At 26.6% G+C, this 219,070-nt stretch overlaps 2 protein-coding genes across 4 annotated transcripts; both read right to left on the bottom strand.

The window, feature by feature from the left end:
- Positions 1 to 6,537: 6,537 nt before the first annotated feature.
- Positions 6,538 to 78,696, bottom strand: LOC148237079 (neuropeptide CCHamide-1 receptor-like). The gene is made up of 9 exons (XM_088183484.1): positions 78,492 to 78,696; positions 36,688 to 37,023; positions 28,025 to 28,251; positions 21,932 to 22,062; positions 15,940 to 16,128; positions 12,357 to 12,460; positions 11,797 to 11,934; positions 10,301 to 10,432; positions 6,538 to 6,809 (listed from the first exon to the last, which is right to left on the bottom strand). Exons 2-9 carry the CDS (start codon positions 36,981 to 36,983, stop codon positions 6,740 to 6,742), a joined length of 1,287 nt encoding a protein of 428 aa, XP_088039610.1. The 5' UTR covers positions 36,984 to 37,023; positions 78,492 to 78,696; the 3' UTR covers positions 6,538 to 6,739.
- A 12,382-nt stretch (positions 78,697 to 91,078) lies between these two features.
- LOC148237078 (neuropeptide CCHamide-1 receptor-like) lies at positions 91,079 to 190,010 on the bottom strand. Of its 3 annotated transcripts, none has more exons than XM_088183480.1 (9): positions 189,987 to 190,010; positions 156,423 to 156,921; positions 133,040 to 133,266; positions 124,365 to 124,495; positions 112,630 to 112,818; positions 103,582 to 103,685; positions 98,010 to 98,147; positions 95,139 to 95,273; positions 91,079 to 91,496 (listed from the first exon to the last, which is right to left on the bottom strand). In XM_088183480.1, exons 2-9 carry the CDS (start codon positions 156,680 to 156,682, stop codon positions 91,409 to 91,411), a joined length of 1,272 nt encoding a protein of 423 aa, XP_088039606.1. In that variant the 5' UTR covers positions 156,683 to 156,921; positions 189,987 to 190,010; the 3' UTR covers positions 91,079 to 91,408. The 3 variants fall into 3 exon arrangements, with proteins under 3 accessions (XP_088039606.1, XP_088039605.1, XP_088039607.1); XM_088183479.1 differs by lacking the exon at positions 189,987 to 190,010 and adding an exon at positions 159,142 to 159,208; XM_088183481.1 differs by lacking the exons at positions 156,423 to 156,921; positions 189,987 to 190,010 and adding an exon at positions 159,142 to 159,180.
- Positions 190,011 to 219,070: the final 29,060 nt, after the last annotated feature.

Here is a 219,070-nt window from a genome sequence, read left to right as displayed (position 1 = left end):
ATAAATTTATTTGATATTAAAAAAACAATTATAATTATATTATTTAAGATTTGAAATGACACATTAAAAATATTTACATAATCTAAAGATAAATTTTAGGGTATACACTATGTATTTAAATTAATATAAGAAATACTATTATTACAAAAAACTCTCATTACTTAACACGCGAGCGAGCGAAAGAAAAAGTGTCTCACAGTACGCGCCTGAAATTAATATACGCCAGCCTATTTTATTGCCATTTAAACGCCAATTAATAAAAAAAAGTGAATTCATGTGGTCAATAAGTCATTATGGCTGACGACCTCTAAGAATACTGAGATAAAAATCACATAATAAAACACAAAAGGTGTACGTCTATCTTATTTGGGCACAAAGACCGGAAACAACTACCGCAGGATTCGTCAAATCTGCTATAGAACAAACATATAAAAAGGATTTTCAAGAAGATCAACGCAACGAAGCCTAATGTTATAAATTCTATAATTTTGACTAAAACTCGAACCATTTACTCACATTTAAATATTTATGATTATTTGTAAATACTTTGAGAATTAAATCTATATTCAAGTCTCATAATTTTTACATGTAACACAAGGTTTTATAATTTTTTGGTAATATCGCTACTATTTAAACCAAATATTACCATGAAAATTCTTATTTTTTTAAATTGAATTAGGAAAAAATGGTGTTTAAGATTAGCTGAATTACAATTCGATTAATTGGAAAAGACTAGACAAATTTAAAAAAACAGGTGTAAGAGGCAAAAATCTCGCTGTTATAGCGAATATAAATTACTAACAACATAGTATATGGCCGAAATAGCGTATGCGGTATGGCGCTAGACTAAAAATGCTAGAGTCCACGGGTTCAGCTTCCCGCATCAAACTTTTTAATTTTAATTTTTAAACATAATCTTATCTTAAAGAAATGACAAATTGACAGAAATTAAATGTAAATTATAAAAATAGCTTATATTTATTTATATATCAGTGAGATGCTTTAATACGTATTTATAAGTATTGTTTGTGTCTGATTGACTTACCCAGTTGGTACTGATTTACCCCGTTTTAATTCATTGCGCTTAAGCCTATCGTGTTACAACAAAAATGTAAATAAAATGCTAGAGCGTAGTGTGAATGCTGCTTAAGAAAAAAAGCAATAATTACCAATAGTTAAAATTCGCGAAAAAATATTCGTGGGACTGGGGTGAGATTTCGTGACCGCCAATAAATTTCATATCGGCTAATTGTAAGTAATGACTTCGAATCATGGCATGACAGGCGGGCGGGCAACGTCGCCGCGACCTTCAACCCCCAAAGACATGGCCGGCTAATATTATTCAGCAGGTCGAACGATTACGCTCGGATTAATTGCAAAGCGGCGCTCGTGTCGCGGCCGGTGACCAAATTGGTCGTTCGGTCACGACATAGTGACGGTGGTCGGTCAACTTGGAAACGACCGGCTAATTTTATGGTCGCGCGACACACTCAAGCACATCGTTGGATGGGCAGGGCCCAATGTAATTTACAAGAATGGTGTCGTGACAAGCCTATAATGCTATATGTAATGCTAGGGTTTTCAATAACTAAAAATATGATCCGTAGAGATTCATACATTTCACCACTCAAGAGACACGCACACAGCGTCTGAAGTACCGCAAACCGTGCCCATGGACCTAGCAGCCGTTGAGCATCACGCCACACTTTTTCAACCCACCCCCCCCCCCCACTTGAGGAGTAGATGAGCGTTTACGCGCACAACTGTGTTATAAATAATGCGATACTAAACCAGACTACACACATTACAATTCACTACTCATCGACGCACATGGTTAATTTTTACACATGGGAGTGAGTGAATTTTCCATATTTTTTTATAATTATTTCTTTTATTATTATATTATTATAGAAAATAATAAAATAAATTTTGGTAATTTTCAAAATTAAATTCTTTGCGTTTAATAAAATAAAAATTATTTTGGATGTTAAAATAAATATTTTGAATAAATCTTGAAATTTTATTCTGAAACTTTAAAATTTAAAAAATATTTAAATTAGTGTTATAGAATTTTGTGTAGTTTCCTTTCAAAAATGTGTTTAGTATTTGGTTGTTAATGAAAAGTACTTATTTTGAAACTTTGCCCCTTTTTGTTGGAAATGTTTTTTCAAGCGAAATTTTAAAAATTCTCTAAAAGCTATAACTTTAAATTGCCAACGTTCGCCAAAATTTAAGTACGAATTTTTTCTGTATAGAGAAACTAATACAACTCCACATAATTTATATTATATTTTAAAACCCGTATAAACAAAACTTATTTTAAAAAATATTTTTTTTAGAATTTGATGATTTTTATACATATTTTGATAAGTGTTTTACAATTTAAATCGTTAAAGTCAAATTCGTAGTCAGTTCTCAAGCGCGCCCAAAACCGGTGATTTCCCTTTCAAATTTGCTTACTTGTGACAGTTCTTGTCATCAGGCAAGCGCTCGCTGTGCCCATTTCTGTGCAATCAAATAAACAGTGAAATATGTTATAATCACGACGTTTTTCTTACAAAGTGTCAATTGAAGACGATTCAAAGTGATGAAGCATTGGAATTATTGACAATTTATAATAATATTGAGTGTGCCAGTAAATGTTTGGTTATGTGAATAATATATCACGGTTATTCTAACCAAATTACTGTTGACTTTCCAGGATCTAATACAATATTAAAAGACAAACAGCGGCGATTGGGCAATTAAAGGTATACATACCAAAGTTAATTAAACATATTACAATGCAAGTAACAATGAAAAATCTCGTATTAGTGTAAACAAAAAGTTACATTTTATCCACTATATAGTATCGTTTACAGTTAATTTTCAGAAGCAGTGATAGTTCTAATAACATTTACGTATGGCAAACAATTAATATATGACATATTGCAACAATTTTGAAGAAGATGAAGAGATACCAATCTACGTGTTTAATCGTCTACAGTAACTTCCATTCATTTTGTTCTTCGGTTGTCGTTTAAATTTAATTTATGGAATATATTAATAGCAATAATGTGTTCAATGTTTACTCTTAATAAGGTCTTATTGTTTTTTAATTATTTTTCAGAAGCAATGATGGAACAATTTGATGACCTATATGGCTACAACGTAGAATTGGTATATATAAACAAAGAGTGAATCTTCTCATGCTGAAGTCACTGTCAGCAAGTATTATCTTTTTATAAAGAACATACTACATATGATCGATGTAACTGAATAGCTTGAATTTGGCACAGAACAAAAGCAGGAATGACAGAACAAAAATTGATTAAAAACTGTGACGTATACATATTTTGCCACATCGGAATTAAAAATAAGCCACTCTTAGATATTTTGGTTATCGATTATTTCAGGTATGCAATCACATATTTATAATCATTGTAAAATGTCGTCTATTAGATAATATCCCAGAAACTGCACATTTATAAGCTGTCTGTTGGCTGATATATAATATATAGTGTTCACACTGCGACGGCGCCGATCTGAACGACATTAACTTTCAATCCTCATACATACTAAGGATATATTACACATTCACGTTTAAAACATACCTGGTATATTTGCAATTCTTAAAATCTAACGTATATGTGCATTAAATCGGAAGTAATGATAATGTTTGTGTAATATAAAAGAAAAAACTCACTTTTCGGCCTCCGAGCCCGGCGACGGTAATTCAAAATTTTAAGATTTCATTATGAAGATTGTTTTATGTTGTTTATCTAATTTAACCAATGTATTCTTCTTATCCTAAACACATTATGTATAAATTTCATTTTCATAGTTATAACACATCAAGTTAATTTGCAATCAGATTGTTTTTAAAAGGAAAAACTCACTTTTCGGCCTCGGAGCCCGTCGCCGGGAATTCAAAATTTGAAGATTTCATTACGAAGATTGTTTTATGATTGTTTATCTAGTTTAATCAATGTATTCTGCTAATCCTCAATACATTATGTATTTATTTAATTTTCATGGTTATAACACACCTAGTTAATTTGCAATCCGATTATTTATATTCAGTCAAATGACGAATTAATGAAAATTATCGTCGCGTAGCAAAATTTTATTATTAAATAATAATTATTTAAAACTGTTGTCACGGTACTGTCGGCCATCTTGTTTTATATTTGAATGCTAATTTTTCATTGGTCGAAACAACAGAACGCATTAACGGTGCCTTTCAAAGCAAATTCAATTTTATTATTATTTATTATTATAATTAAGTATATTTCCTTTGTTTACTTGTATTATTATACACCGTTCATACAAAGCGATACGATTTACAGAGTAGAGAATTGAACGGAAAATGTTTCATTTAAAGTTATAAACCAATCGATTGCTTTCTCATATATTCTTCATTTAGTACATATTTATTTTTAATGATTTTTTTATTTTATATTTTTCATGTAATAGCATAATATTTAACTTATTTGGAAAAGTACTTGAAATAAGTTTTAAAATGTGGCCAAATTTTTTTTTTCCATATTTTAAATATTAAAGTTAGCCACAATGTTCTTTTAACCGTAATAAAAAAAATGCGAATGAAAAATAAATAAATACAATCTAATATAAAAATGAAGCTCTCCTTTTGTAATATTTTTTCTATAGTCAGTATCAATATTTAAACGACTAATTGTGTTTTAAAAGGTAGTATTTAATTTAAATATTTTCACATAATATACATAAATATATAAAATATAAAATTTTTTGTACATGTATGTATTTGCCCTAAATGAAATAAGTAGTGTTTTATCTGTTTCAGCTAAAATAATCAAAAACCATTTACCTTTTTGGACAAAATATGCTATAGACCAGGGCTCGGCAACCTATGACCCGCGGGTCACCAAGTGACCCGTTTGATGATTTGAAGTGACCCATTACAGTTCTGCAAATATGATTTTTTTTACGTGTTACGATGTCAGGACTAGAACACATATATGGTTATTAGGACCAAAAATATTCACTGACCCAAATAGTATTTTTAATAGTCACATTTTAATTATTTTTACCCGCAGCCAAAAAAGGTTGCCGAGGCCTGCTATAGACTATTACACAAGATTTAAATAACCAGAGCAAAACTATGTTAATAATATTAAATTAATAATTTATCTACAATTAATGTATTTCAATGTTCTGTGACAATTTTTTTAAGCAACCATTATTTTTTTAAAGTATTGTATCATACTGCTGTCATCTTGATTTTGCTAAGTATTTTATATTATATCGGTTGTACATTTAGTGGGTTTGTGGCTTAATTTTTTATCAAATCAAACTTTGACATTTCGCCAATGGCGCTAATGGAAATCAATATCCATTTCTGCGAATTGGACTTCATGGTCACTAGGGGTCAACCCTAGGGTCCAACCGTTATCGCGGCGATCCAAGGCTGAACCGTCTCGAAAATTTGACCGACCCTCGGACAGGCGAAAATGGCAAATATCTTGACCGAAGAGTTCAGGGCCGAAATGTAAATTGGAAAAATGAAAATAAAAAATAACCGAGGAAACGTGTAGCACGTCAATCAAAGACATGAAAGCTATTTTTTTCAGACTTATTATTCGACATTAAAAAAGCGAACGTATTTGCGATAATTATTATTTAAGCAAACATTGAAAGACCTACAATTTATCTGATAAAACATTGATGCAAGATTATTTACTTTATTTTAAAAATAATTCGTCTTCAAGCAAAGGAAACACTCTGCTTGCTGCTAAGGTGGCCATTATTATTTTATTTATTATACATTAACTAAATATAAAAAATATATTTTCTTTGAAATCTATGCTTCATTTTATATTAATAAAATCTATGCTTAATGAGAAACGACTTTTCTTAAGATTGATTCTGCTCATCGAAATATTTTTACAGCCTTGCCTCTGTATTTTCGATGATATTTATCTTTTACAAGCCACTTTATCTATTGCAATCATCAGATCTTAATATACTAAGAAAATTATGTATCTATTCTTTTTTCTTAAATATATTACAAAATAAAATACATTTTAGGTTTTATTTAGATCTAGATCAATTTTTAAGTTTATAATTTTCTCACCCTCATACACCTTCATATTTCACTTATTGATAATTGTTACAAATGGACTACTTTAAAATACGAGAGCTTCATATTAATATTAGTATGAATGTACATATGTATATTAATTTTCATAATTTGATAATAAATGGATTTAAAATAACGTTAGACACTTTCTTAACAAGCTGTTAGCAACCCTGCCATGTCATGTCATGTCTTTTCTGTTATGGTCATTTGTAATTTACTGAAACGTTTCATGCTGTACAAAAAAGGTGTGGCCAATCCATAAAACCGTTGAACTATGATTTTTACGACTCCACTTCGTGAACGTACTACGTAACAACTGCAATTAAATCACGGATAACCAATTAGACTCCATTTACGTGATGTAATCCATCAATAAATAATTGATTCAGATGCTTTTAGAATTAGTTAGAAATTGGCAAAAATAAAATATTGTTCCGTTTATTTTAAAAATCACATATATTTTTATAATATACATAAATAACATCGACGAAGAGTGCGAAAGTTTCATTTAGATATGTGCACTATTTTTTATATAAACGGTATGTACAGTTTAATGAAAAGTTTTTAATTTTTTTATCACATTCACTGAATTTTTAAAGATTGTGGCTAATCGTATTCGTGCCAACTGAAAGATGGTCCTCAGATATTGTTTGAACATCTTTGTTCTTCCGTCCTTCCATTGCGAATGTTGTTTGTGGTGTATGTTTCTCTGAAATATAAATGAATACTTTATTAATATAAGTTGACCCAAAATAATCAAAAGCTATTTTATAACGGCTTAATATATAAAAATGGAAGGGAATATTGCAGGCAGTTGTTAATTAATATATTGGTTAGACATCGATTTAATAATGTATTTATATTTTTATAAAAATATCGAAAATGTTCTGTGAGTACCGTACTACTGTTTCCAAACACGATGGACACATGTATGAAATATTAAATACAAATTTGTAAAATATATAAAGGAACGTTTAAATTTTTTAAAAATATATAATAAGAATTTACAGCAGTGCCGCAATATTTACCAAATTAATTTTTTTGGTGTACAGGTATTCCTCACTTAACGACCGCTCGGACTTACGACCAGTTCTTCAGTACGGTGGTGCACTAAGCTGGTCAAATTTTCTGTAGCTATCTCTTCATAAAATCACCACGTATATCATTTAATTTAGAGATGGTGAATTCAACCATTTCCACGACCTTGAATAATGAAGTTAAAAGTGAAAGAGGCAATGAAAGTATCGACAATTTAAAAACATAACAACTAGGTAGCGGGAAGGCTTTATTTATGAGATAAAAAAGTATTGCTTTGAATGGTAGTATTTTATTTTTACATCCCTCCTCTCCCCAACTTTTTTCGTTATTCTAAAAAATAAATGTCCTTTCGAGTTTTTAAAAGCCTAGGGATGTGACTTCGTAGACAGAAATATATGCCGAAAGCGGGTAACAATTAATTTTGTATTACATATATAGCAATAAGCTATTACTTTATGTCTGTCTGATCGGCCCTATGTATCATAGTTTGGGAAGGTCTCCGTGAATCACGACCATAAAGAGATCATTCAACTAATTGTCACGCTCGTTCATTCCACCAACAAAATATGTCCACGACTTTAGAGAGTGATTTGCTAAATGGACATTTCGAAGGTCGAATAATGCAAGAGGTTGAAAAAACTGGTGGTTTATTTTGTCGCCGGATGGTGTATTATTTGCGCAACCGTAATGCACAAAATATATTTTTTTCTCTGTATTTTTGAGGTAATTACGACGTGGTTTGCTGCATGGCTTACATATTCATTTATGACAAAAAGATCGATGTTTTTCTCTGGATATTACGAAGGTTATTGTGGTGATTCATTCAGTTACTGCGCGAGTATACGAAAAAAATCTTTACAGTTCTAAAATTGGTAATTCAAATGGTAATGAAAAAAAATCAAATGCTATTAAATAAATATTCATACTTGCTGAAACTATGGTGTTTTATATTTTATAAAAATTTTCATTCTGCATTCTTTATAATTTTTTCGACTTTACGAACTTGGCGAACGTGTGTCTATCTTTCAACCTTCAATAAAACATATAGTACTACGGAGGGTGGGTACCCCTCATCCGGCCGTCACAAGCTGGGTTCCCGCCTATAAGGGTTGGACTCGTAGGGCCTTAGTACTGGTAACAGCAATGTTGCATGCAACGGAACGAGTAGTTGGTAGTTTAATGAAAATTAATTTTGCAGTTTGTTTTGGTGTTTGTTATAAAAAAATCATACAACTAAATCTTTTTTCACACTCTGCAGTACTACATGACATTTTTCAGTTTATAATAATGTTTTATTTATTTTAGTAAAAAAAAGTTTCAGTTAACGTTTTTCACTTATCTTTATTTAAAAAAAAAATTGTTATTTGAATAAAATATAATATATGTAACTATAGAATAGAGAATATTTTAATAATAAAAGTGCACTACCGTTTATGACACTTCCTTGCCCAACCATGGCCTACTTCCTCCACACTCTCTGGAAGTAGGCCATGGTTGGGCAAGGACGGAAAATATAATGTGTTAATTCGGGGCTACTTCGGTCGAGCTCGGGTCTGCCCGCTCTAATGTCTAAGCGACCTCGACCATATTTGGTAGACCTTTGGTTCGGTAACTTCCAGAGAGTGTAGAGGAAGCATTAGACTGGAATTTGAAACACTTAATCGACACGTCATTATTTGCCGCGTGATTTTCGCGCAACATAGAGTTACAGCAAAAAAACTATTTAGCAGTTCCTTGCTTTTTTAGTGAAAAAATAATTCAAATTACGAGAATAAAGCCATATTAATATCTATTTTATTGCTTTGCTTTTGGCTTTATTGAAATTTTTAGTGATATTTTATGATCTTTAATATAAATTATACAAATAGGTAAGTATACTTCCATACCAGCAAAAATACATCGTCAAGAGAGTAATCGTTCGGCTCACAATTTTATACGAAATATTTTTTATAAAAATATCGTTTTAATGTATTTAAAAATAAATTCAATTGCAATTAAAGTGCCAGAACCTTACAACACCACTGGAAGTAACTATTCCTTATTTTAGAAAATCATACAAAATTTTAGAATGTATAAAAATTATTGAATCAGATTGGAAGGGAGTGATAAAAATACCGAAAACGTTACATAAATAATTTCGAAGGTCTTGACTTAATTGTAAATAAAGAAATTTTGGGACTAGTCTAGTGCTTAATTTACATATATGTTAAAGAGGAACATTTATAAAAAAAAATAGTGGAACATGCCGAGTGAAAGCTAACTAACGGATATCCAATAGATTTAGAAGCTTAGCAGCACTTAAAAGAGGAAAAAGTGTAAGAAGTATAAAATAAGTTCACAGTAAAGTGGTAAAGCCTTCATTAAAGTAATTTATTATGAATGCGGTTTTATTAGAAATAGAGGCTATGGGATCCAAATATTAAACGGCAGATAAATGAACTTTCACAATGCTATCGTAAAATATTTTAAGAAAAAAAAATGAGCTTACAAAGCAGACGACACTAATGAGATTTTTTTAAAATGCTACACACAGGATCCCTACCCCTGAAAGTACCTCCATTTGTTTGCTGTCATCTCCCTTACCCGGACCGTCTACATCTCCTGATAATAATACTTATAATTCTAGCGATTACACTAATGACTTTAAAGGATTAAATAAATAAAATATTATTATACTTTTTTTTTTATAAATTTACTTAATTTTTTTGGTATTTAATTTTAATTTATTATATTTTTAAGTTGTTTTTTTTATTCATCCTTATACAAAATTAACAAAAAAATGATAAAGTCGATAAAATTGAGGAGGAGTACCTGTAAATACTTTTCTAATAAAAATATATTTTTTCTTAGTTTTATATAGGTAATAATATTTGTAAATAGTTGTGAACATATCCTATTTTTTCAATTAAAAAAATACAATTTAATAAAATTACCAAACAATTTAATAAGATTAATGGCTTTTTTCAATAAAGCGAACCCCAAATTTCGTCAGGATTCAAAATAATAAATAATATGTAAAAAAATTTTTTTTAAATTGTTAATCATATATAATAAAAAAAATGTTTCATCAAATTTGCGAACAAATAAGCTGCAATGTTTATGATGTTCTTAAAATAAACTAATCCTAAATAACACTAAAGTATTTATAATAAATTTCCTTACCGTCTATATTCATTCATTTGCACTGCTCTGAATTGAGTAGCATTGTATTTATTCGCCACAGAAAGCGAAACTGAAGTTCCTCTGAAATCTCTGACACTAGCAGGTCTCCGATGTATCCAACATAATAAATATCTGAAAAAATATATTCCATTTGTATAATATCAGAAAAACAAGAAAAATGGTTTGAGACTTGGATAAAATGTTAGTGTAATATAATTATTAAAACATTAAATATTTATTTGTAACACTTAACGTCATAATATTATATAAAAAAAATAAAAAATAATCATGAATTAAATCCTGGAAATCTTAACATATTTATAATAAAATCTTAAAGAAAAATAAAATGTGGTTTAAGACTTTGATTAAATGCTGTAAGTGTTAACTTCAAAAGGTTGAATGCTTGACTGAATTTATTAAATTGAAATTTCATTTACTATTTTTAATGTGCTCCTATAAAAGTAAATTTAGCTCATGATTACAAATTTTAATTACAATGTCAATTAATTGTGGTTTTGGCAAAATTTATGAATGCGTATAAATTTAATTTAATTATTTACAATGCTAATTTTCCGGTACTATTTCGAATTTAATTCTTAGTCTAATAAACTATTATTAGATAAATAAAGTGCGGTTAATTATACATAAATTCTTATGAAATACTAAGTGACTCGAAGATCTAAATTAGGATCAATATTAGTTATATTATATATAGATGTAAAAGTGATTAATAAATAATTATAGTGAAGTGAATTTATTTGCGGACGATAGTATAGAAAATTTCTTAGACTGAAAGATTAATTAAATCAAGTTATATACATTAACTGTTTATTCATATTGAGTAATGTTAAAATTGTAGCTTAGATATAATTAAAAGGTTTACATGTTTCGGTGAAATGATTTAATTTAAGTATTGCCTTATTTATTTTGTGCGAATTTTAGCTAATTCTAAAAAATTATCTAAACATAAAATAAATTCTATACATAAATACTTAAAAAAATTAAGGAACATGAGGTTTTGTTCGAGTTGCGCACATTTTTAGGTGCCATATAAAAGGGTGTTGTTATTATTAATCGTTGTTTTTTTAAACGAGGTTATTTATATATAGGATCAATGTGTTTTGTAACATCAATGAGAGACACGACAAAACAATATCAACACATCGAATTACTAAGACGTGTTTTTCATAGCAAAGCTTTGGTATTTTTTTTGTAGAGAGAACCTCCACATGCTTTCAAAAGTGATTCAGAGATCTTAAGTAAACGTTTCCACGAGGATCGTAAGAATATTCTGATGGTAAATAAGAGCAGCGTGTCGTTTTTCAGGACTTGAAATAACGGCAGTAAATGACAATTTTTATCAAAAGCTTTTTCAAAATCAGTATACACAACATATATTTCATTATTCAATTTTTATTTTCGATTAATTTAATTTTATTAGATTACATTTTCATTGTTCCTTGCAACCTTATATAATGTAAGTAGTGTATATATACCTATTGAAGTGTTGTCTAAACGTTCCGCTCACACAGTACAAAGCCATCGGATTAACACAACTATTCATAAACGTCAGACAGAATCCAACTATTCTAAATATGTGCCAGAACATATTGTAGTCGTCCACGGCCGTAGAACTAAAAATTAATAAATAATATAAAATTTGATCAGTAAACATCAATGATAGTAAATGCATTATATTTGATATATATTTATATTCGTAAATTATAAAATAAAATTGATACGTATTTGAAAATAATTACACAAGATAAAAGAACCCGGATATGTATCAAAATGTACCTTTTTATTCGTCAAAAGTCTTTTGAAGATGTGACGTTAAAGTTGAAAGGAACACATAAGCACATATGCTTACATCCGATTTTTCACATGTGTAAACAGATATAAACGTAAATGAGATCTAAAATTCGAGGAATTTGACAAAGGATTTTCATAGAAAATTTAACGAACTTTGAATATATAAATTCTAAAGAAAATATACGATTTTATATTAAAAAAATAAAAAATGAAAAATTCATGCATAAAATATTATTGAAATTACTTGTAATAAAACCAAACCATGAATACGTGGTGTGGTAAGAAACATATGGCGAAGACAACGACGAAAGCCAATACCATTATTGCAACTTTTCTTCTCGCCTTTACCTAAAATATAAGATAAACATATTTCAAAACATTAAAATTAATATTATATTAATTTACACTCTAAAAATATTTGACTTTCTAAGTCTGTTGAATCTCTAACTATTATTATTTAATTTTAACATATGAGTTATTTCTCAAGTCTTACTCATACCTATGTTTTATTATCAACATTTGATTTAAACGCAGACAAGATTTATTAAATCAAGTAAATATTCATAAAAGAGATGAAAAAAGTACATACAGAAATAAATAAAATTCTTCGCGGTCTAGGTATATTATTTACACCTATATTAAAAACATGATTTTCACAAAATATATTTGTTTAAAGAAAAACGTTTAATGTAAATGATAAAAAACTTGATTAAAAAAAGCGACGAACAGTACGTTTTATATTTATTTTGTTCAATAATCACGAGTAAATTATTTTCTTATTATAATATGTATTATTGCTTTCTATAAATCTCTAATAAATATATTTATTACTACTACTTAATTTAAACAATACTATAGATTTATGTTTGATAAATTAATGAAATATTGGCATACTTTCAATTAAGTTATTGCTTATAAAATTAAGAAAAACATTTTAGGCATGAAAATTACATATCATATATTACATACATTTTTAGACTGAATAAAAATACATATTTTTAAGTCAGCGAGCAATTTAATATAAAAAATCAATGACAATTGTAATAAGAATTTAGTCATTCAAAACTATAAATAAAGTATAAAATAGTCGATTTCTGGTCAAATAAAAATCTAGAAACATATTTTAAAAAAGACACAATTTTAGCTATTTATGTGAGGCAAGACAAATACGTCAGTGAAATACTGGGAGAATTCCGAGCCAAAGGTATACCATAGATCATATCAAGCCTACGATATAACTGTACCATTTATGTATAGACTTTGAGCAGGCTTTTGATAGAATTCATAAAAAAAAAGAAATTATATGTTCTAAAAATATTAGGCGATCCAAATAAATTAGTAAGATTGGTTGAAACAACAATAAAAGGCTCAAAGGGATAATTAATATACATAATGAATAAACAAGAGAGTTTAAAATTAATTGGGGTAGCAAACAAGGGGGTGCATTATCCACATTCATCTTCAGCCTAGTGTTGAAAACCATAATTATAAATGTATATATAGATTATAATACTTTCCAAGTGTTTGCATATGCTGATGTATATGCTGACTACATTAGAAACTACAATACATTTAAATACAAGCACAAAATGCCAAAGCACATATTGCTTTAAAGGTTAAATACAAAAAATCGATGGTTGCAGATCTTTAGTGAAATATACTGAAACTATCACTCAATTTAGTGTTCCCCCCACCCCCCATTTAAATTGTTTAAGGTTAATATTTTTCCCTTCAAATTATAATCATCTTATAACGTCTTATTTTTTATTATCAAATTGTCCTTGAAAAAATTGTAAACATGAAAATGTTTATAAATCAGTAACATGTATAGTATATTTATAATTAATATCTTTAAATATTTATAATATTGGAATAAATGTATTAAAAATAATGATGCAGTAGTGAAAGATCATTATCATACATTTTATTTATCAAAATGTTAATAAAAATATGAATATACTGCAAATTAATTATAAATCGAATTTGTAAAAATTCAATCGACAATTATAAAAATATGACATAGTAGAAAAAAAATTAAAATCGGAATCTTTTTTTAAAACGAAAAAAATTGATACAAATCCATTAGACGTTTATAAAAAAAATTTAATAATGACTTTTAATAACTAACCAAAATCTTACAAAATTAAGTCGAATGATAAAAAACTATGTACCAAACATAATATGTTTTTAATAATATTAATATTGTTCTGATAAAACATCAAAGTTTAGTGTCTATATTTTAATTTTAAATCAATTTATTTTCACTATGTATATGTGTTTTATTAACTAATAAAAAATTAATGCGATTAAATTTTTATTATTTAGTGCAATCTTTTGGAGTTTCACTGAAGTTTACTATTATATTTTGCAAAAAAAATAAAAATATTTGTGGAAAATATATTTTTTAGTAAAGTTTAGCTAATTACGTGTTGTGAATGAAAACAATAGATAATTTACAAAAATATGTTATTTCATTTAAAAGCAAAAATATAATATAAAATTTACTAATAAAAATAATTGTAAAAACATTGTAAGTTAATTCTTTATAAAGATATATTTGATACGATTTTAATATTATTTTTGTAATTTTATAAAAAATATTGAAAAGCCTTAAATTTTTATAAAAATATTACAAAAGCCGAATAATTTATAAAAAAATATGTAAAATCAATTAACAAAATTTAATAATAGAAAAGTGTTATTAAAATATGATAATACAAAAAAGTAGTCAAATAAATCAAAGCAATAAAACGTTGAGAATCATTTACTCTAAATGTGTATTACATAAAATAATAATAAATAAATAATTATGGAAAAATACGTGAAATTAACTCACTTCCAGGTGTATACAAATGTGTATAAATTAACTCACTTTTCAAAGGGTTAATATAAACAGCGATTTATTGTATTTTTATTCAGTTTTGAATGAAAATAATACAATAAATCAGTTTTGAATAAATTCATTTTCACTCTTTATTTTAGTAATAATAAGTATTTAAAGGTATAATATAAACATATTTTGCACTAAAAATAAATGGTTTTTAGTACAAAATAAAGTAATAAACAATAATATATTGTATTTTTGTAACAATATATATAAATAAATAATTATTGCCTACTTTCAATAAACTTTGTTTCTAAGTTTTATAATTTAAGTTGAAATATCTTATTTAAATTGTAAATACAATACTTGCTATTTGACCTTAATATACAATATGATAAATTTATGACAATATATCGAATATTAATTTATTACTTTAAGTAAATATTAATCTCATCATTCATTGAAAGTTTAGTTCGACTGTATTAAAATTATATGAAAACGTTAGTATAATATAAACATAAATTTAAATTTAGAACAATAAAAAAAATCTCTTTGAAATATATTACAAAAAATTCTGAAAAGAAACGTTATGTTTTCGTTACATTTTTTTTTAATTTAATATAATTTTGAAGATTTCTGACGCGAAAGACTTATTAGCGAGTCAGCGTTCCATTTATAAATTAATTAAAAGTAATTAATATTTTTCTTTATTTTTAATACATAAATGAATGTAGCTTACATGTAATTTTAACTAAGATAAATACCGTATATTTTGAATATCAACAATTAAAATACTATTTTTATATTACATAATAAAGGATACGATACTTATTTATATACAATATAAAATTAATTGAATAGGCACATCATAAAATGTATAGCACATTTTCGTATTACCTTTGATTTAATATTCCATTCATAGACTAACACTTAATGAATATAAATTTTATTAACGAGACCTCTTAATCTTCTAAGTCTAGTAATATTATTTTGAAGAAATTACCTGCCTGCGCGCTAGCTGCAGCTCTCCAGGAATGTTCTTGACGCTCATCACCAAGTGGTGTGCCATCATGGCGTAAAACGCTCCAATTATGGTCAATGGTATGGCGTAATAAATAAGGAATCTCGCCATCACTATGGTGCGTGCGTATTCCTTGCCCCATTTCTCAGGAAATGGGTAGCAGGCTTCAAACTGGCGAATAAAATTACCATAAAATCATATACATAGAGTTTTCAGTGTAATCAAAGTGAAAAACGCGCGTTGAATTTTTATATATAATAAGCTTTTGCGCTTTGCATATATGAATTTGGAAAAGTATAAAACCAGTAGGTGCAAAAGTTCCGGGCTTATAAAAATAGTGAAATACAATAAAAAAATAGGTTAATTTATTTATGATCAATTTGCACTTGAATTCATTTCGACGATCTGTAAATATCTTGATATTATTATTTAATTTATCTAATATCAGTTTCTAGAGCTACAAAAATATAAGAAACATAGAATTATACATCAAGTGAGCTAATAAAATAATATTTCTCAAGACTAAAACGATATCCTAAAATTGTTTAAAAGCTGCTTTTACTGCATTTCCTTTAGATAAACATATCATATCGGAATGCGTTTTGAGACTAATTTTAATAACAGATGGTTATTTTTCTCATTAAATAATGATGGAGAAAATAAATTTAGAAGTCCTTGTACAGTACTGAGAAACTTTGTAAAATTAACATTTACTATTTCTGCATTCTACAAAACTTATTCTGTGCGAACAACTTGAACAACATCAAAATTTTCGAGCTTACAAAATTTAAATTTTTTTTATCACCGTATATTTTTTATTGGAATATTTACCATATCAAATTTATGTTATTTGTTTTATATGTAAAATATCTGGAGTGCAATAAAATAGTTGTTATGATGTTTAACCTTTTCAGTGGTATCGCCGTACATGTACGGCGATCGATCCTTCACTGTTTTTAGGTACCCCATATAGGTTTATATTAACATATACAACTAAATATGTAATAAATAAAAATCTTTATATCTATATATTATTTTTTAAATTTAATTTCATGTAAATTCTTTTTATAGAAAATAATAGCAATAAATTATTAAAAAATATGTTATATTAATTTTATAAAAAATTCACAAAAGCCGAAAATATATAAAATAAATAAACAAATTTTAATTTTATAAAAATATTAAAATACATTTTTAAAACACATAAAACACTATATTTTTTTGTAATTGACTATAAATGTAATATAAATAAATAACAGTAATAATAATTATGAAAAAATACATTAAATTAACTCACTCCCAGGTGTTTATTAACAAATTAGCAAATGTTTTTTAATTAATTTATTACTCAAAGAGTTAAAATAGAGATCTAAAACATTTTTCAAGGTGATATAAAATTCGCTCATAAATTTTATACGATTTAATAATATTTCACAATTGTTTTCATTGATATTATCACTGGTAACACGTAATGCCAAATTGTTTTTAGTGCGAAATATATTTGTAGTATTTATTTCGTTATTAAATGCGATTTAAAAAACATCATAAATATAATCACTTTTTAAAAAGTTGAAGAACAAAATCGAAAATATAAACCATATTTTACTGTGCTGTAGTCCAAAGTTTTTTTACTCCAGCCAACGTTTTAAGAAAATTATAAATGATACATATATACATGCAATGTAAGAGTCATATATAATATGTACACAATACTGTGTATATTTAAAATAAACTAATATGAATTATCCTGTACCTTAAATTTTCGAGCCAGATATTTTTGCATCTATTCTGAGAAATAGTAAGCGTATGTTTTTCGAGAAAACTAATTAATGTATCAGTGGAATTTTATGGAAGTAAAATAATACATTTATTCAGACAGGTACATATGTAAATCATAGCGTATTAAATAATTAAATAGAGTTTACATAGTAAATAAATAGCAATTTTCATCTATGTTTGAAAAGCAATAATATAAAATCTGTTTTACCATATTATGTTTAATTAATTAGGTTCATTTGAAATATTTATATAGCAAACCTTAATTTTTTATTGATTATTTATTAAAATAGAAAACTACTACATATAAATTTTAATGTGAAACACTGGTTTTATATACAGTTTAGAAGAAGTATTTAAAATTTAATATAAAAAAAATATTTGAATTATTCAAATTGATATTGGCAAATCACCCTGTTTTTATACATACTAATTTATTTTTAATGTGCTAATAAATTAAAAGTTGGCACGGTGAAATTAGTAGCAAATTTAAAACTTTTCCTTTCGTAAAAACTCAACAAACCCCTGATAATTTTATTTTGATGAAAATTGAACATGAGCCTGCAAACAACTGTCAAGCGAAACTCAAATAGAAAATAAAACGTAAAATGTAAATTTATACGACAGATTTTATGAGCAAAGTTATAAATAGATATATCGCAATTTTACATAACGTGGTTCTCCTTCAGGGCTAGTAAGAAGGGGGGACTCAAAACTTTTTAAGAATCGAGCCGAATTGAAACTTTGTACGCAGTATAGAATATACGAGCCAGATAAAAAAGCATATATTTAAATATATTACGTAATTAACTTATACATGTAAGTAGGTAAATAGATGGTATTTCTTGTCGCTAAGTTTAAATTGTCTGTATTTATTACTATCAATATTTTTTATTAATTGATTTATTAATAAAAAGATATATAGTTTTTTTATACATATCGTAATATATTGTTTATAAAATGTCATTTAATTAATGGAAAAATTCAATTAATCGCGCAGTAAAAATAATATATGAGTTTATTTTTTTCTAAATTAAATTTGCTACAGTGATTAGTTAAGATACTTTATAAATTATATATTAACATATACTAAAATTACCCCGGGAATAAAAAAATAAGGTTTCAACTTAATTAAACATAAATTTAATATTTGATTTACAGACAATTAATTACATTTATATTAAAATAATTCTAAATATCATGTTATTATACATTTATTGGTTTTAAACAATTAAAATACCTTTATTTCACACATAGTTTTAAAAAGAGTACAACACCTAGCTAGGTATTACCTGAGGTACAGAAGTACTTTATTTAGTATATAATTATTAAATGGATAAAGATTATTTGTTTTATTTATAAAGAAAAAGTTGGTAAAAACTATATGCAAAAATGATTGGTTTTTATTTTGTAAGAGTATAATTTTTCCTAAGATAGTAACAACATTATTATTTTTTTTTAAATAACCAATGTGATTAAAAGTAATATTATCATATTTTTTATTTGCAATTGATATAATTGCACAATTTTTCATTTTGAAAAATCTATGCAAATATTTAGCAGGTATGTAAATTTTTTACATACGTGCTAAATAAATGTATTTTTAATTAAAAAATATATTTAAAACTGCATTAATAATATATTATTACAAAACATTTAGATAGTAATATTATAAATTAATTCTATTAAAAAATAACGAATATGATTAAAAGTAATATTTGTATCATCTTAATTTGCAATTAATATAATTACACATATTTTTAATTAAAAAAAATCATATAAAATATTTTTGTTTTTAAAAATACAGTAAAATTTCTAAATATTTTTTTTTAATAATTTTTACCACACCTATTAAATATATGTATTTTTTAATTAAAACATATATTAAGAACTGTATTAAAAAGATCTTCAAGAGTTTTTTTTAAATAATTGCAATATAATTTAAGATTTTTGTTGTACGTTTGTGTGTTTATTAAAAAATAATTATAAATGCTTAAAATTAACTATTTAAAAAAAAAAAAATTTCTCAAACGATCGATCGATTGCAATTACAATTATATCATAATCATTAATTTTCATGTACCGAACTATATAATTTTTTGACATTTACTATTTACTAAATATTTCTTAAACAGCATAATTATTAGCAGGTATAAGACTAAATCAGTCAATTGCTACATATATATATTTAAGAAATCCACTAGATGAATTTATTATAGTAAAATTGTATTTATAATAAAATCTTAGAATTACTAAGCGTGAAAATATCAATAATCGTGCAGGCAAACCTATTGGCCTACAGACAGCAAAACGGATCTAAACCTGATTTATTTTTTCATCTTGAAAGAAATATTCAATATAATAAAATAGATAAAATTGTATACCAAATGACAAATCATACACGTATTACACATATGACGTTTAATACGTTAGTTATAAATAGAAGAAAGCAAAACCTCATTCAAATTCACAGATCTGGAATTATTCAGAAGCAAACTGGATAATCTAATTGAATTAATAGTGAATCTTAACCCTTTTGCTGCCAGAATTTATTAGGTTGTATATGCTAAAACCGATATATGCTTTTTTGTTAAAAATTTATTATAAATATTTTAAAAAAAAAATTGTAAACTACTGTAAAATTATAAAAAAAAACAAATTTTAGATAGCATAAAATATTTTCATATAAATTAGCGTGAAAAAAGAAACTTAAACGCTTATGTTTTTACTGATATGATAGGTCAAATTTTGTGCACTTTTCTACCTGATTTTTTTCACGTCCAACAAATTTTATTTAATAATTGTCTATAGGCCATCGTAAAATATATTTACAAAATACATATATGATACTTTTCGTATGCACGACCCTTGAGTTAGAAGTCATTTTTCATTGCACTTTTTAATTTATAATTGGCTTCTTAGATGATACAAGAAGAAATGATCGGGATTTTACTATTTTCTTATCGAAAAATTATTAACTTTACACTAACATATAGTGAAGTTCAGCTACTGATCAGCACTTTAATAATTTATTTTAAGTTAAGACTCTCTTCAAACTCTCATAACTTCAACTATAAGATTTGATCAATAGCCCACATCATTTATGAGTCTTGAGACGACCAAAGTATTCTTTAACACAGATTTTATAAAATGATATTGTCTAAAGCTTAAAATCAATTTTTATTAAAGTTTTTAATATCTGTAGATCAATGCTTAAGTGCTTAATTCAGCGCTTAATTTAATACCATATTAAAATATTACTGGTTATTTAGGAATAATTTAAATGTAGAGAAATATTAAATTGCGTAGCCGTACGCCATGTAGTTTCAACATTGATACTCCACCTCAACTATTTCAAGAAAAGCTTAGTTTTGACGATTATTCATACCAGTCTTGCGAATGAAATTAACCGTTGACAATAGATATGATTAAATTTGAACCCATCATCTTCCCACGCAAAGCTTCATAGAGAGTTGAACAGTGAAATTGCGTTAAGGTAATAATTATTCACAGGGTATTGCCAAAATTGAGCGATCAATCTTAATTTAAAACTGATTAAATTTTAAATTTATTAAAATTTAAAAGCATTATTTTAATGTACACATTGGATTGTATATTAAAACAACTACATTGCGGCCGGAATCGGCCCGTGGGCCGTATTTTGTGGACCGCTGGATTAGAGCATGCCCCTTTCACGCTGACGTGTAATGACTGTACTAGAAATGTTTTATTTCATTGCTTCGAGTTACACAAAGGCTTGAGGGTGCGGTTTATTACCATGAGCGTATAAACCAAGGGAAGTTTCCAAACAGATGTGAAAGACACGACGTAATTAATTACCATTACCTCGGCACTGAAAGTGCTCAAAAATTAATATTTCACTCGCGTCTCACACAGCTATACGAGTATGTTTCGGTAGAATAAACTGTTTGGTTTGTAAATCCCAGAAGAGCATTAAGATTTGCAAAAGCAAAACAACTAAAGAACAAATTACAACATTTGTCAATTCGCAGATTTTTTTTATATATATATATAAAAATACATAAAATAAATTCCTAAATTAATAATTGATTGCAAATTATTTATAAGTATGTGAAATTGATTAAAAAAGAGGACATTTGATTTAAAGAATATTTTTCGGGTTGCGCACAGTTAAATTTAACTCATAAAATCGATAGTAAAATAAACAGAAGTTTACCTGTTTGGTCGGACTGATTGTGAAAACCCTCACGTAGGAACCTGCGGCCGCTGGAATCGCACACAAAACAGCCAATAACCAAATCAGGATTGCTGCTATTATTGTGACTTTGGTGGCCCTCCCACCACCCCCTTAAAAAAATAAAATTTTGTAATATTATACATAGTTACATAAGTTTTTAGAAAGGGTGTTTAAAAAATTCATGGCTCGTTACAACATTTTTTGGGTAAAATTTATTTATAAAAAATAACACAATTTTTTTTACTAATGTGTAAAACATCAAATTAAATAAAATTATATACACTCAAATCTTTGAGTGTTGATGTTAATATACTAATTAAACTAAAGACATGGCATTTATCAACATTAACTTTTACATCAGGTGCGTTCGGTGAGATACATTACCTTTCGCTCGCTCGCGTGTTAAGTGACGAGAGTGAGTGAGAGATAAAGGCGTGCGGAACGCATGTAACGCACGCCTTGATCTCTCACTCACTCTCGTCATTTAACACACGAACGAGCGAAAGGAAATATATCTCGCCGTACGCGCCTGATTAGTATATATGTATATTTACATGTTTTATATAATTTGATAGAACAAATATAAAATTACACACAATCCATGATACTCCAATTCCTACAAGATAATTTATTTTAATAAAACAATATTTAAAATTTATTAAATTGTAAAAATCGATTTTATTTATATTCGGTTCAAGTCTGTTACTGTCGTTATTACCTCTTTTTGGTCGGTTAATTCGTGAAACCTAATTATATTCATTATTCGTTTTACTCAATTATTTTTAGAACAAAAACATTCATGACTGGTTTAATTAACTTTCACAGAACCGTCAGTTAACTTTTATATTTTTTTCGTTATTACAATGAAATATTAAAGATACTCATTTATAAGAAAAAAACATTGAATAGAATCACTGGACCGTTACAATAAAAGCAAAAACACGATATTAATATTTGTTTTTCAATTAAATGTACCTTGGAAGTTATTTACGATAAAATCTTCTTTTTATTATAATAATGCTTATTATTTAGTTTTATTGTTCATAATTATTTATTAGTAATTTAATGCTGGAGCAAATTAAATTAACGATTTATTTGTTATTATCAAAAAAATCATGTGTTACAAATTTATTTAGTTATTTTTAATTTACTGCGTCATTTATAAAAGTCTTACTACAATATAAATAATATTTGTATTTATAATTTAGGTCTAATAATATCATTCTATACTATTAATTCATTTTCTATTTAATTTAAGAAATAATGTTTTAATTTATCATTGTTTAATTATATAATATATGCCTGAATGTAATTAAAAAATATTAAATGTGGGTGCTCTCCAGTTCACCAATATAATAACTAAATGTGATTTTAGACTGATGTTGTTCTTTGATATATAAACATGATAAGTTCGTTAGATTAATATAGTAATATTTTCATTAACCATATAGCAACAGTCTCTCTAGACATATTAGAATTGCTTTCTCAAATATATATGCTTTTAACTTTATTATAAATTTCAACTTTTCAACTTCAATTTTATCAGATACACTGAAATTTAAAATAATAAACAAAACATGTACTCGCATAGAACCGTGTAGTTTATGGTTAATTCTAAAAATAGTATATTTTAAATATTTGTGAACAAGTTATATTGAAAGCCACTGTGTTAGATTCCCAAGTGAGATGTGTAACAAATATGGTTACATCGTAATTCGCCTGTCATATGGTGACAGATAACCAAAATATAAATATCATATAATATTCTTAGAATACGTATGCTTATATTTTTTTCTTACGAATAGAAATACGCGAAATAAGATGAATTGCATAATATTGAGGTATGAATACATACAAGTTTTATTTTATTAGTATTACTTTTAAAAATAAATATCATATTTTATTTCCACGCGAAACTATGATTTTCCACGTGAGAAAGTATCATTTGTATAATGCGGACCCTCAAGAGAAATCGCCACCTGAGATCAGCCACGAATTAGAAATCACTACCTGACTTTCAGAAACGTAAAAAAATCGATGTTCATATGAGATTTCTAAGACCGTTACTATAATTATTTATTAGTGTGGTCAAAATGTGTATGACTTTTGTCATCACTACACAATATAATTGTACTGATTGAAACGTGCGGTTAATAGATTATATGGTATTGTCATATTCAAGACAAAATACATTGTTAATATTCTTCGCATAAAACGATCAGCCATAAAAAATATTTATGCGATATTAAAGGGTAAATATTAATTGAGATAAGCACTTTTAAATGTGTCATATATGCAGAGAACATATCATATATATAAAAGGGTATGCGATAACTAATTCAAAAAGCACTGAAACAACCATCATCTCTACGACTACTCCACTGCAAACAGCTAAATTCTCCCGCATTCAACATTGCCGCCCGATACTAGTATTGATTGTGCAGTAAAATAAATATTCAAAAGATTTATTATGTATCACACTGGCTGCCAAAAACACATCATACTGTCATTAAACCTATGAACTGAATGGCAATATTTTTATTTTTTATTTTTACCATTAAAAAAAAAAGTAAACTTTGCACAAATTTTTCTTTAAATATATAAATATTTGGTTTATCAATCAAAGTATAACTACGAGTGATATTCAGAATAAAAACATATATGATACAACGAGAAAATATTTTATGAGTCTAAGAAAATTTATCGCTCACAATTCACCGCCAGCAATTAGTCGCTAGCAGTTTACCGCCACGTCAATTAATAATCGTTATTAAATTTTACTTTCTGGATTTTTGTTAAGTAACAGTTTTGAACACTGTTTAATACTGTTTATAAGGTTTATTGTTTTTAAAACAAATATTAAAACGACTCCCTGATTTAAATTGACGACACATGCGCCTATTTATTAACAAAAAAAAAATTGTTAATGAGTTTCAGCAACAAAATCGTATTTTGCACAAAACTTTGTGCTTTTCAGGATTAGGGACAGACTAATATTTACAAATATTAAATTGAAAAATATGTGGAAAATAAATATTTAGATTTTAATATTATAATATGCTTGCTTGTGCAAATAATCATGTTTAGATCATATACATATTAAATTTAATACTTTGTATATAGAAATATTTATATTTGATGTATAAATAAACTTAAATACATATAAACAGATTTAATATATAATTATATGAAGCTTAAAAAACATTCAGAGCTTACTCAATAAATCCACGCTTAAGATTATCGACTTCAAAGAGATTAAACGAATGGATCCAACATTAAGTGGTGGGAGTATGGGAGATATAGCGCTGCGTGTTGAATTTGGGATATTTAAACTGTCGATTAAAAGTTGATACTATAAACTTCAACAAATGTAGTTAAATTAACGTTTTATTTAATATTATAAATGAACATTATTTTTCATTAATCTATATTTATAACATTAAAAAAGTAACAGCTATGGAAACGATATATATATTAAACATAATAAGGAGTATTAGTTTAATTGGTAAAAATATTTTATTATAAAAAAATGAGAAAGCTAGAAGTGAGAAAAAATTATTAAAAGCTTTTTTAAATGAGTATATAAATACTAATTGTAAAAGCTATTAAAGTTGTGTCTCGCATTCTTAATTGCTATAAAAAATGTAAGCCTTTTAGAAAAGATTAAAAAATTAGTCGGAGTTTTAAGATAAAATAATATCGTAATTTATTATTTTTAAATGAGTTTATAATTTTAATAATTATTCACAATATTATTACAATTAAATTTTATAATATTTGATTAAAATTATCGCTTATGTGCATTACAAAATATGGCAATAAAAAATAATAAATAATATGTTAAGGCAATTAAAAAATATTGCTTATAAATGGATAGATAAGCTCGGTTTATTTTTTTTTTATTATATAAATATTCCAATAAATGTATGTTAATTCTATTATAATGATTCGTTAATTTTCATAGAGGTATAACACAAATAGTACATACAACGATTTTAGATATTTATGTATTCTTGTATAAATTTGTATAAATTAACTTGATAAGAAACTCTAATTTTCATGTCCTAATTTGATTAACTCATATATATATATATATATATTAATTTTGTGTTTTGAAAAATACATGCTATAAATTATTGTTTTAAAACAAATATTTACGACATACTTAAGCAAGATACTTAACGCTCAAATTTTAAATGTTAATTTTTAAAACATACTTATTACATATACAGTTGTGAAAAACCGGAATTTTGCCAAAAAATAAATTATAAAAAATAATTTTGTCACCCAAATATAGCCCGCCATGTAAACCATAATTTCTATTGTAATTATCTTCATCATAATATAATAATAATGACACAAACTATTAAGGTGTAATATATCCTGATTTTCATGAAAATCTAATATAATTTCCAACGATTTAAAGCAATATAAAAATTATTAAAAACTATTAGCGTGTAATGCAAAATGAATTTTCACATAACGTTATAATATTATATTTTACATTATTTAATTAAACTTTAACCCTTTGAAGTCCTTGATCTACATGTATTGGATCTGTTTTTTACTGATAGCTCCTATATCCATAACGTCTAGACATTTTTTCTCATGTTGTTTAAAATTATATCTTGAAGTTAATAATATTTATAAATAAAATAAATATGAAAACTAAATAAATAAAACGTTTTTCAAATATTCAATTTTTTTAAATAAATGCATCTAAATAATATAATAAAAAATTAATCATTAAAACAATTTCAATAAATATTAAGCTTTTATAATCTAATACGATTAATATTGGTATATTTTTTGAATTAATATCAATTAAATTCCGTTCTAATACATATATTAAATTTCAATAAAAAAAGTAATCTAATACTATTCGTATTATTATATATATTTTTTTAATTTTTGAACTTAATACTTGCAAAATAAAATTTATTCCATATAATATACACCTAGAATTTTTTTTTTTTTTTTTAATAAGTGATCAAAAAATTATTTATTTAAAATGGCTTGAATTTGGAGCAACACTTTAAAACATGCTTTAGACTACAAAGGGTTAAAGATGTATTGTAACTCATGCTTTATTTATTATAATCAATTTTAATCATCCTGTACTTACAAATTTATATTTATACTTGGCTATAAACGTAATTTTAGTATATTGTTTTCACTTACTGCAGTAGCACGTTGCTGTTGAAAATAAGACAGACATGTGTGGTGACAGATGAGTACGTTTGAAAAGGTATTTATCTCAAAACTTGTGTTAATTTACTGTGACAAAATGATCACTCAAAAAAATGAACAAGACAATAGCCTAATGAAGGGACCACATGACGCCCTCGTTACGACCAGAAAATCCCATAAATATCACCAAGTTTTGTTCTTACTGTAAATATTCCAGAGAGAATATTACTTTGTTGCAAAACGGCCACGAATATAATAAATCACCGGATCCATTATATTATCGTTGCATTGCAATACGATCTTGGACAATTCCCATCAAGCAAATGTCGCTTTCTAAGGCGTATACTCATTTCACCATTATAAGAAGCAACTGCAGCGATTGGCGGGATGATCACTACATAGTTGTGATTGGTAAGCAAGCTTTGCAGATGGAATTTGATGAGGAGAACGTTATCACCAGCAGACACTCGAGGATACCAGCAAACAACATACTGTCATGGGTGCTCACATCCCAAGAGGAACTCCTGTACAATCGCTGCCACGCCACCTACTAGACATCTGAAGACGTCCCACGGACATCAACCCTGCGCCAGCTTCTCCGCCACCACTCGGAGAAAACGTCTGACGCAATTTTAATTTAATATAATAAAACTTTAACTAGATTCCACTAAGCGTCTCATTGACGACGAAGTCAAACTCAAACCCTAAACATGTATTTTCTGTTTCATAGTAAAGATATCAAAAGTAATTTAATTTATATAATTACTGTTCTGAACAGATACGCATCTAACACAACAGGCATATTTATAAAAAATAAGGGTCAGTACACAGTCCATGAATTTTTCAAACATAATGTATTATTTATATACGATGATTTTATACCGTTCGCGTGCCACCTCTTCAATGGGTCCACAATGGCGAAAAACCTGTCAGCTGACAATGCCGTCAGGGTGAAAACCGACACCCCTATCGACACATCTTTGATTGTTTCTGACAGCCTACATAATGTTTCGCCCCAGGGCCACGACTCCACCGTGTAGACCGTCGAAGTGAATGGTAAACTAGTAGTGATGACCAGCAAGTCTGCCAGCGCCAAAGATAGGATGTATCTGCGGATAAAAACATAACAATTTAATATATCACATTGACGAGTCACGTCGTTGAGTCTATACATGTTTATTTATTCAAAGAGCAATCGCTACCGACCCGAGGGGACAGAAATTGGTCCCAAGGGGAAATAAGGGACCCGAACCGGAACTAGTTAACGAGACGATACGAAAAGGAAATTCAGAAATAGCGACAAGAGAGGTATTTTTGGATAGGACTTTTAGCATAATGGTGTGGAAATCTAATTGTTCAGCAATTGATTAAATAAACGTTTATTTGCTTAGTGGACATGGCTTGGTAATTCAAGACAAAGTGTTCAACTAATTTATTTATTTCTTAAATATATTATTCGATTGCTATTAAAATAATTAGGGTTTATGTTATTTAAATACATTCAACTCGGTTATTAATTTACATTTTTAAATTAAAATAAGCACCATTAAAATTGCTACTTTTACTGATGTTATTAAACGCGTTTAGCATAAGCATGAAAGACTTACATTGTAAGAAATTGTCGTTAAACTGTTAAAGGGTCAAAATTGAGAGTACATACATTTTCTTTACAACAAACAAGATTCAATACGCATATTTTCATGAGTATTAAAATATACATCTAGCCTAAAATATAACGTGAAGTTCTTTTAATTGTATTTTTCTTTTTTAATTGTTTATTCTAGCTAATTCAATTTTTTTCATTATGCAATAAGAGTAATTATCATTATGCAATAGGAGTAATATTATAAATCTTATTTTAGTCAATGATCTTTAAGCTTCAAGAGCAAAATACGTGTATATTTTACTTTTAATAATTATTGAGACTTTTAATATAAATTTACAAAGGACACGCTTTATGTCTAAAGACTGACATATAAGTGGTATAAAATATTCTTTGAATTTCACGCTGACAGCAAGCTCAGTAGTAATGTGCTTTTCTTTGTAAAAATGTGAAAAAACCCATTTGAAAACGTCATATTATGTTGATTAGACGTCATATTTAAAAAAACGAATATTATATACTCAAACACTTAACTTCATATAATTATTTCATTTAATTTCTAAACAGTATATTTTATAAATATATTTTAATGTAAAAATACATATTAGTTATATTGATGATTAAACTTTATATTATTGAAATTTATATTTATTTTTAAAATATTACAAATTAACTAATTGACCTGTCTTGAGATTTCTTAAAACATATTTTAAAAAATATATTTAAGAAAAACATAAATTAAATTCAGTAAAAGGTATTACTAATTTTCTTTAATTAAATATGATAATTAAGCAAATTCAATATTTTTAACAGCTATAAAAATAGTACAAAATGCTTCTAAGCAAAACAACGACTTTATTGTTGGAAAACGTACGGTGTAATAGTGGTTCCAAAAATTTCGTACTTTGAATGATAATCTTGAAGATGAAAAATGTAGTGGATTTTTATTTGAGTTAATAATAATCATCACAAGCCGTTAGTTTTTTCATACATATGACTAACAATTTATTTTTTATTATTTTTTACACATTTTTTTATATATTAAAATTGGTCATGGTCGTGTTTAATAATTTATGTTTTATAACACTATGTTCACCTATTGCCATCCAAAAGTTTTCTGTTCTACACTACACAATCACGTATAGTAAATGAGTCTTATTAAATTATAACTAGACCAGTTAAAAGAGCTTAGTTCTCATCAGTCGTCTTTTCACGTTGTTGGAGCCTCGCTTCATGTTTAGAAGTAAAACGTTTTATAACACTTGGAATTTATACACATATGTGTGATATTATCTATGAGATAAAATATCTTATATAACGATATCTATCCGTGAGATTAGGAAAATCTAGAAAAACCGAATTTTTGATGATCAATTAAAATTAAAAATATTTAATATTCGCTAATTTCGATTTCCCTTATACGAAAAACATTCATATATGACAAGCTAGTGTGTGAAAACTGGACCCTAAACTTTTTGGGTTTTAAATATTATTTTTGCTTCGTTTTAATTTTTAAAAATATATTTTCAAATTTAATGGTTCAAATTAGACATTATTATTTAGGATTTTCAATGATAGTCAAAATGGTTCAATCTATAAAACACGATTAACATTTTCAATTCATTTGAAAATAGGTTTACAACTTGACTAAATATTTCCAGAAAAAAACATTTTATATTATTTAACGTTAGACTTGAAACTTAAATATTTAATGATAAATCTAAATATTGTATATTATTTATGAATAGGTTAAAAACTTAGCTAGATACTAATAAATTAAACATTGTACGGTGAAATCTCAATATTGTGAAGCTCACGGAACCAATGAATAAATTTTGGTATACTGAATACTCGTTATATAGAATGTAAGGAAGATGATATATTTTTATTGTATTTTTAATTACCATATTACTCTAGCATCAAAATAATCTTTGAAATCTCTAATTAATTGGGAATATATAAAATCCATAATAAAATAAAAAATATTTTTAAGGTTGAACAAAAAAAAATTTTTGAATAAATCTTGAAATTGTATTCTGAAACTTTATAATTTAAAAAATATTTAAAAGAGTGTTATACAATTTTGTGTAGTTTCCTTTCAAAGTCGCCAGTAAGAGGGATTTTTGCAACACTGCGTTTAGTAGTTGGTTGGTAATGAATAATACTTATTTTAAAATTTTTCCCCTTCTTGTTAAAAATAAATTTTCAAGCGAAATTTTCTCTATAACTTTAAATTGCCAACGTTTGCCAAAATTTAAGTATATTTTTTTTTCTGTAAAGAGAAGCTAATACAAATACACAAAATTAAGTACATTTTTTTTCTTTATAGAGAAGTTAATACAAATCAACATTTATAATATATTTTAATTTATATTTTTAGTATTCATTTACATGCGGTTTATAATTTAAAATCGATAGATTTTATTGATAGCACATTTTTATAAATATAAATTTGAGTCTGTTGCCGTGGCTCGAATCCACGGCCTATTAATTACAAGTCTATGCTTTATATACTTCACTATTCCGACCGTATTTTTTTATATGAACAATATAACAGCCATGGCCAAAACTACTAATAGCCGTCAAACAAAATAATAAAGAAAAAAAAACAGTTAATAATTTCTGAAATTTCAGAAATTACACATACTCTTGAGTTAATATTGTGCATTTTTTTATATTTTTAGGCAATCTAAATATAATATATTTTTTTAGTATGTCTAAAATCGTTTCTGTGGACTTATTTATTTTAGCAAACCATGTTGCAGTTTTTTGCAGTAGGTTTAATTTAAATTTAACTTCATGCTTATTAGTTTAAAACTACGTACTAATATATTTGAATAATTCCTTATAACTTTAAGAATATTTTAACTTTTAAAATTTGATTTGCTAAACAGATGATGACGGATGGCAATTACACATATATTGCGCTGATGCAAAATTATTTTTATTGAAAGTTGACAATTTTGTTACATGTTTAATGAGTGATCGCCGGACGAGGCACCACCGGTTGTCGTCTCCCCGTTGATGTCCTATAAATAATTACCAGAAATTTATCAGAGTGCTGTATAATTTTTGCCATAATGAATAAATAAAAAAATTACGAATATTTAAAATATTTACCAATCATTTAAATTTTTTTACACGACAATGACTAATATATCATTCAATTTTAAACGTGATTGGCTACGAAACATTGATTAATTTATTACTATTACCAAGCTTTTTCAAAGCAGATGATTATAAGTTTTAGCATTTTGGTAGCTTTTTACATAATAAAACATATTTAACAATCAAAACTTCTGCTAAAAGTGTTTTGCTTTTAATTAGGCTTGTTTTAAATAATAAATTTTTAGCTTTATATTAGCAACCCGCAATAATTTTCTTAGGTAATACTAAGCAAAACATAATCAATATAAATTTATTAAAATTAAAAGGATGAAAAAAACATATCCTTTTGTGGTGTCGTTCTGCTGCTTCTACAAAATTGCATTACTGTGGCGTTGAAGTTTTTCTATAGGACCTCTTACTATATACCAATGTATATATTTTAAATATACATATTTTTAATTAAGAGGGTCAGAAACAGATATTGGTTAACAATTGTTTTTAAGTTAATTACCGTATCTTATTTTGCCTGTCATATACCATCGCTAAAATTCAGAAACAGCGAAATTTTAAAATATACTTTTAATCAATTTTACGTTATTTTGCTAAAGTAAAGACAATTGAAGCCAGCAGAACCAATTTATTTTGCCTGAGCAATTTGCTTTAAAGTAAAGCGTTTAAATTTTCACCTTTAAAGTAGAACATTTAATGTAAAATTTCAGAGTATTACTTAGGCTTAAAGCTTAATGTGTAAAGTGAAAAGGACAAAATTCATCTTATAGATTTTTCTCCTAACGTATTTCCTGGCTTTGTTTCGCATCGTGTTAAGTCGATGTTTCATGTGATTAATTACTGGCGACATTATTTAATTATAAGTATAAATTACAAAGTCGAAGGAAAGACGTTTTGTCTATTGTATAAAATATTTATTAAGGCTCGTTGCTACATTTACAATCGAACACACTTCGTTTAGGAAAAGGTCGTAACATTTTACTTATCCACATAAATTAGAAATGTAGAATAAAGGACACAAAAAGAACCGATTTGTATTATGAGCCATAATCTACAGCATATCGCGTGGGGTTCCAAATCTAGAGATTTATGTCTATAGATATATAATCAAAGAGAGTATGTGTGTATTTTTCATGGACGTGAAAAAATAGCATGCCGAACAAATGGTTATTTAAGGCAATTTATCGCAAAAATATGGGTTTAACCAGAGATAATAAAATAATTTTCCGATAAAAGAAAAAGCTGTGTATCCTCGTAAAACTTTTTATGGCGAGGAAATAACACAGATGGGAATTTTCAACGCTAAGTAGCTTAAATAGTTTACGAATGTTTTTGGGGAAAACTTTTGCTTTAAGGCCTCGTAAGTCGACAAACAAGCAATGTTAAACGTGCATATGTGTAAAATAAGTTAATATCAACTTTGTCAGATTAATTTTAATATAAAATTTGTATACTATGGTAATTAAGGAATATATTAATATATTTTAATTTTATAATTTTACTGCTTGTTCTTTTATTTTTAACAACGGAACCAGTTAAACAATTCGTAAAAATTTACTATGTTTTAATAAATTAAAATTCAGATTATTGTTATCCAGGTTTGTAGTTTTTTGCTGTTTTGACAAAAAATATAGTAAAATAAATTTTAACAAAAAATTGTTTTTTTATTAAAATAGAAACATACGTTCTAATAAATAAATTGAATATATTTTTAGCGATGTTTATACTGAATATTCTAATGTAATCTTTTTATACCACAACTATGTAGGGTATAATGATAAATTTAATACAAAACACCTTCATGCTTATAGAACGAAGCAGAAAAACAGTCAAGATGTAACTTTATTATTTTTAGTCGAGAAGTTGCATGTAAATAAAAATACATATTTCATCTCTGTCGACTTTTAAAAATATACTTTATAATAGTTATATTTAATTTACATCTTATTAATTTTAAATTTATGCAAAATAACAAAGACTCAAAAAGTTAGTATGCGTCACATATGACTAAATAAACATTTTTTCTCAAAGTTGAACACTAACAAAAACTTTCTCTATAACGCGTCGGAGGGAATTAATTATGCTACACGTTTCTTCAGAAATTTGCCTTCTAGTGGTTTCAGGAAAAAAGTTATATAATTATAAATACAACTTTGCTACTTTGTAACAAACGCATGTACAAATTAATTAAATCGTAAATGTTCTAAATCAAAATCCGATGCCTAATCAAACATACCTATCAAACATTTGGGGTTAAAACATTAACTCGATTACGGATAAAGTTTATGTAACGTCTCATCTCACTAATCGGATTTAGCTCAAAGTAGGTTTAACACATTTCATCAAAGTAATTTATAAACCTATGTTATGCTAATAATACATATTAAAAATGATTTATTATAAGATAAATTTAGGATAGGCTATGTTTAGTTTATGACAAGAATGCTTTGATATATAATATTTTATTTTCTGAAAATATGAAACAATTGCTTAGATACATCATATTTAGAGACCCTTGTTGACCCCCCAATAACACGGTAAACGGTGCCCGTTAGTTTATATGATATCTCACCACATACGCCTGATTCGTACGTATGTATGAGTATTTTCTAGTCCCACAACAACAAGCACCCAAATAGCACATTTTGAATTTACCGTGTTATTGGGTGTCTACTGTACAATAAATATATATACTCAATACAATTATATAAATGCAGCAGAAAGTACAGCTATAACTAAATTAACACTTAATCGATTGTTTTTCATTTTTATTCTACTTAAAATATAACCATCAACGTTTTATTTTTAATATATTGTAGATAAGAACAACACTTAAATTATAAAAATGGATATAAACCAGTAACATGTAGTGTATATAATAAACCCTAGATTTATTGTTGTTGCTGTTGCTCTAATACGCGGTAAGGTCGGTGTGAGCGATTGAGAGTATCGTTGCTCTTACGCATAGTGAATATTTACAACTTGCTGCAACAACGCTTCATTAAAATATAAAAAAGTAATGTTAATTTAAAACATGCTTAGCCTTTGAACAAGACATGCAAATAAAAAAAAACTGCACAAAAATTGTTATTTTTTTACTATAGTGACAAATTTCTGAAATATGTACTAAGTTTGGAAAAATTTGAACAAAAATTTGAATAAAAAAAACAGATTTAGAATAAACATCTTAGATATATCTACAAGAAGAAGTATGGATTGTAGGATTTTGTAGGAGCATTAAGAAAAAATAATTTAAATGCATTTTAAATGTGATAATTTTTTTAATTTCCAGAAGATGGTGACAAGAATTTATTTATTTTTGTTTATTTTAAGCTGCAGAACCTATTTACAAGACATCTATATTTTCTAGATACAGCAATGTTTACGTCGATAGCCATAAAGAGCAAAATTTATTTATGTTCGATAAAAAAATGTATTTCAGGTGTGCGCCACTACAATCTTTTTTGATTGTTTTGACTATAAGCTAATTTATAGTACGTGTATGTATGTATTATATGATAAATATTATAAATTGATGATAAGGAAACCAATCAAGTCATAAATAAATATAAAAACCTTTTTAACATCAATGATTCACTATACTCATAAACCTGCGTATCCAAACGAAGACCTACGTAAACTTTTTGATAATTAGAAACCCACGCTCGCCATGAAATATTTTATTATTAAAATTTAGCGTTAAGTCGCTTCGGGAGAATCTGGTATTGAAAAGCAAAATCAGAGTATATAATACTCTTAAATAATAGCACAGCTCAGTAATATTATCATTCGCCATGAACCAGTTTACCCAAAGTATGAAAACAATATACTTATAGAACATTATAGATATATTTCCTCTATTAAGATGAGAGATCCTTTCCGGAACGTAACAGTCTAAACAATTAACAGATATCAATTTATTTATATAATTTATTAAATTACGCCATATTATTTTATATACAAATACAATTTAGGTATGTATATATTATTCCTGACACAAGTTTAATAATTTAGTTTTTTATTCAATATGTTCTTAGACCATTTCCAAGACCTTTTCTTTGTGGATCCTGTCATTGTGTTTGAATTCGCAACATTCAAATAACTACTACGTTTGAAGTCTGTCATATGAATCACACAATTTTTCACCTTTCAAAAAATTGCTAGCTTTCGTAAGCTTAGTGTACAAATCATGCTTTAATATATAAATATACTATATAAAAAAGAACAGTGACAGAAACATATTCAATGTATTGTATTATATAAATATGGTATAAAAATAAAATATGAGCAAAATATTTTTTAATAAATTAAATATTTATTAAAATGAAATACATATTATATTGAAAATAATTTTTCACATACCACAGCTATCCTTTAAATATAATTTATTTAATATCATTACCGAAAGTTAACAATTTGTCATCAAAATTAATTTATATAATTACATGGAACGGAATGAACGGATTATTTTTAATGAATCTCTTTAAATTCCATTCATAAATATTACGTTCACCATTCAGTGATTGCAGCAAATGGAAGCAATATAACCAATTATTTTGATGGGATACAATTTATACACAAACATATTATTATTAGGTATGATTTAATTGTTGCGACCACCTGACAATTAAAGGAAAATAATTTAAAAAAAATTGACCTGACAAATAAATGCATATCTAAATGTATCATAAACAATGACCGTTTAGTACTTCTACAAATAAAAAAATCCAGCGTACTGAGAAAGTATTGCACTAGGCTTAGAAATAATTTTATTGTTAAGTAAAATATATTCTTGGAGCAAAAATTTAATTTTTGAATTACTTACATATTTGGTATGTTCCTGATGGCCCTGTGCCTGATGAACACCACTACCAATGTTCCGTTTCCCAAAACTCCCATCACGAATATGATTGCAAATACAAGCGGCACTATGTAAGTCTCAGGTCTTTGCGAATACGGCGTGTATTCGTGGATGTGAATCGAGTCGTTCGCTTGGGCATTTACTTGCGTCACGTCAGTCGTTGAATAAAAGTATGAGGCCGATGTGTTGTACCAAGCATGGGTGAATCCTCCGATATTCTTTGAATCAGTTTCCATCATATTCGACACGAGAGATTTCATATCGTCATATTACGCAGGCGGCTTTTCTTCGCTGCGGATCCTGGAAAATGCAAACAATAAAAATATGAATAAGGCATGATGTGCAAAAGCTTACGTGTATTCTAGTATTAAATCCTATAAATATATATGTATACATATATTAAACTTTTTATACCTTTGAATTTTTTATACTAACATATCTTCTAAATTTAAATTTTATTCTTGCTTAAAATTCCATTTAATATACATCCTTTATTTTAAAAAAAAATGAAGGAGTAAACTTTATAAATAAAAGTTTGACTTTCGCATAAATTACTCTGAAACAGAAACTTTATTGTCTGAATGAGCAATATAAAAAACGTACACAATCCTATTTAAGCTAGACGTAGAAAAGACAAATACCACGTAGCACAACAGTTAAATATATAAACTATACAAATATAATACCACCGACTATATATTTTATTTAGTATGTTCAGACTTGTAAGTTTGATTCAGAGATTTATCTATATTTTTAAAATAGTCACAAGCAAATACTAATATTTTGAAAGATTAAAGGTAATTGGAATGATTTAACATAGTAATATAAAAAGTTAAAAGTATAAGTTTGAGCGTTTAATATTTGGGTAACCCTTAAACTGAAAATTTCAATTTTATAAACTTTGCTGTCACTCTTGAAACACATACTGATATTTAATATAATCAGCACACCAACGCATACAGAGACTCAGAGAACCAAGCTGCAAAAATAGTAATAAAATCCAATGAGTTTAAATATTAAGGTACGAATAATTATCAAAATTAACACTTTAAACCTTATGGCGCCATACAAAAAGCGTTGAGAATAAATCCGCGACATCAAAAGTGGACGGACAAAAATGCGCAGAGAATTAAAACAGTCTTATATATTTTAACAAGACAACTAATTACATTGAAATCTTTAAAAAATAAAAGTTATGATGATATTGTAAAGGTAATATTAATATACTACAAAAAATTGTTCTTAGATTAATATTATATAAGGGTTTAAATTAAAAAAATATATAAAAAAACTCAAAAGTAAGTCTTAATTAAATAAAAAAGAGTTGAGTTCAAAGTTTAAATTTTTTACATAAATAAATTAATTATGTAGCACAAAAGTGATGGAGGTGTTAATCAAAAATAAATATATTTTTTTTTTTTTTAATTTAAATTTTATCTAAATTCTGTGTTTAAATGTATTAATTTCCTAATTTTTATTTATTTTAAATAATATTTTATGTTTATTCACAAAAAAAAGGTATACTAAAAAAACATTTTTTTTTACTGATTTTTGCATAAAGAGATAAAAAAATCAATTGGGCGACTTAAGTCTATTTCCGCGTCCAAAGGGTTGATATAACTAATTATATTAAATGTTTAAAGTAAAAAATACAAAAATTATGTATATTTCAAATTTTGTTCTTAATAATTTAAAAATATTTTTTAATTATTTTTTATGACTTCTTGCATATGTGCAACCTTGCGCCTTGCAACCACTGCACCGCTTTTGTGATATTGACATCTGTTTGATAAAAGCACATACGTGCCTGAATTTTTTTTTAATATACATTTAACACATATTATGAGTTAGGTTAGGTTAGGTTAGGCTAAGGAACATTATACAGTAGCCTTACTCAAATTTTATTTTAAAATAATATTTTTATATTTAAATACAAAAATATTAATAAAAAAAATGTATAAAAATTTGAGCTAGGCTAGATTAGGCTACGATACATCGTAGCTACATTTTTATAAACATATATACATTTTTATCATATTCATACTCAAAATATTTATATGAATAAATAAAATGATTTTAATAAGTTCTTTCTTGACCCTATAAAAACAATAAAATCACCAAAGATTGTCAATGATTATATCACATTTAATTAATTTATACATGTGTTGTAAGTTGTGCAAACAGAGAAATAATGATTGTCATTAGTGTTGCCTCTTCGAAAAGGCATCCTTATGTTTCTATGTCAAGATTTTAGTTTAGGATAATGGTCATAAACAAACACGATATATATATATATATATATATATATATATATATATACACATACATATATTGTGTTTGTGTATGACTATTTGTGAATTTCTGAACGTGTTTAACGCGAGCGAGATTATCGAGGGATAAGGATACAAAGAGAATAGCATAATTGATAATTTGCTTTCCTTTCAAATTTAGGCCCTAAATACACCGAAGATATAAAGTTACCTTCAAAGAAAATCCATGATCCTTTTATTTAAATATTTTAAATAATGGACTGTTTAGATACATCTAGATATATATAAACTCAATTTTATTTTGGCATGGTTTATATAAAATTATGTGATTTGCTAGTTTTTTTTCCACAATTTTATATTACTTTTTATATAAAAATGTTTATTTTTATCCACTATTTACTATTATTTTAAATATAATGTAAAATTTTTTTGTTTAACAGATTTGTGAAAATGCTCAATGAGGTCACCCCGATTCATAAAAAGGGTGGCAAAAAATTATATCACATATCTATACTTAAATCATTTCAGGTATAAGCTTTTCGAACAGCAACGTAGTTTTTGTTTACAAACCTATTGTTTTTTTTAATTTGTTTCATTATTGGGTTATAGGAGTCTGATGTACAGGAGAACGTTATAAACACAGATTTTTAAAATGCATTTGCTAAAATCAATTATGATTTACTTGAAAAAAAATTATCTAAAGGTTTTATTAAGCTATTCTGAAACAATTTGAACGATAGATATTCTTTCATTTACTATGTAGAATAATTTTTAGAACGTTGTACAACTTCCATTGTAGTACTGCAAGTATACAACTTCAGTCCATTGCTGTTTAAATTGTTCATAGAAATACATAAAAACAGCAATGAATCGCAAGATTAAAAACACAAGCTACTACATTTATTAAAATTAAGTACAAATTTTACAGTTTGCAAGAGAAAATTAAAAAAAGTCTGATAGTAAATGACAACAAGTAACAACAGTAATTAAAAATAATAATAAAAACTTAACTTAAAACTATTTATTTTTCTTAGCTAGAGATTTGATTCTACTAAAAATAAAAGTTATTCTTTTAAAGAAATTCATTTCTAGGCATTAAAAATTAATATTTAAATTTACGTATGTTTTTTTGTAGTCACTGATTTTTGATGTTAATGTGATCCTGTGTTTTATTAATATATTATTTTATATTATGTTAATATAAATGTTATTTAATTTTTATTTAAAAGATCTACTGTGAAGTTTTTTAATGCTTATTATAAACAGGTGTATTATATATTATTTATTTTAAATGACTTAGAGTTAAGATTTTTTTTAGATAATAGTGTTACTCCACACCTAGCAAAGATATATTATTACAAGTATAATTAGCTGTTAATAAGAGTCGCAATGGCAGCAAGCTTTTTAATCATGAGTTTTGCGATATTTTTAGTTAATTTAAGCTTGGAGATCAAAAGCGTACCCAAGTATTTGACGCATGTTTTCATTTATTGAAGTGTCCTTAATTTTAAATTGATTTTAGGTGTTTGTGAAATATTTTTAATATAAATTATTTTATTTTATTGTTCTAATTATACATTAAAAGTTGTGTATTGTGGATATTATTATATATATATTTAAATAATATTGTCTAATTAAAATAATATATAACATACAAAGAGTATATTAGATGTTTTTAATTGAAATACAATAGTATTGTTTGAGTCATAATCTAAATATACATGTATGTATAATATTAATTAGCTGCAATATAATTTAATATATATATCTGGCAACACTATATTATGTTAAAAGAAAAAACACAGCTTCTAGAAACCAGATATTAAAAGCTTTATTGAAAAGATTTTTCAATAAGTCATACTTTTTTAAAAAACACTCTTTTTTCTGCCAGAGGCTAAAAGGCTTCAATATATTTGAGTCATGCCTTGGATAACGAATCTTGAATCGTCACTTAGAAAAAATCTCGCACTTCAAAGATGCTTGATTCCGAGAAACCCTTTCTTTCAGCCAGACGTCAGAGATAGCAATAAATTTAAGCCACTCCTTGAACAACAAATTTTAAGTCTTTGCTGAGAAAAACCTTGCCCTTACAGATGCTTACATTTATTTTATTCTCGATTATTTAGCCCCAAAATCTTTTTATTTACATTTTTTGCTAATTTAAGTTCCCCGAAATAAATATGCTGCATGAAAGTACTCCCAAGAGGCTTAAGCTTAGAATATGTATAGCAATCTACAAAAACAAATTTTTGTACGTCTCATTTCCTAACAAATTTTATTATATATTTTTGATACATAAATACAAAGGGATTTTTTGTCATGTAACGCAGTGGAACGGCGTACCGACACCTTTTTTTACAGTATTTTCAATGTTTAAAAAGCATTGACGATCTCTTTATTTTTATGTAAATATGACGTCATTATTTTCATTTTACTTTTTTTAAGTGTAAAAGTCTAACAACAAGTTTAAAAATGAAAGTAAATTTCGGAATTACTTCTCAATCACCAGCCCCACTAATTTTTTAAGCGCTTATAACGATTTTAAATGAGTAAGAAGCAAATGAAGAACATCTAAACCAAATTTTGACCAATAAGAGCGCGCAAAAAACAATTATCCCTTCTCAGAAGTCAAAAATTCACGTCAAAAGCAATAAAATCGTGCCGTCGCTGTCGCAGTGGGAACGCTCGTTACCGAGCGTTCCCACTGCGACTGCGCCGACACGATTTTATTGCTTTTGACGTGAATTTTTGACTTCTGAGAAGTGATAATTGTTTATGCACCCTTCTATTGACCAAAATTTGGTTTGAATACACTTTCATCAATACTCTCATATCAATAAATTTTGAAATAAATAAGCCTCTCATATAAATTTTGTTTAATTTTTATGTGTTTCGTGAATAAAAAAGTGCTGCTTTAAATTTAATTAAATATAATTTTTTTTAGTAAAACGCGTGACAAGAAGATCCGGCACTATTTTTGTTAGAGAAAAAGTCCTGAGAATACCTAATATATTAGACAAAATTATTGTTCTGTCTCATTTGTATATTATGTAAGAATGTTAAAGCATCAGTAAATAGTTTTATTTATTATATATATGCTATGGCTCGATTATATAATTTTATTGTAGTTTCCACATATTTAATATATCTATATAAAAACCCTTCCGTATATTTCTTGGAAGTACGATACTAATGTACTAACAATAAATAGATAATAGTATTTTAGCATAAATTATTAAATATTTTTTTTATAATAGTTATTAGGTTACGGATATCAAAATTTAGCTTTTCATTTATAATAATACTTTTGGGTCATTTCAATTAATTTTTAGTATTATAATACAAAACTAGATTTCCAAATTTTTTTGTATATATACATATATTTTATTTGAAAGATCGCCGTATTTTAACTTTAACTAATTATAAATATAACTAACACAACCATTTTATTTTTCATATATAAAACTTTTATTAATTAATTTTAATGGTTATTTTATCTTCATTTATATTACATATATTAATTTATCGTATACAGATGTGACACTAATTTGCTTAAAATAAAACAATTATTTTATGTTTATAGGAAACTTATCAAACATTTTTTTTAATTGGCGTTAATTAAGCTACTTTAAAATTGAATTGTGTTAAACTTAATATGTGGTATGCTATACAAATAATAATACAGCTTTGATTAACTTAAGAGCGTAAAATTATTAATAATATGGTATAATAAAATTACAACAACAGAGATACAACAGTAAAATAATTATGTTATAAAGGGAAGAGAAAATAGAAATTTAATTAATACAAGTTTCTGAAAATTTTATCGTTTATTTCGTTTATGGTAAAAATACAGCAACTTAAATTAAGTTTTCATAATAAATGAACGTTAAAAAATGTATTTAATAAACCTAATCAGAATCAGATTCTTCATTTTCCAATTCATTAAAAGAAATGTACAACTGTAGTAGTTAATTAGGCGCTATTCACGCACGTCCTTTATGTAAATCGTTCTAGCAAATAATTGGATTTGTCAAAGACAATATGTGAGAAAATCTAATCAGTATTTAAATAATATATTTGTCCAAATATTAGATGATAAAATATGGTAAATATATTTGTATATTTTAAATAGTTTATTTTTAGCATAGAAAATTATTTATAAATAACATAATAAGCACTAGAACGGAATTAAAAAGTACTTGCTTCAATTTATTCTCTATAATTAATAACGCTTATTATAATAATTGCTTCTAATGAATCGCAAATAAATATTTAGTATAATGTTAACAATATACAAAGACTTAATTAAAATATTAAGTTAATAAGGAATAAAAATATAATCAATATTTTTAAAATTAGTAAAAATATACAAATCTTGTGGCGAGATTGGTCAATAAAATATATTTTTTTATGAATTAATAATTAAATCTTTAGGTACAGTTTTGGTTCAATGGTAGATAAAGTTATTTGTAAAAAAAAATAATATAAAAGAGATTTTTTCAATTAGAAATACATACATTAAATAACCTCAAATATGCCATCAGAAACCTTGGACAATAATATTATAAACATTATTTTTATTTTATTATTGTAAAGATCTTAATATTTGATAAGCTAGCATATTTTCGCCCTAGCCTCTTAGTGCTGTAATTAAATAATTTTATTATTGTTTTGGTAATTCAATCATTTTTTACTCATTTAACATAAATTATTTTAGCACACAAAAATAGTTTTTATTAATAGCGGATCGAAAGATTAGTGCAAATATGTGGCACCAACTTTTAAAGCTCTGATAATTGTGAGAAAATATTTATTGAATACAAATGGAAAATTGTGCCAAAAATACGCGTAAATTATTAAGTGTCACTAAGTGAATTAAATTTATAATTTCCAAATATGTAACACCATTTCTTTATAATAAATTTACCACATTTGAGAGTGCGTAAATTTATTACACAAAGTCACAAATAACTTGAAGTGTAATCTAATAATAATATTCCCTGAACGACAAGCGTGACGTACAATATTCGTTGGTGGATCGTACAGCTGTTTATTTATTTATTTTTAATAAAATATTTTGAGTGCAATAAAATACCATTGTTTTCTACAATAATAATTAAAAAGATATGTATAAATATCTTCTTTGATTTAATATTTATTTATAGTAAGTACAATTAGTAAAGGTCAAAAATTCCATCGAATTTCTATCGTATTATATTTGCGATCAAATATAACTTACAAACTTTAATAAAGTTCAGGGACAATATATATATTTAAACCACTCTAGAATACATATTGAATAGAACCGATTGAACCGAATTACACGGGAAGTCGTTTCTTTGAGAACACTCAACAAAATGGAGATTGAACGGCGACGCGTATATTCCGACAACGGAACAAAGAATTTCGCTCGAATTTTACCCTCTCGACGACTTGAACTCAAAATTGAAGAACCAACGTTTAATTGAAAGCATCTGGGTTTAAATGTCAATATTTAGCCACAAAAACTGTAACTGCAATTTTTTTTCTTGTTGAATCTTCATTTAATTGCACACAAAAATAAACTGAGGATAAAAATAATCATAACAGTCTAAACTCATATTAAATACAATTTTTTTTTGTCTTTGTTATATAAATAGATAACTTATAAATAATAATATACATAATTTTATATTGAATTATAAAAATCAATATTTACTATATGATGTTCAATTGTACTCAAACAAAATTAAAGACGACCAAAATCTTCACTCGCTCTTCAAATAATAAACGGAAATTAAATAAAAAAAAAACAAAAACATAAACCGTGATTTACAATCAATCCAAATTTTTGACATAATTAGAAACTATCAAGAAAAATAAAATTACGCGTAGAAGATCTTTTCAACAATGACGAAAAAATAAGTTATAAAAAAATAAAATTTATTTCAAGCGATAATAAAATACGCAAAAAAAGTTTTACAGCAATTGTCTTTATTTTTTCAGATCGTGCGGTACCCACTGTAAAAGTTTTCATATTTTTCTTTTACTTTAAACTAATAACCCCCAATATTCGAGTCTAAAATTTAATTAAATATTTTTTCAGAATATTGCTATAATTCTTGTCTTATTTTAAATAAATAAATGACAAAATATTTGTTAATAATACTATGTTTTTATTTTATGCAAATATAAATTTATGAATTCCAAGTTTTTTAAGTGACATTGCCATTTTTTTGATGATATATTATAGATTACGCTTAAGAAAACCCGCGCAATTTTTTTTATTTTTACAAAAAAATTTTGAATTGTGTTCTAAAAATATAACGCATCAAGCAACTATGTTGACATAAAAACTGTGTAAGCACACCCCGCGTGGTTATAATTAGTGTTTTTCGATAAAAATGTCAAATCAAGAATTATCATTTTTATAAAAAATATTGTAAAATCTTTTTTTAGTAAAATTAAGTTTGTACGAATAATTTCAAAAAGTTTGCACTGCCCCTTTTTATAGCACTGCATAAGTAAAATAAAGTTTAAATAAGGATCTGAAAATAACAAAAAAATTGCTCACAAATTTTTAACATTTTAACTTTCCTTAATTTTTTTAAGTAATAAAAAAGTCATTCAGATAAAAAAAACCTTTCCGAAGGTGTTCGTGCCAAATGTTTGAAAATATGCATACTTTTTCGGGAGATCAAATATTTTAATGACTAACATTTTTTTGCGAATTTCAATTCTGAGCTAATATCATTTTAATTTAATTTCTGTATTTTAAGAATGAAAAAAATGTTTTTTTTTTTTTAATCTTAAAAAACATAAATATGTAAAATGGCGAAAGAAATTATTTGCAAATTATTTAATGTCTCGACAAATTCTAAGGATACTAAATTATTAAAAAGTATTTATATAGTATCTACCTGGTTAACTTTTATTTTTCTATTTATAAGTTTATAAAATATTATATATTAACTTTTTTATATTAGATTTTTATTCCTTTCGCTGTATTTATTTTTAGTAATCGGACGGTGTCGGGTGGCAATTAGACACAGATTGCAGTAAAAATAACCTTTTCACTTCGATCGTCAAGTTTGGCACTACCAAGCAGTCAACTTAAGTAGCCAAAAGTTATTACGTTATCATCTTGCCAATTTTGCAACCACAAAATGTCGGAAAATTTGGTTGTGAGAAATGTGATAATAATTAAATAATTTTTGGTGTAGTGCTTTCAATTTTTCAATGTGTTTTTATAAAAATTGAGCAATGATGAATATATCATATTTATAAATATTTATTGAAAATAATTAAAATGTAAAATATCTACTGTTTTCAGAATTTTTACACAATATAAGAATATCCCTTTATATTTTAGACACATGATTATAATATTTTATAAAATAAAACTTCAAGATAAATTCAAGTATGTTAATTACTTAAACTGAAATGCTACTTTTTGTATAATATTTTAATTAAATATTACATAATTGCATATTGAATTTTAAATTAAAATATTTTATTTAATTTACTAAAAAAAACTAATCACTAACACATATTTTTGTATTTTTGCAAAAATAAAACCAGCTACTAATAATATTACAAAATAATTCTGGCTCGACTCGATTTGAGGATAAATAAATATGAATTTGCAACATTTTTGTCTTTTATCCCAAGTTTTGATTTGCGAAAAATATACCATATTAAAAAAAAAATTAAAATAACATTTAATAATCAATTTGTACTAATTAACACAAACTTTTTTTGAAGAGGGGCACCCACGCTTGATTTTTGCCTCGGGTTCTGCACTTATCTGCCCCGGCCCTGCGTCCAATTATAGATAGATGAGTGGTTCAGTTAATGAACCCGATATAATTTATTTTAATGATTGTATTCGCAATGGTAAAATCAGTAACCATCAAACTATGTATCGCGTATAATAAAATAAAATATAAATTTGTATTTTAACACAGGCTGAGTGCCACTCAACTACTTTAAGAAAGTCAAGACCATTTTAGAGCTACACATTAACGCTAAAATTTTATGAGACTTTTTAGATAAGTAAGGGATTCATGAATGTGGCAAGTAATGACGACGGATGGCGGCGAGATGCTTGTAATAAAAAAGGACTTGAAATGTGTTTATTACTTAGACATAAAAAAGATAAAGAGGTGGGTGCAATTTTTATTAAATATTGTTATGAATTTGATATTTTCCCAATGTGTCATGTTGGCAAATTTATTATAACAAAAAACAGCTATAGTGAAACGCTTTAAATAGATAAACACTATATCTCACATATTATTTTTGCAATTCCTCATAGAAATCGCTCCTCATAAAACAAAAAAAGCGTTTTAAAGCGCTGACATCAAGAATGAGGGACGTGATCGTGACTCTTTAGGTACTCTAAAACTCTCACACAAAAAATTTTCTATCAATTAACTTATTACTGGCGATTAATAGTAAAATAAGCATAAATACTTTAATTAAAAAATATCAAGGTCATAGCGGGATAAACCAGTGCACTACCGTAAAGTAAGGATTGCAAAAAAAAAATAAAAAAATGTGCATTTGAATCACCAAACCACTGAGTGCTGCTCACAATTGAGCAAACTAAAAGAAACGATTTAGCCAATATACATGGTACTTTGATCCACCACGACAATGTCAGACCGCAAGTTTTATATAGTGTAGAACATGTATATTTAGAGGTTTGTAGAACTATCTTAATGGTACAATAAAAACATACCAGATTTCAATTTTTGCTTAAAGTACTTGAATTAGTTTTTTGCTATCAAGTCCTAGGCATTTATTAATATACAAATTATTTAGCTACTAGAAATATTGAGAATGTTAATAATCTAAATGGCATGTATTTATTGATTAAGCTTAATAGCTAATTTTTACATCAAACAAATTTTAACTAAACATATATATAATATATAACATAAACATAAAATAAAAAAATACTTAATATTATAATTTATTTCCTAATGCACGAAAGTGTTTATTTTATTTTATTTAAGAAACCCATTATAGTTATATTCTTGCGGATTTTATACAAATTAACGGTTATAGTTGTTTTAATTAAAGTAAAATATAGTTTTAATATAATTTTCATATAATAAATATAAAAACCTTAATGAAACCTTAACTATCTATTAATCTAATAATATATGATTATATTATATAAATAACAAGTTTTGTAGTGGGTGTAAAAATTTCATCACACTTTAGAAAAACTGTCTCAAATATTATATGTATATATATTAAGTATTTTTAAATTCATTCTGAATTTTAACTTTGAATTATTACATATAATAATTATGGCATATCTCATAAAATCTTAGTGCTTGTTATTATTTTTTTGGTAGGTGTTTTTGAAGCGTGGGTTAGAGCGTCATATAGAAAGATTACTTGAGCAAAAGCTTTGCGAAACGATCTACTAAATGTCAGCATAAGGGTTGCCAATCTAGGGGATGAAAAATATAATCTGATGTAGCGAAGCGTAATGGCAAAGAATGCGGGATATAATGGGCGAATAAAATAAAAAGCGTCCTTAATTTATTAATCTAAACATTTATCACACATTTTTTGAAACAAACAGATTAACGAGATTTGCTGCAAAATAAAATACGATTTTCGCAAAATTATCTCGGTTCGTTATTTGTATATGAATTGTTTGAATCAATGTAAATTCGCAACGATAAGTTTTCAAGCGAAATAATCAAAATCCCCTTTTTGTGCTTGACGATGCAATTGAGACTAATTATAAGTTTGCCAATTAATTTAATTTCGTTACTCGACAAAACGATAAATTAAATTGTCTTGTTGCTTGTATTAGTCAATATATAAAATCGTACGTTTTAAAGCATGTTAATAAAATTAATAGATAATAATTTTTAATAAAATTAGCAGCGTAATAAACAGTTACCTAATATATATTGAAGTAATAATAAAATACGTCTTTATAATATGTATGTATCAAAAAGGAAATTGACGATAAAATAATAAATTAGTCTATTTTATATAGCTTATTTTAAATTTAAAAAGTACACAGAAATTTATAGCTCTACTTAGTATTTTTATATACATAAAATAGAAACTTATCTCATTGGTAATTCGATAACAACTTTATGTTTGTACATAAAATGTTTACTGCAGAATTTAACCATAGAAAAGTGGATACTTTCATCACCTTTACTCACAATATAAAGTTTCTGAAGAAGTATTTTTAAATTTTTCATATAAAATACAGAGTTTTCTTGATGTGATGAAATATTGTATATAAAATTTTACTCTAGAGCAACTCTATACTTATTTTGAAAAATGAGCGACACAACAGTGAAATGACAAAAGGATCTGAGTAATAAAAAATAATATAAATTAATCTTTAAAATTTTATTTATATTGTAATAATAAATAAATATTAAGTAATATAAATAAGTAATTTCAATATTGTTTTTAAAGTTTATCTTAAAAACTTAAATGAAATATAAATACAGCTATAGAATTTCAAAATAAACATTTTTAATGCTAAGGAATTTACATTTAATCCGACTTAATTTTTTTTTACAAAATAATGCTCATATATAAAATATATATTATATATTAAGAAGTAAAGCAAAATGAAGCACATCTTATAAATACCCTTTGTAAAATGAGTCATGATATTTATACATCAACAGCTATAATCTTTCTTTTTATTTATATATATAATGGGTATAGAATAAATAATAATTTAATTATATTAAAAAAATGATGCAGATAGTAACTAATATATAGCACTCACGTGTAAATAGCATTAAAATTATGTAGCAAAGTACAGGTTTTTTATTTTATTATATAGAAAAATAGTGTTTCTATAGCTTATATATTAAATTTATTTATTATTACAATACTTCTAGTATTTATTCGTCGCACTTCCATTTTTTGTTTGTATTTGTACAGTATGTAAATAATTTTTTTCAGTGTTTACCATTCAATTTGCCCACGACCTTTTTTATGTTTACCAAAAGATTTGACTGTCATCCTTTGCGATATTGAAAATTTAAGGCATTAAATGTGCACATTTTTGACTTTTGCTACGCAAATTAATATTTCCGTTTAAGGTTATACATATATATATATATATATATACAATTTAAATGAATACACTTTGATTATATAACATTTGTGTTTCTTAATAGACAACCGAGTTTTCAGTAATTAATTTACTTGTTAATTAAGACGCTTCAAATGTAAAAAGTTGGCTGGAAATTTCTTACAGCTTTGACCCAATTCCAAGCACCTAGACAACGAAATCCACTTTGTAAGGCCCTTGCAGGGTCATCGTTGAAAAATCGTGACCAAAACACGTTCCTGAAATTCCGGAAACATTTAAAACCACCAAAATGGAAAACACACATTACCGTTTACACGCGAAAATATTATCACGTGCTGCGCATTAATGTGTTTGCTTTTTATACTTGTATGAATAATTTATAATTTGATTATTTAAATTGAAATAAGAAGAAAAGCTTTTAATTTTTGTAAAAATCAATTACATTGAATTTTATCAAATTATACCAAATAATAATTGTTTTTTTAGAAAATATCTTTAAACAAATAATGATAATAAAATATTTATTATACAAATATTTTATAAACGATCTGTTTTATCATATTTATAGTGTTATTTTATATTAAATTTTGGCAGATTACTCAGAAATACTCTTTCCTTAAAATATGCACCGTAGTTTTGCTTCCTTTTCTACATACATGTATAACTATAAAAGAAGCTTTTGTTTTGCTTTTTGTTATGCTTTACAAGAGACATTTTGTATATATAAATATACCTTAAAAGTAAAATTAATTTTTTAGTCAAACCCTTTTCTTTGAAACAGAAACATAAATTCAGAAAAAAAACGTTTAAAACTGATGCTTTAATCATACATTTTACAGTGGCTTTAATTTATTCTGCAGCATAATAAGGTAAGTTTATACTGTAGTAACATGTAAGTAGAGAATTTAATGTATTACTTAAATTTCAAGAATATGGTTTTTTAACTGGATAAATTAAACGTCCATTGTTTGCCATTTAAATATTATTTAATGACTGCAACTATCATTTTCTATTTAATAGAGAAATATATTTCATAGAATTTAATAAAAATTGGTGCAAGAATTACTTGTTCTTACTTTATATAATTACCTCAATATATAATTATAATATATATATATAAAAAATTGCAGCAAAACACTGTAAAAATGTTATATGACCTAAGTAATGCATTTAAAAATATATGATATAAAATTTACAATACTTAGTATTTTAATAAATATTTTTGTTCAGCCAAAACAAACTTAATTCATACTGTTTTTAATTTGAACAAAACCTTGTTAATAATATGTAGTAATGGGTAAGTTTATTGTTATAAAATGGCATTTATTAAAAAATAAAAAATCGTAATCGATCGAAATGAATATAAAATTAAATTTTGGTAGTCATCTTTGTAGGTTTTGAGACACAATAACTTTCGCAGTAATAACATTTTTAACATATTTTAACTTGTCAATAAAAAATTAAAAATGAACTTCTGAGAAATTAAATTATTAGGAATTTAATTATGAAATTTAAAAATTAGGTAAAATATTTTTTTTAAAAGTTAAATTAGACAAGAAAATTGTAAAAAATACCAAGAATTAAAAAATATATTTTCTAAGAAGTCCAAGCACTTTAAAATGTAGTTAACTGAAAATGACGGGTATTCTAAAAAAAATAATAAAAACATAACTCTGTTAAAAAACTCTCTCTGAGAAAAATGTCAAAAGCTCAAATATGTTTTATAATAGATAATAAATTAAAACCAAAACCTTTTTACATACTTAAACAGAAATCTACCGATTCGTTTCTGCACTGCTCTCTTTATAATCCTAATAAGATTGCCTGTCAATAACGAAACAAAAATTAAGGGTCTTATCTTTAGTTTGTCAACAGGTTGAATTCATTTTTGCATCAGACTAAGATTTATGAACCGTCGCAGCAAAAATTCATTAAAATAACCCAAATTCATCTCTAGGGCGTTACAATGTTTATGCAAAGATTTGTAAGTTTAAAGAACCACTTTTTGAATTAGAAAAAAAATTGGTGCAATAAAATCGATCACAAAAACAATACAAAAAATTAAATTAACATTTAAAACAACTGCGATTTGTCAGAGAAAAGAAAAAAAAAAATTTTCATGCAATTTTTGGCGATGGTAATTAGTTTCGACTTAGAATGTATATTTACAGTTACGAACTTGAGCTTGCTACTAGTGAAGCTCGCGACAAATCTACACAGACAAACTTGTACGAGCCTACACCATCAATACTTCAATCATAAGATTTTTGCTTCAATGGATTACTCGAAGATTTGAAACAATCTAAAGATGATGCAAAAACCGTGGATGATCTATTTATTTACATACTTATATATATTAAAGATTGCTATGATTGAAATATATATATCGTACACTAAATAAATAAGTAACGTCATTAAGCTGTGCGAGAAGTTTAATGATCTGCATCCGGGTGATGACTGTTGCGAAACTTGTGCACACAGTAAAGTAAAGCTTTATATTAGTGCGTGAGTCAAGTATTATACATCAACATATTATTGTAAATATATGTTGTTTATTAAATGCAGATTTTTTTCAATAAAAAGAATGCATTTAATTTATAAATTAAATATATTTTTAAATTAATTAAGAAATTAAATATTTAAAAATAATATTACAAACTTTTTTTATTTAACTAAATATAATATATGTTTTAAAAAACATAAGTTAAATAATGAAATTATATAATAATTAAATTTAAAGTAAAAAGCGACCAGACTATATCGTGATCATCAAAGATTGCCAATTGTGACAATGCAGTTAGTCCCCAAGAAAGTCATAAAACAAATGGGTTTTTTTTTCAAAAATAATTTTAAAAACAAGCACTTTTCCAAAGAGCATACAAAAAATAGCACTGACTCAAAACTTCGAGCAGGTAGCAAAACCAACAAAAACAACTTTGACATGTTTTACGCAATACTCATGCAAAAATATTTAACAATAAATTATAGTGATTTTTATACTGTGAAAAGTACCCCTGACTGGCTTAGGTAAGTGGGGATGGGTTAGACGTAAGTTATTTATCTCGCTACCAAAGCACAATTAGAACACAATTTAGTCATTACTTTCTACCGAAGTAATTCACGCTAAATCACACCTACTTACTTTGATCGTCAGATTTGTTCGAGCCAGACTGTCACCTTTAGTAGCTAAGAGTTGAATCGAGCTTCGAAACGACTGAGAAATTTAACGATGCAGAAATAAAATATTTTTTTCACACAAATTTGTACTGGTGTGACGTTAATATTTATATTATCAACGCGAATGACAAATATTGCTATTGCACATAATGTAAAAAAATTATACGTTTAAATAAAAATAAATATTTAATTTTCTAAAAGCTTAATTTCCAGGTAATTATTAATTAGTTTATTAATAATATAATTTGAATAGCAGAATAATATTTAATCACAATTAGATACAGACTGTATAAATATTTTTATCCGTAAGCTGATCTCAAATAAATCCTAATTAATTTTAACTTATTTCATACAAAGTGAAATGAAAAAATTGTTTGAAAGTTGAAAAGAGATTTTATTTAAACATCTTTAATATTTGGATATGACTTAATTAATCACTGTCATTAAGAGACGTTACAGTTTTAATGTTTTATAATATTATCAAAGTTTTAAATTTTACATTTCAATTTTATAGATGCTTATTTCTAGTAACGAGATAATTATTACAGTCAGTACTCGGAAGCTCTTAACATCAAATTATTATATGTTAATGGCAAAAGCATGTAAATTAATATTTTTAATAACTCTTTGAGTGTCATGCTACTTCATTTGCTTAGTAATAAATCTATCTCTTATTTCAAATTTTAATGAGAAATGCAACCTCTATATCTATTAACTTAGCGAGTTTACTTACTTTCAGGAAATTTTAATCAAAACCTATACCACGTAGATCATATATTAACTTAGGACACTTTGTACTGATTTATATGTTAGTTTTGAATATTTTAAATATTTTTTTGCTCCTTAAGATTATATACCAATTACTATAAATCAATATATTACAATTTAATAATGCTGTTAGATTTGATAAATAAGTTTCCTCGTTGTTAAATAAAAACTTATGCGTGACAGTTTAATCATGTTAAATGGTTATTTTAATGAGTTTTTAATTCATTTCACTCGTATATTTTATATTAAAAGCTCGAAGGAAAACATTAATGAGAAGCTAACCAGATGGAAGCAATATTTAAACGAGTTATTTAGCAATGATCGACCTTCAGGTTCATTGAATGGAAATTGTCTTTCTGATCGATTGCTTATTAGAAAAGATATCATATTAAAATGATCAAAAACGAAATGAGATTAAAATTATATTTATACAATAATTAAAAATTAATAAAAAAAATCTTGGGTCTAGAAAAAAGTATTAGTCGCCGATTTTTACCATTGGTTTACCGTAAAATCAATATATTCGTTTCGATACTACGTATATTAAAGCTTTCAAGTATAAAATCTAATAAGTGAGAATGATGAACATTGAAATCTACAGAAATAAACGATAAAGATATCCAAATTAGAATAAACGTCAAAGAAAAATTATGAATATTTTTGTTCTAAAAAAGTTTTTTGATAAAGCTTTCTAGAATAAATAATACATAGAGATAAAAATAAACAAAGTCACTATCAATATGCTGCGATACGCTAATTATAAGGTACTTGTAGCAGATATTAGAGAATTCAATATCAAAATAATAGAAGCATGTAAAATTATTAGCTAAAATAAAGTATCACTCGACTTGCTACATAGACGAATTTTCACTAGAAAATAAAAAAAAAAACATATATTTGGGAAACGTTCTATCCCATGTTGCGAAACACATCGTCTAAAAAATAGGGACTTTAAATGAAAGTTATTGCTGCATTATTAAGTTAGTCCGCCCTATTCTCTGGATCTCACTTCTTTATATTTTTATTTCCCGTTTCACAAAAGTTTTTATATGCGAAAAAAATACAAATCTAGCGAAAATAAAATTCTATCTTTCTCTTTTCGACACTACCGAAACATATGTATAAAATATTAAAGCATGATTATTGCCTACAAAAATTTTCACTATAGAAATAAAGTATATAATTATATATAAATACTGTACAGACTAGATAGCCAACAAACAAACCGTTTAATATGATATTTGACTATATATATATATATATTAAAAATAAAGAATTTAATCTACAATAATTAATATAATTTATTAATGCATTTTTTTGTAATGGTATATGTAATATGTTATGTATCTGCATTAACTAACTAAAAAGTGAACAAAGAAACTTAAGCGGAAGTTGAGCGTAAAATACATGGATATGCATCTGAACTCTAAACTTAAATTCATCGAGCACATTGCGAGCTCATATATATAAGACTTACTGCCATTGCGGCTTTAAATCCTATATTAAACACAATAAGCATCATTAATAAAAAATATTCGAATAAATAATTTGACCTGCTATAACAAACGCTTGCTTGGTGTGGAGTAACACATACAAGTCATTAAAAACAAAGCGATACAAATAATATTTTACATATCTTTTTATACTTTATAATCTATTAATTAAAAAATACTGACATAATTATACCTAAAAATACAATACTAAGCCATTATCTTCAGAATCAGTGATTACGACAGAATTAAACAAAAATGTGTGTATATTTATACAATAGCCTAATACGTTGCTTTAGTAGCAACAATTCAATTTTCGGTAGATATATCTTAATATCACTTATTTTCTTTCCTTTTATATTATAACTATTATTAAAACATTTGTTCTATATTTTTTAAATTTTATTTAAGATAAACTAATGAGTAAATTTTAAGTTATGGCAATCTTTTTTTGATAAATAATGATGTTGAATATTGTAAAAGTCTCATCTATTATATTTTTAAAACGAGCCAAAAAATAAATTATTGGTAAACTCATAAAAATAAGACGATAACAATTTTTTTAAGTATAATGAAATAAAACCGTTGAAAAATAATAATCTAAACCGATGTTAAAAATCATTACATCAATACCTTACTGTTTATGTTTGCATAACATTTTTAATAATGCTAGTTTAAAATATTGCACACACATGGGAGATTATGCAATAATATTTAAAAATTCGACAATACAAAACCAGATCACTTATGACATCGAAAAATCAATAACCAACTTGTATTGTAACTCAAAAAAATGTGAACTTCACCACAAATTCACCACGAAGAATTTAAGCTTGTCAGTTGACAAGTGATTTATTTATTCGTCGACCGACCTCAAGAATCAGCTGATCCGGACAGGGGACAAATTTATATATCGACGACTACGCACAGTTCTGGCTTTTCTAATCCGACTAAAGCAGACAATGCTTCTCCCTAATGTTGTCAGTTTAGTATTAGCAAGAAAAAATATGTAATTGAACTGTACCTACTTTTGCAAATTTGATAATAATTAATTTATACGTGAGTCAATTTCAAACTTACGCGGTGAATAAAATATGAACAATTCTATGATATAATCGTTATTTTATTGTAACTATTTTTATAATTAAGAAAAATAAAATTACTCTAAGTTAAACCATGCTTTACCACAGATTTTTCAATGTAAACATGGTAGTAGTATACAACAAAAATAGAGCGAGCAATTTATTTCAATATTTTATTAAATTTTTCCTTTTTAATAATAATTACTTATGTTTTTATATTCTATTAATTTTATTTTATTAAAATATTGAATTTGTGAAACCTGCAAATTCAACGTAAATTGAGTACTATAATATTATATCTAAGAAGTTATTTCCTTCCGTAAAAATTCTATAAAAAATAGATAAGCAATCACTAATCTATTACTTACAATATATTTTAAAAACATACATTTATCTATTTATTTCATTACTATAAAGAAGAGTAAAGTTTAAAGATAGTAATAAAGTTAAATTAAAATAAAACATGCAAACTTTTGAGCGTACCCTCATATAAATCACATCCACAATTAGAAAAGGGCGGAATTTCTAGATTAAAGCCTCGGGCAAATAAATTGGAAGCACGAGTAACTTCTCGATATATTTATGCCAGCTATCGATTCTCACGTGGCGATACCTTTTCAAGACGTTACCTCTTCTACGTTGGATACAAGATAGTTTTTCACGGTACATAAATGGGGCCAAAGTGACAGTCGTAAACATAGTAGGGCCACTTCCTGAAACCGTGACCGAAATTGAAACCCTTAATATCCACCTCGCCCTTATTACACAATGTGCCGCAGAACTTGCATTATTACAACCCGAAGACACGTAATGTCATATGATGATAGTATAATCAACACGTGATAACCGTTTTACTAAAGTAAGTGTAGCATTTTGGTAATAAAATGGTTCAAGAGGCTGCTTTTATTTGTTTTCTTAGTATCGTATCCATTTACAAATAAACGGTATTACATTCATAACATTCTATTTATACTATATACAAAACTAGGCGAAAAAAATATATTTGATTTCGTGTTTATAAAAAAATATTTCTATTTTCAGATTGGCATTATAATACATACGTTTATTTATATTTCAATATGAACCTGCGTTAATGCAAAGACAAATTACTGAGAAATTATTTTGTGTTTCTGTAGCCATTATCATCTAAATAAAAATTCAGGATTTTCAACTACCAGATCATCAGATGCCTGTGTAAACAAATCCAATACAGAATTAAAATACATTATAAGTAAATCAATACAAGCATACCATTTACTCCTATACGAACATTAATCTTACAAATGGTCGATCGGCGAGTGATTGATCCCTTGCTGACCGACCCAGTCAGCTGATTTTAGCCCTAAAACTACGTCTGCATACTAAGCACGGACAGTTTTCTGACAACATTGTATATATAAACTATTTTAATGTCGATAATGATTTTAGGAACATTGCTTGAAAAACTTTTAAATTAGGGTTTTATTAATTTTTACTATTTTTTGGAAACGAACAACTAATTTATATATTTAATTATTTTTTTGTAGAAAAATTAGCTGTAAAGCACATAATACGACAAAATGTACAAAGTTTTAACCTTTTAACAGAATTAATTCATATGCTCCAATATACACCACTTGACTAAAAAAATCTGGTTTATGGCAGCGATATTATATTTTGCCGTTTTATAAATAACGCAAGCGGTAAATTATAGAATCATAATATTTCATGCCAAAGTTACATTTTTAAAATGATCTATACGTTTAAAAATATACGCATATCACATATGTGTCTCGTTCTACGATTTACACTTCAATGGAGTGAAATGATATTCCCCGTGGGTGTTTTTTTTACTTTACGAACAAAATGAAGTCGCTAGAGTTTATCTAGAGAAAAAAGGCGGATACGGCAAAAGTTAGATGCCAAAATCCAATTTATAAAAAAAACTAAGTTACGACCCAAGATATGGATTCCACAATTTTCCAGTGCGGCTTTTTTATTAAACTATTATTTTTTATAGTAGTAGGTATTTTACGAATAAACTAAAAAGTAATAGGAATTAAAATCACACTTAAATAAAAGTATATGCATTAACCTTGTACATAAGAAAACTTAACGTTGATATCAAATGTTCTTAAAAGAGATTATCGTCAAATTTGGTTAACGTTTTTTATCAACACGTAAAACGGATTTATTAAAAAATAATATAAGGAATAACGATTATCGGCAAGTGGTATAATTAAATGACTAGTACCTGAAAGACATGGGTTCAAATCCTGTATGAATCCTATTTTTATCGTATCTGAGAAATCAGAATAAGTGATTATTTTACTTTAAAAAATTGATTGATTATTACATATTCAGCTTTCATGAATATTAATAAAAATAATTAAATTATATTAAGCTAGGTTGTGCTTAATGACATCGATTGATTGCGATCTGTTATAATATTAGGTTATCCCAATATGATTATCGTTTTATTAATGTAGCAAAAAATCATTTTTCAATACTTATTATAATTTTAATCATAAATATATCAATATTTTACCACTTGGACATTTTTTAAATTCCATAAGTCTAAAATGTTGGAGACTATATTCCAGATACTTAAAAAAAATGTGTTATTGAAACCTTTTTTAACGCATTGGCAAATCAAAAGGTATTTAGAATAATCAAGATCAGTGTGTACATTAAATAGCAGTTTCAGGAATGACATAATAGTAAAATTTTACTTAGAGTAATTAAAAATATTAAAATATAATAAAAGTATTTTATTTCATTTTAGATTAATTTTTAATAATAAAATAAATTATGCTGAACCCTTAATTTAATTTATTTTCTTTTACTTTACATTTAAAATGATTTAATTTAATATTTTATTATTTTTTGCTATTGACAAAATTAAAAGCATATATAATAATAATACATAAATATTTTAATTATTTAAAATAAATATAAATATGTATTTTATAAAAAAAAAAGTATGTATATATTGTTAGAATTTTAGATACAGATAATTCGGTCCTTCTTGTATATATTATATAAAGCTAATTATTGAATAAATCGCCACTTATTCTTAGAAAACTAACGATAATTAATAAATAAATCTGAAATATACATTGTTAATCTGTTAATAAAAAAAAATAGAAATACGTTAAAATCTTTAGTTATTTTTTTATAAATTATTTTCACTTACATACTTATATATATATTATAATATAACAATATTGTTGTATTAATTTGCGATATTATTGTTGAAATTATACAGCAGTAAAATTTAATAATTATTGGCAATATCGTAGTTGAACGGTTTTCATTAATGAATTAAGCTTTTACTCAGAATTTAATTAATGTAACAAAATAAAACCCACAATCTTATTATCATATACTAATTATGGTATACCTTTAAGTAGCTAGATGTTTGGAATATGGCAATAAATAATTTACAGTACTTAAAATAATACGTTATTATATTCTATATCATATCTTTATTATAAAACAGAAAATACGTGTGTTTATTATAAAAACTCATTTTAAACAGCGAACAGTAGTGACGTAATATTCTGGCTGCAATTTTTATGTCAACTGTGCTATTTTCAATTTTTAAATTGAAAGTTGGACTGAACAATGATCTCTTGACGACCAATTACGTGCTACTGCAATACATGCCAATGAAAAGCTCTGAAAAAGCGTTCTGAGAAAAAAGACACTAAACATATTGCATATAGCTAAGTATTAAAATACATTCGTAATAAAAATCTCTGGCGAAGCCGAGCAATCAAAATTGTATATGTATATGATTTATATCAATAAGTAAAATAATTTCAGTGGAACCTAAATAGAAAATATTGCTAATGCACTTTTCTTATACAGTTACAATTAATAAAAGTTATAAGCAGCATTAACGACAGTGATAATCAATTTAAGCAGACGTGCGAAATTGAAAGCTTTTCGAAGTCAACGCACCAGACGTTACTGTCTTTGTAAAATAAACAAGCAATATATAATTCGACACTCAGCTGTATTATATATAAATTAAATTATAATATATTGACGTTTAAAGAGTAAAGAAATCTAACCGCAGATATAATATATGTATTACAAAGACAAACTAAAATGGTATAAATTTTATTTTTTTTACTAAAAAGGGATGAAATACCATTTAACGTTAGTTATAAAAAAATATAGTTGTTTTTATATTTTTTTTTAAATAATCAATTTTTTCGTATTTAAAAGACTTATTATTTTTATTATGAGCTTTTAAAGTATAAAAAATTATTTATATAAAAGCTATTATTTCACTTGAATGGTAATATTTTAACGCCATTTGTAATATAGTTTACTAAAAATAATAACACTATTTAAGGATTATTTATTTATCGCTTTTTAATATATTAATTATTAATATTAAACAACTGTTGAATAAACAATATATTTCTACTGTATTAATCTAACAAGTATTGTAAACGAACATAATAAAACACCACGAAACGATACTTTATATCATTATATTCCATTTACAAACAAACGACTCATATCGTATATTGTTATAGGGTGTTACAATAAAATTTTAGTACCGCTGTGTGCAAAGTATCGACTTTATCAGGTAATTTTCCAGGGGATATAATCAATATGGCAGTATAATACACATCAGGGGGTTTTACTTACGTATTTCTAGTATACGAGACCTAAGAAACCACAATATCATATAACACCCGCCCTATTCCATCTGAACTAATAGAAACTTTTTAGCAGAATTAATATGTTATCAATATGCCGAGAGCGAGGGTCGAAATCTATTAGAGAGAAAGAAGGGATTTGCCCATAATAAATATAATTAGATATATAAAACATTTTCAATACTCAAAGCTAGCTCAGATCTGGGGGATTAAAATTTGATTTAAAGGCTAATTTAAGAGCATAATATGGGTTACGTTATTAAATTGTAAGTGTAATTATTTATATTTCTTCAATAAATTTGCGAATAAAGGGCCGAAGGGTACTGATTAAATTGTTTTAGAATATTCAAACATTTGTATTATAAAACGTAACCACAAATTGTTGAATTATTTAGATTTAATTAATCCAAAGATAAGTATTGAAAAGTTTTGTACTGCTTAAATTAAACACTTTTTATTGATTAAATATTTGCAAAAATAGTAATACCATATATTTTTCTTTTTAATGTAAAAATTAAATACCAATGTTTTAATGTGAAATTATCCTTAGAACAAAGTGTTTTATAAAAATAATAAATAATATTTATGATCAATTATTACTCAAATTTTAATAATGTTACCTTAAACAGGAACATAAATAAATAAGTATATTAAATGTGCAATAATTAAATTAGAATGATATAAATAAATCTCTTCTTTTAATCACATAAGTATCCCAATCATCAATCATATAAATCTGTTCTTAAAAAAAATATGTCACAGTTTGAACGAACAGATTTATCATTTTCTACGCACTTTTTTCTAATAATGGTAACCGACAAAAATAATTTGTAATATATTTTATTTTATTAAATAAATGGTGCCCCTTGTATAAAAAATTAGGAGGCATCCAGAAGCGATCGATCAAAGACGATGTTGTCCTAGATTTATTATACCAAAAGAGAAATATTTATAAATATTTTTTTTATAAATAATTAATATACCGAAACAATAGTTGCCTAGATATTCGAATTATTTGGTTTTGCTAATCAATAAACATGGTGAATCATGCGAGCGGTACTCGGATTATTTTTTCGAGAAGTTAATAAAAGTAATATAATAATGTCTATACCGGTATTGCCTGTTTTATCTCTCCTTTATACCGGTATTGAATATTCCGATATTATCGCAATCCCAATCATGACTCTAAAATGTCATCAAAAGACTCTCGACACGTTCAGGAACCCAAAACTAATATTTCTCTAGAATAAAAAGCTTGTCGACAGAGCCTTTGAGTAATTTGAAAAGATTCTTAGCGAATCCATAATCAATCTGAATCTCCGATCGTCACGTGTAGCAGCAGAGATAAATGCAAATTCAATAAACATTTACGATAAATTGATTGACGATATATAAATATATCTCGTTAAAATTTTCACTTATTTTGCAAATAATTTTATTTATAAAATTGATGTAAAATTAATACTTGTGTTACGTAAACAATGTGTAAATTATACATTTTTGTAAAGCTGTTTATTTTAAGCTTATACATCGTTGCACATGTGAATTTTATTAAAAAATATATAACATATTGTAAACAAGCAAAATGTGAACAACATGCAATATATAAGAACGACATTGAATAGTTTTTAATATGAGTCTGGTCGTGTCAGCGCAAAAATGTGCTCATCAGCGATATAAAAGAGCCTACTTGATTTATAATTTATCATATAGATATTTTTAAGTATCAAGAAATTAAAAAATAATTTATAAATAAAAGTAACTACTAAAATATATATGATTTTTTAGTCTTATTGTAAAATAAGAGACGTGTATATATTATATATAATAATATTATCTGTTTTAAGATGCTATTAATTGTACATTTTAAGCATAATTTAAAGTCTCACCTGTCACGACTGAATTTGAAACAATCATATTAGCAATAAATAATGTATGATATTTCATCGTAGTTTTCCTTTTGCCTTTTGTAATATATAGATAGAACAATTTATTTTTATAATACGTGATAAGAATAAAAATCTTTTATTACATAATATTTTCCTCACGCCAACACAACATTGTTATTTGATAAATCAATATAAGAATATATCAAAGGCAGCCAATTTAAATGAATAATAAAATTCTTTGTCGTTCTCATAAAGCATTGATTATTCACGAGCATTGTATATATTATTTTTTTTCGTGAAGTTTATTTTTTGTATGCTTTTTTAATGACTTACAAATGTCAAATTAAAATATATTTTTAACGTCAACTATTGATGAACAATTTATAATTTTACGATAGAGTTTTAAGCGCTTAAATTTAAACTTATGTTTCGCTTAATAGATTATATTTATTGGGCTCTTAAAAAGAAACTAATATATGTATATAAAATGTTTAAAATAAGTTTTAATAATAGTTGCATATAATGTGAGGTCCATCAAAATAACTTGTTTTACGTGTTAAAAGCGCAATAAACCAAATCCTATTAAAGACACTAAAGCAATATTGACAACAACATCTATTCGAAAACATACGCAAATTCTTTTCTATTATTTTAAGCACATTTTTATTATTACCATATAATTTTAAGTAAATAATAACCCTATACACTTGCAAATAAAAAGTTTTATCGACCTAATATTGAACCAGAGATGTGATTTTTTGCTTAATCAATACTAAAACCAAATTTAAGTAACACAGAATATATACACATAATAAACAAAATCTGTTTTATCAAGAGTTCTAACCTAAATCATTAATGATTTATTAAGGATTTGGAGGAAAACGTATGTTATCTCAGATCGTATATAAAAATTAATATTGCTAAATTATTTTAACTTCCACTTCAAATATTGCAGAATTTTGTTTACAACTTTGTACACACAATAAATTAAGCCTGAAGCTTATGCTGAATAGATACAGACGATATCTTTGAAGATCAGAGAGAAAAAGCCGCTTTTACTTTGATCATTAAAGCTGGCACAATAAGAATTGAAGCATTTACTAATTAACAATTTTAGCAGGACCAAAAAAAACAGTTTTAATAAAAACAAGCACAAAAAGCGTACACTATCAAAAATTAAGCTAAAGAGCAGTACATAAGTTTAATTTAAAAAATGCAGGGCAATTTAAAAAAATACAGAATAATAATAACTTTTTACTTATATTTACATTTTCAACGAAATTAAAATTTATATTGCTAAGCACAACTCGCAGCCTTAAATGGAGCTTCATTAAGCATAAAAACTCCATTACTATTTTTTAATTATATTAATGACAATAATATACGCTTGCTAGGCATGGAGTAACAATTGAAATTATGTTTTTTCAAAGCTCCAAGTCATTTAAAATTAAGTGATGAAAACACTGAACTACAAAAAAAAGGTTACTGATACTAACATATAAATAACCATATAAATTTACTATCTTCAGGAATGCTTTAAACGTAAAAATTTAATTTTTAATATCTTCAGCTCCCAGAGTAAATAAATAATTACAAATAGTCTTATTAATATATATATATAATAAAATAATTAAAAAAAAAATTATAGACTTTTATTTTAGTTTATAAAAGGTTTTTGAATATTTAGCGATTAGAATTTTGTTGTAAGTATTCTGGTACTAACATATTTTTTTCAATTATATCATCTAATCTTAACCAGCAACTTGTACTATATTTTATTTATATCATTTTAAAATAAACGCATATTTTTTATTTTATTTACATAAAAAAATATTCGGACGTATTTTTTCAGTGTGTTATTAACGCAAAAGTGTTAAAAAATAATAATAAAATCCATATTAATAAATAATGGAATAGTATTATTAAAAAATATATGGCGTGTGATTTAACATATAAATCGAGTTGAGATATCTTGATAAATAATTTACATTTAAATAGACTAAAATTTAATATTGCTTTATGGTAAATGTAAAATTCGCTTCTCTTTAAATTTAATGCATTAAACCATTCTACGAATTTAATGCTATTCGTTTTTAATCAGATAAAAAAGCTCTCTTTAAATAGACTATAAAGGCAAAATCACACAGCTGATAAACCTCCCACCTAACTTTATGATAGAATCGTACGAAGCGTATGAAAGTAGACTCTTTAAATACTACCTTTTAAGAGAGTTGAAAAAAAATATGTAGAACTATTTTTTATTTTAATTTATTACGTGTAGGTCGTGAACCAACACGCTTTTTAAACAACCATGACTAATTGTTTGAACATTTGTGAAGAAGAAACAAACTGGAATTATAACTTCAACATTCAAAGTTGTGTAGCAAACATTTCATGTGTTTTAGCGTCACACAAAAGTTGAAATGTTGATTTCATAAAAGTTTTACTCACATATGTACGTGAACTTTGTTTCAATTTTGTAATTATTTGAAGCAGTCTTCTATGTTTCGTTACAGTTAAATTAATTTTAAAACAACTCAGACTTATTTGATTGACCCAAATAGATTCTAGGCATGATTATTATTTAACACTGTTTCCCTATATTTTAATATCTCAATATATACTTGTAGAATATATATGTATAAGCGATAAGGTGTTAGTTTATTTAATTAAAAAATAAAATATTAGATATATTCAAAGGAAAGCATATCTTAGTTATTTAATCTAAGCAATAGAGCAGTTATGCATTTTCACGCAGTCCATTAAATAGATCAATAGTGCCGAAGAAAATAATTTTTCGCCAAAACTGATGAGACACAACAAAAAATGGTTAAAACTTGATATCATTATTGCTAAGATTGTATCTTCTCTTTCACGCAACATTCGAAGGAATACCACATGTAACAAAAGCTCAAAAAGTCTCATAAGATTTGTTTTAGACAAAAAAAAAGATTCTATTTCCGTCTCATGTCAATAACAATTATTTTTCTATCGTCTGTTTTCTACATAAAATATTTGTTTGTTTTTGCCACTAGATGAAAAATATCTATCTTTTCAATTTAATAAAAAAATACTTTGACTAAGACTCATTTCATATTCCCGAAAAAATAAAATTGATACACATATTTTTTATAACCATTAGACTTCTGATTCTAATATTCTGAGCTTTGTTGTAAAGCGATGCTATCAACAATTTTAACTTAGCTGAATGGTAATGAGATTCATCATTGAAATATCCTTTTGTACATATTTTTATTCTATAGACTTTGTTTAATAAAGGACCATTTGGTTTGAGTATCAATAGGGTTATTGAAACGAGTCTTGTTATTTTGTCGTGTATATGATTCAAATATTCCAGGAACTCTTTCGAATTCTCTCTTTTATGCTGCCACGTCATAATACGTATCTCAGCCATAGTCTTAGCCATGCTTTTCCATCGCTTTGGTATCAAAGTCTTCAATGAAAAGATTAGTTACGATTGGTGACAGTAGAGATCCTTTTGGTGTTCTATTACCTGATTATAAAACCCTCTTTATATAATAAATATATATGAATTAGACAGTGTTTATTCAATAATGTATTTTGCAGGTTTATTTTAATAATTATTTTCTCCACTGCCTCATCTTGGGTTATTAATCAATCATAGCTTTTTTTTGATACTTTATAATGTTTAACATTTTCTAAAATTATATATCATTTTTTTTATATGATTGCAGCTTTCTATTTTCTGCATTGTCATGTCTATTTCACTGACAATTAGGCAAGAAAGATTTTAAGCAACGCAAAATGTCATTTTCGACGATTTGTTTTGTTTATCATTTTTTTTTGTCATTTTATTCATCATTTTTTGATATAAATGTACTATTACATTATTGTAATAATTGCATACATTCATCACTGCCCTTATCGGCTTGTATTACTATTTTTAAATACATTCATTTTAGTATAAAGACATGCTATTTTGCTTTCCAAATGTTTTTTTAGACGTCTTGCTTAAAACTCTTTAAGTGCTGTATTCATTTTTATAAAAAGTCATTTAATTAGTCAATATTATATTAATACAGTAAAAAAGTTATTTTTTTACTTTCTTACTAATTACATGGCATTTATGAAAATTAATTCGGCACGCTCAACAAAAAATCTATAATTTTTTGTTGAGCGTGCGATAAATCCGAATTACGCACTTAAGAGCCGTACATGGTGATTCAAATTTATCTGCATCTAGCACATAAAGGGTTAAATTTGTTTCAAAGCGTTACATCCAGAACGTTGCGTTGTAATTGAATTGTAACAAGTCATGTACGCTATTTTTTTATTTCTGCATATGTGCACAAAAACAACGGCAAAAGAAATTTTATTAACAATGTTCTAGTACTATGACGCTAATTTTTTCCGTACATAGTAAACATAAAATAGTAGACAGCTAATGGAATTTAATGTCTAGCGATACGACACTAAAATTTTTTTAACATAGCTTACTGTTTTAAAGACGGCGTCTACTACTATAAACTGGTACATTTATAAACAAGAAAAATATCATTAAAGTGAACCACTAAAAAATAAATTAATGGAAAATAGACTAGCGGTACGACGCTTAAATTTCCTATACGGTACATTAAAAATGTCGCTTATTGTGAACTGACACTCAGAAGTCACGTTAAAAATAAATGCAGTGAAACTTTGTTTTATTGTAAACCAGTTTGGTTTTAAATCGTTTGACAAAAAAAACGAAAAACTTGAAAAAAAGTATTTTTTTATTTATTTATTTTATTAAATCTTTCGTTGTAGCCCGACAGGCGTAAAGCCAATATGTTACAACGGGATAAATCTGTACCAACTGAGTCAGTTAATCAGATATAATGAATACCTACAAGTAAGTTTTAACCACCAGACCAAAAGTCTGAGAATCGGTGACATTAACATATTAATAATTAAAAATTATCAAGTGTAATACAATTTATAACCAATAGATTTTTTTTAATAAAATCGCAATTTTTATTAGAAATAAAAATTCGAGTGTCGCTGCTAGGGCTCGAAACCGCAACATCAGAGTTACTAGTCTGAAACGTTACGGACTACGCTATTCTGTCCGTGCAGGTAGCAAAACCTAAAAATTCTACCGTTATTAGTTTTCCGCAAACATTACAATGAAAATGGGATTTAAATATTGCCTAAATTTTCTATGATTGGTGTAGAAAAGCCAGATTTTCCGATATTATATCACTTTTCACTTATTACTTTTTACTCAGGCTATGCTTAAACATACCAAGACGACACATCCTGAATTGTTGTATTAAAATAAAATTGTATTAGATGCAAAAAGTATTTTTTTATCTTAACGCATTTGAGAAAATCGAGACAATTGACCTGCGATATGACGCTAAAATTTTTTTTCTGCTTCAATTAGCTTTATAAAAACAGAATTGAACAGGAAATGAACGCGTCTTTGTGAGATAATTTACAATTTCACAGCAACACAAAAATCGAGCAGTTCTTGTAAGCAGGTAACGAAACCTACAAATCTCACCTTGTGATTTACGCCTAAATATTTATATTTATAAACAAAAAGTAGAATTTCATTACCGCACAGATCACTCATCATTAAACGGAAGGGGCCAGATGAAATATTTGTCAATCTTCTACAGAATACAACAAATAATAAACGCTACAAATTATTCATATTTTTATGTTTTTTTATTATATATTATTTTAAAGTGCTAGAAGATTTTTATGTATTTGCTTAGTCTGTAAGGTACCATTATTTTAATTTTAATATTTAAATAGATTTATTTAAAAAAATTAAAACAAAGACATAAAAGCGGACTGTCAAAAAGAAATTTAAATACAATATACAAGCGATATGCCAGCAAAATTTCCCTTATCACGTAAATACTGCTTTTAAAGCATCATGTATTGTAAACCGGTACAGCCTTAAACCGTTTTACAAATAAACAAAAAATCCTAGCGAACGCTCTTTTTCTAAGCAGGTAGCAAAACCTAAAAATTTGCCTGTTGCTAATTTTATGCGAATTTTACGAAAAAACTGAAATTTTAATATATGATTAAAAATACACTCGCCGTAGAAATGTCGCTTATAAATTTTTTCTATCGATTTTTTGTAAATCTAAATTAAAATGTACAATACGTACAAACCTAGACATTCATGTCTGGGAAAAAATAGCTTTTCCACTTCTATCATTAGTTTTGATCCAGCCGAACCGTCACTTTAAATCGCCATGAGTTAATGCTTTAAAACGACTTATAGATTTTCTAAAGCTAAGTCACACACATTTTTCTCGGTTATAATAAACATATAATTTTTTTTAGATAATAAATATTTTATTATTAAAGTAATAATTATTATTTTCTATAATTTCAACTTGAATAAAGTCATATTTTTAGCAATAAAATGTATTTGTAATAAAATAAAGATTATTTTTTAGTAGCTAGGTATTAAAAATATGCACAGCTAACAGAATATTATACAAGGGTATATAACCCAAAAGATAAAATTCAGCAGATTTTATGATGCAAATAAATTTCATTTTTATATTTTTTTATATCACAATAGATCATATTTTGTAGTTATTATAAACAATCTCATTACCATGTAATAAGATTGTTGTAAAATGAAGTTGTCAAACATTTTTTTTTCGTACTTATTTTTCACTAATATAATTTACTACAAAACATACTAATATTTTATAATAATTATATTAAGACTCGCTCTATTCATACTTAACATGTCTCATTTTATATCATAATTGAATATTTAACATAATACCCTTCAAGCCGATGATTGATGGGGCAATTCCTTTAAAAAATCTAAAAGCATTAAGCTCTGTATTTTATCGTATTAAATAATGAGATAATATGATACACACACGACAGTATTCTTAAATTTCGTGTGAGGATATATCTTAATCTAATTAATTTGTTTATGTGACTTTATGTGCGTGAATTTGAATCTTAAAGCTAATTGCTATTTGACTCCACATTTGATAAATTCTTTCAAGAAGGTCAAAGTAATACTAAATATATTGATTTCAGTGAAAGCATAAAGCTTCGCAAAATGAATGACCAATGTATTTATAATACTTAGTGAAAAAGTTCGTTGATATATCGCTCTCCTGGTATTTTACTAAATGGATATAAATTTGAAAGTGTTCACAGTTTTACTTTAGCTTATATATTTATGTTTAAATATATATTTACACTTTAATAAGCTATTTTACTTTTATATACAAAATTATTTTACCGCTGCGCGTTAAGCAAATTGGGGACAAATCCGTGATGATCATTAAGCTTTCATGTCCTTCTGTTTTACTAAAAATTTACGCAGTCAGTCCACGCAAAATAAGCCATTACACAATTCCGGTGTTGTATTATATGTAAATATCACCCGAAGGTTAAGTCATCAAAAAACGTCCCCAGTATATAAATTTATCTAGAAAGGTCGACCACAGGATCGTAATTAAATATGCGCTGGCACAAAGCTGAAAATTTTTCACAGCCTAATGCTTGACTATCTGAAAGATTTATTATTTCCACAATTATTTTTAAAAATAGAAGACAGACATAGTGTGCTGAATGAAAAATCTTATCGGTGTAAGACGTAAAGCCTCAGAGGACAGATCATGTTTTTGCCATTAGGATATACACAATAAGCTTCGCTTTGGGAATGAAAAGTTCTACTATCTTAAAGGGTATTACGCTCGTTAAATTTCGATGCGACCTTTCGCATTCAGACCAATGTCACAAATGTATGTGTATATTCTGCCATATCGTCAAAACAGTGCACAATAATCTGCTTAATAAGAAAATATCCCTGAAGCCGTATAATGGACCAAGAACTTATAATAATGAAGATTCTTCACCACAATATATTATTTTACTCTTAATATATGTACATTAAAGATATCTAATATGTTTGTAAATCTCTTGTAAGTAACGAATAACAACTATAGATTATTATTTTATTGTTATTAGACCCTTTGTCAAAACGCGTTGCTATTTCATTTTCATAGCGTTAACTGAGCTATTATATTATTATTACATCAAACAATTTTTTTATTTCAAATCGATCGATATTTTGAATTAATAGCAGCTAATTCAGAATATATTGTTTTGCATAAATATGATAGGACAAATGCCAACTAGAGTTTTCTATACCAGTAGTACCGATACGGGCATATCTCTATAATGAAATAATATACCAGAAGTACTAGATTTTTTTAAATCTGTACATTTTATTTGTTGAAAACGATATCTTCCTGGCTTAGAATTACGATAATGTGAACGCCTATATTGTTTGAAAGCAGAGACGGAGAATAAAATGTTGCTTATTCTGGGGGATTAACCTAAGTAGTTTTATCGGGATAGGATATCAGAGTAGAATAATATTTTACAGTATTTACGTATTTTTTATTCTATAATGTTTACTAAAACATTTATTACTGAAATTAATATAATGCTACTTTTACCATGAGTATAATAAATAAATATACAGGAGACAAATATTTTGGCAATAAATATTGAAATATTTTAAAATAAATGTGAAATGTGCAATAATTAAAATAAAAATATAGTAATAAATCATATAAATTGCAATCATAAGTCACACTAGCTGTCAGTACCTCACGATAGTGAGGTACCGAAGCAAGCGAGTGTGCGAATACCGGACTTTTTAGGTTTTAAATATTATTTTTGATTAGTTCTGATTTTTTTAAATATATTTTTTTAATTTAATAGCTTAACACAACACAATTGATCAGCTATTGTTGCTGAATGTGAGCGATTATAAGGCATTGGTTGTGTTTTGCGTATTTTAGGTATTTGAGTGCCCATTTTAACGTTGCATATAACACAATTTTATCATAAATCTAAATTTTAGTAAAAGGACTGTTTTTTATTTACATATTAAATAAAGTTATTTATATGTTTTATGTGTAAATATAAAAGCCAGTTTTTAATTACATTTACTAATTAGAAAAAAACAATAAACTTTAAATATCAATATCCTAATCTGCACTTAAGACCAAAAGTGGACAGTAAGCACAATATGCGCTTTAAAAATATTTATAATTGTGAGACTTTTGTCTATTTTTATTAAAAAATATTTTAATTTAAATATTTTTTAAGTAAATGATTTTTCTGCGCAACAATATATATTTTAATAATTATTAAGTGCAAAAAGTTTTTACTGTACTTAAAATTTATATTACACTAAACATATTTAAAACCAAAACTAAGAATATTTGTGATCCATAATAAAATGAAAAATATTTTTAAAATTAAAAAAAAATATTTTGAACAAATGTTGAAAATTTATTCTAAAACTTATTATTTTCAAAAATATTTTAATTAGTGTTATACAATTTTGTGTAGGATTTTTGCAACAGAATGTGTTTAATGAATAGTACTTATTTTGAAACTTTGCCCCTTTTTGATGGAAATATTTTATCAAGCGAAATTTTAAAAATTCTCTAAAAACTATAACTTTAAATTGCCAACATTCGCCAAAATTTAAGTTCACCTTTTTTCTGAATAAAAAAGCTAATACAAATCCACATTATTCATATTAAACATATTTTTCTTATGTTAAAAAAATATTTTTTTAGAATTTGATGATTTTTCTACATGTGTAATAATGTATTAGTGTTATACAATTTGCGTTAAAAAATCAATTGCGTAATTCGTTTTCAAGCGCGCCCAAAACCAGGATTTCACTTAACTCTCAAATTCTGTCAAGCGCCCGCTGCGCGCAGTTGGGTACAATTAAATAAACAGTGAAATATGCTATAATCACAGCATTTTTCTTACAAATTGTAAATTAAAGATGGCTTAAAATGATGTAGCACTTGGAAATATAGACATTGTAATCAAAACTAGAAATTATAAGTGCGCCAGGAAGTGTTTGGTTATATGAATAATATATCACAGTTATTCTAACAAAATTACTATTGACTTTCTATGATCAAATATTAAACTACAAACAGCAGTGATGTGTCAATTTAAGGTATACATACTAATGTTAATTAAACATATTACAATGGTATGATTAGCATGGTTTAAACAAAAAGTTACATTTTACCCACTATATATATTAGTATCGTTTACAGTTAATTTTCAGAAGCAATGAAAGATGTAATAACATTTACGTATGGTAAACAATTAAAATATGACGTATTACGACAACTTTTAAGAAGATAAAGATATGCCAATACGGTAATTTCTGTTAATTTTGTACTTCAGTTGTCGTTCTAATTTAATTTATGGATTATATTAGAAGTAATAATGTGTTCAATGTTTAACTCGTGATATGGCTCTTATTGTTTTAATGGTTTTTCAGAAGCAATGACATAATTTACACAAACTACATAAGTTTGATGTAACTGAATATACTGAATTTGGCTGTTCAAAAAGGGAAATGATTGCACAGAAGAAAAATTGTTACAAAACCATGACGTAAATAGATATTTTGCCACATCAGAATTAAAAATAACCCATTGTTAGATATTTTGGCTTTCGATTATTCCAGGTATGCAATCACATATTTATAATCATTGTAAAATGTCGCCTATTAGATAACATCCAAGAAACTACACATTTATAAGCTGTCCGATTTTATCGACATTAACTTTCAATCCTCATACATACTAAGAATATATTACACATTTACGTTTAAAATCTATCTGATTTTTTTGCAATTCGAGTAATTAAATTTAGTCAAATCGAACGAATAATATTGTATAAAAAAACTCACTTTTTGGCCTTGGAGCCCGTCGACGGGAATTCAAAATTTGCAGATTTCATTACGAAGATTGTTGTATGATTGTTTATCTAGTTAAATCAATGTATTCATATAATCTTTGCACACATTATGTATATATTTTATTTTTATGGTTATAACATACCTAGTTAATTTGCAATCCGATTATTTATATTCAGTCAAATCGAACAACGCACATAACGGCTTAAAGAAAATTATCGTCGCGTAGCAATATTTTACTAATAAATAATAATTATTTAAAACTGTTGTCACGTTAGGCCGGTTTCACACGTGCCGGATGGATTCGCCCGGTGCCGTGTAGTGTTGTATGGGCTAGTACTGACGACCATTTCAGACGTGCCGGACGAATCCATGCGGTGCCGGCCCAACGCTGCCCATACAACACCACCCCCACTACACGACGCCGGCCCAGTGTCGGCCAAATCCAACCGGTACGTGTGAAACCGGCCTTACTGTCGGCCATCTTGTTTTATATTTGAATGCTTGTTTTTCATTGGTCGACAACAAAAGAATATATTAACGGAGGCTTGAAAATCATCGTGCCACAGCTTACATTTATCTAATACAAATCAGTCGAGAATCTAATATTTCACATTGTGTAAGCAATTCTTATACATATACGTTTTATAACAAGCTCCTGCGAACATAACAACGTAATCCTAATTGAGTATGAGATACGATTCAAAATCTATTACTTGAAAATGCGATAAAGCAAAGTGGTATCTTGAATTTAAAACTGAAAAGTCATCCGTTGTTACTGATAAACTGTTTAAATATAATTAAATAATTTAATACGCATTTATTGATAGATGAACTTCATAAAGTTATTTTTAAACGTCAAGTGTCGAGTGCCAAAAACGGGAGCAGTCAGGTTTTTTTTATTATTTATTTATTGTAAATCTTTTATTATTTGTTTGATAAAAATCGGTTTGATAAAAGAAAGTTAGTTATTTAACAGTTATTTTTTAAATATTTTTTTTAATAATTTTCTTAACCAAAGCTAAAAATTATTATTACATAACACATAAATATTTGCTATTTATTATATAGAATCTTACAAATGTTTATTTTTTATGGTCGCTTATTAATAAATTCAATGTGTATTTTTAGGCATTTGCGGGGGACGAGAAAGTTTCAACTTTTGAGAAAAGAGAAGCTGTCTCTGAAATATATCGCTGTTTAAGGCAAGTTGAATTTAAAGAACAAATAATTATTATTAGTCATTAATTAAAATTATTAAAAAATCAATGAAAATAATTGTATAATATTCGCCTTTTTTTATTTTTTTTTATTTACCACTCATTGAAATATTAGATTATTAGAAATTTTGTGCGCATTAAGAGACTAAAAAATGACTTGCACTTTGGTAAAGAGAAACTCACTTTTATTGATAAAAAATGTTTTCCAAAGTCATGATAAATTCAATATATATTATATATACATAGCAAATATGATTTGTATCATCTTTACTTCAAAATTATGTTTTTAGGATCGACTGATTTGATCTTAAAATCTCTATAATATATTAAGTACATATATGTTTTTTGTTTAGACACATCTTATTTTGCATGTGGCAAAGTATATTTAAAACTAAGTAAAATATATTTTTATGTATGTCTTATATTATGTACTCGTGGTTCTCCAAGGAGCTTAAAAAGCAAAATGTACTTTATCTCGTGCAACATAAATCTAAGCTTTATTTAATATTTATTTTTACTTAGCTCAAAACTCGGTTAAGTATATTTTTAAAATATACTTTAAAACCATCTTTAAAAACTAATATGTATGTATTATATTATTACACTTATTAGCCTAAAGCTTAAGCTACTAAACTTAAACAGTATAATATGTAATATTAACAAACGATGTACCGTACATATTCCAAACATTGTGTAATTATTTAATTTAGTATATGCAATATAATACTCGTTCTAATTTAGCTTCCATCGGATGTTTTTATCAACCCACATGCAATTAATTAAGTTAAAATTCAGTTAATTACCGAGCCCTGAACTTTAATAAATTTTGGTGAAATGAAATAATACATCAAGCTATATTTAGAGCTATTTCACAAATTGTTGCAACGTCATATTGTCGACCAATTTACATGTAGAAAATTAAATACGCTCAAAGCACATAGTTATAATTGCAGTATTGTCAAACGTTTGGTATGCAGAGCTAACAATGCTGGCGAAAGTAATTAATTTAAAATTTCACCACACAGATTCAGTTTCCTGGTATTCTGTTATATTTCTAAAACTCAGAGATTTTTAATTAAAATAACAATAAACAATATTTTGGATAATTTTCAATTTAGATATATTGAAATATAAATTAATATTTAGCAAATAATCTGAATATGGATCAACTTGTATAGGATTAAGGTCTGCATTTAAAAATTGTTCTATTAAGCGACAGATTGCAGCATTTTAAGAGGATGATTTTATAATTACAGTTAATAAAGTATCATTATTAGTAATAGCAGTACCATAATTTCATATGATAAAATGTTTTGTCTTATTCTGTATTGAGATGAGATATAAATTAAAAACGTCAATGATAAATTTCATTTATGGCAACTGTTATTTTGATGAAACAACACATATTTTATTAGCATTCTATTTAAATTTTTTTATGCTGTAAGAATATGTGCTAATCCTTTGACAAAATTGTATAGATTGTATAAATTCATTATGAATATCTGTAAGGGAATTTAAAAAAAAATGCAGAAATATATTATTAATTAATAGCTTTTAGAACCACTTTTCAATAAGTTTTTATTTTATTTCAAATAATTATAACCAAGTATATTAGCTTCATACACATTTTGAATAGAGTATAGAATTCTAAAAAAAAAATTAAAAAATGGTGATCATGGCAGGAACAATGTTGTCGAAATATATTATTCATTGAAAGTTGCGCATAATAGAATTTAGACCCACCTTTCAATAGAGTATAAAATTAAAGAGGCACAAATTCACCGAAATTTGTTAGTAGATCGTTTTATTTTTTTAATAACTGTCAAGATTATATGTTCTCTCTCATGCTCGTTTTTTATTGTATTTATATAACACATACCCTTATAAAGTAAATATACCTTTAGAAGGCAATATAAAAGGAATTGAAAATAAGCTTTTCTCAAGAGAGCTATTATTATTATTGAAAATATTTTTTAAATGTTTTTAAAAAAAACATTTTTTACTAATGAATTTATTATCATTATTCTGTATATATAAAGCTGCAATCTTGTACATAAAAATATTTAAGAAAATCAGAAAATAACTAAACATAAATTATTTATACAAAAAAAAAATATAATATGCTCACGCTTTCGTAAACATAAAGGCTATGCAATATATGTAAAATTAATATTTATAAAATAAAACAACACTCTTAAGACTTTTCCTATCGAAAGTAGAGCTTTCATATAATCTTTCACATTAAGGAAATTTCATACATACAAGCGAATTTATTTCTCACGAACACGCAATTTTTCGTTCTATTATATGTGTTTCGTATATTTAGCTTGTGTTATTAATATACATAATAATTCTATAAACCAAAAAAAAGTTTTTATTAAGATCGAAAATAAATATTCATCGTTGTATTATGCAATAAAGATTCAGATTATTTTAAAAGTATCTCGTGAATATTTAACGTTTGCAATCGCCGATCTCATTCCTTACTTTCATTTGAGAAATATGAAAATTAAACTTTACAAAGTTTTCTCGTAAAATTTAATTTTTCATTTGTATTCGCCTTTTTGTCTGTGTAGCGGTTCAAGCAGAAACAGTTTTACAGGAAGTGTGAAATGAAATTAAAAATCCAATTGAAATAATAAAATGTTGTGAAAAGTAATTGAATTTTATTTTTCTTTTGCATATATTTATCGATTTATCTGTACACGTTCTTGATATAAAATTTATTATGTAAAATAAATAGATATATGGAGAGCGAGCGAGTATTTCGTAATTTAATAATAAAGTCATGTTTAATATATGTAGTATATATATATAGTATTATTATTATATAAAGCTTACAATAAAATGTGTTTTTTTAAATTAAAATATTAACTAATGTTATTATATATTTTTTATTTGCTCTCATGGGGTTAATATAACGTTAATATATTTATTAAATAAATAAGCTTAATTAAGTTTTCTGAAATATAGCTAAAACCGTATTGTATTTTTAATTGCAATTTTATTATGTTAATACAAAAACATTTTTTTTCTTTTTCACAAATTAAGAATAATGATAAATACGTAACTTTATATTATACAACTAAATAACGTTCATTAGAATATACATATATTTTATACTACACACACAAAAATGTTAAAAATATATGCAATTTGTATGCTTACGCACTTAAATATATTAATAAAATATTATATATTGTATTAAAAACAATGATCTTTATCATAAGCTTACATATTAAATTATGCATTATTTTTTTTTAAATTATTCATGTAATTTTTTGCCCCGTAAAAAATTAAAACATATTTCCTAAATATTCTGTATTATGTTTTTATATATTAATCAAAGGCCAAGCTACTTACCGATCTTTTTATATGCACTCATATGTGTGTGTCAACAGTCATTATTATTTTTAATTATTTAAATATAGGATTAAATTAAAGTAAATTAGTGATAATCACAAGTCCAATATAACGGTAAAGGTAAGGTAAAAGTTTAAAAATATGATCAAGTTTATAAAGAGTAACCGACGATACGAACTTATTGAACGAGGGCGAAACGTGCACTGAGAGTAAAAGCTGTGGGGAAATTCCCACTCCCCCCAACAGATAAGAGCTTGTCAAAACTTTCATAATGAAAATATTATATATATAGAAAGCTTAAGTAAGATTTCCACTTGTACTATTTATGATTCACTTTAATATAAATCATATTGTATTTTTTATCACTTTTTAATAAATTTTACAATTCCATTACAAATAAATATTAAATCTCGAATAAAATAATAAATCAAAATTTAATTTATAATACAGATAATGAAATCATTGAATATTATGATTATTTTGGCCTACTTATATATATATTATATATGTAGGTCACGACGTGAAATCAGGTTAGGATCGATAAATCAAAGTTTTGTTTCACCTAGAAGCTATTATAATATTATAATTTAGTTGACTTTGCTATGAATATTTGTCGTTAGTTATGTCTTATTATGCAATTATAATATGTATATGTCATTAATATTATGAAGATATACATATGCGTTTCAGTGAAATCATATCCGAATATATTTTCATCTGTATGTTTTTATTACAAAAAATTATACAATATAAACCATTTTATAGTGACTTTATTTGCAGATTTCCGTTCTTGACTGGATGTAAAAAGTTCTGTGCTCACTGCAGCGGCTCAGAAAGCGCAGCTGTTGTTGGAGGCAAGGGCGGAGCCCAGGCGGTAGGCCAAATAGAGCTGCATTTATATTTAACCACTGAAAATACTCATAACCGCAGGTATTGTTTCAATTTAATAATAATGTTTTACTCAATTAACCTATTAACAAATAACACGACTCCAAACAATTTAATTTCTAAATATCTGAAACACGATAGATGAGTGGAATAAGCCTCTGATTATCGATTTGAAAAATTTGGGTTTGAATCTTATATGAATTATGTGTTTTTAATCTCTATTGTTTCTGCGAGTTTCGAATTAGTGATTATTATATAATTTTCATACATCATTACAGAATATGTTTACCACGATTTTCCTAATCTCACGGATGAATATCATGATGATTAATTAAATCAAGCTAGTACTGCATTATTTTCAAATAATAATATATATAATGTATGTATTCATCAAAATCAAAATTCATACTTGTACAGTTCTTACTTATATATATTTTTACATGTTTTCTGTAGCAGCAAAATGGAAAGTGTCAGTCATAATACATCTATAGATCATATCTCAATTCGTCTACCATGGTTCATGGTAGATGTTCATTTTTCAAACAACGATTAATTAGTTATTTGACTAGCAGACCTTTTCTCAAATGTCCTATCGATGGCTACCTGTTACCACTATGTAATTTTCAACTAAAATTATTTTTTGCCATCGTCCTGTTATTGGGTGTGAAAAATAGAATAACAAAGGTAACTTTAAATTTAAAATAAATTAAAGAGCTCTTAATAGCTAAATTAATATAATATTGTGACTAATACACTAATGATATAAATATATTAATGCTACTTAAACATAGTTTAAGCACCATCATAGTGCCTACCTGTCAAGTATCAATTTGTCAATATCGCTATAATCAGAACTTTTTTATATATTATAGAATACGAATATAAATACTCTTGTCATATATACATAAATATATTTTTATTGACTAATCGTCACTTTTCACTAAAATATTTATAAAATATTTAAATATAAAACTATATTTCACTTAAAAATTATGTATCTTTCATTATATCTATTATATGTATATATTAAAAAAAATATTATTGTGAATATTTTAATTAAAATTTCTTCTGCTTATATAAATATTTATGTTAATTATAAAAGCTCTTTTAAAGCTTTTATTATTTTCTTATATAGTACATATATATTTATAAGACGATTAAATTTTCTTAAATGTATATCAGACTGTTTACCAATAAATATTATTAAATGGTAATTTTTCCAATTTATGTGCTAAATTTTAATATGTTCAGCATTTTGCTTTTTAGGTAAATCTTATTTATTAATTTATAATTAAAACCATGTCATTTATTAAACCTAGTTATAAAATACATTTTCCTATGAGAAGTTTTCCTCTTTAAACACAACTAGTCCCCTGGGGCAAATCATATTGCAAAGAGAACAGTTTAAACATGATAGTACTCTTATTATAAACTGGTATTAAATTTGTTATTAAAATACTTAAATAAAAACATGACACTTCATGTTGGATATTACAGTTTAATAAACATTTTTTTATATATATGATTAACAAAAGTCGTAGATGATAAATATATATATATATTATATTTAAAATAATTTAATTATAAATTTAATAAAAAAAATCAATAGAATTAAAATTATTGAAAATATTATAATGTAAATTCCAAGTTTATAATAATTCATAATTAGGTTAGATAATCATATATGGGGGCTACATTTTTTTAACTATACTAGTTTTGTAGCATTAATTGTGTTTTGTGTAAAAAATTTTGTGTTATTTTTAAAACAAATTTTATCAAAATGTATGAAAAAAGCTTATGATAATTTATCAAACAATTAATACATAATATATTACTATATTTATCATATTTTATAATGGTTCTTTGAGAATGCTTGGTCTAACTTCACCTTAAAAATCATTCCTTTTAGAAATATTTGTGGCAAGGCGTCAGTCCGATAATTACAAAGAACGATATACACAATATTTATTTGATGCGAGTTTCAAAGCTTATGAAGCGAACGATTAGATAGGTTTTTGTAATAATCAATAGCTTTTGAATGTCTGTTTTATTAAGCTTTTTAATGATTTCTAAATGTCATTGTTAAAATTTGCATATTCAATTATCAACAATTTTTAATATTTGCATCTTAATTTATACACATATATGTAAGTGTTTTCATTTGAAATATATACTATAATAACGCAGATTGGATTATTAAGTAGGCAATAAAATCTGCATACACTTACCTAAGCTTTGCCATTGCATATAGGATGCAGAAATTTCTGTCTGACCATGGCGTTGTATGCACTCTATTTTATTAGCATAACATATTGTTGGTTTAATTTACATGTCCTAGAAATATCTAAGAGCAAAACTTATTATTTCAATTATGTATTACATAAGCAGTGGTATCTCATTCAAGAGAATCTAGATTGAATATAGCTATAAGCTCAATTTAGAGTAGTTTTAAAAGAATCCTTGAAGAGCTTTTGAAATGAGTGTGTGTCAAAGAGTGTGAGCTTATAATATCTATTTCACACAGAAGCTTCAACGAAATATTGTCAAGCTTCGGCTCATTTATGAAGCATATATATGTCTTCCGGGTGACCCTCTTTAATCAAAACCATCGTTTTCACAAAGCTCACAAATAATTTGAACTAAATTTTGAGCAAAACAAATAAAACAAACAAGACAAAAAATTTTTCATATAAATTTGATTTTTTTTCTTATTTATGTATATATTCAGAATTTAAAGATAACTGATTCAGATTCTTGGCTCCTTTTAGATTCCTATGACGAATTAATTCTATGATAATTTTAGGTTTTTTATATATGTACGTATTAATCCAAAATAAAAAATATATATTTGATGAATTATTGTACATATTTTTTTTTTATTTGTAATACTTAATATAAAAGTCTCAGCATCGGTTTTATACCCGATGAAATTAGTTCTCTTTTGTGTCAAATCAGATTTCTTAAATACAATCTTTAAAATAAATTTATTTCTATAGCCTTAACGGTAGATTGTATAAGTTTATTTATTGCTTCAATGGCAAATTTCATAGAATATTAATATTATTTTTCGTCTACTTGTTTCATAAAGAAATATATTATTTTGCTTCGAGTACTTATTAGTAATTATTCTCAACACATTGATTATATTAAACACACATATATTATCAATTTGATTTTGAACAGAATTTGAAGTTTACGAATGGTTTCTAGGAAATGACTTTTCCGCACATCCATTAGTAAATTTATTTATTAAGCACTGTATCAAATTTTAACATACACTTGAATAATTATTCCATGAATTTTGGTTTGAACATCATTAAATATTAATTCTGAACTTGATGTAATCTCTGGGAATACAAGCAATCCTAATTATTTATTATCAGTATCGCTATTGATATTAATAATTATTACATCTACTATATTTTATTAATTTGTAGTGTTAATTCATCCAAAGGGTTTTTATATTTGATATAAAATGTTACTTTTTGAGTATTGTTATTTATTTTATTTTTATTTTGAATATTCTACACAAAAAATATAATACGAAATGCATTATTTATTTTTTATAAAATTTTGCGGTCTAATTGCAACTTACATTTTAATGATTAGGATACATACCACATATATTCTTAAAAACCCATTTTTAAAATGTGAATCTTTCACTTCTGCCTATATATAAAGGAGCTAGCAGGACAACAATACATGTTGTAGAAAATTGTGCAACTATAAATTCTTGTACAAACCTCAACTTCACGTCATAAATTTCTAAACCTCCTGCCCGGATACACAAAATCTCCGGAGACCCCACGATAACAATTGCAATAAATTTCAGGACAAAATGCACAACGTACCACCAGGACAAAGCCCTAAATCATATGCACACCTGCGGTTTACAACCCGACACATTAGACCAATAAATTGAATTACCAAGATCACTATAACTCTAAGATACAACATAGCTGTATAATTAGACTTGACTCGAGACTTTGCCGAAATTGAAATTAACCCTGGTAAAATTAATGCGATTTGTGGTAATCTAGCCGATCCTGTTTAGCGTGTAATTCACTTATGCAACTAATTAGTTCAACGCCAGAATTTAACCCATTTATCTAACTATGATTGAGGCACTAATTTTGCAGATTTAATTTATTTATTTATTTTATACAAATACAATTCAATGCCTTGCATATAAAAAACATACACAACTTTGAAAGCAAATGATAATTGTAGCAGTGTTCTTAATTTTCAATAGAGCCTTCAAAATATTATATCAATATTTATTTTATTTTGGTCACTCAGAACATTCAATAGATACACCTGACTTTTGAATCGCTTTAAAAACTATTTACAATGCTTCATAGCGAGGACAATTAATTGTACAGCTATATTTCAAGTAAAACATGATTAAACTGTTGTTTGCACAGAACCATAATTTATAATTGGTTAATAAGACGATGGAGAAATAAGGTTAGAGGGATTTTCTTCTCCTATCATCGTCTTATAAATATAATAACTTATTGTTAAAGAATGCCTGAATAATGATAGATACAGTTTTACAAAATTAATTCGCCTAAGAAAATATTTAATGATATTTCTAGGATTATCCAAAATTATAAAAAATATGAAAAAAAAAACACTTTAATGCTATTAGACCTAAATAATAATTATCATGTTAAGATATATTTTTTGTTGAATAAAAACTAATTTATCTAATATTTTTTTTAATATATATGTTTATAATTATAGCATTGCATACTTTTTCAATCGCCTTTTTAAAATCAATATATAGATCAAAATTTACCTGATTACCTATATCGTTGAATCGATAACGTCTATCTTTCATCAGCTCAGATCAGAATTTAACCCTTACAATATATAGTTAGAGGGTATGCCTAAAACGTTTTGTGTGTCGGAATTTTTATATTCGTACATACGATACCCTACTTTCCTTCTGTAGGTAATAATGCACGAGCCGAGTTTATTGGATGGTTCCAAAGCTCAATTTTTAGCAATATCGAATCGTATCAGTCCTTATATATGCAATATATAATAAATAAATATAATATAAAACCTAGAAACCGATACTTAAATGCGTTTATTCTTTTCGAATCATAGATAAAAGGTTAAACTCAAAACGATTGGTTTGTAACACAGATATATATTTTGGTTCATAAGTCAATTATAAATATTCATATTTATCCAAGTTATGCTCCATTATTTATGACCCTATATTAATTTTGTGCTTTTTGTGTTTTTTATGAGCGCCCAATAGATGGCAGCATAATTTAATAAATGATACATATGTATATATATAATTTTCAAGTATTTAAATTTACGTTTAATCTTACTTATTAATTAGTATAAAAATATATATTAATAAAAACATTGTCAAAAACACACAAAAATGGGAATTAATGACACGTACAATTATTATTTATTTATTATTATAATAAATATTTGTGTTTTATGTTAAAATGTATATACAAGTTTCGCTTAAAATTTAAAAACCCTCTTATAAAAATAATTTTACCAATTACACTTTACATTAAATTTTGATTTTTTGCTACATAAGCAATGTCTCACTCAAATATTATATAAATGTCTTTCTCTTACTATAAAATCGGTTGAAAAGACCCATGCTTTAAGGGTCTGAATTGTCAAGCTTAATTTCTTAAAATATTTATCAATTTAATCAACAAAGAAGTTGCTTATTAAAATAATAAATTAAGGTCTTATCTTATGCTTGCACTACACTCTGGAAGTTGTCCGAACCGAAGTTCAACTGAAGTCGGCCAAGATCGCCGACTTCCGAGTAGCGGCCACACTGCCACAAATTTCATATGCCGTCCGGACGGCGGGCGTGAATGACGTACGCACGGCGGCTGCTGTCATGTACAGCTGGCATATGTGCACGCGATCGAAAAATTTGCCAAATAATCGCAATTTTGAAATTGTCATATTATTAAAATTACGCTACTAATAATTATAAAAGTTTGTGTGGGCACTCACCAGTACAATATCAGTGAAAAATTTTCGGTCGTAAATATTCAATTTACGCAAAATCTTTGTCGGTTTTTGAAAAATGCCATAAGGCATAAAAATGATACTTTTGAATACGAACACCACAACTGTGACTTTCCAAGAATTCGTTATGGTGTGATATTCGAAACGATTTTTTTAACAAAACCAAGTACCACTATTTATTTTTTAATTATTTAATTTTATATGAAAAAAAATATAATAACGATATCTGTTCAAAGAATATACTATCAAAAATATAATTAATCTCTTTTGGTGCCCTAAAATATTCAAAGATGTCAGTAAGAGTCTGTTGAAATAAGCATGTGATAGTATAACTTGACCACGTGACTACGATGCAGCGCTCGACGTGCGTGATACGCGCATACTGAAATTGAACCAAGCTACTCGTTCTCAGTGTGCGAAAAACCATATCATTATCTCTCTCACTCTCGTCACTTAACACGCTAGAGAGCGAAAGGGGAAGTATCTCACCGCTCGCGCTCAAAGAGCAGCTCCGACTTCGGTTTCTTTGACTTCGGTCCGTTTGCCGACAATGTTCGGAAGCGCTCGAAGCTGGCCAAGTTGACTGAATTACCTCTACTTTACCTCCCGTTCTCGGTAACCTCGGACAACTTCCGAGAGATTTTAGACCGAACTCGAACGAAGTAACCCACTATATTCTCCGCCCTTGGCCAACCTTGGCCAACTTCCAGAGAGTGTAGTTCAGGTATTATAGCGTCTATGTGGAACAAATCTTATACTTCATATTTTATATTTGCTTATTTATCTTAAAAAACAATATTATATGAAGATACAACAATGTAAATAAAAAGTATGTTATTTCTACGTTAATATAAAATTGACTACTTATTATACAATTTTATTTGAAGTCATATTTACAAAAGTAATAGTACTGCAGCTATTATCTAATATTTTAAATACAGTTTTTTTAATATACAATGCTAGCAATATTAAAAAAATATTTCTTATACTGATATTAATTCAATATTTTACTCATATTTATATGTACATATATAAACAAGTATTGATTATTTTCTAGGAACTAACCCAAATAACAAAATTACTGCATTAAATATTTACCCCTAATTCACAAAAGCAACATATTTTACTATAGCCGAACTGTAACTAACATAAAGCAAATTAAAAATGTCGTTAATGACGGTTTGACTTTAAATTTTCAGCAATTACTCAAACTATTTTTTTATATTACACTAGTGTATTACTTATTATACTTTCACGCATCTTCTTAATAAATAATTACTCTATTAATGGATAAATAATATATTTACTCATTTCCTTCTAAGAAGCGACCCTAGATATATAGAAAGATTAGTATGTACTATATACAACATATAAACTAATAAAAGTGACGTCTTTCCCTTTACATATTAGATCTAAGAAATAGCGGTGTGATCCCATAAACTTTGCTGAAATGGCTTTTTCTAGGATCGCATTACTTTATCTTTCCATTAAATTCGCACAACACGTCGTTTACTAGTGTACGGCAAAACGTCGTTAAAGCGAAAAATCGTTATGCCGGTAGATCTCATTGAGTCTTTTTGTTTTCATCATATTGTATCGGTCATAAAAATAAGTCTAATATAAAAATCTCTCACTAGAAACAGTTTAAGCGAAGTGATTTATCAGAGCATTAAAATGTAATATTTATAATTTTTAAAGTTTAAAGTTAAGTAACTTATCTTAGAATATCAGTCCTTGTCGTTCTGATTTTGTGATCGTTAATTATAATGTTTGATTGATCAACAAATAGTTTGATACATACAAATGAAACATATTTACTAAATAAAAACCAGCTGTTTTTGTCATATCTGAAGATGTTAACATTATATTTATAATAATAAATCTATTGTTAATCTTCCAAGCACTTTAACACTTTTTTTACCCAATGAATTATTCAATTTAGTAATTAGAATAAATTCTATAATATATTTAATTAAATAAATAAAAATATGTTGGGTATATAAAAATAAAACAATTCACCTGAAATACATACTGTTTTCTTATCTTAAACAAATTTGAGCAACAAGATTTATTCATTCCCATTTAGGTTATTTGCTGGATAAGAAAAGCTATAATATATAATTTTATAAAAAATAGCATCGTTTCCGTAGTAATTTTTGCACGTCATTTTTTACATTTATTTTTTTATATTTTGCTCCTAATAACTATTTTTTATTTTTTAGCAATTATTGTGGTAAATAATAATAAATTAAAAATATTGCGATGCAAACTTGTAAATTCACCAATATTTTTTATTACAAAAACTTTTTCTTCCTTCAGACATAATAAAATATAAAAAAATGCTCATTACTTATTTTTATCAATATTTAATGTTTATATACATTTAACCAAACAGCAAAATGCCATTAAAGGCAATGTCAATAAATTGTCTAAAAACACGCGATGACTTATTGTGCAATATTTTTCACATGTCCATTAACGATATTACTATCGTAAAATTTCCTCGTTAATACCCCCCTACGTGACAAAGGTGATTTAATTAAACGTTTACATAGGACAGATTAAACGACATATCATTATGGATGTATGTGTCCGTACTGACAACTTTAACGATATTTTGAAATCTAAGCTATGTCCTAGATTAATATTATAAATTAAGTGCTTTAATTTAGAGCTTAATAAAGCTCGTTGAAGTACTATAAAAATTATATACGGCTGAGTAATGAATTTGGAAAATGTTAATGTATTTTGTTTAATTTGTTATAATGTGTGAGATGGTATTAGAGTATTAAATTAACTTTTTATTTACTTTTTGTAAAATAAGTTTAATGTGGGTAAAAATAACATATATTTTTATTTAACCTTTGATTCTTATTATTTTTAAGTTTTATCGCTTGACCTTTAAACATGAAAAGTTCTGATATTATTTTATAATGCTTAACAAACTTAACATAAATTTATTAATAATACGAGTAAATGTTTTTAAAATAAATATTTTAATAAGATAACAAGTACAAAAAAATTGTGTCTCACTTAATAGTTGTAGATTGTGTTAATACCGTTGTAATGCATTTGGCTAACGCCTATCATAATGCAATAGATGCATTTTTGATTTTTTATTATTGCAGTTTTAAATTTATAATAGTTTCATTTATTTGTATTTATTTTTTCTTAATTTTACAATAAAATATTTAAAAATGATCTTTTATTATATAAATTGAAAGTTATAAATTGTTATCTTATGTAATTTTTAACTTAAAAATATATTTAATAATATATTAATACGATACAATTTTTATGTTAAACAATATTTAATTCAAAAAATCACTTCTTAGTAAATTATTGTTTTTTAAATAATATGTAGATTCGTACTGAAAATTTTTATTGTTTATGTTTTAATTCTAAAGCATATACAATATTTTTTTAAGCTTCTATTATATTTTTAACCCTTGCATAAATAAATAAGACTATACTGTGTGTTTTACATCATTACATTTCATAGTATATAAAAAAACCTTAGAAAAAATTATAATCGTTTATTTAGTATATTATTAGTGTTATATATTAGTATTCGACAGATAATTAATAACTTTTATATGTTAAATAATATTTATTCAGCATCTTTAAATATTCTTGTCTAAATAAAAAAATATGCTACTACTTATGTATTTAGTTCCTTAAAAACCACTATATGTAATATTTATCTAATAATTTATTTATGTATTTACAAACACAGAAAGTTCATTTTAGGCAGTTATTTAGTTATAAATGAATATTATTGTTTAATTTTTTTTTATTATACGTGAAGTTACGTAGTCTTATCTTGCTATAAAGATCTGGTTGCACGTAATCGTAGTTGGATCAGGGATGTCGTGTAAAGAGAAGCGGCTGCTTTCTCGGTCTTCTCGGCGTAGCTCCATTTGGTGTGAGTTCAGATGAACTCTCTTATGTTCCGACTCGGGAAGATCTAATGGATGCTTATCAAATATAAAATTATGAATAGTAGCGCTGTCGGAATGAGTTCAGAAAAAAGTGAATGATAAGTGAAAGTAAAACGTTTATATACTATTGCTATGAGTAAATGTGGTTTTAATATTTTGCCCAAGCTTACAATAATTTTAGGGTGATATTAGTATCGTTTATTTTTGTCGAGATTCTTACTAGAATATTTGCGAAAAAGTCAGATTTTAAACAAGCGGTAGATTTTGGCAACCATGCACTTGTCATTTGTTAATACAATTCGATAGCATTTGTATTTTTAAATGGACTTTTGGGATGTTTTAAGCAAGGATAACGTGGCGATCACACACAGATGCTTATGTTTGAAAGGATCTTATTCTCAAAACAAGAAAACAATACAATATCGTGAATGATGAACCACACACAAAAGCCTTCGTTACGACCAGAAGAAATCTTATAAATAGCACGAGTTTTGTTCTTACTGTAAATATTCTCCGTCATTGAGAGAATATTTTTTGATGCAATATAATAAATCACCAGATCGACAAGATTTCCGTTGCAACACAGTATAACCGTGGACAATGCTTATCAAGCGAATGTCGCTTTTTAAAGGCGTATACCTATTTCGCCGTTCTAAGAAAAGACTGCAGTGATTGGCTAGATGATCGCTGCATAATTGTGATGGTTAGCAAGCTTTGCAGCCCAGATATTTAAGCCTGGACTCCAATGAAGAGAAGGCAGTCACCAACAGCCACTCGAAGAGGACAACATACTGTCATGAGTGCTCACGTTCCGAGAGAAACTCCTCCATACGAGCACCACCGCTGCCACGCCACATATTAGACCACTGAGGACATCTCACTGACATCATCACTGCGCCAGCTTCTCCACCAGCGCTCTATGAAAACAATCTATTAAAACTCATAAAAAATGTAATGTATTTTATTTGAAATTAGATTCGAATACGTTCCATTATAAAATGCTGAAATAAAATACAATTATAAAATATTTAGAAAAAAAAAGTATTTGTTAAAGTACAATTAAGGCTCTATTATTTTGTATATATGTATAAATAAATATATACAATTGAGATTCAAACATATTTATATATACTTATGTATATATACATATTTTTATTTGAGAACCAAACAAACGTTTTAAATATATTCGTACAGGTTTTTAGCATCCCCTAGAGACAAAAATGACATGCATACCATCTTTCGACCCACTCAAATTATTATTTTTATTTTTTCTCTAAAACCGCCCTGAAGGATCGTCTGGAAATTGGATTATTTTTACACACAACGTAATTACTCTGGAGCCAAATCGATCGATCATAAAATTTGCCTTTCCTGCAATAATCAAAATTCAATTGTGTTCTTATAAATCATCTTTAACAGTGAGTGCGGTATGTATATCATCATATATAGTGCTGTTTTTTCTTAATATATTTCGCATAGGTGTCGTAAAAAATATATATCACTATTTTTATGTCTAAGTACGACAAAAAAATTAATAAATTGTATTTGAAGGAATATTTTTTTTTAGTAATTTATTTCGCATAACACAAAAAAATATTATTGAATATGAAATAATATATTTTAAATAATTAAAACATTTTTTTTTATATATTATATATTTATTATCATATGCAATTTAATTTACATTTTATTAAATTTATTAATTTATTACTCATTATTACATTACAAACATTATTAATTATTTACAATAAAACCATATTGACTATTAAGCGCTTGTACCCCAATTCTTATTGATTTGTACATACCATTAATTATGTTTTATTTATATTATATATATTTAATAATTTACATTTATTATTAAAATAAATTTCTAATATTAAAATAATATTCTAATATTTTTGAAGCTCGTCGAAAATGTTCAAATGGTAAATGCTAATATTACATTATTAAAATTTTGAAACAAACTTTTATTAAATATAATATTTCATAAAAATAATAATCACAGAAATATTTCATGTTACTATAATACATATTATTAAAAAAATTAATACAATTTTTTATATATTACATCTCACTGCAAACAATGTCGTTGTTGTTATACAACGGAGTATTTCCATTTCCCAAAATAGTCACTGAAGTTTCTGGCGCTCCTCTGAAAAAATAAATCTTGTTTAATGATTGTATATAAGTTAAATTAAACTATTATTTAAGTGGCTTAATAACACTTATAACAAATCGAATAAAAAAAATAATAGATATAGTATTTTACGAATTAATAAAAGGCGTTATATAAACTAAATAATGCTGTACAAGAACAGTTTCACTCCAAAATTAACGTCGACAAATTGAGCACTAAAAATTAATACATATAATAAAACGAGCGAAGGGAATACATATATACATACAAATAAGTATATGACTATACTTTGGAGTATTTAATTAATTTTATAAAATATATTTTTATCTACTTTATAATATATTCAAAAATTAACATCAAAATTAAATGAATCTGTGTCAGATAATATCTTACAATATATCATATTATTATTACAATTACAGGTAATACTAGTAATACAATTTTAGCATTAAATTCGACACCATTGAAATTAATAGAATGAAATATAATCTAATGGATCGTATCTTTTATGTAATTTGTTCTAAATTTATATATAGATTATTTGTAAATAAATTGGGTCATAAAAAAATTGTATTATGTCATAAGCTATGATATTATTTTTATATATAATTAGTGTAATACTACTAAATATAAATTGTACAAGAAATATGAGTTTAAAATTGATCACTTTAATTAAATGTAGTATATACTTTACAATAGCTACACGTATATTAAATTGCTTTTTTTGTACACTTTTTTTCTAAATATATATTCTTAAGTAATAAAAATACATTTTATATTTAGTTTGATATATTTTCTTTTATGATATATTGTTATAAATAAATAAAAATATAAATAAAAATGATTTAATATTATTTTAACCATCTTCACTAATAATTAAAAATTAAGAGATCACTATAACGACCACTTGAAAAACAAAAAGAGAAATCTCTCATACCGCAAAATTATTAACCCTGATTATTCGGCCTTAAAACCCATAAGTAGCAATAAAAAAATCATAAATATAATTCAATCTTAAAACAAAATCCTAGCTTAGTTATTAACCCTCGCAATATTTACGTTTAACCTGAAATAAAACTTATTTACTAATCGACTAGTCAATTCTGTGACGCACGTTAAGTGTGTTACGTCAAATTTGCGTAACGAATTACGCAACGCGAACGTCTGAATAATCGAAATTATAATTCATTATTAAATAAAATTCCCCTTTTGGATGATTTATGCGCTTAGGTCTCTTGGGACCTAATCCGATTTGGTCGTTGTCAACGCTCCACCGCCGCGAAACACATTTCGAGATTATGAAACGGAATATTCGTATAATTAACGTTTACGTGTGCTTCGATTCGATCCAGGATTGTGCGCCCCTGGTTATTCAGACGTACTCACTTTATTTTTTATACGTATGCGTGCGGTATACGCATCATGGCAACATATAGAAATTGTGTTGATGCTAATTGTGTCAATATAATAATAAAATTTCAATGCTATAATTAAGCGTTCATTATAATATTCGATCGTAGCATTCAGACGAGGTTAATTAAAAAATACGACAATTTTTGCTTTCAGTTAGGTTTGCGTTTGACAGCCAAGTATTGACGATTCAATTTGTAAGGCTTAGCGATTATTTTATTTTTAATAAGACGGAATAAATAAATTGCATTCAATTTTACGTTGAAAATAAAAATAAGTGGTGATCTCTCTTTTGTTGTGTGTTGTGTGGTCATATTTTTCATAAAATAATCAATAATTTTGTAGTGTGGGAGATTCATTTTTTCGTTGTTTAAGTGGTCGTAATGGTGATCGTTCAATATGTAATTAATTGGACAGATGGTTATAACCCTTAACAATATAAATATTATATTAATATTTAAATAATTTTTATTTACATCCTAATTTATTTTTAGGTCGAACGGTTTGTCTCTAGCGCGCGTCTTTTTGATGTTCTTAGATCACCAAAGCAAAGATAAAACCGCCGGACGGTTAGAGTAATAGAAAATCAAATATTTTCGATCTTCTGAGAATGTATGTATGTTTACAAACATCTGGTACGAGCATCTTCAGAAAAGATTCTTATCTGAGTGTCTTTTTTTATTGTGAAAATAAGGCGAGCTTAAGTGTGAAAATTTCGTAAACAATTTTAGGCATGAATGCAGCGTTATAAAAAGAGCAGTGGTTGTAAGCCTTCAAAAAATATTCATACAAATTTAATTTAATATAATAAAAAATGCTTTATAAAATTTTTCGATGAACCAAAAAATTTCACCAGAAATAACAATTATCGATTTGACATTTTTCTCTAGAAATTTTAGAAAAATTATTTATGAGAAGAAAACAATTCAATAATAACATATATTTTATACATATGTATATGCAGATATTTAACTAAAGCTGTCGAATAAAATATTTATACTGAACCATAAACATATTGACGTTTCGACTATGTCGACGGTTTCATGTTCACGGTACAACGAATCGAGCTTTTGAAAACGTGTCACATTTTAACGAATGACTTAACTGTTAATTCACAGCATATGTGATGAATCTCTGGCAACCATTAATAATTTAGTATTTTTTTTATACCTAAGTATACATATTTTAATATTATTTTTAAATTAGGAATATACATTATTTTTAAGTTTATAAATATAAAAACGCGTTCTTAAGCTAAAAATAAATAATAATAAAAAGGCATTTTATTATTTAATTCGTCGTCATAATATATCTTTAAGTATTACTAATTGTAAAATTTTAAATATGCATATAAGTGGAATAGAGAGAGTTAAAGATAATATATGTACTATTAAACCATTAATTTTCGTGTTCATTTATAAAAAATGTATTTTTTAGCTAAACCTAAATTTAAAAAAAAAACAATACAAAAAAAAACATCCAAAAGCCAGAGGTGTTACTTTAATATATAGCAAATATATATAATTTTATATTTAGAGGAATTATATAAGAACATATTATAATCGATGGAAGCAAATGTAAATATCATTTAAGAATATAGTATTAAAGAGTTGATATGTACTATATGTAAACTATATTAGTATATGATAAAATTCACTTTGTTGAATAATATATTAATCCCTAATTAAAAAATATGAAATGTCAATAAAATGTGCTCGATTTTTTATAAAAAATCATTTCACAAAGAAATAAGAATTTTGTCATAATATATTAATGGCGTAATAAAAAGTAGTATTCTTTTTCAGATCAAAAAAAATAATGTCAATTGAAAGCAAGATACATCTTGTTAAAAATAATATTAATAATTTGGTTTATCTGATTATTTATAAGTCAACTCTAAACATAACATTTGACATTTATTATAAAATTTAATACAAGGATCCAATTATATTTTTATAATAAACAAAAAAAATATAATATAATAATTTAATATCAGTAAATAAAAAATGTTATTGAATAAAAAAATCATGTGTGTAAAATATTAAGTTGGACGTGAATATACAAAATAAATATTTGAGTGTAACGACTATATTCTATATTAATAGAAATTGCCTCAAAGCGTATCCATGTTGAGCTCCACTGGGATTATTTATGTATACAGAGTAAATCTAAGCAAAGGAATGTTGGCACGTTCACCGTAAAGCTCTTGCATTATATTGATAAATGTTTGATATTTTAAAATATTACCTCCTTATAGATGTTGCTATATGTCGTCTCGTCGAAACGTGAGTATAATTTCTTCTAGAGTTAGTCAACGATAAAGAAGCTGCATGCCTACTCGCCCCCAAATCTCTGGAAGATCCACTCTTGCACAATAAGTACCTATAAATTAAAAATAAAGTTAATATACATACAGTAAAACTATATACAAAATGTTATAAATGTAGTACAAAATCATTACATATTTATTTTTTATTTTAAATTAAGGGAATTATATATGTTGTAAATAAACAATGGGAAAATTTATTATATAGATTTTTTTATTCGATACAAAGCAGATGTGGTTCAAAGCTTTGTTCAAAATACAAAAGAAAGAAAAAAACTATATGCAAAGACGTCGCAGAATCTCTTTTAAAAAATGTTTTGCGTTAGGAGAGGCGAAACTTACTTTTTCCATTAATATCTCATATTTGAAGAATAGTTTACGAGTTGTTTTTTTCCTCATCTGTGTTTGTTTATTAAATATCGTAGAAAAACATTATGTATTACGAAATGGCACGTTTATACAATCAATGAAAATCAAGTTTATAAATCACAGTAAATAGAAATATTCAACAATTCAACATCAATGACATTCATTACCATTGCCATTTCGTCTTTTTGAGGATGATATATTACCGAGAGTCTGTGCCCCTAGATAATGTGCTCCGTAAACCATGTCGCAGTGCTTATTTTATATTTTTAATTTTATATATAAATACCTTTTATCGTAATTTTAAATAAAATCAAGTTTTGTGTTCAAATTTTAAATGATGGCGAACAAATATTTTATAATCTAATTTTATTTAAACATATATTGTTTTTATCTGTTTCAAAAATCATGTATAAAATCTTCATATATAATATTGTTGTCAATATTTATCTCAAACTATTTTTACGATTTTTTTTTTAAATTTATTAAGGTATTTTTAAAATTTACTAGTATTCCTAACTGGTACTCTTATGAATTTTCTTTTATAAGCTTTATATTAAATAATTTTTTATAAAAAAATAAATCCACATTTAGTTCAAATGCAGTGTATCATATTCACTGTTGTATTATAAATAATTCATCAGTGAATAGATCTGTTTTACATATTTTCTCTATTTTTTTTAATAAATTATATATATATATAGCATAGATTTATACTATGAATATAATTTACATAAATATTCTATCTTTTACTTTATTAATATTTTTAAAACTACTCTATAGCATATAATACACATATCATTTAATTTAAAAAATCTAAGCTAATAATCTCATTTGCATCTTAATCAACGATTTCATTAGTAATTTAATATAAAATAAATCTGTTCTATTTCAATGATTTTTTTTAATATAGGTGTGATTTATTTACAATTTTTTATGTACATTTTCTTACTTAAAAAATGTAATTTATTAAAAAAAATAGATTTAGACGACTAACATAAAACATTAAAATTCGAATCAAATATTTGTGTATGGACCATGAAAACTTTTAGTAAAACTAAAAATTTATAATTCAAAAATAAAAGTTTAGTATTAATCATATGAAATTTTATTAAAAATAAATTCAGTACAATATTTTCTAAATAAATCAGTTTTTAAATATAAATAGTGCTAATAATATCGCAAGGATTTTATTATTATATATAATATATTAAACATAAAAATTAGTTTGTAACATTTCGTTAATTTTAATAGCCGTCTATGTGAAAATGGCAAGATTTTATTGCGTTTTCCAAAGGGGCGACCGACATAAATGGAAAATGAAAATTCACATTTTCCCAAGAGGATAAGGTTCCACTTGAATATCTGTTAATATTGCTTTTTTTGCCTTCCACACAGTAAAAGTAATACTTACATAAACACTGTCTCTGGCCGAAGCCGGTTTTAATGTGCGAGGTGAAATACTGTGACAAAACGAATAATTTATGAAATTACATAGAAACATTCTCCTTATTTATATGACTTGGAACAAGATGATATTTATTACTCCCCTGTGGAAAATTTTACTTATTATTTTTGTATGCAAAACGTAGGAGAATAAATCTTTAATAATATATATTTAAAAAAGTCACGATAAAAATTAATAAAAGTATCTATTCTATACATATTTCGTTGACATGCATATTTGCAAAATATTTAACAAATAAGTATTAAAATCTATTAAATTCACTAAATCGCTCATGTTATAAATTAATTAACGGCTTTTTAATGTTCATTAAAATTATGGCAATATTACAAAAAGCTTTCATAATTAACATATTTTAACGTATTATGTTTATATAGTATGTGATATCCATATATAATTTTCATAATATTATGTTAAAAATTTATATTATTACTAAAACTCATTACATGTAGTAGAATATATAATTATATAAATTTCTGAAATTTATGATGCGCGTATTTTAACTTTGGTTTATAATGAGTTTAATTTTGTTAAAAGCTGCGATTAAATTGTAAATTCAGAACCTAAAATTAATATTATCAATAAATTAACCAATCATTACAATGTTAACATAGTATACTATAAGGCAGTATTATAAATAAATGCCTTAAATAATTTGCAATATTATTATCTGAAAACCATTGAACTAAAACGTACTAATTTATTAATATTCTTATTTTAAAATGAATTTAATGATATAAATAACTATTTTGCAAATTTTTACTAAAGCTCATTTCGTTTATTAATATGTAATATATGCAATATTATAGGATGCTTGACAATATGTAAAAAAAATATTTATATAAGTTTAATATATTATTTATTCTTAAAAAAAACTTATCTTATGCACCAAAATCCTAAAAAATATAATAAAAAATAAAATAAATATTTTTTTTATACAATAGTTAAAATTAAAGCTTACCTGTTAAAGTGCTTTCTGAAAGTTCCGCTTACACAATAGAGAGCCACCGGATTTACACAGCTATTCATAAACGATAGACAGAACCCAACTATTCTGAATATATGCCAGAATGTGTTATAATTTTCGATAGCATTTGGGCTGAAAAAATGAAAACATTATTAAAACATTATACAATTCAATGAATAATATACAAAAGTTATGTATGCATGTTTGTTAGCTTATGTATAAATAAATATAATATTAATAATGCATGTGTGTATATTTGTTAATATGTGTATATGTTATTCTAACATAATGTAATAATATACTAAAATAATGTAAATTGAGAGTTTATTAATCATTCGCTTTAATACGATATATGTTAAAAATATCTCTTTGGCTTTTTTAATGTTTTATATTCGATTCATAATAATCCATAAAAAAATGATATTATAAATTCTGCACGAAATCTTAACCATTATGGATATATTTTGAAGTAATTTTATTGTTTATATTACGGTAATTTTATGTATCCTCATGTATAAACATTAAATTAAAAATATTATAAAGTTGATGTATAACCAAATTATATTTTTTTTAAAATAAAATTTATATTAGTATTTTTTTGACATTTATGTATGAGGTAATAGAATCATCTTTATGAATTAATAAATATAAAGTTAAATAATTCCAAGGACCTATTTGGAGAATCGTTAACAGTTTATTGTTGATGATTCGCAATACCAAAAATAATATTTAGATATTGTGAAGTGCCACAAGGATTAAATCTTGGCCCATTACTGTTTTTTTAGTTTAAACAATAAATACCGTTGGACTTATAAATATTCAAATCAATTAGAGAAAAATAGGGCATATGTTAAAATGTATAAGTACCACCTCTAATTTTAAGGACTGCTTCTCTTTATTGTTATTAATGCTATGAAATGTTGAATTAAAGTATAAGTTTTCGCCAAAAATTTAATATTGGTTTAGACCCTAATATATTGATTGCTTTTTCGGTGATTAATTTAAGAAAATATTAATTTTTAAAGGAGGATCTATCTTTTATATCGTTATAAACGTCATTAAAAATATTAATAGGCAATATAACTGCGTTAATGTTTTTTTAATGATAACGTTTTTCGTGCATAGTATAACTATCTACATTACAATAATTGCTTTTTAGCTAATAAAAATTCATCTAACAATTCCATTAAATTTTAAGTTAAACGGTCCAGTGATTAAATTCTCCCGATTCGCCTCATTAGGCGCGTAAAATTTCCAGCTTCTCGAATCAATCTTAAACCGTCAACAAAGAATTTTAACTTTTCCATCTTAAATAACCTTCACTTTCATTACAATTAATTATTGGAAAAAAGTTATGTTTCTTTCTAAACTTTCGCCAGTATATTAATAGATATAACTCCTATATTTTTATAATGATCTTGTTTTAATATGTATGTTGTTAAATTATATGTATGTACACATTAAATACAGTCTAATTGATAATTGTATATGAAGTAGATACAATTTCAGCAGGGACTTTCACAAACAGGCCCTGTGTAATTTGTTGAACGCCTTGTAATCTGCATAACTTGCTTGGCCGTTATAACGATATCAGCTTTAGTTAATGTAGATTGTTGAAAAGGGGATACATTGTCGTAATTGGGGTTTTTGCACCCCGAATTTTGCATCCTTTAGTTTAAAACTTATTAAACATTAATTTGGCTGTTTTATGATTTTATTTATGATGTGAAAATGCCTTTTAAAATTAAACACCTAAAATATAATAATAGTATTACTTAAAAATTAAAACGCTTAATGCCATTGTAAGGTAAATGTAAATGAAAATGACTAAAAATACTTTGACTGATAAATTTTTATAACCTTACTGAGCACACGGTTTATAAATATGAAAGCCTAAGCCGTAAATCAAATTCGTATCAGGGCTAAGAAATCTCTTGGACAACAGAAATAACCAGCGCAAGATAAAACGCTTGAATCTTCAAGTCAAGATAAACAAACAATAGAGCAAGAAGAAGAATGCGGATGCAAGGAAGATTGTTAAATTACTTGAAACGAAAACGCAGAAAGGCATTTAATTAAAACACACAACAGAAAAGAAAAGCCATTGATATAATTGTATAACAACCTCTCACATATGAAATGATTTAGAAGGTTGCTGATATAATGAAAAATTAACAAAGTTAATTATTTTATCTTTACTCTAAGAAGGGAGCAGATGGAATATAATAACTCATATATACATTGTATCATCATGGAATATGCAAGAGATAATTGCCACAAGAGCTATATTTATCAAATAATTGCTACATAATTATTTTTTTTAATTTTGCCTTTAAGGGCAAATTTAATTACATTTTTTATTATAAAATAAATTGTAAACCTTATATTTAAGACAATTAAAAAGATATATTATGTTTCAACATCGCCGCCTGATCTAATTATTTGATAAAAAATATGAAAAATCACCCTCGAACCGATTCATCTTAGTAAAAATATATAATACATATTTAGAATAATTACAGTGATTGTTTTTTATCGACATGTTAACATATTCATGTAAAAAACTTTCTGCTGCAGATGAAAGCCTTAAAGATGGACTTTCTTTAGTTGATTACGAACCAGAACCACTGCAACGATTCAAAAGCTTGTTCCAAAGTTAAGCTATTAAAAGCCACAAAGATAATTAAATGCTTAACAAATAGATGCTGCATAGATTTAAAAAAAATGGAATAAAAGAAACACCGCTTTGAAGTTCGTTCTGCGTTTTTTTCAAGCCACAACACCTTAAAAATTGCCGAGATATTATTTCAGTGTCGAAATATAAAATGTGCTTCTGAAACAAGAAATCCATTTATACGTTCACAGTAGCATAAACAAATAAACAACTTATATGCAAAGATTCACAATATGAATTGCACTATCAGTCAGCCGAAGAACAAAAAATTGCTGAAGTACGTATATATGCATAGATTCAATACCTTTAGGATTTTAAAAATAGACGTACTCATTCATCAGTACATTTGTAGATGTATAAGTAAGCAGGAAATTATTTATATAAATCCCATCAAAGATGCTTAAAATATATTTTAAATTTGATATTTAATAGTTCATAACCATCAACCTTTACAACTGGTCGATCGGCGAGTGATTAATTTCTTGCCAGTCGACCCGAAAAATACAACTGTATTTGGGTTCTAGTCTGATCTTAACAACAGGAATACGACCGCACGAAGCACACAGGCAAATTTATTCCACTGATATATGTTATATTTATTTATTAAAATTATGACCATCGTAACGTTTTATAAAAACAGAAACGCAGGCAACCTACTTATTCTGGAATTTACACTTCAGAGTTTAAGGCTTTCCCACTTAAACTCATTTAGTTTGTACGTACTTTGTTTGTACGTAAACAAGAAAAGGCTGATCCAACTTCAGACTATCGAAGATCGCAGAACCGCTTCTCTCTTCGCATCTTCCGGTTCAGCTCGACGTCTTAATTCCAGAGTTAAAACCGGTTTGAAAACGCCTAGAGCCTAAGGATTTTTTTTATGAAAGTATTCACGTATAACATATACAAACTATACATTACGATTTTAATTGTTGCACTAAAAATTGATTTATCTGCTGCGCAAATCACAGCACAAATCTGCACTCGATAAAATTAACTTAAATTTTGGCTAAGCTAATAAATTATTGTCTACTATATACGATTAGCTTTATATTATATATCCCTCAATTTATAATGACTATAATAAATATATTAATGTTGTTGATAGCGCCGATCAACAACTTCCTAGTTACCTAGTAACCTATTTGTAAAATATTTCATAAAACAATGGAATGGATAAAAAAGGTAGTTTTTTATTTATTTTCAAGCGCATTGTTTAATTTTTTTCGTGTCGATCAAAATTAGAATCCTAACAGCTAAATTTAATTTAAAGATTTTATTTTGAGTAAGGCTAAAGTATGGATGCAGAATTCAGTGGAATCTATCGATTCTGAAGACATTTCACCGGTTTCTACCACATCTTGCCGTGCCACCACCGGTGGCATGTATCGATCCACCAGCAAGGCTTTCGGATAAATTAAAAATCATCAGTCAATAAAAATAAAAATTAGGGAGAAATGTGTGAGAAGAATGTGTCGTGTTTGTTCTGCATGTGGAATAAGGAAAGGTACAGCATACATTTGCAGAAGTTGTGAAATTCGAATGTTTTTACATGTATCAAAAAATATTTAAATAAATAAAAAATTGTAAATAATAAAAATAAATATAAATATTGATATAGTGTGGTCTAAAAGTGAAGTGCTTAAAATAAATGTGTCCGTGACAGTTGTATGCAGAAAAAGGACGCCGAAAAATTTGGTGAGTGCAAATTATATTAAATTATAAATGATTTTTTTTTATAAATCGTTTTTAACTAAAAATTATAGTAGCAATTAAATTTTAATAATCAGGATAATAATAGTAGCAATTAAATTTTAATAATCAGGATGGACGGTCCACTCTTCCTTTATGTATATTAAATGTGTATAAAAAAATCTTTTGCATACTAAATTTTTTGAAACTGCAAGTGTTTTGCGTTTCTCTGTAACTTCTCGATCCCATTATTCTCTTAGTTCACTTCTATGTAAAACCATTAAGTCTGTGAGATTATGAAAATTTTGAAAAATTTTGTTTCCTCGTAACTAGTAGAAATTCAGTAACATATACATTTTTAAATTTTTATAAAAATTATTTTATTTTTAGTGGACATGCCTCACTTTTAAAATTAACAAGCAATTGCTATCATTGATCAAAATAAATTACTAGTAAAAAATTTACACTGGTATTTATAGATATGATTGTGAATTGATTAAATACATAAATTTTAATATAATTTTAAATGAAAATTAGCTCCTTTTTTTCAATAAAATGGACTTGGATTTATATTTATAAACAAATATATTTCAGACATATTAGCATTTCACTGACTAAGCAAAGTCCTAAAACAATATAATAATTTATAAAAAATAAAATATATACTTTAAACTAAATTTACATATAAAAATCGTATGTGGAGCATCGATTTGCCGTCTATGTGTTTTTTTCTGCCCCTTTTCTTGTTGCGTTTGAGGCTATTGCCCCTATACGAACATATTCAAGCATTTTATCACCGATTGTATGACAATAAAACGAAAGGAATCGCTTATGGCAACAGGAAGCTTTTTGAAAGCAACACTGATGTGAGAACTGATTTCGCAATATATAAAATAAAAATACGACTATTTTCAAAGAAATTGCGAACATTCACTACACCTTTTCATATTAAAATTAATGTCTATTTCAATTTACGAGCGTTATTTTTAACACGATTTTGCATTCACGCAATATACCCTTAATCTAAATATAACAACATGGCACTATTGTGCGGCGTAGACATGATAATGTATAAGCTTTACTTATTATTGTATCATAGACATGCAATCTTAAGCTCGAATTAAATTTAATTTCGTATTAATGTATTGGTGTAGAAAATTAAATTAATATATGTATGTACATATATAATATTTTTTCACTTACCTATAATAAAACCACATCATTGAGATGTGGTATGGCAGAAAACAGAGAGCGAATATAAAGACAAACGCTAATACTGTTATGGCGACTTTTCTCCTTGCACGAACCTGCAACAATAATAAATATGTTTTAATAAAAATATTTTCATTAGTGCAAAGGTCTGCCTTAATCTGGGTTATAAATTTTTCAATTTGTTCGGTTATGAAACTCGTACAGAAAAATTCAAAATATCCAACCCTTTATTTTTTTGGACAATGCGAGCTATTTATTTTATAAAACACAATAAAAATAGATCAGTTTATATATGAAATACACTAGAAAATGTTATTGATCGTTTTATTATTTAGATGTGTCACAAAAATATATGCAAAATGTTTCGACATTGGAAAATTTTACATATTCGTTTAACGGTTTACAATATTTAAGATATTCGAAAATGAAAAACACTTACGTGCGAATATTGCCATTTCTCGGAAACGATTTACAGTGATAAGAATTTGTATTATTATTTTATTATTCCGTTTCACGTAAAATCCACAGAGATGGTATCTTTGATATATTTTGGTTCCCAAAAAGCCCTTTGAGTTTAATTCCTTAATGCTTTTTCAGGTATCTATTTATTTAGATTCATCCGCCTTAAGCAATAATGCTTACATTATATTATAACATATTCCCTATCGATCGACACGAGTTACATTTTTTTTATATTTATATAAAATGACATATTTGGTGTTATGTTACGCAACAAGCAAAAAATCGTAACCTAATATTTCCGGAAAATTCGTGAAAAAATTTAAGATGAAGGTCATATTTTCAGCGAGAAAAGCTCTCATAGATATGATTGACGATATTTTAGCTTGTATTTGAACGCTACTATATTTTATCCACATAATATAAGACAATGTGAATTATGATATATTTTTTTCATATATGTACAAACACATACAAAAGTTTTGTGTCAAGTAGTTTCCTTAACAATTTTTTTACTACAATCATCTTTTTATTTGATACAGATTTTATTTTATTATAATTATGTAGTGGGATTTCTTATTATTTTAATTAAATATCACCAATGTGATTTTTCATGTATTACGAATATATTATTAAAAAATTAAATATTCAGTAATAATGACGTGGGGAGGTAGCTCGTAGTTTAGAATTTAGAGCATCGTTGAATTGTATGTCTCTAGTAGCATCTATAGATATAAATACGTCATACACTACAGTTGGGTCAAAGGCTAAGGTAAGATAATCTTTCTTAGAAAGCAGGACGGACTTAAGTTAAACTTCTAGACCAATCACAGCTCGGTTTATTTTTAGACAATTACAATAAAAATAGATTAGCCTCCACACTTTTTTCGTAGCTAGCTCGTTGAAATCTCCCTTCAACATGTTTTGGCAATTCATATTAATATAACTTATATGAGCAATCGTGGATTTCTTGTAACATATGGAAACCAAATGCTTAAATAATATTCTATTCTATCAGGAAATCTGCAAGGGTCTGCTCTTCTCGTTAATTCATATTTTTCTCTGATTCTCAGGACGTGTTAATTTTCTGATCTTCAAAAAAGCATACAATTCACCCCTATTTACACAAAGTGACAAAATGTGCAATAAGACAGCTTAAAAGTATCTTTGGAGAAAAAAATATTAACAAATAGTTTGTCTTCTGTGAAAATCATTAACTTAATAGTTTATGGAGCATATTTGCGCTAATTTTAATATGAAAAATAGTACAGAAATTTTAATAATAAATCATGACAATTGGATTTATAAGCTATATAAATTCAAGACTTCTGATTAGCTGCTAGGCTTAATATATATTCATACCTAAGAAATAGAATCTATGTAGGCATTCTGACTTTTCGATAAATTTTGATGAATGAAAAAAGTATGTAATGCAGTAAAGTATTGCAGATAAATTATTACATATTGTTTTTAAAATAATCTAAAGTGGAATCAAACATCCGCGTTCTTTTTTTTTGATAAAAAAATTTCAGCCGTATAAAAATTCCTCTCGTTTTCTGTTGATGTTGGTTTGATCGATTAAAATATTTAAGATTTTTTTTTCATTAATCCATAAGATGTTGGTTTTCTTACACTACTCTCTGTAAGGCAGAAAGAAATTTCTTTCCCTAATTGTTGCGCAAATTATGAATTTTTAATTTTTACAATGGATTTTAATTATTTAATGAAGTCATATGGGTTCTCAGTATTCGTCAAGCTATTAAATAATCTGTGAAAATTGTTTTCCCACTTTATATGTTTCTGCTTTTGAAGAATAACTAAAGAATTCTTTTTTTTTAATGGTGAAAAATTCTGGATTTTACAAATATTTAATTATTAACATCAATGTTTGGTTTCTTCGATTATATAAATTGTTTTTAATTACCCGTTGAAATTTCGAGCATAGCTCATAATTGCTATTTTACAATTGTTTTAAAAAAAATGTTAAGGCCCTTTTGGATGTCAATAATAATTTTTGGACAATTTTCAATAACAGCTGTTGCTGCTTTACAAAAACAAAATAAAAAAACCTTTTTGGATAATCAAAAAATCTTAAATCGTTTAGAATTTTGCCGATTCCAATGCGTGATTTCATATTATCGGGGCGAGTTCTTTGATCACCAAAGCAAAGATAAAACCGCCGGCCGGTCAGAGTAATATAAAATCGCAAAAAAATTTTGGTCGTTCAAGTACGTTCAATCTTCCGAAAAATGATGCATATTTTTAAGCATCTGGCACAAAAACATTCGGAAAAGTTTCTTATCTGAGTATCATTTTTTATTACTTAAGCAAAAATAAGGCGAGTTCAAGTGTTTTTTGTCATTCCCAATCCTTATTAAAACATAATTTGCCTTTTTTTGAAAAGAAAAGAGCAGTGATTGTAAACCTTTCAAAAATATTATTGCAAATTTAATTGTATATAATAAATATTGCTTATAAAATTTCTCGATTTAACATTTTTTTCGAGAAATTCTCGAGAAGAAACACTAAATTTTTGTTTTTTGCTAAATAATGAACACTCGATACCGTTGAAGTTCCTTAGGGAAGTTTACACGATCCGTTTCTCTTTATTTTGTATACGAACAATATCCCAAAAATAAAAATACGGTCTCACGGTCTTAAACCAATTGAAAATAAATCACACAAATCTTCTGAAATCCTAAATAAATATTTAGCGAGATAAAAATTAAAACAGAAAACGAAACAAATTTTGTCACTAGCTCTCCAAAATGAATAGGGCAGTAGCGTAAAATGAACAACAAGCATTAAATACCTGAGCTTAGAGCTAAACTTCAAGCTTAAAGTTAATAAACATATATTTTGGAACTTCGCTCCAAAGAGCTTGCCGAAATTGAGGCCCTTATAAAATTCAGCTAATTTATACAATTTACCAAAACGAAACATTGTCAAGCTAAAAATATTTCTGTAGACTGAGCTCTGGTGGAGAGCTTTAAGATACACGTTAACGATGTCTCCGAAAAATCTTCCAAGATGCTCGATTTTATTCTAAGGAATGCGTTTCACATTGACGATCCGTAAGTTATTTTCCCGTTACCTTTTTTACATATTTATTTTTGGAATTACCATTTCTTAGACATAGGTTACCTTACAAGGTTTACGATGCCTATTTTCTCGGAATTTTATTTCAGAGTAATCTTTTCTTAGATAGGTTTACTAAGATTTACGACGCCTATTCCACCAGATTTAATTTTGGTGTTCTTTTTCATTTTCTTAGAAAGTATATGATGGGTAGGTCGATTGGTATACGTCAGGTCTATTAAGGTTCGGTCAATTTTATGTTAGACGACAGGTAAACGATGTGTCATTATTCTTCATTTTCAAAGGTTGTTTAAATATTTGTGAACAACTTCACTTTTTTCGAAGGAATATTCTTACGAAATATATATAGTATACGCTATTATTTTCATTCGCTTCAATATTATTCAATCAATTGCATTCGGTGCTCAATACATTGTCTTTCAGACTTTTGTTTCCTATATTAATTGACGACATTGTGTATTTACGATGATTGATTATTGAGAGTGAGTAATGGTGAGTAATAGGAACTGTCGAGTAGTGTTTTATGTTGTGCAACGGTGATTACAGTGACAAACTACAATTAGTTAATTAATAATAGTTTGCCTTTGCAAACATACATATATGCATTTATATGTATTGAATTTGTGTAGTAGTAGAAAATTGTCAAAGTGTATATATTATTCATATCGGTAAAATATATTGCTATTTTTTTTATTTAATAGAAAGCATGATAATTCAATTCTGATTTAATATATCATATAATTTCTCACTTAAAATTATTACGGCAAATAAAAAATATGCAAGTCATTCATGAATTGACATGAAAAAATATTGTATTTTAAAAACATATAATGTATGTACTTGAATTTACATTATTTTATATTACAGAAAATAATATATTTGATATTTTCGAGATAGTGTGACTTTTGCATCTTATTGAAATTAATTTGAAATTTTGAGAGCACGTTGAGTGGTCGTTGCTTCAAGAGTTTTCACTGTAGTCGTCGATGATTCAATTGGTGATAAGTTCTTGCTCTCCATTGCGTGATTGGCGGGTTATTTTTATTGGGAAACTATAGCATTTGCGCAAAATTCCAGTTGAGAAACAATCGCATTAGTATCTTACTCCACCTTTAAAATCATCATCTTATAAATTCTGATTTCAAGGTCATCAAACAATGCTTAGTTTATATTTAAAATATATGCTATTGTCTGATTTATACATTCAATTACCCTCAAATTCATTAATTGTAGCACCTAATAGAAAGATACAATTGGCAGATTAATTAGCTAAATTTACAGGCGTGAGAATCATAATATTATGAACCGTAAGAATATTTTTCTGTAGATTAAGTAATAATATCTGCCTTAAACTGGAAAGAGTAAGGTATTCGTTGGCAATTTTGAGAAAGAATAATACGCGGTAATCTGTTTTAAAATTCGCCATTTGTTGATTCAAGTTTAGTGATTTTTCACTTTACCAAAAAAACAAAATCTTATGCATTTTTCTCAGACACTCATTCAGAAACTCTCTTTAAATATTTTACATGCATTTAATTCGGAGTTTAAGGCATCAAAACTTTGAGAGCTCTATAAATAAACTCACTAAGTTTGTATGAATTTAGTGAGTCATCACAGAAGCCGCCGCTTCTCTCTTCGCATCCCCTGGTCCAGCTTCATGTCATGAAAAAAAATGTGTACACGTTGATCTAAATATTTGTTTATATATTACCAAACAACAACTTTGTCGCAAACGAAAATAAACACTCCTTACACAAGGCCAGGACACTATTATAACCTAGATTAGATTATTAAATATGCAAAAATATCTGCATACCCTTTGCTTTGCTATAGCATAAAAGATGCAGCAGTTATTTCCGGCTGGCACTAGCGTTTTATTATTCTCATTTAATAGCATAACAAATCGTCGGTTGTATTTAAATTTTTCAGAAATATCTAGCAGCAAGACATATTAATTCAGTTATGTATTACATAACGAACGAATTTTTTAATAATTGCATATGGAAACCAATTACAAGTAAATTTTAATTAATGCATAAAAAAAAGTTAAAATATTTCATAAATATGCGTTTGAAACGATTGTGAAATTTAAATATTTTTAAAGCCTAATAAAATTATGTTAATATATTTATTATATTTTAATTAACTCTTTTTCGATAATAAAATATATTTATGTATTTTAAATAAAATATAGATTTTATATTTATTTTTCTGTAAAATAGAACCCACAATTCAGAATAATGTGTATCATTTGCTGTATCATAAATCACCTTATATTGTATTTATGAATAAAGATTTTCATCGTGAATTATTTGAGACCTTTTACTAAATACGGATATCTTTGTGAAACGTTTGCTTATGAGATATCACGTTCAGTTATTTATGAATACGTATACTTTTCTAAGACAAATCGATACTGACATAAATATTTATTGTTAAAGATCGAATGTAGACATCAAAGAGTAAAAAAACATTAATTTATTGCAAAACCTACTATAAATATGGATGGCTCTGATAAATGCCATAATTTATTCAATTTTTTTTGTGGTTTATTTTTGTATACCATACAATTTATGTATTTTGTTCAACCTTTATACAGATTCTCACAAAAAGCTCTCCTTCCATGCTAATCAATCAAATTCGCTCTTTTTCTCTCGCTGGCTAAATTTTAATTTTGCACTGGTTTTTGTATGCTATGTTTATTCCTGTTTTTGCGATTATTTTTTTAGGCTTCATAAGATGACAGAGCAATTTTAGCGAATTAAAAATCTTATTAATCCAAAGAAAGGTTCGTTAAAAGTGTCGTTTGTTTTTTCTTGTTATGTGACCAACGGTGCTAAAGTTTCACATAAAAGAAAACGAAACTCTTGAAAATATTCCCAAGAGGCTATCCTCGCCTAATTATTGTCCATTATTATTCTATGACCTGCTTAATTATGCCATTTTAATCCAAAGGTAACGACGTAAAAATATTTACATACAATTTATTTAATATAAGAAGTTGAATATAGCATTAACCTTCAATCATGAACAAAGGGAAAACAACTCGTTATAACAATACATTCAAGCGTAAAAATGTTAGACTTATGTAAAAATGTATATATAAATCAGCTTACTTGTTATATCTGTAAGATTATTTACCCTTCACTTAAAAAATGTATTCAGATATTATAAAACGGTATTTGATTATTACGACCTTATAAATACAACATTATAATCGATAAAATTAAAGCTTTTGATATTTTAGTGTAAATTTATTATTAAAAATAATTTTATTTCTGAAATATGATTGCTGTAAATTCTGATTTAAACCAATGTTTTTACAATAATGAAATATATAGAATACATCATTTTTATGTTGTAACTATATACATTATCAGATATTGCAATCATTTAATTATTTTATTATCATTACTTACATAGAAAATATATTAGTTATTGGTAATTACTTATTAATTTGTTTACTTTCCATATTCATTGATGCTTAAGTTAAAAAATCGATAATTTCTCTGCGATAAACTGATTTTATAAAATGCCCATACAATTATTTTTGCTATACTGCTGAAACACTTTTATTTCGTTATGTGATAAATAATAAAATTACCAAGTTTCGTTGTTAGATATTTCTAAGAAGTAATAACAAAACCAACAATTTGTTATGCTAATTAAATGCAAAGCATACAACGCCATTGCCAGTCGGATATCACTGCAGCATCTTAATCATTTTCTGCATCCTTTATGCAATGGCAAAACAAAACTAAAGATGTGCAGATTGTATTGCCTACGTATTTTCATGTACAAAACAATAATATATGTATATTTTGAGATCCATTTTACACAAAAGGCAAATTTTTAAATAGCATTTTACGGGAGAAAGATATTTTCACGTCAGATAAAAAGCTACATGTCAGTTAGTAAATTATCGATGGATGTAATTTAAAAAATATTTACTTACAAATATATTAACTTAATGTATAACTATGAAACATTAGTGTGTATTGTTTTTTATATATCATCCTATAATAAATACTTTGGATAAAAACACTTTTTAAGATTTTATCTTTTATGGTATAACTTAAAAAAAAATACAAATACAGTCAATGCTAAAAATCTCAATAAAATGTATTTATATTAAATAACTGAATAAATAGCTTTCATTTTCAAATAATGTAACAGATTTTTCAAAACCATGTTAAACTTTTAGTTTATCTTGATTGTATTGTTTCAAACTGTTGTTTTATCGTTAATGTCTAGATTCTAAAAGGAATACTGTGTGGTAGAGATGAAAATTTAACCGATAATGTTTTGATTAGATCTGAAAATTACAGCGATTCTTGTTTATGTTGTTTATTTATTTTTTCAATAAAAGTTTGCAATTTTATCAAATAAACTGAAATTGATAAATTCTGCAACTAAGCATTTTAGTTTAATCGTCTTTGCTTTTTTTATATGATTTTTAAGAGCAGAGATTATTTCTTTGCTTAGTGTAGGTTTCAGCTTTTGTAATTTTCATCAGCTTCATGTGTGTCAAAAGTTAATTTCATGAGTCATGGTATTCAAATTATATCAATGAAATATCGTTTTTTGTATAGTTACATTTAAAAATATAATTTGCTTTAACATATTATAAAAAAACTATTCTATATATAATGTAAATTAAAGTTTCATTAATGCTCACTTATAACGAGGCGCGTACGGTGAAATACATTCCCTTTCGCTCCCTTGCGTGTTACGTGACGAGAGTGAGTGAGAGATAAGGGCGTGCGTTACAAACGTTCCGTACGTTCTCGTCATTTCACCGTACGCGCCTGATATTTTGTGCTAACCTAATATTTAACATAATAAAATATTAAAAATTAGGCGCGCAAATATTATAAAATTCAATAAAAAATTTAGTTGTAATTGAATATTAATAATATTTTTACTGAGTTATTTAAACTAATGCCTTAATTTTTTAATTTATTCTGTTTACTATATCTTTATATATACTAAATTAAAAAATAATATTCATATTCTTTGATAATATTATTTAATGTGTTTCGTATTCTACCAAACAGTTAAAAATCTAATTTCTTTTCTGCAAAATTATTGCTTAAATTTTCTTTTATTCAAAAAACAAATGGTATTGCTTGTCAACAGCAAAGGAATTCTACCCAAATAGAGAACCGCTTTGAGCGGAACTCATATTTTATTTAAAACCATCATATTTTTTACGCAAACAATAGTTATTATATTATTAAAAATAGAGTGAAATTTATTTTTGTTATAAACAAAGAAAAAATATTTTTTTTTTAAAAAAAAATAAAATATTACCATCTAGGCATAAGTCACAAAAGTCTGGTGATGTAAAAAGTATATTATGATTTTTAGACGATAGGTAAAAATATTTTAACCCATGATCATAAACTCTCATATAATACTGGCATTTTACACATGAAAGGCATTACCCAGATCGATAAGTCATTACGATGTTTTTCTCACCTGTCTTTGGGCACCTCTCAGCTCTCCAGGGACATTTCTGGCACTAAGCACCAGATGCCTTGCCATCAGGGCATAAAATACAGCAATCAACGCCAGCGGCACTGCGTAATAAACGAGGAATCGCAAAAGGACCATAGTCCTCGCATATTCCTCACCCCATTCTTGCGGAAACGGGTAGCAGACGGAAAACTGCAATATAAAGAAAAAGTGTATCAATCATCGTATAGTTACTATATTCATACATTTTAATTAAATAAAATTGTTTCAAAGATTGTGGTAGTCTTTTAAATATACCATATCATGTTAGACATAATTGTACCAATTTATTACATGAGTGATTTTCTCATATTACTCTCGACTTAAGTTCAATCTAAATCAGTGGTAAATTGGTTTAGACTCAAGTATGTAATATATATGTTAGAATCTAGCTAATATATAGAAATACATAAGAAGAGATTTATATTAGTAATAGTCAAAATACATTAATTTTAAATACATAATCTATTATTTTATTAAGCTGAAATATTGAAAATACAGATTATAATTAAATTACGTGCTCATGCATAGTATTTTTCATGGAACTAGGGATTGCGAATTTTAACAAAGCTTTATTTAAAAAAATGTGTCAAGTCTTAATAAAGCAAATTGCTTAATTTTTTCATAATTCATATCCTTTTAAAGTTCAAGCTTATGATATATATGTATAAAATACTACCAAGGATTAAAGCAATTGAGATTAAATTATTACGCTTAAAATTAAACGCTTAGACTCTTAATAATTTTTATTAGACTATTAATATTGAGATTTATTATTATTATATTCTATAACTAGGCTGAATTAATTTTATTATTACATATTATTACATAGACCTAATTAAAATCAATAAAATGTGGTCATCTATATTTAAATTTATTTTATTATGTATCTACGAATTTATCAACAATTGTTTTATTGCTAATAAAAGCTAATACATTTATTTTTAATTTGTTATAAATATTTTCTGTTTTTAATATTGTTTATGTCACATTTATTACTGATTATATTTTTGTATTACATAAATTTACATCAGTACATAATGTCTATTATTTCCAATGAGGATTTCATTATATCTGCAAATTAAATTCATTTAGCAAATAGTGAAATGTATCGAATGTAACTGTTTTATAGTCCAGTCAAATAAGGGTTTAACCTCGGAATGAAAGATAACAAGCTGAAATTTTGCACAGACCTTTGTTTTGGCGTTCTAAAGATAGGGTGAGAAGTCTCATAAGATATCGTGTCTGCTAATCAAGATATTAAAGGTCAAAGGTCATAAAAATCGTTTTTTTTGCAAATATCTCGCCTCCTTTGCGTTGCATGTCATTAGATGTTTTACAAAACTTATAGAAAATAAAATTTTCTACAAGTTTGTTTTAAATTATTTCTTCGTATGGTTAATGGTTTTCGAGATATAGCGCGGGGAGTGGGAAGCGCGCATCCGTTTATAGGATAACGCTATGTGAACTACGGAGCCAGAGCTACCTGCACATTTTTCCACAGTTTCATAGGAAACATCGCAAATTATTATCTGCTGAATGAACCCATCTAAAGCATTATAACTTTCAATCTCCATATCTTCAAAAATCATCATCAATAATGCAAAAATTAATAGCATATGGCCTCTGATACTTCTTGCAAAAGCGTGACCATCCAACATTTTGTCGACAGAATTCGAAGCATAAATTGTACTGAGAGCTTCCTTGATTCAGCTTCCATTCATTATATACCCTATGCATCCAATAAAATAAATAAGCATATGAAAGCCTCCTAGTTTCACAACTACTCTGGACAAGTCTGAGTTAGCATCTGAAGCTGCTACGATTTCACGTGCTTTTATGTACAACGGCTGATCAAAAGTTATTAAGCATGTTCTTTGTTCATGTTTCTTGGCAGTGTTTGTAGTACACTGTAATGTGTTGTAAATTGTGTCCATATTACTCGCAGGATGATGAATAAAAGTAAGAAACAGAATCCGAGAAGTTACAAAGTTCTCATTGTTTTTGTAAGTTGTTCAATAAATCCATTCCACCCTGGCAACGGTGAGATATTTTTCCACTTTTCGTACATCCACAACAAATCAACTACATTAAATATTTGTTCGGTTAGTTCTTCTACATCATTAAAATTTCGAACTTGAATCTCTTGCTCAATCCGGGTACGACATGATTTTCATACACTAGAAGGGGTTTATGTGATAGTGCTGCTAACTCCTTTGCACTTGGTTTTGTTGTAAATTTCTTTATGCGGTCATCGGATATAACTTCAGATTTTGAAGTTATTATTTTTATCATTCTTATTATATGAACAGTATTATAGCCATCAAGAGTATAAATATTTTTCTGCATTATCCGCTGCATACTGTACTAAGGCACTTGACTCTGATGGTTGATTACAAGGCTGTGGGTGATAAACAGCTGAAATTTAACATTTTACAGTATCACTATATGAAGCAAAAAAACCTAAACTTGACAAAACATCCAAAAGTCTTTATAGATATTTGGCCTATCTGTATTTCTTCTATGAAGAAATACAGATAGGCCTATTAATAACTGCGAAGAAAAGGACCGTTTTCGTATGGAAGTCATTATAGCATGACTTATAGCTGTGTATTTCGTTTTAAAACGCCCCGTCTTTCCTTTTCTGTTCTTTATAATAACTTCTTGCAGAAAATGTAATAAAGTTTTCGGAATTTCTTCATTAATATTTTACTCGGGGGCGGATAGGACTTGGTCTCAACAACAGAAGATCGAATATCTTCTCTAATAATCGCCGCAGCAGCTTCCACTACGCGCAAGTGTTCTTCTTCCGAAGTGCCTTTTTTATTTTCATACCAAGCTATGGATAAAATTTAAGCTTGAGCATCGGGAAAAGAAAAAGTAGGGAATGATCCAATCTTCGTTGTAATTATAATGTCAGTTAAATATTTTTCTCTTAATATGGAAATGATCTTCTTATCATCTGGTACATACTCCGTAAGGACATCATTCAACTCTTTCAATTTTTTCGCACAAATTTCTAGTCGAGCAATATTTCATTCATAATTCCTAATAATACAATAAAAAAAGTAATAAAATTATGGTTCAAACGACTTGCCGAGACCACTTTTTTCACGATTGCTTACTTTTTCAAAGCTTATACCAAGTTAAGCAGGTAGAAATACTCGCTGGATTCTATAAACGGATGTACGCCTCCCACTCTTCGCGCTATATCTCAAAAACGGTTAAGGATACAAAACAAATATTATAACCAAACTTGTAGAAAATTTTATGCTTTACAAGTTTTGTAAAGCATCTAATGACGTGCGACGCATAAAATGCGAGATATTTGCAAAAAAACAAATTTTGTGACCTTTGACCTTTGATATCTTGATTAGCAGACACGATATTTTATGAGACTTTTCACTCTGTCCTTAGAACATCAATACGAAAGTCTGTGCAAAATTTCAGCTTGTTATCTTTCATTCCGAGGTTTAGCCTTTATTTCAGCTTATTTGACTGGACTATTAGTATTATATTTGATTCGCCGCTAAACTTTGAAAGTAGAGGCTATCGAGTAACTTTATTTATCCTACCGCAGCTTGTTGAAATATATATTGGATATGTTTCGACAAACTGTTTTAGGTCAAATATAGTATCATACATAGAAATAGTACGTATTTTATTTATTTTGTGTCAAAAATCAGGCAAGTTGCATAAAATTTTATTGATTAATAAGAGAGTATGTGTAATAATTTTAAATATATCCAGATATATTGATTGAATCCATTTTGACCATAAAAATATAGATTGGTAGTAAAGGCAATTATGTACACTTCTAAACAAACTGTTTTAATATCCTTTATAATAAAAAAAGCTTTGTTAGGTCTGTCACAAAATTCAATAGGTCTTTTAATGTTTTGTAAAGACATGTGTTATTGACTGGACTGAACATATTGACCTGGCAATAATTATTATAAAATATTAATGAATTGCTTTTTATGTATTTTTATTTCCTGATCAAAGGCACAGATATTACAGAAAAAATAATCGAAAATTGTATCTGTTAATCACAAATGTCTTAAAAGATCCTCCGTCAATTATCCTAAACCTTTCTTAAATCAATAAAATCTGATTAAGACACCTAAATATATTTTTCCAATATTCTAAGGAAAGAAATCAAGATGTAAATAAAAAATATTAATAAATAATAAACGGATCCGATTTTTTTAGGCAGCTAGTTATTTGCTGATCAAATTCATTATTATGTAAATTTTTACCACAAGAAAAGTATCTTTCTTTAATAATTTTGTTGTGAGATATTGAAATCCTGATCCATTCTTATCTAACGCTTTCACGTAAAAGTGATAAAAAACTTTTTCTGGCTTTACAAGTGGATGAAATTGTATATTCTCTTTTTTATGTGTATATTCCGTCCTCAAAGGCAATGTTTTTCTTTTATTATACTTACGCATTGCTCTGCTATCACATAAAATATAAAACAGCAATACTTCGTAAATACTCCTTGTACATCTAGGAATAAATGAAGAAACTTTCAAGTTACTACAAATATTTAATTGAATATCATAATACTAATAATAACAGCATGAGATAATGAAATCGATGTTTTTAATCTTATTTTATGTTTAAAATAAATACCATTATTTTAGTCGAAAAGAAATTTCTTTAAAAATTGTTTTACCTCACTTTTTGTTTTTTTTTGCGTTTTTGCTGGACAACTTATTTTTAAATCAAAACTGTGCAAATATGACCTTAAAATATCTATGTATACATGACATTATGCTATTGTTGTTGTATCTTCTAGTGGGTTCAAAAATCGTGTTGAACTCTTGGATATTTACGGTGACTGATCGACTGGATTTAATCGGATGGTCGAAATAAAAAAAGCAGCTTTTCTCGGTCTGACTGAAACAATTTGGCATAACTTTGTTTGGTATTAATTTAGCTTAAGTGCAAAAAATTAATAGTTCTGACTCTAAAAAAAAGTGATCCACTCCAGTATATACCATTTATACTTAGAAGAAATTCAGCTTAATTAAAATTAATTATAAATAAAAAAATTTTAACTGCATAAGATTATTTCGTTTAGGTTTTATTTGGATTTGAACAGCAATTGGACGTTTTGTAACTGTCAAATTGCGTTTTTAAAATAGCGTTTAATTTAAACTTCAAATCATCTAATGAATAGGTTTTTATAAACACATAGCATTGTTTCTAGGTGGTTAAATATACTACCGATCATCTGTAGCCTATAAATTGTTTATGTAATCAGTTGACAAAGCGGTAAACTGCTAGCGATTAATTGCTGGTGGTGATTTTCATACTTAATATGTAAGACTCAGCTAAATTTAAATTAATCATCACAATATTTTTCCCTAAAATAAGGAATATCTAGGAAACCCTATTTTTTATAAACGATTATAATTACATAATTAATAATAATTTTAAGCTATAGATATTTATTAAACACGATAGAAGTTAAAAAACACAAAAGTTAATATAGGATTCGAACCAATTTCTCTAAGGAAAAAAATTAAAAATAGTAACCCAAAACAGTTCTTTCTTAATTAAAAACATTATAAAAATTTTAAAAGGTTAAAATGGGTGCCGCACTTACTCAACGCTTTTCACTAATTCTTTGCTCTATTTTATGAGCGTGAAGCAACTTAATATGTATTATTTATAATAACAGAAACAAACGTGTTTAAACAATGAAACCTTAAAACATTTTATAAAACCGAAATTAAATCAAAATCAAATTAATGAGAATAATCTCAGCACGTTAAGGATTCGATAAAATGCACCAATAACTGGTTTGATTCCGTAATGGTCAACTAAAAATGTCCAATTCTCTTGCACGATTAATCTTTTCATGAAATTAATAAAATTGAAAAAGTTAGGCTATGAAATATTTCTACTTTTAACATACCCACAAAACATCTCCCAGATATTGACAACTAATTACATATTAAGATCATTACCAATACTTGTTTAAGACCTTGCATTGTTACTGAGCAAATTACATTCAAGATTTTTTAGGCCTGTAATTTTATTTCACAAAAATACAATAACCAAGATCTTATAGTATTTTATAGTTCTTACAAAATTTATACTAATTTTGCACATTATTTTTTTCTAGCGCGTATTTTTTTTTTTAATTCTAAAGGTCAATGACAAAACATAAATGTACCTATGTCAAATAAAAATACCGGTAGCTGCAAATGTATATCTTACATAAGAACTTTCAAGTTTCAAAAATTGTAAGCCTTCCTTTAAAATTCAATTAAATAAGTAACTAGTTTTAAAGCTTTTTATTACTATTTGTTTTGCTAATTAAATGTACAGCAAGCAGTGCAGCTAAATGTTATATCTGAATATTAGCCACTGACATCATCCTTTTAAATAATTACACAACATCTGTTATAATGAATTTTAAAAACGATTATTTAAATAAGTATAAGCTTAAATATAACTATTATGTACATAAATTCCAATATTTTTTTATAATTTTTAATAAAAGTCAGAATTTAGCAATGTTCTAGATTAGTAATATAAAAGTTTCACTATTATATATATGTAGGGATATTCGATCCTCAAGAACCGAACTTTTTTCACTCGAAAGTAATATATAAAGCTATGTACTTAAATTTAATTATTGCTTACTAGTGTTTTGCACAATTAAATATTTTCAGGAGTTTCTAGCAGGACTTTTCTATCGTTTGATTCTACTTAAATTACAGGCCCCTATGTAGCATGCACCACTCGAAAACTTTGAACATAGTCTCCAGCACGTTTTCCTACGTCTAGTTTAAAAGCTCTCTTTGATATATACCCATCCAAGTTGCGAACTATACGTATTTTTAATCATTGAACCCTCCATACCTTGTTTTCTCTCTATATAATACTGATTAATTTATTTTCTTGAGGTCGAGGGTAAATAATCCGAATCATGTATTTCAACCCTACTCAAATTACGAATTATTTTAATATGTTTACCAACGACATATTAAACAAAGCTTTTTACATAATTATTTTAAGAAATATTTATTCTCTTCCTTCTTAGAGAATTTAATAAAAATTTTTGGGTTAAGACATTATTAAAAATTCGCAGTATAGAGTCAAAATATGTAATTTATTATATTCAAATACTTAATACAGTATTTATGTATATTATGTTTTCTAAGTATCAAATTAAAAATTAGATTGAATTTTATTTATTTTACCTGTTTTTATTAGAGCTGAAATAATCGTGTGCATTGACAAATTTCACTGAGCCACTCCTTTGAAAGTACTGTGAAGTTAGCATTAACGAGAAAATTTATATAACCTAATATGCAAATGCTGCTCATTTTTAAGCGGGTCGTTTGTGGAAAGTTTCTTACCTCAGCGCAGTTTTCTGCATTTCATGATTGGTATAAATATTTATAAAGCTTTAGTATATAGTATATTTTGTTAAAATATATTACAAATAAGCAATCGTAATTTTTGCAGAGCTATTTGAATATAAATTAGCTACTATCTAAAAAATAAAGAAAAAGACTTATGGGATTGCTATGTTTAATGCTGTTTTAATTAGTAATTTATTTGAGATTTATAACTTATTTCATACGATACAAATAAAAACATATATAATTTTATTTAATGTAAAAAATAAAAGCAATTTGAAAGGGTTATTGATTTTTTACAATAAAAGTTTTGACCCATCTATCAAAAAGTTGCGTGCCAGTTGAATGGATAATGATAAAAAAAAACTTTTTTTCGCTCCGTAAATTTCAACTCTGCGTTTGATATCTAAATTTATGGGTAAGCTGATGGATTAAGGGAGTACTGTGAATTATAAATAGACTTCTTAGGCTTTTATCTTCTCTTGATTACATTTCAACGCAATTTTGGTGAGCTGCAAAACCCTGCTGTATAGTTTTTTTTAGCTTAAATCTAGTTCTTAAAAATTATAATATAAGTTTTACCATAAAAATATATTTTTTGTGTATGTTTTGATTATTAAGAATCTCAATCTACTTTTAAAATTTAATTATAATTATCATGTCACGCTCGTGCGTTGTGTTCATGCAGATTATAGACTGTTTTTTGCAAAATTCAAGAAGCTTTTTAATACGCTTCTTGATACTTATTGAAGTATATATATGCAATTATTGATATATTTTATACTGATTCAATATGTTTTTAAGCTCAAGATAACTCCCGATGGCTCAAACATTACTGATCCAATTTAGATGATTGAAGTGGAAAGGCTGCTTGACTGCGTTTCACTCTATGATCATGATTTTGGCTAGAATGTTGTTGTTGACAGATTCAAATAAAATTTTAATTTATATGTTTTGGTTAACATATTTTTAGCAAATTACCAATTATTACGCGTTCTTCTCGATTACCTTCGATTATTTAAATATAACTTTTGTGGTTACTGAAATCGTTATTAATACTTTTTTTATTATTTTTGTAAACGTGACGGTCATTTTAAATATTTTATTGCTTGTTCCAAAATGACGATTAACGATATAATTTGACAAACAATATAGATATTTGGCGCAATACTATTATTTTCTGTTTTGTTGTAAAACGGTCTCATTCTTTCTGTACTGATTTTTATATATAGCAGTCATTTATTTTTTAAATGAATATTATTTTGCATTTCAATAATATTCATTATTTTCAAATCACCTTTAATTTGTGTAATAACTTTTAATACGTGATATCCTTTTTTGCTATAAATATTAACTGCAGTTGTTTCTGAATATCAGTCGTTGTAACCGCTAAATGGTGGAATTACCTGATGGAGGTTTTCGTCGGAAGTAAATTCCAAAAGGTATTGTCTGACAAAAGTAAATTTCTAAATCAGTTAAGGGCAAAAGCGGGCCAGATCTGACCCACGGCAATATTTTTATTTTGAATAATTTAAAAAAACAAATAAATTTTAATTTTAATAAAAACAAAATTGAGTAATAAGTAGACCTACTAAAAATTACACGCGCGTTTAAAGTAAAAACATATAATATTTTTCATACTAACAAAATTTTAGAGTTGCTCGAATGCAGAGCTTTCGCATAACTACATCATAATTGTAGCTTAAGCTGCTTAAAAAAAATGTTCTTTTTAGATTTCATTGTAGTGATATGTATGAAAGTCTTTCGATGCGAATAGCAGTCATCAGCCATTTCATAAATATCATATGTATATTTAGAATGTAGAGAGAAAATATCTCTTTTTAAATAGTATAATTTAAGGAAATGCTTTTAATCAAAACCTCAGAAGGTATTGTCAATAGTGAAGGAAATGAAAATTTTAAGTTAAAAATTAAAAAATAATTTACAAAAACAAAACCAGCAATAACTAAGGTTATTTACTTTATTTCACATGAAATTGCGAAGGCTGATAAATTATTATCAGAAGGTGAATGTATTAAAGATTGCACGATTTCTACAGCAGAGTTATTATATCCCGACAAAAGAAACCTTTCATGCATAAGCTTATCTAAAAGAATAATTACTATACGTTTCGATGATATTTCGCAAAATTTATTATCTCTATTACGCATTCAGGATGAAAACACTGATATTAAGAATACTGCTTAACTTGCAATATTTATAAGACGATTTAACGACTAATTTAAAATAATCAAAGATACTACTAGAGATATTGATTTATTGCTCATTTTTGCATGACATAAACCAAAAGGTCTTAATTACAAAAATCTTAAATTAATATGTAATGAAGTGTGACTGCTGTTGTAAATTTAATTAAAAGCTAATCATCGCAGAATTTGTGTAATTTTTAAATTAACACACAGACATTTCATATTACTCAAATATAAGGTAGTTGAATCTGGGACGTGTTTTTAACTGAGTATAGAAATTAAAGGAAGATACCATCCTATTTTTACAAATTATTTTTCTGAACTGAAACTCCTGAGACTCCTTGGTTAAAAATTTTTGCTTTGCGGTAGATATTATGAATTATTTAAATAAATTTTAAATGAAATTATAAGGAAAATAAATAATGGTATATAAAGAGTTAAAATTTTTTTAAACATTTATAGCAAAATTGTAAGTTTTTTTAAAAATCTTAGAGCAGGAACACTCGAACACTTTCCTAATATGAAAAAATGTGACAGAAGTTTTATATTTGTGTAAATATCGTAAACCCATTTTTTTCTCCCAAACTTTTTTCTTTTATTGTTTTATTAAACCACTATGAAAAATTAAGGAGACCTGTCATAACATTAACTTACTACTCAAATGGTTAATAGCGTTAAAAAAAATATTATGATTTTTAAGGAATTTTGAAAAGAATAAAAAAAAATTGTTTGCTGCTCTCATCATAATTTTATTTCACTATTGTTCATATAAATTGCTAATGCTCGATTAAATTAGTTTTAACTTGAAACTAAACCAAATTTTCTTTACTTTTTGTTCATTTGCACCCTTCGTAAAAAATAGTACGTCACTGATTTAGCCAACCACCCCCCGATTATTAACGCGGATAGCAAACAGACGGCGGACAGACAAATATGTGTCTTCTCTCACCACACACGATCGGATTTGTCCGCCAGGCACCGCGACGGACAGATCCGCGCGTGTATGTCCAGCTAACGGTTTTGCCCCGCGACTAAAATACTATTAGTCTTTACGTATATGCGCTTATATACGTAAAGACTAATAGTATTTTATTTATTGATCTACATATTCGAAAAAATCTAGGATGGTACGGGTAGTATCCGTGTTTATATCTCAATGCTTTTTGCTGGGAGCGTTGTGATTCAATTCATTGCATTTTTGGTGTAGCATTTTTTAAAGTTACTAAGGGGTATCAATAATCAGCATGTTTTTACTGCGTTCTTTATAATTCTTTAGAATCGCGATCGCGTTCCTAATTCTTAACCATTGTGGCCAAGACGTCAGCGCTCAAAATCGCTCCTCTCGCACTAGACATCCAGCTTTTCAACGAGCTTGCCAAACACATGTTTGTTTTTAGCAATATTTATGAGGAGCTGGAAAAAATATGTGGATGGTGTTTATATATTTTAGATGTTTGTATAAAGCCCATTATGACGCATTGGAGAAACCTATCAAAACGTGATGGTTTAATTTAATGAAAATAGTGATAAATAAAAAAACTAAAATATTTAAGCTCAAAACTTAAAATAAATACAAAACACATCTAGGGAAAAGATTTTTGAACTTATAAACTAAGAGATATTTTTATTATTTTATTTTTGTATAAATTTATAAAACGCACAGTCTATTATTGCTAACTTATATCTCTGTTCCATTATAATTCTTGCCACTGTATCTATTGAACTGCTATTTTATTATAAATGTAAGTATACTGTTTATTACTAAGTTGTTGATAAAGATATTTGTTAATTATTTACATATTTAGAAAATATTACTAAATCATTTCAAGTTTAGTGTAAAACTCTCGACTGGAAAATTCAAATACAGTTAAATATTTATTAATTTTTCACAAAAGTTTTGTAGCTGAAATTTAATTTAACAGCGTGTGAGGATATATAACGTTTTGTGTAGACAGTTAAATGGGTTAAGTCAGCTTTTGTGCCGCAACGGAAATTTGAGCGTCATTTCGCTAGTCCATTATTATTGATATTTTACTCTGGCAGTGCGCTCAAATGCCATTGCTCTTATAAATTAATTTATTTAAAAAAACAAAGACATATTTACCTGCTTTGTAGGAGTAATCTCAATAACCCTGACGTGAGTGCTGGACATAGCTGGAGCGGCGCACAGCATCGCCAACACCCATATCAGCGCAGCTGTTATTATCGTGAATCTGGTTGCTCTTCTTCCGCATCCTGTATGAAATTATAAAAAAGAGAATCAAGTAGTGTCATTTTTCAAAGAAAATCCGCGTCGCGATGTCAAAATAACTCCATAGATCATCATAGACCGGGTTGAACCACGGTCTTTACATAACAAAAAAATTCACGTGGAACCCGCATCGGTTTGAATGTGAGGAAAAAACACGCAAGGGTGGATTCTGCCACTCAAAGCCCCTTCCGGACCGTGAACAACCCCATTAGTTCCTCATGACGAACGGGTTCGCAATCTTAGCTGACGTTATCGTATAAGCGGGTTGGAGGAACAGCATCCCAGATTGACGGGTGTTTTATAAACGTTAATAGATATTGCTATGAAACACACGACTTGACGAAATTGACTCTGGCAACGAACAGGAAATTTTGTACGCATATCAAAATACATGTTTAAGCATCAACTTAGGGATGCAGTCATATATTTATAAACTTTGTAAATATGTATAAAGAGCTTAACAGCTTCAACCATGTATGTAAAACCACTAATTAATGAGTAGCACCAGCTCGATAGATCAATATCAAAGTGCGGCTCAAAGGATAGCTTAATCAGGATTCCGAGAAAGGCTTATGGCAGGCATATGATACAATCAATTATAGAAAATTAGATAATGAAATAATTAATTAGTGGGATATATTTTTGTTTTAAAAGAGCATTTAAAACTATTGTATATACAGAATAAGCTTTTTAATGAGTTAGTTGTATTGTATTTAAAAATATATAAAAATTGTAATTTATATATATACAAAATAAAATAGGAACCATTCTACCGAATGGAAAAGACAAAATTAATAACGAATCAGGAATATACAAAATTTCTTGTGACAATTGTGACTAAATTTACATTGGTCAGATAAACCGTAAGATTTCACAAAGAAAGATAGAAAATAGAAACGCGATGAAATGCTTTGATGAAAAATTTACTTTGGCAAACTACACTTTCAATGAAAATCATCATAAAAACTAAAACTTTAGACAAAATTAAAAACATATTTGTTAAAAAATATAGATAAGCAATTGTAATCTAAATTAAAATTTAAATAGCACTAAAAAAAAGAGGCGACACAAAATCAATTTCGGAAACTTGATTACTGGTTTTAAAGCAAACTGAATTAAATTTTAATAAAATTCATACAAATATAAATTCATTTAAACTAATCAATACGAATTCAATTTTTGCTTGATTAAAAAAAAATTGTGTTTATATTGATTTTTTTTTTTTTTAATAAAATATATTTTATTTAATATTTTTTACAATTTATAAATTATTTGCATAATTACTATGCAAACAAAAATAATTATTGTATGTTTATTCTCAAATTCACCATATACTTATTTTAGTGCATTTTATTATCTATTTTAAGTGACTTTAACATTAATATTCTATTTCATATTACATTAAATTGATTTTTTAAATTTATTTATAATAAAATTATTTAATTTAAGCAATTACTAAATTAATATAGTTTGAATTATATAATTTATTAATAATAAAGTACTACAAAAATGTCATATAATTTAATTTATTTAGTTAACTAACGAGCAATAAATTAATTCTAGGCAAATAAATAAAATTATATGATCTGTATTTATATTAATTAGATTTTATTTACATAATTTTTAACATATAATTATTTTTTTAAATACAAATTTAAATCAATTCCTAATTTTCCAATAACAGTTAAAACCGGTTAACCGATCTTTAACTTATAAAAAAGTGAAAAACTTTTTTTCGGACGATTTTTTGGAACTCCTACACCATGCCATTATTTATTTTTATCACTTTCACTATCCGTTGAATAATTTTACAAAAACAATAGAAAAACGTTTTTAATCGAAACACTAGCATATAATAATCGATGCAGTCATCAAAATATCATTATTACTGCTAAAAATAAATCATAAAATCAAAAACAATTTAATTACACACTCGTTAGAATACTCGGCCGAACAGAAAGCGCTTTTTTTAAATACGCTTTACCCGTGAGAAATAACTTGTCGCATATATGCGTTAAAAGCGCGATAAAAATGTTATTAGTCTTCACGACCTGTCCAGAAATAAAATTTTCATGTAGATAAGTACATTTGTACGCGAGATTATTATCTCGAAATGCATCAATAAAGGCAGTTTGATACATTTACAAACACAAAAGAATGTGTGGTATTAGGAATTGCCTGTGTCTCATTACAGATTTGGCAAATATCAACAATTTTTATATTAAAGACAAATCTAAATACACGCGTTGAGTGTAGTCAGAGCAAATTTATTAAAGCCAAAACATTTAATTTGGATCGATCGGTCGAAAATCAACCGCTTCCCTCTTCACGTCAATCCTAATTTAACTACAACGTTTGAAATCGAGAGTTTAACTCGATCTTCCGAGCGACTGGTTCTTACAGTTGCAGACAATGCTACAATAACATCACGAATTAATAGTTAATATACAAATTTAATTTAAGTATAGGTTAGCACATTGTAGAAATTATAAATTATAGTGCTCTTTAAAATAAATATGTATGAATGAACGTTATATTTATTTTTATATAACATATATTTATATTATATTGTATATTTATATATAATATTTTGTGCACCTGTTTACTCTAGGTCTATTCGAAAAACTTTCCCACTTATTTTCTCACAATAAATATAGGTCAAGTGGGGGAAAAAACTTTTTAATGCGTTAACGCCATAGGTATAAAAAAGTATTTTCAGTTATCACTAATAAAATCAAAAATATGTTTTATTAAATCAATTTATTAAAATAAATTTACAAACTTCTCGTTATTGTAACAACAACAAACTAAAACTAAAGAGCAATAGTTCATTTGATATCAATTATTATGTTGCGGGATATAGGTTTTAGTTTGTTTTAAATAAAATACAGTGTTTTGAAGGTAGAGCAACTAAATCATAAAAATACTAAGTTAATTATAATTTCACATTTTTTTATATCATAGAAATACAAAGTATTGTTTTTTCTAAAAATAATATTTTTCATTAATATTTTAATATAATACTTGAAACAAAGTATTAAAAGAAACTGTAATTAGCCATTTTATATTAAGAATATACTAACATTTATAATTTTAAAGTACTCTTACAAATATTGTAAGTATTCAAAAATCAATAGTATGCTTTCCTGTAAATTAATTATTTTGTATATGAATACTACTTTTATTTTGTGCGAATTTTATTATATAAAGACCGACCCTGTGAAATTTCTCTACGATCTCTTAGGAATTCTCTTTAAATGGGAAAGTCTACAAACGATCTTGGCATTTATATAACATTAAATTTAAATTTATTTCTCTGTTGGACAATATTTTTCAAGACTTAAAAAATACTAAGGTACTTAAGTTGATTAAAAATTTAAGGCATTTCTATAATGTAGTGACACTTATTATGGCATATTAGAATTTATTAGATTAATAAAATATAATTTCAGTAATATTATTATTATTTACTATCAAATAATAAACACAAATATATTTTTAATTTAGTAATATGAATATTTTTCATTTAAGGTCACAAAGAGTTTCCGAAGAAAATGTTTGTGTTATTTAATTTTGTAGTACTTTGCCCTTCATATTAAAATATATATATACAAATAAAATAACTTAACTCATACATTAAGATAGATTTTAATAAAATATCGATTTCGAATGACCTTCATATTCTTTCGACTTTAAAACACCATATTGTAGATATGTTTTTAAACCTTGAATTATTAAGGAATAAATTAAAAAAATTATAGCAACTTTCAGATTCTCGTATATAGCTTATTATTTTTTTAAATATAAAGTTGTTATGAAAACTATATAATTTAAGCCTGCGGATGTAAAGAGAAAATTTATATTGGAAAGTTTTCTAAATAGTTTGTTTTATATATATTATGTTATGTTGAATACATTAATGTCGTTGTTATATAACATAAGTTTTTTTAATTTATTTAACAATAAAAAACTGACCTTCTCAATTTTTTGATTTGAAGTACAAAATATAGGTATAGTGGTTAACTAAATTATTTGAAACTTTAACTACTTAATAAATTCATAACAATTCTTAATCTCTAATCGATTTTAAATTAAGTTTTATAAATAAAACAGATGTTTTGCTTTATGACAAATTTAAATACAATGTTAAATTTTAAGATAAAAGTATCTATTATAAATTATTTACCTCGTAAATGAAAATTAGGAAACCACTACTTTATAATCCATTTCCCAATAAACTACTGTGTAACTGCTGCTGTTACAAACATATTTGTCGACTATCTATGGATAGATTACGGTACTTTACCAAGAAGATATCAATTGAATTTATTTTATATCAGGGATTTCATAACCAGATATTCGAGCTTAAATAATTTGAATAAACCTTACATTAATAATATTTGTGAATAATACTATTTCTCAAAATCGCTACCGAAGATTGTCGGATTTAATGTGAAATTTAACACGTTTGATTAGTTAAACTTAATAGACATCGAAATATTTGAAGATCCGCATTGAAATATCCCTAATGATTTTCGTTGACATGATATTATTGTATTTGAGACAGGATAATTTATCTCTACCGAAAATTTACAACGCAATTTATTATTCATTAATCTTATCCATAGCAACAATGTAATTGCGTGAAAATATTTATATTGAAAGAAATGCACAATTATTTTTGCATCTGATTTATTTTTAATTATTTAAATTATAATTTTTATGAAGATTATCTTATGGATTTGTTGATTGATTCCATAATTTCAATAATTATTTACCCACAACGTAAAATTAATTAAATCAATTGATCGATTAAATAAATGTTTTCATCTGCAAGTTTTTACTTAATTAACAAAATAATGTAATAAAATTTACCGTTAAGTTGTTTTTATAAAAAAAATATTAAATAAAATGTTTAATTACAAGTCAGTGGTTCTGAAGAGGTTGAATGTGCCTTTTCTTAGAATTACACTGCTTCTTAGTAATTTGTCTTCTAGCTTCAAATTACTCAATTCTCTTATTCCCTTTACGTTAGGTGTACGACAATAATTGAGTCACAAGAATTTTATAAATGTTTGCTTCTCCTATGTATGTCTCAAGTGTATATGAATTTTATGTCTCAATTCCACGAGATGAGTTCATTAGATAAAATGGTCATTTACTCATATTCCTATTAACATATTTTCATGAAAGATGCTAGCTTACAAAATTAAGTTTAAAGGCATGCTAATTTATATTTTAGTTATATTTTATATTCACAGAATATTATTATTTTCATGAAGAAACGTTATACGTCAAATTTAAATTACACAAAAATATAACTGGAATTAATCGAATTTTGTTTGATTAACCAATGTGCTTAACGCGATTATTCATAGAGCAAAAGTAATATTTAACTGTCAGACACTTCTCACTATCCTGTCTCAAATTATTATAAATGACACGTTTAGTATTACAAATGTCACATTCAAGAGCGTTTCCTTTTTAAAATCAAATTCAAGGAGCCCTCAGTTTGGACGTTAAGATTCAGATTTTTTAACACTGTAAACTTTGTCACTGTCATCATCTTTAACGATTACAACATATCACTGAGTCATCAGGCGTAATTTGTGAGACACGAAGGACAAAATTAAAAGGCTGCCAAGAGTATTTTTTCGTGATGTATAAAAAAAATATACATAGAAAATTTTCTCGCTTGGCGTCATAACGCCAGACCATTAGGGCTCTTTTAGTACATGTTGCGCAAAAAATATAGCACAGCTATTAATTTTGAATTTGCCTCCTGACAATTTTTCATAATTTCGTGTTGGCATTTCTCAAGTGTAGATCTATGCACAACTATACATATATATTTAGCAGACGAAGGAGATGAAATGCGAAGTTTAATTATTGCATTCGTAAGCGTGATCCGCAAATTATTTTCGCCCAAAGCTCTTAACGTGTCCGACTGCCTGAATAATAAATAAATCGTTGCTCGGCAGCGCAATGGTTAAAAATAAACCGGGATAAAAATATACTAAGAATAATCACCGTGAAAAATGACGTTATAAGCTTTCGCAATCTTTCAATTTATTATGTATAAATTAATTTAGTAGCGAACTTAATAAGCTTAATTAATAGAGCTTCTTGCGTGTTTTTTAAGAGAATATTATATAACTTAGTTTTAAACACAGTATTAAATTTTAAAATGTGTTTCCGAGAAGTCAGTTAAAACGCGGATAACCACTTTTTTAATTTGTTTTCGTAATTCTTAGAACATTTTTCATGCTAAGCAATGAAGACTTAAATATGGCAATAATATTTTGTATAATGTTTTTTTTTTTGTTTCGTGTCTTCTCAGCGAATTTTTCATGATACAGATTTTTAACACTAAGATTGGATTAAGCTTATTATGCGTGACGTAGCTCTATCGCATTAAGATATTTCTCCAAGAGATTAGGATAATCTAAAAAAACTATCTGTCAGATTTTCATATAAAATTCGAGCTCGTGTCTTTCAGGTATTAGTGACCGACTTATACCAATAGTCTATTTGTGATTTGGTCCTGTTTCACAATGTCATAATAAGTATATAAATACATATGAGTGGCGTGCAATGACTTTTGAAACAGGGGGGGGGGGAACAAAAACTATATTTTAATTTTTTTTCTTTATTCGATAAACATATTATGTATTTATTTTAAAACGTCAACCGCATAAACAGTTGATGATGGGCGACTGTAAACACGTACACAAGTACCGGCTGAAGTTCTAGTGCGCATGCGCGACTAATTCAATTCCCGATAGCCAGCGCGCCCACGCTACAATCGGCTTTAGCCACTCCCTTGGTATGGTTGTCTTTAGCCGATTTTCTGATCAATTACATTTCATACTTATGTAATTGATAAAAATATTTTATATTTAAAATCGTTTTACAATCTACCGAATGAATGGACCGCAAGCCACTGATACATATGTATACATTGGATTTTTTTATTAAAGAGAAGGCATCACGATTAATGCTATAAAATAAAATTTCAGTACCATGAGATATATTATGCATTTATGTTACTGTTGTGTCACTAAACATATATAGGCCACGTAGTTCATTAACGAGGTCGTCAAAAATTTATGTTTTATGTGTTTAATGTGTTTAATTAAATTATATTTTTAACCTTTCAAGGCATATGTATTTTAGGTTTCGGTACACATAACATGATTATTATTTTTTTAAATATTCATATGTGAAATTCTTTTAAGAAAATAATATATTTTTGTCGTTTCTAATGTCACGTAGAAGCATAGTCTCGGAGATTACAACACGTTATCAGGAAAAAATCCTTTGTCGATTTTGCCTTCAGGCCTTTACGTGGAATACATACATATATATTTAGGCCAGCATTGCCTTCGAAAAGAGTTTATGAACCCATAAAATGACGCTCGGAAAAATTGATACAAATAACCTCACGGTGACCTTTAGATGTTAACAGAAAGCTCACAATTGCTTTTAACACGTCACGCGCACTCGGAAAGTTTGACCCTTTTGTGAACGTAATGTTTGTTTTTAAAAACTAATTTATTTTTTTATATTTACCTGGGGATCATGTGAAAAAACGCGTAATAAACGAACATAAAAAGTTTTCAAACGTATCTTTTATCACTGAATTATTTTTAAATATTAATTTGACAAATAATAAATTCAAAAAGATTTGTTAACTAAGAATCATAGAATCAGATAAAATATATTCCTAGACATTTTTAATTAGATTCATGGCCACAGATGCGCTAGATTTTACAAAAAAATACTGTAATTTAATTCTATATTTTTAAGAAAATAATTTATGTAATTTATTATAAAATGTTCATTAATTTAAAATGACGTGACTTTCCAGCATTTTTTTAATGGGGAATTATTATATAATTTGTATTCGTTGTCCATTTTTAATATAAACTAACTAATGCATATTAATATTTTAAATGTCTATTAAAATTTCATTCACGAGAAAAATCCTTTAAATAATAAAGATAAATATGCAAAAGAAATTGTATAGTATTTAAAAATATTTATATTTACGAATAATTTCAAGGACCTTATTCAGCATATATTTGCATAAGGCAAATTTGTATATTTTTCATGGAAACTTTTTTCACACGAATTTCTTTCCGAAGCCGACTTAATTGATGCGATAAACTTTTATTACGTTCTAAAAATAAACTGGTATTTTTTACATATTAATTAAATCCTCTGAATTTAGTGTTTAACCGACCGATGTAAAAAAATAATGCAATATATAGAACCGATTCTGTTATGCACTATATTTTTTATACTTATATATTTAAATGACAATTTTCACACGTGTTTTACATATCTCGTATATAAAATATGATTTTTATGAATATTTCGAATACAAATAATAACTATCATACAAAATAAGTTTCTTCAAGTTTCAAGACACTTTTAACTAAATTAAAAAATTTAATTTTTTTATATTTTATATTTAATAAATAAATAATATATACACTAACGTTTACTAGTGTATTTTTTCTTACCTGCTGCGTGCAGCTTTCTCAGAGGATCCACAATGGCGAAAAACCTGTCAGCTGATAGTGCTGTCAGTGTGAAAACTGACACTCCAATGGAAACATCCTTTGATGTTTCCGAAAGGATACACATTGGTTCACCCCATGGCCAAGACTCAACTGTGTAAACTAACGATGTGAAAGGCACGCATGTGATGATCACCAAAAGGTCAGCCAAAGCCAACGATAGAATGTATCTGAAATAGAAAGAAAATCAATAAAAACATAACATTCAATTAAACATTCAACTACGACCACTAATTCGTGTACAAATTTAGATCTAATAAATTACTAAATTTGGTAATATTATCTATATTGGTAGTATTAGTGTTTATATATCAATGAATTATTTGTAAATATAAAATTACTGCTTAGCCATATTTTTATATATAAATCAGGATTTTGACTAAATGTGGTACTCTGGATTACTGTTAAAATTAAGAGACTGCTTTCACAGATCATCTTTTTAATAATCCAATCCTACTATTATCATTAGGTGTGCCTTGGGGCACAGTTATAATATTAAACCAGTGCTGTATTTATATAGCCTTCAGTAGAAGAATTTTGGTACTGGGATAAAAGAAAGAAGGAAATATATATATATATATATATGATAAAATATTTACCTATTGTTCAAATAGACTGATTGCATTTTACTAATAATAAAAATATTTATGTTGTTATATATCACTTAATAAATTCGTAAATTAAATTTTAAAATATGTTATGCCATTGAGACTTTTTCTCATATTCTATATTAATTTTAAAAGCTATTTCAGATTATTTTTTTAACATAGCTAAATTCAAGGTAAGATTTAAAACAAATCGAGTCTTGTCCATTTAAAATTTAATATATTTTTACAGCAAAATAAAATACACTATATTTAATTGAGATGTCAATCTTACTACCCATTATATTAGTGTTTAAATGCATAAAATAAGAGTTTCATATTTCAAGGCACAGTTTAAGAATAAATCTAGCTCATTAGCTGTACGCAATATTCAATATAATTATCATAAAATATTCATCAATAAACCGAATCTTATTTTATTACAAGATTCATTAAAAGTTGTCATTTTATGTGCATTAAATATCGATGTTTTACGAGTTACATAAATAATTGTTTCTGTTCTTTAAAACGATTAAATTTTTTAAAGTAAAAATTGTTATTTTTGATACTTAATTTGTATGTAAATATAACATTCCATTAAATATAATTTTTTATGAATAAATCTAAAATTATTGCTTTAGAAAATATATATTTTTAGATATAAATAAATTGTTTTATAGAGTGAACATAAATAACGATTTGTTTCAGAAACCGCAAATTAATGTTTTGCTGTAAAAATATCCTTAACATAAAAAAACCTTTCAGAACACTTACCCTAATGCGGTTTCCTTAAAAACATGTTTTTCAAAAATATATATTTTAATTAAAGTGTTTATTAATCGAAACTAAATATAATACACAGTATATATCAAAATCACAGCGTTAAATTTAATTAACATGAAAATTGAGACTAATTGCTTACAGTTTTAACTGTTACAAAATTCATGGAAAAGTTTTAGCTCTCGTCTTGAATGAAACTTATGGTATGGTTTAATGAAATACGTTTTTATAGCAGTTTATATATATATATTATATATAAAATTACTTATTCAATAGTTATTGAAAAAAAAATGTTTGTAAATAAAATTTATTTTTAAATACAGTTGTGTTTATATGAACTATTTTTATATTTGCATATTTATCAAACAGTTAAAATATTTGGATTAATATATAAGTAATTTGTTTATTTATTAAATAATATAATATTGGGATGTTGTTGAGATAAAAAAATATTTTTAAACTCAATAATATTTAAATATATTTTTATTATTAAACTTAAATAAGCCTTTGATTTTGAAAGTGGGGCAAGTACATATTATGTTGTTGTTGAATAATTAATGGTTCGCGATTAAACTTATTTAAAAATTCTAGTAAGAAATAATAGACTTATTTCATATTGTTTACATTCTTTTTTCATAAAAATTTATAATTAGCTCTAATTCTTTTTTTTAACAAAATGGTCTTGCCCCACTTTTAAAATCAACGACTCGTATATTTTTCTAGGCAACATTTTCATAATAGTATGATATTAGAGTTTGTAGCATTCAATGAACAATATTACAGTGTCATTGATTATCTCTGTTCAATTTTTGTAATTATATTTAGCTTTAATTAATATTATATGAAAAAAATCGGGAAGATTCATTGAAGAAATCTGCTCTTCGATAATTGAATAACGTCACATTATATTTGACTACATTTTCATTTATTACCAGTCAATTTTCCGGTGTCACTTCAAAAATGTGATTAATAGCGCCTTTAAGTAGAGCCTCAACTTAATTTTGACATAGGATTTGTAATAAGAATTTTTTTTTTTTATTTACAAATCCGCTTTAATATCATATAATATTATTCTTACTTTATATATATATTAAGAAAAATATTAAAACGAAGTTTACCTCACCATTCAACACTTAAGCATATTATGTTCTTTTCCACATCACATATCACATCACTTTGTCATACCCATTCTAACGTAGGCTTCCTCTTACAAAAACGCGGGTTTCACATTAAAAATAGAACATGGCATTATATCGCTTTCATTTTCCATCACATTTCCGTACACTCTTGTTCCACTGGTGATTTAGGTAAGCACGTGCTACCCAAAATGTGTACATAAACATAAAACATCAGGGTGGCAATAAAATTTATACTTTCTATATGTAAATATAAGTATGCTATATTCAAATTTAGATTTCATATTATTTTATGGTTATTTAATCTTTGAGTTACAGCTATTGTTGAACTAACCCATTGTCGTTTAAAGATAGTATCTTAAACCGCAAACAATATAAATCTTTTATATTTGAGTTCTCAGTCTCTCTTTCATTATCAAACAGCAAGTCTATTTCTTTTCATCGTTTCACAGACTTATTATTAATTATTTTACTTATGACTTATGTGTAATAAATTAAATTAATACTAAGCTTTTAAAACAGCTTCTTTCTTAAATACGTACATTGTTTTAATTCTTCTTACTTGTTTATATCTTATTGTTTTCAATAATATAATATACAAGATTCTACTATTTTGTTTTTACGACGAATTCTTTTGTAATTAGATTATTGGTCCTTTTTCATACGATAATGAAGTTCTAGTTGTAACCGAAATACGGATTAATGAGACACAGACTTCTTGGAAGACATTAACAATACGTAGCTACATCAATAGTTAATGTTTATATCTAAAATATTACAATTAATCAATATGATTGCTATATATAATATAAATTATTTATTTATCTATATTTTTTAATTTGAACTTATATATTATATGTAGAAATTTAATGAGCCACGCGCAAAAATGTTGTTGCAGAAATTTTGAAAAAAGCTTTATCGATCGCATATTTTAAAAACGGAAATTTGATAGGTGTTTTGCTGAAAAAATCACATGTTTGCCTTTTCATTATCAGGCAAGTGATAAAGAAAGACTATATTTTCGCACCCAGTACGCATAAAAGATTTTTTTGTTTTGGTGTCCAATCCTTACCGATGCATTATCTGTCGACAGTTGTCCGACCCTAACCGACGCGACATCCGACTGTGGTTAGTCTGTCGATAGTTGCCAATATTGTTTAGTCAGTTGACCGTGCTGATAAATTTATTTACAAAACGGCTTGAAAATATGTTTTAAGTATTTAGCACATCACTGTCAAAATTCTAGAAAAAGTCCATTGACATCATTCCTCCGCCAGCTTCTCCACCACCGTTCTGAGAACACATCTTGCCATTTATTGTCTTATATATTATATGTAGAAATTTAATGAACAACGCGCAAAAATGTTGTTGCAGAAATTTTTAAAAAAACTTTACCGATCGCATATTTTTAAAACGGAAATTTGATGGGTGTTTTGCTAAAAAAATCATATGTTTGCCTTTTTATTATCAGGCAAGTGATAAAAAAAGACTATATTTTCGCATCCAGTACGCATAAAAGATTTTTATGTTTGGGTGTCCAATCCTTACTGATGCATTATCTGTCGACAGTTGTCCGATGCTAACCGACGCGACAACTGACTGTGCTTAGTCTGTCGACAGTTGCCAATATTGTTTAGTCAGTTAACCGTGCTTATAAATTTATTCACAAAACGCCTTAAAAATATGTTTTAAGTATTTAGCACATCGCTGTCGAAATTCTAGAAAAAGTCCACTGAAATCATTCCTCCGCCAGCTTCTCCACCACCGTTCTGAGAACACATCTTGCCATTTATTGTCTTATATATTATATGAAGAAATTTAATGAACAGCATGCAAAAATGTTGTTGCAGAAATTTTGAAAAAGAGCTTTATCGATCGCATATTTTTAAAACGAAAATTTTATAGATGTTTTGCGAAATAATCAAATGTTTGCCTTTTTTATTATGAGGCAAGTGATAAAGAAAGACTATATTTTCACATCCAGTACGCATAAAAGATTTTTTTGTTTGGGTGTCCAATCCTAACCGATGCATTATCTGTCGACAGTTGTCCGATCCTAACCGAAGCGACATCCAACTGTGCTTAGTCTGTCGATAGTTGCCAATATTATTTAGTCAGTTGCCCGTGCTGATAAATTTATTTACAAAACAGATTATAAATATGTTTTAAGTATTTAGCACATCACTGTCAAAATTCTAGAAAAAGTCCACTGACATCATTCCTTCGCCAGCTTCTCCACCACCGTTCTGAGAACACATCTTGCCATTTATTGTCTTATATATTATATGTAGAAATTTAATGAATAACGCGCAAAAATATTGTTGCAGAAATTTTGAAAAAATCTTTATCGATCGCATATTTTTAAATGTAAATTTGATAGGTGTTTTGCGAAATAATCATATGTTTGCCTTTTTATTATCAGGCAGGTGATAAAGAAAGACTATATTTTCACACCCAGTACGCATAAAAGATTTTTTGTTTTGGTGTCTAATCCTTACCGATGCATTATCTGTCGACAGTTGTCCGATCCTAACTGACGCGACATCCGACTGTGCTTAGTCTGTCGATAGTTGCCAATATTGTTTAGTCAGTTGCCCGTGCTGATAAATTTATTTACGTTTTAAGTATTTAGCACATCGCTGTCAAAATTCTAGAAAAAGTCCACTGACATCATTCCACCGCCAGCTTCTCCACCACCATTCTGAGAACACATCTTGCCATTTATTGTCTTATATATTATATGTAGAAATTTAATGAACATCGCGCAAAAATGTTGTTGCAGAAATTTTGAAAAAAAGCTTTATCGATCGCATATTTTTAAAACAATAATTTGATAGGTGTTTTGCTAAATAATCATATGTTTGCCTTTTTATTATCAGGTAAGTGATAAAGAAAAACTATATTTTCGCACCCAGTACGCATAAAAGATTTTTTTGTTTTGGTGTCCAATCCTTACCGATACATTATCTGTCGACAGTTGTTCGATCCTAACCGACGCGACATCCGACTGTGCTTAGTCTGTCGATAGTTGTCAATATTGTTTAGTCAGTTGCCCGTGCTTATAAAATTATTTACAAAACAACTTAAAAATACATTTTAAGTTTTTCAAAATTCTAGAAAAAGTCCACTGACATCATTCCTCCGCCAGTTTCTCCACCACCGTTCGGAGAAAACATCTCGCCATTTATTGTCTGTCGCAACATTTGTGATTATAACTAAAAAAACTCTAACTAGATTCCACTGGCTACGAAGTAATCACACCCCTAGGGTTCTTTAATATTAAAAAAAAATATAATTGTATCTTTTAAGAGAAAATCACAATTTTAGATTTTTACAATCGAGCAAAATAATTGTTATCTTTTACCACTTAAGCATGTTTTGACTGAATTAAGTTTATAAGTAGATAAAAGTATTTTTAGAACACTTACATAAAACAAAACTCTTGCAATATTTTTCAGAAAATAATAAGGAAGATTTCTGGGTTCAGAACCTATTTTCGTATGAGGTGATTTTAAAAACTACTTGATTTAATAATTTACTTTGATTAAAAAAAACAATACAAAGATCAGTCATTAAATGCTATTTTATCAAGATTGTGCCACAGCTTTTAAAAATAAGCTATTATTGGTTTACTTTCAAAGTCCACTACGACATATTTATGTGAAGTAGGATTTTTCGATTATTCTGCAACGAAGCCAAAATCCAGAAACAAACTCTAATCAATGCCAGATTGTACCTGATATAAAGAATATTTGAAATTCCAAATTTATCAAAGCCAAATAATTCATTCATTCATTACTATTTTATGTCTTAAAGAATTACTAAAAAAATAAATGTTTTTTTTATTTATTAAAATTTTTATTCTGTATTTTCACCCACCCTACAAAATAAATTAATTGTTCAATTAAAATTTTAAGATTTAATAAGTGTTTCATCGCAGAAAAAGCTTGAGAAACCTTGATCTATAGTATTTGATAATTTGCGTCGGATGGTTTAAAAGCATTTTTTTCACAAGATTAATTAATAATTTTGCAAAGCCAACGACGAATCCTGCTGCTCTTTTATTTTAAAAACTAGCAATTAAAGATTTTAGTTGCATAAGTATATGTTTTTCAATGTCAGACATAGTGTATAAGTAAATAATTAATATCCATCGACTTATGAAAATCACCACAACAGTATGCTAAAAACTATTTAAAATATAGATAGATATTGATCTTTTTGCCTTCAAATTTGTACATACATATGTAATAACATAAAAAAATTTACTCGGTAATTGCGTAAATCGATAATATAAATTGTCCTAGAATTTTACAATAATCAGTTGTTTACATCTACATAATAACAGGAGAATTTTACACACATACATTAAAATGTATGTGTTCTAAAACGTTTTTAATGTAGCATCGTAAAATACGCTAGAAATACATTAATTCTTTTTTTTCTCACTGAAAGAAAATGTGTTGTTATTTTTTTTATTATTAATTTATTACTTTATAATTTACATTAATAATTAAGGACTCTCGGGTTAATCTCATTGCTTCCGGTTTATTAATTTTCAATATGTCTTTAAAATTTACCAGTTTATTTTTTGTGTTTAAAAATGCTGATAAATTGTTTATCGGAAATTTTAGAGAGGTCTGTTAAGCTGTTTGATATTTTTTTTACATATGTGTATATCTGCAATCAACAAAGGCAAACGCTAATAGACCAATAATACTGTTTCTTCCTCGTCCTTCTAAGGTCACTATTTTTTTGTGCCTTTCAAAGGCAGTGACAAAATCTTTTTTTTTTATTTTTTTCAACGCGAAATCCACCTCACACTATATCATTATCAAATACTAAGTGGTTTAGTAAATATTCTTTTTCTACAGATATTTGTTTTCTTCACGAATTAAACCTAAAACTACAAGAAGAACAATGCTCTTATATAAAACTTGCGTTTGAAATTTTAAAAGATTTTTTTAAGGTAACTTCAATTTAGCTTTCTGGTCAACAAGCTTAAAATAAATACGATCTGGTCCTTTAAAAAAATAATTTGCAGACCCCTGTAACTAGAGAGTTGCGATCGTGTCCTTTATTCTTGCCTATTGCGACTAGGATGTACGCTCCTCTTCCACGAATCATCCAGCTTCTCAAAGAGCTTGTTTTTGGCGATAATTATGAGGAGCTGTATATTTCAGATATACACCATCACATATTTTAATTAATATTTTTGAGATCTCTAACTTTTTTTGAATAAATCAGTACACAAAAAAATACGTATACAAACATATTCTTAAATAACATTTAATATACCTTAATTAATTAAATTAAAAAATGTTTTATATTTATTTATAAAATCAACACAATCAAAAACAATTATTTTCTCATATGTTAATAAACTAATAGCCTATTTTATACAGTTACGCCCTTTTTTTATTACTTCTTTATTAAAAAAATCTTTTTAAAAATTCTGTATTTATTTATATATCTATATTCCGGCCCTGTTTTGTTTTTTAACGTTCCGTTCAAAAACAATAAATTAATCTCGTTTATAGCATCCTTCGTTGTCGGCAAGTGGTGTATATTTTTTTCACAAAGTTTAAACTTCGTTAACAGTCGGAATTAAAAGCGGGGAGTTTAAGTGGTTTTAAATCAAACGTAACAGTCAACGGGCGTGATGGCCGCGGGCGTTAATTTTCAAGGGGCGAAAAATAATTAATGAAAATGGTGTATATAAGCAGGCAATTCAGTCAAAAAAGTAAAAATTTAAGCTGCCCCAACCAAAACGCCTTTGAGAAAAATCTTTGCTGATGCTATGAAAATACAATCAATATAATCAGCTTTCAAATTATAATTATAAAGCAAGGATGACCAAACTTTTTGCGTTTATTAGGTACTTTATAATTTAAAGATATTTAGCCTTAAATAATTGCCAATTTATGTGTAGCAATCGTTATTTTATGAATATTTATCGTACTCTATATAGCGATTTTTTACATATTACATATACGTGTAAAATCCATTTTAGTTCAAGTGTTATTTCAACTTGCTCTTGTTTTAAATAATAACATATGTTACAACATTATAATGTATGTACTATAAAATATTACATATTCATTATTCACTCTGTAATAATAAGTAATATGTATAAGAATACAGCGTTACTGTAATTGCTTGTTTATTTAGAAATTCAATACTTGCAAAAAAAAAATCACCTGTGTGTAATATCATTATGGCTCTATGATAACACTCATTTTTATAACTTATATAAATGTTAACCCTATCCCATAACGTATAATATACATGTGTTATATGCATATGTAATACGTGCCATTTGCAAATAACATTTATTAAACGAAATAGTTCAAATAATACATAAGTTTATTCTCTTAATTTTGCTCGATAAATTTAAAAGACAAATCTTAATACAATATATATGGTTCCAAAATTGTAAAATACATAAGAATTTGTTGACTGTCTTATTGTAATTAACGTGTGTGCTTACAACGAAGCAAATAGACAAACAAGCAACGGTCCGTTAAACTCACACGACTAAGATATTGTGCTAATTACGTCCCTTAAATTTAATAGTATTATACTTACTCCAGGACAATATCAATCCAAAGTCTTTACGCAGACGTGTACAATTTCTGATTATAATCTGCAAATTTGCATACAAGTGTATGTCAAATTAATGTACGAACACGAGTTTGATGGCAAATTACAATTTTCTTCCGCGCGAGTGCCGTAAAATTAATCAGTACAACGATGAGAATTTAAGAGCAATATTTTTTTTGTACTATCCCAACCGTGAGATGGTCTAAATGTACGTAATTTATGTTTGCTCAAAATACCTTTACATTTTAGTTAATTGAAAAGGAAAAACCGTGTGGAGAAAAGCGAGTGGCGAGTTGAAAGCATTTAACGCTCAAAGGAGATAATTTAAACGAATGTAAAACACATACGGTGTAGGGTGATTGAAAATGTAATATCATAAGTAAAAATTTATGTGATTTTATAAGCAAATTCTGTGAAAAATAAATTGATTGCAAATATTTTTTTTATATGTAAATTTAACCAATAAAATTAATTAGTAAATTTAAAATATACTGACGATTAAAATGTATGAAGCGGATTTATTAATTAAAATTATTTTTTATGAATATTATTACTCCTCAGAAATATTTTTCTTGATTTTTTAGATTTGATAAATAAATTAATATATGTATAAATATATATATTGATGGTTTAGATTTCGATTTTTAAACATCGTTGTTTATTTTTTATTTTTTTTAATTCACAATCTATCGTTTATTAAAACTTTGACAAAACAGTTTTGATTAAATTTTATATTTGATACATAGTATTTTAAAAATATAAAATAAAAGTAAATTTAGTCAAATATTTAAGAGTTATCCTAATCTCAGGGATAAATATCATGATCATTAAATACATATTAGATATTGAAGATTCTCTAATAATAAGCTATTTCAGTTCATAAATAATATCTCATATGTAATAGATTAAAATTAAAAAAAAATGTTTATATTAAAATTCAGGCATTAAGTTACATTATCGTCTACCTTTCAATAACATAAGTAAAAAGTAGCTTATACACCGATTAAGGTCTTGGGTCGTAAATTTAAACATTGCATTTAACATCGCCATCTGACACTGACTCCCAATATATATATTCAATATCTATATATTGATAATTTTATATTATAGTCTGCAAAAATTGTATTGTTGTATTTTTTAAAAATGCTTGGTTGATCAAGCTAGTATATGTGAAATTTATTGCACGCATAATATACATATAGTCCAGTCAAATAAGGCGAAATAAAGGCTAAACCTCGGAATGAAAGATACCAAGCTGAAATTTTGCACAGACCTTCGTTTTGATGTTCTAAGGACAGGGTGAAAAGTCTCATAAAATATCGTGTCTGCTAATCAAGATATCAAAGGTCAAAGGTCAAAAAATTTGTTTTTTTGCAAATATCTCGCGTTTTATGCATTGCACGTCATTAGATGCTTCCCAAAACTTGTAAAGCATAAAATTATCTACAAGTTTAGTTATAATATTTGTTTTTTATCATTAACCGTTTTTGAGATATAGCGCGAAGAGTGGGAGGCGTACATCCGTTTATAGAATCCAGCGAGTATTTCTACCTGCTTAACTTGGTATAAGCTTTGAAAAAGTAAACAATCGTGAAAAAAGTGGTCTCGGCAAGTCGTTTGAACCATAATTTTATTACTTTCTTCATTGTATTATTAAGAATTAAAAATGAAATATTGCTCGACAAGAAATTTGTGCGAAAAAATTGAAAGAGTTGAGAGATGTCCTTACGGAGTATGTACCAGATGATAAGAAGATCATTTCCAAATTAAGAGAAAAATATTTAACTGATATTATAGTTATATCGAAGATTGGATCATTCCCTATTTTTTCTTGGTATGAAAATAAAAAAGGCACTTCGGAAGAAGAACACTTGCGCGTAGTGGAAGCTGCTGCGGCGATTATTAGAGAAGATATTCGATCTTCTGTTGTTGAGACCAAGTCTTATCCGCCCCCGAGTAAAATATTTATGAAGAAATTCCGAAAACTTTATTACATTTTCTGCAAGAAGTTATTATAAAGAACAGAAAAGGAAAGACGGGGCATTTTAAAACGAAATACACAGCTATAAGTCATGCTATAATGACTTTCATACGAAAACGGTTCTTTTCTTCGCAGTTATTAATAGGCCTATCTGTATTTCTTCATAGAAAAAATACAGATAGGCCAAACATCCAAAAATACTTTTGGATGTTTTGTCAAGTTTAGGTTTTTTCGCTTCATATAGTGATACTGTAAAATGTTAAATTTCAGCTGTTTATCACCCACAGCCTCGTAATCAACCATCATAATCAAGTGCCTTAGTACAGTATGCAGCAGATAATGCAGAAAAATATTTATACTCTTGATGGCTATAATACTGTTCATATAATGGGAATGATAAAAATAATAACTCCAAAATCTGAAGTTATATCTGATGACCGCATAAAGAAATTTACAATGAAACCAAGTGCAAAGGAGTTAGCAGCACTATCACATATACCCCTTCTAGTGTATGAAAATCATGTCGTACCCGGATTGAGCAAGAGATTCAAGTTCAACATTTTAATGATGTAGAAGAACTAACCGAACAAATATTTAATGTAGTTGATTTGTTGTGGAAGTACGGAAAGTGGAAAAATATCTCACCGTTGCCAGGGTGGAATGGATTTATTGAACAACTTACAAAAAACAATGAGAACTTTGTAACTTCTCGGATTCTGTTTCTTACTTTTATTCATCATCCTGTGAGTAATATGGACACAATTTACACTACATTACAGTGTGCTATAAACACTGCCAAGAAACATGAACAAAGAACAACTTTTAACTTTTGATCAGCCGTTGTACATAAAAGCACGTGAAATCGTAGCAGCTTCAGATGCTAGCTCAGACTTGTCCAGAGTAGTTGTGAAACTAGGAGGCTTTCATATGCTTATGTCTTTTATTGGATGCATAGGGTATATAATGAATGGAAGCGGAATCAAGGAAGCTCTCAGTACAATTTATGCATCGAATTCTGTCGACAAAATGTTGGATGGTCCCGCTTTTGCAAGAAGTATCAGAGGCCATACGTATTACTTTTTGCATTATCGATGATGATTTTTGAAGATATGGAGATTGAAAGTTATAATGCTTTAGATGGGTTCATTCAGCGCAGATAACAATTTGCGATGTTTTCTACGAAACTGTGGAAGAATGTACAGGTAACTCTGGCTCCGTAGTTTACATAGCGTTATCCTATAAACGGATGCGCGCTTCCCACTCCCCGCGCTATATCTCGAAAACCATTAACCATACGAAGAAATAAATTATAACAAACTTGTAGAAAATTTTATTTTCTATAAGTTTTGTTAAACATTTAATGACATGCGACGCAAAAGAGGCGAGATATTTGCAAAAAAACGATTTTTATGACCTTTGACCTTTAATATCTTGATTAGCAGACACGATATCTTTTGAGACTTTTCAGCATATATTTAGAACGCCAAAACAAAGGTCTGTGCAAAATTTCAGCTTGTTATCTTTCATTCCGAGGTTAAACCCTTATTTGACTGGACTAATATAATATACAACAATGTGTATATTATATGTACATTATCGTGCAATAAATTTAATATAACCAGATTGATCAACCAAGCATTTTTTAAAAATACAACAATAAGCTACAAGAGCAAATTTTTTTATAGCCAATCACTCAGGTATATTCAGAAAAAAACGAATACTTGTGTTGCTCAAGTATACAAAATATTTCATTCTAAAAAAAATGCAAATTTCATTCGAGATAGTATAAACTAATATTTTACAAAAATTGCAATATTCATATATAGTTGAAAATTGAGTGAATAGTTCGTATAATCAAATATTTTTATATTCGATTAAAAATCCTACTCCATAGGGTTTTAATAAATTTACTGTGTAATTCTGTCACATATTTTATGATCAATCGATTTTATTAAAGCAAAAATGTATAAATTAAAAAAATCTAGAATATCTAGACATTTAGCAATGAATAATTTTAAAATAAAATCTTTGTGATATTTAAGCTATAAATTTGCTTTTTATTTATCATATTTATCCGTGAAAATAAAACAGTTTAATCAATGATTTTAAAAAGCATTTGCTTAAAAAATACCATAAAATAAAATAAATTTTCCTTCACGCCCTGTAGTTATTTTAACAATGTGTAAATATAACTTTAATGTTTTAAACGATGCCACAGTTAAATATTATTCGTGTAATAGATATATTTAGATTATTCACAAACACAGTCGTTATCCTTGAGTCATTACAGAGTTTAACCACATTTAACGAATTTCGCACAATGCCCGAAAATTAAATTAAACCTATGAGTGTATAGTAAATATACACATGTACGTTTGTGAGCACTCAAGTTTTAAAAGTACTTACATGTGAATATATTTCTATATAAATAATATAATTACATTACAATTAGTTATACCCTAAATTTTCCTTGGAAAGTACAGGAAATTATTATCGGAAAATGTAATGTTTTGGTTCTCGCGACTGAAATGACAGAGATACTGCTCTTTGAAACTCTCTGTCTATTATTGTGTCCCATTAACAATATTAATATGTCTTTTAGTTGAAAATGGTAGGTATAATTACATAATGTACGGTATATGTTTTTAATGAATATTAATTTTTTTAATATATAATGAAAAGAGTAATGCGCCATTATATATACATTTTTTTTATTCATTACATTACAATATTATTAAAGATATTCTAAAATGATAATAAACGCATATATTAATATTTTCATATTATACTATACATAAGTTCTTAAAAAAGGGATTAATATATTTTTTTGCATGATAAATATAATCTTACTTAATAGCTTAAGAAAATGATAAATTTAATTTTCTCTTGTATAAGCACGATCTTAAAATACGAGTATTTTCAATCTAATTTAGTTATCCATTTTAATGTTTTATCGATACTTGAATACCTCTTTAGAAGCACTTTTCCATAAATTAAATGATGAAACTATAACCAACTTATAGTTTCAACACCTCAATGGCTTTGAACACAATCTCGTTACATACTTTGCCTTTATTCACCAAACTTACTAATTAAAATCGTATCATTAGTCAAAATTCCTCACATAGTATTAAACAGCAGTTAAGCTTTTATATGTTAATATTTAAAAACATAAATATTTTTATATCGTGAAATACGAAATTCTCAAAAAATCTCACCAACATCTAATATGTATTCGTTCAACAAACGATCCAGAAGCAATTGAATAAATTTGGGTAAAAAATTACGCACATAAAAGAATTTAATTTCGAAAAAAAACATATTTCAGAATTCTTATAAAGAGATCCATTAATATAAGAGTTATGTAAATTTATTTTCATATACATAAATATTAAATAAAAATTCTAATAAAATACAAATGTTCTACTTACCTTAAGTTAAAAATGTAGTTATACAAAAAATATTCAGAAAGTAATGGTACGAGCAGATTTTATTTAGTAGGCAAAATAGCAGATATTACCATATCTTTTTCGCAGCAAGGTGTGTTTAAAATAACCATGTCAATGTTTAATCTGGAAGTCGCGCTTTTTTATGAGTTGTCTCATCATAGTAATGATTTGCAGATTTGCACAAATATATTTTCAATCCGTAAATCGTAAAACATTTATGCAACGTTGGGTAGTTAAGAAAACGTCATTTACATAATTAGTGCCTTAAATATAATATTAACGAAGTTGGAAAAGTGATTTGAAGCCGAGGCCTAAATGGTTTATAGCAAAACTGTTTCATTTAAATTTATTTTCGGCTTAATTAAAAGGACCCCCCGACCGCGGCAGCCCTCCCACAGAGGGTCTATGTGCACGAATTAAAACCGCGGTTGTGCACATATAAAATAAATGTTTTAACATAAAATTTCCACTGAACGTCGCCATTAATCCCTCAATGGTTATGTGTAGTCGTAAATAAAAAAAATTTTTGACGAAAATGAAGCACGTATATACTACATTTATTTTACATAACTATATTCCTAATTTATATTTTTATTATTATTAAAAAAAAATATTTTTTATTTATAAAGCTTATGTATGATTTTTCGTAACTGGTTTAAGAGATTAGATTTAATTTTTTTCAGTTAGGTTTCATGTTTATTTGGATTATTCCCTTCGGTTGGAAAATATAACATTTTTTTATCCCATGGTAATATCACGTACTACACCGACCTTGCAATATCAGTTTAACCCTTAGAGTGACCTGCGGTCCTCTGTCTTCGTTCATTGTATTGGAAAATTTATGGAGACACAATTTCTAATCTGCGTCAAACACCCAACCATACCCGTACTCATTAAACACCCTCAAATTTATTTGCACACTGTTTCCGAAATTGTTTTGCACAGTGGTTCGTAATTTAAATAAATGAAAAAAATGTACATAATACGTGCAGTAACCCACATCACGTATGCAAACACGTACGGTTTACGTGTACGTGATTCACGTGCTTTACTGTACTTTGTTTAATGACAATTAAAATAAGTGTTATTTGTTTAAAGAGATTGTTTTTGATTATCATAAAAATTGACGTAGTATTTTAAATATACACTGCAAGAACAATTATTTCAAGATCAGCTCAAAATATATTTACATTTAATTTTAATACAATCATCTCAATTAATACAGAAAATATGTAAACGAGCTTCTTGGTACCAATTTTTCCAGTTAAACTAGTGAAATTTGAGGACTTTTTTTAACACGTCAAGCCTTTGATTTTCACTTTTCTTATCTGTTATTAGACGATGCTAACACTTCTGGATATTATATATAAAGATATATTTATATATCGGTGTTTTTCATTTCTTGTATATTTTGCCTCAAATAAGGCGAAAACAATGTATTTTTCTGTCTTTTGTATCCAAAGTGTTTATTTTCATTTTATATAGTTTGTTTGTACTATAATTTAGATTGACGCGTATTGTTTGTATATGCTATTAATACGTAAAGTATTCTTTCCGTATGTGCATCCTAAAGCTGCAAGCAACTCCGAAGCAAACTGGACCAGAGAGTGCGAAGAGAGAAGCGGCCGCTTTTGCGATATTAATGGTCTGAAATTGAGCCTTCAAATCTTTTCTTGGTCAAAGTTAGTAAGTTTAAGTTGTAGAGCTCTTGAAGTAATGATGCATTAAAGTCATATCGAAAGTTGTTTGATTATTTGAATATCCATATTTATATATATAACTCTCTTTCTAAGCAGAAAATTTTTGGCCCCTATAGTAGAATATTCAACTTCAAAGACTCAAGAGTAATAAAATACGTTCACGATATGCATTTAGGATTAAAGTTGTATGTAGTGGCTCAAAACAATTTTGCTCTGAATATATTAAAAGAAAAAGCATTATAAATTATTTCCTTGGATTGGGCGGAAAGTGATTTTTCTTTTTCGAGTTTGGATATTATTCCAAAAATATTAAATAATCCATAATTTATTATACTAATCGTAACACAATAATACAATAAATTTAACTTTCATAATTATTTTTACCTTTCTTTTTAAAATAAATCTCTAGAAAATAAGATTAAGAACGTTCCGAATCACTCTGCATTTCAATAATAAATAAATGAGTATAATTGATTTTAATTAATTTTTAATTAAAAGAATAGTTGCAGGCCCAATATTTATCCTTAGCCAGACGCCTCCATTGATGACTTGCGAAACCTAGCATGACGCTGAACTTTTGATTTTCTCTGATGGGAGCATATTTATGGAATCCTGGAGAGGGCTTACAATAGCACCCCTTACTTCCATGGCACTTTCATAACCCAATTTATAGGGTCGAAACTAAAAAGCTAGAACAGTCTTTAGATTAGGCGTTACCAAGGGTCTATGCCCTAAGATAATATGCTCCGTCAACTATGCCTACAGTAGCATGATTTAATAGTATTTAACTATTTATTTTTTTATTTGTAAATATTATTTTAATGTAGATATACTATTACTTTTTTACAAACTATTTTACCTTTTTAATTTTATTATATGCAACTGAAATATTTATAAGCTCTATTTTAAACGCATTTTAAAAAAAATTAGAGTGATCAAAAAAGTCGAAAATAAATCAAGTGATTATAAATTGATTATACTTTAATGTATAAATGACTTTTATTTATAGCAAATTTATTAGAATTAATTATAATTCATTATTTAGTTTGCCTAAACATAATAACGCACAACAGGCAGACACCAATTATCAATAATTAACAAAACATTGTAATCTCTTTTTATAAATTTTAAAACAATTCTTTTTTTTTATACATTCGTTTTCAATTACAAATGGCCACCTTAGAATTGCGTTTTCAATAAAAGATTGTTCCGAAGAATAACGATAATAATCATAAATTTACTTTTTTTCCATTTGTTCAAATTTCATTGAAGGACCACTATGAATGATATAAAACTTGGTTACATCACCACTAAATCACGCACGCATCACTCATGAGCACAGACTAAGCTAACCACAATGAACCAGAGACCCGAGAGACATATTTTTATAACATTAAGTAATACAAATCTTCCTCATTAGACACCACCGCCCGATACTAAAACCTATAGTGCGCATATATATGTTAATATTATATATTTTTGTGCAATAAACTTTTTAATCCTGATATAGATATTAGCGATTAGTCTTAAAAATACAAAAAAACATAAGAAACCTTTATTCAGAAACATACATATAATTTAAATAAATATTTTTAAGTCCTGAAAGTTCTCTAAAACATTTTCACGATCTATGTCATGGTCACTTATTGAGCTGTTGGCTGATGGCATAACGTTTGTTACATAATCGACAATTCGCGTAACAAAAATCTTAGGATTGCTCAATTCACAACGTCAACCTTTCATTCTTAGCGACCTAATGGTATAAAACCTAAAAGAAGCCAAGTGAAGAATCGGAGCTATAAAAACGGCAGAAAGGCGCTCATTAAGCCGGGACCTCAATCTCACATTTTTTTTTACAAAAAAATGCACAGAGCGCAATCGCCCCTTATCGTATCGTCGAAGGGAACTTTTCGAGCTTTTATTGCCAAAGGAGCTTTTTAACGGCCTAAAAGCGCAAATACACATATCTCTTTGTGCTCAGCTACACACTACACGCGTGTTTACGAGCCGTGGAAAAATGTCCAAATAAGACACGTAGATATCGATTTGGATAGAGGGAGAAAAAGAAAAGGATGAGGCCTTTTTCCGTCTGATTAATTCCACCACGTTTTCTTAGTGTGTATGGTGGACACAGAGTGTAACTCCAAAATATGTGAACATAACTCATGGCAACCGATTTACGAGATTTCTTGTGTATATCGCAAATAGGGTACATTAGAACGCGTGACCGAACACGTAAAAATGTTGTTAAATATATCATATATATCGTATATTTCGTACAGAATTCAAACTGTCATGGTATAGTAAAGTAAATATTATACATTCTTAATTTCATGGAGTTTTATTAAAAATGTGATTAAAAATAAAATAAAAACGACATGAAACTTTATGTGTTTCACAACCTAATTTCATTTCAACGGATAAATTATCCTAAATATTTAGTATATTTTATTTTAAAAATCTAATTGTCAGATTTTTAAAATAAAAATGTTTATACACTTTTGTGTTATGATGTTATGATTACTATTTCGCTGTCAATTATTTTAATGCAATTATTTATTAAGTAAATAGCTGTCGGTATCTCACTGTCGTGAGGTACCGAAGCTAGCAAATGTGCGAATACCGGACCCTCAACTTTTTGCGTTATAAATATTATTTTTTAATTTAATGGTTGAAATTAGACATTAATACCAAATATTTTCTATGATAGTCAAAATGCTTCAATCTATAAAAAACTACTTAACATTTTCAATTATTTTAAAATAGCTATGCAACTTAGCAAAATATTATGCGTTTGGGGTATTTTATATATAATAGTAATTTACATATTATTTCTGTTTTTTTTTAATGAATTTGTGGCAAAAACAATATTTAGCTTACTTTCAGTAAAATAATCCTACTAGCTTTATAAAAACATTAAAATGTTATCTAAAACTGTATATATTACAAATTTAAAATGACAAAAATTTAATAAATTAATAAAAATGTGCTCAATATAAAAAATAACTTAATCAATAATTTTAAATTTATTAATTTAAATTTAATAATATAATTATAAAACAATTTAATTTGAGCTACGTCTATTATAATGTTAAAAAATTAAAACTTAAGACTTATAATATTTATATAAAATTACATTAAAATTTCGACTTGTATAATATATAAATTGACTATCAGCATAGTATTTTTATATTTTTAGTAAAAAGAGTGCAGAATTGTTTTCCAGTGAATTAATGTTTCTCTTTTCTCAGAGTTGCTTACGTAAACACGAGTTTCAATGTTTACATAGATTTCCCCTTTGAAAAAAAGTGAAATATTTTTTTTTATTGCAATATAAAGCATGCTTTTAGTATTAAGAAAATGTTAAGTTTTTTAAAAATATAATGTAAAATTAAACATATTTTTCCATATAAATAAATATCTACTTTTAAGTACGTGTTACTTTTGTCACATAACTTATTAAAAATATGTTTTATGCTAGTTTAAAATTTAATAATTAATAAAGCATACTCAAACTTTGAAGAACAAGATTAATTAATTTGTTTTAAATGTTTATTAACATATCTACTAAGATAAATTGTACTTCTTAGTTAACCTTATAAAGTATATAAATATAAACTTATCTAATAAAAAATATAATAAAAATAAATTATATGTGGCATATATTATTTAAGATTAAAAACTCATATATTATAAATTTAACGTTTAGTGATTTAATTTATGGTATGTATTGTGTTATTATTTAATTATTTTAACATCAAATTGTTTTTGAACCATTGTTCGTCGGTTACGCGTCGCGCTCGGATTAACTAAAAGCAAATATTCCAGATTATCAATATTGCTTCGAAGCATGGTATTCATAAACAAACTTGGGGTATTAAAATATGTGAAATGATTTCAAAAGCGTGCGTGAATATACGTTCGTCGCATTATATTAACTTTTCAAAATACCATTGTTTCAAAGAACAAAGTTTCATAGGGATGTATTGATATATGTTTCAATTCAGTCTGAAATTTATTTGTTCAAAAACAATAATGGAAAATTACCATTTTTTATGTATAAAAAATAAATATGCGACTACCTGCTCTTTTTCTTTTTGTTGAGTTTATAAAAGGTGTGAAATTTTATTACAGGTACCTAAATTTAATTACGAGAACATCATCACATTCAATATTAAATAAAGGTTGTTCTCTACTATTCAAATGTGTATTGGCAAGTTTGATTTATAATGTACATAATTTTATTTTTCCCTCGATATAAAATGGTTATATATATATATATATATATATATATATATATATATATATATATATATATATATATATATATATATATATATATATATATATATATATATATTGTTGACCGTTGTTTCTTGTCACTTTTTCTCGCAACGTCTATAGTAGGTGTATTTCTGCGACATTAAGATGAAAAACCTTGTACCTTATTATGATATTCTGACAGATCAGATCGAAGAAAGGCCATATATCGGCTAGTTTTCAAGTTATATTAGTCTTTAAAGCCTGTTGTAGATCTTTGCTTATTTTCTTGGCCTGCCTTCTGTTTGTCTCTAATTAAAAAATACGGTCGATTAAATCAATAAATCCTATAATCCTAGAGGGAACGCTCGGTAAAGAGAGTGTTCTTATTTTTTCTGTTACTTTTTAATTGTTTAATTATTATTAATATAATGGCAACCATGACACATTGAGATAAGCTATCAACATTGACACATTGAGATAAACTATCTAATCATTATAGTCGGATTTGTATTTAAAAATAAAATAATTACTTTTTAGCTTTTTTTAACTTACTCCTAACATAGCATATATTATATCATAACCTACATTTCTAGTTGTTTACTGGCAACACTGATTACGACAGTAAAAAACACGATATATTTTTTTAAACTATTTCAATTTAAACGAAATTTTTTATATTAATAACCGAACAACAATTATTTAATAAATAACTAACTGTCGGTACCTCACTGTCGTGAGGTACCGACAGTTAGTTATTTATTAAATAATTGACATTGAAATAGTAATTTTATGATAATGTCTTAGCAAAATACACGTGAAATCTGTTTAAATATATATTTTATTTTAAAATATATATTAATACATTATATTCACATCATAATCACAAAAGTGTATAAAAATATTTTATTTTAAAAATCTGACAATTATTGTCAGATTTTTAAAATAAAATATATTAAATATTGTGGATAATTTATTCGTTTAAATGAAATTAGATATTTGAAATACATAGTATTTTTAACATAATTTATTTGTATTGGTAATAAATATAAAAAACTTATTTATTGTACTTTTTAACAAAAACAATACTATTTTTTATAAATATATTACTACAAACATTAGGATTTATGGATCGATCTGATATATTAAATAGTCGATAAACTTTATAATGTATTTAATAAGATTTGACACTGCATTTAATCCTTTGAGTATCGCCGTACATGTACGGTGGCCGATCTATTACTGTTTTGAGGTACCCCTGATAGTATATTTATATAACGGAAGAAACCTAAAACATTAATATAATATAATATTTTTTTTAATTTAAATTAACATAACAATAAATATTTAATAATAATTTCATAAAAAAATAGAAAGTCTCTGTATTAATATAAAATCATCTACAAAAGCCAAATAATATACAATAAATATGTAAAATAAATTATCAAAATTTAATTGTAGGAATGTGTTAAAATTAATTAATAAAACATACATTTTTTTATTATTATGTACTATAAATGCAATAATAAATAATTATGGAAATATACGTTAAATTAACTCACTCCCAAGTATATACTAACAAATTAATAAATGTTTATAAATTAACTCACTACTCAAAGGATTAATATACATTTTCTTTTAAAATCGTTAAATGATGATTTTTTTTATATGATATTTTCCAAAAGCTTTTAATTTATTCAACACATTTTTTTATAAATATAACAGTTTGATTGTTAAATTATAATTAAGTTGAACAATGGGAAAAATATTTTTTTTTAGAATGAAAAAAGGTTCAGCGAACAAACCGCTTTTCTGTATTGTCAAATAAATAAATATGTTACTTGTAACATTTTTGTGATAAGAATTGTTTTTTTCCCCAAATGTTTTAGTAGAAATCGCTGACAAATATTGTATTCAAAGATAAATAAACATGTTCACCGTATAAACGCAAATTTTATTCATGAATAGGTTTCAACTTTCGTTTAACCGTATGATACTTGGAATTTTTCCAGTAAATGACTGAACGCGTATATTTATTTAAAATGTATTTTTATAGTGCTTCTATTTATATATATTATATTTTTCGTTTATTTAAAAAAATCTTAAATTCAGTATTTATCTTTATAAACGAAAGTCGTAAACCTAAATCAATAAGCATAAATAAATTTTATCAAAAAGATTAATAGATGTAGTTGAAATAAAATTTTAATTCAATAAATTATTAAAATGCCGTCAAATGCTAATAAATAATATATTTAGGGGCACACAATAAATCAAATGTTTTGTCTACTTAAATGAAAACGATTTATGTTGCAGACTTTAATTTATTATTTAATAATAAACGTTGTACAGGGTGTAGAATTTTATATACAAGGCAATATAAATTTCAAATAAAGTTGATTTATATTTTTTAATTCGTTGTTACTTACACAAAACATTTACTTTATTATTTAGAACCTAACACATTACATGTAAATTATTTATATATAAAAATATTGATATTGCAATAAAAAAACATTATTGAATAATAATTCAGATTCAATCTTTTAATAGACACGTTCATAAAAAGCCGATGAATATATATTTCTATATTATGAAAATATAATGAGCTTCTGTAGGACCTTAAATAAATATATCTTCGATCTGTGATATTAAACCTTACATATACATACATCACTATGACATTTTAGTAATTTCCTCTCGGAATTGAAATTCGGCCAACAGTACCACCGTTCGATACTATACATCAACTCTATTTTTAACCATCTACATTTGCTAACGGAAGACATGAATCAAAAAAACTTTTATATAAGAAATAATAATTACTACTCACGTGTTGGGTACGTTCCTCATCGCTCGATGCCTCAGGAAAACCAAAATTAGGGTGCCGTTGCCCAAGACTCCGACCACAAAAATAATGGCGAACACCACCGGCACTATGTAGGTCTCTGGTCTGGTCGAAAATGGTATGTACTGCTCCTCTGATAAATCATCGCTAGAATTAAACACCAGCGTAGTTGTGCTCTCCACGTAGTCCTTGATATGATTTAAGCCTATATCGCTGGCATTGTCCAAAGTCAATCCGACCTCCATGACTACGCTTTTCACTTTTTTCACAAACACATTGTTCGCACGAGCTTTTTTTCTTTCGGTTTAGATTTGGTCTTGTTGTTTGGAGGCTCTATTGAGCGGCTTGAAAGGAGCTCGAGGTTATCCTGAGCTTCTTGCAAGAATAAGGCATGGCGAACCGAAAACTTGTAGCTTTCAAAATCAACAATGGACCACTCGACACTTTAGGGAGTAGTAAATTATCAAACTCTAGTTGAACATATCTAGAACACACACACGCACATTTCTATGGTTATTTAATATAGGGATGCTGTAAAGTTTGCTACTGATTACTCCATGGCCCATTTACGTATGTATTAAGTTTAATTATCTTAAACCTCAGTCTTTAACTACAAGCATTACTGCGACGTAAAGCATTAATGATATGACAATGATGATGGTAATATGCTATGAAGAAATAAGTTCTTTTATTATAAATAAATCAGTGAATAACCATTCGTTGTCATTAATATGTATTTATTGCATGTTAAAAAATGTTTTAAACTGTTCTTTATGAAACTGGTACTGAAATATCAGCGTTTCATGCTAACTAAATACATTGAGGTTGATTTCGACATTTTATGCTTTTATTCTACTTTTTATTAGCTAATAAATATATAAATGCTCATAAAATTATCAATATAAGATTTTTTTCCAACTTTTCCTCCACCTAAATACAGATAGTATATTCAAAAATATTACTAACACTAACTGTAACTAACAGATATCTGAAATGATTGCAATTGCATAGATAGCATATTGGGGATGCCTTTAAAAATCTAAATTAAAATATGTATTAACATTATAGATCGTTTTATGACGCTTTTAACGCGTAAAAGTATAATTATTACAAGTTCAAGATTTTAGTTCGTTGATAATTTTATTTCTCAAATATTTTTTTAAACACAAAATTAGTATTTTTCAAATATTTTACTAAATGACAGTAATAAGTTTTCCAAATGATTAGAAAATACTCAAAAGATAGGCAGGCGTTAAAGATGCTTGTTTAGTAATGAATGCAGATTATAAAAATGTGTTTTATTAAACTGTTATCTAATCTGATTTTAGGACTATTTTATTATTTTATTTTTTAACGACATTTAAATTTTGCAGTATGATAATTATGCAAATTAAACACCTATCTACCTCGAATGCTTCTATTTTTGTAATCGATCTATTTACTTAAGAGTGTTCAAATATTTTAGTTATCTAGTACAATACGTAAAAATTATCAGCTAACATCTCTTGCCCAATTTTTAACCAAGGAATTTCTGAGTGTTTATTTTTAGGCGATTTAATTACTTTTCATAATAAAATATTTCGTTTTTTAGGCTCTGAATTTTATCACAAATATCATGAATCAATTTGTGTAATGCAAGAGTTTTATTTTCTTGCCACTGCTTTCTCATTTTATTTTTAATTTAAAATAATTCAATAATCGATGGAGTATATATGTATATAATTATCAGTATTTTTACGCGTTGGTACTAATGATAGCTTATTCAATTACGGTTGTTGAAATTTCTTTAGAGTACTTAAACTTTTTTTTATTTTATGGTATAAAAATATATTTATAAAATATAGAGATCAATACTAAATGGATTTTCTGGGTTTTAAAGTTACTATTTATCTCACTTTCATAATTTTTTAAGGCCAAACACACCCCATACTGTTCTTGCCATAATGAATAAGATTTTTCTTGGCGTTCAAGATTTTTTATATTAAATAAAAACCTTACGCAAAAAACAATTATGCGTAAAATTAATTTATTATTACAAAAATATTTTTTAATAATTCAATCATTCCTAATAAATAAATATAATAAAATTAAAAATTTAATATTTATGAGATTTTGTCGTATCTTTGTCATGTAGACAGTGAAAATTTAAAGCGACATCCATTGTTAACATTATACTCAGACTTAGGAAGATTTATTACGTTCTAATGCACTTTCGTTTATCATATATGTGTGTAAGGATTTACAGCTATATTAAGGAACGTAAAACGTTATCAATATATTTAGCATATGTAAATATATCCTTCTTTATATTTGTGAATTGAAATAAAATTCTAAGCTTTTATTAGATAAATCTTTTTTTAATTTTTCCAATAATTAAACACAAAGATATTGATACTTTCATTTATTATAAAATTGTAAATATGTTTATAATATTCAAGATAAATCGTGATTTTGCCTCTTTAAAATATACCTTAATTAAATATACAAAAAAAAAATTTTTTATAAATTACGAAAATGTAGATATAGGTTAAGTACACAAAATGATCCATTAAACATTTTATAATCAACATAGAACCAAATATTAATAATCAACATAGAACCAAATACTACGACGATTTTTATATAAGAAAAATAAATTACTATATTAATAGTAACGTGTGCCAATTAAAAACATTCGATAAAATATATATATTAAATTACATACCTCTAAAAAATGTGACACGTTGTTTACACATGAACGTTTCTAGCATCACTAAATATGAATCGTTTAATTCACGCTAATTAATAATATTTTTTTTTTATTGTAATAAATTGTACAATCACAAATTTTATCACATATAAAAAACAGTTCATGTGAAAAATAAATGATAAAGAGCACAGTTACCATGGCACATATAATTGCTTTTCCAATAAAATGAACGCCATTGAAAAACGAACAAACCACAAATCAATCAAACTAAGATAAACGAGGTTAAACTTTTAAGTGTATAATGAATAAAGGGTTTAACGTTACTATTAATGAAAAACAAAATATTAAGTTAATATTTAATCTTATAAATAATTCAGTAGAATATTTAGAACGTCAAGTTACTGACATTAAAATGTTGAAAGCTGTCTAACAGTCTTTTACACAATAATGTGAGTGGCAGTAAAAGTTGATCATATACGTTTTTGTACCAATTATAAAATGTTTTATTATATAGTTATTGTTAATTATAATTTTTCTAATTGTACGTATTTTTATACACTAATGAATATTTCATAATTAGTAATAAATAAATATACACAGTGAATATAATAAAAAATCTATTTATATATATGTAATAGAACATGTTTACATGCTTTCCAAAAAAAATGTTTTTTACTTAATATTGTTTACCTACCAATATAAACAAAATAAGACACAGTCTATAAAGTATTCACGCGTCGTAACCAAACAATGTTTTCTAATGGATTTAATTTAAAATGCAGGAAGTAAGTAAATACACATTTGTGTGAAGTGCCTAATATTCTGGCATAATGCCATAAATATTTATTATCACGATAAACCGCAAAATGTGTCATAATCGAAGGAGCGATGACATATGTTTATATGAATATGATCGATAATGACCTTATTATATGTGTACGATTGTGCTAATGATCCGCTAAAATATTCTATCCTTCAACAATATTTTATACGTGAAAGGAAATTCGCTGATTGAATATTAAATAAGCAAATCGATTACTCATGTATTTGTTTTACTTAATTAAAGCTGTTTAAGCCTGAGTATCGACGATATAAATGAGCCCTAATGTAAATTGTAATGTTTATACAGTAAGTGTATTAAACATTTTAGAGATATTTCTCGGAAACCAATTAAAATAAAATAAAGTTATATCCATTTAGTATTTTATGTCAATGTCACTAAATTTATATTTAATTACCTACACAATTCAATAATCTATTTTAAATTTATTACCTAAACATAAACTTTTAGAACACTAGCTTTCGCAAAATATACTCGAACTTAACGATTTCTCCAAAACATATTGAATACGACTAACTGTAGTTATGTCATAGACTCACATTCATATACTAAAATATTATTCGATAAATTTATACTTCATTAAAACTAGGTTAACACACTTGAATGCATGCTGATGAACGTGATTATTGTCCAAGACTAAGTCACATTGACAGAAAGACCGACTGAAAGTGATTGCCTCTATTATTCAATTATTATAGGTACAATCATTGGGTATTGTCGTATACAGCTATGTCGAAAATATGAATTTAATAATATGTATTCATACATAAAATTCGGTATAGTTCAAAATAAGTCATACTAATAAAACACTGAGTTTATAAATTTATAAAAGCAACGGTAATATATTATTTATTATAATATACTTAGAGTAATAGTAATATTAAAAATAAAGTGCTTAACTAAATATACCATCGAAATAGTAATTTATTCATTTTAATATATCAAACACAATCATTTATAAAAATGTAATTAATTGGATGACGTTCAGACGGCGGCTGCTGTCACGTACAGCCGGCATATTTGCGCGCAATCGAAGAAAGTGCCAAATAATCGCAATTTTTAAATTGTCATATTATTAAAATTACGCTACTGATAATTATAAAAGTTTGTGTGGGCACTCACCAATATAATTTCAATGAAAACTTTTCGGTTGTAAATATTCAATTTACGCAAAATCTTTGTCGACTTTTGCAAAATGTCATAAGGCAAAAAAATGATATTCAGAATACGAACACCACATGTGTGACGATCCTAGAATTTGTCGCCATCGATTCTAAATAAGAATTCTTTATGGTGTGATATTTATATAAACCAATCTAGGATGTTGCAAAAGTTTTTTTTTAACAAAATCAAGTACTACTAATTATTTTTTAATTATTTAATTGTATATGAAAAAAAATATAATAACGATATTTGTTAAAAGAATATACTATCAAAAATATAAATAATCCCTTTTGGCGCCCTAAAATATTCAAAGATGTCAGTAAGAGTCTGTTGAAATAAGCATGTGGTATTATAACTTGACCACGTGCCCACGATGCAGCGCTCGTCATGCGTGTTAACCATAGGACGTCTACGCGCATACTGGAATTGAAGCGAGTTACTCGTTCTATCTCAGTTTGCGAACCACAATATAATTATCTCTCTCACTCTCATCACTTAACACGCGAGAGAGCGAAAGGGGAAGTATCTCACCGCTCGCGCTCAAAAGAGCAGCTCCGAAGCTGGCCAAGTCGACTGAATTACCCCCACTTTACCTTTTTGGGCAACTTTCGAGAGATTTTAGAGCAGGCAGAACCGAACTCGACCGAAGTAGCCCACTATATTCTCCGTCCTTGGCCTACCTTTGCCAACTTCTAGAGAGTGTAGTTTAGGCAATAAAATAGTATTCAAATATTCAGTTATATATTCATAACAATGCCTCAAATAATAAGAAAAGTTATGTATGAAGTTTTAATGTAATAACGCAATTAAAAATCAATTATGTACTCAATAATATTAATATATATTAGCATTAATTACTATATTTTAATAATGTGTATGTGCATAATAAAATTATTTATTATTTAAATAATAAAAATTATTAATATGAAAACATTTTTTATAATAAATAATAATATTACATCATTCTTCTCTGACACCACAGATATTTAAAATATGAAAGTCACGACTCTTTTTTGACGGAGTCAAAAAAATCGTATATAAAATATTTCTATGGACATGGACGTTTATACTTTTAAGCCTCTCGTGTCATATTTATATATCACCTCAGAATTATTATTTACATTTAATACAAAGTTATAGAACCCTCGTCAATATTTTTATAATATATTCATATCTATCGTCGTATTTTTTTTTATCATACCCGAGAAAATATCGCTCAGATTTTTCATCCATACAGCAACATCATCTTGTTTTTTTTTTTTTGAAACAAAAAAAAACAATGTGATTTCAACGCCAATTTTCATCTCCATAAATAAACCATCACTTTTTCAAGATCTCGTGGTTGATACCCTGCAAACGCTTCTTTTCTACATTCATCGCTTAGAGAAGTTTCGGGTCAGTAAGCATACGAAAATGTATATATATGTATATAACGAATCAGTAGATCAAAAAGTTTTTTCCCGAAATATAAGAATATATAGAATATTTCAAAAACCCTTACAAATTACATACATGTATAATAAATATATAAAAACACAATAAAGTACAACGACAAATTTAAATAAAAATTAATCAACATATTGCTTGGAAATAATATTTTGATCCTATAAATATTTTGCACTCTAACACTAATTAAAGCCCATAAAACAAACAGATGTCCCGATCTATTAATAGCTTATAAAAGGTGTGCGTTCTACTTAGCACTAAAATAATATCATATTATAAAGATGAAGGATTAAGCCTGATCGGATGTCATTAATATAAAAGACATGTCTAAGAGTATACTTTCTACTCTATCTGTATATACGTAAACACAGATACAGATATACCTAAGTTTATTTGAGGATCCTCGTGCGACAAGGGAAAGTTGTTGAAATTGCCATTTTGAACAGCTCGCACTTTTATTGGTGTAATAAAATACCTTCACGGTTCATCTGAACAAATCGATTTGTGCCGATACTCTTCTCAGACTCAAAAGGGTTATTTTCATATTCATAAATCACAAATTTTATGTCGTAAAATCGCAAATTCAATCGATGCCGCTGTTCTTTTTCTGGCCAAAAGTTTATAGCCTCGTTTGATTATTTTATTTCACGCAGATGATACGAAAAGAACGTGCCTTTAACTGCACGATTGTAAAAATATAAAAAGGAAAACAGATACCCTGGCAAGTTGTTTGATTAGATTATCGTCATGTATTTTCATTCAATTTTATGGATGTAACCGTCCATTTGTTTCTATATGTCAATAACAAAGTAAGCTATTATTAAACAATATCACATGTGTGGTGATTAGTTATCGTTAATATATTTCCTGTTTGTAAATATAATTTGTGTTTGTATGTTTCGGTTTTTTAATTTTATGCGTGGCAGCTACATGTGCTACACGAATCAAAAATATCTGATTTCAAGGACGGCGAGATAAGTATAATAACAATTGACTATTTGTAACGTTTTTCACTTAAATAAACTTGTTTCATTTTATTATATTTATTAAATTACTCGGTGATAACATTTGACTCGCAGACATATAATTGCAATTTGTCAATTTGATTCTGACCCGTCAGCAAAAAAGGTACGCCATCGTTGGTATAAGTCAGTAACTAATACACGAAAAGCACTTTTTTCTGAATTAGTGACTATTATATACATAAATATAATTTTTAATAAAAACCACAAGTTAAGTAATTCTAGATTTTTTAAACCTCATTGTGATAAATAATTAAAATAAAATCTAGCTAGATCATAAATAGTGACATATATTCATTGTAAGCTTTAATACAGACTTAGATTTCGATCTGGAGTCTCACTACTTACTAAATAATTATTGATTGCGTTTAACCCGTTGTAACGCATTGGGCTAACGTCTGTTACTCTGCAACGAAATATTTACAATAAATACATAAAATGTGACTTAATCTGAACCTCTAAATTTGTTTTTTTCGAACTGGTGTCTCTTTTTTGAAAAAAATACCAAATCAAAAATTCTCATTTTTAAAAATCAGAAAATTTTTCGAGAATTTTCATAAATCTTTTTTTTTGCATTAAATTTAATTTGTACGAATATTTTAAAATGATATATAATTGCTGCATAAAAATGATGGGTCCGTGCCAGATGTTTAAAAATATGCATGATTTTTTATTAATATATAAGTTTTTAATGATTTTATCTACTATTCTAATCGGTCTTATTTTTTCTTTAATAATCTAAATACTACATTAAAATTCACATGATAAAAAACCGCAGATTACAAAAATGTATGGGGGCTTTTTACAGATAATTTTAAATCTTGTTCAAAATATATAATATGCTAAGTAGCAACAGCTGTTTTTCTCAATTGTGTATTATTTTTTGGAGCGCAAAATTCCTTTGTAACGCGATCAATTAAAGTAGATCGATCTGTTCTGATCTTTTGATTATTCGCGTCCATTTTAACAAATCATCATCTCAAAAAAAAATGTTTTCTTTAACGATTATTCAGTTTCATGTTTATCAATAATATAAATATATTTACAATAATTATAATCACATACTATTTCTAACATATCAATTTTTTGAGAAATCTTGAGAAAATCAATAAGTAAAAATAAGAATTTTAATTTTTATAGAAGTGAAAAACATCTAATAAAATCATATCTTAAGACATTTGCAGTAATCTAATAGTAACACAGGGTCCATTTTGGAACAGAGAATCTTCGGAATCCACGAAACACTTGATGCAGCGACACCAGAGAGCCTCCACCCCCTGGATACTGCGCTAAAATTTAACTAAATTAATAACGTCTTTTTTAAATAGTTCATTAAGTTACTTATATATTAGGTGTATCCGGAATAAATTTCGTATTTCTAAAAGTTAAGTTTTATCGTTAAGTCATGCTCATCAATAGCTTTTCAAAAAGAAATCGACGTATTTTGGTTTATTTGGGATAATTTTGATGTTACGTTCGATATCAAAAAAAATATTTATGCCACAATTTATACTTGAGTTTCATAAAAATATATGTAACTACTGTTGTGTGATACAATAGACATAAAAATTAGCAAATATAGTTTAGAAAATAGACAACAAATGGCAAATAGTTTTTTTAAAACTAACACTTGCAAAATTTACTCTAAGTTGACTCAAAATTACCTCGAAATTGACCTGAAATTATCTCAAAGAACTTGATTCAAAAGATTTTATCTTATTAATTTTATCTTGCCCTTTCCGACTATAATTTATTTTGCTCGATGACTTTTTCCTGATGAAAAAATAATAAAAATGCAGACGATATGTAAAAGGGACTATAGAAGATTTCTAATTCAAAAGCTCTATCATTTTATATAGATTAAATTAAAAAATTGACAGAGAGGTGAGAGAAGTTTATATTCTATGAAACAATTGTTTTTTTTCGTTTGCACATTTTTTTGCTTACTAAAATTACCTTATCATAAGTATATTTTATAATCAAATAAATCTAATTTATTGTATATACTACTGGAATTCTGTGTTAAGATTACCCTTGAATTCCCCGATTTTTTATTTTTTATGAAAAAGCTTATCACTAGAAATGTTGGCAGAAAATAAGCAGCTCATTGATTTAATACATTTTTTACTAAAGCCCTACTATGTTGTCAATAAAAACTTTTTAGTGATATATTTTTTAATAGATAGAGAAAATATATTTTTTTTATAAAGGAGAATATTTATTAAAACAACTCTTTTCTAATTCAGAAAGCTTAGAATCGAATACTTATGATGATTTAATTAATATGAGGTTGACAACCTAATAAGAAAAAAAAACTAATAAATCACCAAAAGAAATACAGATTTTTTAATAAATTAATATGTATGATTTTACTGACAACAAAAGTGTTGATTTGATATTTTTGTCTCTCTTCTCGCGATGCAGAATCACTAATACTAACTTTATATTTTATAATAGATTGATTTTATAAAGAATCAATACAAAAACCACTTTTTACATATTTAAAAAACTAATTTTAAAACAAATTGCTGCTCCTTTCTCAGTTATTTAATATTTTTCATCAAAAATGCTCGTATATAAAAAAATATATGTACAATAAAAGTTCCCATCCTACAGATTACATTCAGAAAAGCTGCGTCATCTCCGCGTCAGTCAACACATATTCTGCTCTCTATACAAAATTATAATTTTCAATTATACACTCAGTCGTAGTAAATTTATTAGGCGATCAAAAGCGGGTCACGTCGACACAGGGTGCTCGCAAAGTATTGTTTATCCATTTCACGGTAATTAAGTTCAAGCCCTAGACGTCACACGATTATATACACACTATACGGAACGACTTGACTTTTCATTGTTGTCATTGTGATCACTATATATAGAATACAATCGAGCAATCTCGTAAATGACACTATAATATACACTGACAAAAGGTTTTCAATCTCTGCCAACAATCTATTAAGCACGATACAGGATAATATTAGTAGTTTATGTAGTGCAGGGAATAGCATCAATTGCCAAGACTGTTTTGCATTCAATTGTATTATGTTTCAAGTGGATTTTAGAAATCAACGAAATTAAATTGATTACTATAAATCACACAAGCCGTCTACAAAATATTTTACGTGACGTTATTAAAACGTATATTAAGATACTATAGGTGTAAGTATTTAAAAAATATATTTTAATACAATTAACGGGGCTTAAACATTATTTTATTTCAACATTCACAAACAAATATTCTATAGTCATATTACTTTAATTGTAAAAGTATTTTTCCGTCTTTTATTTATTACAAAAAAATATTTAAAAAAACTTACAACCCTGGAAATCATACTACGCACAATTATATTACTATATACGTATACAGCACTTGATAGAAGTCAAATGGAATATTATTATCTTATCTGGTCACCAAATTATTACATGTAACGTCAATTACTAGAACGCGTCTAAAAAAATACTTCAATCTAAGATTTCACTTGCATTTATCAAATATTAAAACAATTAAAAGCTTATTTAAGTAAAAGATAATTAGAATATTTTTTTTAAAATACTTTTATACATATATAGAACTGCCCTGAATTAATAAATATATTTAATATAAAGGTAGCGACTATACACACACTCTAACGAAATGTATTTAATATTAAAAATAATATTATATCAGCTTTAGAATTAATACAATTAGTTGGATATTTTTTGCAATAGCAATTGGTTTAATAAAAAAAATACTTTTAGACTGAAAATAATTTATAATAATAACTGATTTAGTTCAATTATATTTAAATTTAACTTGAGAGTGCTTAGTGTAATCATAGATTTAATGTTAAAAAAATATTTATAAGTCAATTTGCTGCGTATGTAAATTGTAATGCTTTTACTATGATAAAACACCAAATAAATAATGTTTCATAGTCGCTATTTGTATAATATCTATCCATATTTAGCAACTGCATTTAATTTGTAAGTCTAGAATTGTTACTAAAAATTAAAGTAAAAAGAGGAGATACTTTTATATGTATAGTTTTACCTAAAAAATAAAAATTTGATACCAATTAAATATTAAAGACACTTAATGCATCACTTATAGCCACAAACTATACATTTTATGAAAAACTCTCATGACTAACTGGGGGCGGACCGCCCTGGGCAGCACTAGCTTGGGGCGGCATTTTCGCGATGGAAAAACCGTTCATGTATTGTGGTTCATAAGCTGAATGCGCTAAAAAAACATATATTTAACAATAGTATACAGTAATTAATGTATTTTTTTTAAACTTTCGTTGTAACGTATTTTTTTTGAATCTATATGAGTTAATCGGCATAGCGTAGTCCCGTAACGTATCAGACTAGTAACTCTGAGGTTGCGGGTTCGAGCCCCGGCAGCGGTACTCGAATTTTTATTTATAAAAAAGTGCAATATTATTAAAAAAAACCGCACATAATAATTTATAATTAATAATAAAGATGTCACCGATTGCCAGATTTTAAGTCTGGTGGTCAATGCTTACTTGTAGATATTCATTATGTCTGATTGACTTACTCAGCTGGTACAGATTTTCCCGTTGTAACGTAAGATTTATTAAAAATAAATAAATAAGACTTTTCTGTCGGTAAACAGTGACATCTATACGATTAATTATAAATAGTACGGTGTATTATATTTTATAATCAAAAATTGCAGCTGGGGCCGCTTTTTATTATTAGCGCATTTTTAAATAAAAATGTGAGTCTGATGCCGTGGTTCGAACCCGTGGCCTCTGGATTATCAGTCTAGACCTTACGGTCTTCGCTATTACCTTTAATTGTTAAGTTTATTTTCTCTTCAAATTTTTGTTTGTATCGAATATGTTATTGTTTAAGTAAAGCAATATTGTTCGATTATCACTTTCTACTGCAAAAAAACCTACAATTTATCAATCATATTTAAAAAAAACAATACAGTTTATTTAGATGAATAATTTGAAATAAATTATATATTATATATTCTTATAAATAATTTTAAATTAAAATTAAATTAAATATTAATTTAATGATGTGGACTGGCATATTAAAATAATACAAAGCAATAATTTTTATTAAATATGTTTCAAAACTTACAAGGTTTTTAATAAAATACCTATTATGTTAAAAGCTTTGATAGCGTTAAGTTTATAAAGTTAATATTATTATAAGTAATTGGTTTTATAACTCTGACATTTATCAATATTCAGCAGAACTTTTTTATTAAAGCATCGACTCAATAGATGCTTATGTTTTCTAAAATGTATTATACTTTTAATGGGTAATAAATACATAAAAATAATACTTGTATTATAAGATTTAAAGCACATTGTTGATTATTTAACTAATATTATAAAATATGTTTTCATAAATATTTAACTAGATCAATTAGGATAAACTCATCGAGCTTATTCTAATTGTATAACAACATAATAACATCACTTCTAATTATCGTCCTCAAAATTCGGGTCGTATTTGTATGTTATTATATACAGAAAATGTATAATGTACACTGTACATGTTTGTTTAATTTATAAAGGGGGTAATTATATAGTTATTAGTTTTACTAAAAGTATATAAATAAATTATTAAAATAATTTACGCAACACACTAGACAAATCTAATCTGTTTTTTATATAATGGAATATGCATAATAATTCATAATTGGCTCCTTAGACGATAGAAAAAAAATGTTATTAATGAATTAATAAAATTATTTTTTGATATTTTTTAGATTTTTTCTTATTCCAAAATAAATATATTAATTAAACACAGCATCTTCTGGACAAATTATCTAAGCAATCTACACGTCAAATTATTTTCATGGCATTATCATTTTATATCAACAATAATTAGATGTGTAATTATTTTCTCCACCACCACCACAGCAAGGACCTTTCTTTCATTTGCGTCAGTCATGATTACGATTTTAATATTTATTCCGCGATTGTTTCAATCCTGTTTGCGGAACACGTCTTTCAAAACGACGTTAAATAATTTAAGAGTTATGCTATCTCTTTGTCTCGAAGGAACCCTTTCTTCAGTACTAATCTTTGCGCCGCTTTTGAGAGGTGCTCTAGTTTTGGGTATGCTGTGACGTAAATATTCTCCATTTGCTTGATTGTGATTTGATTTAACCGACATAAGTTTGGGTTAAATTCTAAAGTCGCGTTCAAAGTAACCAAACTGTATAATAATATACATTGCCGCTATTTAATATAATTAGGTACTATATTAGCATAGTATATACTGATGAAACAACGAACATATAATCTAATAAGTAATAGTAATATTACCTTACTGACAATATGGTTAATAATCTGTTTCATTTAAAATGTCAAAGATATATATTTTTAATATACACTAAAGTTTTTCAGATTATATATTAAAACAGAAGTTAATTTATTCACTGTGCTAATGCCAGTTATAATAATGCTATATAAATTCAAGGATTATAATATCAAAAAAAGTGTAAATTTAAGATTATCGAAAATTTCAAAACCACATTAGCATAAGGGATCCCATTGAAAAGGTCCTGATGCTAATGGCTTAATGATCCGTAATAAATGTCATTTAAATCCCCGTATAATGGGAAAATACGGTGGGTATGTAATTTTTTTGAACAAAGCTATTGAACCATTTGGGCTTATATACGCATGTATGACTTAGTAAATAAATACATATGTATATATGTAAATATTTATATAAAGACTTTAATAAAATAAGAACAAATTTTGCGTTTAAAATATTTGGTATATTAATATAATAAATTTAATTTAAATAGTAAATTTTAATATTGTATATATTTAATTATCAATCAATAGTTATATTGCAAATAAATATAATTTAGTTAATATTCAGAAAATATACTATATTTATAGTATAACTTTAATCTATTAATTAATTTCCATAACAACTACATATGTACATAAATTTCCGTTGATTATTAGTTGTATTTAATATAAGGCACATTATCTTATACACTATCAACTGACAAACATACAAACAAATATACTTACGAAGATGTAAACAAACAAACATAAATAGAGAAGTAGATATAATATTGCTAAATATCGCTTTAGAATTTATACATTATTAATACAAAATTCTTTCTCTACAAAAGCGATTATATGGTAAAATTAAAACAATATTTATACGACCTTCTTGTTCCATAGATAAAGTTTGTCACCAAGGTAATATTTGAAGACAAAGTTTATAATCGATTGGTCCCCAAATTTAAGAATAAAGCTAACAAAGAATATGCTATACAAAATAAATAATACAAGATTTAATAATAACAACGATTTTGTACGTTATTCAATTTCAGAAAATCTGTCATGTACATTGTCAATGTATTGATCCCAAGAAAAGATCCCAAAATACATATGATATGTACAATATATACGAGTGAGAACTAAAATTAATTCCATCTCTATATATCCTTGAATCTCAAATATGCAATAAACATCTTATGATATTCAGCGAAGCGGTAATTGTGAATCGTAGTTATTGTAACAAACACTATAAATAAACCATTGAATATCTGCCAACTAAATAATAAAATGCCATTAAAGTGCGTACTTTGTATCCACATAAATATAATGTTTTATTGAATTTTATATATTGTCAATAAGAAAGTGTTGTTGTTTTATATAAAAATAAAATTATAACTGCACCTCAATCGATCTGCTTACTAGATTTTGTGGCTTATTTTATTCTCACTAAAAGAGCAGCAATGAGAAAATTTGTTGACATTGACGAGGACAATATATAACACCATTCCGGAAGAATAATTTAGACAGTATTTACTGAAATGGAAGAAGCGATGGGATTATTGTATTAGGTCATATAGGGAGGACCTCGAAGGGTTTATTAAATTCAGACTTTAAGTAAATTCATTTTTTTCAATTGATAAATAATATATGTTAATAACATATGTGAATTTATGTAATAACTTTAAACATATAGCTTAGCTGAGTGGAATTAAAATTAACAAATCAAAATATCCGACGGATGTATAAAAATTAGGAAGTTGTCCAATATATCCGTTCTTGGAAATGCAAACGCTATAAAAGAGGAGTTATTCCAGAATCTTCGGATTGTGTATATTCCCTATCAGCAACTTAAATAAATTATTTTATATCAAAGTATATTTAAAGTATGTATTTTAATATTAAATGTGTTGCTATTTTAACTCATTGATTAAAATTGATATGAACCAATTTTGATTCGACTTTATTTTTTATTTCGGATCCTATAAAGTTTCTTTGCGGGTAATTTTTTTTATATTCGAATGTTGAAATCGTGACTTTCTGTTTTTGTGGCAAATTACATGTATATAACAGAATATCGGCCGGTGTCACAACAAAACATTAACCGACATAAGCGCTTTTTAATTAAAAAAAGTGTATGATGTGTGATGATGCCAAAAATATTTTGGCGAAATATAGACACCAAAAATCCATGGAAAAACGCAATCTAAATAAACCACGTATGTGATTATATTAATTTATAAATAAAAATATGATCTACCAAAATGTTTAAACGTATTCAACATATAATATGAGATGCACATATACATTTTCCGTGGCATTTCAAGAAGATTGACTTGGTGAAAATGGCAGAAATTCTAATTGAAACCCTTAAAATTAGCCGTCGAAGCACTTTGTCTACGTGATGCTAATTGTGCTCAGCCGATTGAAATTGAAACTGAAATTCGCATTCCGGAAATAGAACAAGATAAAATCTACATCGAGCAAAGAAACGATAATTGCTCCTGAAAAGTATGTAGAGGCGCGAAGATCGACTGATACTTTAAAAAATTAACTACACCCTCAATTTATTTAAAAACAATATATCATTTTTTGGGTGATAAAACAACAAAAACTATTTTTAGTGTAAGTTAAAAAAGGTAAAAACCTTTGAAGATAAAAATAATTTGTAAAATGTAGGTGTTAGTAATTCAACGGTTCTGGATAACTTACAACCGTTATAAAATCATCTATCAAATCTTTACAAATTGGTAATTGATATCGCTCTGGCTATAGAAACTTCCACTAAAGTTCTGAGAATCACTTTTAATGTAAGCATATAAACAACGTCTGCAAAAAATCATTCAAGATGCTCGGTTTTGTTATGAAGAACGTGTTTCACTTTGAAGATCCGCCAGTTACTCGTGTCCTCTTTAACACTTTTATTCACAGCTATATAATTTGTAACACCCAATACTCTCTCTTAATGGAAAGTACAGAAAGGTTCATGAGATATCTTTATCAGAAGATATTTGGTTAAGCGTTAGGCTACGATTTGTTGAGATATCGCATTTTTTCAAACTACTCAAAGGTTCTGTTGACAATCAAACTATTCCAGTTTTGGATTCCGGAAAGTCTTCGAGAATCACAATCGCGTCCTCTTCCGATTGCCCAAAAGCCAGGACGTCTACACTATCCGATTCGTCTATAGCTGTCGCCATCAGGCTTCTCAACACGCTAGCATTGATTTATTGTCAGCTACGAAGAGCTGATCAGTTTAAGTACCATTAAATTGATACCTTAAGATGTTCTCTTTCTTACTCTTTTTTATTTTTTATATTGTAATAATACAATGTATTGTTTTTGGTATCATAATGCATTGGTATAAACTGTTTTTAATGTCACAAGCCGTCTTATCTTTGTTTATAAATAAGGATCTCTTAGATTTAGATTTAAACCCAATAAAGACCTGAAATCTCTAAAATCTAATAACATTTAAAATATGATTGCAATACATCATAGGCAAGAGGTTTCAATAGAATTCCGGTCAAAGCGTTCCAAATTGGAATTTTTAACAAGGGTACTCTTCTTGACGTGCCATTTAGGTAATTAAAAGGCACGATAACAATTTGAGCCCCTAGCGCTTTTCCCGTACCACTTACAGCATTCGATTTTTGAAGCAAAAGCTTCGTTATTTAATAAAGATTTTAGTAAAAATGCGTTTACGACCGCGTCGATACTTCTCGGAAGAGCTCAAAGGAAAATTCCTGCTTTATAGTGTCATTATTAAAATTTAATTGTGACTGCATTGTGCCTACTTAATGTATTGTAAAGCACCATGTTTCAAATAGTTAAATAAGGAAACTGAAACAAAGACTTTTATAACCACCCGTTTATATTTAGTGTACTGTATTTTTTCTATAAACGTTTTATACAAAATAACAAATACATTTAAATTAGAAGTTAAATTGAAATTTTGTATAAAAATTTTGGCTTACAAAAATAAATTTAAAAATATAAAAAAATACATAATAAAATCAAAATATATTAATTTAAATTTTTGGGCTTAAAGTTTTGGAGCAACTAAAATTAAATTAGTGCCTTTAAAGCAAAATATGTTTAGGCAGTTTTTGTTTACAATTAAAAAAAAAGAAACTGATTCGTGAGATTAGTGAGTTAATATCGCCTCGCAAAATATTTTTATAGTATTTTTCAATATGAGCAATGTTTTTTAATTTTTGCTATCAGAAATTTGCTATAATTTTTTTAAATTAATATAGACAGATGTGTCATATCGCTTTATTTTGAACGTGAAGTGTAGAAATATTTAAATTACTAATGTTACTTCACACCAAGAAAGCCCGTATATTGCATTTCTTTTGGTTTAAGGGTCGCAATGGCAACAAGCCGCGATATGCTTTGTGAATTTTGGCTTGGAGTCCTAATACATACACTCACTCCCCATTTAATACAGTTTTTTTGCTTACTTTTAAGAAGTAGAAGCACAGTTTTTTTTAATATTATTTTATTTTCCATTAAATAAAATATTTATAATATTTTTGTTGCTTAATTTCAATTGGTTTGAAAATTATGTCGTCAGCGTACATCGATAAGTCTGTATTTTTTTTAAATAATGTCATAAGTATATAAAATAAAAAGGAACAGACCGAGAAAACTACCCTGCGACACTCCAGCTAGAATTCTACGCGGTATCGAGAATTTATTATTTAGCGACACAACATAGCTTCAACCTTTTAGGTATGAGCGTATTATATGTGTATGAATAAGATTTGAATCAAATAAACATTAAGCCATGGCAAACATTGTCGAAAGCTTTTTCAATGTCTCACATTGATAATGTTAAAAAATGTGGAAATATGTTCATTTAGCATATTTGTGAATCGTTGAATAAATTTCGCAAAAATATTAATTGTTTATAATTAAAAAAAAATGTTGATTCATAATTTCACTACCGAGAGATTTAATAAACTAAAAGGACAGTAATTTATCGAAATGCTATCTTCTTTACCGGGTTTTTTAATTGGATGATTTTTTTCTGTTTTCCAGATAGTAGGTAAACACCTGAATTATAAGCACGCATCAAATATGATAGATAAGTAGTAAAACTACTGTTTCTTTCAGGTTTTTTAAGAAAATCGAGAATTTTTATTTTCCGAGAAATGTGCTGATTTATAAAAAAAATCATAGAGCCTTTTTTGTTACAAATTAAATTTGCACGAAATTTTTTAGATGTATCACAACCACTGTATTTGTTTATAGTACTGCATAAGAAAGGGTAGGTACGTGCTAGATGTTTGAAAATATTCATGCAAGGTCGGAAATATTTACGATAAATAAATATTTTTCTCAACAATTCTTATAGGTATTATCTTTGCTTTGATAATCTAAGAACCACATAAATAATACTTAATGAAGAAACTGCCTAGCGTGAAAATTGGCATGTATTATGGTTTTTTCTAGATTTTTTTCACCAAAAATTTTCTTACAAAAAAAAATAGAAAAGATAAGCGGTTCTATTTATTTTAAGAATAACGTGCGATAATGTATCTACAATTTTTGAAAAGGAGCTAAATTTTATTTAGAGTATATTTACGCGCTGGAACGAATGTTAGTTTTGCTTGCTTAATTTATTGAGAATTTTGTTGTTTGAAATGCAAGCAATTTTGACATCGATTTCGAACTATTTTCAGTCAGCTCTCTCGTAATCTAAGATTATCTCAGGAGCTACATTGATCTTATCTTCCAATGTATTAAACAAAACACTGGGCGATTGTCTGAAAACAGAGCTTGGATACAGTGCATTCCAGAGATACGAGAGTTGCATTGTACTATATGAGATTATAGTGCAAATATGATATACAGCCAATTCCGAGATAATATAATATTCACAATAATCCACAGGTTATAAAAAAACTGAATTTACCTTATTACATACATACATATTAAATACTTGTGATAGTTGTCACAAATTGTCGTACGTCATGTATATTTGAAATAAAATCTATACAGTGAAATTAAAAGCTGATCTTCTCAACCCTTCAAAATGAAATCGCAAATTAGTTTTCAAAAATTGATCTTAAATAAATTCATAAGAAAACATTTTATGGAACAAAGTATTATTTTATATGCAATTATCTCTTAACATTATTCCCTGTTAAATCTAGAACAGGATTAAAAAATAAAATATATTAAAGTTGCAATCTGAAAGGTTAGACGTATAGAAAGATATGATATACTATGACATTAAATTATTTAATCAAATCTTTTTGTGTGATGTAATACTAAAGTCTGTCTCATAAGATATGAATAAGAAACACAACGAAGTAGTTCTTCGTCGTTTAATAAATATTTAATAAAAACTGTGTATATGACTAAAACTATTATACAAAATAAAATGTCCACTTCATTAAAATTGTATATCAAACAGACTATTATACGCCTCTTAGGCATTAAATAAAGAGCACCACTATGTCTTCAGCAATTAAATTATTAAACTTCAGCCACAACTTAATTAACTACCCGTTTATATTCAGTGTGCGGTAAAATGTTTTACTAAACTAACTAACCGATGGTAAAGGTAATTAAATGTGCCATTCTTTGTCCTAAACAAAGTATGAGAGCGTGGAGTAAAATTATTACTAGGTAAAGTAAACTATCAAACGGTTTCGGACAAAAGGTATATTTGCATGTTGTATTTTTTTTTATTGCAAAGATTATCTACTCTTAAACTATGTAAGACACAAATAAATATATGTGTTATAAAACAATATTTATTTATTTATACTGATATTATTTATAAATATATCCAATTTTATATATAATAATTAACGGTATGTCAAAAAAAGGTATACAGAAATCCTTTGAGATTTTTTTTAGAAAATATATCTCCTGTCTTATCAACTCCTTTGCGAGTAAGCGCTCGGTTTAAAATAAACCCGATAGTGACAGTAATTAAATACTTAAGAGAAATATGTTAAAAATACTGAGATGTAACTAAATTGAAGTGAATTAAGTGACAGAGTGACAACGAAGAGCTTCACTAAATATTGTTTTATATGGGCACTTAAGAGGTTACGCTGAGTTACAAATTGTAGCAAATGAGAAGTGAAGGAAGCTAATTTGAGTAATGTTTTTAATTTAGATCGCGCAAATGTAAAGAGCAGTGTGATTTAATTAAATTATCGTTTCAAAATATTTTAATAATATAAAAATAAGTTTGCGAATAATTTATAAAAAAAGTATAAATCAATTTCAACATAATAAACCTAAAAATACGACACGTACAAATAAAACGAGAGATGTTTTTATATATAAATTTAAAATTGTTTGTAAAAAGTTCGATGCAAATTAAAGTTTTTATTCAATTTCCGATGAAAAACCTCAGCATATAAAGCCATGAACAAGCGTAAAAGTAATCGAATTTCGACAATAAAAAATTATTGGTTTTTTTATTTGAAAACAACTCGTAAAAATTAACTTAAATATATCCTGTTTTTAAAAGTTAAAAATTCATATAAAAAGCTCTATTTTTAGGTGCCAAAAAATTATTACCGAAATATCATTTAAGACTAATAATTTAGTAATATAATAATGCCTGACACTAGACGGTTATTTAGATAATTGTTAAAAAGTATTCCCCATGTAACGTTATATTTCGACAAAGTAAAAAATTAAGCCATTGTCATATTTCTTTGACCAAAAAGCAACCGTCATAAAATAGCTCGAGGTTTGCTCGTTATGACTTTATTAAAAACGCGAATTTAAAATTTAGAACATGACGAGTTTTTGATGACGGTTAAAAAAATATTTCATTTTATAGCTTAAATATAAAATTATTTTCACGCTTCTAAATGTAATTTTTTTTTCACGCTTCTAAGTTATTTTATTTTAATTTTAATAAACACCCTGTACTATTTTCATTAACGCTTCTTTCAGATAATTGACTTAAACAATTAGCTGAGGTATTCAATTTGTCCGAGACAAAAACGGTTTATGCCATAATAACCGAGAAAGAAGTCAAAACGTCAGTCTAAGCTGTTAGCATATAAAACGAAAGCCGTGATAACGTTAATTGAATCTCACGCTAACGTGTATTTTATATAACATTTAGCTTAGTTTATTCTGAGGTAAAAAATCATTTTAAAAAACAAATATTTATTTTGTATATATTTGTAGTGTAATATTTTAATAACACCAAAAATAAACTAGCTCTAAGAACACAATTGTGTAATACAACAAAAATGGATCTAATAAATACATAAAATCTGGCAAAATAAGTAATAAAAAAATACTTTTTAATTGCCGAAAATCCAGAAATTACTCTTATTTGTAGTTTATTTTGAACAGCTGTGGGCTTTTTTAAATTCAGTATGTTGAATTATCAGGTTTTTAACTCTAAAGAGTGTGACTTTTCAACCAAAATAGTCGCCGAAAAAATCTTGTAACATGGTATTTTATATACAAATATAAATTACCACATATATAGAATAATTTGTATATGGGTAGAGCTTAAGAAACAGGTCTTAAAAGTAGATGTTGTATTGTAATATTTTTGGGCTATGATTATGTTTTTTGTGATACCATGCTCTATGAACGCTTCAGTGATGCTCATATCTACTATTGACTATATAGGGTCCTCGCCTGTCTTCTGCGTCTTTCAGCACATCTATGATCAATTGTCAAATATTTAATAATGCTGGTTCAAGGCAGCTCTGATCAATTGCGGATGAGGATGTTTGTGAGCCAACAAAATGCAAAAGAACAATAGCATCCTTTCCAAACAAAGAGTAATTTTTTGGCGATACTTATGGATGAATAACATCTTCGGACACGATGTGCTATAAGGTGGTCCGTATGTTTTGAATTATTAACGCGATTTTTTGGTCAGGATCTTACGGATATTATACACCGAACACCGATCTTTAGTGCTAGTTAAAACTCTGATCGATCAGACAAAAAATAAATATTGTATAATTATAGTACTGTCCGGATGAGCACGACGGCGAAATGCGGTACGCACGTATCAATATATGACTGTCAATTTTTATTATTAGCTTGTTCCATTAATTCATTATCAATTTTTATAATCATGTAATCCAAATTAAATTCATCGTTGTTGCACGAAGATCATAGGCAAATATCGATCGCTATTGCATTAACATAAAAAGATAGATAAGAATGGTTTCTTTGTGAATGTGAAGCGTGGATTTTTTGCAAATTTATATTAATTTATTTATTTATTTATTTATTAAAATTATAACCATCGTGACCTGACAGGCAAACCCGATGCGTCACGATAGTCAAAAGTACAAATACATCATAATACATACAAATATAAACAAGACAAAACAACAGACACAAATCACCTCAACAGGTGTGCATTGTCCCATACGAACTGAACCAAAACTCCATATGTGCAAGAGAAAATGTCAATATTTCTATGGACAGAATTGAGCAGATAAATAGCCATGGCCACAGAAGAGTTGGCAAGTGCTCCAGTTCTAGACTTTACAGGCAAGAATAGTGGACGCGACCGAGAACTATAACCATCTTCAGGAGCCCACATTTGAAGCTGCTCGAGCACTGAAGGATTGTCTACGACGCCCTTGAGTAATTTCCAGAAGTGTTTAATTACATAAACACTTCTGCGAGTCGACAAAGAAACGTATCCCAGGGCTCCCATAATAAAAGCACTGGGAAACAAGAACGGATAATACCCGTATTCCTGCAAGTATAAATATCGAAGAAATTTACGTTGTACTTTTTCCAGCTTCAATTCATTACATTGATTCATTACGTCTGATATCCAAATGATGGAGCTAGTTTCTAGTATGCTGCGGACCAGAGTATCATAAAGAGTGCGCAATACTAAAGTATTCCTGAAGTAACGCGCATTTCTCAAGATAAAATTTTTAAGGATTTGCTATGAGTCTCTGCAATGTGCTGGCTAAATTTCCAACGTTCTTCGAAAGTCACTCCTAAATCTTTAGTTGAAGAAAACCATTCCAGAAAATATCCGCCTAGATGGTATAAATATTTTGCCGGCGTTAATGACCTTGAAAATGAAATTGTGTGACATTTCTTTACACTGAAAGGCAATTGGTTATAGCAAGCCCATTTCCATATAGAATTGAGATCCTCCTGTAGGTCGAGGGAATCAGAAATCGAATGCATTTTCTTGTAAATTTTCAAGTCATCTGCATATAATAAAAAATCTGAATGCTCTATTGCTGTTTCTATGTCATTAATGAACAATAAAAACAACAATGGACCCAAATTGGATCCTTGAGGTACTCCAGTAGGGGTCTTATATCGTTCTGAAAAAGAGTTATTATACTTGACGAATTGATATCTATTGGTCAAGTAATTTGAGAATAGATTTATGAGATCTTCAGAATCTAGGTCTAGGATCTATAATAATTTCGCAATTTGTGCTAACATTGTCCTATGTTTTATGTACATTGTTTGAAGTCAACTCTCTGATAACTGAGTCTGATTAATAGTAAACATAGATAAAAACTCAATTGTTAGTTTCAGGACCTTATCTGAATTTCAATTATAGTTTACAATACACGCACTTGATGGACTGATATTCAGACTAATTTAACCCGATATTTATAAATATTTAATATTTTTCAGCACTTTATTACATGGTTTAAAATAAGAGTCAACAATTACAAGGTTTAAAAACAGAAAACACTATTGTTATCTCAAAACCAAATTAAAAAAGATTCTGCTCAAATATGTTTCCATTCAATTTGGACCACTTTATTTATAAATACATTTAATAATTTATTTTTTAATATTAAAAAATCGTATTTATACTCAAATTTTTGTATGTTTGCATTTTATTCAATTACACAATTTCGCTTCTCTAAAATATTTTAATTAATAAAATTAAGACTCAAAGATCTTGGCATTCCAATTGTTGGCGAAGCTTATATTAAAAGCAATAATTGTGAATGAGAAGGTGGATAAAATGGACAGATTAAAGAAAAGATTGTCATTTTTAATTAATAAATATTAAACACAAATATGCAATATGTAATATTAATTAGATAAGAACAATATTTTATCGGTAAAGTTAATCATTATTATGTGTTGAGAATATTTATTGTAGAAAATAATTTACATATCAAAACTTATTTTATAATATTACCATAAAATAATTTTCTCATGCATATTTTGAAGCAATGTTTGAAATTTGAGTATTAAATACAACATCGTGTCTCAAAGAAGCGTACAGAAACCTTCAAAGGCAACGGAACTAGAGGGCAAATAGTTAACATTTGCCAGACAATCGAAAAATGCTTCGAATTCAATTTGCAACGATTCTGTGCGAAGCTTTTGCCTATTCAAGAATGCATTATTAGAAATGAGTGTACAATATGTAATATATATAATAAATAAACTATATTAAAATAACGTTTCTTGGGTTAGATTAAACGACATTCCTTTCTATTCTGTAAGCAAAAAAGCTGTCCGATAGGAATATATTATTTTCTCGGAAAAAAATATTTTAAGGCACTCGAGAATCTAGAAGCATGTAAATATTTCAGTCAGAAGATATTTAATCTTTAATATAAGATATGCAGATGATAGCACATTGATTAAAAAAATCTCTAACTAGGAGATTTAAAAGAGAAAGTAGATTAATATATGTTATTGCTTTCAGTAACATTCGATAAAAATACACAAACGTAATATATGTACATAAATATAATATAATAGCTGTATTTTATATTAATAACGTACTCCAAAAAGTTTCGGTCGAAATTGAAAGTATATAATTGGTACAATTTCTATTTTAGGCAAACATAAAAATACAGTCAATAAAATGTATAAAGAAAAATGAAGGGTTATAGCGTTAAACGAAAAGTAAATACATAAACGATTAATATATACTATATATATATATATATATATATATATATATATATATATATATATATATATATATATATATATATATATATATATATATATATATATATATATATATATATATATATATATATATATATATATATATATATATATATATGATATAGAGATTGTCCACAACTTTGTGTATCTAGACTCATTAATCAGAATCAAGGACTTGTGGATGTGAAGTTCGTGGTAAAGAGAATAATCGATATGATGAGGAAGCAATGTCAAAGCTGGCAAAGATTTACAGCAATATAAATGTACCAAAAAAATGCGCCTATTTAAATCAATGTTTATATCTGATTTAATCTAGCAAAGTGATGGTCTCCATTTTCATTAATACACGACAAAAAAGAATGACAAATAGTAACGAAAAATAGTTTATATCGTTCTTTGTTAAATTTGTCCCTAATTTTCTGGTGCGATTTTACGTACATTTATTCAGTTCATTTTTGAATCATTGTGTACAAAATTTGTGGTAGATAATATGATTTTAGTATTAAAATTTAGATTTTCTCAATTGCTTTATAACCCTTCAATCAAACATTGCATTATAACCCTTCAAATTTTAAGTGCTCTGTCTAGACACGCATCATACATGGTACATATTGGATTAATAAAATAAAATCGCGAACATAATAACTGTCATTAATCAGGAGTAAGCGCTTCGTTGTTTAAATAGCTATTTATAGAAATTCAAAATTAAAGGCATAAGTTGGACTTTACTTTAGAAACGTATGATTATTTTTGGTTTGATCAAAATTAAATTATAAAAAATATTAATGTGGTTGAAACTTTCACGATCGTACAATTTCCATAAGGAATAGGAATTAGCCTAGTTTTTCAACATTGTTTATAAGTTTTATAAGTGGCGTTTCGGTCGCAATACTAGAAAAGCAATTTGGAACTCGATTTAAATTTCGATAATAATTTTTAAATAAGGTAAATGAAGGTGCAAGAGCTAAAATGAGGATTAATTACCTGACAAAATATTTTTTTAAATCAATTTAGGGCTGCAGCAATTGCTTCTTTCTGAACGAGATATTAAATTTTTCTGAGAGCGTATTTGTCAAAGAAACCTTAATTGAATTCACTATCTGAAAATATTATAAACATAGGTGAAATTAAAAGAGCCATTAAATTTATACAATAATCTCGAAATACAAAAATGTATATGAATGCCTCGTGATTTTATTTTTATAAGCGAAATTAAAAGAGACACTAAATTTATACAATAATCTCGAAATACAAAAATGTATATGAATGCTTCGTGATTTTATTTTTATATGTATTACTTACTATTATATAAATTCACGGATTTTTGTTATATTGTACAATTTTTAGTTACTGTTAGATTGATCTGTGAAAATTTTCAATTGAAGAAAAACTGTTGAAGACAATTTTATCACAAGAGAGAACTCGAGGTATCAATCTATTTAAAAAATACGTAACCAAGATACAGTTGCCATCATAATAACTTGTCTCAACCAAAGCCTTGCTAATATATCGATTGCCTTATGTCAGAATGACAAAGAATTCACAGATATTTTAATCACAGTTTGTTGAATTTAGATTTTCAAAGTAAACAGCATCATCTGTGATTAGTGCCATTTCTGTGTTTAAAAGATAAGCTTTTGTTATGATCCAAGATCTCACAAATAAGTACTATTAACCCTTTGAAGAGCATCTATTAAACCTATTTTATAGTTTACGTAAAATACTGTGAATGGTGAGAATGTAATAGACCTTTTTGCCTTAATCATTTTACCTCAAACTATGATAAAAATATTTAAAAAATTCACTATTTTTTTATTGCTTATCTCAATACAGATGTGAATAATGTTTGTATTATTTATTTCTGAATCTCATGACATTTTTTTGTATTTATTGTATATTAAAGAAGTATTTTCTTATTTTTTAATAATATCAACACCAGTAGTACAATTGGTTATTTTTATTTTATTAATTTATTTACTTAATATAGCTAAAATTAATCAATCTTAAATCTTAAATGGACTTTGGTGTTATTTTATTACTATCGTGTCTGGAAGAGCAAAATTAAAAAAATGAGATGTTTTTCAATTTTCATAAAAATTAAAAAAATATGTACTTGTTCTTGAATACTAACATAAATTGCAATATTTTATCTCTAGATAAAATATTCCATAGAACTATAATACTATAAACACATTTGAATAACGGATCAGTTTGTAAAAAATGGCTTTTTAGCCATCCGACGTAAAAAAAGATTTTGTAAAGGCAGACAAAAAATGATATTGTTTTATTTATATTATATTAATGAGTAAGAAAAAAATGCTTCAACAGTAATAACCTTGAAAAGGCTTAGAAAAAACATACCGTTACTTTATTTTATATATAATAATTTTATAATTTTATAAAAGTCAGTAACTTTAATTGTGTGTTTCAATGAAGAGAACAATACAAGTGATTTATATATATAATAATTTTGATCGATCATCACAATTTTTTTTTTTTCAATATTGCGGATAAATAGTCTAGGTATTTAATAATGACATTAATTGATTGTGAGCTGTAATAATACTCCATTATCAAAAAAAATAGCTGTCACTAATTTTCAGTCTAATGTCTTACTACTTACATATTAATCATTAATTGTTTTTACCCTGTTACTGTATTAGACTAACGCCTGTAATTTAGCAACGAAATAAAAAATAATAAAGAAAAGCTTCATTTAATTCATTATTGTATTTTTAAGCACAGCACAGCAATAATTAATATAATATAATAAGCACACAGGTCAATGCATATCATATGAAGCTATGTACTGTGAAGCAAAAATTATTTGTAAGGTTGTTTAACGTTTTTAAATTAATTTTCTAAATATATTTTTTTACATATTGCAATATTTTATAATATTAGTACATTTTTTTAATAATATTGCATAAATACAACATCATAATTATTACACAGATTTACAATTAAATACTTGGAAGTAATTTAAAAAGAGATAAATTGTCTGCTAAGTTTTAAAATAATTATGATACTACTAAATAATAAAGTATAATTTAGCAAAAATAAATAAAAATGTTTAGAGCTAGAAAAAAAAATATAAATAAATGCATCTATATTTTTAATTGAATTTTATATAAATTCATTGTCTACCAAATTTTTTTTTCAAGTTAAATAATTATTGAATACGTTTAACCATTTTACATTAACTCAATAGAAGTTACTTATGTCAAATAAAAATGCAAAGTAAGCTCTTGCAATCGAAATAAAGCGATAAATTACTTTTTATCTCATTCAGTACCAAGAAATGTCCAATAAGTCGAAATCGAACGTGCGATCTGAATAAATTATATGTCTGCTCCATTAAGCAAACCTTATACATATTTATGTTATGCGTAGAATCTTAGATATTTTTATCTGCATAATTTATGTATATAATAGTTTGCAAAAGTTCCGTTATATTTAGTATTAAATAATAATTTGATACCACATTAACAATTGACAGAAAAATATTTATATTAAAGTTTGATGATCAGTTTTTTTCTACTTACTGCATACATTTTATAGTATATTTTATGAGATGAAAATATAAGTCATAAAAAAAAATATTGTAAATCTAGAACTACTTCCTTAACTGCTGCAAATCTATAACTAGATATATTGAAGAGAAATAAACTAATAAAGAAACGGTTATGTTTACACCTAAAAATGCTAGATGTCATAATGTTGATGCAAACAAAAACATTTACGCCTCATTATCAAAATCTCTGTTGAACGCAAACTATTTGTATTGTACTAATAATTTTATAAAGCAGACTTATCCAAAGAATCCGGCAATTATTTATGTACTTAAAGACAAGGGTATTGCAATAATTTGCAAATATTTTAGTATTTTTAAGCAGCTGTGTATAAAATTAAAAGCCTTCTTACTACAATCAAAAGTTAAAAACACTTTTTTTGTAAGCATCGTGCCTCAAAATATATTTATAAATATAAGTTAATCATTCACTAATATCTCATCTATTTAGCTACAAATAATAATTATTTTAAATTATAAGTAATTAAAATTTTAAAATATTAAGAAACGAGAGTTTCCTTTTAGGGAAAAAAATATATATATTATGTTGTATTTTATTAAAATTGGTTAACGCACATTTTATCCGTACATATATGTACATCTTAAATGAATACAAGATACATGATGTTCAATTTACTTCACTCTTCAAACACATTCTGCCTTTTACCCTCCTTTGAAGTCGGATAAAATGATGTTGATTTCTGAGTAGCGACATTCATTATTAAAATTGTTAAATAAAACATGATTGACAGGCGCAACTAACTTCTACCTTTAAAGGATCTTTAAAAGCAAAAAATGTTTGTTTAATCTTATCATCGTCTTACAATAAAATAAATTAAATTATAGAACGAAATAAAACGAAACGTACAAAGATAATCAAAATTAGATGAGTTCAATTATTTCGAGTGTTGACAAAATTACTAAAATAATTGCTTTTGAACAATTTATGTTTGTGCATTATAGTATTAGTAACAACGAGCTCTCTTGTTTGAACTTATTACCTGATTGCAAAGTGATGTCACGTCAAGGATTAACCTTTTGTACTGTTTCGTATCAAAACAGTTTATAATAAAAATATAATACATATGAAAAAAGAGTTTTAATTGATTCTTGAAACATGTAAATCCAAAAATAGTTTCTACTCATACAAACAAATGTTAATTAATTAAGAAAGGATTCTTAGTAATTTCGTCTTATATATATCACATTTATGGATGAAAGCTTTGGTTAAAATTTAATAACTTTGCAAAGCTATTTTATGTTTGCCTTTCTAAACTATATTAATATAATACTTGTCTTATTGTAAATATAAACATATTATTTAAAGAGAGAATTGTTTAGATATATATTATTTATTAAATATGTCAATGAAAATTGTATTATGTTTTCCAATATACCTACATATTAATATATAATTAGAACATATGTTTATTATTATGCGATTTAACATAGGTTAAATATAACTTATATATCATTTGGCTCTAGTTATTCAAGCCAACAAAATGTCAAATCTGATGTGACATTGAATCTTTCGTCAGATTTAAGATAATGCAAAATTCTGTCAATTGAATTTAATGCGGATAAAAATATTTTGTACAATATATGTATATACATATTCAGATAATTTTTAATAAAAAAATATTTTTACAATAATTTTGATAAATAAATATTTTTGAATAATTTTACCAAAAAATCTGTGGAAATTAAAAACCACCTTAAAATATTTTTAATTTTAGATTAAAAACACGATAGATTAATATTGTATATCTAATGTATATGCAAGTTAAAAAAAGCATATGAAATGCTACAAATGGACATATTTTAATAATTAAGTAAGGTTTTATCAATAGTAAGATGCTTAATTTTGCAAATAAAAAATCAATCTTAAAATAAATAAGGAACTACTGTAAGAGAAACTGTACGCTGAAAAATCACGCATATTAATAATAATAATATTAAAATATATTGTAGAATTATTACTTGTCAACAGAAAAGTCACAAATATATAAAAAAAAATACAAACTCAAACAATCTAAGGCAATTTACCCTTATCCGAAGATTATCACCCTACATCATGATTTTTATACGATTAGTTTAGTTTATTTTCGTTTGTGCTCTCAAAACAAAATTGAAGTTTATATACAAATTTTAATCTAAGCAATTTTTTATATAGTATAAATATATTTTTAATATATCACTATTATATAATTTATTAAAATACAAGTTTGAGACACAGAAACAATAACATTAAATATATCTAACAATAGGACATGAATATAAAATTTATTGCTAACAATTATTCTGTCGATAGACAAGACTATTCATAAGATATTAATAAAAAAAATAGTTTAATACACCTACATCAATTTAATATTCATACCAATTTTAATAATACAAATATTATTTTATTGACTTTTAATAAATAATTGTTTATATTATAAATTATTTAGCTCAAGTAAGGGTTTCATATTGTTTTGGTTTAAAAATATTATTATTTTGAATTGCAGAAAATATTTTTAATTCGTAATCACTGGAGCAGAAAAAGTACGTAGAAAAACTGCGTACAATAAAGCATGCATAAAAGAGTATAGCACAAAGATAAAATAAATAAGGGTGAAATATTTTTTTTTTGCTTCTGCAGGAAATAGTAAGATATAAATAAATATAGCTTATAAGTAAAAGTAAACAGCCAATATTTCACATTGTGTTATTACACAAAACAAAGGCGCAAAAGACAAATATAAAACGACCGTCTCGAGAACCGAAAATCAATGCGAAACCTTAAAACTTTTGATTAGTATCATTTGTGATCTCCAATCAAGATGAAAATTAAAATTCATATATACATTTAATTTATAGGTTAATGTGAATTTAATTAGTTTAATACAGCTATTAACTATTTTAATAACTCTCGTGAACCTTGATTTAAAAATTGATGAGCTCAATAAATATTTTTTATTGAACTTAAATTTATGATTTGCTCTAAATATATTTTTATATGTAAAATATCATTGAGCTGTAAGTAGAGAAAAAAATCTTAATCGACAATAAATTTTGTTCAAATGAAAGGTCAATATAAAATAAATTTTCTTTATGAAAAAGTTACACAAAAAGAAAATCTATCAATGTTAATTTTATTGAGAAGAAAAAACAAAATACCAATAACTATATCTGGTATTTATATATAATAATAAATTTGAGTCAAAGCTAGTTTCGATTCATGATAATTAGAATATTAATTGTAAACCATTGACCGGATCAGATTTCCAATTATTATTATCTGGATTAAATTGCTCATGCCGTTACATAACCATACATATATAATAACTAAATAGTAACTTAATATCATTTATAGTAAATAGTACTGATTTAAATTATCTACTCCCTCGATAAATACCGTTATCTTTTTCTAAATATTATTTTTCTTAAGATTAATTACCGTTCGTAATACTTTTTCGATACAATTGATTAAATTTTAGATTGTTTTATTTTTACTGAATCGTCTTGAATATTATAATAATATATCAAGGTGGAAATCACAAATTTTTAAATACTTTTGTAACCACTATGAAGGTCATATTAATTTGCAAAATATATTTTAAGATACATAAAAATACGCTAAATAAAATATCAGAATACATATTAAATTAAACGTCATTTTAATAACTCATGTTTGCTATTTTAGAATTTATTTTAAAATTCTAAGATCTCTAAATCTTAAGATTAATAATTCATCATTAAAATTACTCATTTCTATTAAGACACGTATTATCTTTACATTTTTAATTAATTTATTTGTGATATCTTTGATTTGTTTAATTTCAATTAATGTAATGTTGCTTTGAAAAGCATTTTATATGACAGTATATCTACTTTTATTTTATATTCATAAGCTAAAGTACTGCTTAAGTCTGGGTTACTAATATTATGTAACTATATCCCTTTTTAATGTATTTAATAACCTGCTCTATACTTTATAATAAATATACGGCTCTTAAAACACCCATTAATAAAATAAGATTAAATCGAATTATTTTAAAATGCGTTGTTATTTTCTATGGAATTAATAATAGTTAAAATTTAAGCACTCTAAAAGGGTTTTTTGCCCACTTTGGGTATTCATAGAATATTTAAATGATAATGTGCTATTTAGTAACGACAAGAAAAATATTTTGTTGCATATATTTATTTACACTAAGAATTTATTCGAATTATATAAATATTTATGTGGTTAATATGTGATGTTTTAAAATTTGACAATGCACAATAAACCTTAACAACGACAATTAGAGGTAGTTAAGATTATCATTTTATATTTAATGACAGCTTAAAAAATCATTTCACACAAAACATTTTCAATAATTAACAATATAAAACTCACACATTTTACTTTGTATTGATTGATACTTAAAATGAATAATAACTACATCAATACCAATAAAATCATCAAACACTAAGAGACTACTGTGAATTATTTTGAATCAATTATTAAAATGTTATCTATCAATGATATTGATCAATACATTTTTACAGATTAGTATTCATATTGAATGATACATAATAAACATTGATAAGTAATTTATATATTTTGGCAATGCGCCTCAAATACATACTTGAACAATGACAATTGGAGATAAGCGATATCACTGATAAACAATTTAGCAACTTTGATATATTATTATACTGAATATTTACAATAAACGCGGCATAACACTCATAAAACACTACCATAGACTATTCGAATGTCATAAATTATCGATGTACGTTATGTGGAGTGAACTTTTGAAAAGTTTTCACGGTGCACCGTTAACGTAGTGCGCATCGCGACGCTCGTGACGATAGACTGAGGAAAACTCTTGTCCGTTTACTACACACTGAGTTCGATGCGCATGGCCAGACCTACAAAATTTTCCAAAAGTGAAATGTTGCGTGTGGGCTGGAAAATGGACCCCAAGACTCGGACTATTGCATAAGTTTAATTAAAATTTACCGGAAAGAAAATGTCAGTCTAATTAAACAGGGAGTAGGGATCGAGATAATCGACATACGTAATTTGTTAAACTTTGCTCCCTTATATAAATTTTGCTTAAACTTTGTATTGTTCAATTTGTGGAATTTTCAAATTAGGTCTTTCTAAAACGACGCTTCTCATACTTGTTTATATTACAAACCCTTATATTTAAATAAAATGCATAATTTCTAACGATCCAATTATTTAAGCAAAAACAATATTTTTTTTAATAAAATGTAATACTTATACAATTTAATGAGGAGTGTAATACATTTTTACATAACAGATAAATATCTTGTTTACTGTTTGTAATGCTTAATCGTAGGGTTTTCTCCATAATTTTAATTTAAAATTTACGATCTTTGCGCATTTTAATATCCAGTTATAATTTATAAACTGTTTAACATATGTGTGCATATTTTAAACATACAATTTTAATATTAAAAATATGCCTAATTTACAGTAATAAACAATAAATAATTTACCTTATTTTTTGAGGTAGTGAAGTCATTAAAAATTTTCATAATCACTCTTGATTATGTATATATTTTAAAGAAACGTGTCTAAATGTTTTAATATATGACAATCTACATAAAAAATGTCAGAGAAATATAAAAAATGAGAAAATAAATATAATTTTCAACTAATAAATTTAACAACATTAATAAGTAAAAAGGTTTATCATTATTGCATTTAACTGTCTGTACCATTAATCAAAATTAATAAGGCACAATGACTACATGAAATCTCACGCACCATAAAAATGATCAATCCGTTAAGCCAATAACGGAAAAGATATCTTAGTGCCATATGAATCACTTACTCGGTACAATTAAGAAGGCATTATAATGACCACTTGAACAAAGAAAAGAGAAATCTCACGCTCTACAAAAATGAGCAATGCGTTACGAGTTAAGACACAAATCAAACAACGCAAAAGAATCTCGATACCACAAACGATTAGCGTTAACATTAGAAAATACTGCAATATTTTTAATACATTTTAATATTAAAAATATGCTTAATTTACAGAAATCATAAAGGAATTAACAATGAATGAATCACTTGTTTACAAAAATCTTGATTTTATGAGGTTGTGATATCATTAAAAATGTTAATAATGGAATTTCAATATGACAATCTATATTAAAAATGTCACTATTCACTTGATATGAAACAACCGATTTATTATTTCATTTGACTTTAGATAAATATTTGCTAAGACATTGTTGCTTTTTAGTAATGTTACGCCCAATTAGGCTTTGATTAAAAAAGCTTACAGTCTGTAATTCAGAATTAAAATGCAATCTATTTTAATATATAAAATATTTTTATTTCTAAATGATCTCATTTTAAAAAACATATGTATTTTTAGCTTAAATACATGTCACTAGTTGTACCTCATAAATTTCAACAATATACTAATAAAACTAAACTCAAAAAATGCAATTTATAAAATCCACTGAAATTTAAGCTCAACATTTTTCATTACTAAAGTGATGAGAAAGATCTAAGTTTTTTATAAAGAAAAGTTCATTACAAAGTACTACAAATATTTTTAAAACCTTTCTACGAAAAAGCCATTGTGCTACTGTGTGATATATCTACTATAGTAAAGCTTCATGCATCAAATCCATTCATCTCTTTGCATAATACAGTCTTGTGTTTACAGCAGAGTTCTTACGAATATAACAATTTATAAATTTAAATCTATTCTTTAAGACATTGCAATTTATATTTATAGGCTTAAGATGCACGGAAAATATTAGTTAAATATAATTATCATTGAAATTGGATTTCAAACCCTTTTCTACATAACGATCGTTAGCTTCAGAAATATGTATTTTTATAAATTGTACATACATACATTTTCAGTTTCGTAACTAGCTTTTTATATGCCTTGTGCAATGTGTTGTAATGAAACCAATACGATATAATGACACAAGCATTTCTGTGTACACTAAATATTATATTTTGTGTACACATTAAAAACACTTTAAATAAATATCGTATCATTAAACTAATATATTCCTAATGCTCCTAAAAAAATATAGGATTATTATACATAGTTCAATCCTCCATGTTTTTATTTCACAATAGTGTGAAAAATATTTTGTAATTAAATAAAGTTTGTGAAAAATAAAAAAAAATAAAAAAAATATATTTTTTAGAATAAATTCTATGTAAATATAATTTAGAGCCGTTTCAAAATTTCATTTAACCCTTTATGTGCTAGGTGCAGATAAATCCGAATCACTAATAAAATCACACAATAAGATCAAGACAAGATACTGACCACAACATTGAAGGTCGAAATTTCGGCAAAATAAGTGCGATACGCAATCTCTTCCATCTCTCAAAGTCAAAAAAATCCGCAATAATTAACAATGCTATACGTGTGTATATGTATATATTATATATACTCAGATTAATAACTTTTAAAATGCAATGTTATGACTCGTAATTTTGCTATAAAACTTCGTGTTAAATCCAACATAAAAATCATACATACATATTAAACAGATTTATTGAAGCTATAAAAATATGAATAAAATCACTCAGACGAGCTGAATTTTAATTTTTGCATCCTGTATAAATAACTATTGCTTCATAGTAACAAAATTTTTTTATGATAGTTTACTAAATTATTTATCAACAGTTTCATAAAAAAATATTTGTGTAGCATTATTTAGACAAATTTATTAAAGTGTATGTACTATTTTAATACATTTATTTAATACTATTATTGTATACTGAGATAAATACATAAATCTAAATAGGCAAACTTATGATTATAAAGTTATATAAATTCATTGCTTCATATTGAACTATTTATTATATTATATATTAAAAGCTGAATAAGCTTCGCTCATTAACTATATTAAAGTTCTTGAGGCTTTCAATAACTAAACTTCATCGCTAATGCTAAATATAAATTACGTTATATAAAGTGAAATAAGAAAAAATATACTCTCAGCACAATTGTTGAACACTTAACGAGTCGAATAGTTTTCGATTCAGTGATTTAGAGACAACTATTACGTGTAATTTACAGGATTCACTCAAACGGATTTCGGACTTTGGAAGGCTTGAAAAGGCTCTTTTACTTAAACTAGATTAGATAGTTTTAGCCGAATAATATGTGCAAATTATATATCAGAAAACAATTCATAGTAATAACTAGAATATAATACCACAATTCACTAATATGTTGATACAATTCGTTGATATTTACAAATAATATGCTCCACTCATAAAACTTTTAAAATATTTTTACTTAATTTTTTTTGTATGAATCCTATTTTTTTCAGGCAAAAATAATTTGCGATTGGAAGTAGTATATAAACTATATTTTATTTTTTTTTCCGAAATATTTTTATTTGTCTTATTTGCAGTCATCTTCTTTAAAAAAATATTTTTTGAGCTCTTATAAATTGAAGTGTCAAAAAATATTTACGTATTTTATTTTGAAACACAATGCGGCGCAGTCACGAGAAATATCAATTTGGTATTTGGTGAGGGTACTGTTAGTCAGAGAACTGTACAGAGTAGTTTTGGGTTATTAAAACTAGCAATATTAAGCTTTAAAAGATTGTAAATCATTGTTAGAATTAATACACAAATGATTTTTCGGATAGTCGCAAAAACTTTTTCTTTTTAGACAGTTTTTGATTCATGCAAATAATCTTCACTTCGAAGAGCAATTGCTTCTCTACGATAACCAAAAAAAGGGCAGAATAAAAAGCTCTAGAATATGCATTAAAACTGTTAAAATTATATTGTAGAGAAATGAAAACCATGCAGAGAAAATTAACTATAAAAGAAAATATACTTGAATCGAACTTACTTCATGATAATGTAAGACCTCATGTATCCCTAACTACTGTTGCAAAATTAAACACACTAAAAAAAATCTTCACTCCCCCATATTTTAATGACTTATCTACTACAAATTATTGTATTTTTTAAAAATATTGTAAATATATAGATATGATATATTTTTTCTTAGATTGTTTAAATTGTTCGGATCATTTCTGTTAATACAGGATATGTTAGTTGTAGTTAAAAAATATATTTATTTAAAAAATCAGCTATTTCATATTAAATCAGTTTTTTCTAGTTGATGCTAATTATTTCGTATTTTTGTAACATCTTTTTTTTCTTAGAAATTTATGATTAGGAACTTTTAGCCTTGAAAAATGTTTATGCTCTTGAAAAATATGAGCAATGCATTCATAAAATTATATTTTTAAAATTGACTCGCAAAAATTCAATCGCACGATTATTTACTCCTCAGTAAACACATTTGTTGATGGAGACTTGTGGATCTATCATTATGATAATAAAATAAACTAAAAAGCAATCGTCATAGAAAGATGCTCTTCAATTAAGCCGAAATAAAAAAACTGTTGCGTTTTTATGTTGAAAAGCAGAGCTGGGTCTATATTTACTACAAAACTAAAAGGATTGAATATGTATTATTGTTGCCTTAATCATTTAAAACAACATCCGCTGCTACACCACATAATATCGAATTTTTGTAAAATATTATTAAACTCATACTCAAAATTTAGTTTTAGCGTCATATCTGTTCTCTAAAGTAAAAAAATGACATTTGCCTTGTACCAAATTTTAATTAAGCATTTTATATTGCTTTATTTTGAGAACATAAAATATCCAATATATGATAAGTAAATGACAATTACAATCAGAAAATATAGTTAAATAAAAAAAAGTAAAAATCAGAAATGTTAGTGTTAAAAGATTAAGAAAATTCAGCTCAGCTGTGATTTTCAGTCATTATCCTTGTGAATAATACGTTGGTTTAAACATAAGGATTGATCGCAAATAAATAGATTTTTTATTTATATAAAATTTATTGAAACACCCTAAACGATTTCATATAAAAATGTCTTGAATAAACTGTTCCTGTAATAGCAAATTACCACGTTAAAAGCGTTTACGTTAAAAGAATAATATTTGCTCCTTCCTTGAAAACTTCTAGTGCGCCGTGAAAATAAGATTAAACGACTTTAGTTAAACAAGTTTTCACCTTTGGTACAATTTCGGTTGATTGTTTGCTGTTAGCTTGTGAATAAAACTGTATAAAATTGCTTGGGACTGAAATAATATGTGTTAATAGTAAAATCGCGTATGTTTATTGTTAGAGGTGAAACGGACAGTTAAATGCGAAAAAATCGTAAACAACGTACAATAAAATCAGTTTTAAGATATTAGATGAAAACATATATAAACATATGATTTTGAGTCTGAATGTACAAAAGTGTATCTGTATAATTTTATAATAAAATATAGAGATTTTGCGGTTTAATAAATTATTATTTCATAATAAAAAAATATGCTTTGCCACTATTTATTTATTTTTATATGATTAATCATATAGTTCTTAGAGTAGTAAAAAAAATCGTAAACAATGTTTATAAAAGGCTTTAGGAAAGCATACATATTTTCAAGCATCTGGCACGGACTCACCTATTTTATGCAGCGGTTATAAAGCATTTAAAAATATTTATACAAATTTAGTTTTTAACAAAATAAGGCTTAATAAAAATTATTTATAAATTTGCTGATTTGAATTACGTTTTTTCTCGATAAATATTTTTTATAAAGAACCACTAGTTGCAACGAATTGGGCTAACGTATGTCGTGTTATAAAAAAAACATATAATAAATAAATCAAGGGTTACTCAATTATAGAAATATTCTCATATAGAAAATATTTATATTTCCGAAATAATATTGTGTAGTTAAGAACTTTTTTGTTAGCTTTATTGTATTTTTATTCTCTCAGTCTAAAGTGACTTATAGTAATATTTTTTGAGCTAAGTTGTAGTATTTATATAAACTTAAAATTCGTTGTTATTTAAAGCTTAAAACAATTTAAAATTTAGTCCTATATAATATTTTATGTGCTTATTTATTACACACATAATTCTATTATTTATTAATTTGATCTGAAGTTTTATATTCTATATAAATTATGATTTTATAATTGAAATTCTATTTGCAGATAGCGAATATTTGGAAACTCTAGTGAATAATTTAACGGAGAATAAAAAACACGAAATTTATTATATCGGTATTTTAAAAAAAATAAGCTTTATACGATAAAGTATTATTTTTGATTTAATGTAAAGCCTTTTACATTCATATGCATGTTTACTAAATAAAAAATACTTTGATGTTATTTTTCCATTGATTACAACACACTAATTTAATATGTGCTAGAGACATGTTCTACTTTTTAATTGAATAGAGTTCAAGTCAACGCTCATTTATTCTATTATGTTCTAACTTAAAGAAACATACTTATATTATAATGTATGTTAACGGTAGGGGCCTTAAAATTTAACTGATATTTATATTGCATAATATTTTATCTTAAAATGTTTGAGGTAAGATCTCATATTTAATAAATTATTATTCTGATTTAATTTCTACCTTGCGCTACTTATAATTTAAATTTAGCTGTTACCCAGAAATTAACTCTTGTTGGAACTGTGCATAAATTAATATTTTTTTGCGTTTTTTTATATCGTCACTAAAAATTTTTATTGATCAAAGGGTCATTTTTAATAATTAGAAGTAAAGAAAGGACTGCAAATAATTAATCACATGTATAAACAATTTATTTGTACTCTTAAAATAAATTTAAAGATTTTATTTAATAATTTTTAATACATATGATTTATTTTTCATTTTTAGAGAATTTTCAATACCTAGTTTTTAATTAATCATCCAGATATTTATAAGTGAGAATGAGAAGATCTTGATAAACCTCAACTGTGTTGATCGATTGAAAATATAACTATATAATAATCACTCATTTTGATTTTTCAGTCATGATTGAAAAACACTAAGATTTTTAATGCGTTAGAATATTAGTCCAAAACTTATCAAAACAACAATGTCCTAACTTACAATAGTAAACATTAGAGATCGGTAAGACACCAAGAATTGCACAATAGCCACGCAGATTTTTGAAAAGCATCAATTATCACAAAGTTTTTGACTCAAAACAAATGCGATTGACTTTAAAAGAATCGTTATAAAATATCACTGGCAATCCCTCGATCACGCTCTCGAAAATCACTCACCAATCGAATCATCGACAACCACAATGAAGACTCGCAAAACTCGCTAATTCACCTCCAACTTTCAATACTGATATTAAACTTTTTAGTATAATAAACTTATGGCGTCTAACTGGATGTAAAAATCACACCATTAGGCAATAAATCAAAATAAAACAATGTTATAAATGAATCGCAAAAATCTTACATGTATTTTATATATTACATATAATTTTTATATGCATTGCTTTGTGATATATGTATGTATGTGGTTATATATAATACACAATGATAAATAAATACTGTATGACTTGTTATATTTGAAATAACAACAATAAAAAATGTATGACTTGTTATTTTTATATTTGGCAGCATTTCGCTTAACATAGAATTGATATTTTAAGATTTGAGCTTTTTTCTTTCCAGCACCAGATATAAAATAATGCTTTTTATTAATATTATATTCCTCTAGAATATCCAAGGCAGTATAATATATTTGTTTCTTTTGTATTTTTAAAAGTAAATAACGCTCAAGGAAAGAAAGAACTGCTAGACAAGGTATACATGTGTACATTAAAAAAGGTGATTTATGTTTGTCGTGTTGAGTTTTTTTTCGTCAATATTTGAGGTCTACTAGAGCGTAAAATGAAAGACAGTAATATATATACACAAAAAGAAAACAGTTTTGCGTTAAGGAATAATTGAAAATAACCCTTTTCTCTAGGTGCGCTAAGCTCGAATCGGGGCAGAGATAAATTCGGAACCTTAGAAAGAGCTGGTTGAGAAAAAAATGCCAAAATACTCCGTTACATAAATTTGTATTATGTAACACATGTAAGGAAAAAAGTGAAATTTCATCCGTTAATTGAATAAAATAAGGGTTAAGGCCGAGTTTCTTGGCAAAGTAGAGCTTTCTTTGAAGCGCACGGTGAGCTTAATTTCAGTGCTAGCGTAATTATTTCGTATTTGCATTTAAATTATATTAATAATTTTGTGAGTGGTCCAAATTTTAAAGAGGATCTTTAAAAGTGTTGTATAATGTTTTTTTATTCTCTAAAAAAAAAAGAATCTGTTAATAAAATATGATATCGGTACTAATAATATTAATGTTAATAAAAATAAAAAGATTTTAATATTTAATTTAGATTATACCTTGAATTAAAAATACTATACAGTTACTTTATATCACAAAGTATCTTCATGCACATATATCAAATTTTATTATTTCATATTTAAATTATACAGCATCTCTTTCACACGGAAATGAAGTACGGCTGTAATAAAACTATTAAAAAGACAAACGTAACTCACTTGAAGTCAAATAAAAAATATAATGATAATAAAAGTAGGGTTAAAATATTTTTTTAAATTCGTCCGTATTATAGAAGTGTATTTATATATTATACAGTATATAAATTTTTGGATATAAAAATATTTGTATAATACGATTCACTAAAATAAACTTTATAGTGTAAGTATTTTAAATGATGTTTTAATTTAACATATGATTTTACCTGATATTTTAATTTGATTTTCTGAAAAAATATACATTACTGTAAAATATTTAATAAACCGGAAGACTTACGCGATAGGGAAAATAAACATTGCTTATAAAAATACATATGCTGCTAAAGATTATGTCCATATTGCTAGTCGCCTTTTTTTATACAAAAAAATATACGTAAATTTTATGTAGAATTTAGAAACATGGGTTAATACAATATTGTGACTAATTATTTAATATTGAAAATAATACATAATCAAAGTAGATGTTTTTTTGAATCCACTTGTTAAGCTGGGATTTTTTGATAATACATTTCCTTTAAAGTTAAGGAAGATAATAATTTAGGCTTAGTTAAAAGATAAGTTAATAATACATTAATATTGAAAAATATATCATATGTGATTTTGTATTTATGTAATTACAGTATATATCCTTGTATATTATATAAAAATATTTTAAATACTTTTTATTGATTTTATTTAAAATCATATGTCGCAAAAAATATGCGAATTCAAATAGACGCGAGTGCGACAATCTGAACGCATCCCTTACCGTTGTATATGACGAAATTTACTGTGTGTTCGACCAATGTTTGCTTAGGAAACGAGACCGCGCGGGTGGTATTATATACTTTAAATGGTTTTCTAGGGACATTATAAAATTTAAGAAAGCGTTAAGCTGCAAAATTCGTAAGTAGTGACTCCGACGTAATTAAAACCCGAAAGTGGTGACACCGACGTGATAAAAAAATATGTTTCACACAAATTATTTTTATTATCCCAGTGCATAAAATTGCTCTTATTTTTATTTATTATTTTGAATTAAAAAAAAAGTTTTTTAATTGCCATATTTAATTAAATAAAATATAAATACACTATTTATATTTTTAAATAATAAGGCAAGCCACAGTGCGTCGAGTAGCCAAATTAAACGTTTGTGAATCGGGTAGTTGTTATTATTATTATTATCACTGTGCGAATATTTAGCAATTAGCACGCAGCGTATGTATTATATAAAAGGATATCATTGTACATCCGCAACCAACACGTGTAGGTATAAGTATAAATAAAGTATTATTAAGCGTATAATACGCCAGTTATTCGGAATACGAGCGAGCCGAATCGTTCCCATGGCTCAACTTTAACTTTGAAGCTTTGGGAAGCGTGAAAAACAACATATAGAGAGAGATGGAGATGTGTCAATAAATATACTAGTGCTTCCCAATATGTTTACGCTAAATTATAAACAGGCTGAACGTGTCGGAAGATAGCAGTAAAAAACATATATTACCACATCAAACGGTGTTTGTTTAATACAATAAAAATAGAGGTGTGTGTAAGTATTATAATTTGTTTATGTTAGTACCTTATGGTATTCTTCATATTTGCAATAAATTGCTTTTTATTAGCTTCCTAATAGTTGTTTTTGTTATGGCTTCGTATCAGCATAGGTTATCGTAATCAAATGGCGGATTCGTGTTTATCGTTTATAAAATATCTAGATTTATTGACTTTGCTCTAAGATGGATGAGTTCCTACAATGAAGGCTTTGATGCGGAAAAACACTATTTATTTACGGCTGAAAGATGTGGAATATTATTCTCGTTAACGCTGTTTAAAATAGATAATTTAAATAAGTATAAGTTAAAGTAACTATCACAAACTGTTATTAGTTAATTTTAAATATATAAATTTAATATAGAAATTTTAGATTATATGTAACATAGTCTGTCTAAAATTTTGATAAAATAATAAAAACACAAAATGTTAGCAAATATATATTAATTAAATAAAAGTTACATGTATGAAAAACATAAACATAAAAAAAATCGTATCGTTCATGCTGCATCTTGTATAAAAATATACAAGATGCAGCATGAAGAGCGCCTCATATTTGGAAAACTAAAAATGTTCAAGAAAATATTAAGAATTTAGGCTTAGAAAAAATGGCAAAATATGCGATCACCTCACGACAAAGACTAATCAAATAAATACGCAAAGAAAAGAACAAGGCAATCCAAGAATATCTTTAAGGCCTTACTGCTATAGAATCCATAAAATAGTATCAAAGAGACCCTCACCAATTTACTCCCCCAATCAGATTTATTAACGGAAAATGGGTCAGAGGCGATATAGAAAAAGCTGAAACTTTCGGCAATTACTTTCTTCACAAATTTAGATCATTTTCCAAGAAAGACAGAATTGTGATAATTAAATTTAATGCACTTTTTCAGATAGGAAAACAATTTAATTTTTTTTATAAAATAAGTAAAATACGTAATAAAAAATATATAAACACTAAAAGGACATTGAAATGTGACCTAATTAGCAAAGTGGTGAAAGGCATTAGATGAATGACCATCCTATTCAACTCAGTAATTGGATTAAACTATAATTTTCAACCCAATGAAAGGTTGCTCAAATTATAATTTTAGTAAAACCAGATAAATAACCAGATGATATTGCATTCTACAGGCCGATTGGTATTTTACCAGTTGTGCAAAAATATTACAAAAATTACTATAAAAAGAATTAGAACGAAGCAAAAGATTTTAAATCGGCTTCTAAATATAGACCTGAAAATAATTAACTGCACTTTGTATTAAAAAGCTAAAGTTCATTATTATTTACTGAGAAATAATCTTTGCGTTTTATTATGTGTCGTAAATAAATTGCCGACTTGTAAAATTATGACCGAATGTCGTAAAAAATCGACACAATGGTAAAATACATACAATACTTATTTCCAGGGCTTTTTTGTTATGTAACGCGGTGGAACGGCGTACCGGCACCTTTTTTACGGTACTTTTACTGTTTAAAAACCGATTGACAATTTGCGTAGCTTGTTATTTCTTAATTAATACGTAAATATGACGTCATAAGTTAACAAGCTACAATTTAAATAATGCCATTTTTAACAATATTACGATTTTCAATGAGTGAGAATCAAATGAAGCACATCTAAACCGAATTTAGCCCCATAGGAGAGCGCAAAAAACAATTATCCCTTCTCAGAAGTCAAAAATCCACGTCAAAAGCAATAAAATCATGCCGTCGCCGTCGCAGTGGGAACGCTCGTTACCGAGCGTTCCCACTGCGACGGCGCCGACACGATTTTATTGCTTTTGACGTGAATTTTTGACTTCTGAGAAGTGATAATTGTTTTTGCGCCCACATATTGAGAAAAATTCGGTTTAAATACACATTGACCAATACTTTCATATCAGAAATCAATAGAAATATCACTAAAGTTTGTAATATATATATTAAAACATAGTGTAACATTCAAATGCAGAATTACTATGGGATAATAAGAGAGATGCGACGTCTGTCTGTACTTTTTGCTCCGCTTATTTTCTCATGAGAGATGAGTTAGCTTAGCTTGTATTTTAGATTTGACCTAATAACATTTCTAAAACTATAATTAATTTTTGCACTTTCATTAGGTTAGGTTTGGGTTTGAACATCAAATAGACGTTTTGCGACTGTCAATTTGAGTTCTATATACATTATAAAGCAACATATAATTTCACCAGTGCCTATCGATTAAATTATATTTTCACTAATAGACATATATTTCTACTGGTGAAAATGTATTTGGACTACGCTAATGTAAATATAACTTCCCTGATTAAATATGTAAATTTTCACTTCTAAAACTACTATATATTTATATATCTACCGGCGAAAATATATTCTGATTTGATTTTACTGAAATTATGTGTTTTAAAAAATATTTTCGGGATACTGTATTTTTTAATTTTTTTTTAAGTCCTCCCCGCTTTTTTCAAAAGGAGGCGCAATCCAAAAATTAAAAAAAACAAGCACATTTATTTAACATTTTGATTTTATTAAGATTCATAGCATCTTATCAAATGACATGCATTTTTCTGGCCAAATTCAAGAAAGGGAGAGATGCCCCCACCTGCCCTCCCCAACTGACGTCGCTGTATCTCACACTTATTACTAGTGTTTTTCATCGAAAATTATATTTTAAGAAAAATATCAAATCGAGAATTCTCATTTATCAACAAATTTTATAAATTATTTTTTATTATATAAAATTTAATTTGTACGAATATTTAAAAAGATTTACAACCACTGATTTTTTATAACACTGAATAATTAAAGGTGGGTTTATGTCTAATATATGCCTAATATATGCACACTTCTTGAAAGATTGTATTAGGGTTCTGAGAATGACGAAAAATTGCTTACAAATTTTTAATACTTATTTTTGGATAATTAATAAAAAAATACACCTATCCGAATGTGTTCGAGATAGATGTTTAAAAAAATGCATACTTTCTCGGAAGATCGAAAGTATTTGAATGACTTGCGAATTTTTCTATTACTCTAACCGGCCGGCGGCATTATTTTTGCTTTGGTGATCTAAAAATCCGCTCCGATAAGAAGAAATTACGCATGGAGATCGGCAGAATACAAAACGATTTAGAGCTTTTTTTATTTTACGATAATCCAAACGGTTTTTTTATTTTGTTTTTGTAAAGTAGCAACAGCTGTCATAGCCAATTGTGTCACGATTATTATTGACAGCCAAATGAACCTAAATTTATATGTTAAAACAATTGGAAAATATCAATTTTGAGCTAAGCTCAAAATTACAACGGGGAACTGAAGAGAATTATTAAGATTGAAAAAAACAGACATTGATGTCATTAAATAAATATTTACAAAATCCAGAATCTTTCACCGGTAAAAAAATATGACTCATTTAGTTATATTTCAAAAGCAGATATATTTTTAATATTTTTTTATGCGGTTTGTTGCATAGGAAAAGCTGCTTAAAATTAAATTTAAATGCAATTTTATTTCAATATAATTTTCTTTATTAAAATGCTTGAGTTCCAGCATCTTTTTTGTTTTAAAAAAAATCCATACTGTATTATCATTTTATAATAAGATATTGAAATTAATATAATAATTTTATATTATATTGATTGAATGTTCGTCCCAAATGAACGGACTAGATTGTCAGGATTTTAGCTTAGTACGTATACGCACTTATGTTATCTGACATCCAATTATGACTCTCTATTCTTCCATTTTTTATTCAATATAAATTCAATACCTTTTTTTATATAAATATATATTTATATATAGTAAATTATATAAATGTGACCCACTGTACGTCCGAGAGAAAACGGTCTCAGCTGAGGACATTTTCAGCAAACAGACAAAGTGCCGTTAAAGGATTGACTTTTGAAATATTGCCCAAAATAAACACATCGTGAAATTATCACACTTCAAATAGTACCACAATAAACTACTCACGTGACAATAACATAACGTTATCTCGACCTCGTAACTAACCGTGACTTTTTTCCCGCTTCACTTTGTATTATATATTTCTCTCTTTCGGAAAAAAGGTCTTTTTTTAACGCCGTCCATAAAAAACAAGAGGTCCCTGTTCCATTTTAAGGTTCCTCAATGGGTATCCTGTGTTTTGCGATAAGCTCGCCTGAAACTTTATTTCGTATTATACGTAATACGATGCATCATCACATACATAGTACATACGAGTATTGTATAAAATTATTATATTATTTTTCACTCGTACGATAAACGAGTTATGATATTTTATATTATACACACTTGATATTACGCTATACTTTTATAACTCGACTTGATGGAGTCATAATTTAAAATTTAATACTTTGCGCAATTGTTGCGGTTGATATTAAACATAAGCGTGAAAACCTATTAAAATGAGATAAAATATTATATATGTATATACGTTACTATATATGATATGTATTTTTAGAAGTTATATTAAAAATTGTAATAAAATTATAATTTTGAAGTTTAGAAATGAGACAGAAAACAGAACGTTGCGATGAGCTGTTTATTTTCACTGTATGCATTGTTTATGTTAAAAAAGTAATGTGTATACAATATAATGTTCATGGATCAAAAAAACACCAACTTTATAGCTGAAATAAATTAAAAATAAAACCATAAATCATTGATTAAAACAGACTCGTTTATAAAAAATTGGATGTATGGTAAAATAACTGGATTTCTAGTGCTAATAAAAGACAATCTAACACGCATATTTTTTAACTGAAACTTACTATATTATTCTGGTATAAAATGTTCAATTTTTGCTACAGAAATATTAGTAAAAATAAAGTGATAATACGACTAGTTTAATATTAATAATGTAACGAAATAATTATTTAAAATATATACAAATTATTTGCCAAAAAAATTTACCGTAAAATTTTTTAATGAAATTTTAAAAACCTTGAAAAATTTGAATCATAAACTACAGCCATTATAGCACTAAAAACAATGAAACGGCACACCATGCATTAAATAACAAAGTTATTTGTAAAAAAAAATGTCTTTTAACAAAGCCATTAGACACATATAAAATAAAAAGGTCATAAACAAATGCAAACTACTTTCTCACTTTCTACTTGTTTTAAGTAAACACCACATGCTATTTTTTTTGTATATTCTATTAATGTCTAAACTATTTGAGAGAGGCGTAGATTTTTGTTCCCCATAAAAATTAATGTGATAATAGTGTAAGTGCATTAAGGCAAACCGCCAGGGCTCCGCCCTTAGCCGTTCGGACCTTAACCACACTCACCATTGAATTACTTGTAAATTATTTTTTAACAAATTACTATTTCAATCAAGTTACCGAATTATTTATATATATTTTCTTATTATTTAATGTTATTGAACTAACTTTATTTATCAGTAAATTTATGTGAGGAGAAATAACAGGTGACTCACTAAAATTTCACTGGTGTTTGAAGGGTTAAAAGAAGCTAGTGCCCTATAATGGCACATTGCTACGTAAAATAATAAAAAATATTAAATAGTCAACTTTGACAATTTCGTCAGATTGAATAAACCCATTTTTTATACACTTATACTTTTTATTTTTAGCCTTCATTGTTTTTCAGAATTTTTTTAAGAATGGACATACAAAAAGTGTCCGATCCGTTCGTTTTGAGCATGGACAGCGGACAGACAAATCTGTATATTTTCTCACCACATACGGACGGATTTATCCGCCAGGCACCCGCGACGGAAAATTCCGTCGGACATGCCCGCGCGTGTATGGCCAGCTAAGAGTTGCTAAAGTGCAATGTTAATTTCGAAAGTTCTTACGACTGTTTTTTATTAAAATTATATGTAATTTTAAGATATTAATAACTTTTTTACCACTTAAATCACAGGCACAAAAGTTTGTTGAATAGTTCCTTCTATTCAACAAAAGTAAAATATATTTTTATTTTCAATTTTAACAAATTTTACTATTATATGTAAATTAAATAATTTGAAACATTAAAATAAAACTAATAAAATTAAAGGCAAGCGATTTTTTGGATTTTTTTCAATTTTTAATCTTTTTGTGGCATGTGTTATAATTGATTAAGAATTTCAAACAAAAATCCTACTTTTAAAAGAACGTGGGGGTAGAAAATTGAGAAATTTTAATTTTAAATATAAGACCTAGTCTATCTATTGTACTACACAATAATTCAAATGTGTTCTTTGCTGCAGAATCTAAATGCGACAAAAAAAAATTTTTCGTGTAAAACTAACTTAACTTATATTTTTTATTTTATTCTAACTCTTATTAATTTTCCAATAAACTCCCTATGATATTCTTCTAAATTCCACCATCTTCTATCGATACTTGTGTTATAAAAAATACACTAGAGACTTTTAAAATGTTTTTGTACCTCTAATGTATTATATAATTGATAAAAGTTTGTACTTTTAAGTATGATATAATAAATTCGTTTCTTTTATTTTATTATTAAAAATTAAATTAAGTTAGAATTCATCATGAGTGGCAGAGATAAATTCGAAGAACACTCGTCTACATATCATATAATTACCACCAGTTTATCTAACAATATATTAAAGAGTGAAATTTTATCTTTATTGCGAAAAATCAATAAACTATATTTTTTTCTTATTTTTATAATTTATTAGCAAAAGTAAATAAAGTCTAAAAATACACATAGACTTAACTATGTAGCATTTATAAAGGCTAATTTAAAAAAAATCAGACATCGATAATCGGAAAAACTCTAATGAGGCACTTAAAATCCCAGATACTACATTTCATCAGCTTGTAAATGCACCGAAGCATTATCTAATCCATTCGAATCTCCGATCGTCACGAACGTTAGCAATGATAAAAAAACAAGCTATTTATTTCATATTTTAATTTCCTAACCCCACCCACAACCTGAACCCTAGTCTAAGGCTTTCTCAAACTCGTAAAGTCTTAATTCAAAATCCGTTTTAATTTGTATTTTTTCTAAACAGTGATTAATTCCGGACAACATTGTTCTAGGATTACGAAAATGAATGATTTATATATTCTGGTAAATTATATAATATATCTCACGATTTGTTCGATTTATATAATAAATAAAAATACGTAGTAAATCACATTTTCGATGGCTATCGATTAAATCCATATATATGTCAATGTATAACATAGTATGCGTTAAATATAATAAATATCACTCGGGTTATTTTAACGTCAATCAAATCCATGTGCACATACACAATATTGTATTTTTAGCACGAACGTGGAAAAATGTCATATAAAAACGACAATAAAAGGATTTTTCCCGAGGGTACAGGTGCAAAAATATTTGCGACGAACAAAAAGTAAAAGCATTTTACAAAAATATATATGCTGGCAAAAATATACCAAGTAATAAATATATAATTTAAACCCTGGATTGTCATAATATATAATTAATATAAAATAACACGTATTAATTCTTAAGCCATTTATAATACATATATATTACTAAATTTTTGTTTTTGTTATAAATAAAAATACAATTCATAACATATGTTTTATAAAATAGATATGAGAAGAATAACCCTTTTGTATTATATTAAAGTTATATTTGAAAACTAGGACAATATCTGCATAAATTAATTACATTTAAATACATTATATAAAATGTCATCTGAGAGTATAATATAAATTATGATAAAATATTTTCTCAGAATATATATTATTAAAATGATAATAAACTTGCATATATTATATGATAAAAACATAGGCTTTTTATTGTGCTTAGAAAAATCGTTTTTACACTGGATTTTGTGTTACTGAAAAACGTATAATTAACACAAAAGAGTATATATAAAATCTCATGTAAAAGCATCGTTGGCTTTTTCAGTCACCTTATCACACAAGATTTTTAAAAGTTGGCGTTTTTATATCAAAGGAGAAATTGAGGCAAAAGTACGCCCCTATGCTCAAGTGAGTAATGATTAATTGATCGGTGCAAATTTACTTCAAAGAACCTTACACCATTTCATTATTATTAATTATAAGTATTAAGTATAAATTGAGTATTAAAATTTAATTTTAATAAAAGTATATATTTGTATTGGCCTACTTTTAATTCATTCATATGAATCACATTCAATATATAAAACCCAAAAAATTACTGAAACCGACATAAAAAACACATCATAATAAGATGTCTTTGTAAGATATTATATTCGTGAAAGACATACATTCTTTCAATGAAATCTCACATATATTTTACATATTTTTTTTATTAAAAAAATATAGAAATGGCACGGTTGATCTGATGGTTCAAATCCCATATGAATCATATTTTTTTTCTTATATTCCATCTACATTACAAATAAATACATATATTCCATTTTTTTTAACAATGGATTGTTAGTTTTTACGTTCACATTACAGTATTGCACATTTATATTAAAACAAGTGCACCTTATCTATTTTTTAAAGTTTAATTGTATAATAATTGTTTTATATTAAAAAATATATAAAAATCATATGTAGCATTCAGAAAATCGCAAAAAAATAAAGGGAATACTATTTAAAAATACACAAAATTAAATGCACTAAAATAATTCTTAAATGGCTTTTAATCTTGATTTAATAAATAAAAATCTTGAATCACAAATCCTTGGTATTACAGATATTTATTCAAATAAGAGTCTCAATTCCAAGGATTTCAAAGAGGTATTAAAATTACATAGAATCCTTATTGAACACAAACTAAATTTAGATTATGAGCCACATTATTAATTTCCAAAAGTATTAATATCTATATTATAGAATATAAAAAAACACAAATTGAATTTTAAAAATATACTGAAATAAGAAACATCTATGATTTTTATACATACATTTAATTAAACTGATTCTACTAAAATTAATAATAATTACAAAAAATACATATGCAAATATATATATATCCATATTGAAATCTTTAAGAAAACATTTAATTTGTATACTGCAAAAAAATGCATTAATATGAATTATAAAATATATTTTATATTAAATAAGAGAGCATGAAAAAATGTTTATATAATTAATCAGCAGTTATCTAGTCAAATAATATATCGTAAATATAGTGTTTACAGCGTATTTAACTTTTTAACCTGTTGAATCATTCGCCTAACTGAAATTTTAATTAGATCACAAAGGCTTATAAAGGGAACGATGTTTATGAAAATAATTAGAAAATGTAAATGCGCTGACACGTTTCCATTGCTTTTAAAGCTCAAGTTAAGGTAAAAGAAAAGGAGATCGAAAAACATGAACATTCTTCACGAGTTGTTCATTAATTCCTATCTCTCCAACGTAAACGTACATTTAATGGCCCGATTGATTAACGCCATAGAATTACGATTGCCAATCGAATTTGCCCGGTAATTTATTACGTACATATTACGTGGGGAAACTGACGTGACGTGCAAATCGATGGATATACTATAAAAAAATCAAAAAATGCCTAAAAATAGCATTTCTCTAACATACATAAAATATATCAATTTTAAATATTAATCTATTTTAAATTGTAACGAAATCTTAAGTAATTAATTTTCAACCTGTCGAATTCAGATTTTAACGAAGGGGAGAAACTTCGCTGGAAACTTGATTACATTATGCGTTCATTTCCTTAGAGCTAACAGCTGACGTACATATGTTTCAATATATTAATATATGGTATATTACAACATTATTAACATCGTAACTATTTAAAAATCAACGTATGTTATTTTTTATAAATTAATAGACTGTCCTTTATTTTGGTCTAATCCGTCCAAATCGTCAATCATCCCGTGCGCTTGTATAACGTACTCATGAATATATATACATATAAATTTTAATCTCACTCATTGTTAAAATATATACATGATCAACTTATACTTAAAATAAAATGTTATTTTAAAGTTTTAATATTCGGACCTTAGTATTAATTTAATACAAAGTAATCTATAAGCTTTATGTTAAAACTTTATTATATTTCATCAGCAAATTTTTAACATAATTCAGAACCTTAAAGATCCAGATATTTTAGCAGTTTACCTTTTGCTTTCGTCTGATATACGAAAGAACAAAGGGATTATCTCACTAGAGAAAGTAAAATTATTATAAAGCACAATAAATCTTTGTCGGAACTTTAATCATATTCGAAAATGTAAATCTTGCGCTGAATCACGTAAAAACGCTAATAAAATTTGCATAAGCTAAAAATAAATAGTTGAGGATGGTTATAACGGGTTTATATAAGATGTTTAAATAACTTTTGCTCTTAAAATATTTTTTTTATTAGTTAAATAATTTATTTTAAGGAATGTACAACCTATTTCAACAATCAGGAATGAAAATATGAAAATAATTAAAGGTCTGTGAAAATCGTTCTGAAAAAGAGTTTTTATACTTGAACTGATATCTATCGGTCAAGTAAATTGAGAATAGCTATATATGTCCTAAGTAAAGCATGATTAACTATATCAAAATCTGTGTATATAACAACCACTTGTACACCAGAATATATATAATACTTTGGAGTTCAAGGTAACATAACTTCAAGAGCTCTATTATAACTTCAACTCAGTAAGAGAAGGTCGATGTAATTTAGACTAATGAAAAGTGCTAATCTGCCTTGAAAAACTAAAAGGCGACTGGATTTTCACTATCTGATTTATAGTTAAAACTGCCATGTGATCAACAACTTCCAAACTAACTACATTTCGGTGAATTCAACAGCTTAATGTGAACTACAATCATAAATGATTAGTTTTCTACTAACGAACTTGACTATCTTGTCAATATGGTTAAATTAACTTGTTACAACTGGAATCATCTATTGAATCAAAAAATATTTTCATAGACCTTTAAAACAATTTACTTACTTTAATAATTATTTTATTAACATTACGAAATAAAACCTGAAGACAATCTATTTTGGCAAGCCCGTTAATAAATCCCTAATTAACTGTGATTTAAATAGATAAAATACATTTTATTAAAAGAGATTTTGAGATTTTTTCGTAAAATAATATAGTGTATATATGATTTTATTTTAATATCAAATCACATTTTTAATTATAAATTGCTCCTGCTACTTTTATATAACCATAAAGTTTATTTTAAACCAAAAAAAAAGGATTCGATCTAATAATTAATTCTGAATCGAAACATATAATTCCTCACTAACGATCGTTAACTTTTCAACGTCAGATTTTTCATCATTCTAAATGACATTTTTCCCGGATAATTAACGTCCGGAACTTTTCCACAAACACGTTCAAAAGAGCTGACAAAAAATATTACATAATTCAAAGTTAATTTTCAGTTATAATTTCGGCCACAACAAATATAATAATTTTCGGATATAAATACCTATTAATCTTACCTGTCAAATTGTAAACATTTAATTAATTTTAGGGTTAATCAAGCATGACCTTAACTCTTGTAATCTTGGTGTCTAATGAAACGTAAAACGATCGCCAATTTACTATTGTAACACATCAAAACTGATAATAATATGTAATATGCATACAAATGAGTTTTACAATTATTCCTTTTATATGGAATCATAATTTAAGATATATAAAATGGGATCAACTCAATATTTATTATACACTGCTGACAAAGGACATGATAATATTACTGAATATAATATCCGGGACGCTTAAATTTCTGCAGAAAAGAAAGCTGCGAGAATTAAATCTAATGGGAGAAAATGCGCCTAAGAAAAAAAAATCTGTCGTTTAAAGTTAAATCTATTACATAAAAATGTATAATCATTATCAAATTATTAGTTACAATATGGTCACGTTTATAAATTCAATTTGATAAATAGTTGAAAATAGCAATATCGAAGGAATCCAAAGTTTATAATCAAAACCAATGAGATGAATCGCAGATGTTAATATCAATATATAAATTAGATAGATAAGTACATACTGAACATATAAAAAAAATCCTAACATTAACAAAAATTTAGTATTGAAAACTAAACTGTTGATTATTCGACTAAATATATTTATTCATAATAATGAATTAAACTATGTTACTAAAAATATATTATAATATATAACCTATTTTAGAACATATTTATATAGAAAAAAGCTATTTAAAAATCAACTAGATATTAGTTAATTCACTATTAATGAAATTTGCACAAATTTTTAGTAAAATTTGTCTTGCATTAACGTCCAAAATTCTGATTAACGTCAAAATATGATTATAAAGTAATACATACGAAAAAATTGCGATAATAAATAAGTTGAATAAATATTGCTTAAAAATCCGTAACATGTTAACTAAGGTTAATCATGCGTGTCCTTAACTCTCATACCCCCATGCTTAATGAATCGTGAAACGTTCGCCAATTTACTATTGTAACATCAAACCCAATTTTACTATAAATATACATCTCTATGTATTAAACATATAGTTAGTCAAGAGCCAAAGAGTACATTATACATATATTTTATACTACAAATATTATGTGCACGTTTAATACAATTCTAATAATTATTTATAGTCAATATTCCATCAACACACCCAACAACTACTAAGTAAGTATTAAGACACCAGACTGAAAGCAAATTCTATAAATCAGCGACACCTATTTTATTAATTATAAGCTCAATTTTTTTGATTATTAGTTGTATTCTTCAATTAAACCACTCTAATATTTAATTTGTAATTAATTTTTTACGCCACTTAAGAATAAAATGTTTTTTTTAAATGAAACACAGTGGGAAACACCTTAATAAATTAAAATACGCGCTATACATCATAAAAAAAAAATATCCGCTATTTTGTGAAACCTGTGAATTTGGGTTTATTCTCAAATCGACCGTTTCTGTTCTGTCGTAGCGACCAACGGCAAAGTATATATTTAAAAATCAATATAATTATAAAAGGTTGACAACAAAATCTACCGTGGATACATAGACATCAAGGAATCACTTCCCTTTAGACATACTTGAACATCAACATCGAAGATCAAGGCATCCGAATTTCAAGAACTACAATCTAGAGGAGGTAGACTCAACTTCAACGAAAATCGCAGAGGCCACCGCTTCTCTCTTAGCATCCACTGGTCCTGAGTCCAGAGTAATTTATCCAATATTCATCCTAATTTATTCGCTACATCTAATTATACCAATCTAGGAAAATCGATCGAAATTATAATTATATGATAATTACTAAATTCGATCTCCCAGATCCGATGTCTTTAAAATCATCGGCACAGTTGGAAAAAATTTATGCAATACATTTACAAGACATTGCTCAAATATAAAGTGAAAAGGCAATCGTAAATTAAGTTACTCACAATCCGAGGTTCTTTTGTATACGATAACAAAGTTTTTGTTTGTGCCACAAATCATCGCATTGTCCAGATAGACTTTCTCTTACTCGAACACGTCGTACTAAATTTACTTCTGTCAGAAACTTTCAGTTAGAGCTTAACACTTCTAACATTTTGCTATCAACTTGAAACTATAGCTATGCCTAATATCGACTCTTAAGAGGCAGAGAAAGCAGCCGCTTCCCACTTCACGTTAGATCTGATCCAGCTCGGAAGTCGCTGGAATCCAAAAGTTCGACTTAGAAAAAAATATAACTTTCTCAACATCTCTCGTATACTCAATGTTAGTTGTGATGAATGGCAAAAAACTTTGAGTTCAATCTACTCTCAAACAAAACTTAAAATATTGATCAATTTTAAATTAAATTATATATCATAATTTGGTAAAGATTCAATGTATTTATTCAGCTACGTATAATGTTGTTTATGTACGCGTGATGCAGAATCACTTTCAATGATAATTCAACAGTTAGTTACTTGATTTAATTATATTCATCAAATAAACCAAACACGTTTGTGAATTTCCACAATAGCAAACTAACGCGGTTCAATTAAATGGACACCCTATATTTGAATGGACGACAAAGCAAATATTTAGATTATCGATTGAATTATATTGTTATTCAAAACAATAGTAAGCAATTAATGAATTTAAAATAAACTAGACAACATATTAAAAACCATGTATAATTTAACTCACTACACAAAGGGTTAATTAAAAAAAAATCATAAATATATTATTTAAGTTAATAACTTTTAGACTATTTACTTGACTGGAAACCTGGAGCTACAAAAAAATAGTTAGTGCCTCTAAAGCAATATTCACTGATTTTGGATATTAGTGCGTGAATATGATCTCACTTAATATTTTTTGGAATGATTATGGCAATGTTCTTTAACTGTTAGCATAATAAATCTACAAAAATTTCAAGGCTTGTATAATGAATAAATTAATAACAATACGAAAGAATAACACTCAATATACAAAATACGATATAATATCGTATTGACGATGCTAACTTTCAAGCTGCCCTTTAAAGTTCACTTCCTTTTATTTTACAAGAAAAGTTTTTCCCTTTCGGCCTGATAAAAAGAAAAACACTTTTCCGACCGAAAAACTCACATCGATCGACCGACGCTTTTCGAAAGACGTCGTTTTATTTAACTTGAGTACTAAAACCCGCAAACGGCAAAAGGCAAATAAAGCGTTCCAGGCAATTATTGTTGCTAGAGACCGTTTCCAGAGGCTTTTGGTTATATCATTTTTATTCGCAATGTATATATTTATGTGTTTACGTTACACTCGAACTGAATACCAGCGGTCAAAAAATAGTACAGATCAAAGTGGCTCTGAATTATTTATACGAATAGTGTTTGTGAATAACTGGCACAGTAACTATTTTAGCTCCAAGAAAAAATCTGCATATACTCGCTCGGAAGTATAAATTCGAGTTTCGTTCAGATGCTAATATTAAAGCTATGCAATATGTATTAAAATTTTGCGTTGCAATCTAGCGTACGAATTAACCGTAACTTTATACAGAGTAACATTAAAAGCATGTGCTGAGGGAATAAATATAGCAAATGCTTGTTAAAAAACAATGAAACGTGATGCTGGTAATTGTACTAACATATTTTAACCTATACATGCTTCTTCACAGAACTATAAAATAAGGAAAATTTACGGAGCAAATCTATGATTACACGTGAACGCACTGTTTTGTTCCACTTACTTTTACGACCTATCGTTCTCCACTATGAACTTAGAAATTCAAAACAAATATAAAATTAAACTATCGACAACTGAATTAGAATGGAAATGAAGGGTATTTACCGAAAGTAAAAATAAAGCGCAAAAAGCAGGAGGAGAAGTACGTAAAAAAAATATTTAATATACAATAATATCTACTACAGAATATATTTGGATTCTTTACTCTCTAAGATTGTTTAACGAAATTTAGCGACGGGTGGCAATTATATTATACAGCGGTGCGTGAGGCCCGCACCGGCGTGCGAACCCGCTAGTGCTGCCACGAGAAGAATGGTTTCGTTACGTAACAAAATCTAAATTAAAATATGTACATATATATATATAAATAGGCACCCTACAGAAATAACGATTTTTTTTAAATAGTCGTTTTTATCGAATCAGACTGGCTGACAAACTTAGCCAAGATATTTACAAAGTCTATTAAAAAAATATATATTTTAGTCTTAATTATTAAAGATTTTATTTGACGAAGATACGAACTTCTTATTTTTAAAAATAGCCCCCATTTTTAAACCAGAATGCGAATTAAGCTGGTTTATTTTAAAAATAAGTTTCTTGTCAATATAAATAAAACAGTTATTGTTTCTTTAAAACTGGTTTATCCAACATAAAAATGTCAAGGAATCGAACGAAATTTGTAATAAAACGATTGACGTGTACTTTTTACACTATTCTTTAAATTATAAAGTAAACAAACATAATCTTCCGCAATACGCGTGCACTCAAAAAATCAGTGGGAGAGGTTCCTGATGTAGGTCAAGTGCAAGAAGTGGGAGTAAGCCATTAACCTATGCGTTTGTGCATCGCTTTTCTGCAACTTAAAAAACTAAAATTTCTGTTATTAAATTAACTCACTAAACGTGATCTTTAACTTGATAGTACTTTTCCATACTTCCCACTTTTATAGGTATTAACATCAATTTTTATGGTTTGTAAGATAAGTGCTTTAAAAATTGCATATAAAATATTATTCAGGCGCTTATAAGTATAAGCCTTAACAATTCATATATTTATTATTTTGTTCACATGTGCAAATATTAAACACTCAGGATAGATTCTTGGTGTATTGTTTAAATAAATTGATTAACAATTAATTATGTTTTTTAGAACACTATCTGTATTTAGTTATAAACTTAATTTTATCAATCTAAGAATTAAATTAACACATAATATTATGTATAAATGGACTGTTTTAATTATGTACTCAAACTTATTCAGTAGCTAATATTTATCTACATTAAAAAATAGATTTAGCTTAAAATATAAACTCAAGCAAACAATATAGATCACATATTATTTATAAAGTTTATTTAAAAACTGCAAAAACGTAAATTCAAAGGGAAAAGAAAAATTGCATATTTAATAATTTCCAGGCGCAACTTAATAATATTTTTATTTATAAATATGTTTGCAATTCTATTTGTATACACTTAAATAAATAAAATTGAAGTATAAATATATGATTTATTAATAACACAAATTAATGCTAAAATATGGCAAAATCTAACAATGGGTTACAGTAATTGCATATCCTAAATTATTCAGGCGCTAGAAAATGTAAAATAAAAATACTGCTTTTAACTGCAAAATTAAAATTCTACTATATAATATTTATGACGATTTTAGACGATGCTTCACACATTGCATGCGGATGACATGAATCTTCTATTCGCGACGCTTAGAGGTTATATGCGGGAGACGAGGACGAAACTTTTTTTGTACTGTGATATTGAGATTTCACTCATTTACGCTCATCTGTTATTATAAATATTTACTAATCAGAGCAAAAATCTGCTTAATAGCTTCAACACAGCTAATTGTTTTTTTACCAAAAGCAAAGTTGAATAACACATTTTAATTCTAATTTATAACTTACAAAGCTACTTATTTTACTGCAAAAAAGTAAATAAATTTAAAAAGTTGTATCCATAGTAAGATGAGTCTACGCGAAGATAGTCGTTGTTGACTGATAAAAATTTGGAAGCAAAAAAATATTTAATAAAACAAATTAGTTTTCTAATGCTATAAAAATTGCATATCTAAAAATATTAAGGTGTAAACATGATTTTTTTTAAGCAAATATTATGTTTGCAGTATTTTATTAATACCTTTTTATATAAATTAACATATTTTAAAGCATTAACAAAATTAAATTTTGATTGAATATATCTTAAATTATTATTTATTTACACCTATAGATGCCTCTGATAGAATCAAATTTCACAGGTAGACGGTTTAATTATTATTTCATTTTTTCTAAAAATATAAACGCTTAATTATTTAATTCCAAAATCCCAAATTCCAACTGTAAAATTAAAATTGTAATTTTGCGCAGGGAGATTCAATAGCGCGTATATAATTCAAATGATAAGATCGCTTTCACGTTTTCCTTAATTACGTTTCCTTTTAAACATGAATATATTTAATACGCCATCCGTTTATGGGTATCCGCTTTATAAACTGAGCTACAAGGCAACACTTGAACGTAATAAACTGGCGAAAATTTAATCTGCGAAAGCCCAAATTCATGGCTTATCTCAAAAGAGCGCTAAGTGATTTTTTAACACATTTCTAATGCAGCTTTTCGCCGTAGGATTAATAATAATATACCTCTTCTATCTGACCACTTGAAAGCCATTGTATAAATGTTGTTAAAGCCTTTGAAAAAATAAAAACACAGGTATGCAAACAGTCATTGAGACGACTTGCAACGAGCGATGAAGCCAGCGATTTTTAAACTGTGGGAAAATCATAACTATTATTCTATTGAATAAAACATAATAAACCGCATGGCGAGATTTTATTGTTGGAAAAATAATATCACGATAAATTAAACTGTTTCTGTTTTTAGAGTAAGAAGAGTAAGAAACCCGAAATAATAATATTTAATTACATAATAGTTTCTTAAACGCATATTAAAATCAATCAATATTTTTATGGACAAAAGAATTATTTTCTTAAATATTGGTCAATGGTTCACAAAAGCGGCAAGCCCTTTAAACTAAATTTCAGTAATACGTTTTCTTTAATATACACTTTTTCTACACTTAAAATACCAAAGACTCGGCTACAAAACAATGCATTATTTATTTTTTATTAAATATTTCAAAATCAGGGGTGTAAAATCTATTGAAAAATTTAATATTTTAACAAATTTTAAGACAATTGTTTTTAAAATATTATCATAATATTTTTTTAACGCATCTTAAAATCGTTCAACAAATTTAAGTTTTTTTAAATTGATATTCTTATAGCCAACGGAATTCTATTTTTAAATATTGGTCAAATGGTTCGCAATAGCAGCAAGTCCTTTAAACCTTACTTCAGTGATACGTTAATTACGAAAAAATAACGTTTTTAAGAAACTCTGCTTATAAGCAATACAATATTTAAGTTATATTTTAATATATTAAGATATATAAAAAAAAATTATATAAATTTATCTTAAACGCATATTGTATCTATCTGTAAATATTTATTTTAACATAGATGAAAATTTGATTTGTTTTTTTATGAAAAAAAAATAAAATAACAATATAAAACTGGAAAATAAAAATAGTATTTCCCAACAATAAAATGTCAAGAAACACTGATTTTATTTTCCATAATTTACCATGCAAACGCGAAACAATAATTT

Source organism: Plectrocnemia conspersa, unplaced genomic scaffold (genome assembly GCF_051122295.1).
Source record: "Plectrocnemia conspersa isolate PC_06_02 unplaced genomic scaffold, ASM5112229v1 ptg000003l, whole genome shotgun sequence".
Taxonomy (NCBI): Eukaryota; Metazoa; Arthropoda; class Insecta; order Trichoptera; family Polycentropodidae; genus Plectrocnemia; species Plectrocnemia conspersa.
The sequence above is the reverse complement of the archived record's forward strand: the minus strand, read 5'-3'. Positions and strand labels throughout refer to the sequence as shown.

Coding starts and splice junctions, on each gene's coding strand:
- LOC148237079 (XM_088183484.1), bottom strand. CDS start 36,983: ATGAAATCTCTCGTGTCGAATATGATGGAAACTGATTCAAAGAATATC. Junction 22,063..28,024: donor GAAGAGGTGGCACGCGAACG/GTATAAAATCAT, acceptor TATTTTTTTAAG/GGGGTGGTGGGAGGGCCACC. Junction 16,129..21,931: donor CAATCAGTCCGACCAAACAG/GTAAACTTCTGT, acceptor TTTATTCGCCAG/TTTGAAGCCTGCTACCCATT.
- LOC148237078 (XM_088183480.1), bottom strand. CDS start 156,682: ATGGAGGTCGGATTGACTTTGGACAATGCCAGCGATATAGGCTTAAAT. Junction 124,496..133,039: donor GAGAAAGCTGCACGCAGCAG/GTAAGAAAAAAT, acceptor AATTTCATACAG/GATGCGGAAGAAGAGCAACC. Junction 103,686..112,629: donor TGAGAGGTGCCCAAAGACAG/GTGAGAAAAACA, acceptor TTATTGTTGCAG/GTTCGTGCAAGGAGAAAAGT.